We start from the raw sequence: 288,358 nt of genomic DNA, 5'->3' as shown, positions 1-288,358 counted from the left end.
CCACTGTGGAAACACAGTAGAATCCTAAAGAGCCCTGGCATCACAAAATGGATGCCACCAGGACAGACACTGGGCTGCCCTCCTGCTGCTGACTTAATCTCGCAGTGGAGGAGGCCCAACAATAGGCATCCTGTCACAGGGAGGTGTCACCACCTTCCAGACAGGATTTAGTGTATTGGGGCTGGGTGGGTGCACTCCTAGAGTGCTTTGAAGTCCTGCACTGGAGGAGCAGTAGGCTCCTCTGTGCATATGCCAGCTCAAACCGGTTCAGGGGCTACCTGTCCCTGCTCTGGCACAAAACTGGACAAAGGGAAGTGAGTGTAACCACCCACTACCCTGACCCTCCCAGAGGAGTGGTCATAAAGCTAGTCCCTCCCTTTCTTTTAGTATAAGATAGGGAACCCTTGCCATTGCAAACTAGATATCCCTGGACGATGCTTTACAAGAAGAATCCTGGCCCTTCGACATTCCACTACCTTTGGAAGACAGAAGAATCTCCCTTGGAGTCAAGGAGTGACTCCCCTGCCTGGCAGGCACCAAAAACTCTAATCAACGGTCGCAAACTTTCCCGCTCCCGCTGGAGTCTGAAGTCCCTGCAGCCCCGGAAGTGGATGTCCTGATTTCTCGACAGCCATTGTGAGTCCCCAGCAGAGCGAGGAGAGTGGAACTTACGAGTAACGAGGAACAGCAATACCTGGGTACCGTGCACTATTGTCGAGTGTAATCCCTTCACGATGTTCTACGTACTTGTGCATTGGACCACGTGTGGCCCAAGCCTCCAGCAGGATTTCCACTGGAAATCAGAGTCCTACCTCGTCCCGAGTGACAAATTCAAACAACATCAGAGCTGCACCACATATCTAATCGTGTTTGAGCAAATCAAAACTTCAGTCCGTATTGAAAAATATATAATATTGCTTCTTTATTAATCCCTGTGTGATACCACAGCCAACGCGTTTCGTTCTCTAGATAGAACTTCTTCAGGGCTGCAATTTAAAAAAAAACACATATAAACAACATATAACAGAACTTAACACATAAAAATAATTACATTGACATTGTACATAACATAGCATGATACATATATACAACAATACGAATTGTATAATCTCATGTAAGGCAATATTCCTAACTATTTTGTTTATTTGGGAACTAAATCCCAACCCAATGTGGCATACATAGCCAAACGATTATAGTCCCTATGTATCTGACCATATGTTAAACATATCACCACCTATGAGCACCATTCTATTACATCATAACAATATGGGTGAAGTCAATTAAAACAAACAAGCAGCATATATATCACAGCACCATAAAAGAGCAGAACCTGCATTTCTATGTCAATTCAAATATTCACAACTATATCATTTCGAATCCATGAGATCTCCAAGTTCTAGAGTATAGAAACTTCTAGGTAACACAGCAGTTGCTCAACCATCATAACTCGTGTATTCTTATAATATTTAAGATTATTGAAGATTATTGATAAACATATGTCTACTAAATACGAGGCTACTGCTGAACCTTGAATCATGGTGTATTAATTATCATTGTCATCCATATGGGATTGAAGCCGAATTCTTAGTCAGGCCACAATAAACAAAGACCCGATAATAGACAGGGGAAAAACACCAAAAGCAATCATGATTATATGAATATCTTTAAATCCTATAGTCATAGATAGGGGAAGGGAGGAAGGGGGGGAGGGGGGGAGGGGAGAAAAAGGCCAAGAGCAGAATCTTCTACGAGCTATGTATAATACTGCAAATTAGAAGACATATACCAAGTTCCCAATACCACTATAGAGAAGCTGAAGATAGAACACGTCAGAAAGACAAAAAAGATGATAAAGTACATATAATTTTTTATATATATTCTATAATCAAGTCACAAAGCACAAAAAGACAGAATTTGTCATGAGCTGTATGTAGTCATATACCCTAATGGAAGAGAGTGACCGTGGGCTCCTGTTAAGTGAATCCTCACGAGGCGTCTTCGCGATCCCTTGCCCGTTGGCTTGTGGGTCCCCTGAAGACTTTCTCATCGAACCAAAAGGCTCCCCTGGTTGCTCCAGGCCTGCCCTCACTTACCCTCACTGGGTGAGTTCCACAGACCTTCCTGGTCTGCACCGCTGACTTTCTTCATTTTCAATGAGACTCGCTGTTGCCAAGGCTTGTTGGCTCCAATCCGGTTGCCGACACCTCAGTAAGCTGCAGACTTCGTGAGACACTCCGAATCCAGCTCCTGGTTGTCCTCGACGCCTCCTGGATCTCGTGGCTGAAGAGTTAAAACACCCTTGATCACCTGAAATCACCCGACTTCCGTGGGCAACCATTTTCCTGGCCCCGGGTCACTGGCAAGTGACTGTGAACACTGTCCCTTCTGCTTTCAGGTCTCCTTCATCTTGAATCCAGCCTTGGATTCCACCGGACACTTCTTCAGTCTTCACAAGCAGTAAATCTTCTTTGGTCTCCATTGAAAACGACGACGCGACCCGACACCAAACAACATCTATGCATCCGGCTTCCCTGGGTGAGGTAACTCGTGCACTGCGGTGCTCCTGTGTGTGTTGGCCCTCGAAGTACTTACCTTGTAAGTGGCTGGCTTGTACACTTCCTCGAAGTACCCTAAAACTTTAAAAATCCAGCCGCGACTTGCTCCATTGAAATCAATAGGGAACCCGTGGCTGTGTTCTCACACTGCACGCGTCTCCCGTGGGTCTTTTACTTACCTCCCTTGGGTGGATTAGAGAAGCCCCGGCGATTCTACAGGCCCTAGGCCTTGTCCCCTTGCAAGTCGACTTTCCTAAACCTCTTTTTTAGTATATGGCCCCAGCCATATTTGTGCTTAACTTATTGTGAAACGTTGATATTTGCATATGTTCCTGACTTCTAATCTCATAAAGAGATTAGTAGAGTGTGTCTAGTAATAAATACATATATATTTGATATATATACCTGTGTGGTGTCCTTTCATTTGGTAATTCAAGAGATTATAAGGTAAAACAAGCTGCTTTACATTCCTCAGAGACTTACAAACATAAGGAAGGTGCACTCAAAGCAAAAGTCATTCAGATTCACAAGTATTATCCGTTGTGGTTTCAAATTTATTCCAAATTTAATCGGCAAACAGCCAACGCGTTTCGTCCCTTTTGCCAGGGGACTTCTTCAGGGCTAGAAGTCAGATGAGATAAGGCTACTTATCGACATTTCAGCGCAAAAGATAGCCAAGAATCGTCCGAGAACTGCACAAAATTCATCATGTGCGTATCCCAATATATTAATCCTGGGTATGTAGCAGCAGGTTAAGTATCGTCTTTGGTAAAATTCTAGATCGGAAGGAACTTCATAATAATTACACTCCCACTTTGTCAGGAGTAGAGCAACAGCGTGATAACTTAGCCTGAAGGCTGCTCTCCACAGCTACCACTAGGATAGCTTTCTTTAAAAGGTTGTCTTAAACCTCTCTACCATAAGAGGCGAATTGGACTAGTGCAAGGTAGCCACTATAACTAGTGACCAGCATATGCCAGGCCAACTTCTCACATTGGTGGCAGCGGTGGGATTCCAGCGTGCCATTGTTTTACCAGTAAATCTCTATTTGAATTACTAACTGAAAACCACTAAAGGTACTCAAGGTACATATAAAGTCAGGCTTAGTATCAATAAGTTCTACTGAACTTAGAGCTGTGGGTAAAGGGATTGCACACCCTTGCTACAGCTCAAGCTAGGCTCAGTAGGCCACAAACTAGTGTAGGTAGTACAACACTGCACAACACTAGAATGTCCTCAAAGGGTGGAGCCAATGGGTCCACTCAGCCTCAGTATAAGGACATGACCTTTTTTGACCTGAAGGCCATGTGTGTTGCAAGACACCTGAAGCTAGGACAGAGTCCCTCCACACTAGACCTGATAGATCTGCTGACAGCAGATGATCTGAGGTTGGCTCTAGGAGCTAACAGATCTGAATCAGGGAGTGGGTCAATTACAGTATCTGGGTCAGATGATGAAAATCATGATGACCAGGACTCTGTGATTGAAGGGCCAGATCCAGAAGGATCTGAATAGGACAGAGGAATTCTCTCTAAGAGAACTGACAGAGTAGAAGAGAGGGTCAGGTCCCCTTCAAAGAAGTCTGACCACTCATATTACTCTGGAAGAGAATCTGTTCATCAGAGAGCTCATACTTTAATAGAAGAGAGACCTCAACTGAAAGAATGTACAAACTGCTACAGTATGAGGAAGCAAGATTTGCCCTTAAGGCCAAGCAGTTGGCATTAGATAAAGAAGCCTTTGAGTTCCAGAGAGCTTCTAGAAAAGAGGGGTTAGAAACCCCTGGTGGCAGCAACAGTGTCGCTAGAATCAGAGATTATATCCCAGACCATAGGAACCTGTCCAAGGTTGTTCCTCCCTACCAGAGTGGGGATGATATCCACAAGTGGATAACTGCTATGGTGAGGGCCTGTAAAGTACAACAGGTCCCCCAGAAACAGTGGGCAGCAGTCTTGTGGCTCTCCTTTTCTGATGAAGGTAGAGACAAGCTCCTCACTGTTAGAGAAGAGGATGCTGATGATTATGATGTCCTGAAAAGTACATTAATAGATGGGTTTGGCTTAACCACTGAACAGTACAGGTTGAAGATCAGAGACACCCAGAAAGCACAGAATCAGGACTGTACAGACTTTGTAGATTGTGCAACCAAGGCTCTGGAGGGTTGGCTGGTTGGTAGTAGAGTTATTGATTTTAAGGGATTGTATAATCTTATTATGAGAGAACAGATCCTTAATAATTGCCAAAACCAGTTGTTGCATCAATACTTGGTAGACTCTGATCTGACCTCTCCCCAAGAATTGGGAAAGAAGGCAGTCAAATGGGTCAGAACCAGGGTGAGGCAGAAAACCCAGAACCAAGGGAGTGACACCAAGAAGCAAGATCCTAAAGGCTCAGAGAAAAGTGGGCATAAGTCAAAAGACTAGAAGTCTTCACAAGGGTCCCAAAAATCTGCATCTGGTGGGGATTCACAGTCTACAAAGGGAAAAGGCCAAAAGAAGCCCTGGTGCAAATTATGTAAACAGAAAGGGCACTGGACTTCTGATTGTACCAAGTCCAAAGACCAAACCACCACCACTCCTGCCCCTAAGGCAACTGTTCCCCCTAGTGCAGCTACTGGTGGAGGTGGTAATCAGAATAAGGGTGTAGTAGGGTTGACCCTGGGTTCTGAAGTGGACTCTGGCCTAGTCAGAGTACCAACTCAGGCATTGCTGGTTTGTGAGGCAGACATTGATATGTCCTTCCTAGTGAGCCCCAGTAATCTGGGCAAATACAAACAGCCGCCTGTAATAACTGGCAAACAGGCTTTGGCATTCAGGGACACAGGTGCTAGTGTCACCATGGTGGCAGAGGATCTGGTGGACCCTGAGCAGATCATCCTGGGTGAAATGTACCAGGTTACCAATGCAAGCAATGTCAGGATCAACCTTAGTCTGGCAGTTGTGAATTTCTCCTGGGGAGGGGTAACTGGCCTCAAGAAAGTAGTAGTCAGTGCAGACCTCCCTGTCGAATGTCTATTGGGCAATAATCTAGAGTGTGGTACTGTAAATTTCGGAACCATGTTGGTAGCATGGTCCTACCCTGCCGACTTTGGTATCAGCGAACCGCAAATGACTAATGCGGTATCTATGAGTGTTTTCGTCATGTTTCACAGATGAGTTCACCATGTATACGATACTACATGTCGAACCCTCGGGTTCCATTTTAAAAGGGTAACCATTTTGTGGTGGCCCTCACATAGGCTGCGCATTGAGGCCATGCCTAGGCCTAAAGGACACGCAATCTTTCTTTGACTTCTTTGTGACCTATGCAAACTGACTCCGCTGCCCGAGGTCAGTCCTGCCCGGCCGGTTTCTTTTACAGCGGCCTTATGGGATTAGCAACAGGGCCCAACACATCATAAAGTCGCGTATCCCACGCGACTCCTGACTAATCCCTTTCACACCTGACTCTGTTTCCTACTTTATGGCTTGTTTTACGAGTAGGAGGTGTCCGTTTTATTGGGGTCTGCTGATATCTGATGAGGGTTCTGAGCCTCGCTGGGTAAATAATTATGTGCTGACCGAGCCGAAATGTGGGATTATCATCATGACTGCGCTCTTTCTTTGAAGCGAAAATATGTGAACGACCACTTGTAAAATAGGGGCGGTGTTGCCCAGATCGTAATATTTTGTATATAAGAAAAGACTGGTTTTTGGTTGGGAGCAGTCTCCTGAGAACATACACCGTGTTGTACTTCTCGGATACCTGTGATTGGTCTGCAGCCAATAAATACGATCTTTGACTTCACCTAGAAGACTCTGTGTTTCTGTGGTCCGAAACAGGAAGAACTCGAAGTCTCCGGGTGTGTCCCCTGGCACCGCTGGGTTGGTTCTGAAAAACCCAGTACTTCAGTTGGCGCCCAACGTTGGGCGATTTCAGCGGTACCGGTCCAAGCCAGAGGTTCGTGAGGAGCTTCGTGTGAAAATTCTGGAGGAAGGCCGCCACTTCATCGACCCCTGCATGTCGACGTGCTCCGAAAGTCTTTACTGCGAGGTTCTCCGCGTCCCGACGGCTACAAAGGACTGCTGCCCTGACTATCGCCCTGTTTTGGACCCTTGATGATTTGGTAGAGCGAAACGATTTAACGAGTCTTCTGGTGACGTCATCGATACCTCAGTTAAGTATAAGTGGAGCGTCTCCCAGTCCTTAGTTTGGTTTGGTATCCCTTCGGGATCGCTTTGATTTGGAACTTGCAAGTGCCAAAGCCGAAGGACTCGTGTATTCACGAGACTATCGTATTCGATAATCCTTTGAAGTTTGAAACTAGACTGGTGAGCGACGATGCCTGGTTCTAGTATATTTGGAAATTTGTTTTGTTTGGGTTGTAATAGGGACTCCCGATTAGAGGATTCGTGTCTGGTTCCTCCAATTGGAACTCCAACGTATGAGCTTTATGTGAAACATGGCGTGGGCCCCATTGCGTATAATGAAGTATGGATCCGAGACACCAGGAAGGATGGTGTTTTAAAATGGCCCCAAAATGGTAGTTTGGACACAGAAATCCTAGATAACTTAGAAGTTAAATTATTTAAAAAGAAAGCCCGGCCGGCGATGTTTGATTCTTTCCGCCTATGGCAAAAGGAAGCCAAGCAGAAAGAAATTAAATTAGCGAAGAAAAATGAAAGAGAGAAAGGTATGTCGATAATGCAAGCAGCCTTACAGTTTAAAGATAATGAGGAAGAACAAATGAATCAGCAGTTGCGCAGGCAACGTCAACTAGTGATTGATAAATGTTACCCAGTTTTGCCGCCCCTTCAGCAAGATGCGTCAGAAGAAAAGGAGAAAGATCCCCTAATGTCACATTTGCTGAGTTCGCCACCCCCGTATGCGCAGAGCGCTACAGCGCCTCCGCAGCCTTTAAATGTATGGCCTCTAGTTAATTTGCCGCAAGCTTTCCCGCAGCCGCCAGCTCCTCCTCATCCGGCTCCTATGCCTACGGCGCAGCCCTCTCAAGGGCCGCTGGTTTCGCTACCTATCTCTTCTACGCTTCCTGCGACTTTACCTAGTACATCAGCTGCCTCCCTCGGCGCTCTTCCTGATACGACCCCTGTACCTGTATCTGCACCCGTTTTTCTTCCCTCTGTCTTTCCCCCTGTTCTTGCCTCAACTTCTCCTTCTACACGACAACGAATAGCTAGTGCGGTCACTAGTTTTATATCGCCTCTCTTTGGGTCATCTAGTACGACCCCTGGTTCACAACATACGCAGTTGCGTAGTCAGCTGCCAGGTTCTGAAGAGAAAGAAGTATTAGACCGCATGGCATATAAATGGATTTTTTTCCTTCAAGATATGATGTAGAGTCTGTTGTAAATGTTTTTCATCAATGGGAAGCACCAAAACAGAGATACGTTTTCGAGAAAATGTGTGTATTCCTCTGTGAGGAATTGGAAGATCATGGTTTGGACTTAAGCCCGCAGGAATTGTGTCATGTACGGTTTGAATTTGGAAAAGGTACGATTGTGGGTCCCGATGTTGAGAGAGCAGTTGCGACATTATTGTCTTTTAGGATCGAGGGTCCTTCTCAGTCACTGTTTGAACATGACTCCTCTGATAGGAAGGTTAGACAATACCCTATGAGAGAAGTCCCTCCGGTATGGAAGGACACGGTTGCGGCTGATGCCGTTAACGGTATTGCTGCTATGCCAGCTCATTTCCAACGTGTTTGGGTACATGTTCCTTGGAAGCGATCAGAAGTTTTAGCCCTTAAGCAGACATTGCCTGACCCCCGTAAAAACCCCGCAGGATATTATAAGGAGTTATCACAGACTGCAGAATCGTGTGTCATGAACCTAGCTGACATAGATATTGTTAGACGGACCGGGAGGGTCGGCCGAGGACAAGGGGAGAGGTCTCCGGGGAGAGCCGTCTCCAGCGATCGTACAGATGAGTAACTTCCCCCCCACAGATATACACCACACAAGGATAGGATTTAACGTTCTTTATAGGCGATTTCTTAAGGTATGATGAAATGGTACAAGGAGGTCTGGACTCAGGGGTCCCCTCGATTCTAGTCTCTTGGTTTGGGAAAAGGGGGTAGCGGGACAGTCTGGTTACCAATCTGGTAGCTGAGATGGTATGGTGGATAGCTCACAATCCTCGAGCTCGGTGTTCTAGCTTGGACGGGCCGCGGCAGCGGCAGCAGGTCCCGGTGAAGGTGGTCATTACACGGTCCGCGGCAGCGCCAGCAGGTCCCGATGAAGGTGGTCGTTACACGGTCCGCGGCAGTGCCAGCAGGTCCCGATGAAGGTGGTCGTTACAACGGTCCGCGGCAGCGCCAGCAGGTCCCGACGAGGATGGATGATGCAGAAGGCCGCGGCAGCGCCAGCAGGCAGGACGATAATTCACAAGGCAGAGCTACGGCAGCGCCAGTAGTCCGTCAAGGCTGAGTTCTTCTCGGTGTCTCTCGACTCCAGGATACAACTGCCTTCCTGCTCTGGAGCTGCCCTAGTTATAGGTCTGGCGCCCTTTGATGTCCGGACCCTCGCACTTGGAGGTCGGGGGGTCCGGGATGAGGGAGTCCAGACACCCAGCAGGGGGTGGAGCCAGCGCCCGGGGGAGCTGGAGGGCGATCGGCACCTGGAGGGGAAGAGCCATCGACACTTCTTTCTCCCATTGACCTGCCAAGTGGTCCGTTCGCCTCCTGGGTGGATGGTGGTGCCGGGATGTCGGGCCGGGCCAGGCCCAGGGTTAGGGTCGAGCTGAGGCCACGCAGCCTCGTGGCGCAGTGTCCAAGATGGCGGCTGATCCGGCCGGGAGAGCCGGTAGTGGTTCGGCCCCATGATACATGGATGTCCGGGGGCAGGAGTTCCGTCGGGAGACGGGGTGCGGGTTGCTCTTGTGGGTAACACCTGGGGGTCCGGGGCTTGGGCCGTGTCATGCGGGGAGGGAGCAAGCCCTTCATGTGGCCTGTCCAACATGCGTCCCCCCCAGCTGAAGGCGGGGAGAGTCACCCATCCTCTTGGGGACTCTCCTCGTCGAGGCGAAAAAAGCGTGACAGGCCATCTGCGTTGGCGTGGTCTTGGCCCGGTCGATGTTCCACAGTGAAGTCCATCCCCTGCAGGGAGATGGACCAGCGCAATAGTTTTGGGTTTTCCCCCCGCATCTGCATTAGCCACTGCAGGGGTCGATGATCGGTCTGCACCCGGAAGTGGGTACCGAAGAGATAGGGCCGGAGCTTTTTGAGGGCCCACACCACTGCGAAGGCCTCCCTCTCGATTGTGCTCCAGCGCTGTTCTCGGGCCAGGAGGCGTCTGCTGATGAAGGCCACCGGCTGATCAAGACCCTCGGGGTTCAGCTGGGAGAGAACCGCCCGATGCCGTGGTCGGAGGCGTCCGTTTGCACAATGAATTCCCGACTGTAATCGGGGGCCTGGAGCACAGGGGCGGTGCACAGGGCGGCTTTCAGCTTCTCGAAGGCCGCTTGACAGTCGGGGGTCCAGTTAATCTTCTTCGGGTGGTTTTTGGACGTGAGACCTGTGAGGGGCCCCACAATGCTGCCATAGTCCCTCACGAACCGCCGGTAGTAGCCGGTGAGTCCCAAGAAGGCTCGGACCTCGGTCTGCATGACTGGGGGTTGCCAGGACTGGATGGCAGCGATTTTGAGTTGCAGAGGGGCCACCAGACCGCTTCCCACCTGGTGTCCGAGGTAGGTCACGGACCCCTGACCAATTTGGCACTTGCCGGCCTTGATGGTGAGGCCGGCCCGCTGGAGGGCTTGCAGGACCTCTCGGAGGTGGTGGAGGTGGTCGGACCAGTGGTGGCTGTACACAGCGATATCGTCCAGGTAGGCGGCGCTGAACTCTTCGAGCCCCGCCAAGACCTGGTTCACTAGTCGCTGAAAAGTAGCTGGGGCATTCTTCATGCCGAAGGGCATGACCTTGAAGTGGTAGTGGCCATCGGGGGTAGAAAAGGCGGACCGTTCTTGGGCACGGGGTGTGAGACCGATCTGCCAGTAGCCCGCTGTCAGGTCGAAGATGCTGAGGTAGCGGGCAGCCCCCATGCGGTCGATCAATTCATCCGCTCGGGGGATGGGATGAGCGTCGGTCCTGGTGACAGCATTCAAGCCCCGATAGTCGACGCAGAATCGGAGTTCAGGAGTGGTGCCGGGGGCAGCGGCTTTGGGGACCAGCACGACCGGGCTGGCCCAGGGGCTGTCCGAGGGCTCGATGACCCCGAGCGTGAGCATCTTGGACACTTCCTCTTGGATGCAGGCCCGCACCCGATCTGGTACGCGGTATGCCCGGTGTCTGATAGGGGGACTGTCCCCCGTGTCCACGTCGTGCAAGCACCAGGGGGTGACCCCTGGGGTGAGGGAAAACAGAGTAGCAAACTGCAGCAGGAGGTCCCGGCAGCCTTGGCGTTGCTCTGGGGTGAGGGCATCGGAGAGCCGGACCCCGTCCACGGAACCGTCTTTCTCCTGAGTCTTCAGGAGATCAGGGAGAGGCTCGGAGTCTTCTTCCGCCCCACTGTCTGTAGTCATCAGGAGGCTGAGTTCCGAGCGCACAAAGTGGGGTTTGAGTCTGTTGGTGTGGAGGACCCGGAGGGGGTTCCGGGGAGACTCCATATCGATGAGATAGGTGACGGGGCTCTTGCGTTCGACCACTTTGAAGGGCCCCGTCCACTTGTCCTGCAAGGCACATGGTTCGGTGGGGGACATCACCCACACTTGTTGACCAGGTTCGAATTCGACGGAGGAGGCATTTTGATCGTACCATTTTTTCATGTCCTCCTGACTGGCCTCAAGATTCGCTTTTGCCATTTCCCTGAATCGCCGGGTCTGATTGCGTAGTGCCAGGAGGTACTTGAAGACGTCTGGAGGGGTCTTTAGGGGGGCCATCTCCCAACCTTCTTTGACTAGGCTGAGGGGCCCTCGCACAGGGTGCCCGTACAAGAGTTCGAAAGGGCTAAAACCGAGGGACTTCTGGGGAACTTCTCGATAGGCGAAGAGGAGGCACGGAAGTAGTACATCCCACTGGCGACGGAGGGGCTCTTCCAATCCCCCAATCATTCCCTTGAGCGTGCGGTTGAATCGCTCAACTAGTCCGTTTCCTTGAGGATGATAGGGGGTCGTGAATCGGTAGGTGACCCCGCACTGTTGCCAGAGGGACTTCATATATTTCGAGATAAAGTTTGTGCCTCGGTCGCTGACGACTTCTCGGGGGAAGCCCACCCGGGAGAAGATCCCCATTAAGGCCCGGCCGACCACCGGGGCTGTTACCGTTTGCAGGGGCACCGCCTCGGGGTAGCGGGTGGCGTGGTCCACCAGTACCAGGATGAACCGATGTCCTTGTGCTGTGCGGGGGTCCAGGGGCCCCACAATGTCTATTCCCACCCTCTCGAACGGGGTGGTGACAACTGGGAAGGGTTGCAGAGGTGCTTTGAGCTTGCGCCGCTCTTCCTGCTGGCCTGGCACGTGGGGCAGGACCGGCAGTGGTTGAGGACGTCGTTTCGCATCCTCGGACAGAAAAAGTGGGTCACCAGGCGACTGTAGGTTTTGTCCTGGCCCAGGTGTCCAGCCAGAGGGACATCGTGGGCCAAATTTAGCAGGAAGTCTCTGAAACGGAGGGGCACCACCAGCACTCGACTGGCCCCTAACTCCGCGATTCTCTGTTCACTGTATAGCAGGTCGTTATCCCAATAGACCCAATGGGCTCCGGTGGAGTCCCCTGCGCTCTGGGCGATGGCTTGCTGGCGGAGTCCCTCAAGGGAGGGACAGGTCTTCTGCTCCTGGCGGAACTGTTCCTGGGTGGGCCCTCCTTCTTGACGCCACTGAGCCAGGCCGGGAAGGTCCTGGGGCTGGGCGACCCCTTCGGGGGTTTGCTCTGGGGGGTCGGTATAGTCGGTGTCCTCTACTGGAGCGATCGGGGGAGGAGGTGCAGGCCATTCTGGTTCTTCTGGTCGGGGGATGGCACGGGCAGCCATGGACCGGGTGGTTACGCACGCCCAGTCCGGGAGGCCCAGCATCCCCAGGTGCTCTCTTCTTTCGACGGCGGCCCACGGGGAACTCTCAAGATCATTCCCCAGGAGACAGTCCACGGGGGCATCATCCCGGACCGTCACCTTCAACATGCCGGAGACCCCTCCCCATTCGAAGGGGACGCAGGCCATCCGACATAGACTCTCGGAATTGTCGGCTGAGCGGACGGGGCAGAGAATGTTCGGCAGGATCTGCTCTGGTTTTACCAGGTGACAGCGGACGGCCGTCACACTGGCCCCTGTGTCACGTAGGGCTTCGGCCCGGCGCCCATTAATGTTTACCCACTGGCTATATTTTCTGGTGTTGGCGGGTAGGGGGGCCCGCGGGACCATGTCTTTTCCCCCTAGGCACGCTAGAACCATGGCGGCCGGTTCCCACTCTTGTTGTGCCTGCTCGTATTCTTCTTGTTCTTCGGAGATTTGTTCTCCCCCCAGGGCGGCGGCAGCTACCTGGCGGGGTTTTGGAGTTTGGTTCTGTGGACAGTTCGGGTCATTGGCGTAGTGGCCGACTCGCTGGCATCGGTGACACGTGACGTTGGCTCGGAACCCCGGGCGCATCGGGGGGTTCCCCCGGCTGGCCGGGGGCGGGGTGCTGGCAGCGGGAGTGGCCGGGACGGTGTCTCTCCCTCGCCCCTGGCCTCCTCCTCGGGGACGGTGCTGACCTTGGTTGTTCCGGTTCTGCTCGTGTGGCCCTCTCCGGCCCACTCGGGTGCTTTCCCACCGGTCAGCTTCGGCGGCGAGTTGCCGTGGGTCAGTCAATTTACTGTCGAGGAGGTGCTGCCTGAGCTCGACGAAGCAGTTGTTAGACAGGTGCTCCCACACCATGAGATTAAAAAGTTGCTCGTAGGTCGTTACGTGGCTTCCCTTGATCCAACCCTCGAAGGCTCGGCTGAAATAGTTGACATATTCCACCCACGTTGTACCCGGGATCCGGGTGCAGTCCCGAAACCTCTGGCGGTACATTTCGGGTGTGAGCCCATATCGGGTGAGGAGGGCAGCCTTCATGTGGTCATAGGATGACATCTGATGGTCTGGGAGCTGCAGCAGGGCATCGCGGCCTTCGTTGACGAACCTCCCCCATAGGCCGGCTCCCCAGTCACTTCGATCGATCCGGTGGGAGGTCATGGCGATCTCGTAGGCCTTGAACCACTGTTGTATGTCGTCCTCTCGGACATACTCTCGGACAACATCCTTGGGGATGTGGACTTTCTTTTCTGTCGCTCCCGGGGTGCGCGGTCGCTCGGGCACCTCCGGTTCTTTGTTCTGCTTCCGTAGTTCTATTTCTGCCAGTTTGCGCTCATGTTCGAATGTCAGTCTTTTTTCTTCGAGCTCTCTCTGTCTCTGTTTTTCCTCCCGTTCTTCTCGGAGCCGCAGATGTTCTAGGTTCAGTTTCTGCTCGGCTAATTTTAGTTCACCGTCCATTTTGAGTCGTGACATTTCTAACTCATGTAATCTGTTTTTTTCTCTTTCTTGGATCTCTTCCTGCGAGAGGCCCGTTCCTCGCTCCTCGGGAGCCGTGGCGTTCCTCTCCGATGCTGCACCGTTTTGGTCTGGGGATCCGGCGACCCCGGTTTCTGCCCACGACTCAATGGCGTGCTTAAAATCGTCTTTGGTACTCAGGCCGGTGGTAGCAATGCCTAGTTCCATGCAGAATTGTTTCAGTTCACGATGGCTATACTCTTCCAATTTATCCATCTGGAATTTCTCGGTGGATCCGCTCTCTTTGGTTGACATCGTGGTTTTGTCGTGGGGTGAGCTACTCTCTGTACGATTATGCGTTGATTCGGATCGCGCCGCTGGCCACCAATGTTAGACGGACCGGGAGGGTCGGCCGAGGACAAGGGGAGAGGTCTCCGGGGAGAGCCGTCTCCAGCGATCGTACAGATGAGTAACTTCCCCCCCCACAGATATACACCACACAAGGATAGGATTTAACGTTCTTTATAGGCGATTTCTTAAGGTATGATGAAATGGTACAAGGAGGTCTGGACTCAGGGGTCCCCTCGATTCTAGTCTCTTGGTTTGGGAAAAGGGGGTAGCGGAACAGTCTGGTTACCAATCTGGTAGCTGAGATGGTATGGTGGATAGCTCACAATCCTCGAGCTCGGTGTTCTAGCTTGGACGGGCCGCGGCAGCGCCAGCAGGTCCCGGTGAAGGTGGTCGTTACACGGTCCGCGGCAGCGCCAGCAGGTCCCGATGAAGGTGGTCGTTACACGGTCCGCGGCAGCGCCAGCAGGTCCCGATGAAGGTGGTCGTTACAACGGTCCGCGGCAGCGCCAGCAGGTCCCGACGAGGATGGATGATGCAGAAGGCCGCGGCAGCGCCAGCAGGCAGGACGATAATTCACAAGGCAGAGCTACGGCAGCGCCAGTAGTCCGTCAAGGCTGAGTTCTTCTCGGTGTCTCTCGACTCCAGGATACAACTGCCTTCCTGCTCTGGAGCTGCCCTAGTTATAGGTCTGGCGCCCTTTGATGTCCGGACCCTCGCACTTGGAGGTCGGGGGGTCCGGGATGAGGGAGTCCAGACACCCAGCAGGGGGTGGAGCCAGCGCCCGGGGGAGCTGGAGGGCGATCGGCACCTGGCGGGGGAGAGCCATCGACACTTCTTTCTCCCATTGACCTGCCAAGTGGTCCGTTCGCCTCCTGGGTGGATGGTGGTGCCGGGATGTCGGGGCCGGGCCAGGCCCAGGGTTAGGGTCGAGCTGAGGCCACGCGGCCTCGTGGCGCAGTGTCCAAGATGGCGGCTGATCCGGCCGGGGGAGCCGGTAGTGGTTCGGCCCCATGATACATGGATGTCCGGGGGCAGGAGTTCCGTCGGGAGACGGGGTGCGGGTTGCTCTTGTGGGTAACACCTGGGGGTCCGGGGCTTGGGCCGTGTCATGCGGGGAGGGAGCAAGCCCTTCATGTGGCCTGTCCAACAGATATGTTGTTCGGGAATGTCGTTCCGCAGCCTTTATGGGGGTTGATTCGTAATGCAGATCATGCTGCAGAACTAGGTGGCACATGGGCTAATATCATTGCTACAGACACTAGACAAGTTGGTGGTGCGAAACCTGAGCCCTTAGTAGCAGAGCTCCCTGGTAGAATTATTACCTACATGAAGACTTTAATGCCAGCGATGCGTGTGAATTGGGATAAATTATCCGCATGCAAACAAAAGAAAGACGAAACAGTGTCTGATTTCTTCACCAGGTTTGAAGAAACATTTATCGACCACAGTGGTCAAGACATGAGTACGGAAGGTGGTCAACGGTTATTTGTTGATAAATTTGTGCATAATTTGCTTCCCGAGTTGTGTAAGAAATTAAAAGATTCAGAGAGTTCTTGGGCTGTTTCCTCATCAGCGCAAATAATGGCTACTGCACAGTATTACGAAAATAGGGATAAAGATGAGAAGGATAGAGCAGACAAGAAAACAAAAGAATTAAAGACGAAGGTTCTTCTACAGCAGGCTTACCCGCCACGTGGAGATCAGAATAACTATAAGCAAGGTCAGAGTAACTATCAACAACCCCAACAGTTTCAGAGTAACTTGCAAAGGTTCGGGTATTCCCAACCGCGTGTTCCTGTGGGTCCCAATCAGTGTTCGTATTGCAAACAAGAAGGTCATTTTAAGTATAGTTGTCCTATATTGTTGCAGCACACGAATAAAGCTTATGGCGCGAGAGGTAGAGGTGGTCAGCAAGCTCCTAGAGGTAGAGGGCGTGGGAATGTTCCCCAGAACGCGTGTCCTCTTCCGCCTCAAAATACGATGAACAGTTTTGATTAGCAGGCCAATGTAACTGGTGGGACAGCTCAGTACTATAATAACGACTATTATGCAGAAGATGGAAATGCGGAAGGTGATGATTACTAGGACAGCCATAGACAGAGAGAGGGAGTTGTTTCAGTGCCAGTGGACCAGAGTGGACCGTATGTCAAGGTGACTACAGCGGGTGTATCAGAGCCTTTTCTATTGGATACTGGTGCTGCAAAGAGTTCAATTATGCACTCAAAACTCCCTGGCGCGCCTTTGTCTGGCAAAATGAATGTTTCAGTAGGTTTTTCTGGCGCCCCGGTTAGGAACCCGATCTCTAGTCCTATGCCCCTTTCTGTTGGACCTTGTGAGCTGAAAGCACCCCTTATTCTAACGACAGGTTGTGGTGAAAATCTGTTAGGATTGGATTTGTTAAAGAGATTACATGCGACATTATATTGTTCCCCCTCGGGAGTACAACTTACACTGGGTAGGGAAGTGATTTCTCCAATGTATTTGTCGAAGAATAAACTGCCAGCTGAATTGTCGTCTCTTCCGGATGTCCTTTGGGCTACTGGTCCTAACGATGTGGGTCGCTTGGAAATACCACCATATGTGGTCACTTTGAAAGCCAATGTTAAATTGCCACGCATTCCCCAGTACAAGATCTCTAATGAAGGTGAGAAAGCGTTGTTAGCGATCATCTATGACTTGATTGAAAAGGATGTAATCGAAGAGACAAGAGGCAACGTTTGCAATAGTCCTGTTTTGCCTGTTTTAAAACGTACTGACCCCTCTCAGCCACCTGTTTACAGATTTGTGATCGATCTTAGAGAGGTAAATAAGATAGTTGTGCCACAGTTTCCAGTTGTCCCTGACATAACTGCCTTGTTAACTATGATCCCAGCTTCCGCTGCTTGGTTCTCAGTGATTGATTTAAAGAATGCTTTCTTTAGCATTCCGATTGCAGAGGAAAGCAGGGATATTTTTGGTTTTAGTTTAGGAGGTCGCAGCTTCCGCTTTAAACGCGCTCCACAGGGCTACTGTGAAAGTTCATCAATATACAGTCAGGCTTTAAAAGCACAGCTTGATGCAATCGTTTTACCTAGTGGTGCTACCCTTATTCAGTATGTTGACGATTTACTAATCGCCGCGGATACTGAGGAGATTTGTAAAGAAACTACATTGTCATTGTTGCGTCATTTGTCTGCCTTCCATCACAAAGTGTCTCTCTCAAAACTGCAATATTGTCGACAAGAAGTGACCTACTTAGGTCATCTCTTGTCATAGGAGGGAAGGAAACTGACCCCAGAAAGAATTCAGGCCATTGCACAATTAAGCGTGCCAAGAACACAGAGAGAAGTACGTGCCTTCTTGGGTATTACTTCATACTGTAGACAGTGGATCCCGAGTTTTTCTTTGCTGGCAAAACCTTTGATAGCATTAACATGCAAAGATACACCGAATCCCGTCCCATGGTCTGAAGAGTGTCAGAAAAGTTTTTCGGAATTACGTAAGGCATTATGTTCAGCTCCTGTGTTGGGTACCCCCGACTACAGTAAACCTTTTACATTGTATGTTCACGAAAAAGAAGGTTGTGCGTTGTCAGTGCTGACACAGTCTTTTGGAGACAGACAGCGTCCATGCGCGTATTTTTCGTCGACTTTGGATCCGGTAGCCAAGGCATTGCCAAGTTGTTTGAGAGCCGCAGCAGCTGTTTCTATTCGACAGTCTGCTGGGTTAGTAATGAACAACACGTTAATTGTGATGGTGCCACACGCAGTGGACACGTTATTAAACAGGACCAAGACACAGCACTTAACTAGTGCTCGATTGTCAGGTTATGAGTTGACACTGCTAGCGAGTCATGTGCACATAAAGAGGTGCAACACGTTGAATCCAGCTACATTATTACCGATTTCAGCAGACACAGACGAGATTGAACAGCATGATTGTCTGTTCAGAACAGAAGAAGAAACAAAAGGGAGAGTGGATCTTAAAGATACTCCCCTGGTTGAGTGTGATGGTACCTTATGGGTGGATGGCTCGTGTTTCAAGCTTCCGAATGGTGATACGACTGCTGCATATGCTGTCATGACTTTGCACACGATTGTTGAAACTGCACGTATACCACATAATTCGGCTCAAGCAGCGGAATTAATTGCACTTACAAGAGCATGCGTGTTGTCGAAAGGAATGCAAGTGAACATATATACTGACAGTCAGTATGCCTTTGGCGTGGCCCATAGTTTTGGGCGCTTGTGGAAAGAACGTGGGTTCCTGACTTCGCATGGAACTAAGATTCAGAATGGTCAGTTGGTGAATGATCTCCTTGAATCACTGACCTTACCATTACAAGTTGCGATTGTGAAATGCAGTGCACACAAGAAGATTATTGATGATGTTGGTCGTGGTAATGCATTAGCTGACGAAATCGCGAAAGAAACAGCAAAAGATGTGACGAATCGAATGTATGGTGCAGGCTCTGCAAGATGGGTGGGTGATGTTGGAACGTGTGAAGACACGATAGAGAGTGTGAAGTCCCTTCAAGCTGAAGCCACAAAGAAAGAATTGAGCATGTGGAAAGAAAGTAAGGGTAAATTGGATGAAAATGGTTGTTGGATTGATCTGTCAGAACACCGGCGATGGTTGTTACCTGATGCATATGTGCTTCCAGTGGTCACGATGGCACATGGAATGGCGCATATCAGTGTGAAAGGGATTTGTAAGTTGTTAGCTCCAGTATGGCAGAATGCTGGAATTCCCAAGTGTGCCGAGAATGTAGTCAAAAATTGCATGGTATGTTTGAAATACAATCCTGGTAGGGGAACCCCAACTCCAGCTGGTCATTTTGCGTCTCCAACGTATCCGTTTGAGGTTTTGCAGCTAGATTTCATCCACATGGAAAGGTGCAACAATTTGAAATATGTACTTGTTGTTGTCTGCGCTTTTTCAAGGTAGATAGAAGCACATCCCCTAAAAGACAATACTGCCTTATCCACAGCTAAAGCCCTTGTCAAGGAATTTTTCCCTAGGTTTGGAATGCCAAGAATGGTATGGAGTGATAATGGGAGTGAATTTGTGGGACGAGTGATGAAGAATGTATGTGAAGGACTAGGTATAAAGCAGAAATTCCACGCTGCAAATCACCCCCAATCAGCTGGACTAGTAGAGTGTTATAATGGCACATTGAAGCTCAAATTAGCCAAGATCCAAGCGAGTTCTGGTCTTAAATGGCCTGACGCTCTGCCCTTAGCCCTCCTATCAACAAGAATGACTGTGCATTCACGAGTGGGACTTAGTCCCTACGAAATCGTGTTTGGCCGCCCGGCCAATATATGGGGAGTGCCCAGGCCGACAAAATTCAGTGAGATCGAACACCCAGTACTGCTTGATTATTTGTATGAATTGACGGCTAAATTGCGTGTTTTACACCAACAGGTGCATGATACTCTGCCCCAGGTCTCTGAAGCTCCAGGACATCCTATCAATCCTGGATCATGGGTGCTGGTCAAAAACTTCAAAAGGACAAAGAATGATGAGCCCCGTTGGACCGGCCCCCATCTCGTCCTTCTTTCCACGAGATCGGCTGTTCGAGTAAAAGGGAAAAAGAACTGGATTCACGGCGTTCACTGCAAAAGGGTGCCTTTGCCTTTGCCTTACGACCAGTGGGTCCAGAAAGGGATCGCTGACTCAGAGACTGAGACTGTGCCTCGATTCCTGCCGTTTAGCGATGCACGAGTAAAAGGAACGCTTTCTGAGAAGGAAAGCGATGACATCTTGCAAGAAACTGTGCCACCGTCAATTCAATTGGACCCTACAGAGCCTAAACTCTTGTTTCAAGACCAAAGAGTACCTACAAGAAGTCGCTACAATTTGAGGCCGAGAACTATGGACAAATAAAAATTCTTTTTCTTTGATAATTTTTGAGAAGTGCAGCTCTCTCTTCCATCTGAAAAACGTTCTTATTTTTGCTTTTTCGAACCGCCATCCGGGTTCAGCTGCAGGGCCGCGGTGCCAAGACTTTGGGGTACAAACCGGAGACGTTAGGTCAACGGTCTGGTTGGTCTAGGGTGTTCCCTGGACTGACAGGTGTACTCCTTAACAGAAGACACTCATCCGCCGCGGACAGCACGATTAGAGGATGGAGTTTTTCGAGATGAAGTGACCCGCTGAGGAAATAAATCGTAAGAGCAGAATATGTAAAGTAATGAATAGCAAACGTTTTGTAATATTATCTCTGTTTGTCCTATTTAGCATGATGATGTTTTCTGTAGGTTATGTATTATTGTCTTTTCAAGTGCCGTTTGCACCCACTATACAGCCCATACCTCTTCCTACTGTTTCCTCACACTCTTTCCACCCTCTGCCTGAACACGAACAAGCTAGACGTTCTGAGTTCGTAAACAATTTGTTTATTCAACTTCTGCACCAGCACCAACTAGTTATGAATACGACAAATTGCTGGGTGTGTGGTTTGATGCCGCATACCATTAATAAGGTTATCCCATATCTAGTGCTGCCGTTTAGCTAAAATGGGTCATCATGGGCATTCCAGACTATGTTTCTTTTTGAGCTTGAAACCTACTCCCCGCGACCACCGCGTTCCACTAAACCTAGCACGAACAATAAATCCTTGATGAGAGGAATTGCTGATATGAGCAGAGATATCGATGCATGTTCATCTGCATGTTCATCTATTCCCAAGGATGAGTTGCGAGCTTATGTGGGTTGGAACGCGACGGGGTCTGGGCGAGAAACAGCGTAAAAGTTCATCCCCGATTTGGGTCGTACCCCACATAGGTCGGTTCTGTTCACAAGGTAATGGTCAGAATCCAAGAGCTCAGTTAGGGAAGAGTGACTGTGCTGAAACGTACATTTTCCCATCGCAGTTTTCACCTGCATTTTTGGCTGCCAAGGGTACATACTTTGTTTGTAGTGATCGAGCATATACATGGTTGCCCCCTGATTTCTCGGGCACGTGTTATGTTGCAAATTTGCTACCGCCGACATTTACTGCCGCCTCTGATTATCACAAGACCAGAGTTGTGAGAGGCGTTGTTAGTAAGGAGGATACTGCCGGTCAGGAAGCGGGAGACTTTTTCCTGGGTTTCCTGCCGTTTTGGGGACCAATGGTCAATAGTAGGAACCTGAGACAACTGACTCGTGTAGTTGAAACCACTGTTAATGTAACGGCTGGTGCCCTTGGTAACTTGACAGCTGAGCTCCAAGCGGATCGCCTCATGACGTTGCAGAACCGAATGGTTCTAGATGTCATACTTGCAGACCGTGGTGGGGTATTCAAGGTTATCCAATCAAGCTGTTGGATTTTCATACCAGATAGCGCTCCGACAGTCTATCAAGCCATCTCCAAACTGCATAAGATTTCCGAATCCATTCATGTGGATAAAGGAGACTGGTCGATGATGGGGTGGTTCTGGGGACTGATATCAGCTTGGGGATGGAAGATTCTAATAGTCACTGGGACGATCTTAGCCATTCTTTTCCTGTTCTGTCTATGTGTACAGTGTGCTCATGTAGTGTGTAGCCTCTGTGTTACATCATGTGTAAGGAGACCTGTATCAAGGGACAAACTAATCAATAGGATGATGCTACAGCAACATCTTCATGACTTTATGAATATAGACCTGGACTCAGATTAGTATGAGAATAGTTATTGCCTATGTAAGGGCAAAAGGAGGGTCTGTGGTACTCTAAATTTCGGAACCATGTTGGTAGCATGGTCCTACCCTGCCGACTTTGGTATCAGCGAACCGCAAATGACTAATGCGGTATCTATGAGTGTTTTCGTCATGTTTCACAGATGAATTCACCATGTATACGATACTACATGTCGAACCCTCGGGTTCCATTTTAAAAGGGTAACCATTTTGTGGTGGCCCTCACATAGGCTGCGCATTGAGGCCATGCCTAGGCCTAAAGGACACGCAATCTTTCTTTGACTTCTTTGTGACCTATGCAAACTGACTCCGCTGCCCGAGGTCAGTCCTGCCCGGCCGGTTTCTTTTACAGCGGCCTTATGGGATTAGCAACAGGGCCCAACACATCATAAAGTCGCGTATCCCACGCGACTCCTGACTAATCCCTTTCACACCTGACTCTGTTTCCTACTTTATGGCTTGTTTTACGAGTAGGAGGTGTCCGTTTTATTGGGGTCTGCTGATATCTGATGAGGGTTCTGAGCCTCGCTGGGTAAATAATTATGTGCTGACCGAGCCGAAATGTGGGATTATCATCATGACTGCGCTCTTTCTTTGAAGCGAAAATATGTGAACGACCACTTGTAAAATAGGGGCGGTGTTGCCCAGATCGTAATATTTTGTATATAAGAAAAGACTGGTTTTTGGTTGGGAGCAGTCTCCTGAGAACATACACCGTGTTGTACTTCTCGGATACCTGTGATTGGTCTGCAGCCAATAAATACGATCTTTGACTTCACCTAGAAGACTCTGGGCCCGATTCACAGAACTAACTGAAGACAAAATCCTAAACTTACTACCATAAGGACTACTAAATTGAGAAAAATCCTAATTTTAAGACTTTCGGTATTCACAGAAGGCATTTAGGAGTCCTAAAGTTAGGAGTCCTAACTATACTACTACTAAACTGAGAAAAATCCTAATTTTAAGACTTTCGGTATTCACAGAAGGCATTTAGGAGTCCTAAAGTTAGGACTCCTAACTTCTGTGAATACCGAAATGAGTAAGTGCCTTCTGTGAATACCAACATTAGTAAGTGCCTTCTGTGAATACCAAAATGGTAGTAAGTTTAGGATTTTGTCTTAAGTTAGTTCTGTGAATCGGGCCCTCTGTGTTTCTGTGGTCCGAAACAGGAAGAACTCGAAGTCTTCGGGTGTGTCCCCTGGCACCGCTGGGTTGGTTCTGAAAAACCCAGTACTTCAAGAGACTTCAGCCTGGTCTGAAGTAGAGTTATTGACTCATGCTGAGATGTTGGGCATACCTGCAGAGGTATTTGCTGTGACAAGGTTATAGGCCAAAATGCATAAAGCTGAACCAGCTCTGTATCCTGGAACTATGGACCAGATGCTACCCAAGGGAAGGAGCACTAGGGTTAAGGCAGTGCCTTCCCCTCTGTCTCAGATCTCAGATTCCCCTCCTGAGGGGGGAGAAGCAGAATCTGAAGAAGGAACTGCCACAGAGGGACTTGAGCCTGATCAGGTTGAGTTCTTGGGGGCAGAGGGACCTTCCAGGGAACATCTGAGTAAGGAGCAACAGTAATGCTCCTCTCTTGAACCCCTCAGACAGCAGGCTGCTGCTGAGGCTGCTGGGAGTGCTAGTGGGTCCCATAAAGCTTATTGGGATGAGGGGCTCCTATATTCTGAGGCTAGAGATCCTACCCCTGGAGCCACCAGGAGGTTGGTAATACCTCAGAAGTTTAGGGGGTTCCTCTTGACCCTAGCACATGACTTCCCATTGGCAGGACACTTGGGCCAAAATAAGACCTGGGATAGGCGTGTTCCACATTTTCATTGGCCACACATGTCAGAGGACACCAAGGAGTTTTGTCGCTCCTGTGTCACTGGCCAAGCCAGTGGCAAGTCAGGTGGCACAACAAATGCCCCCCTGATACCACTACCTGTGGTGCGGGTTCCCTTTGAAAGGGTAGGAATTTACATTGTTGGTCCCCTTGACCCTCCAACAGCATCTGGGCACAAATTTATCCTGATGGTAGTGGATCATGCCACCAGGTACCCAGAAGCAATTCCCCTCAGGACCACCACAGCCCCTGTGGTGGCAAGAGCCCTCATTGGAGTTTTCTGCAGAGTGGGTTTCCCTAAGGAGGTTATATCTGACAGAGCTACAAACTTCATGTCAGGGTACCTAAAAGCAATGTGGAAGGAGTGTGGTGTAAACTACAAGTTCACTACTCCCTATCACCCACAATGCAATAGGTTAGTTGAAAGATTCAACAAAACCCTAAAGGGAATGATTAAAGGCCTCCCAGAAAAGCTTAGGCGAAAATGGGACCTTTTACTTCCCTGCCTTCTGTTTGCATACAGAGAGGTCCCACAGAAGGGGGTTGGCTACAGCCCTTTTGAACTTCTGTTTGGGCATCCTGTAAGAGGCCCATTATGTCTGGTGAAGGAGGGCTGGGAGTTACCTCTCAAACCTCCCAAACTGGATGTGATGGACTATGTACTTGGTCTCCGCTCCAGGATGGCTGAATACATGAAGAAGGCAACTAAAAACCTGGAGACAAGCCAAGAACTACAAAAAGCTTGGCATGACCAAAAGGCTGTACTCACTGTCTATCAGTCAGGACAGAAAGTGTGGGTGTTGGAGCCTGTGGCCCAAGCAGCTCTCCAAGACAAGTGGAGTGGCCCCCATACAATTGTTGAGAAAAAGGGAGAAGTCACCTACTTGGTGGATCTTGGAACTCCCAGGAGCCCCCTTAGGGTGCTCCATGTCAACAGATTAAAGCCATATGTTGACAGGGCTGACATGGGCTTGCTCATGGCAACTGATGAGGAACGGGAGGAGGAGAGTGACCCTCTCCCTGACCTGCTCTCACAGAACCCTGATGATGGGTCAGTAGATGGTGTTGCTTTGGCAAGCAGCCTCGCTCACCATCAGCAAACTGAGTGCAGACAAGTTCTGCAGCAGTTCAGACATATGTTTAACCTGACCCCTAGTCAGACTTCCTGGTGCACCCATGAGGTGGACACTGGAGACACTCTGCCTGTCAAGAGTAAAATCTACAGGCAACCTGACCATGTCAGGGACTGTATCAGGACTGAAGTCCAGAAAATGTTGGAACTAGGTGTGATTGAGCCTTCAGATAGCCCTTGGGCTAGTCCAGTAGTCCGTGTGCCTAAACCTCATACCCAGGGTGGTAAGAAAGAAATGAGGTTTTGTGTAGACTACAGAGGCCTCAATGCAGTCACCAGGACTGATGCCTATCCAATTCCCAGGGCAGATGAGCTCATTGATACTCTGGCCTCAGCCAAATATCTGAGTACATTTGACCTAACAGCTGGCTACTGGCAAATCAAGTTAGCTGATGATGCCAAGGTCAAAACAGCATTTTCAACCCCTGGTGGGCACTACCACTTTGTGGTGATGCCCTTTGGTCTGAAAAATGCACCTGCCACTTTTCAGAGGTTGGTGAACAAAGTTCTGACACTTATGGAAACTTATTGCTCAGCTTATCTAGATGATTTTGCTCTCTTTAGTTCCACCTGGCAGGATCACCTGGTCCACCTCAGAAATGTTTTGGAGGCTCTGCAAAAAGCAGGCCACACTATCAAGGCCACTAAGTGCCAGATAGGGCAGAGTCAGGTTGTGTACCTGGGCCACCTTGTAGGTGGAGGCCAGGTTCAACCACTGCAGAGCAAAATCCAAACCATAATGGAATGGGTAGCTCCAACCACCCACACACAGGTGAGAGCCTTTTTAGGCCTGACTGGGTACTATAGGAGGTTTGTTAAGGGATATGGCTCTATAGTGACCCCCTTAAATGATCTTACCTCAAAGAAAATGCCAAAAAAGGTTCAGTAGACAGCTAGCTGTCAAAAGGCATTTGATGACCTAAAGCAGGCCATGTGCACTGCCCCCATCTTACAGAATCCAGACTACACAAAAAAGTTCATTGTCCAAACAGATGCTTCCGAGCTTGGTGTGGGAGCTGTACAGTCTCAACTGAATGAAAAAGGTCAAGACCAGCCAGTAGCTTTTATAAGCAGAAGGCTGACCCCTAGAGAGAAACGTTGGTCAGCTATAGAGAGGGAGGCCTTTGCTGTGGTGTGGGCCCTGAAGAAGCGGAGGCCATACTTGTTTGGCACTCACTTCATAGTTCAGACTGACCACAAGCCCCTCCTATGACTCAAACAGATGAAAGGTGAAAATCCTATACTGCTAAGGTGGTCCATTTCCCTACAGGGGATGGACTATACAGTGGAACATAGACCTGGGACCCAACATGCCAAAGCAAATGGACTCTCAAGGTATTTCCACTTAGAACACGAAGACTCATCTGGTCAAGGTTAGTTTAGTGTCCCTGCATTTGGGGGGGGTTATGTAGGAGAGTAGGATCTGCACTTATGTTGCCCCCACTTTTTTTATGATGTTAACACTGGTTTCTGGCTACAGTCTGGCTGGGTCCCTGCTAATCAGGGCCCCAGTCTCTCTGTTCTCTTTAAACAACTTGAAGTGCATATTAGATGCACTAGTGATTGGAAACTGTGGTACCTTATGAGCCCCCAGTATATGGTATCTTAGGTACCAAGGGCATAGGTACTTCTCAGGCCTACCAGGGGCTGATGCATGTATTATGCCACCCCTGGGAAGCAGACTAAATCTGACACCACATGCCTGCTACTGCAGCCTGGGTGAGGTAGTATTGGCACTCCTCACTGAGGTATAGGTTCCCTATATCTCACCATACACAAACATATAAACCTATCAGTCACCCCTAAGGCAGGCCCTATCAATCCTGAGGGCAGAGTGCTTGGTTTACAATGTGAGGGGGTGCCTCTGCATGAGCAGGAACCCTCTGCAGCTGGCAGAGTCTATTATCTGTGGCTGTTTATGGATGCGGGTAAACAGTATACTCTTAAGTGCATTATTACCTACCGGTAAATGCTAACTTTGGAATGACTGCATCAAAACATATCGTGTTTGCTGTCAAACAACTTGGAATCATACCAGTAACTGGTGTGGGCGTATGATCCCACCCTTCTAGAGGGGAAGACATGTACCCACTATGGAAACACGGTAGAATCCTAAAGAGCCCTGGCATCACAAAATGGATGCCACCAGCACAGAAACTGGGCTGCCCTCCTGCTGCTGACTGAAACTCGCAGTTGAGGAGGCCCAACAATAGGCATCCTGTCACAGGGAGGTGTCACCACCTTCCAGACAGGATTTAGTGTATTGAGGCTGGGTGGGTGCACTCCTAGAGTGCTTTGAAGTCCTGCACTGGAGGAGCAGTGGGCTCCTCTGTGCATATGCCAGCTCAAACCGGTTCAGGGGCTACCTGTCCCTGCTCTTGCGCGAAACTGGACAAAGGGAAGTGAGTGTAACCACCCACTACCCTGACCCTCCCAGAGGAGTGGTCATAAAGCTAGTCCCTCCCTTTCTTTTAGTATAAGATAGGGAACCCTGGCCATTGCAAACTAGATATCCCTGGACGATGCTTTACAAGAAGAATCCTGGCCCTTTGATGTTCCACTACCTTTGGAAGACAGAAGATTTTCCCTTGGAGTCAAGGAGTGACTCCCCTGCTTGGCAGGCACAAAAAACTCTAATCAACAGTCGCAAACTTTCCCGCTCCCGCTGGAGTCTGAAGTCCATGCAGCCCCGGAAGTGGATTTCCTGACTTCTCGACGGCCATTGTGAGCCCCCAGCAGAGCTGAGGCGGGTGGACTCCACGAGTGACGAGGAACAGCAATACCCAGGTACCTTGCACTATTGTCGAGTGCAATTCCTTCACGACGTTCTATGAACTTGTGAATTGGACCATGGTTGGCCCAAGCCTCCAGCAGGATTTCCACCACAAATCAGAGGCCTACCTCATCCCGAGTGACCGTGGGCTCCTGTTAAGTGAATCCTTACAAGGCATCTTTGCGATCCCTTGCCCGTTGGCTTGTGGGTCCCCTGAAGACTTTCTCATCAAATCAAAGGGCTGTCCTGGTTGCTCCAGGCCTGCCCTCACTTACCCTTGCTGGGTGAGTTCCACAGACCTTGCTGGTCTGCACCGCTGACTTTCTTCATTTTCCACAAGACTTGCTGTTGCCAAGACTTGTTGGCTTCAATCCGGTTGCCGACACCTCAGTGAGCTGAAGAGTCAAAACACCCTTGATCACCTGAAATCACCCGACTTCCGTGGGCATCCATCTTCCTGGCCCCGGGTTACTGGCAAGTGACTGTGAACACTGTCCCTTCTGCTTTCAGGTCTTCTTCATCTTGAATCCAGCCTTGGATTCCACCGGAAACTTCTTCAGTCTTCACAAGCAGCAAATCTTCTTTGGTCTCCATTGAAAACTACGACGCGACCCGACACAAAAAGACACCAATGCACCCGGCTTCCCTGGGTGAGGTACCTCGTGCACTCCGGTGCTTCTGTGTGTGTTGGCCCTCGAAGTACTTACCTTGTAAGTGGCTGGCTTGTAGACTTCCTCGAAGTACCCTAAAACTTTAAAAATCTAACCGCGACTTGCTCCATTGAAATTAATAGGGAACCCGCGGCTGTGTTCTCACACTGGACGCGTCTCCCGTGGGTCTTTTACTTACCTGCCTTGGGTGGATTAGTGAAGCACCAGCGATTCTACAGGCCCTAGGCCTTGTCCCCTTGCAAGTCGAATTTCCTAAACCTTTTTTTGGCATATGGTCTGGTACGCCCCTAGGGCCCCAGCCATATTTGTGCTTAACCTATTGTGAAACGTTGATAATTGCATATGTTCCTGACTTCTAATCTCAAAAAGAGATTAGTAGAGTGTGTCTAGTAATAAATACATATATATTTGATATATATACCTGTGTGATGTCCTTTCATTTGGTAATTCAAGAGATTATAAGGTAAAACAAGCTGCTTTACATTCCTCAGAGACTTTGCCTGAAGGCTGCTCTCCACAGCTACCACTAGGATAGCTTTCTTTACAAGGTTGTCTTAAACCTATCTACCATAAGAGGCGAATTGGACTGGTGCAAGGTGGCCACTATAACTAGTGACCAGCATATGACAGGCCAATTTCTCACAAGACTGAACCTGGCCCCCACCTACAAGGTGGCCCAGGTACACAACCTGACTCTGCCCTATCTGGCACTTAGCGGCCTTGATAGTGAGGCCTGCTTTTTGCAGGGCCTCCAAAACATTTCTGAGGTGGACCAGGTGATCCTGCCAGGAGGAACTAAAGACAGCAGTATCATCTAGATAAGCTGAGCAATAAGTTTCCATCCCTGTCAGAACTGTGTTCACCAACCTCTGAAAAGTGGCAGGTGCATTCTTCAAACCAAAGTGCATCACCACAAAGTGGTAGTGCTCACTAGGGGTCGAAAATGCTGTATTGGCCTTGGCATCCTCAGCTAACCTGATCTGCCAGTAGCCAGCTGTTAGGTCAAATGTACTCAGATACTTGGCTGAGGCCAAAGTATCAATCAGTTCATCTGCCCTTGGAATTGGGTAGGCATCAGTCCTGGTGACTGCATTGAGGCCTCTGTAGTCTACACAAACCTCATTTCTTTCTTACCACCCTGGGTATGAGGTTTGGGCACAAGGACTACTGGACTAGCCCAAGGGCTATCTGAAGGCTCAATCACACCTAACTCCAACATTTTCTGGACTTCAGTCCTGATTCAGTCCCTGACATGGTCAGGTTGACTGTAGATTTTACTCTTGACAGGCAGACTGTCCCCAGTGTCCACCTCATGGGTGCACCAGGTAGTCTGACTAGGGGTCAGGCTAAACATATGTCTATACTGTAACAGAATGTGTCTGCATTCAGTTTGCTGATGGTCAGTGAGGCTGCTTGCCAAACCAACACCATCTACTGACCCATCATCAGGGTTCTGTGAGAGCAGGTCAGGGAGAGGGTCACTCTCCTCCTCCTGTTCCTCATCAGTTGCCATGAGCAAGCCCATGTCAGCCCTGTCAACATATGGTTTCAATCTGTTGACATGGAGCACCTAAGGGGGCTCCTGGGAGTTCTAAGATTCACCAGGTAGGTGACTTCTCCCTTTTGCTCAACAATTGTATGGGGGCCACTCCATTTATCTTGGAGGGCTGCTGGGGCCACAGGCTCCAACACCCACACTTTCTGTTCTGACTGGTACACAGTCAGCACAGCCTTTTGGTCATGCCAAGTTGTTTGTAGTTCCTGGCTGGCCTCCAGGTTTTTAGTTGCCTTCTTCATGTATTCGGCCATCCTGGAGCGGAGACCAAGTACATAGTCCATCACATCCTGTTTGGGAGGTTTGAGAGGTAACTCCCAGCCCTCCTTCACCAAACATAATGGACCTCTTACAGGATGCCCAAACAGAAGTTCAAATGGGCAGTAGCCAACCCCCTTCTGTGGAACCTCTCTGTATGCAAACAGAAGGCAGGGAAGTAAAAGGTCCCATTTTCGCCTATGCTTTTCTGGGAGGCCTTTAATCATTCCCTTTAGGGTTTTGTTGAAACATTCAACTAACCCATTGCATTGTGGGTGAAAGGGAGTAGTGAATTTATAAGTTACACCACACTCCTTCCACATTGCTTTTAGATATCCTGACATGAAGTTGGTACCTCTGTCAGATATGACCTCCTTTGGGAAACCCACTCTGGAGAAAACTCCAATGAGGGCTCTTGCCACCACAGGGGCTGTGGTGGTCCTCAGGGGACTTGCCTCTGGGTACCTGGTGGCATGATCCACTACCACCAGGATAAATCTGTGCCCAGATGCAGTTGGAGGGTCAAGGGGACCAACAATGTCAATCCCTACCCTTTCAAAGGGTACCCCCGCCACAGGTAGTGGTATTAGGGGGGGCTTTGTTGTGCCACCTGACTTGCCACTGGCTTGACCAGTGACACAGGAGCGACAAAACTCCTTGGTGTCCTCTGACATATGTGGCCAATGAAAATGTGGAACAAGCCTGTCCCAGGTCTTGTTTTGACCCAAGTGACCTGCTAAAGGGATGTCATATGCTAGGGTCAAGAGGAACCCCCTAAACTTCTGAGGTATTACCAACCTCCTGGTGGCTCCAGGGGTTGGATCTCTAGCCTCAGAATATAGGAGTCTCTCATCCCAATAAACTTTATGGGACCCACTAGCACTCCCAGCAGCCTCAGCAGCAGCCTGCTGTCTGAGGGGTTCAAGAGAGGGGCAGCACTATTGCTCCTTACTCAGATCTTCCCTAGAAGGGCCTCCCGCCCCCAAGAACTCAACCTGATCAGGTTCAAGTCCCTCTGGGGCAGTTCCTTCTTCAGGATCTGCTTCTCCTTCCTCAAGAGGTGAATCTGTGATCTGAGACAGAGTGGAAGGCACTGCCTTAACCCTACTGCTCCTCTTCCTGGGTAGCACCTGGTCCATAGTTTCAGGATACAGAGCTGGTTCAGTTTAATGCATTTTGGCCTGTGAGCTGGTTCACAGCAAATACCTCTGCAGGGATGCCCAACATCTCAGCATGAGTCCATAACTCTACTTCAGACCAGGCTGAAGTCTCTAGATCATTGTCCAATAGACATTCGACAGGGAGGTCAGCACTGACTACTACCTTCTTAAGGCCAGTTACCCCTCCCCAGGAGAAATTCACAACTGCCAGACTATGGTTGGTCCTGACATTGTTTGCATTGGTAACCTGGTACATTTCACCCAGGATGATCTGTCCAGGGTCCACAAGATCCTCTGCCACCAAGATGACACTAGCACGTGTGTCCCTAAATGCCAAAGCCTGTTTGCCATTTATTACAGGCTACTGTTTGTATTTGCCCAGATTACTGGGGCTCACTAGGAAGGACATATCAATGTCTCCATCACAAATCAGCAATGCCTGAGTGGGTACTCTGACTAGGCCAGAGTCCACTTCAGAACCCAGGGTCAACCCTACTATACCATTATTCTACGTACCACCAACACCAGTAGCTGAACTAGGGGGAACAGATGCCTTAGGGGCAGGAGTGGTGGTGGTCTGGTCTTTGGACTTGTTACAGTCAGAAGTCCAGTGCCCTTTCTGTTTACAGAATTTGCACCATGGCTTCTTTGGGCCTTTTCCCCACCCACCAGATGCAGATTTTTGGGGCCCTTGGAAGACTTCTGGTCTTTTGACTTATCCCCACCTTTCTCAGAGCCTTTAGGATCCTGCTCCTTGGTGTCACCCCATTGGTTCTGGGTTTTCTGCCTCACCCTGGTTCTGACCCATTTGTCTGCCTTCTTTCCCAATTCTTGGGGAGAGGTCAGATCAGAGTCCACCAGGTACTGATGCAACAACTGGTTCTGACAATTATTAAGGATCTATTCTCTCATCATACGATTATACAATCCCTTAAAATCAGTAACTCTACTACCAACCAGCCAACCCTCCAGAGCCTTGGTTGCACAATCTACAAAGTCAGTCCAGTCCTGAGCCTGGGATTTCTAGGTGTCTCTGAACTTTAACCTGTACTGCTCAGTGGTTAAGTCAAACCTATCTATCAGTGCACTCTTCAGGACTTCATAATCATCAGCATCCTCTTCTCTAACGGTGAGGAGCTTGTCTCTGCCTTTATCTGAAAAGGAGAGCCACAAGATTGCTGTCCACTGCTTTTGGTGGGCCTGTTATACTCTACAGGCCCTTTCCATAGCAGTTATCCACTTGTGGATATCATCCCCACTCTGGTAGGGAGGAACAACCTTGGACAGGTTCCTATGGTCTGGAATGTATTCTCTGACTCTAGGGACACTGTTGCTGCCACCAGGGGTTTCGAACCCCTCTCTTCTAGAAGCTCTCTGGAGCTCAAAGGCTTCTCTTTCTAATGCCAACTGCTTGGTTTTGAGGGCATATCTTGCTTTCTCATACTGCAGCAGTTTGTACATTCCTTCAGAGGAGGTCTTTCTTCTATTAAAGTATGAGTTCCTCTGCTGGACAGATTCTCTGCCAGAGTGATAGGAGTAGTCAGATTCCCTAGAAGGGGACCTAGGCCTCTCCTCCACTCTGTCAGTTCTCTTAGGGAGCATTCCTCTGTCCTTTTCAGATCCTTGTGGATCTGGCCCTTCAACCACAGAGTTCAGGTCATCTTGATTTACATCATCTGACCCAGTGACTGTAATTGACCCACCCTCTGATTCAGACCTATTAGCTCCTAGAGCTAATCTAAGATCATCTGCTGTCAGCAGATCTATCAGGTGTAGTGTGGAGGGACTCTGTCCTAGCTTCAGGTGCCTTGCAGCACACATGGCTTTCAAGTCACAGAAAGTCATGTCCTTATACTGAGGCTGAGTGGACTCACTGGCTCCACCCCTTAAGGACATTCTAGTGTTGTGCAGTGTTGTACTACCTACAATAGTTTGTGGCCTACGGATCCTAGCTTGAGCTGTAGAAAGGGTGTGCTATCCCTTGACACACAGCTCTAAGTTCAGTAGAACTTGTTGATACTAAGCTTTACTTTATATGTACTTTGAGTACCTATAGTGGTTTTCAGTTAGCAATTCAAATAGAGATTTTCTGGTAAAACAATAGCATGCTGGAATTCCACACACTTCCCACCAATGTGAGAAGTTGGCCTGGTATATGCTGGTCACTAGTTAAAGTGGCCACCTTGCACCAGTACAATTCGACTCTTATGGTAGATAGGTTTAAGACAACCTTTTAAAGAAAGCAATCCTAGTGGTAGCTGTGAAGTCTTTAGAGGAATGTAAAGCAGCTTGTTTTACCTTATAATCTCTTGAATCACTAAATGAAAGGACACCACACAGATATATATATATAAAATATATATGTAGTTATTACTAGACACACTCTACTAATCTCTTTATGAGATTAGAAGTCAGGAACATATGCACAAATCAATGTTTCACAACAAATTAAGCACAAATATGGCTGGGGCCCTAGGGGCGTACCAGACCATATACTAAAAAAGAGGTTTGGGAATATCGACTTGAGAAGGGACAAGGCCTAGGGCCTTCAGAAGCACTGGGGCCTCACTAATCCACCCAAGGCAGGTAAGTAAAGGACCCACGGAAGACGCATGCAGTGTGAGAACACTGCCGCGGATCCCAATAGACTTCAATGGAGCAAGTTGCGGTTGGAATTTTAACGTTTTAGGATACTTCAGGAGAGTCTACAAGCAAGTCACTTACAGGGAAAGTAGTTCTAGAGCCAACACACACAGGAGCACCGTAGTGCAGGAGTTACCTCACCCAGGGAATCCGGGTGCATAGGTGTCTTTTGGTGTCGGGTCGCGGCGTCGTTTTCAATGGGAGCCAAAAAGGCTTGCTGCTTGTGAAGACAGAAGAAGTGTCCGGTGGAATCCAAGGCTGGATTCAGAAGAAGGAAAACCTGAAAGCAGAGCAGACAGTGTTCAAAGTCACTTGGTAGTGACCCGGGGCAATGAAGATGGATGCCCACAGTCGTCGGGTGATTTCAGGTGATCATGGGTGTCTTGGCTCTTCAGCCACGAGGTCCAGGAGGCGTCGACAACAACCAGCGGCTGGATTCGATGTGTCCTACAAAGTCTGCAGCTTACTGCGTTGTCAGTGACCAGAATGGAGCCAAGTAGCCTAGGTAACAGCAAGTCTGGTGGAAAGTGTAAAAAGTCAGCAGTGCAGACCAGCAAGGTCTGAGGGACTCACCCAGCAAGGGTAAGTCAGGGCAGGCCTGGAGCAACCAGGGGAACCCTTTTGTTTTGTAGAAAAGTCTTCTGGGGACCCACAAGCCAGCCAGCAAGGGATCGCGAAGACACCTTGGGAGGATTCACTCAACAGGAGCCCACGGTCACTCAGGACAAGGTAGGCCTCTGACCTTCGGTGGAAATCCTGCTGGAGGCTTGGACCACACGTGGTCCAATGCACAAGTTCGTAGAATGTTGGGAAGGGATTGCACTCGAAAATAGTGTACGGTACCCAGGTATTGCTGTTCCTCGTTACTTGTGGAGTTCACTTGCCTCAGCGTCACTGGGGACGTCAGGAAATCCACTTCCAGGACTGCAGGGACTTCGGACTCCGGCGGGAGAAGTAAGTTTGCGACCGTTGATTCAAAGTTTTGGTGACTGCCAAGCAGGGGAGTCACTCCTTGACTCCAAGGGAGATTCTTCAGTCTTCCAGATGGAGTGGAACGTCGAAGGTCCAGGATTCTTCTTCAGAGCGTTGTCCAGGGATATCTAGTTTGCAATGGCAAGGGTTCCTTAACATATACTACAAGGAAGGGAGGGACTAGCTCTATGACCCATCCTATGGGAGGGTCAGGGGAGTGGGTGGCTACACCCACTTCCCTTTGTCCAGTTTCACGCCAGAGCAGGGGCAGGTAGCCCCTGAACCGGTTTGAGCTGGCATATGTACAGAGAAGCCTACTGCTCCCCAGTGCAGGACTTCAAAGCACTCTAGGAGTGCACCCACCCAGCCCCAACACACTAAATCCTGTCTGGGAGGTGGTTACACCTCCCTGTGACAGGATGCCTATTGTTGGGCCTCCTCCACTGCGAGTTTCGGTCAGCAGCAGGAGGGCAGCCCAGTGTCTGTGACTGGTGGCATCCATTTTGTTATGCCAGGGCTCTTCAGGATTCTACCGTGTTTCCACAGTAGGTACATGTCTATCCCTCTAGAAGGGTGGGATCATACTCCCACACCAGTTACTGGTGTGGGGGTATGATTCCAAAGCATTTGACACCAAACACGACATGTTTTGATGCAGTCATCACAGAGTTAGCATTTACCTCGAGGTTATAATGCACTTAAGAGTATATGGTTTAACCGCATCCACAAACAGCCACAGAGAATGGACCATGAGAGCTGCAGAGGGGCCCTGCTCAGGCAGAGGCACCCCCTCACATGGAAACCAAGCACCCTGCCCTCAGGATTTATAGGGCCTGCTTTAGGGGTGACTGATAGGTTTATATGTGTGTGCAGGTAGAGATATAGGTAACCTATATCTCAGTGAGGAGTGCTAACACTACCTCGCCCAGGCTGCAGTAGCAGGCCTGTGGTGTCATATTTAGCCTGCTTCCCAGGGGTGGCATAATACATGCTTTAGCCCCTGTTAGGCCTTTGAAGTACCTATGCCCTTGGTACCTAAGGTACCATATACTAGGGGCTCATAAGGTACCACAGTATCCAATCACTAGTGCATCTAATATGCACTCCAAGTTGCTTAAAGAGAACAGAGAGGCTGGGGCCCTGATTAGCAGGGTCCCAGCCAGCCAGCCAGACTATAGCCAGAAACCAGAGTTAACATCAGAAAAAAAGTGGGGCAACATAAGTGCAGAACCTACTCTCCTACACCGTATAGTTAGGAATTAGCGTTTAAAAAGCATAAGATATTCACTGAAAAAAACCACAGGTTTCAGGGATGTTGTAGTTCGGTGACATTTCACTCGTACAGAACCAGAGAAATTGAGCTGTTATAGTTGGCTGAGCGCCGCCGCCATTTTGGATAGGTCTATGACACTTCCTGGGTTCGGGGGTTAGCGCTTTAGCGCTGTTGCACCGCCACATCGCCTATTTAAAGGTCGCTTCGGCGCGCAGCGGTGACGCGCAGCGGTCACGCCCTCGTTACGCCTGAGTCTAGCCAGAGTCCTGCCCGTCTGCGCCCGTCAGCGCTAAGGCAGGGCTAGGGCAGGGGACGCTAGTTTCCTCAGGATGATATCGGCCGACGCCTTGCGCAAACTGCGCTACGAGGTAAGAAGCTGCCACCATGATGCCATAGACCCTCTGAGTGGCCCTTATCAGTGCCCCAGGTGTTCCTTTAGGCTTCAAAGGCCTCAGCCAAGTTTAATAACTCGACCTAGTCCCTCTATGCTGTACACAGCGGACGCTGTCGCTGAGCCTGCCTCCCGACCTTCAGTAAAAATCCTACATCTTAACGTCAGATCCTTGGTCTGTCACTATCTGGAAGTGTTCTCCCTGATTACGGATGAGAACCCTGATGTATTCTTTTTTACCGAAACATGGCTACATGATCAAGCCATGGTAACTATGAACTTAGCCCTACCTGTGGGCTATACTATGTACACGCTCCATCGTAACGCTAGAGGGGTAGGCATTGCGGCTGCGGTAAAATCATGTTACCCATGTGTTTGGCAGCCTGTCTCCATAACGGGATGTGAGAGTGCTCAATTTAGCATCTCTATAAACCTCCATTTTACCTTTTCGGGTTTGCTCATATACAGGCCTCCTGGCCCTGATGCAGCTTTTCGTAATAGCCTCCCGGAGGTAGCCTCCTCCCTTGCGCTGAAGACGGCCAACTTCTCTATAGTTGGAGACCTTAACCTGCACATGGAGTCACTAAGTTCCAACGCTGTCAGCAGTTTTCTGGCTGATCTTGAAGCTCTTCAATTAGCTCAGCTGATTGAACAACAGACTCACACTGGCGGACATTTACTAGACCCCTTTTTGACTAATATTACTAATATTTCAGTACTCCAGCCTAAACCCATGGTCTGGACCGATCATTATCTGATCGAGATCCACATTGCTACATCTGCTCCCTCTTTTAGAAATAATATCGGTACATAACATAACATAACATAACATAACTTTGGCCCCGGTTACCAATAGAACAGGGTAATATTATATATCGGTACATATTGATATGTTTTGCTAGGTTCGCTAGAGATACATAAGTCTCGAGGAATTAAAACACATAATGTCATAGCTTTTCTAAAGGATGTGTTTGGCAGAGAGGGAATACCAGATTCTGTTCCCACGGACAATGGTGTCCAGTTGGTGTCACAAGAGTTGGAAAACCTTCTGTCTCAAAGGGGAATCCAGCATAAATAATTTATCACCCAGAGTCTAATAGGTTGCTTGAGAGGTTTAATAGAGTTTTGAAGGAGTTCGTTCAGATTGCTAAAATGCATAGTAGGGACTGGAAGGATGAAGTTCAGTCGGGGTGGAGATCTATCGTTTGATATCACATTCTATTTCAGGTAGGGTAGTAGAATTGATGTCAAATTAGACTAATTTGTCCCTCTTTGAACCTTTTTAAAGTGACACAAGTGTCATTTTGGATGGTTGGAGAGACAGGCAGCAAGAAGAGATGTGTTGAATGAAAAACATATTTGATAAAAACACATCTGTACATCACACTATGGTTGCTGTGGGAGACTTAGTGAGAGTATGGTTACCACGTATTCTTGCTAAGTCATCAAAATATTCCACACACCCTGAATATAGTTACATTTTTCAGGAATTCTGTGAAACTTGAAGATGATTGCATCTGCAATCTGGAAAGGATGGTGGTAGGGAGAGGCAAGAGGATTGTTCTAACACCTGGGTTCTTAAAAGAGTATGTGACCAAGGTGTGATATTCCTTTTGTTTTTGTTTTTTCTTTCTGTACATTGTGTATATGTCATATGGAGCTTGAAGACTTACCTGACATCCGATGCTCGACCCCGATGAATGCTGAACCTATAGTGGAAGCAAAAGACAGACTTTTACTTTTGCAGGACAATGAAGGGGAGAGAGAAAGAGAAGAAGGACAAGACAAGCTACAAAAGGGACTGCAACAGAAATGAAGTACTGGGAATAAATGGAAAGTGAGGAAGATAGAAGAGAAAGGAGGAAGAAGATGATGAGACACCAACAAAACGCTAGAGCATGAGGATATCATTTGAGATGTCTTCAGTGATGTCAGTGATGTCATAAGTGATGTAATATGCAAGATCATAAGCAGTGCATTGAGGGGCGTACATTATAGTTCAGGTAAGTATAACTGCAAAATTTTGTAGGTTTTGTACAAGTGAAATTGGAGCCTAACTATAACATCTCTGTAAACATTGTTCTTTTCTGTGAATTTGTACGGTTTTTTTTCTATTTCCTAACTATAACGTCCCTGTAACCTTTGTTTTTTTTCAGTGAATTTCTACATTTTTAAAAATTCTATTTCCTAACTATAAAGTTCCCGTAACCTTTGTTTTTTTCTGAGAATTTTAAAGTTTTTTTTTTTTTACTGTAACCCTTCAGAGTGGCTGTGTGAGTGCATGAGTGTCTCAGTGGATGTGAGTAAGTACGTGAGTATCTCAAAGGGTATGTGAGTATCTGAGTGGGCCTGGAAGAGGCTGCATAAGTGTCTCACTGCATGTGTGCATAGATGCATGAGTGTCTGAGGGGGTCTGTGAGTGGGTGCATGAGTGACTAAGTGGGTCTGTGAGTGGGTGCGTGAGTGTCTCAGTGGATCTGTGTGTTGGTGCATGAGTATCTGGATGGGTCTCTGAAAGGGTTTGTGAGTGGGTGTATGAGTGTCTCATTGGGTCTGTAAATGGGTACGTAAGTCTCTGAGTGGGTCCCACTCTGTACAGTGGGTGTGAATGCTTTATGTTTTGCCCTCTTCTGCTCTGTTTTGCCTTTTCTGTCCTCTGTTATGCCTTCCCTACTCATTTTTCTACCCTTTGTTTTGCCTTTCCTGCTTGTTTTTCTGCCCTCTCTTTTGCTTTTGCTGCTCCTTTTTATCTCCTCTTTTCCCACTTAAAATCCCCGGGGACCAGCACCTCCCCAGGGGTTTACTGATATTAAGCAGAGGGCCACAAGGACCCTCCTCCGTTGAGCTCCAAGAGCCCGGAGACTACCACCTCCCTGGGGAAATAACATGATTGGGTGGGGGCTGCATGGACCCCAACCGAGCCCTGAGGACCACCCCCTCCCCAGGTCCAAAAACTTTCTTTCAAGTGGCGAATTTGGCCACAGGGAGCCCATCCCCGGGGCCTGGCCATAAACAAATAGGGGAGGGTGGGTCATGCGGCACCCCTCCCTAGGCCTGTTATAGCTCGACACTCCAGCCTCTTGAGTGTTGGTGTGCCGGATCCCACCCAGTCACCATTGTTGGGGGTTGCGGGAGTAGCCTCAAGGACCCTGCCGGCCCCTGCCACCGGCAGGAGCTGAGCTAAAGAATGATGATGGAATTCAACTCAGATCTATGACTGGGGGTGTTTGCTTTGTTCGCCCTTAGTTGGCTGGGTATGTCCAGATGTACATCCCTTGCTCACTTTGCCACTGGATTCAAGCTAGCCTGGCTGATGAGGGCTGTTACCACGAAACCAGTCCCAGGATGCTTGTTTCCGGTCCAGGAAAGACCTAGCTTGGCATTTCGGGCTGGACTGTTCCCATGAGGCACAGGATCAAGACTGATTTGCATATTGCTGGGTTTGAACTGGGTTGGCAAAGTGAGCTAAAGAACGATGAGGGATTTAACCCAGATCTGTGACTCGGGTGAGTGTCTGAAAAGTTGCAGCACTCCGTCCATCATCTCTTTGTGAATGCCTTGTTCGCTCTTATTTAGCAGGGTATGGCCAGATGTGGGTCCCTTGCTCACTTTGCCACTGGGTTCAAGTTTGCGTGGCTGATGAGGGGTGTTACCCTGAAGCTGGTCCCAGGTTGCTTGTTTCCGTTCCAGGTAAGAGCTGGCTTGGCAATTCGGGTTGGACTGTACCCATGAGGCACAGATTAAAGACTGATTTCCATATAGCTGGGTCTAAACTGGGTCAGCAAAAGGGGATAAACAACCATGATGGATTCAACCCAGATCTGTGACTGGGGTTGAGTGTCTGAAAGGTTTCAGCACTCCATACAACATCTCTTTGTTTTTGCTTTGTTCAGCCTTAATTGGCTGGGTTTGTCCAGATGTGGACCCCTTCCTCACTTTGCCACTGGATTAAAGCTAGCCTGGCTGATGAGGGGTGTTACCCCGAAACCGGTCCCAGAATGCTTGTTTCTGGTCCCCAGGAAGACCTGACTTGGCAGTTCAGGCTGGACTGTTCCCATGAGGCACAGGGTCATGCCTGATTTGCGTATAGGTGGGTCTGAACTGGGGTGGCGAAGTAGGCTAAAGAACGCTGATGGATTCAACCCAGATCTGTGACTGGGAGTGAGTGTCTGAAAAGTTTCAGCACTCCGTTCATGATCTCTTTGTGTTTGATTTGTTTGCCCTTAGCTGGCAGGATATGCCCAGATGTGGGTCCCTTGTTCACTGTGCCACTGGATTCAAGCTAGCCTGGCTGATGAGGGGTGTTACCCCGAAACCAGTCCCAGGATGTTTGTTTTGGGTACAGGGAAGACCTCACTTGGCCTTTCGGGCTGGACAGTTCCCATGAGAGACTGGGGCAAGACTGATTCACATATAGCTGGGTCTAAACTGGGGTGGCGAAGTGAGCTAAAGAAGGATGATGGAGTCAACCCAGATCTGTGACTGGGGGATAGTGGCTGCAATGTTTCAGCACTCTGTCCATCATCTCTTTGTGTTTGCTTTGTTCGCTCTTTTAGTTGGCAGGGTATAGCCAGATGTGGACCCCTTGCTCACTTTGCCACTGGATTCAAGCTAGCCTGGCTGATGAGGGGTGTTACCCCTAAATCTGTCCCAGAATGCTTGTTTCCAGTCCCCGGGAAGACCTGGCTTGGCAGTTCAGGCTGGACTGTTCCCATGAGGCACAGGGTAAAGACTGATTTCCATATAGCTGGGTCTGAACTGGGTTGGCAAAATGGTCTAAACAACCATGATGGATTCAACCCAGATCTGTGACTAGGGTTGAGTGTCTGAAAAGTTTCAGCACTCTGTCCATCATCTCTTTGTTTTTGCTTTGTTTAGCCTTAATTGGCTGGGTTTGCCCAGATGTGGACCCCTTGCTCACTTTGCCACTGGATTCAAGCTAGCCTGGCTGATATGGGGTGATACCCCAAAACCGGTCCAAGGATGCTTGTTTCTGTTCCAGGGAAGACCTGGTTGGCAGTTCAGGCTGGACTGTTGCCATGAAACACAGGGTAAAGACTGATTTTCACATAGCTGGGTCTAACCTGGGGTGGCGAAGTGAGCTAAAGAACGATGATGGATGCAACCCAAATCTGTGACTGTTGGTGAGTGTCTGAAAAGTTTCAGCTCTCTGTCCATCATCTCTTTGTGTTTGCTTTGCTCTGCTTGCCCTCAGTTGGCAGGTTATGCCCAGATGTAGATCCCTTGCTCACTTTGCCACTGGATACAAGCTAGCCTGGCTGATGAGGAATGTTACCCTGAAACCGGTCCCAGGATGCTTGTTTCCGGTCCAGGGAAGACCTGACTTGGCAGTTTGGGCTGGACTGTTCCCATGAGGCACACAGTCAAGACTGATTTACATATAGTTGGGTCTGAACAGGGGTGGCGAAGTGAGCTAAAGAGCAATGATGAATTCCACCCAGATCTGTGACCGGGGGTGAGTGTCTAAAAGGTTTTAGCACTCTGTCCATCATCTCTTTGTGTTTGCTTTGTTCGTCCTTAGTTGGGAGGGTATGCCCAGATGTGGGTCCCTTGCTCACTGGATTCAAACTAGCCTGGCTGATGAGGGGTGTTCCCCAGAAACCGGTCCCAGGATGTTTGTTTCCGGTACAGGGAAGACCTCGCTTGGCAGTTCGAGCTGGGCTGTTCCCATGAGGCACAGGGTCAAGACTGATTTGCATATAGCCGGGTCTGAACTCAGGTGGCGAAGTAAGCTAAAGAACAATGATGGATTCAACCCAGATCTGTGACTGGGAGTGAGTATCTGAAAGGTTTCAGCACTCTGTCCATCATCTCTTTGTGTTTGCTTTGTTCACTGTTAGTTGGCACGGTATGCCCAGATGTGGGTCCCTTGCTCATCTTTGCCACTGGATTCAAGCTAGCCTGGCTGATGAGGGGTGTTCTCCGAAAATAGTCCCAGGATGCTTGTTTCAGATCCAGGGAAGACCTCACTTGGCAGTTCGGGCTGGACTGTTCCCATGAGGCACAGGGTCAAGACTGATTTGCATATAGCTGGGTCTAAACTGGGGTGGCTAAGGGAGCTAAAGAACAAAGATGGATTCAACCCAGATCTGTGACTGGGGTGAGTGTCTGTTAAAGGTCCTTTACTTCAAACACTGCTGCCTTCTTTCTACTTTGGTGCAGTCACAACCAGGGCCTACTGAGGCTGGAACTACAACAAAAACAAAGCACCAGAAGTGAGTGGTGGCAGGTATCTACATGTATGGGGGAGCACGCGCATCCAAAATTAAATAAATACATTAAAAGAATTATTAAACATGACGTCCCCATTGCCATTATCCCTTGCAGGAAAAAAAGCAATTGCTAAAATGGTCGTCCTTCCTAAATTTCTTTATATATTCGTCAATGTTCCTCTTATACTCAATCAAGCATTTTTTACTAAATTGCGCTCATTGTTGATTTCTCTGATGTGGTCAGGGGGGGGGGGGGCAGGCTAGAGTCGCCTGGGAAATTTTGACACTTCCGTAGAGTCAGGGAGGATTGGGGGCGCCAGATTTTTCTCTATATGCATTTTGTGCTCAGGCGCAATTTTTACACTTTTAGATACACCCAATTCCCTTCCAACCACACGTGGCGGTTGAATGTGACATAGCAGCACCTACTCCTTTAGAGGTGGCGCTGTAGCGACCATAAAAACGCACATGTCATACCATTGACACCGCAGAAACACTGCGATGGGCCTGGGACAATCTCCGTAGGAGAGCTAACGCACACATTATATTTGCCCCCTCAATAGTTTTGGCTAAAAACCCACAAATGCCCCCATTGGAAGATCAAGGTGCCATAACGAGGGCTCGGAGGTTAGGCATTTGTAGCAATGCAGACTTGTACTGGAAGTAGGGATTCCTTGGACCGCCAACTCCTACCGACACACCAGCCCCCTACTTTTCAGATATACTGCTCTATCATCGCATACAGGCAGTCTGCCAACAGAAACATAGTACATTTCCAAACCCCCCACCGACTTTGCAGGCCTTAGAGAATATCCTTACTACCCCATCAGCACAAAAGCTCATCACCAGACTCTACTCCTCTATGCAAACACATTGTCCAGTAATAACACTGAACCATAGGGAGAAATGGAATACTAAGCTCCATCCGTCCATAACAGAGGAGGAATGGAGGTTCTGCTGTGCGCAGCTTGAGCAGTTGTCGCCAAACTATAAACTTAGGTTCATCCACTTCAAATACCTAAATCAATACTACAGAACACCGGTGCAATTGTTCCGTATGGGTCTTAGGCCAAATGCGGAGTACTGGAGATGTCACACAGATCAGGCAACTTTCCTGCATGTGGCCTGGAATTGCCCCCAGATTGCGGCGTACTGGCAGGAGATAATACAAAACATAAGTGAAATACTCATGGTACATATAGAATCCAGGGCACTGACTTGGTTATTGGGTTATGTAAAGGATGCCTCAGTTGGAGTTCGTAGACTACTAGCTATGTTACTATTATTAGCAAAACGTAGGATTGCCATGAAACGAGATAGATCAAGCCCTCCCCTGGTAAAGGATTGGATTTTGGATATAACATTCTGTCAGAAACAACTCACTGCTTTCTGGGATTTGATGCCCACTGCGTCCAGGTCAAAGGATATTTGGGGTCTGTTTGTAAATTGGCTGAAGGCGGCGAACCCTGATACACCTGAATACAGTGAGGTGAACATAGATACCTAACTTGCTTTCCTGTTCTGCACTACCGGCTACAACACACCCACGCTTATGTAGTTTAGTGCGCCAATCCCCTATATAGTTTGCATGAATATAGACTGTGTATTAAAAACGCTGATTGTGTTAAATGCTGGTTTCTTTCACAACATTACTGTGTCACTCACTATCACTATGCCCTTGAATGATGTATATATTGCATCATATTTCTTTTTGTTTTACTGCCAATAAAAACAAGTAAAAAAAAAAATAATAAACCACGACGTCCTCCACTCGGGAGGTCTTCTTTTGCTGATGCCCACAGGAAGAGGATGCTGCAACTCCCTACACCAATTCTATCGCTGCTCTCACCAGCATAAGAGCAGTGCTAAGATTGGTGGGAGCGGCCTCACTCGGTGCTCCACAGCGCTCTGGATGGGGTCTCCTGGGGGTGGCATTCAAAGAATATCCATCCCCGGGTGACCTCAGGTCGATGGTACGGTCCAAGGCTGCAGCTATTGAGGGGGGTGAGGCACCTGCCTTAGAACGCGGCGATTCGAACGCCGCGTTCTTCAGTTAATGAGGTGTCTCGTGTGTGGAGGTATGCAAGGCTTTTTAGATCTCAGCTAGCGAAGGCTGCGCTTGCGCAGTCTCGCTCGCGAGATTTAATGACTTGGAGAAGAGGGGCTTGAACCCGCCCCTCTTCTCCCCTGTTCTCCATTGGCTGGCCTCTTGAATGCTGGCCAGCCACTGGAGAAGAGGTCAGTCACTCCGATTACGCCCCGTCCTTTTCGGATCGGGGGGCGTGTTTTTTGCAAGAAGTCTCAAGGAGGAGACAACAGCAAAACACGCCCCCGAATCCGAAAAGGACGCTGCGTTTCTCCGAGGCATTTCTGCTCTGCCTTGGAGAAAGGCGGTGGTGTCTTCCGGTGCCCTCGGCTTGTTTTCTGTCTCTCGACGCTCCTAGAGCACCATGGTGTGCCCAAATGGGTTTCAAATATTTTTCTAATTACGAAGATTTTTTTGTTGGCTCTCATTGTACTTACGTTGTACTGACAATGTTATGTGTAAGGCATGGAATGTCACGCATACTCGACCCTTGGTAATGTCTTACATTAACAGTTCGAAAATGTGGAAGCCATGTACAATAGAATATGATATGGATCGCATCTGCCCCTTCTTTCACTTTAATGCCGAACGGTTCACTTCGTGGTTCTGTGCTGTAATAATCACTCCGCTTCCAAGAAGGCGCAGGGAAACATTGAGAAAATCTCTAGGTACACAAAAGCCTTGACTGAGTACTGTTATTTGGCTTGAGACCAGACTGGTGCGCCCGCCATCTTGAACAGTAATGCCGGTAATAAATCATGATGACGTAAGCAAGGCATTGATTCCCAAATGTAAGTTTGTGTGAACACAACTTGCACAATGGGTAGTTTATCTGTGCATTAAAACACTTATACGGAATACGATTTTGATCTGTGTGTGAAGATGTAGTTCACTGTCGCTGTGGAGCTTCTGATACAAATGTACAAGAATATGTTTCACTTCAAAATGGCGTTGCTCGTCGCTATTCCCTGGATAAGTCTGCCAAGATCAACTTTTGGTATACCTCTAGTCCTATGTCTGTGTCCATTGCCCGTGTTACTTAACAAAGATGGCGTATAATGGGATTTCCGCCCTAGGTGTAGGTGTGCAACTTCCTGTTTGAAGATTCAGTTCACACTTGTGTGTTTTCGGGTGTTGGAGATGTCGCTAGAGACTGTTCCAAAGGATCTTCGGCACCTACGTGCCTGTCTGCTCTGCTCACTAGTAAAGGTAAGGCATGGGGCCCAGCAACCACCACCACTCCTCCAGATCGTGCAAACCACTTGTGCCCGCATTCGAACCCCCCCCCGCAAATTCGTACATATCATTTTATTTATTTTATTTTATTTTCTTAGAACTTATAATGCGCAACAGCTACCCACAGTGGGTTTCCCGGCGCCATCATTTGAGAAAACCAAAGAAGGAGATTTAGACAAAAAAAGCGGGTATTTATTTCCTGATAGCATCCACATCCATTCAATTGGATTGAGAAACGCAAACAAGGGAAAGGTAAAATAGGAATGGGAGAGGATGTCGTCTGACGGCTAGACTGCCGACTTTGGTGCTGGAAACCAAGGTTCGGGCCTCAGGGTCGCGTCCACATCCTGTGATTCTAGGCAAATCACTTAATCTCCCTGTCCTACCAAAAAAAGAAAACAAGCATTTACAATGCAATGGTCTCGGCATTGTTAAAGTTAGAGCTATTGGCATTGCTCATGACATTTTTGTTTTTAAAACATCTCTCTCTCTCACAAAAAAAGTCTTATTTTTGTGAGAGAGAGTTTTAAAAACAAAAATGCCATGAGCAATGCCAATAGCTCTAACTTTAACAATGCCGAGACCATTACATTGTAAATGCTTGTTTCTTTGTTGCACTGGGTCGCGTTTAATTTTATAAGTGGCAGAGTCTGTGAGGGAAGCCCTGAGGCTTTTATGTGAGGCGGGTGGGAAGATTTACTGCTCCCAGGCGTCCTTGGTCAGGCTTGGACAGGTTTAGAAAAAAGGAGGAGGGTGTTAGCTGATGGCGTTTCTGCGGCAGTTCTGGCTTGCTCCTCGTCTGACAACTCCCCCATTGTGGAACACCCTAAGGCACTTAGCCTTGGTCGAGAAGGAAGTTTTAAGGAGGAACTCCACTTACCTCCTCTCAGCAGCTTGCCTTCCTGGTTCTGAGGAGAGGTAGGGACAGGTCCCGCACACGCACAGTGAGAGGCAGGCCCCTAGGGAGAGGGAAATCCCTGAAAGGAGCCTTTATTGTTAAAGGTGTGGGAGTTTAGTTAAAAATTCAGCTGCAATGCCACCTAGTGGCTCCTTGGTTACAGAAAAGGTTTTTGCTCAGCAGGCTGCTATGTTAAATGAAAACAACGTTAAAATAAATATTTCTATATTTGGTAAAAGGTTACAAATGTCAAAAAATGTAATAAATACACCAGGTGAGAGGTTATTATCCCCTATGATTTCTGGAGAAAAGGGAGATATATTCTTACCTCATAGCAAAACTTGGAATGGTAATGCTTCCCTTGATGTAAGGATGGTGCAACCAGATTTGCAGTGAGTTAATCAATCTCGGTTTTTTGTCCTTAAGTCAGAATAAAGAGAATATTTGCACTAAGCCTGGAGTCATTAAAGAAATTGATGTATCAAATAAAACTGGTCAAGTTTAGTAAGTTCCAGGTAAATGGGTGCGGGTTCAAGACGGGAAGTAAGGCAATGACATGTTATCATCAGTGGTTGCGGATGTTCTGAAGTCATCAAGTTTTGGCGACTTTCAGGCCAACGCAGGGATGATACTGCAGGACAAGGCGGGTAGTAAAAACCAGCAAGCACGTCTAAAGCATCCTGCATGATGTTGCTGCAAGAAAGGGAAGACAGTAATGCGGTTTTCCTGATATCGTTAAACGACCAAAGAATTGCGCATTTTTAGAAGGTGGTTAATTGGATTGTTTACGATGGTGGGCTGGGAGATGGGGTACAGTCTGGCTGTAGTGGGAAATTCAAGAATGGGCAATTTGAAAACGAGCTGGGGATGATGATTCTATGGAGTTCGAAGAAGGGAAAATTGTGGATGAAGATGATGAAGTACCCTCTGGGGGTTTTAATTCATATGTGCCGGTGGGCTGTCTCTAAAAAGCTGCCCAAGGCTCATATTTTGCAGGAAAAAGATACAGAGGATAGCTGGATGGACTGTGCAAGACGCAAAGGATATCAAGAAGGGGACAAAAGGAGGAAGACGTCAGTTTGGGACAAACCTTTCAGAGCAGGTAAGAAGCCCTTCAGTGATAGTTCTAGTGAGACAATTTTTTAAAAAAATTGAAGCAACTGAAGTAATTTTTAAAGATAAAGGTGTGGGGACTGATGTCTGTTCTCATTGTGAAAAAACATTAACTTTGCCTGAAAATGAATCGTCTGTCGCCAAAATTAAGAATAAGGCGAGCTATCAGATTCAACTAAAGCTAAAAACAGTAAAGAAGTGGGGGACAGTGAAAAGGATGAGAAGTCAAAATCGGAAGGCTTAAAGAGACTTCCTTATATGGGTTTATCTATGCCTTTAGGTTCACATTTGAGGAAGAATACAAAGTAGAAAATCTGGAAAGGTGAATTTGTAGATGTATTTAAGCTCCTTCACAGAGAAATCTAATCCAAGGAAGGTTCTATGGAAGAAGCTTGGGAGTGAGCTAAGAGGTCAAGGCTTCCCACAACTATAGATTCATGGACGTCAGCTTTTCTTATTTTCGCAAGTGTTTATTGTGAAAAATTCCCAGATAGTTCGGTGTCTATTTTGAAGAAATATTTGGACACAATTAGATGAATAATTTAGAGCTAGACTTGTCATTATTCCTGATAAACCATAGGGAGAAGTAGATAATGAGTAATGGGTCCAGTGGATGTATCCCTAGAGGGCTCCTCCTACTATGCATACGGAAAGCAGGCTCGCAGTGTCACACCGGCCTTTTCTCTGCAGACCCACCTCGGGGGGGTAAGGGGGGGTAACTGGGCCAAGCCGTAATCAGCATATTCAGGAGTATGCTGGAATTTTAACAGGGGGTACTTTCAGAAGAATACTTGCAGATACAAACATGAATGTTCTAAATGTGGAGGCAAACATGCCATTTTACAATGTTTTTGGGGAGCAGGCAAACTGAAGCAATTTTGGGCAAGGTAGAGGGAGAGGAGAGCCAAGTTAGAGTGGGAGTTTAAAGAAGGCTTCTGGCTGGGTTATCAAGGACCCCGTTGCCGTAGTTTTGCAAAATATTTTAAATCGGCTAGACAATTTCCACAGGTTATTAAACAAAATCTTCAGTCAGGAATTGCAGACGGAGGAATAGCAGCTTCATTTTCTACATGGCCACAACTAGATCTTATAGTATCACACTTAGGAGTTGTACCTAAAAAGACACCAGGTGAATTTCGTATGATTCAGCATTTGTCGTGGCCTCAAGGTTTATCAGTTAAAGATTTCATAGCCAAGGAAGATACTATCGTTCAATTTGCATCAATTGATGTAGCGCTTGAGCTGGTAAGGAAGACAGGTTCAAATGTTGAATTGGCAAAGTGTGACATTAGGTCTGCGTTTAGTTTGTTACCGGTGCACCAGTTTGATTTTTCTTTGTTGGGCATTCATTTTGAAGATCAATTTTTGTTGACAATGTCTTACCAATGGGATGTGCAGTTTCTTGCAATCTTTTTGAAGAGTTTAGATCTTTTATTCAATTGTGTTTTGTTTTTAAGTCACGTCACCTTCAAATAACACATTATCTGGATGACTTTCTTTTTATTGGTGAGGCTGGTACTCAAAAATGTAGCAGAGCTCGGCAGTCTTTGAAGTCATTGGCAAGAGATTTAGGCGTTCCTTTGGCCAAAGAAAAGACAGAAGGCCTTTCAAGTTGTCTGATCTTCCTAGGTATTGAAATAGACACAGTCAAGATGGAGGCAAGACTGCCTGTTAAAAAAGTTAAAGAGATAGTGTAGATGCTAGAACAAGCCAAGCTATAACAGAAGTTTACCCTTTATGAAATGCAATGTCTTCTGGGGCATTTAAATTCTGCTTGCAGAGTGGTGAAAGTTGGTAGATCTTTTTGTAGAATGTTAGGTTTTGCCATGTCAGAGGTTACCTTGCCTCATCACAGAGTTAGAGTTTAAGCCACCATGAGAGCTGATTTCGAAGTCTGGTAAATGTTTTTGAGGGCTTTCAATGGAGTTACGGTTTGGTCTCTTGATAAGGATTTTCTATGGACAATTCAAAACATTTTTGACGCGGAAGGAGCCAATGGCTTTGGGCTCTTTTGAGAAGGTAAATGGTGTGCTGAAAGTTGGTCTTCGAAATGGATTTCTGAGAAAAAAAGCATAGCCATTTGCGAATGTTTCCCTCTGATAGAAGCATTAGCGGTTTGGGGCAAGAAATTGTCTGACAAAACTATTATTTTTCGTATTAACAACAAAACTGTGGTCGACCTGGTTAAATGTCAAAAGGCTAAAGACGGACTCCTTCTTAAACTATGGCAAAGATTCAGGCTAGGCTGCCTGATGTTCAATATAATTTTTAAGGTTAAACACATACCAGGAATATATAATAATATAGCATATGCGTTATCTCGTTCCCAGTGGCTGAGATTCCTTGGTTTTGCGCCCAGAGCAGATCCAGTGAAAACCCAGATTCCACGGAGGTACGGGACCTAGCAGACTAAAAATACAACACCTTGTAGAGAACTCTCTGGATCACAGTACAAGGTTAGCTTACAAGAGAGCATTGGCTGAATTTTTAGACTTAGGCGCTTCTAGAGCCAGCCATGAATTAGGTTGGGAAAATCGCAGGGATGATGTTCTGCGGTTTATAATGGCCAACATAGAAAGGAATATTTCTGCCGCTACAATTTCTGGCAAACTCGCGGGTCTAGCCTTCTATGATAAATGTTTTTGGTGCTACAAACCGTCTGCGGGAGAACTAGGCAGGAGAATTTTACAAGGCTGGGCAAAAACGAGGAAGCGAGGCCAGTTAATGAGAAAGCCCATATCTTTTAAAATATTAGGCAACATCATTTAAGTATTACTGCAAATTTGCTATTCGCAATTTGAATTTTCATTATTCAAGCTTTGTATGGTTTGGTTATTTTTTGGGGCTTTTAGAATATCGGAGTTACTGGGTAGAGCTGAGTCTGAAGGGCTCAAGTTTTCAAATGTGTTAATAAACAAGCTGTCTTTGCGTATTCTGTTGGAAAAATCAAAAACAGATCAAAAAGAGAAAGGGGCAACAGTGGTATTGCGGAAGCTGAGCGGCCCGCTTTGCCAGATAAAAACTTGGTTCGAATTTAGATAAGTGAGTGGTTCTTTGCCCATATTAATTTTCTAACATCAGGACGGTTCTCCCGTAAAAGCATCACAGATTTGACCTGTTTTAAGGAAAGCATTGAGCCTCTTGGGTTATAATATTAATGATTTTGGTACTCATTCCTTTAGAATTGGTGCTGCCTCTGAGACAGTAAGAAGAGCTTTTTCATTGAGACAATTAAAAAGTTTGGGAAGCTTGTCTTCCAATTGTTGTTGCAAATATGTTAGAGAGTCAGAGGATTTATACATTTTATAAAGCGTTTGTAACATTTTTCTCTTTTTAGGTAATCACTTGAGCCCACCTGCGTCCATGGCAAACGTCTGGATTGTTGGACATTTATTTATAAAATGGGCAGCAAAGAAAGCCAAAAGAAATCATTATGGACAGAACCTTGGCTTTAGCTTTGAGGGTATTAAGATCAATTGGTGGGGCAAAGGTGGTATGAAATGGGGTCAATTTATGCCGTTTTTATGTGAGGTGCTTTCAAATAGAAAATGTCCAGACATTTTATTTATTCACTTGGGTGAAAACGATATGGTACAGCTTTCAGGCCTTAGGCTGCTGATTGAGATGAAATCAGATTTAGAACTAATAATCAAATCCTGGCAGAATGCGAAGCTGATCCTGACTGCTCTAGTGCCGAAAAGGCTTTGGAGGGGAGCTCAGAAATTCACAGCTGTAGACAGAGCCGGGCGGAAAGTAAACAGAGAACTGCATCGTTTTTGCAGTATTATTGGGATAAGTTGCCTGGCTCATGTGGATATAACAATAGACGATTTTCAATTTTTCTGGCCAGATGGGGTACATCTTTTGTTTAAAGTGAACAAACCGGATTTGCTAAATATTAAAGAGAAATGATCTGATATGCTGGGTTTGAATACTTGGTACTAGAAAAGCGTCTGTTTAGCGGCATCTCTTTTCAACTCTTTTCTCAAACCACCGTCTGTTAGCTGGTGAAATGTTTGTTTAACTGTTTAAGCGACAGTGTGAATTAAAAAATGTAGCTTATTGCTCGAATTAAAATCTGTAGTTTTCCTAAATTGGTTCTTAGATTTTGTATCCTATTCAAATTTTAACATTATCTCAATAAGAGCATCTCAGGGGAAAAGGAGGGGGGACACAGGAAAAACGCCTGTCCAGGGTTTTTTCCTGGTGGCAGATTTGGATGAGAATGAGGCAGGTAGGAAGGGTTGGGGCAGTCAGAGTAGAGGACAGAGGGAAAACAGATGACAGAGGAATGAGGCAGGAGATAGACAGGTGGCGAAACGAAGGGGTTGAGAAGGAGGTTCAATATTGTGAAACGTTTGTGGGGAATCAATTAGGGGCGGCAGGGGTGTTAGACTTGATTTTGTATTAGTTATGCCTTATATGCCTTATAAAATGTATTGTAAAATGACATAAGCTGCATGCCTGTTGCAAATAAAGTGACCTTTTACCCATACGGACTTTGATGTACTCATTGCCCGATGGGGGCTCCTGGAGGTGGCATTCAAAGAATGTCCACCCCTGGGCAGCTTCGGCCGATGGTACGGTCCAAGGCTGCAGCTACTGGGTGGGTGAGGCGCCTGCTTTAGAACGTGGCGATTCAAACGCCACGTTTTTCTTTGTTGCCCCTTCCACCCTCCCTTTAGGATAGTGACTTTAGCCTTACATTTGATTAGGTAGTGTTTTTTTTTTTTAAACAAATTATTGTGCTAATCAATTTTTGGGGCAGGCAGATTTGGACGAGATTGAGGCAGGTAGGAAGGGTTGGGGCAGTCAGAGTAGATTAGGACAGAGGGAAAACAGATGATCGAGGAATGAGGCAGGAGGTAGGCAGGTGGCGAAACGAAGGGGTTGGGGAGGTGGTTCAATATGTTGAAAGGTTTGTGGGGAATCAATTAGGGGCAGCGGGGGTGGGGTACTAGACTTGATTTTGTATTAGTTAGGCCTTATAAAATGTATTATGAAATGACGTAAGCTGCATGCCTGTTGCAAATAATCTCAAGACAGCCGGGCCAAAAAGACAAGCATACTTTAAATACTACATTGACAGCCCTCCCTACTGCTGTCACTCAGCAGCGGCCCCGACCCGCCCCCATACTGATGCTTGACTCGGGGGGTGAAATATAAAATGGTAATAAATTACCATTTTATTTTTCATATATGGGGCTGTGTGGGAAATTTAAGAAGGGCAAGGCTCTGCCGCTCAAGCGGCGGAGCCAGAGGTGCCTGGCATGCACACTGCACAAAAGAAGAATACCCCTCACTATTGATCCACTATTCACGAGCTGCATGGAGGGCCGGCACCGCATAATTGACAGGCCTGTGGGGGCAAGGCAAGGGGAGCCTTTGGGGGAAAAGGGCCCATTAGCATGTTTTATTCCATTATAACACCGAGGCAGAGCCTTTGATACCTTGCATATGTTTATATTTTACTCACAAGTACATTTTGACTGGCAGAATACTCCACTCTGAGGCTAAATGTCATGCACCCAGGAGTCAGGCTGCAGTGCTAAGGTACCAGATCACCACTGCAATGGCAGCCACAATTCTGCCGAGGGTCGGTCGCAAGTGTTCATTACACCGATGTGCCCTATCCGGCTGGGCAGCACAATGCGGTGGGAGCTGCAGCCGGACAGGCAGCTCCTGGCTCCACTGGCTTCCAAAGTTAAACCAGTACTTATTTTGTGAGAAAAGAACTGCCAGGTACCTCTTCGAAAGGCCACTGCAACTTGCACCACCCATTGCCCCTGCCAGTGACCGTACCAAACGCAACTCCTAACCCTTGCACTCCTACTAGAGTGACAATTCAGATTATTCCAATTACATGTTTATTTAATTAATAAACAACTGTTGTTGTGCTCATTTGTAATTTAGACAAACAGCGCTACCTTGTGGCAGACAGTCATAAGTACTAGTGTTGGCAATTAAGTGGAGGTGCTGAGTATAGAAACCACCAGCTCAAATTAAGCACTGGCTTCTTCATTTTGATTCCAGCTCATGACTCTTTCTTTCTCCACCCTACATTGCCTCTTTCTGCAGATTCCTTGTCAACCCTGCTTTAAACTTAGTCACGATTTCAATATTTTTCTGTCTCCCGCTTTTCTCGATTTTCTGATTTTCTCTCTTTTGCTTGTGATCAAAGACTGATGGTAAAAAATAAGTACCGGTCTCTAAAAACCATTGCTGGTGCTAATCACTTCTGCAAATTAAGCACTGAGTTAAACTATGCCATTGCCGCGCTTGCCCGCGTCCTATAGGTGTGGGTCTCAAAGACAGTGTGTCCTGGCATGCTAACTCGGCAGTAGCGATTGTGCAATAACTCTAGTGAAGACTTCCTGAGTGAATCATATGAGCTGCGCTGGGGTGTCGGATGAATGATCTACATTGTAGCCAGCTGAGCGAGCTAAGCTAGCCCGCAAGCCTGCCCCAAGCAGCGCGAGGACGCGTTGTTGCCTGCTAAGAGCTTTGCTCTGTCAGTGTGGTGTAATTAGCAGCTATTGTTGTACCCTTGTCCTGAGGAGGCCGGAAGAAATTGACGGCTGAAACGTGACTGCGTCGACAGCTATAATTGAGGAGTCCAATCAGTGTAAACATGTTTAAAGGTTGTGTACGCACATAATGAAAAGATGGAGAGGTGTGATATCTCATGTGCGAATAGGACTATCTCTTCGTGTACCACTCAGGCTTATGATTTGTACACTAGTACGTTTAATTGTTAGGGTATTGTAGAAATTGTATGTAGTGTATATATATGTACACTTGTATGTTTGTTTGTGAAATTTATACATGTATGTATTATTGTTTATGCTTTTTGATTAATTTTTGTGAAATCAATTGGTGTGCCAGAGACCTGCCCAATGGCATGTGTATATAATCATTGGTATTTGTTGGTCGAAAAACTATTGATAAACGTCAGGGTAATTAATTGTGCCTTGTACGCAAATAAATGAGAGATTTATCCCTCCATACTTTTTTGTTCTTCATCTTTTGGGACACAGAAAGGTAGAGAAGAATACAAAATTTTCCAGCTGTTGCGACAAGAATTTTAGATTCCATTAAAGACACGGAGGCGAGGATTATGCTTTCTCAATTTCTTTACTACTCAAACAGCAGCCAATGAGAAAAAAATAAACATTACACAAAACTACATTTCCAATGAGGCTTTGAACCACGCCTCCTTAATCAACCAATAACATGAGAGGTTAACATACAAAATAATGAGGCACCATCTTGGCTTCCTCTTTCTTTGCAAAACCAGTTTGTAAAGTGTCCGAAAAAAAGGCAAACAGTCAATGGCTCTCAACGGAGAGCAATAACATAAAATCCAACTCTCAACAGAGAGCACGTCCCATGGTCTTGGATACGACAGTCATCCTCCAACGAGGAGGAGATCCATTCCACAGATCATCATAGGTTTAATTCTGTTTGGAATCAGTTCCTGAAACAGAAACAAGTTTGAACATAGGGAATCCAGGGTGGGAAAAAGTAACATTGCATGGTTAACATCTTGCAACATGACAGTTGACATCTTACCTGTCCCAACAGGAGGGATAATCCTCGCCTACGTGTCCTTAATAGTATCTAAATTTCTTGTGGCGATAGCTGGAATATTTTGTATTCTATGACAGGACCGGAGGCTCAGATTATGCTAGTTCAAAGCTGACCAACAACAACAGAGGAAACATGTGTAATAGGTTTATAATAAAACACTTTAAACATTGAGTCCGAAGACCAATCTGCCGCTTTCAAAATGTCTTCTAAGCGAGACCCCAGAATGTATGCCTCTTGTGGAGTGCACACCATAAACAGAAACATCAATCCCTGCTTCAGACATAACCCACCTGACCCAACGCGCCAAGGTGGCCGCTGAAACTAGACAAAACGGCTTTTGTATTGCGAACAGAATTGACCCAAGGGATCTGTCCTATAAGCTAGTGTGCGCTCTTCATAAACTTTTAAACATTTTAAGACATATAATTTGTCATTGTGAGGAAAGGTAGGATACTCAACCGAACGTGACATGGTCTTAGTCCTCCTAGAGATGATGAAAGACACACCCTGCGGAGAAAACATCCTTCCTGCCAAGTCTGCATATCAGAAACTCTTCTACAGGAGATTAAACACAGTAACATAGTAAGTTTAGCGGACAGTTGTTTCAACGATAAGTCTTTGTTATGAGGCCAAGATTCCAATAAAGACAAGACTTTAGAAACACCCCACAAAGAAGTGTATCTGGGGCAAGGCGGACAAGTCACTCTGATACCTTTCAGCAACTTGCACACCAGGGGATGCATCCCCACCGGCTTCCCATCTATGTGAGTGTGTTCAGCCGAGAGGGCTGACCTGAAATAATTAACAGACCTGTATGCAAGACCTGATTCCGCACATTCAGATAAAAAGTTTAATACTTCCTTCACATCTGATCCCACAGGATCCACCTGTCATTGAAGGCACCAACCAACCCATCGCTTCCAGGAAGCCGAATATCGTTTGCGGGTGGTTGGAGCCCAAGTTTGGTGCATAAACTCGGCAGCCGTCAATGAAAGGCCCTTAATTCTGTTGTGTCTCCTGAGATCATCCTAACCATGAGGGATAACTGGTTCTGCAAAACCAGAGGATGAGGAGATCCTACTGGGTCCTGGAGAAGCAACGGGAACACAGGTAGCTGAAAAGGAAGATCCACTGATAACTTCAACAGTGTCAGAAACCACAACTGAGTCTTCCACAATGGTGTGACCAAGACTAAGGACGTTCCCTGTCGACGGACCTGGCCCGCCACCCTCGGAATCAGAGCAAAAGTGGGAAACGCATAATTCTTCTGAGACCCCCAATGTTGAAGGAACGCGTCCATTCCCATCGCCATCGGGTCCGGTCTCCAGCTGAAGAGTAGTGGGAGGTGAGCATTGAGGCGAGAAGCAAAAAGGTCTATCCTGCAGGGACCTGGCATAATACTGATCTCTACAAAAAGCGAAGGATGGAGTCTCCAATCGCCGAAGTCCCTCAGGAACCTGGAGTTCCAATACGCTATTTGATTTAACTTGCCGGGCAGATATTTCGCTATCACACTGATCTTCTGATCCAGGCATAAATGTCAAAAGTCCCTCACAATGTTTGCCAACAGTCGGGATTTCGTCCTTCCCAGGCGATTGATGTAACGCACCGCCGACACATTGTCCATCCTGAGAAGGATGCAATAATTGCTCTTCAGGGGGGAAGATTGATTTTATGGCAAAGGAGGATGCTAACAGCTCCAGACAATTGATGTGTAACTTTAACTCGTCGGCGGACCATCGTCCGCCGGTGGCAAAGTCTCCACATCTTGCGCCTCAGCCTCAACGGCTGGCGTCAGACTCTATGACGACGTCTAGGGAGGTGCCGAAAATGGCCCTGCCATTCCACGCTTCCATGTGATCTAACTACCATAGAAGTTCCTCCTGAGCCTTTGGAGACAAGGGAATCAGGTGGTCGTACGAATACCTTTTTTGAAGATAATAAATCTTGAGGCGTTGTAGTGCCCTGTAGTGAAGGGGACCTGGGAAGATGGCCTGAATGGATGAGGCCAGCAGGCCTACAATTCTCGCTAACACTCTCAACGAGATCAGTTGCTTCGACAGAGTAGAGCGGATCTCTCTCTTTATCAATTTGATCTTGGTTATGGGCAGGAGTAACTGTGCGGTGATCGAATTTATCTGAAACCCCAGAAAGTCCATTTGCTGACTCGGGACGGTCATCGATTTCTTGAGATTTATCACAAACCCTAACTCTTGTAACAGGGAGGTCGTCCACCCCAAATGTGTGAGCAGGAGGTTTGATCCTGTGCCAGAATTAACATGTTGTCGAGATAGACGATCATGGGAACTCCTATCTCTCGCAGCCGAGTGAACACCGGCTTTCACAGCTTGGTAAAGACCCAAGGGGCGGATGACAGGCCGAAGGGGAGGGAAAGATACCGGTACCATTGCCCTTTCCAGGAGAATTGGAGAAATTTCTGAGGGGAAGGGCAAATGGGGACCGTGAGGTAGGCATCTTTTAGGTCCAACCGGACCATCCAGTCGTTCTCCAAAAGAAGATCTCTCAACAGATGGATACCCTCCATCTTGAAGTGGCTGTATACCACAAAGTGGTTGAACTCCCTGAGATTTAAAACTAATCTCTGACCTCCTCACTTCTTTTGTACCAGGGAAACGTTGCTACAAAACCCACCGGGAATGAAGGGTCCTACGGCAATAGCTTGCTTAGCCAAAAGCTCTTGAAGCTCAGAGCCAATAAAAGCTTGCTCTTGTAGGGAAAAAAGGAGTGGAAGAGGAGGGGTCACTTGGCAAGGGGAGTCTATCAACTCTATCTAGTAACCCTGAACAGTGTGGATGGCCCAAGCATCTGAGGAAATTTAAATATCATGAGGCCTATGTGTCCCCGTGTGTTCCCCGTCACTCATGTGCACATACATGTAACCTATGTATTTCCCCTCCATGGCCTGTCTATCATGATGCTTATGCTATAACGTGGCCTGCCATCATCCAGTCTCCCATGAGAGAAACGACAAATCTGCTCTGAGGCCTACACGTTTTGCATCATGTTTTCCCGCATTTCCATTATTGTGGCTCAGCCAGAGCCGAAAAGAGGTTTCAGGCCTCAGAATGCTCTGAAAGCTGCAGCTGCGTATCCTTGGCCTTGCACACTTGGGCCTCAGCCAAAGGGGCCCCGCCCGAGGTGCCGAGACAGTATTGAGCACGGTTATCTGCTTACTCCTACCGAAACCACATTCCTGCCTGGGGAAGGAGGAATAAACACGACCCATCTGCAAAGGAGAAAGCCTAGCCTTTCTGTCTCTTTTCATGTGATTACAAAGCTCACGTCAGTGAAAAGCCCATAGCCCCCATGTAAGACTTTAGCAGTAAATGAAGAAATAGATGCCACATTGGCTCTTGGTGATGGGCAACCTATGTCACAAATCAGTCCCTGCTCCAGACTTTAGATATCAGATAAAACAAGATGTGCTGGTCGCCCTGACACTGAAGGCCTCACTTCCAGACTCCAGACTCCCCGGTTGCATAGCAACCCTTTCACACGTCAGTTACACGTCATGCTCGAGTTGAGCACAAGTAAGGCAAAGTTCCAGTAAAGTTCCAGCTGATCACGCAACCCCCTCCAGGCATCCACCCACCTATGACACTTACCTATTATCATCAAGTGGACGCCCACCTTCACGCCTACTTACACACCCACATGCTCTTATCTCATTCTCTCTTGCTCCGCCTGAAGCACTCCTGCTTACGTATATTATTACAACGTATATATACTGTACTCTGTGAATAAAGTTTGAGAATATTTTGAGAATACTCTGAGAAGACCCTTCCTGATCCCTTGTGGTGATGGAACTATTCTCCCTATAACTCGAGTTATTTGAATAAAGCCCTTTTGAACCTGATACCACGGACTCAGCCTCTTGCTTCATGCATGATCATATTGATATATAGAAATTCCGAACGCGTAATATTTTATTTACGACATTAATGGCGCCCGAACAGGGACAAATCTCCTTCCCCATGCGCCGGAGATGAAGGTCCAGTTTTGCCCCCTTCCACAGCCGTGACGGACTTCGAGTGTACACGCCGCGGGTTTTCCCGCCAACTCCCTCAGGCCAACGAAGGAGACGGACTGCGACCAGGCATCCATACGAGGCGGTGAGGATTGCGGATCGTCCCGACCCAGAGCCCACCCTGCGAGAGAGCTGTGTCCGAGGTTTCTAGAGATCCACCTAAGATACGCCATTCCCTGCGCAGCGTCAAGTGTCCGAGGCCTTCAAGTTCAAGTTCAAGTTCTGCTTCCCAGTGAGTTTCTCATGGGGGCTGCAATAATGACGGGTTCATTTAATGAACACGGTAAAGACGTGTCTCACTTGTGAGACCGGTATGTTCAAGAGCATGCATTCAAGAATTAATGTTTTCAAGAATTAAAGTCCAAGTTTTCAGGTGCACCGATATAACTGTATGAATGTTATTGTCTTAGTAAGGTTCAGTTAGGTTTGAATGTGTCAGGTTTTTGTGTAAGTTTGTTTCATTGTGATTTTTGGGTTTTTGTTCATTGTGATTTTTGTTTTCGGTTACATTCCAACATGCCGTTATTTTCAAAACTGCGTAAGATATGTACCAGAAAAGGTGTACTAGAGGAACCAGTTAACATTCCGCCTAGAGACACACCTGGACATTTTATGTACTGTAAGCATGGTTTAGATGCCGTGTTGTTTTTAGAAGTATGGGTGGATTACACGAAGGATTTAGAGACAAAGTATAAATGGCCCATTACGGGAACGTGGGATGCGGAATACATTATGAAGGTAGAGGAAGAGATATGGAAGAGAAAATCTAGACCTGCTCAGAAGGACGCCATTGAGTTATGGCGCAAGGAGTCACATAGAAGAACAGAGAAAGAGTTCCACAAAGCAGAGAGAAGTAGACAGGAGTCTGAAAAAGCCAAAGAAAAGAAATTACAGGAGGAAGGGGAGCGGGTAAAAAGAGAGCAGGCTGAAAGAGAAAGAAATACTGTTGTTGCTGGTATTTACCCCGTCCTTTCAGAGGAACTAGCAAAAGTGGCCCCAGTAGAAAGACCAGTTAGAGTGCCACCGCAAGTACCTCGAAAAATAAAACAAACAGCATCCGAAACGTTCATTAACACCTACCTAGAGGAATCCCCACCAGCATACGTGGACGGATTTTTCCCTGCACCCCCAACGCAAGAACAGCTCCAGGAGCTCGAGGACGGCGGGGAGGGAGGATCCGGGGCAACATCAGGAGGAGGGCCGACAGTAAAAGTAGACATCTCCGAATGTATATATGACCCAGATCCAGGAAAGGGCCGAATGCTTGTGTTTTCACTACGGCTTAGACGAGCAATCGCAGATTTGGAAAAACTACCAGATATGGATAAACATCTAAAGAAAATGTGCACATTCATAAGAACAGGGGAAGGTTCTGAGTGCATAGCAGAAGCTGTACAAAATAGAAAGGTAATTATTAAGAACTATATCCTTCGCTTCCTAATTAATTGTCTGATCAGGGAAAAAGAAGAAGGCGACGGGGACGTAGACCGTTGTTATATTGGTTGGAGTGATCGCATAGATGCCGGTCAGCATGATAAATCAGGCCAGACAGATAACATGTTGACCAAAATCCGAAAGGCAATAATAGCGTCACACGAAGGAGGCCCGAACGAAAAGGCTGAGTTATAATCTGATGACGAAGCAGGGGACAAAGACAGAATACATTATGTGGGCCATGCCCGGCGATTCGAAAGGCCCAAGGGCCTCAATCACCGTAAACAGGGAACTGCCATAAAAGAAAGATATTCCCTTGAAAGTTTGTTCCAGATCACCGAAAAAGCGGTGAATAAATGGTTAGGTAATGATCAGCCCCTCACCCCGACCGAAAATGAATTAGCACGGTCAGCCACCCTGTGGATATCCCAATATGACATATATAATAATGATATCGTAGCACAAACGTTCTTGAGCCTCCCACCAAACGAACAGCGCATAGCTGGTGTTTACATGGTCCAACATTTGATCACGTTATATGAGAGTCAATATTCTGGTCCTGGTCTATTGTATAAGTTGCTGGACGACATAATACTAGACAGGTGGATGAACATGGGTACTGAACTGATTAATGTCATTCTGGATCAGCGACACAAGTATATAGTATACGTGACTAGGTCCCTGCTTCCCGCTCCACCACAGGTTAAGGGACAGACATACGACAAGCTGAACCCCCTACGAGAGGTTCATCCTGTAAAGGATGCAAATAATGAACTACAACAGGTGTATGTCTACACCCCCTTGTCAAAATTAGAGATACTGGAAATGAAAAAAATGTTACCATCTCATGATAAAGACCCGGGGGGTTTTCACCGAGAACTAAAAGACATTCTTCGCTTAGGAGAATATACATATGCTGACATTCTAAAGTTATTAAAAGTACTATTGCCTGCTGGTATTTACGAGAAGCTGAAAGGACAGGAATGGGAGGTGGGAGAGTAAAGGCTCAGCTGGGATCTGTTGGAAAGGGAGGAAGAGGGAAGAGGCCCGGGGGTTGGTCTGGGTCCCCGAGCTAAAGACCTACCTGAACTCCTTGTACAAGTTTTGCCCAGATTATTAATTACGAAGAAAGAAGACTGGGATGCTATTTCAGCCTGTAAACAGAAACCAGACGAGGACACTAGCGATTTTTACTCTAGGTTTGAGAAGTGTTTGACTATCAATAGTGGTCTTAAGCCCGGTAGCGATTCATATCCCCATCTTTTTGTGAGCAAACTAGTAGAAAATTCTCTACCAGAGGTAAAGTATAGGGTACTGAAGGTTGAGAGTACTTGGCAAGCAAACAGCCCTTCCCAAATGTTACAGATGTTACAATACCACCAGAACAGAATTAGAGAAGAACACGACCAGGAAAAGAGACGCATGAAAGACACAAAGATGAAGATGCTGGTGGCCCAATCGACACCGGCAAACACAAACACGAACAAGAATAGCACGAAACAAAGTAATGGGACCTGTAATTATTGCAAAAAGCCAGGCCACTTCGTAAATGAATGTGCAGTCCTGAAACACAATATAGCTATAGGTAAAACAAAGCCACATCCTTATCCTCCCAAAGAAAATAACACACATCAGACATCAGATACGTTTCCACCACCGCCGCCGCCTGTCCATGCACCTGCACCAGCCCACGCCACAACACAAATGTATAAGCACGCTCAGACTGACTATCCAGAATACCAAGCATATTCATGAAGCAGCCCAGAGAGGGAATTCGACTTGCCCCTTATTCCGGTTCCTGTGGACCAAGCGGGTCCCTATGTGCATGCACGTTTACTAGGACAAAATAAAAAGTTTTTGATTGACACTGGGGCGAGTAGAACTACCATCAGTCATTCCGAGCTTCCAGGGGCACCCCTCTCGGGCTCAAAGAGTATATCCCTGGGCTTTTCAGGAAAGCCTATTATCAATGAGGTTTCAGAACCAGTTTCTTTAGGAGTTGGTCCACTAATACATACAACAGACTTACTGCTTACTAAATCATGTCCAGAAAACTTACTTGGCATAAAAACGTTAAAGGAACTGGGAGCAATTATCTGTTGCTTGCCAGAAGGAGTGCGACTGTATTTACGTGATTTCAAGGGCCATTTTGTAATGAAAGACATTGACATCAGGCTTCAAAATGTACCACAGCACTTATGGGCACAAGGCCCGACTGACGTAGGTTTCATGAACATTACACCATACCAGGTCACCCTCAAGGAAGGAGTGGTGCTGCCACGGATTAGACAATACAAGATTCCACCTGAGGCTGAAGTAGGGTTGCTGAAAATAATCGATGAACTCATCGCACAAGGGGTGGTGATAGAGACAGATTCAAACATATGCAATTCACCTGTTCTTCCTATTCTTAAAAGAACTGATCCCAATACATCACCTGTCTATAGATTAGTTGTGGACCTGCGAGAATTAAACAAATGTGTGGTGCCGCAGTACCCTGTGGTCCCGGACATTTCTTCATTATTGACTGCCATTGATGCGAAGGCTACGTTCTTTACAGTTATCGATCTGAAGAACGCCTTTTCCAGTATCCCAATACATCCGGACAGCCAATATCTTTTCGGTTTCAGTTTAAAAGGCCGTAGCTTCAGATTCACAAGAGCACCACAGGGCTTCACGGAAAGTCCTAGCATCTACAGTCAGGCACTCAAAAGACAACTAGACGGTGTTCACATGCCTACCACTACAGCACTGATACAGTATGTAGATGACATTCTCATCACTGCACGATCAGAAACTGACTGTGAAAATGCATCACTCACTGTTTTACACTTCCTAGCTGACAAGGGGCACAAAGTGTCCCCTTCGAAGTTACAATTCTGTGAACAGCAAGTGGCGTACCTTGGGCACTTGCTATCCAAGGAGGGTAGGCGACTGACACCAGAACGTATTCAATTGATTTCTGGCCTTTCACGGCCCAAGACACAAAAGGAGGTACGTGCATTCATTGGCCTCACTTCATATTGCAGGCAGTGGATTCCCCAGTATGCTTACATAGCCAAGCCCCTAATACAGTTGACGACACAGGAGGTAGCTTCTACTAAAGTCCTCCCTTGGACACAAGAACATACTGTGGCATTTGAAGAATTAAAAAGAGCTTTATGTCAAGCACCAGTTTTAGCCATCCCTGATTACAACAAATCTTTTATGCTTTTTGTGACAGAGCGGGATGGAACAGCACTATCTGTCCTCACACAAGATCATGCAGGAAAACACAAGCCCTGTGCTTATTTTTCTAGTACATTGGACCCAGTAGCACAGGCTTTGCCTGCGTGCCTAAAATCTGTTGCAGCAACTGCCTTAGCCATAAGACAAAGTGACTCGATAGTGCTGGGCCACCCCTTGACAGTACAAGTACCACACGCAGTAGAGGTTCTCTTGAACCGAACACAAACCCAACACCTGACTGTAGCGAGACTGACAGGTTATGAGCTGACGTTATTTCAACCACACATAGAGATCAGACGATGCAACATACTGAATCCTGCTACTCTTTTGCCCTCCAGTACAGAAAACGTTTCCCCACATGACTGTGTTGAAGTAATACATACCGTGACTAAACCAAGACAAGACTTGACAGATGTTGCACTCCCAGACCCTGACCTAACACTCTATGTTGACGGTTCATGTATGAGGACGGGGGCGGGAGAATTAGTGGCAGCATATGCAGTGACTACTGCTACTGAAATCATAGAGACTAAAAGAATAGACATACTGTCAGCACAAGCAGCAGAGCTCATCGCTCTGACACAAGCGTGCATAAGAGCTAAGCACCTGAGAGTAAACATTTACACTGACTCACAATACGCATATGGGGTAGTTCATGACTTCGGAGTACTATGGAGGTAAAGAGGTTTCTTGACCTCTCACGGGGCCAAGATACAGCATGGCCCCCTTATTCAAGCCCTTCTGGAAGCTATACATTTACCTACAGCCATAGCTATCCTGAAATGCAAAGCACATACTAAAGCCACAGATACTATTTCTCAAGGCAATGATCTGGCAGACCGAACAGCTAAACAGACCCCACTAGACATGACAAAATCACAGGTACCATCAATGACCAAAGCCATGACAGTCAGGGATCCTTCCAAGGATGTACAAGACATACAGACACATGCTACTCTAGACGAATTAAAGAAATGGTCGGAACAAGGAGGGGTACTGACTGATCAGGGTTGGATGACTAAGGGTAAAGAAACATGGTTTCTTCCTGATTCGATGGTACAAGTGATCATAAATACCGCACATAGTCCTGCACACCTAGGAGAGAAAGCAATGCTAGACAGCTTACAGAATATATGGTTCAACAAGCACCTGCGTGCAGCAGCGAAACAAAAGGTCAGAACATGTATGATCTGTTGCCAATTCAATCCAGGTAAAGGCATTCCAATGGAACAAGGTGGATTCCATCCACCTGACCATCCTTTTGAAGTCCTCCAAATGGATTATATCCAAATGGACAGATGTAGAGGGTACAAATATGTCCTGGTAGTAGTATGTTCACTATCAAGATGGACAGAGGCCTATCCAGTTCCTGATTATACTGCTGTAACTACCGCCAGACAATTGGTGCGAGAGTTTTTCCCACGTTATGGATTACCGCGTGTCGTATATTCCGACAACGGTCAGCCTTTCTCCTCTGAACTCATGAAACAGGTGTCCCTTCTGTTAGGGTATACCTGGAAGTTCCATTGTGTACGACATCCTGAGGCAGCAGGCCTTGTAGAAAGACACAACCAGACCTTAAAGATAAAACTAGCAAAGAATTGCGCAGACAAAGGTGTAGATTGGATGGTAGCCCTGCCGGTTGCCCTCTTTTACATGCGAATAGTAGCCCATTCTAGAACAGGCTTATCTCCCTATGAAGTGGTCTTTGGTAGACCACCGAATATGTGGGGCACTCCAATGCCTAAAAAGATCACTGATGTTGATAGTAACATGCTGACAGATTACCTGGCTTCCTTGATGTCTGCACTACTCTCTTGTCGTTCGCAGGTTGCTGCCGCCTTCCCTGACAACACCCAGGTCAAGGAACATTCCCTCGCTCCTGGGGATTTCGTATTAATACGGAACTTTGATAGAACGAGCCCTCTTGAGCCGAGGTGGAAGACGCCCAAGTTGGTATTATTGACCACGAGGACCGCTGTCAAAGTCGAAGGACGGAAAGGATGGGTTCATCTTCATCATTGTAAACGCTACTTTGGAAATAACGATTCGTTTAAAAAGGACACACACTTTTCAGACTTTGAGCCCCCTTTGTTAGAGAAGACTCCCCAGCAGGAGTACAAAGCTAAACTTAGATCTAAAAAGTCAGAACCCGTTTGATCAATTAAGTCCACTAGGTGGTGAAGCGGTTGAACATGTATTCTGGCTTGCATAAGATCTTGGACACTACTGATGAGAAAAAGAGCAAGATGAAAAGCAAATACTGTAAAATATTGCGTGGTAGATGTATAGTGACTTTGATTTTTCTATTTCTTCTGTGCATCACGATGATATGTATCAGCTTAATACTACATGCTATTTTTCCTCCTATTGCCTCACTCTTACACTCTTCCACTAACGATACCAAAAAGCACACATTTAGTGATCTGCCATCCCATGAGCTATCGTATCGACTTGCCTTACGCAACAATACCTTTATTCAGATGCTGCACCATTCACATCAGACTAGCAATGCTACAGACTGCTGGGTCTGTGGCCGACTTCCCCCGTATCAGAAGGTGAAGGGAGTGTTGCCTCTTTTCCCTTTTCCATTCTCCCATAATGGTTCTTGCGGAGCATGGTTTGCCTTAATGACATCCATCAACGGTGATGCCAAAGAATGTCAAGACAAGGAGTGTAGAGGTGACTGGGTATGGGGTAACTTGAATAAAGTCATGAATAAAGCATGTTTCCCAGATGAAGAAGGTCTTCCCCAAAGGAAAGGTACAGATCTAGAAAATGAAGAGTATCTGCAAGGAAATGCGACCCTCGACTTTATAGTGTTGAATGTCAAGCCCATACACAATTTAGGTCCATCCTCAATTACAGTCCTACCAGTAAAAGGCAACTTATGTGTCAGAAAAGAAGGCTCAGTACATTTGGGGCACAGCGAGTGTAACACTATAATAGTGTTTAAAGACAAAGGAAAGTCTTACTTCAGAGCATCACGACACACCTACTTTATTTGTGGCCAGACAGCCTATGTGCAACTGCCCTTAGACTGGGGTGGGACGTGCTATATATCATTTCTTTTACCACCCGTTTTCTTGGCCCCATTGAATTATCATCAAAATCTCCAACTAACACTTATCAGACACAGACGAGGGCTCGATGCCTCTGGCATTGACCAGACTGAAACAGCTTGGGAACAATATACAGATTTCAACAAAGGATTCTTTTTCTTCATAGGTCCCGTCCAGAATAGTAAACTTATCCGCAGGCTAACAAGGATTCTAGAAACAGTTGCTAATGAGACTGCATCAGCCCTGGGGAACTTGACCCAGGAACAGTCTGCTATGAGAATGGTCGTTCTTCAGAATCGTCTTGTTCTTGACGTCATCCTGGCGGATAGGGGCGGGGCCTGTAGGGTCATCGGTTCCAGCTGTTGCGTTTTCATTCCTAATAACGCACCGTCTGTATACAAAGCAATAACAAGACTCCACAAGATTGCCCAAAGCATACACCAAGATCCAGGCACGTGGACTTGGTCCAGTTGGCTCTGGGGAGTAATATCGGCATGGGGATGGAAAGTGCAGACCGTCTGTGGACTAATACTACTGATGATATTCAGTTGTTGCCTATGTCTACAGTGTGGCCCGGCCATTTGCGGCCTGTGTGCTACTACATGTGTTCCACATCCCCATTTACAAAGCATTGAAAATGGAAAAATAATGCTGCAAGAACAGATTGACTGTCTCATGAGAATAGATGTGACATGAGGGTCCACTAGGGGACAAGGAGGGAATGAGGAAATTAAAATATCATGAGGCCTATGTGTCCCCGTGTGTTTCCCGTCACTCATGTGCACATACATGTAACCTATGTATTTCCCCTCCATGGCCTGTCTATCATGATGCTTATGCTATAACGTGGCCTGCCATCATCCAGTCTCCCATGAGAGAAACGACAAATCTGCTCTGAGGCCTACACGTTTTGCATCATGTTTTCCCGCATTTCCATTATTGTGGCTCAGCCAGAGCCGAAAAGAGGTTTCAGGCCTCAGAACGCTCTGAAAGCTGCAGCTGCGTATCCTTGGCCTTGCACACTTGGGCCTCAGCCAAAGGGGCCCCGACCGAGGTGCCGAGACAGTATTGAGCACGGTTATCTGCTTACTCCTACCGAAACCACATTCCTGCCTGGGGAAGGAGGAATAAACACGACCCATCTGCAAAGGAGAAAGCCTAGCCTTTCTGTCTCTTTTCATGTGATTACAAAGCTCACGTCAGTGAAAAGCCCATAGCCCCCATGTAAGACTTTAGCAGTAAATGAAGAAATAGATGCCACATTGGCTCTTGGTGATGGGCAACCTATGTCACAAATCAGTCCCTGCTCCAGACTTTAGATATCAGATAAAACAAGATGTGCTGGTCGCCCTGACACTGAAGGCCTCACTTCCAGACTCCAGACTCCCCGGTTGCATAGCAACCCTTTCACACGTCAGTTACACGTCATGCTCGAGTTGAGCACAAGTAAGGCAAAGTTCCAGTAAAGTTCCAGCTGATCACGCAACCCCCTCCAGGCATCCACCCACCTATGACACTTACCTATTATCATCAAGTGGACGCCCACCTTCAGGCCTACTTACACACCCACATGCTCTTATCTCATTCTCTCTTGCTCCGCCTGAAGCACTCCTGCTTACGTATATTATTACAACGTATATATACTGTACTCTGTGAATAAAGTTTGAGAATATTTTGAGAATACTCTGAGAAGACCCTTCCTGATCCCTTGTGGTGATGGACCTATTCTCCCTATAACTCGAGTTATTTGAATAAAGCCCTTTTGAACCTGATACCACGGACTCAGCCTCTTGCTTCATGCATGATCATATTGATATATAGAAATTCCGAACGCGTAATATTTTATTTACGACACATCTGTGGTCAGCTGTGTCCAATTCATCACAAAATGCAACAATCTGCCCCCAAGGGGAATCCTTGGAAAGACTGGCGGACATACCTGATGACTTGGCGTCAAAATTCTTGTACCCCTGTTGACGCCTCTGTTGAATCGGCCACGGAAGCCTCGGGACATGGAGGGGTAGAAACCTGCCTGTTCTGGCTCCTGGGTATGCCCTCTGTGCCGGGGTGCGAAACCTCGCTGGTGACTTGGATTGGTGTACAGGCCCGTCGAGCGTCCCCTGCCATGACCGACCCTGCCAGAGACTGGGTGAACAACCCTTTTGAGCGATGACTGTGACTTGTCCAAGGATGCAAAGGTACTGAAGAACTTCGCTATATCCTTGACAACTTTCTCCCCAAAAAGCTGTCCCTCCACTAGAGGGCCTGGTTCGGCCGTGGCCAACTCAACCAGTTGTGGGTCAATGCACAAAAGAACAGACTTGCGCCTTTCGGACGAGAGGGCGCAGTTGGCGTTGTCCAGGAGACAAATTGCCCTTTGGGTCCACTCCGCCAGGACCTCCGGGTGAATAGCAGCCCCAGTCTCTTGTACATAAAGGGCCAATTCGAGGATTTTTGCCAGGGGCCCTGCAACATCCAATAACTTATTCTGGCATGCCCTGAGGGGCCGATCTATGCCCTTCTTAGGATCTTTCTTATATTTTTTTTTTAAAGTGGTCATTAATGAATCAATATCAGGAGTAACGGCCACCTTGTGAGCCGGGTCAGGGCGGGAACATTCTGATTTAAGCCGGGCTCTAACTTCTTTATCGAAGCTCTTGCGCAAGTGTGTTTGCATATATTCAGCCACTGCCGGGGCCGGAGCCCAGTCTGAGGATCGGGGATGGACGATGTCCGAAGGATCAAAGGAGAAAGGGTGGGCGGGGAAGAGTGTTTGTGCTTCATGGCACGTTTGCGGGGTCGGGATTCTTGGGAGGAATCAGTGTCTGTGTCCGTAGCAGTAGTGGGAGGAATAGAGTAGGTAGGGGTAGGTGAAGAGGGGGCAGGGAGGTCCCCCATAGCCTGTTCTTTGGAACTGCTCAATTTGGAGTAGACCTTAACATAAGGCCAGGGAAGTCCAGGTGGCTCGGGAAGAGGGGTGGGCGTCTGATTATCAGAGGGAACCGGGGTATTACCCACTAGTTGTTCCAGACATTGTGAAATAGGCAGTAGAGCGGAAGAGAGGACTTTATCTAATTTAGAATCAAGTTTTTTTTATCAATGATAGCTTCCATTGAGTCCTCATAGTAATAACCATCTTCATCATGGGCATCAAAGGCAGCCACCTCCTCCTCATAGACGTCGCAGTCTGACATATTACAGTAATATATAATTAAATATATATAACTCAAATATTTTCTCCAGAGAGAAGCCAAATTTTACAACCCAGAACTCTCAAAGAGACTGTGCGTCGGTCGGGAGCAAAGCTGGGGCAGTGGGGGTCGCACAGGTGCCAAAATATTCCCTTGCTGATAGGACTAATGGAGGGTGTAAAACCCTGTATGCCTATTCAGCACAGGGTCTCCAAAAATTGAAAATCCCAGCAACTGGGAGTTCAGGGGTTAATATATGCACCCAACGCTAGATGAAAAAGATTTGTCTGACTTAATGGGCCGGTACCGGCTCCGCCGACTGCTTGCTGCATATGATCCCCAAGCCAGCCCGGATAGGCATCTTTCCAGCTCTGAACTAGGGGCTGCACGCGTGCACAGACGCGTGCAGGCTCCCGAGACTCACGCAGGCTTCCGGGGCGGGATTACAACGTGCATCTCGCTCCCTGAATGCGGGGGGCCAATCCCCATCCGCGCGTGAAGCACACCCAGGCAAAACTCGCTTTGTGAGTATAACACCAAGTTTAAACACTAAAGGGGCAAAATAACTAGTGAAAATAAACTAAACCAATGCCTGATTACAGCGCCACACGTGCTGAGGAAAGAACATGAAATAAGGCGCGATCGGCAGTGCCGGGCACGGCGCGAGAGCTCTACAGAATAATCACTAACCCACGAGTGAAGCACACAAAGATTATAACAATAAACCATAAATAATAAAATCGCATTAATAGAAAAACCAATTATCACATGAGCAAAATAAGTAGGCACTTACCTTGACTGCGGAGCAGCAAAGAAAGAGGAAGCCAAGATGGTGCCTCATTATTTTGTAGGTTAACCTCACATGTTATTGGTTGATTAAGGTGGCGTGGTTCAAAGCCTCATGGGAAATGTAGTTTTGTGTAATGTTTACTTTTTTCTCATTTGCTGCTGTTTGAGTAGTAAAGAAATTGAGAAAGCATAATCTGAGCCTCCGGTCCTGCCATAGAATATTATGTGAGCAAGCGCCCTTTCCTTTCGTCTCCACTTTCATAACAGTGCAGGAGTGATATTTTAATACCTCTATTTCGAATTATTTACGGTGCGCACAACTGAGCAAAAAGTAGCGATTGCTTGGATTTACTGGCGTTTCCTAATGCATTAAAGAACAAATAAATAAAATGTACACTGCGGGCTGCCTTTAAAGATAATCAGCTTCCCTCGAAAATTAATATTTTTTTTTCGTTGTGCTGCGCATTCATGGGAATCGGTTCTCGTATCTTCCCATTTCAAGATGGCCCCTATGTGTGCTGGTATCCCCTTTCTAGCTCCACGGGGCTTCCTTAGTGCGTCTTGCAAATCCGACAGCATTCGAAGGCAAATCCAGCCGGTTCTCCAGTTGCACTACTTACATAGACATCTAGCTCGGAATGGCGGAGAAGCCGGGGCTGCACTTCTACAGGGATATACCCAAAGTGGTGAGATGGCTTCATCTGAGTCCGTGGCAGACTGTGTGAGATTATTAGAGCACACACAATAAGGAACCTAGTGTGTTTTTCAGATTCCTGGTGCGTGCGAGATCATGCATAGAGAAACACATCACCTGTCTGTGAAGTGTGAAAGTTTAATACCCACAGGGTAACACGCTGCACCGCGTTCAGTCATACAGGGCATTTTGTTTAGGAGGTGAACATGCTCAGAACTATGTTCGAATATGAGGCGCTCAGAAAGCACAACTATGTGAGACAGGCGCGCAACACCCATTGGACTCACAGGGCTTCAGCCCCCTCCGTCGCGTGTGGCAGCCCGGGATGAGACAGCTTCTCGGCGCACACACAGCCGCAACCGAGCTCTTCACAGGTCTTTAAAAGACCATTTGCAAGTTAATGAGGCCTCGCTGTTGTTTCACCCCTTCTAAGAGCCCCTGCAGCTCCACTCTGCCTATGGCTTAAAAGACTCCGCCCCCCCCTCAAATTTTCTCTTAGCCTCCCCCCACCCCCCGAAATTTGTCTCTAGTTGCGCCTCTGATGTGAGACCATGGGGCTTATTTACAAGCCCTTTGCGCCAATTTTGCGTCACTATTAACATGGGGAAAGTGGCGCAAAAGTGGCGCACGATGGGGCAGATTTATGAGCCCCTTGCGCCACTTTTGCGTCACTTTTCCCATGTTAAAAGTGACGCAAAAGTGGCGCAAGGGGCTCATAAATCTGCCCCGATGCTTGTAAATCTGCCCCCATGTTCGCAGTTTCATATCTAGCGGTGGGCAAAAATGTATCAAGTGTGCGCCGTTTTCCTGCCTCTAGTCGAGATACTATTGATAACTCGAGGCCAAAGCTAGCCGTTATTTCAAACGGAGCTTAGTTGTCACAGCTACCTAACCTACTCTGGGGCAGATTTACAACCCCTTGCGTCATTTTTAACATGGGAAAAGTCACGCAAAAGTGGCGCAAGGGGCTTGTAAATCTGCCCCTCTGTATTTTGTAACCAGGCTGCAACCCCGGCTTTCGGATCCTGTGCCTTAAAATAAACACGTGGGGGCAGATTTATGAGCCCCTTGCGCCACTTTTGCGTCACTTTTCCCATGTTAAAAGTGACGCAAAAGTGGCGCAAGGGGCTCATAAATCTGCCCCGTAGCCTAGTGTGTGTCCGTTGTGGTATCGCGCTTATTTCCTTGGGAAAGGTTCGCTTTAATGTCGTACGTCAACTAACCGAAGACATTACCTTTCCTGTGAAAAGAGATATTCATTTAGTGACTTAATTGCACAGCGTGACATTGTAAACTCGTGCTAAATCCCGGCATCCCTGCTTGACCAAACTGTGTGATCTAAGTCTAATACTTTAATTATCTGAGCCTCCATTTCTCCATCCCAGACGAGAACACGTTCTCTACAACCCCTCTCTCTTGTGTTTGATTTATATCCAATAATGTTGCGCCATCTACAATAAAAATGTGGGTGTCTAAAGGGTAGCATGACCATTAACTTGCCTAATCGTCAGAGTGTGGGGGGCGGGGCAGGATACTCCTCAGTTCATGTTTAAAAACTCACCCTTTTAAACAATACTTCTCAGTGCAGTGGTGTAATAAGGTGAAAGGCTTCCTGTGTTTAAATAAATATACCTTTTCTGCATCTTGAAGAATTTGAATTTAAAAACATTTCTATAGCGCACTTTTACCAAGCGGTTTCTTGGCGCTGTTGGATTGCGAGAAGCAAGCAGGAGCAGAGGGGAATTTAAGCATTGTAAGCACGAGAAAAAAGAAAAGTTTTAAGACCCTTCCGGAACTCAATGTAGGAAGATGACATACGGAGTTCCGGGGGGAGGGAGTTCCAAAATGCGGGAGCAAGCACTGCGAATTTCGTACCGCCAGTCTTTTTTTGCTGAAGCGGGGAATGGTTAACAAAGCCTGATGAGTAGACCTAAGCTCTCGTCCAGGTGTGTAGGGGGTGATGGCAGAACAGATAAATTCCGGGGCAGTGCCTGTTTTGGCCTGGAAAGTAGTGCAGCCAAGCTTGAACAGAGCACGCTCTTTCACCGGCAGCCAGTGCAAGGCCTGCAGTAGGGGAGTAGCTCTATGGTATTTGGGCAGGCCGTGGATCAGGCGGGCAGCCTGATTCTGCACTAGCTGCAAACGGCGAGTGGCGTAGGCTGGAGCGCCATTATAGATGATGTTCCCATAATCGAGGCGCGAAAGCACCATGGCCATCACTATAATTTTTAGGGCAGGTAAAGAAAAAAAACGAGAAATCTTCCTAATGATTCGAAGGGAAAAAAAACAGGAGGAAACAACTAAATTAACCTGAGAGTGAACAGAAAGTGAGGGATCCAGGAGGATGCCAAGGGTCTTGACCTTAGGAACTGGGAGCGGGGGAACACCAAGTGAGGTTGGCCAATGGGAGGGGGACCAGGGACTGCAACCACCTCTGGTCAGGACTAATTCCGTCTTGTCCGGGTTGAGTTTGAGGTGGTTGCAGTTCATCCAGTCCTGGATGAGCAGCATGACGGATTGGACATTTGAAGCAGAGGAAGTGGAGTGGGAAAGGTCAAAAATTAGCTGGAGGTCATCGGCGTAATTGAACACCGTGACCTCGAGCTGCTGTAACATAAAAATGAGGGGGTAAATGTATAAGACACATTTTAATATTCTAACATTTACATGGCAAATATTTTTAGGGCTCAGCTCATGCACAGACTCTTGGAGCCACTGCTGACACTGTGCTCGGCTCTGGCTTAGCTCTCACTGTTAATTTGTAGGGTTAACCATGTCTATTGATTGAATCACAACAGAGTGTGTTATATGTACTGTGGACATATGCATCAGATGCAAGGAACAACAATGAATAAGATGTTTAGTGGCCATCACTTTAAAACAGAGATTGCAATGTGTGAGACGTTCAGTGTCCGACAGTTAGCCATACATCAGCAGTTTGTCCCACGGATGCACAGTAACATGATGTGTAAGAGATGGCTGAGCACTTTGTGATAAATTAGTTATCCATCACTGTCAGATGCCATTAACTCTAGATGTACAAAAGCACAGCCTGTGAGATACCGCTTATGCATATTATGAGTTGCACAGTGGTGGAACGTGCAAGCTGTACAGTGGAGTGACAGAACGGCACACGGTGAAGTGCGCAGTGCACAAAGCAGTGAAATATGTGAGGTGTTCCATGCTAAATATATAGAATAAAGTACACCCTGCGATACATTATAAAGATATTCCAAATCACCAAGGAGTTTGTAACAAAATAAAGAAACAAGACCAAAGGTCTTTGAACGCTGAGATGACTTGGCAATATCCTTAGAGTACGGGAGGGGGCACTTTCCTTATAATACATGGTCACACCAGTAACCTTCCTTAAATCTTTGGTGTTGTGCTCTTTCATTTGAAAGACATAGGATGTTTGCAAACATGACTAATAAAATTAGAATCTCTAATGTGAAATTAAATACACCATCCGTACATGATCAAGCTCTTGTAAGTGACCTCGGAGTTCAATAATCTTATAAACAAACTCAAACTTCTTTCTCTATATGGCGATAGAACTCCGCGGTCACTTGCAGTATCCTTGTATTGTAATGCATGGTGAACTTTATTCCTTATAATACATGGTCACACCCTCACCTTTCCTGGCAGGAGGAATTTTAATCTCATATATAAATCAGCATTCTCAATAATTGCACTGACTGGAATGTGGTCCTCTGGGCAAGCCGCAGGCTTGTAGCGCCGGGAGATGCTGTTGGGTAGCTGTGCGCTTTATAAATGTAAATACGTACATACATAGTCCCAGATAAGAATAAAGTCCGACATGAACAGTAGTACACTGTGTGTCGAATCGGTATACGTTGTCAGATGTCCAGCACTCATCACGTCTGATGTACAGCAGCACAGTGCTTGAAATCTAGCTCGCTCAACTTTGTGCGAGATATGCACTGTCCAAGTTCACATGGTCAGTAGCAGCGTTTGAAAGATATCCCTTGCTCAATGTCAGGTTACCAGCACTATAAAATGCAATTTACAGTGTTAAACACAAATAATCCATTTTCTATTTCTGTATTATTCATAATTTATACAATAATAAAACGAATTGATATCCTGGCAATTGTCCTGTAAATAGAAAATGCTAAAAAGCCCAAAAAGGAGCACAACATTTAGTGCAAAACCTTTTCAAGAAATGGCTACTGTGAGAAAGTTTATTGTTGGAGTGGATAACATTATTTAATTTTAATAATGCCCCACAGTGCCTTCCAATAGAACAGCTAGCCCTGCTACAAGGAAAATAGTTTTTAATGGCTTTTCACTGCAAGACATCATTAACAATAAACTTTTATATGTCCTACGTTTAATTACCATGTGCCCTGCCTAATGGGCATTTAAAAACTACTATGGGGCAACCCTGTAACCTTGGGAATCAGGGCTAGTGAATACAAGAATAAGACCATAGTTCCCTTCAGGAGAGGGTTTCAGCTTAAACCTCCTAGGCCAAATATTTTGATTGAGAAACAGAATCCGTTAGAATCAAACAGTTAATTTAATTCACTATATTATACCACATTGCAGGTGCTCCAAAAACGACACAATGAAAAAATGGTTCATTGGTGCTGTAGAAAAATATATGCAACATGAGTTGGAGTCACTCCGGGTTCTTCGTTCAAGAGATGGAGGTCCAGTCCTTCTCACCCTGGCAAGAGGGCAGCAGGTCAGTCTAGCAGAGTGGCAGTCATTTCAGCAGCACAGCTGTCCTTCTTGATGTGTACTGAAGAGTTGGTGTCTAAGATCCACGGACTACATCCTCCTCGGGGACCTGAACTTCCACCTCGAGAACAACAACGATTCCAACTCTTCCACCCTGATCAACAACCTCGCCAACCTCGGACTCAGACAACTCGTCACAACACCCACCCACTCTGCCGGCCACACGCTGGACCCCATCTTCTCAGCAAGCTCCCGCGTCTTCTTCAACCGCACCACCGAACTCCACTGGACCGACCACCGTTGCATCCACTTCACTTTCCGGAAACCTACCACACACCACTGCTCCCAGCAGATGCCTCGCCGCCGCTGGAGCAAAGTCACCGAGGACCAGCTAACCACCGCCCTCGCCCAGAGCCCACCCGCAGACCCGACCGACCCAGACGCCGCAGCCCGTAGCCTCAGACAGTGGATCAACGACTGCGCCAACACCCTCACCCCGCTCAAGAAGCCCTCCGACACCCACACCAGCAAGAGAGCCAGCTGGTTCACCGAAGGCCTCCAAGCGAACCCGCAGAAAACTCGAAAAAAACTGGATCCGTGAACGAACACCGGAAAGCTACACAGCCCACAAGAACGCCACACGCAGACACCACCACCTCATCAGATCCACCAAAAGGACCTTCTTCAAAGACCGCCTAGACAACAACGCACACAACAGCAAAGAGCTCTTCAACATCGTGAAGGAACTCTCCAACTCCAACACCAACGACATCCCACCGTCACAAGACCTGTGCGACTCGCTAGCCACCTTCTTTAATCTCAAGATCGCAGACATACACAACAGCTTTGACGCAGTCACCACCCCGGCAACCGCTGAGACCCCTGCTCCCACGACCACCACCCGCACCAACTGCCTGCTCTCCTGGACCAACATCAACGACATCATCAAGATCATCAACACCATCCACTCCGGATCCCCGGAGGACCCTTTGTTAAATGGTAGCGGCAATTTCAGTCGATAACCCTTCAAGTATTGCCCGGCGGTAATCGCCTCTCATACCACTCGATAATTTACCAATGAAAGAGGCAGGCGCCGGAGACTGGAAGGCAGGAAACAAAGTTTTATTCCGTCGGAGCAGAACACATCAGATCAGACAGCAAGGTATCGTCACGAGGTGCTCTAACTGCATCTCTGAGGCCTGGCCTCTTATACACAGGTTTATTGCTTTATTACACATGGTACATTCTTATTGAGACCTTGATGTACGGAAAGACATTCCTTGGAACCCCCACTTCAAGCTCGTTCCCACACATATCTACAGTAGAAGTCCCCACCCCACCCACAGTAGGAGATGGCTATCACGCAGCTGGATATTCCGCCAATTCCCGGGGGTGTGTGCAACCGGCCGGGTCTCAGGGGGTAGGGGCTTTGATCCACCGTAATCCCTTTATGGGGTGTTTCCCTTACAGTAGGGGCAATAAACTGCATCCGCAGGGCTAGGTGATGGCCTGGGATCGGTTCGGACAATGGGGCGCAGAGGAAGGGGGTTTATCAAAGAGGGGCATGACCATGTATGGGATGTCGGTCAGGTGTGGGATGTGGTTCCATGGCAGGGTCGCGCTGAATGAGAGGGTTTATGGCCCGTGTATGAGAGAGCGGGGGTGGCCGGCGCGCGGGGGGATACTTGCAGCGTCAGGGGAACGCGCTGGCGATCGACAATGAGCGGGGGAGAGAGTGGGGTGCCTAAAATGGCTGTCGTGTGCTCGCTGTGTGTGGCGTTGAGGAGAGGCAAGATGGCGCAGATAATGTTCAGTTTGCAAGCTAAATTTCCACAGTCCTCCCTTTTAACATATCTCGCCAGCTTGCCTGGCCGACATTTACCTTCGTTAACCTTCAGCTATAATATCGTTAATGTCTTTCGTACATTCCTTAAAGATACAGAGTTTTTTTTAGGGCAGGCAGGAGTAATCTGACACATTTGCTCATAGTTACATACAGGTGATAAAGTAGGCGAGGAGGTAGTACATACAAAGTTACATCAGCTGTGCCGCATGTCAGGCCCAGGGACAGGAGGAGGGGAGTTTGTTTGAGCACAAATAGGATACTGTAAAGCAAACAGGATGTTTCTGGCAAAACAAGGGATATTTCGTACATTACTTAAGGCCCAGACTTCGTGTGGATCGAAAATAGTCGGTATAGTCGTGTACATGGCTGGTGTTGTATGAATGTCACTATACAAAGTTACATTTTCTTAACTTCTCAGTGTACAGTCGGAAGTGATTGATGCAACATCATGAAAACTTGATAGGAAGATGGTTAATATAAAAAGGTGGTTGGGAGAGGATTTTCAACTTTGACATGGGTTCTTCTTTCCAGTGTCCTTTTTTTATAAAGAGCCATCACTGGTAAGCTCTTATTGTTGTTCTTCTTTCGTTGGCACTGTTGAGCACCGGCGGTGGAGCTAAGGTCCAGCTCAAATCCAATTTCTCACGTTGCAGGGTGTGACCATTCACTGTTCTCCGATCACAGCCCTGTTCCTTAACACAGTTCACCATAGGTACTTTGAGACAGGGTACCTGCTTTTTGTTCTTCTGTAGGTAAGTCAGATTCATAATCCATATAAAAGAGGGTGAGAGAGAGAAGGGTGTGACGTGCTTCGGGATGCCGAGGGAAGAGGGGGTGGAGTGGGATCGGATCAAAAAAATGCGGACCAAGGGGAGCAGAATCTTCCAGCACTGGGCCCATCATTCGGGCCCGACGGGTTGAGACTTCAGGCACGCTGGTCAGTGAGCAGGGGGGCCTCGATGTAGCCCTTCGCGCTTATCATCCTGATAATGGTGTCTCGTCTCACGCCCTTTTTGCTTCGCAGCTTCCCCCTTGGTCGATGTCATAGATGTTCCATGGTCTGCAGCCAGGCTGTGCGTCACGTCCGACCCCTCCCTTCCGATGGCAGCACGTTATCCTTAAATGAGTACAAGAAACAAAAATCTTAGAGAGTTGGCAGGGAAGACATTTACATACTTCATCCTCTCTCCCAACCACCGAGTAGTTGCGGACATGCTTTTATCGGTTGCTGTATGATTGGTGTCTATTAACTCTGATGTTAGTGTGTGCGTTACTAATCTATTAATCATTGCTGTGGTGCAAGTTTCTGTGGGTGTCCCTGTCCATCGTCTGGCCCTCTAGGTGCCGATTCCTGCGCCCGATACTGGTTGCAGGAAGCCTGACATCTGTCAACCTTCTAGTCTATTAAAAATTCGAACCGGCTTCTCCGGCAGAGACTCGTTCGTCTCAACACAAGTTTTGTTAATACATATTTCCTTCCGAGGACTGCTAAGTTTATGAAAAGAAAGTGCGAGGTGCTACTGTCACGGGTTCACGAGTATCCATTTCGGGGAGGAACATAAGCTAAGCATTATTTTTGCTGGCGACAATAGGTAACCCTTTATCAGTTTTAGGCGATGTATTATTAGTGAATAAGGTCATCAGCTGTTTCGTTCGAAATACTCTGAGGCGGCTAGTATAGGGCTGGGGTTATTTTGGGAGAACGGGGTGCTTTAGACATTCTATTTCGGGGCAATTGGGCGGGGGTAATTCTGGGCGGTGGAGATGGTGTTGTTAAAGCTCTGAAAAAACGGAAACCACTGACATATAGTCCCCGTGATGAGGGCCAAATTGGGAGACATCAGTCGTCTTACCTGTCCTTTCTTTTCTCAGCCAATTAAGCTCAATATTTGTAGAAAGGAGAGGTAGTAACGTGGCAAAGTACGGTCGTTTTGTTTCAGTCAATTTGTTCGAACACCACCGTGCTCCAGGCCAATTATACACTTACCGAGGAGGTATGTGTCGTTAATTTATTCAAAAAGAAAGAGGGTAAGAAGGCTTTTTAGTGAGGGAGGGAGGGAGGGAGGGAGAGAGAAAGTGAGAGAGAGAGTGAGAGAGAGAGTGAGAGAGAGAGTGAGAGAGAGAGTGAGAGAGAGTGAGAGAGAGAGAGAGAGAGATGTGCATCAAGTAGGCTATTTGGCATACATACGACACAAAACGAGAGAGACATGGGTAAGATAATAGGCCACTTGGTGCACACACAACATGGAGTAGCATGGGTCTGTTCCATGTAAGAAAACACAAGCGGGAAAAAGACATAAATTCGGTGATCACGTACACACAAATGCCGGATAGGGTGTGACAGTACATGCATCAAGCGCAGAAACTTAAGACGGAGACTCAGGGCTACGTTGAGTATGGGGACCTCTCCTTTCCTGTCCTCTTTTCCTATGCATGCTGCGTACTTTCAATATTTTGTAGTTTATCCTAGGGGGTGTCGGACCCTTTATTCTCCTCCCTTTGATCGGTGGGCGAGCACTTCAATCATACAGTGACGCTCTCTTCAAGTGACCTAAGCATGAGATGCATACACATTCATACCGTATAATCATAGCACACACGCACAATCATGCCATACAGCTTCTCATGTTCTCAATGGTGGTCTGCACTTCACGCACTATCTCACAACGTTTGTCTAAGTTTTCCCTGATATTGAGCTCGGTGCGGTCCATGTCCACTTCATTCTTCAGTCGGAGCTTCGTCGTGACCTATAGAGGGGAAAAAGAGGGGAGGGGATGTGCAGTATTCAAAGTACCCTAGCGCGCGCAGACACGAAAAAGTTCTACTTACCACGTACCAGGCTAGTCGCAGGAATGGGTGATACCACAGACCTATTATTCTTTTTGTCCGAGACAAAGATGCTCTAATTTATTTCATTTCCTAATTTCGGGTTCCCTTGTCATACATGCATTTCTCAATCGGTCGTGTATTAAGGTGCAAGATACCATACCTTGCGTTCGGCATATACCCTGAGCTATGGTTGACCATTGTTTAACAACTCTTGGAAAAAGATAGGTGTGATGGGTACAAATTCCGTTAATCAAAAAGATTCAGGCAAATGGGGACTGCATTATCTGTTTTCTATTGCTTGGGAGTAACAATCATTTATTCAAAAGAAGAAATCTTTATCAACCTATGTGATTAGTCATGACACTGATTCCGTAATCCTTTCAAGAGGCCCTTTATTTAAAACAATGTCAGTATACAAGATACGGGCCTACAACCGTTCAGGCCGGCCACGGTGTGAGAGGCGTCGAGTGTCATGAGCAACGCTACTACGGCATAAGATCGGTTCCCTCCCCGACCATCATGTGTGGAAGCATCGCATATATATATATATATATATATCTCTCTTTTTAACACAAATGTCACGTGACTGGAACGCCACAAGGGTTTGTAGGCCTCTCCTACATCGGCGCCATCTTGGGGCGAGGTCGGGCCAGAGTACAGTCTAAGTCTTTCCATGAATTAGCTGTTGGACCAGAATTCCTTTCGGTAGTTCGAGAACTTTTCGTTAGCGTCAACTTTGCGTCAGCATGGCTTCACTGCGACCCCGTAGAAATGCCATGGTTCGTTCTTGGGGCGGGGCAGCAGGCGGGTTCTTCCGCCGACGCTTCGAACCAGTCTTTCTCACTGCACCAAGCGGAGGCAAGGTGGCTGCCGTCCGGGGCAAAGAGCAATGGCGGCGGTTTGTCCTTACCGGAAGTCCGTGGGAGTCGAGTGTCAAATGACTCCAGCCGATTCTGCAAAGCTGAGGGGAGCATTTTGTCAAGGGTGGGGCCCACGCCCAAGCAGACAAGCTTTCGAGTCCAGAATTGTCGCACGGTGGGCTTAGGCCTGGATCCGGAGGAGCCGACCGCCGGAGTCAAAAGGCAGCAGCAGTAGCAGCTCTTCGGTACAGCCACCGGGTGGGTCCAGTAGCAGCGACAGCAGAAGTTCGGATGGTATCACCACCGGGATGATTCCAGTAGCAGCAACGACAGCAGTTTGGATGGTATCGCCACCGGGGTGGGTCCCCGATTACTTGGCTGCGGGGGCCCACTCCTCGCGTCGGGCGCTAGTGGCGATCCTGGTGAACCCGTGCTTGGGCGGTTGTCCGGTGGTCGCGTGCAGCGGCAGGGTGCAGCTCAGCTGGCCGGTGAGTCAAAGACGGTTGGGTGCAGCTTAGCTGGCCGGTGAGTCAAAGACGGTTGGGTGCAGCTTAGCTGGCCGGTGAGTCAAAGACGGTTGGGTGCAGCTTAGCTGGCCGGTGAGTCAAAGACGGTTGGGGTGCCCTCATCTGCTGGCGAGCCTCCACCTGGGGAGGTAGGGGAGGCCTGTCCACGGCGCTTCCCCCGGCCAGGGCACCCCTCCGTTATTGAAGAAAGAAGAAAAGAATGGGAAGATCCACACGACGTGGCAGGGTGCGACTCAGCAGACCGATGAAAAAGACGGCTGGGGTGTCCTCATCTGCTGGTGAGCCTCCACCTGGGGAGGCGGGGGAGGCCCGTCCGCGTCGCTTCCCCCCTGCCAGGGCACCCAAGTCGTTATTGAAGAAAGAAGAAGAGAATAGGAAGATCCGCCTAGCGTGGCAGACTCCGCCTTGGCGCTGTCAGAGTTTTGGCGCTTCGTGTAGCCTCCGGCCTATTCGCACAACCGTCCGCCACTGCAGTCGATGGATTTTGCATGGTTTTTATAGCCCAGAGTTGATTAAAAGGACCGCCCAAAACAGGCCAATGTTGCAATTTCGAGGAAGGAGAGGCGAGGACGGTGTCCCGTGGACGTTAAGGCTTTGGGATGGAGGTTGCAGCAGACTGTCATGTAAATAGTTGTTTTAAAACGTGTTTTAACCTGTTTACCCTGTTGGTGTGTTTGTTATATCTATAAGTTATTAAAATGTTATAACTATACTACTTCGTTGGAGCGTTTGTACATATTTGCAATCTGGCGACGAGCACAAGGATGTTACTGCGTAATCGGAAAAATAACATAGCCCAATTGTGCGCGATCTAGCCCTAGTTTGGTGACGTCGATGGTGGGTGTCAGCAGGCTTCCGTTTGTGCAGGATTTTGTCATGCTTATTGGGCGGGGTGGGCAGTGAGGCAGACATGTTTAGGTAGCGAGAGTAATGGAGTCGGGCTACCTCGTGGCCGTCTCGACCGTGAGCTTGGCTCCTTCCCTTGGTTTCATATTTCCCACAAAAGGGCTATCTCCTAGCGTTACTTTAGTTTTTGTAAGGTCAAAAAGGACCCCACCAGTGCCTTTACTATTTTGTCGATTCCTGTTCGTTCATCCTTCGTTAGTCGATTCATTCTGGTGGACTCTTTCTTTCTCATCTCAGGGTCATCCAACGTTATTGCCGACGTTGTGTTCAGTACAGGAGGCTCGGCCGGCGCGGAGGCCGTGAGGACCGAGGCCCCTGTACTGCTTTCGCTCGTGTTTGGGGGTTGTGGGTGTCGCACTATTGATTGGGAGGGTGCGTATGGAGGGGGCATGTAAATGATCGGGGGACCTAATAGTAATTCATCATTCGTTCGCTGCTTAGAGGACAACTCAGGGTAGAGCAAAGAAGGGGTCTTAACAGCGTACTGGCCTGATGTTTCGGGCTCCTGTCTTAGTTTAGTTTCCCTTCTCTCCTTTATTTCTTCTTCTAACTTTCTAGCGGCAAGGTGAGCTGCTTTTCGTAATTCCTTTTCTGCTTTTACTTCTTCCCTCTTTTTCCGTTGCGTTGCTTCTTTGCGCCACATGCCGATACTGTCAAGCATAGTAGGCGTCGTCTTATTGCTACGCAGAGCTATTTCTAGCACTTCTATCTTATGGTCGTCGAAGGATCCCATCAGTGGCCACTGACTCTCGGGGTCCTTCTTGGTATATTTATGCCACAGCTTGCTATAAGCTACGGCGACTAGTCCATATTTAGTGAACATGTCCTTATTAGGGGTGCCCTCCAGTGGAGCCGGATGGTTCACCTCTAATAAGCGGTCCGGGCAGAACCAACTACCAATCAGTGGGGAGAAGATAGGCATGACGGGTTTCAACGGGGACAAAAGTCAGCACTACCTATCTTTTCACTGCTTGCAAAGACTAGACAGAATATCTCTATTCCTCGTTATTTGTAAGCAGAGAATACCTCCAAAGAACCAATATCGAACAACTAGTGTTCGGACAATCAATCAATCAATCATTGGGGAGATAAAGATAGGCACGACGGGTTACAACGGGGACAAAAGTCTGCGTTACCTACCCTTCACTATTTGCAAAGACTAGACAGAATATTTCTATTCTACGTTATTTGCAAACAGAGAATATCTCAAAGAGCACTATTCTTCAAAACAATCAATGTTCGGACAATCAATCAGTGGGGAGATAAAGATAGGCACGACGGGTTTCAACGGGGACAAAAGTCTGCGTTACCTACCCTTCACTATCTGCAAAGGGAGAGAGAGAGAGCATTTCTACTCCTCCCCGTTTGTAGACAGCGAATATCTCAAAGAGAACAATCAATGAGCACAATCAATGAGCAATACTAGTATTCCAAAGCTTCAAACAATCAATCAATTATTTCGCAATTTGTCGTGTATCACGACCTTACCCGGACCGCGTGGACAGTTTCTCGTCTTCCGCCTCCAGCGCCCGATCGTCCTCTACTCTCCGTATTTGCCGCGGCACTCCTGATGGTTCCCAGTCAGGACCGTAGATCACTCGAGAGAGGTCTGCTCGGAACCAGTGAAGTTCGGATGATCGGCTGCCAGACGAGGGTCTATTGGGCAGGAGCTCTCCCGATCGTTGCAGTCGTTCACTCTGTCGTCGGGACCTCTCCCACTGGATCCACGTGTCGCTGATGGGCCCCACGCTTGGGACACCAATTGTTAAATGGTAGCGGCAATTTCAGTCGATAACCCTTCAAGTATTGCTCGGCGGTAATCGCCTCTCATACCACTCGATAATTTACCAATGAAAGAGGCAGGCGCCGGAGACTGGAAGGCAGGAAACAAAGTTTTATTCCGTCGGAGCAGAACACATCAGATCAGACAGCAAGGTATCGTCACGAGGTGCTCTAACTGCATCTCTGAGGCCTGGCCTCTTATACACAGGTTTATTGCTTTATTACACATGGTACATTCTTATTGAGACCTTGATGTACGGAAAGACATTCCTTGGAACCCCCACTTCAAGCTCGTTCCCACACATATCTACAGTAGAAGTCCCCACCCCACCCACAGTAGGAGATGGCTATCACGCAGCTGGATATTCCGCCAATTCCCGGAGGTGTGTGCAACCGGCCGGGTCTCAGGGGGTAGGGGCTTTGATCCACCGTAATCCCTTTGATGTGGGGTGTTTCCCTTACAGTAGGGGCAATAAACTGCATCCGCAGGGCTAGGTGATGGCCTGGGATCGGTTCGGACAATGGGGCGCAGAGGAAGGGGGTTTATCAAAGAGGGGCATGACCATGTATGGGATGTCGGTCAGGTGTGGGATGTGGTTCCATGGCAGGGTCGCGCTGAATGAGAGGGTTTATGGCCCGTGTATGAGAGAGCGGGGGTGGCCGGCGCGCGGGGGAATACTTGCAGCGTCAGGGGAACGCGCTGGCGATCGACAATGAGCGGGGGAGAGAGTGGGGTGCCTAAAATGGCTGTCGTGTGCTCGCTGTGTGTGGCGTTGAGGAGAGGCAAGATGGCGCAGATAATGTTCAGTTTGCAAGCTAAATTTCCACACCTTGCCCACACCACATCTTCAACAAAGCCAGCAACACCATTGCACCCCATCTCCGGTAAACCATCAACATCTCCTTCGAGACAGTGACCTTCCCGGAGAGCTGGAAGCATGCAGAGATCAACGCCCTACTCAAGAAACCCAAGGTGGACCCCAAGGACCTCAAGTACTTGCGACCCATCTCCCTGCTCCCGGCGAAGGTCATCGAAAAGGCCGTCAACAAACAACTGACCAGCTTCCTCCAGGAATCAGCTCCTGGACCCGTCCCAGTCCGGGTTCCGCAGCAACCGCAGCACCAAAACTGCCCTCATCGCCACCACAGATGACATCAGGACCCTGCTTGACAACAGACAAACCGCGGCCCTCAACCTCCTGGACCTGTCAGCCGCCTTCGACACGGTGTGCCACCGCACACTATGAACACGCCTCTACAACGCCGGAATCTAAGAGAAGGCCCTGGACTGGACCACCTCCTTCCTCTCTGGCAAAACACAGAGCGTCCCCCTTTAACCCCCCCCCCCACCTTCTGCTCCGAAGCCACCGAGATCATCTGTGGTGTACCCCAAGGCTCATCCCTCAGCCCGACGCTGTTCGCACGACGGCACGACCGCAAAATCATCTCCTATGCCGACGACACCCAGCTGATCCTCACCAAAGACCCCCACACCGCCAAAAACAACCTCCACGAAGGAATGAAGGCCGTGGCCAACTGGATGAGAAACAGCCGACTGAAGCTGAACTCGGACAAGACGAAGGTCCTCATCCTCGGATCTACCCCCTCGGCCTGGGATGACTCCTGGTGGTCGACTGCACAAGGAACACCCCCTACACCAGCCGACCACGCACGCAACCTAGGGGTCATCCTCTACTCCACCCTTTCCATGACAAAGCAGGTCAACGCCATCTCCTCCTGCTTCAACACCCTCTACATGCTTCGCAGGATCTACAAGTGGATCCCCACCAGAACAAGAAGGACGGTCACCCAGGCCCTCATCAGCAGTAGACTGGACTACGGAAACGCACTCTACGCAGGGGCCCCAGCCAAACTCCTGAAACGGCACCAACGCATCCAGAATGCCTCCGCACGCCTGATCCTCGACATCCCTCGCCACAGCCACATCACACCCCACCTGAGAGACCTGCACTGGCTCCCCATCAACAAGAGGATAACCTTCAAACTCCTCACCCACGCACACAAGGCACTCCACAACACCGGACCAGCGTACCTCAACAGCCGACTCTACACCCCCACCCGCCAGCTCCGCTCCGCAGACCGCGCCCTCTCTACCATCCCCTGCATCCGAAGAGTGACCGCCGGCGGCAGATCATTCTCCCACTTCGCCGCCAAGACATGGAACACCCTCCCCATCCGCCTGCGGCAAACCGAAGACCTTCTAACCCTCAGGAGACTTCTCAAGTCCTGGCTCTTTGAACAGTAGCAGTCCCCCCCCCCCCCCCCCGTCCCCCCCCAGCGCCTTGAGACCCTCACAGGTATGTAGCTAGCTTTATAAATGCTATGATTGATTCATTTATAGCCAGTTGTGTCTTTGAAGTGGCCAGAAGCTTATAGAGGCTGCCTTTGAAGTGCACATATGCCCTACCTTCATGGCCTTTGCTCCAGATTAACTACAGTGGAGATGCATCCCTTTGTGTGGAGACAGGGCACATCCTATTCACGTTTTAGTGGAGCTGGGCCCAGCTCCTCCCTCCAGGCCTACCAGTGATGGTGCATCCAGTCACACTAAGGCTCCCCATTGTGTGTGACTCTATAGGAGAAATACACAAAGCCGAACTGTCACTGTCTATGGGTCAACTGACTACCAGTCAGTTGACCCATAGACAGGCTGCAGGAACCAAATGGCTAAAGCAGGAAAATGCCAGCTTTCTAAAAGTGCATACATAACATGATTATGCATGGAATGCTGAACAAATCAAACATTCATCCCCAGTCACAGATCTGGGTTAAATCAGAAGTTCTTTTTCTCACCATGCCATTCCTGGTTTGACCTAGCCATATGCAAATCAGTCTTGATCCTGCTTCCTATGGGAACAGTCCAGCCCGAACTGCTAGGCCAGGTCCTCCCTGGACCAGAAATAAGCATCCTGGGACCAGTTTCGGGGCATCACACCTCATCAGCCAGGCCAGCTTGAATCTGGTGGCACAGTGAGCACGGACTCACGTCTGGTGTTCCTTCCCACTTAGGGCAACAAATGCAAAAAGAACAGTGATGGATGGAATGCTGAACAAATGAAACATTCACCCCCAGTCACAGATCTGAGTTCCCTCCAATGTGTTTTTGCGTTTGTTCTTTTAACTCTCTAAAAGTGGCATTATCAAAATTGCATTTTAACATCTGACTTCTTCATAGATTTTTTATTACAATTCCAACGACACGAAACATAGGACGAAGGTATCGGAGCGCTTTACATGAGCACTAGTTGTGTTACAGAGGAACACATTCATTTTTTGTATGGCACAGAGAGATTAAGACCCCTAATATGATGTCGGTCGGAGTTGCCTTTGACCGACCTAGTTTCCGTGTGAGAACCAAACCTCCATAGGTCGGGGGTTCCACACACCATATTACAATGCGACTAAAACTCCCATTTCCTTATTTGAGCTTTTGCTGTGGGTGGAAACCGCCCACAGCACAAGCTCCCATTTAGAAAACAGAGTTTGTGTAAATACCTGCACTATGTGGCAGACACCTCATGGTGCCTGTCACACAGTGCAGGGATTTTCAGGGGGGCACCAGAGGTGCCTCCCACTACCACAACCGTAGGCTGCAGAAGGATGGGGGCCCTGCGAGGTGCTCCCAAAGATGTTTTCCAACAGCCTTTCCATGTCGGCCTTTCTGAAAACTGACCTCATAATCCTGGCTCACTCTGCCACTGGATTCAAGATAGCCTGGCTGAGGAGGGTTATGAACACGAAACCGGTCACAGGATACTTGTTTCCGGTCCAGGGAAGACATGGCTTGGCAGTTCGGGTTGGACTGTTCCCATGAGGCACAGGGTCAGACTGATTTGCATATGGCCATGTCTGAACTGGGGTGGTGGAGTGAGCTAAAGAGTGATGATGGATTAAACCCAGATCAGTTGACTGGGGGTGAGTGTTTTATTTGCTGAAGCGCTCCGTCCATCATCCCCTTTGGTATCACTTTGTTCGCCCTGAGTTGGCAGGGTATGCCCAGACGTGGGTCCCTTGCTCACTCTGCCACTGGATTCAAGATATCCTGGCTGAGGAGGGTTATGAACCCGAAACCAGTCCCAGGATGCTTGTTTCCGGTCCAGGGAAGATGTGACTTGGCAGTTCAAGCTGGACTGTTCCCATGAGGCACAGGGTCAGACTGATTTGCATATGGTCATGTCTGAACTGGGGTGGTGGAGTGAGCTAAAGAATGATGATTGATTAAACCCAGATCAGTTGACTGGGGGTGAGTGTTTGATTTGCTGAAGCGCTCCTTCCATCATCCCCTTTGGTATCGCATCATAATCCTGATGGCTTATAAGCCATTCAGAAGGAATTATGGACGATTTCTGACTGGCCGACGGCCCCCTGTCAGAAGCGAGTTGAATTGACTGGCCGGTTTACACTCCGACCGCCAACATTGAAATTCAGTGGTTGGACTGTAAACATACCATGTCTGTCGGTAAGCCTCTGACAAGCGGTCGGAAGCCTACCGACCATCATTGTAATGAGGCCCTAAGTGATTTGCCTGGGATCACAGGATGTTGAGCATCCCTGCTGAGACTCGAACCTAGTTCCTTAGCTTTGAGGTTGACTACTTTAGCCGTTAGGCCACATCCTCTCCTGATTGCCTGTTCCCATTTGAAAATTACACTAATTTATCCTTTCTATCTTCATTTATTTTTTGTTTCCATAGAACAAATAACAATAAGGGTGCAATCACAAGCCCTATAACAAAGGAGGAGGCAGTTATATACAGGAAGCCTTTCACAGAGGGCTGACATACGGCTGCAATATAAGGTTTCACTAGGAGAGAAAACAGTGACTTATAAGACGACAGTACGTGCACACTGAAATCAGGTAGGAGCATCAGCCTCTGCAACAGGGAACTGGAGGCCATAGTGTTTCAGTCAGCATCCTCATACCTTGAAAAACTTGAGTGGGCAACCTCTGCTTATATATGTAACCTTCTCTGCCGCCATGTAGAGGTCCATCCTGGACCTCCATTCTCCCAGAGTTGGGACCTCAGGAGCACCCCAGTGACACACTATATCACACTTAGCCACTACAAGCCCCAAGTTGCAGAAGAGGAGCTTTGCCCTAGGGACATCTACATCTCCTGGTATCCCCAAGCAACAAGAGGACATATTTAGGCTCAAAAGGGATATGTTCCCCCAACACCTTTTTGAGCTCCCCTACCACCTGTGACCAGTATACCTGAATGGTTGGGCCGCACTAGATTGTATGGACAAACATACTCCACCATAGCACCGAGACCGCTCTCCTTGCGGTAGTGGAGCAAATTAGAAAGATACTTGACAGAGATCAAACGGTAGCGCTGATCCTGCTGGATCTCAGCGCTGCCTTTGATACCGTCTCTCACTCTGTTCTCCTCCAGCGACTTTCTGAAGCCGGGGTTGGTCAGGTTGCTCTCGACTGGTTTCGGTCCTTTCTTACAGACCGATCCTTTCAGGTGTCCACGCCGCCTTTTGTTTCCGCCTCCCGTCCCATCTTGCAGGGTGTTCCTCAAGGATCTGCTCTGGCCCAACTATGTTCAATCTATATGTCCAGCCACTGGCTGAGGTAGCCCAGAGATACGGTCTCACCATGGTGTCTTACGCTGATGACACCCAGCTGGCGGTGGCACTCAATGGTGAGTCTGCAATGGACGCCGCTGCCTTCCAGATCGCTCTACGAGGAGTCGCGGGATGGATGTCGGACAACAAGCTACAGCTGAATGCCTCAAAAACCGAGGTCTTAATCTTTGGGAAAAACACCGACCTCTGGGGCAGCCAGTGGTGGCCTTCCGAGCTTGGTCCTGTTCCGGTGCCTGCTGCCGAGGTCAGAAACCTTGAGGTGTGGTTCGACAGCAAGCTGTCCTACATTCCCTATACCAAAAGATTGGCTGGGATCTGCTTTGGCACTCTGCAGTGTCTCAGACCAATCTTCAAATTTTTCGACCCTACTATCAGGCAAATCATAGTTCAAGCTATGGTCCTGAGTAGACTGGACTATGCCAGCTCGCTTCTACTAGGAGTCAACAAAGCGGAGCTTCTTCGCCTCCAGCGCATTCAAAACGCGGCGGCCAGGATGCTGGTTGGCCTGCCAAGATTTTGCTCTGCACGCCAAACCATCCAAAACCTGCGTTGGCTCCCGGTGGAGCAGAGGATTAAATTTAAGACACTTTGCCTTACTTTTAAAATTCTAAAGCTGTCCTCTCCTCCCATCCTCGCCCAGACCATTTCCCCCTATCTCCCGAATAGAGCGCTTCGCTCTGCGGGGTTAAATTTGGCCATCGTCCCCCGCTTTAAAAGAGCTAGAATGGGCGGACGCTCCTTTTCGGTGCTAGCCGCTTCACTCTGGAACACCCTCCCCCCCTCACTCCGCTCCATCCCTAATCTTCTTCCTTTCAGGAAATGTTTGAAAACCTTCCTGTTCTCCACGGTTTAGGTCCTTCAGCTTCATTTGTGATCTGTATTTTCTCCGTCGTTATGTTGCACCATCTCCTCAGCGCCAGGACGCCACTTTGCTGCGGCATCTGTGCGCTTTACAAAAATAAATAACATAACATAACGTCGCCCCACAACATACAGACAATCTAAGGATGCCGTCCTCCCCATGCGACACAGGCATTCTCTGTCATAGTAAACGCAATGTAGTACTTTAAGTTGTATCAGGCGCAACAGGTACTTCATGGTGACCTCCCTGGGGTGCATCAGGCTGCCTCCCAGTCCACGTCCTCCATTTCCCCCCCAAGGCCTCACCTCTTTGCACTATCAGAGAAAGCAGTGTGTCCGGCATATTGTTGAGTGTTTTGTAGGTGAGGGGAGGTAGTCTTAGAATGTAAGTCCTCTAAGAGCAGTCTGCCCTCCAGAGGGGCGTACTCACTCATGTCCAGCACCCATCAGCCTTGCCAAGCATGACGCAACTGTGCATACTTTAAGTTTTGGTTTTAATTCATGTTATATTGTTGCTGAAGGGAGCAGAAGGTCATCATGCCACCACCCTCCAGGAGATTCCCAGCAAGTCCTAAAACCCATACCACCTCAACTTACCCCTTTCGGACATCCATGTTGCTTCCCAAACTAAAGTCACCTGCATCTACTTCCCTATCCATCCTATATGTCTTGTGACTTTCCACCAGGCCACAGTCCCCTCCCGCTTCACCAGGAGAAGTATCAGAATACCCTTCCCACTGTACAGGTAGTGTAGGCAGGACCGAATGGTAAGCAGGGTTCTCTCCAGCCTGTAAGTAGAAGGGTCCTGTAGCACAAAAGATCTGTGATTAATAGGGAAATTACTTATTAAATGTAATTGGGTAACTCCAATGTTTATCAATGTCCATCTCAATAAGGATTCTGCAGCAACCACAGCACCAAGAACGCCCTCAAATCCCAACCTGACGACATCCGCACTCTCCTCGTTCATGGTCACACCGCAGCGCTCAAACTACTAGACCTCTCAGCAGCCTTCAACGCCGTCTCCCACCGCACACTAGCCGCCAGACTCCACAACGCCGGTATCCAGGGATCTGTCTTAGACTGGATTGGTTCTCTGGCAGAACACAAAGAATAAGACTCCCGCTGTTCCTCTCTAAACCTAGTGAGATCAGATGCAGAGTACCCCAAGGATCCTCCCTCATCCCCAAGCTCTTCAACATCTACATGGCCCCTCTCGCAACCATCGTCAGAAAACACGGACTCAACATAGTATCTTACGTCAATGACACTCAGCTCATCCTCTCCCTCACCAAGGAACCTGACATCACCAGGCACAGTTTCCAGGAAGGAATGAAGGACATTGCATCCTGGATGAGCAGCAGCTGCCTGAAGCTCAACTCGGTGAAAACGGAAGTCCTCATCCTCTGACCCACCCCCTCTGCATGGGACAACACCTGGTGGGCCCCTGCCCTCGGAAACCCCCACGGACCATGCCCACAACCTCGGTATCATACTCGACTCCTCACTCACCATGGACCGCCAGATCAACGCCGTGTCCTCCACAAGCTGCAGCACCTTCTGCATACTCCTCAAGACCTTCAAATGACTCCAGGAAGACCGTCACCCACTTACTCATCACCAGCAGGCTGGACTACGGAAACGCGATCTATGCCGGAATCAACATAACACTCCTTTGCAAACTCAAGACCAACCAGAACGCCGCAGCCAGACTCGTCCTCGGCAACCCAATACATGACCACATTACCCAGCACTTCTGCGACCTCCACTGGCTCCCTGTCAAAAAGAGAATAACCTTCAAACTGCTCACACACGCCTACAAAGCGCTCCATAACATTGGAGTTACCGTATTATGATTTAAAAGTGTAATTTCCAAATGGGAAGAGATACCCAGTTCATTTTTGGTGTCTCTGGAATCACTATTTGAAAATTCTAACTTATGGTAAAGTCGCAGTTTAAATTACAAGTCTGAAAATGCCGCTTTTAGAAAGTTGGCATTTTCTTGTCTTAGTCATTTAGTTCCTGCATCTTGTCCCTGGAGCACATGACTGGGTATGGGTGACAGTTCGGCTTTGTGTATTCCTCTTAGACAGCCACACACAATTGGGAGGTTTAGTGTGACTGGATAGGCCATCATTGTCGGGATTGGAGGGAGGAGCTGTACCCAGCTCCACTTACACTTGAATAGACTTGGTCCTGTCACCACACAAAGGCCTGCATATACCCCCTGTAGTTAGTCTGGAGCCGGGACAAGGAAGGCAGGACATCTGTGCACTCCAAAGCATGCCTCTAGAAGCTTCTCCCCTCTTTAGAGGAACAACCATTCATTAATACTAGACCTCAAACACCAACTCTTCAGTACACTTTTGGATCTGTGGATACTCAGTAAGAAGGACTGCTGTATTGTTGAAAGGACTGCCACTCTGCTGGATTGTTGCTCCAAAGGATCTGCTGCCCTGCTGTTCTGACCTGCTGCCCTCTTGCTTGGGGAAGAGGAACTGGACCTGCAACTTCATCTTGAACTCAGGACCCCAGAGTGACACCAAAGACTAGTATGCTGGCCTCCTAATCTGAGCCTCAGGGGCATAAAAGGCTCCCCAACATCCTGCAATATTCCCTGAACCCAGCTGCAGTGAGTTCTTGATACCCAAGTGGTGCCTCTCAGGTCCTGGGCCTTTGGTGTGGCAAAAGAGCACTGAAATAAAGCTGTGGGATCTTCACGACCTGGCCCGTTCACACCAAGACCTCATTGTTCGCACTGCAAATCAGCGCAAAGCTCCGTCAGCCCGACTCGTCACACTGCAGCATCGACAGCGCGTGCCGACAGCTAACGTGGACCTTCAGCAGCGCATGCCCACACCCATCCGGCTCTTCGCGCTTCGCCGGCAGCTTCCTGCGACACACTCCCCGCTCCCCACAGCCCTCTTCAGTGCATATGGGACTCTTGACACAAACTTGAGAAGGTAAACTGCAGCGAGACCAATCTGGGGACTGTATCCGGCCTGAAGTTGTGACTTCGAATCGGTCTAGCGCCACCAGATATCGCAAGTGTGCGCTTTGTGTTTTTTGTCGCTATTGTCTCTAAATTCTTTGTCATTTTGGTAATGTTTTTTCATAAAATTCACCTCATTTTTCTAACCTGGTTTGGGATCCTTTTTGTGTGATATTTTCACTGTTACTTTTTGATGTGTTGGACAAATACCTTACACATGGCTTCTAAGTTATGCCTGACTGCTCTGTGCCTAGCTACCACAGGGTTGAGCACAGGTTAATTTGGGGGTTTGCTTGTGTCTTACCCTGACAAGGATTGTGGTTTCTGTTTGACCAGGGCTCATACCCCATTCAACCAGTAACCAAATTTCACACAGCCACACTTTACCAAATTGGTAATGCAGGACTATAGATATTTTCTAAACATTAGTTCTGGTGCAACGGACGCTAGGAAATTAGATATTCTTTCCAGAGGCTTATTTATGCCGCAAAGTAATGGGACACAAAGCCCTACTGCTAGAAAAGACCTCTTCCCGTCTGCTATGGAAGGTCTTTCTGTTGTTTGAAACTTTGTTTCGTTGGAATTGACTACCGAATTGTGAGCCATGCATTGTTCTTCCCGAGTCACAAAGTTTGAAACCAGTAAGATTGTGACAAACACATACATAGTTTTGCACTTACATTAGACCAAGAGTATGCAGAAAATCCAAAGCAAACCAGATGAACACCCACACAATCTTAAGTTTGTGGCTATGCACGTATTGCTATGCATTCCCCACACCTATTATCTTACCTAACTTAAACATAAATAGACAAGGTATAAGCTCCTAAGTGGGCTAAATGCCCTACAAAGACAAAAACAAGGAGGTTCTATTAAAGGTTATGTTTAAGAAGAGTCCTAAAAAGGTCAAGCAAAAGAAAAAAGAATTAAGCTCATAACCTGTGCATGCGTCTTCAGAAGGCTTTCATAAAGATAGAGAAACAAGGACAAATAAACATTCTTTGGGAATTCTGATCTGTTTCCAACATGTGTAATGACAAAGATGAGTCAAACATTTCTCAGAATTAATCAAACTCTTCTTAACTGAATCTCACCAGTAGCCTAATAGGCTCACAGTTAATTGCAGTATTTTAATTTAGTAGCCGAGCAAGTTACTGTTTTTAGCTTTTGTTTAACCTTGCCATTTGAGGAAAATACACTAAAAATCATTATTTTGTTTCCATAAACATAATTTCCAAATCTCTATCTTGTGCCATTTCTCATGCTTATTGCTGCCTAATGCACCTTGTCATTCTTATATGTATTATAGATCTTTTTAAAAGGTGTATGCAGTAGTTAACACCAATAAAACATACCAGATTCTGTCTTTGGCAAAAAGTATCTGTGCCATAAAGGTTTGGGAATGCAACATTTTAGCTCATTTGCCTAAACATTGTGCCTAGGAGCAGTTTATTTTATAGCCGATGTGTGGCTAGCACTCAAAAGTAGGGGTGGGCGGAATTTGCGTAATTGCGTTACGCAAATCTCCGCGAAACTGTAAAAAATCTCCGCGAACACACAGAAATTCCGCGAACACGCGGAATTGCTTGTTTGCGATGCTTTTTTCCTGTTCACAATTGCTGTTTGCGTGCTCGGGGAGAATTATCTCGCGAACACGCGTTTTGAGAACGCGAACAAGCAAAAATTTCGCGAAATCGCGGAAAGTAGACTTTTGAGCAATTTTGCGTTCTCCGCGGAACGCGAAATTACGCAAATTCCGCGAGCGAAACGGAATTTACCGCCCAGGCCTACTCAAAAGATGACCACCAGCATAATACCGAGGCCTTTAGGGAAAGAAATGCAGCCTCCTTTTTAAAAAAGTGAAATGAATGTTTATGGATTGGTGTGTGAATGCTCGGAGCACACTATCACTCACTGAAATGTTTTTGCTCTGTCACTTGTATGCTTCTCAGACCAACAGTTATGATTTTTGAAGTAGGCTTCTTAATTATCCTGAATAAAAAATATTACATCAGGAAACACGGATATTTACTAATGTATCAATAAGTGTAACTAAAGTTATGTTATGAAAACAAATATAGTAGTTTACTGCTTTGATTTGTAGTACACGTTGACAAAGGAAATGGCTACTGTAGACTAAGCAATCATTGTGGTCTGAGGTGATTAAGCAGCCCTTTACTTTACGATTCCTGATGCGACTGTCCTTTACTGTGAAAGTATTCTTACATATTCAGAGCTTTTGTCTTTCTGTCAGGTATGGGCACTTTTATGTTTACCTGGTACATCATATGTTATTCTTACAAATGCTCTACCACACGTTAGAAGCACCTTACACGACTGACTTTATATAGCTTAAAAGAACAACAGAGTGAGGGAGGAAGAGATGTAATCTGATTCTAAATAAGCAAATGTGATATATTATTTAAATCCCAGGGATGTATAGGACCAACATTTTTGCTCACCACAGCACGTATTAGAGTACTTTCTCATAATTTCATATTACTACTACTACTGCTGCTACTACTACTGAACTAATGTAAATTTATATAGCCTGCTTTATCCCACAGCAAGTAACAGTCAATTTGGCAACAGCCAACTATTTCTATAATAGATATTTTTATGCTAAAGGTGCATTTCAGTACTGCCCAGCACAATTCTTTACTCGATACGTGTAAAAAAAAAAACATTCAAAATGTAGTCTTACCCTAACAAATAGTATGGCATTTTTCAATTTGGTTTATATAAGAGGTGCTCAGATAAAACTGAGAAGCGTTAAAATGAAATAGTAAAACACATCATCACATTCAAGGTCGTAGAAAATTGTGCATTCCAGTGCTCAAGTGTATCTGATGACTGAACTGAAATAAGCCTCACAGCCACGAATATTAACGTACAGTCCTATAAACAAGAAGCAGCTAATGCGATATTTGACATTATCAAAATGACAATGTGCAATGTTTTTAGCTTCAGGAGTGATAGCGTATTATCTGCAATTGGAGCTCTCACGGTGGGAAAGGTCACTACTCCTCAGGATAAGGGCAGGCACAGTATGGTGGTTAATAATAATACAGTGATTTGTGAAGCGGCTGGTTACTCCATCCAGAATACAATCTCTTGTACTGACCCTTAAAATTGCGCGCTCATCAGGCCCTAAATTTGCCAAAAAATCAGGTCTTAATTTTCTAAGAAAAAACTGGGTCCACAATTTAGGAGCCAAAAAGCCAAAGGATCACCCTCCCATGTGTGGGTTTTTTCACCTAGGGAATAATGGTGAGTGAGGGCCTGGCAGTTCTGAGGTTTCTGCTAGGTCGATACGACTTCACCAGAGGATATAAATAGCGCAGTCCTTTATCGTTTAAGATTTTGTGGCAGAGACACATAGCTTTAAAGGAAACTCTTCCTTCCAGGAAGCCAAGGTAGTTTAGCAAGAGCTGGCCTCATGGACGACCACCTCTGCATATTAAGCAGCAGCATCTGTGCTGCTGCATTCTGCACACTGTGGAGATTTACCAGTCTACCTTGAGGTTCCAAGGTATAACACATTACAGTAGTCCAGCCTGGATGAAACTAGGGCCTGGACTACAGATTTCCTGGCAGTCTTTGGGAAAGCTTTTTCTCAGAATTTTCAAGCTTCCAAAACACTTTTCCGCCAGGCAGAATATCTGGCTATCAATGATATAACTGCGTCAAACTAGACGCCAAGGTTCTTCACTTTCGGCTTGGGAACCGGTACTGGTCCAAGTGCATCTGCCCACCAAGCAGAGGACTAAATAGATGGTTATTTCCCTACTTATAGAACCTCATTATTTCCGGCATTTAGTCTGAGGCAACTATGGTCCATCCGCTCCGCTAAATCGGCCTGGCAAGACCAAAGCCGGGCCGTAGAGGTTCCCTCATCCCGAAACCGGGTGATAATAAGCTGTGTGTCATCGACGTTCGACACAATGTTGAAGCTGTGATGCTCAATGACATCTGCAAGAGGACACACATAAAGATTAAGCAATGTAGGGCCCAGAGCAGAGGCCTGTGAATCCCCCTGCAGCAATGAGACAATCTCAGAAAAAAACAGTTGTTGAACCACCTGGAAGGTGTGATTCTGGAGGAAGGAAACTAGCTAGCACAAAACTGTATCCCCAACACTGCAGTTCCACAGCTGTTCCAACAAAAGCCCGTCTAAGGCTGCACTTAAACCTAGCATAATCATTGAGCGGTTTTGCCCCCATCGGCTATCTGTCTGACGATCCTAAGGTTTGGAGGACCCATTTACCAGTCTGCCCTTGCAATGGTGCTACAAAACCAGTCTGCCCTTGCAATGGTGCTTATAAAACAATCATTATTACATTTTATGTTTTTTTTGTAAATTCTACCAACCTCTTGTTTTAATTTTTTTTTATCTGACTTAAACACTTCCTGAAACCATTTCACAGAAATGTAATGATGCTTTGTTGTATTTATAGTCGGTAGGCAGTCCTAACGTTTGTTATAATGTTGGCTACTTTTTAAAAATGGCTGTTAGACATTGGAAATCTATGGAAGTTTAAGGAATATTTTTTTAATGCTTTGCTTTATAATTGTAAACGGAATAATTGATGGACGGAATGCTGAACAGTGCAAACATTCACTCCCAGTCCAAAAGATCGATCTGGGTTTAATCCATTGTTCTTTTGTTCACTAGGCCACCCTACTTTGAACCCAGCCATATGCAAATCAGTCTTGACCCTGTTCCTAATGGGAACAGTCCAGCCCGAACTGACAGGCCTGGTATTGCCTGGAACAGAAACGAGCATCCTGGGACCGGTTTCGGGGCATCACCCCTCATCAGCCAGGCTAGCTTGAATCCAATGGTGCAGAGAGCATAAGACCCACGTCTGAGCATACTCTTCTCACTTAGGGCAGCAAAAGGAACAATTGATGGACGGAATGCTGATTATAATTGTAACACTCACCATATATTTCCGGGGGTGCTTTTAATCTGTACAAATTTATCTTCTTCTTCGACACACTGCACTTTATAGGGATCGAGCTCCTCTGGATTCAACCGTGTTACTATGTTATTCTTAACCATTATATTTGTTTTAATTGACGTTACTCTTTTGATGAATGATATCTGTCTTGTTTATGTTTGACTTTTATGATTTTATTTTAAAAATCAAATCATGTACTCTTTTATTATGGACTCTTAAAAAAGGCACCTACGTGGCCAGCCATCATGGCCGCTAGGACGTGAATCCGAACGGCTCCGTCCCAGGCCCCATGATTAAAGGTATTTAGAGGGTGCTATCCATTCCGCCATGTCCCACCAAATCTTGAGATTAATGGGTGAAACCTCCAGCATGCTGCGGAACCCTTCCTGCGTTACAACAAACAAATGATGGACGGAATGCTGACAATGCAGACATTCTCCCCAGTCAAGAGATCTGGGTTAAATCCATCGTTCTTTTGCCCACTACGCCACCCCAGTTTAGACATGGCCATATGCAAATCAGTCTTGACCCTGTGCCTCATGGGAACAGTCCAGCCCGAACTGCCAAGCCATGTCTTCCCTGGACCGGAATCAAGCATCCTAGGACCGGTTTCTGGCTATCAGCCGTCATCAGCCAGGATAGCTTGACTCCAGTGGCGTAGTGAGCACGGGTCCCACGTCTGGGAATACCCATCCCACTAAGGGCGAAAAGCGTTACAACAAACAAATGATGGACGGAATGCTGACAATGCAGACATTCTCCCCCAGTCAAGAGATCTGGGTTAAATCCATCGTTCTTTTGCCCACTACGCCACCCCAGTTTAGACATGGCCATATTCAAATCAGTCTTGACCCTGTGCCTCATGGGAACAGTCCAGCCCGAACTGCCAATCCATGTCTTCCCTGGACCGGAATCAAGCATCCTAGGACCGGTTTCTGGCTATCAGCCGTCATCAGCCAGGATAGCTTGACTCCAGTGGCGTAGTGAGCACGGGTCCCACGTCTGGGAATACCCATCCCACTAAGGGATGAAAAGCGTTACAACAAACAAATGATGGACGGAATGCTGACAATGCAGACATTCTCCCCCAGTCAAGAGATCTGGGTTAAATCCATCGTTCTTTTGCCCACTACGCCACCCCAGTTTAGACATGGCCATATGCAAATCAGTCTTGACCCTGTGCCTCATGGGAACAGTCCAGCCCGAACTGCCAAGCCACGTCTTCCCTGGACTGGAATCAAGCATCCTGGGACCGGTTTCTGGCTATCAGCCGTCATCAGCCAGGATAGCTTGACTCCAGTGGCGTAGTGAGCACGGGTCCCACGTCTGGGAATACCCATCCCACTAAGGGCGAAAAGCGTTACAACAAACAAATGATGGACGGAATGCTGACAATGCAGACATTCTCCCCCAGTCAAGAGATCTGGGTTAAATCCATCGTTCTTTTGCCCACTACGCCACCCCAGTTTAGACATGGCCATATGCAAATCAGTCTTGACCCTGTGCCTCATGGGAACAGTCCAGCCCGAACTGCCAAGCCACGTCTTCCCTGGACTGGAATCAAGCATCCTAGGACCGGTTTCTGGCTATCAGCCGTCATCAGCCAGGATAGCTTGACTCCAGTGGCGTAGTGAGCATGGGTCCCACGTCTGGGAATACCCATCCCACTAAGGGCGAAAAGCGTTACAACAAACAAATGATGGACGGAATGCTGACAATGCAGACATTCTCCCCCAGTCAAGAGATCTGGGTTAAATCCATCGTTCTTTTGCCCACTACGCCACCCCAGTTTAGACATGGCCATATGCAAATCAGTCTTGACCCTGTGCCTCATGGGAACAGTCCAGCCTGAACTGCCAAGCCATGTCTTCCCTGGACCGGAATCAAGCATCCTAGGACCGGTTTCTGGCTATCAGCCGTCATCAGCCAGGATAGCTTGACTCCAGTGGCGTAGTGAGCACGGGTCCTACGTCTGGGAATACCCATCCCACTAAGGGCGAAAAGCGTTACAACAAACAAATGATGGACGGAATGCTGACAATGCAGACATTCTCCCCCAGTCAAGAGATCTGGGTTAAATCCATCGTTCTTTTGCCCACTACGCCACCCCAGTTTAGACATGGCCATATGCAAATCAGTCTTGACCCTGTGCCTCATGGGAACAGTCCAGCCCGAACTGCCAAGCCACGTCTTCCCTGGACCGGAATCAAGCATCCTAGGACCGGTTTCTGGCTATCAGCCGTCATCAGCCAGGATAGCTTGACTCCAGTGGCGTAGTGAGCACGGGTCCCACATCTGGGAATACCCATCCCACTAAGGGCGAAAAGCGTTACAACAAACAAATGATGGACGGAATGCTGACAATGCAGACATTCTCCCCCAGTCAAGAGATCTGGGTTAAATCCATCGTTCTTTTGCCCACTACGCCACCCCAGTTTAGACATGGCCATATGCAAATCAGTCTTGACCCTGTGCCTCATGGGAACAGTCCAGCCCGAACTGCCAAGCCATATCTTCCCTGGACCGGAATCAAGCATCCTAGGACCGGTTTCTGGCTATCAGCCGTCATCAGCCAGGATAGCTTGACTCCAGTGGCGTAGTGAGCACGGGTCCCACGTCTGGGAATACCCATCCCACTAAGGGCGAAAAGCGTTACAACAAACAAATGATGGACGGAATGCTGACAATGCAGACATTCTCCCCCAGTCAAGAGATCTGGGTTAAATCCATCGTTCTTTTGCCCACTACGCCACCCCAGTTTAGACATGGCCATATGCAAATCAGTCTTGACCCTGTGCCTCATGGGAACAGTCCAGCCCGAACTGCCAAGCAATGTCTTCCCTGGACCGGTATCAAGCATCCTATGACCGGTTTCTGGCTATCAGCCGTCATCAGCCAGGATAGCTTGACTCCAGTGGCGTAGTGAGCACGGGTCCCACGTCTGGGAATACCCATCCCACTAAGGGCGAAAAGTGTTACAACAAACAAATGATGGACGGAATGCTGACAATGCAGACATTCTCCCCCAGTCAAGAGATCTGGGTTAAATCCATCGTTCTTTTGCCCACTACGCCACCCCAGTTTAGACATGGCCATATGCAAATCAGTCTTGACCCTGTGCCTCATGGGAACAGTCCAGCCCGAACTGCCAAGCCACGTCTTCCCTGGACCGGAATCAAGCATCCTAGGACCGGTTTCTGGCTATCAGCCGTCATCAGCCAGGATAGCTTGACTCCAGTGGCGTAGTGAGCACGGGTCCCACGTCTGGGAATACCCATCCCACTAAGGGCGAAAAGCGTTACAACAAACAAATGATGGACGGAATGCTGACAATGCAGACATTCTCCCCCAGTCAAGAGATCTGGGTTAAATCCATCGTTCTTTTGCCCACTACGCCACCCCAGTTTAGACATGGCCATATGCAAATCAGTCTTGACCCTGTGCCTCATGGGAACAGTCCAGCCCGAACTGCCAAGCCACGTCTTCCCTGGACTGGAATCAAGCATCCTAGGACCGGTTAGTGGCTATCAGCCGTCATCAGCCAGGATAGCTTGACTCCAGTGGCGTAGTGAGCACGGGTCCCACGTCTGGGAATACCCATCCCACTAAGGGCGAAAAGCGTTACAACAAACAAATGATGGACGGAATGCTGACAATGCAGACATTCTCCCCCAGTCAAGAGATCTGGGTTAAATCCATCGTTCTTTTGCCCACTACGCCACCCCAGTTTAGACATGGCCATATGCAAATCAGTCTTGACCCTGTGCCTCATGGGAACAGTCCAGCCCCAACTGCCAAGCCACGTCTTCCCTGGACTGGAATCAAGCATCCTGGGACCGGTTTCTGGCTATCAGCCGTCATCAGCCAGGATAGCTTGACTCCAGTGGCGTAGTGAGCACGGGTCCCACGTCTGGGAATACCCATCCCACTAAGGGCGAAAAGCGTTACAACAAACAAATGATGGACGGAATGCTGACAATGCAGACATTCTCCCCCAGTCAAGAGATCTGGGTTAAATCCATCGTTCTTTTGCCCACTACGCCACCCCAGTTTAGACATGGCCATATGCAAATCAGTCTTGACCCTGTGCCTCATGGGAACAGTCCAGCCCGAACTGCCAAGCCACGTCTTCCCTGGACTGGAATCAAGCATCCTAGGACCGGTTTCTGGCTATCAGCCGTCATCAGCCAGGATAGCTTGACTCCAGTGGCGTAGTGAGCACGGGTCCCACGTCTGGGAATACCCATCCCACTAAGGGCGAAAAGCGTTACAACAAACAAATGATGGACGGAATGCTGACAATGCAGACATTCTCCCCCAGTCAAGAGATCTGGGTTAAATCCATCGTTCTTTTGCCCACTACGCCACCCCAGTTTAGACATGGCCATATGCAAATCAGTCTTGACCCTGTGCCTCATGGGAACAGTCCAGCCTGAACTGCCAAGCCATGTCTTCCCTGGACCGGAATCAAGCATCCTAGGACCGGTTTCTGGCTATCAGCCGTCATCAGCCAGGATAGCTTGACTCCAGTGGCGTAGTGAGCACGGGTCCTACGTCTGGGAATACCCATCCCACTAAGGGCGAAAAGCGTTACAACAAACAAATGATGGACGGAATGCTGACAATGCAGACATTCTCCCCCAGTCAAGAGATCTGGGTTAAATCCATCGTTCTTTTGCCCACTACGCCACCCCAGTTTAGACATGGCCATATGCAAATCAGTCTTGACCCTGTGCCTCATGGGAACAGTCCAGCCCGAACTGCCAAGCCACGTCTTCCCTGGACCGGAATCAAGCATCCAAGGACCGGTTTCTGGCTATCAGCCGTCATCAGCCAGGATAGCTTGACTCCAGTGGCGTAGTGAGCACGGGTCCCACATCTGGGAATACCCATCCCACTAAGGGCGAAAAGCGTTACAACAAACAAATGATGGACGGAATGCTGACAATGCAGACATTCTCCCCCAGTCAAGAGATCTGGGTTAAATCCATCGTTCTTTTGCCCACTACGCCACCCCAGTTTAGACATGGCCATATGCAAATCAGTCTTGACCCTGTGCCTCATGGGAACAGTCCAGCCCGAACTGCCAAGCCATATCTTCCCTGGACCGGAATCAAGCATCCTAGGACCGGTTTCTGGCTATCAGCCGTCATCAGCCAGGATAGCTTGACTCCAGTGGCGTAGTGAGCACGGGTCCCACGTCTGGGAATACCCATCCCACTAAGGGCGAAAAGCGTTACAACAAACAAATGATGGACGGAATGCTGACAATGCAGACATTCTCCCCCAGTCAAGAGATCTGGGTTAAATCCATCGTTCTTTTGCCCACTACGCCACCCCAGTTTAGACATGACCATATGCAAATCAGTCTTGACCCTGTGCCTCATGGGAACAGTCCAGCCCGAACTGCCAAGCAATGTCTTCCCTGGACCGGTATCAAGCATCCTAGGACCGGTTTCTGGCTATCAGCCGTCATCAGCCAGGATAGCTTGACTCCAGTGGCGTAGTGAGCACGGGTCCCACGTCTGGGAATACCCATCCCACTAAGGGCGAAAAGTGTTACAACAAACAAATGATGGACGGAATGCTGACAATGCAGACATTCTCCCCCAGTCAAGAGATCTGGGTTAAATCCATCGTTCTTTTGCCCACTACGCCACCCCAGTTTAGACATGGCCATATGCAAATCAGTCTTGACCCTGTGCCTCATGGGAACAGTCCAGCCCGAACTGCCAAGCCACGTCTTCCCTGGACCGGAATCAAGCATCCTAGGACCGGTTTCTGGCTATCAGCCGTCATCAGCCAGGATAGCTTGACTCCAGTGGCGTAGTGAGCACGGGTCCCACGTCTGGGAATACCCATCCCACTAAGGGCGAAAAGCGTTACAACAAACAAATGATGGACGGAATGCTGACAATGCAGACATTCTCCCCCAGTCAAGAGATCTGGGTTAAATCCATCGTTCTTTTGCCCACTACGCCACCCCAGTTTAGACATGGCCATATGCAAATCAGTCTTGACCCTGTGCCTCATGGGAACAGTCCAGCCCGAACTGCCAAGCCACGTCTTCCCTGGACTGGAATCAAGCATCCTAGGACCGGTTAGTGGCTATCAGCCGTCATCAGCCAGGATAGCTTGACTCCAGTGGCGTAGTGAGCACGGGTCCCACGTCTGGGAATACCCATCCCACTAAGGGCGAAAAGCGTTACAACAAACAAATGATGGACGGAATGCTGACAATGCAGACATTCTCCCCCAGTCAAGAGATCTGTGTTAAATCCATCGTTCTTTTGCCCACTACGCCACCCCAGTTTAGACATGGCCATATGCAAATCAGTCTTGACCCTGTGCCTCATGGGAACAGTCCAGCCCGAACTGCCAAGCCATGTCTTCCCTGGACCGGAATCAAGCATCCTAGGACCGGTTTCTGGCTATCAGCCATCATCAGCCAGGATAGCTTGACTCCAGTGGCGTAGTGAGCACGGGTCCTACGTCTGGGAATACACATCCCACTAAGGGCGAAAAGCGTTACAACAAACAAATGATGGACGGAATGCTGACAATGCAGACATTCTCCCCCAGTCAAGAGATCTGGGTTAAATCCATCGTTCTTTTGCCCACTACGCCACCCCAGTTTAGACATGGCCATATGCAAATCAGTCTTGACCCTGTGCCTCATGGGAACATTCCAGCACGAACTGCCAAGCCACGTCTTCCCTGGACCGGAATCAAGCATCCTAGGACCGATTTCTGGCTATCAGCCGTCATCAGCCAGGATAGCTTGACTCCAGTGGCGTAGTGAGCACGGGTCCCACATCTGGGAATACCCATCCCACTAAGGGCGAAAAGCGTTACAACAAACAAATGATGGACGGAATGCTGACAATGCAGACATTCTCCCCCAGTCAAGAGATCTGGGTTAAATCCATCGTTCTTTTGCCCACTACGCCACCCCAGTTTAGACATGGCCATATGCAAATCAGTCTTGACCCTGTGCCTCATGGGAACAGTCCAGCCCGAACTGCCAAGCCATATCTTCCCTGGACCGGAATCAAGCATCCTAGGACCGGTTTCTGGCTATCAGCCAGGATAGCTTGACTCCAGTGGCGTAGTGAGCACGGGTCCCACGTCTGGGAATACCCATCCCACTAAGGGCGAAAAGCGTTACAACAAACAAATGATGGACGGAATGCTGACAATGCAGACATTCTCCCCCAGTCAAGAGATCTGGGTTAAATCCATCGTTCTTTTGCCCACTACGCCACCCCAGTTTAGACATGGCCATATGCAAATCAGTCTTGACCCTGTGCCTCATGGGAACAGTCCAGCCCGAACTGCCAAGCCATGTCTTCCCTGGACCGGAATCAAGCATCCTTGGACCGGTTTCTGGCTATCAGCTGTCATCAGCCAGGATAGCTTGACTCCAGTGGCGTAGTGAGCACGGGTCCCACGTGTGGGAATACCCATCCCACTAAGGGCGAAAAGCGTTACAACAAACAAATGATGGACGGAATGCTGACAAAGCAGACATTCTCCCCCAGTCAAGAGATCTGGGTTAAATCCATCGTTCTTTTGCCCACTACGCCACCCCAGTTTAGACATGGCCATATGCAAATCAGTCTTGACCCTGTGCCTCATGGGAACAGTCCAGCCCGAACTGCCAAGCCATGTCTTCCCTGGACCGGAATCAAGCATCCTAGGACCGGTTTCTGGCTATCAGCCGTCATCAGCCAGGATAGCTTGACTCCAGTGGCGTAGTGAGCACGGGTCCCACGTCTGGGAATACCCATCCCACTAAGGGCGAAAAGCGTTACAACAAACAAATGATGGACGGAATGCTGACAATGCAGACATTCTCCCCCAGTCAAGAGATCTGGGTTAAATCCATCGTTCTTTTGCCCACTACGCCACCCCAGTTTAGACATGGCCATATGCAAATCAGTCTTAACCCTGTGCCTCATGGGAACTGTCCAGCCCGAACTGCCAAGCCACGTCTTCCCTGGACTGGAATCAAGCATCCTAGGACCGGTTTCTGGCTATCAGCCGTCATCGGCCAGGATAGCTTGACTCCAGTGGCGTAGTGAGCACGGGTCCCACGTCTGGGAATACCCATCCCACTAAGGGCGAAAAGCGTTACAACAAACAAATGATGGACGGAATTCTGACAATGCAGACATTCTCCCCCAGTCAAGAGATCTGGGTTAAATCCATCGTTCTTTTGCCCACTACGCCACCCCAGTTTAGACATGGCCATATGCAAATCAGTCTTGACCCTGTGCCTCATGGGAACAGTCCAGCCCGAACTGCCAAGCCACGTCTTCCCTGGACTGGAATCAAGCATCCTAGGACCGGTTTTTGGCTATCAGCCGTCATCAGCCAGGATAGCTTGACTCCAGTGGCGTAGTGAGCACGGGTCCCACGTCTGGGAATACCCATCCCACTAAGGGCGAAAAGCGTTACAACAAACAAATGATGGACTGAATGCTGACAATGCAGATATTCTCCCCCAGTCAAGACATCTGGGTTAAATCCATCGTTCTTTTGCCCACTACGCCACCCCAGTTTAGACATGGCCATATGCAAATCAGTCTTGACCCTGTGCCTCATGGGAACAGTCCAACCCGAACTGCCAAGCCATGTCTTCCCTGGACCGGAATCAAGCATCCTAGGACCTGTTTCTGGCTATCAGCCGTCATCAGCCAGGATAGCTTGACTCCAGTGGCGTAGTGAGCACGGGTCCCACGTCTGGGAATACCCATCCCACTAAGGGCGAAAAGCGTTACAACAAACAAATGATGGACGGAATGCTGACAATGCAGACATTCTCCCCCAGTCAAGAGATCTGGGTTAAATCCATCGTTCTTTTGCCCACTACGCCACCCCAGTTTAGACATGGCCATATGCAAATCAGTCTTGACCCTGTGCCTCATGGGAACAGTCCAGCCCGAACTGCCAAGCCACGTCTTCCCTGGACTGGAATCAAGCATCCTAGGACCGGTTAGTGGCTATCAGCCGTCATCAGCCAGGATAGCTTGACTCCAGTGGCGTAGTGAGCACGGGTCCCACGTCTGGGAATACCCATCCCACTAAGGGCGAAAAGCGTTACAACAAACAAATGATGGACGGAATGCTGACAATGCAGACATTCTCCCCCCAGTCAAGAGATCTGGGTTAAATCCATCGTTCTTTTGCCCACTACGCCACCCCAGTTTAGACATGGCCATATGCAAATCAGTCTTGACCCTGTGCCTCATGGGAACAGTCCAGCCCGAACTGCCAAGCCACGTCTTCCCTGGACTGGAATCAAGCATCCTGGGACCGGTTTCTGGCTATCAGCCGTCATCAGCCAGGATAGCTTGACTCCAGTGGCGTAGTGAGCACGGGTCCCACGTCTGGGAATACCCATCCCACTAAGGGCGAAAAGCGTTACAACAAACAAATGATGGACGGAATGCTGACAATGCAGACATTCTCCCCCAGTCAAGAGATCTGGGTTAAATCCATCGTTCTTTTGCCCACTACGCCACCCCAGTTTAGACATGGCCATATGCAAATCAGTCTTGACCCTGTGCCTCATGGGAACAGTCCAGCCCGAACTGCCAAGCCACGTCTTCCCTGGACTGGAATCAAGCATCCTAGGACCGGTTTCTGGCTATCAGCCGTCATCAGCCAGGATAGCTTGACTCCAGTGGCGTAGTGAGCACGGGTCCCACGTCTGGGAATACCCATCCCACTAAGGGCGAAAAGCGTTACAACAAACAAATGATGGACGGAATGCTGACAATGCAGACATTCTCCCCCAGTCAAGAGATCTGGGTTAAATCCATCGTTCTTTTGCCCACTACGCCACCCCAGTTTAGACATGGCCATATGCAAATCAGTCTTGACCCTGTGCCTCATGGGAACAGTCCAGCCCGAACTGCCAAGCCATGTCTTCCCTGGACCGGAATCAAGCATCCTAGGACCGGTTTCTGGCTATCAGCCATCATCAGCCAGGATAGCTTGACTCCAGTGGCGTAGTGAGCACGGGTCCTACGTCTGGGAATACACATCCCACTAAGGGCGAAAAGCGTTACAACAAACAAATGATGGACGGAATGCTGACAATGCAGACATTCTCCCCCAGTCAAGAGATCTGGGTTAAATCCATCGTTCTTTTGCCCACTACGCCACCCCAGTTTAGACATGGCCATATGCAAATCAGTCTTGACCCTGTGCCTCATGGGAACAGTCCAGCCCGAACTGCCAAGCCACGTCTTCCCTGGACCGGAATCAAGCATCCTAGGACCGGTTTCTGGCTATCAGCCGTCATCAGCCAGGATAGCTTGACTCCAGTGGCGTAGTGAGCACGGGTCCCACATCTGGGAATACCCATCCCACTAAGGGCGAAAAGCGTTACACCAAACAAATGATGGACGGAATGCTGACAATGCAGACATTCTCCCCCAGTCAAGAGATCTGGGTTAAATCCATCGTTCTTTTGCCCACTACGCCACCCCAGTTTAGACATGGCCATATGCAAATCAGTCTTGACCCTGTGCCTCATGGGAACAGTCCAGCCCGAACTGCCAAGCCATATCTTCCCTGGACCGGAATCAAGCATCCTAGGACCGGTTTCTGGCTATCAGCCAGGATAGCTTGACTCCAGTGGCGTAGTGAGCACGGGTCCCACGTCTGGGAATACCCATCCCACTAAGGGCGAAAAGCGTTACAACAAACAAATGATGGACGGAATGCTGACAATGCAGACATTCTCCCCCAGTCAAGAGATCTGGGTTAAATCCATCGTTCTTTTGCCCACTACGCCACCCCAGTTTAGACATGGCCATATGCAAATCAGTCTTGACCCTGTGCCTCATGGGAACAGTCCAGCCCGAATTGCCAAGCCATGTCTTCCCTGGACCGGAATCAAGCATCCTAGGACCGGTTTCTGGCTATCAGCTGTCATCAGCCAGGATAGCTTGACTCCAGTGGCGTAGTGAGCACGGGTCCCACGTCTGGGAATACCCATCCCACTAAGGGCGAAAAGCGTTACAACAAACAAATGATGGACGGAATGCTGACAATGCAGACATTCTCCCCCAGTCAAGAGATCTGGGTTAAATCCATCGTTCTTTTGCCCACTACGCCACCCCAGTTTAGACATGGCCATATGCAAATCAGTCTTGACCCTTTGCCTCATGGGAAGAGTCCAGCCCGAACTGCCAAGCCATGTCTTCCCTGGACCGAAATCAAGCATCCTAGGACCGGTTTCTGGCTATCAGCCGTCATCAGCCAGGATAGCTTGACTCCAGTGGCGTAGTGAGCACGGGTCCCACGTGTGGGAATACCCATCCCACTAAGGGCGAAAAGCGTTACAACAAACAAATGATGGACGGAATGCTGACAAAGCAGACATTCTCCCCCAGTCAAGAGATCTGGGTTAAATCCATCGTTCTTTTGCCCACTACGCCACCCCAGTTTAGACATGGCCATATGCAAATCAGTCTTGACCCTGTGCCTCATGGGAACAGTCCAGCCCGAACTGCCAAGCCATGTCTTCCCTGGACCGGAATCAAGCATCCTAGGACCGGTTTCTGGCTATCAGCCGTCATCAGCCAGGATAGCTTGACTCCAGTGGCGTAGTGAGCACGGGTCCCACGTCTGGGAATACCCATCCCACTAAGGGCGAAAAGCGTTACAACAAACAAATGATGGACGGAATGCTGACAATGCAGACATTCTCCCCCAGTCAAGAGATCTGGGTTAAATCCATCGTTCTTTTGCCCACTACGCCACCCCAGTTTAGACATGGCCATATGCAAATCAGTCTTGACCCTGTGCCTCATGGGAACAGTCCAGCCCGAACTGCCAAGCCACGTCTTTCCTGGACTGGAATCAAGCATCCTAGGACCGGTTTCTGGCTATCAGCCGTCATCAGCCAGGATAGCTTGACTCCAGTGGCGTAGTGAGCACGGGTCCCACGTCTGGGAATACCCATCCCACTAAGGGCGAAAAGCGTTACAACAAACAAATGATGGACGGAATGCTGACAATGCAGACATTCTCCCCCAGTCAAGAGATCTGGGTTAAATCCATCGTTCTTTTGCCCACTACGCCACCCCAGTTTAGACATGGCCATATGCAAATCAGTCTTGACCCTGTGCCTCATGGGAACAGTCCAGCCCGAACTGCCAAGCCACGTCTTCCCTGGACCGGAATCAAGCATCCTAGGACCGGTTTCTGGCTATCAGCCGTCATCAGCCAGGATAGCTTGACTCCAGTGGCGTAGTGAGCACGGGTCCCACGTCTGGGAATACCCATCCCACTAAGGGCGAAAAGCGTTACAACAAACAAATGATGGACGGAATGCTGACAATGCAGACATTCTCCCCCAGTCAAGAGATCTGGGTTAAATCCATCGTTCTTTTGCCCACTACGCCACCCCAGTTTAGACATGGCCATATGCAAATCATTCTTGACCCTGTGCCTCATGGGAACAGTCCAGCCCGAACTGCCAAGCCATATCTTCCCTGGACCGGAATCAAGCATCCTAGGACCGGTTTCTGGCTATCAGCCGTCATCAGCCAGGATAGCTTGACTCCAGTGGCGTAGTGAGCACGGGTCCCACGTCTGGGAATACCCATCCCACTAAGGGCGAAAAGCGTTACAACAAACAAATGATGGACGGAATGCTGACAATGCAGACATTCTCCCCCAGTCAAGAGATCTGGGTTAAATCCATCGTTCTTTTGCCCACTACGCCACCCCAGTTTAGACATGGCCATATGCAAATCAGTCTTGACCCTGTGCCTCATGGGAACAGTCCCACTAAGGGCGAAAAGCGTTACAACAAACAAATGATGGACGGAATACCCTTCCTGAGCCTGGATCCAGACGATTTTGGAGCGAAGAAGCGGCGGACCTGTTCCGACACGGCACCTCACAATCACGACCAGTCGCCGACAGCGCCTTTCGAGCTTGTAAAGCTGCCCCATCATCACCAGCGAAGCTCCGATCTCCAGCCAGTTATTAAGCATGGAGGTGAACCACTGAGAGCCCCTCCCCTCCCCCGAAGAGGAGCAGCTGTTCAGTATGAGCGGGACCAGGACGGTGGGTGCCGCGACAGCACGGATCGGGTGAGTGGAAGCGCAGGCTAGGACAAGAACAGTCCGCCGGCAGCCCCATCCCCGCAACGAGAGAAAGCAGAACCCCCCGGGAATGATCCAAGTGACGGGGGGTCGCGAGCTGTGCTGCGCGTCAGTCCCCGGGATGGTGAATGCCTGATTCCAACATGGCAATGGCCACACGCAGCGAGCCGCTATTTTACAGCGAGAGGTCTCCAGTCAGCGCCATGGGACCCGCAATGAGAGTCTGCAACTGCCCGCCTACTCCCCGTACAAAGTGCCCCGCTTTGAGTTTCACAGCGGTGGTCCAGGCCCAACTACAGTAGCACATACAGGGCCCCGCCTCAAGCGCCCCATCTCTCACAACTTGTGGCTTGGGTGAACTGGCCGGTGTAAGGCAGCACCAGGACGCCAGGACAAACACAGAGCCTACGAGCGCGACTCCCCGGGAGAGGTGGGCTGAGAAGCTGAGTAGATGGCATGGAGTGGGGAGCCTCCCCATGAGTAAAGCAGATCACCTAGGTGCCGCAAGCCGTGTAATCCGGGACCCCAGATAGACCACCAGGCCCCGGGAGTGGGGTAGCCTATCTTCGTCAGGGGGTGTCGCCCAGCAGTGAGAGGCCATTTAACCGCAGGGGGCCCCCGCTTGGGAGCTGCGCCCTGAAGGCAGTCTAACAGCAATCAACATTTACATCGAGTCAAGTGCTCAGACCGAGTAGACCCTCGGGCCAGGTCAGCAAGCGATCACCGAGGGGCTTCCCCTCTGGAAAACTGCCACACGGGAAGCCCACTGCTCGACAGGGCCCGGGGAGGCTTCTTCCTCAGTCCCCATATGCCACCCAAAAAGGCTGGGACCAACAAAGTCTCAACTATTTTGGCCAACCAGGCACAGGCCCTGCCAAGGAAAACTACGCACAATTAAGAGGCAACATGGCGCTCACCTGTGAGGATCTTTTAGAGTCACTCAGGGAATTCAAAAGGTAACATAGAGAGGACATCAAGGCGGACATGACTGCCTCCTTTGAATCCTTCAGGGCAGAGATGAGAGAGAAGATGGTGGTTCTGCAGTCCGATGTGGACTTAATGGGGTCGCGTACATTAGATGTGGCGGTGAAATGTCAACAACTGGAAGAACGATTGGGCCCACTGGAGGAAGGCACGGCGTCACTCCTTGATCAGCTGAAAGCCTCCGTCCTCAAATGGAGGACCTCCAAACTCACTCCAGACGCGACAACATACAAATTGGAGGCCTGGAAGAAGGATGCGAGGACCCGGACCTGGAAGCCTTTCTAGTGGACATCTTCGCCACAGTCAACGGAGAGGGAGGTCCGAAGGTGAGTCTCGAGCGGACGCACAGAGTGGGACCAAAGTTACCTAGCTCTAACAAGAGGCAGCGGGATGTCCTCGCGAAATGTAGTTCCTTCAAGACAAGGAACTGGTTCTGCAGAAAGCAAGGGGCTCGGAGAAAATCACCTTTCAGAATGCTACCTGTTCACTCTTCCAAGATGTGGCCCAGGCCACCCTGATAAATCGGCAGCAATTCCGCCCGGTAACAGAAGCACTGAGAGAGCGACAAGTCAAGTAGAGAGGCATTGCCTTTCACATTGACAATAAGCAGGTTCACTGGACAGATCTCGAAGAAGCGATAGAGCTCCTGGGTCTCAGACCTCCCACCTCACCAAGTGAATCCAAGTCACGGAACTATGAAGGGGGCCAGAGAAGGGAACAGAGCGACGCCGGTGCGTGGAGAATGACAGATCGGGTAAACAAGAAGACTCCAAGTTAATCCTGGATGGATGCAGGTACGGTGGGTAAATTTTTGGGCGAGCAGATCCACCTGAGGGGGAGTGACATTGAACGATGACAAGAAGACTCTGGGGGGTCATGGCTGCCAGAACGCAAGATTGAGACCCCCACATAGTCATCCACTGAACTGTGTCTCTTAGGGACTGCCGCCCACAGAGCGAACTAGGCTTCTGGTTAGAAATATGGGAAAGGCTAATGGTTACATCTGCGATGGAGATGAAGTACACACCCTGATTATAAAATAGCTGGGGTAACTGGGAGCGGAAATGGGCTTGCTCCTGGAGTTGTCTGACAGGAGTCCCTTCTCTGGGATGGAGGTTCCTACAACTCACTATTTTAGTTATGTGTTATATTTGCTGTGTATCATGGTGATTTTTCATTTTGCATCGTTGGGTGGTGACGGGTGGGTGGGTGAGGAGGGGGTTGGACGAGGGGCCTTAGAGGAAATTACTGCAGGGTGAGACACACATACCCCGGAATATGGCAGTTAACTGTCTTTCCTGGAATGTTAGGGGGCTCAATTCCCCCAATAAAAGGCAATCCCTATGGAAATATCTAACTTGCCATCAGATCCTCCTGGCCGCACTGCAAGAAACACACCTGAAGAAAAGTGACAAGGGTAGGCTGAAACACAAGAGGTACCCCCAGATATTCTGTTCCTTTGCTTCCTCGAAGCAGAAATTGTGTAGCCCTCCTTTTTCATTCCACGGTCTCCTTCAATCACCACGCTACTAAATCCGATATGTCAGGGCGTTTTTTAATGGTGTGGGGGGAGCTCGGGGGCAGGGAGTGCAATATAGCCACAATATATGCACCTAACACGGGGCAATTGGACTTTATGACATCCTTCCTGACCGTACTGGAGGGGTTTGCCACAGGAGATATTCTGCTTCTAAGGGACTTCAACCTCATCTGGGAACCCACACTGCCCATCCCCAGCGGGCTGCGGGAGGGACATTTAGTAAATCTCTTAAGGTGGCGATTCAGCAATTAGGCTTGGTAGACGCATGGAGGGAAGCCCACCCCACTGAGAGAGACTATTCTTTTTCCCCATTCCCATAGAACCCACTCTAGAATAGACCACACCTTTCTCAGTCAGTCCCTCCTCAGAGAGGTATCAGATACCCGCTATCACCCGATCTGCCTCTCAGATCATGCCCCACTAGAGACTACATTAAATTGGCCAGCGCCACGGTCAAAACACAGGAGCTGTTTTCCCCCAATGTTCTTAGGCGGGACAGACATTTTAGAGAGGACTTTCAGGTGACTATCACGGAATTCTTTAAGAATATTGACCCAGCCCTGACCTCCTTCACCAACAATTGGGACGCCTTCAAGGCGGTGATTCGGGGCAAATGTATAGAATTAGTCACTGCCCTTCGAACCCAACAAAAGGGGGAGATGCTTCTACTGGAAAAAGACTTACAGGTATTGGAAAAGAATCACCAAGAGTCCCATCAAGCCAATCGCTTTGAAAAGTCACCGCCCTTAAGGGTAAATTAAAAGCTATATACACTAACAGAGCCGAGCACACACTGTTGAGGCTACAGGCAAGAGGGTACGAAAGTGGCAACAAGATAGGTACACTCTTAGCACGTCAACTAAGGGCAAAACAAGAACAAGCATTTGCAATGCAATAGGTCTCGCATTTATAAGAGTTTGAGCTATTGGCATTGTGAAATTACAATGCCTTTTATTTATGTTTTGGTTTTAAAACAAAAAGCATTGTCATTTACAATGTCAGTAGCATAAACTTGCATAAAAGCAGTGTGTGGCGTGCAGCAGTGTGGCGTGCAGCAGTGTGCAGCAGTGTGCGGCGTGCAGCAGTGTGCGGCTTGCAGCAGTGTTTCGTGTAGCAGTGTGTGGCATGCAGCACTGTGTGGCGTGCAGCAGTGTGCAGCGTGCAGCAGTGTGCGGCGTGCAGCAGTGTCGTGCAGCATGCAGCAGTGTTTGGCGTGCGGCAGTGTGCGGCGTGCAGCAGTGTGTGCCGCGCAGCAGTGTGTGGCGTGCAGCAGTGTGTGGCGTGCAGCAGTGTGTGGCGTGCAGCAGTGTGTGGCGTGCAGCAGTGTGAGGCGTGCAGCAGTGTGAGGCGTGCAGCAGTGTGAGGCGTGCAGCAGTGTGAGGCGTGCAGCAGTGTTTCGTGTAGCAGTGTGAGGCATGCAGCACTGTGTGGCGTGCAGCAGTGTGCGGCGTGCAGCAGTGTGCGGTATGCAGCAGTGTCGTGCAGCATGCAGCAGTGAGTAATGCAGCAGTGTGCGGCGTGCAGCAGTGTGTGGCGTGCAGCGGTGTGTAATGCAGCAGTGTGTGGCGTGCGGCAGTGTGTGGCGTGCAGCAGTGTGTGGCGTGCAGCAGTGTGTGGCGTGGTTTGTAAACAACAAGAAAAGCGGACATCAAAGGAAGGGTGGGAGGGAACGAGCATATGGGGTGTGAGTTATAACGAAAGTTAATTGTTGTAAGAGGGGATGCAGGAAGTGAGGCCGAGCGCGCGCTGGCGAAAGCAGTCTGCTGCTTTCAAGTCCGATGCCAGCTTTGTGCTTGAATGCCTCACATTCACTGGCCATAAACCGCATTCCTAAGGTCTTGTGCCCCTTACTAAATCTCTCTGAATGGGTGAGGCGGCGCATGCGCAGGAAGTAGCTGGTGGCAAATGGAATGCGCTTGGTTGTGCGCGTAACCGCCACCCGATCCCCCTGGAAAGCCTTTGGGAGCATTTTCTGAAGCCCCTACATAAGTCTCGCTGAGCGATCGCTTACGCGATAGCCAGGCGAGACCTAAAAAGCATATATTAAATAGGTAGTGGATGATGCGGGCGTCTCCCATTCCCCGGAAGAGGATAAAGCGAATGCCTTTGGCCGGTTCTACAAAGAACTATACTCCGCAGATCCAGTTGACAGCCAAGCCCAGGAGCAATACTTGCAGACCCTCTCACTGCCCCAGGTCTCAGCTCACACCAACGAGGGACTGAGCAAGCCCTTTAACAAGGAGGTTCCAAAGGCAATAGATGCTCTGAAACTACAAAAGGCGCCGGGCCCGGATGGGATTAATGCCCTCTTCTATTGTACGTTTGCTCCCGAACTGACCCTACACCTAGTGACCCTATTTAATGAGATAGCAAAGGTGCGCAGAGTCACAGACACTATGGGGGAGGCTCTGGTTACAGTCATCCCCAAACCAGGTAAAGACCCAACAGTGTGTACCTCTTATAAGCCAATCGCTCTTCTGAACCTGGATGCTAAACTGTACTCTAAAATTCTAGCTACGCACCTGGAAAACCTCCTCCTGGCATTGATAGATCCCAACCAATCGGGGTTTGTCAAGGGGTGCCAGACCCATGACAACCTCCGCAGGATGGCGCATATAATTGAAAAGGTACAGAGGAAAAGTATCCCCGCTGCCAACCTCTCGCTGGACACGGAGAAGGCCTTTGATCTGGTAGTTTGGGCCTTTCTAACTAGAACCCTGAAACGATTCGGCTTTTGTGACGCGTTTATAGGTATGGTACAGGCCAATTATCACTCCCCCATTTCAAGAGTTCTAGTGAATGGAATGGTGTCTGACGCCTTCACGCTCACGAGGGAGACGCAATAGGGCTGTCCTCTGTCCCCCAAGTTGTTTGCGCTTAGTATTGAGCCACTAGCAGAGAGGATAAGAGCCAACCAGGACATCAAGGGGGTGCCCTTCGGCACAGATACCCACAAGATTTCCCTCTTTGCTGACGACGTGCTCCTACCTATTACTGATCCACAGAACTCGCTTACGGCAATTTTAGCAGAGATTGAAGGCTTCGAGAGAGTGTTGTGATTTAGAGTGAACAGCTCCAAATCGTTCCTCTTAAACCTGACCCTACCAGCGGTTGAATGGGAGCGTACAAGGAGACCATGCCTTTCTGTTGCACAAACAAAGACCTTACTTACCTAGGTGTCAAATTTACTTCAAAACTCTCAGGGCTCTATAAGGCCTATCCGCCTCTACTGAGGCAAATTAAGGCTGACCTCAACAGGTGGAGAGCGGCCTTAACTTCCTGGATTGGTCAAATAAATGCGGTAAAAATGAATATCCTCCCTAGACTTCTCTATCTATTTCAAGGCCTCCCGATTTCTGTAGACAGGGAATTTTTTGTTGACCTCAAAAAAGCAGTCACCAAATTTATCTGGCAGGATCAAAGAACCCAGCTCTCTCACCATATTCTGGTTAGGCCAAGATCGGAGGGGGGCCTAGCCCACCCGGATTTTAGAAGGTATTATCGAGCGGCCCAGCTACGGATCATCACTGAATGGTTGCCTAGGGAGTCTGAAGAGCACTGGCTGCATAGGGATCGCCAGATAACGGGCAGGACCATTTTGGGATCTTTTATGGTTAAAAAAACAGCACAGATCTCCAAATGCGTACATCAGTACCCCCACGGCCACTACACTGAGAGTCTGGGATCTGCTTACTAAAACGCTATTACTGGCTACCTTTCTCTCGCCCTCACCCCCATTCATTTTAATCCCGATTTCCCTCTGGCCATGCAGGAGGGGCCATTCACACAGTGGAAACAGGGGGTTGTCTAATGATCTCTCACCTATATAAGAAGGGGCAACTACTGACTTTTGCCGAATATGCTGAAGAGTTCCAGTTAGAGGCATCTGAGGGCTTCCACTAAACGCAACTCAAACATTGGGTGCAGCAACCACCGGAGCCGCTGGCCACCACCAGGGACCTGCTCCCAATAGAGAAATTTGCACAGTTGGGGACATCCACCAAGGGATATCTCTTTTTTATTTTTATGCCCTCCTCCGGTCGCTGGGCCCTCGGGAAAGACCAAGACACAGAGCTTTCTGGGATGCCACCCTGTCTAACCCAGTAGAGGAGAAGCAGTGGAGCTGCTTATATAAAGACATAACCAAACATAATCGTTCTATGGACCTCCAGAAAGTTCATTACAAAATAATGTATGATTGGTACATGCACCCACAGAAGCTACATAAAATATTCCCTAACCCTACTGATAGATGTTGGAGAGGCTGTGGTTTGTTTGGAGATTTTAGAGACATTTGGTGGGACTGTCCATCCATTAAGCCATTTTTTAAAGGAATTCTGTCTCAAAACTGATCCTAGGGTATCCCATACCTGAGACCATTGAACACACCCTCCTGGGGATTAGAGATCCATTACGGAAGAGACAAACAAACAGTGACCGAACCATCATTTGGTTGTGTCTCGGAGCGGCTAAGATGGCAATCGCAGCGGCTTGGAAAAAGACAGAGGGCCCATCCATCACACAGTGGCATGTGAGATTGGGCAAGCGCTAGCGCTCGAACGACTGACGGACATTATGGAGGACACTAGGAAAGGCTTTGACTACCTTTGGTCCCTGTTGGTGACATACGTATCGGAGGGACTACCCTTATTTGCATGCAGCCCCAGACTAAGGGCCATTCACCTCTTCCACATCCAACCAAGTAGGGAGTCTCTCAAAGGGGAGTTTTTCCCAGTTTGAGATGCACCTGGATACTGCCCACCGCACACGGCATATCACTCTACACCACCTACACCATGACAGCATACATTCACATTCTCCCTCAGTGCCCCTACAACTGTGTCGCTACCTAGAAGAACTGCTAATAGAAGCGAGAGGATTAAGAAGGGGCATAGAAGCATAGATGTGTACTGGGTCGAGTCCTCGTTCACAAGCTGTGTTTACCTGGGAGATCTCTTTAACACTTGACCTGTTAACTGTATGAATGTACTTGCCATGTTTTTTGTACTGTGACAATCCGATTAAATTCAGTAAAAAGATTTTGAAATAAAAAAGGCACCCATCTCACGCTCATGGTTTTGAAATAAGGGAATTTAATATCAATCTTATTTTTCAGAATAATTAATCTTTCACTAAATTTATCAGCTCAAGTCATGTCATATATATAATAATTGTACTACTAAGCAAATATTCTACTAGAATATATTTGTTCTTGATTTAGGAGCTTCACGCCCATTTAAATGGCTCAATCAGTTCTGCTACGATGAAGAAGCTAATGGCTCAGAAACCACATCTCCAAATCCAGAATGGGACGACCATGATTGACAAGGGAGAAAAAAGGAGTTTAGAAGAGTGAGTATATTAAAAAAGTGCACTACAATTAAATATGTACCGTATCAATAATCGTCCTAAATCCTCTAGAATATGGTGGGTAATCTGTTGATGAATGCCAAATCAATACCAGATTTCCAGGAATTCCACTCACGGCAAATGTATATACAATTAAAATAAATATAACACATCTACGTAATGCCCGTCCTGAGTTTCTGGCTTTTATCCGGTTTCCTTGGGCTCATGTCGACCCAGTTCTATGAAAACACCATAAACATACCTAGTACTTTCATTGAATCGACCTTTTTCAGATATGTTTTGATTTAGAAAACCCAATATAGCATCTATTCACAATTGTAGAAGTATGTTGGAGACCCACAGAATAAACAGAAAACAGGGCAGAACATATTTGATTGCAATCAAGTTAATGAAATGGAATTACCTTGCAATAGAGAACGCTTCATTGTAAAGACCTTTGCTGTATCAGCACTCGGTTAAAAAGATTGCAATAACGTATTGCTTCGCCCATTCAAAACACGAGTGATAGGAAAAACCCATCCTAATGAATGAGTAGAATTGAAAAGAAATTTAAAAAGATCTCTGCGTGACACTCAGCAGTGGAAGTCAAATAAGATAAACTATGTGTGGATATCGCTTTCAATTCAGCTTTGTAATGAATACATATGTGGAACAGCTCCCACTGATTTCCATGAAAGTGTCAAATAATTTGCTCATGATTTACCAATGCTGGCCTCCATAATTCTCTTACTGCTTGCTACAGAAATTATGGTGCTGCACTATTACCCAGCACAATTCTTTTTTCATTGCATATTAAAAAAAATACATGAATATTTAGCCTAATAAGTAGTATGACTGTTGAAATGTGCCTTATAACATGCGGTGTTCTGAAGTGGATTTATGGTCTTCTATAAAAACTAAATACATAAATAATACGGTCATTTATTGAGTTTTTAACTTAAAGCAGTTTCACTAGAGCTGTCTTTAAATGCTAATTATAACCTCTCTTATGTCTCTGTGACCACAGCTGACAAAGAACTGACGTTTTGAATGTGAACAAGCATTGACTAAGCCACTGGCCTTTAATAGCTGTTCTCAGATTTATTGCCAATGTTTGTGTACTCACAGCATCTATATTACAATGGTTTTCCAGTCTTTATTATGAATGAAGTATGTAGAAAACATTCCCAGATTGCCACCTATGCATGCACACTCACAGGCGGCTAACTTTGAATACCTTTAGACTACTTTATGAATGATAAAGAAAGGCAACACCTATAGTAAGATGGCCGCCATGCAGCTCCAACGTAGTTATGCGAAGAGCTCCCCGGCCCTAGCATAACTTTTTTTAAAGTGTGAAAAGAAAGGGCACTGTGGCCCACCAAGCCAGGCTTTGAAGTGGATTATTTTAGTTAGTGGAATGTTGCACATGCAACATGTCTGTCAGCCACATAAAGAAGAGCTGAAGTTTGCTGACCCATTAACCCTTGCTGTGTGCTGTGCTGGGTAGAAGCAAAATATGAATCACTATGAGACAAACCAATGGATGAAGACCGCTGACCCATAACCCGATGTATATGTGTATATATTTTTTAATTTACGAATTTTTGAAGAAACATGAGCAGACAGCTACAAGCTGTAAGGGAGGACATCTGTTAGAATGTGGAGAAATAAAAAAAAGTATGTTTTGCAAAGTGTAATTGATTTGTATTTTTAACGGATAATATGTTTTAAGAATAGCTCTTAAAGATTATGAACAGAAGTAGAGTACGTGCTGCAAGTGTGATATTTGTCAAATGGCCTATCCAGTTAGAGTTCCACATTACTTTGATGGGCGTATCTATAAGTGTCATGTTTCACGTTTTCTAAAGTGACTGTTTCATGCAGTAACACTGATTTCTTTCTGATTATTCCCTCACACTCTGCTCCTGCTTTTCTGTGCCTCCTCTGTCTCTATGTTCTCTTATTATGTCGCTGTACTTTTGCAGGTTGCAGCTGTCTGGCTTGCTAAAGACATCTTAGGGATATCTTAGGGACATTCAGAAAGTTGACCTAGGAATATATTACTACCGTTGCTTACCATTGGCTTTGTGGTTTGTAACTCACATTTTCTCGCGTTCTATTTGCTGGCTTTATTTGCTTTCGGTTATCCAGTTCGAGTTTGTTCCTCCTGTTACCCAAACCTTGTTTACTGATGTACTCTACCCCACACTACCATGCTCTATTGCACTCTTCACCACTGCACTCTACACCACTCCATGTCCACCACGTCACTCCATGCCACCCCACTCTGTAACACTGCACACTGTCACTGCACTCTAAGCCAATGCACTGTACACCACTTTATTCAAAATCAATGCACTTTACTCCAATCTACTCTAAACCAAATCAATCTATGCCACTGGACTATAAACCAATGCACTTTACACCAATGCACTCTAACCACTTTACGCAAAACCAATGCACCCTACGGAACTGCACTTTATTCCACTATACTCTACAACATTCTACTCTGTGCAACTGCACTCTACGCCACTGCAAGCTATGTCGCTCTACACTACTGCACTCTGTCACTCTATTCTACTCTACGTCACTGCTCTCAGCACCACTTTACTCTGCACCACTCTACTTTGCAACACTCTAGTCTGTGCCACTCTACAACACTCTGTGACCCTGCACTTTACGACCATGTACTCTGATGCTCTGCTCTGCATGACTGCACTCTCTGCCACTGAAACTCTACTCTGCACCACTCAACTCTACACCACTCTGCTGCACTCTACGCCACGCTACACCTCTGCACTCTACCCTGCACCATTGTACTCTGCCAATTCACTCTACACCACTTTGCACCACTTTATTCCTCTCTGTGCCACTCCACGACATTGCAGTCTACTCAGCACTGTTCTACTCTCTCTATAGGACTGCACTCTACGTCACTGCACTCTAAGCCAATGCACTCTACACCACTTTACTCAAAACCATTGCACTCTATGCCAATCTACTCTTCACCACTTTACTTTATGCCAGTTCACTCTAGGCCACTCTACTCCATTCTGCTGCACTCCACTCCATGATGCTCTACTCTATTAAACTCTGCTCCACTAACACTCTATTCCACTCTATGCAACTCCACTCTACAGCACTGTACTCCACTTTGTGCCATTCTACTACACTACTCCATTCTGTGACGCTCTAGGCAACTCCCTCTATGCTGCTTTTTGACACTTTACTCCACTCTATCCTATGACACACCACTCCACTCCACAACAGTCTACTCTGCTGTATGCAACACTACTCTACAACACTCTACTCCACTCTACACCACTCAATGACAGTCTGTACCACTCCACTCTACTCAACTCTGACACTGTGCTCCACGCCACTCAACTCTATGCCCTTCCACTCTGACACACTACTCCCTCCACAACAGGATATGCTTCTCCATGACACTCCACTCCTCTCCTTTCCACGCCACTCAAATCTAATGTACGCCATTCCATATAACACTTCACTCCACTCTGACATTCCTGTCACTCTCCTTGACCCTGCAAACTTTTAGCCATGCTGAACAGCAGCCACTCCGGTGTACACCATGTTAAAATATACTGGCTAAGTCAATAGCTCTTGCATAGACAAGACCTATTGACTTGCTTGTTTTGTCTGTGTACCCCTTTTGTATCTTTCCTGTTTTCTTCTATCACTGTTACTCTTTCCTCTCAAGTCTCGTTCATTCTTGTATTAATTGTGCACATCAGGGAAGCATGGGAAGTAGTTAGCTTGTCATGCTTCATTTGCACCACCCGGTCATATTGATTCGGGTTTTCATGTATTGCTGATAAGTTACATTTGGTTCTTTTCATAAAAACAGTTATTGGTGTATGCTCTTCTCGAATTCATTTATGATGATCGCAGTTCTCTTATTACTAAAAATAACCGTATGTCTGTTAACCATATAAGAAAAGCTAATAGAAGGGAATATTCAAAGTACGGCAAATGCCCGTTTTCCATTCGTGATGCATTCTAAATGAATAAGTATGATATTTGAATTACATTATATTTTACATCAGTAACGCTCGATTTTTTCATTAAATGATGTGCAGAATAACATAATGATTTAGGCATTTCATGTAGCCCTAGAATATATTTTCTTTTCTTGTAGATGTTTCCAGATGTTTCGATGTATACATCAGATCACCACCACACCAGAAGATATATTACTGGTTTGTTACATTTTAGTTTCTCTTATCCAGTTGATTCAATTGGCGAGGGAGTAAATGATTACTTTGTTAAAAGTGCCGTCGTCCGCTTCTGTGCAATTTTAGAACCTGAAATTTCAAAATAATTGTGTTCGGTTCAGTAAAAAGCGATTGACTTATGGACTGTTTTAAATGAATGCATTTAAACCACGTGTCACATATAATTTGAAAAGGACATTTGCTAATATATTCTATAATGTTATTTTTGGGGAAATTCTTGCTTTTATTGCAAGTGTTGTAAAGCTAAAAGATAAATCGCCTAAGGTATATATGAACTTGCTATGAGATTTACTAATCACATAAGAACATTTTTAAATGTTTTCCACTGGTTTGACTGTGCCGACATATATTAATTAATATCACTTTGTGACAAAAATATCAACCTGGAAGGACGTTAATAGATAGCGATTTATAGTCTGTCCTAAGCAGAGATTTAGTTGTGTTTCTTCACTTGCTCCTTGAAGGTTACTAAAGATGTCATTAAAGAGTTTGCTGATGACGGTGTCAAGTATCTTGAATTAAGGAGCACGCCCAGGGAGGAATCCTCTACAGGTATGGCTTAGACCGCATACAAAACAATTCCTTACCGGGTCACACGCAATATTTTTCTTCAGTGGTTTTTGAGGTATCACTTTTCATTGCCCCTGTTCGTGTTAGCACCTTCTATTCAAACCTGCCTTTGTCTCTCCAGCACACATCATACAATTGTGTATCATCACCCTTCTGTCCTTAAAATTTGTTTACCAGACACGTGATACCTTTTTTTTTTTTTTTTTAAACCTTGCAAGGCGTGCCCCATATTCAGGGCTTTTCTTCTTCCACGCTTAGTGACCAAAAGGCAGTGAGATCGTCTACCTGCGATGTTCACACGGGAGCAATGTCACCTACCTGTTATGTGTATAATTTTACACCATGATATCGTAGGGTTAGGAAATAGCAACGGTGGGTATGTTTCCAAACAATGGATTTAATATTTTTATAGGAAATGCTCGTAAATGAAAAGACAGCACTTGACATCCCTTCTAAACCATCTCTATGGTCAAATGTCAGGCTCTGTCTTCCCAGGGAGCTAGGGTTTTACTTTTCTTCCTCTTGCTTCAAAGTTAGAGGATTTATCAGATAATCTGGGTGTGTAAAAGGGAAGTTATTGTCTAGAACACAACAAAATGTAAATGTTTGTGAATTAACTGTGCAAATATTTCGGAATATATGAGAATTAGGAAAGCACAAATGAAGCACTTATTCGCAGTACTGAAGTTAGCTGGAAACAAATATTTTAATATGATCAAAACAAATCAATGCACTAGCTGATTATATTTCTACACATTATTGTTCGTGCGCTATATCGTTTTATCAGTAAAAGTGTATGTTTGTGCAAATGTAATGGTCATTTCGATTTAAAATGTGTTGTCTGTAATCGCAGTGCACTACAACACCATGTGTACTCCACTCTACACCACTCCACTCACTCTATACGACTTCATGCCACTTTACACCACTCTACACCATTTTATGCCACTCTACTATACTCCACTCTTCTCTCCACCACTCTGACATGCCACAACTCGCTAATCTACGACACTACTCCATTTCACTCTACGCCACTCCATGCCACTCCACACCACTCTGCTCCACTTTGACACTTCACTCTACTCCCCTGTACTGCACGCTATGCCACTCCACTCAATGACACACTACTCTACGACACTCCACTTTAATCCACTCTGACACTGTACTCCATTCTTAACCACTCTATGCCACTCCACTGTACAACACTGTATGCTACTCAACACCACTCTAGGCCGCTCTACGCCACAACACTCCATTCTGTCCAACACTGCTCTATTCCACTATGACAGACACTCTACTCCATGGTTTGCTACTCCACTCCACGCCACACTACTCTACGGCACTCTACACCACTTCACTCGATGCCACTCTGCGACACACCACTCTATGCTACTCTACAACTCGCTATGCAACTCTACGAAACTCTGTCACTCCACTCTGATGCACTCCACTCTACCACATTCCTACTTCTCTCTACTGCACGGCACTCCACTGTACTCCACTCTACAGTACTATACTCTTTGCGACTCCACCTTATGACAATAGGCGACTCTATTTCATCCATTGGCACTTCACTCTACAACTCTACTTCACAACTCTAATCCAATCCACTCATAGTCAACTATACCCTACTCTACTCTCTGGCACTTCACTCCACTTTATGTGCCTCCACTCTGACGCTCCTCTCTACGCCATACCACTCTACTCTGGCCCCACGCTCATGCCAGTTTTGCACATGGTGCAGGCTAAGATCCTCCCCACTCTGACCTATGGGACCGAGGCGCTCGGGGGTCAGGATTGTGCCACTCTGGATAAAATAATACTTAAAATATATAGGTCAAGCTTTTTAGGCTCTTTATAGGCAAGTTGCCTCAAGCAGGCAGGCAGCTGTCCTGAGCAGGGCTCGTCAAAATGTTCTGATCGACCAGGACCGGAAACCATCTTTCATTGTTCTTAAAAACTGCTTCTGGAGGGCAAACATTCTGGTAAAGTTAGTAACAGCTCATCTCGGTTTCCTCTGATAGGTAATTGGGGATCCTTCTAACATAGTAGACATGTGATTCTTCTATCCAAGACTGTTTCTATACATAAGCTGCCAGAAGCACCACCATTTTGTAGCCCTGTGGTGTTTGGCAGCAAGTGTGCAAGGCAGTAAGTGTGGCTGGAGCACCAAGTATGCCAAGGGTAGTGTACCAAAATATATTGGGGTAACAGCCCTCCTTTTATTTCAGGGGTTGGTGCAGTGGGCCAAGCATGGATTTCTAAAATACGTACTAACATGTAAGGTGATCATTATTGTGAGAAGTTGGCCTGATGTATGATGTCACTAGTTCTAGTGTACACCTTATATCAGTCCAAATACCCTTATGGTGATTGGTTGTAAAGTCAACCTTATAGACCAGCTATCCTAGTGGTAGCATGGACAAGAGCAGTCTTAGGCTAAACTCTGAATGGCATGTGAAGCCAGCTGTGATACCATATATAATCCCTTGAATACCAAATGAAAGGACACCACAACAGATATATATATAACATAAAGTGTATTTGTTCTAATCAAACCCTCAGCACTCTTTATGAGATTAGAGGTAAGTACAACACAGTCTTATTTAAGCATACATTAAGTCACACAGGTAAGTAATACAGTTAGGCCCTAGGGGCCACGCAAACCATATACTAAGTAAGTGGTATAAGAACCACTGTCACGGAAATAGAATAGGCCTAGGCCTAGGGAATCGCTGGGGCTACACTACACTAGCGTTAGTTAGGAAGTGGGAGGCCCACGGGATTCGTGTGCAGAGTGGAAACACTCACGCGTAATGCGTAAAAGTCAATAGCAATAGTACAGTTTAGAAAAACGGTAGATTTAGGACACTTCCGGAGTAGCTAGGAAGTTGAGACTTGAAAACTAGACACTAGGATAGTCACTATCCTGATGAGCACCGGAGTACCCAAGTTACCTAGCCCACAGGCTGCGGGTGCATAGGGGTGAAGATGCGTCGTTTTCGTCGTCGACTCCTATGGATGCCTGAAGAAAGATGCTGACAGGCAGTCAGTGAAGAGTGTCCGGTGGATCCCAAGGCTGGGATCTAGAAGAGAAAAAACCTGCAAGCAGAAGGGACAGAGTCAAGGTCACTAGCCAGTGACCACGTGGAACCAGGAAGGAACCAGGCGATGTCGTGAAGATTGCAGGTGAAGGTGAAGCTTGTCGTTGCAGCCAGGAGGACCAGGAAGTGTCGAGGACGACCAGGACCAGGAGGCGAGCTGTCCCACGAAGGCTGTTGCTGTAGGCGGCGTCGAAGTTGGACTAGGACTCACCAAGCCTTGGCAAGGGGAACCCACGAAGAACGGAGGACTTGCTTCTGGTGCAGACCGGGAAGGTCTGGGGTGCTTCTTCTTTGCAGAGAAGCGGGAGCCAGTCTGGAGGAGCCAAACCAGCGCAGAAGATTTCAGGGTGTGTCGTCACAAAGGCCACTAGCCAGCGGGCAAGCAACCGGACAGACGCGGCAAGCAGGAAAATGCAGAAGGGCCCCACGCAGGACTCGTGGAGTGTGGGGGGCTGATCTTCGGTGCAGATGGTGCTTGGGGTTGGGGCTTCTCAATCCCCGGTGCACAACTTCGAGGGTGCCTCAGAAGCTGCGCTTTAAGTTACTAGCCACTTTTCCCAGGTAGCCGGTCCCACGTCGCTCGTCGCCTCCACGGATCTCAGCTTTGCTGTGGATGTGGATCAGGGTCGGAGAAGTCTGGAAGTCAAGGCTCTGGTCGGGCTCTGCAGTCGGTTCCTCGTAGAACGTGGGCAAAGCAAAGGGTAGTCTCTTGATGGTGCCTGTTTGCACAGGGTAGCCACTCCTTGGCTACAAGGGAGATTCTTCAGTCTTCTTCTTTCGTCGAATGTCGAAGGTCCAGAGTTTCTGTTCAAGTTTGCAGGTTCAGGATAATCTAAAGTCTTAAGGCCCAACTCCCACTCTTATACTAATCTGGGGGGCTGGGATACCTGCTAGGTCACGCCTTATGGGTGGGACCTGGGAGGGGGTGGTTACACCCACTTCCCTTGGTCCAGTTTCGCGCCAGAGCTGGGGCTGGAGTGCCCCAGCGCCGGTTTGAACTGGACTATGCAAGGAACACCTTGTGTGCCCCAGGCATGTCTCATTCCTTTCAGCCCACCCTGCCCCAATACACTAAAGTCTGTCTGGGGAGGTGCTAGCACCTCCCCAAGCAGGAAACCTATTGTCCAAGCCTCCCTTGCCAGGATCACTCCCAGCAGCAGGGGGTCAGACTCGTGTCTGTGGCAGCAGCATCCATTTTGTGATGCTGAGGCTTTGGTTAGAGTTAAACAGCAAAGTAGGATTTTAACATGTCTCTCCCTCTAGAAGGGAGGAATAATATCCTCATCACCAGAAATGGTATGGGGGTATTATTCCAAAGTGTTAGACACCTTACACAACATGTTTTGATAAAGCCAAACCATAGTTACCATAACCGTTTAAGATTATAAGGCACTTTAAGAGTATATGGTAGGCTATATCATAGAACAGCTATAAGGACATGGTTCCGAAAGCTGCAGACAGGCTCAGCTCATGCTAGAGCACCATCTCACATGTTACCGAGCACTCTGCCTCCAGGATTGTTAAGGCCTGCCATAGGAGTGACTGATAGGTACACATGTGTCTATATATAAGGGTAGATATAGGCATACTATATCTAAGCAAGGGGTGATTACACGACCTTGCCCCAGCTGAGTGATCAGCCAGTTGTGTCTGATTGGAAGGCCAGACCAGGGGTGGCATAATACATGCTGCAGCCCCTGGGAGGCCTAGGGTACACCTATGCCCTGGGTACCTAGGGTACACTGTACAGGGTCCAATAAGGTGATCCGTACCAATTGGTTATGTACCTAGGGTACATGGAGTCCATTTTAAAGAGAGAGCAGACAGCCTGAGACCCTGAATGGCAGGATCTCAGGCCAACTAAGTCGAAAAACCAGCTAGACACTAGGCAAAAAGTTGGGGGTAACCATAGTCAGATATCCACCTTCCTACACAACCCCCCCCAAACGAAAGGAGATAAGGCTGGCCTTGACAAGGTAAGCCTCTATTGCCTAAGTGGCCATATAAGGAAGAACCAGCACTGGCATGGTTACCCCCTGTCTCATGGTCCACTAAGCAATCCCTCATCCTAAAGGTATCATAGGGTCTCCACCACAGGGAATCTCTACCTTGGGTGTGTCTTTGCAAAGTAAAAGGCTGGTGTTGAGATGGAGTACTGAAGTGAGTGTCCTCAAAGTGAGGCCTCAGCTTCCTCCAATCATCCTCCACCATGGATGCCTTTCTTTCTTTAACTGAGTTGCACTGTGCTCTCAGGGTCAGCCTCTGGCTACCTAAAGCTGGAGGCTGGGTCCCTTTTGTGGGCTTACTGGAGGGACAGGTCAGGTTTGGGGCCCTAAGGTCCCATGTTTGCCTGTGCCCAACAGAATCCCTCTGGGGGAGGTCCCTAACTACCTGTAAAGGGGATCCCTCAGGAATGTTTTTAACCATCACCTGGCTAGGGCTACTAGTCAGGCAATCCTCATTCTTTTGATGGGGGGGTTCTTGTGGACAGGGGCCCTCTTGGGGTCCACTGGCCTCCCTGACCTCTGCAGCCCTGGGCTGACTGAGGCAGGGTAGAGAGAGGCAGGCTACCTGCACCAGACTGGGTCCCACCTTGGAAGGGGCCACTGACATCAGAGGCTCTGCCAGGCCAGGCCTGGCTACCTCTGGGGCAGTTCCTTCACAAGGGGTGAGGTCAGATCCCTGAGGAGGCTGACCTTTTCCTAATGTCTGGGGAGAGGGAGACTTTTCTTCCTCCCCACTACTCTCTGTTTGTGTGGAGTGATCCATAGTTTCAGGCTTCACTACACCTATGTCAGTCTGGGTATGAGCTGAGACCATTACAGCCTTGCCAACCTTTTCAGGGAGGCACTCAGTTTGTGTTTGAGCTGTGACTGTCACAGCTCTGCCAATCTCTACAGGGATGTCTGTCTTTGCCTGGGCTGTGGCTACCACTGCCCTTCCAACCTTTTCAGGGAGGAAATCTACTTGGACAGGGGTTGTGGCTGGCACAACCCCACTACCCTTTTGTGAAAGGCCTACCATTTTAGAATGGGTGTCTTGTTCAACTTCAGCCCAAGCTGAGAGTTCTAAGTCATTCCCCAGTAAGCAGTCCACAGGCAAGGTTGGAGACACTGCCACCCTTTTAGGGCCAGTGACCCCTCCCCAGCTGAGACATACCTCTGCCATGGGATGACTGTTCTGTTTGCCATCAATGTTAGTTACCTGGTATGAGAAACCAGGCAAAAGCTGCTCAGAGGGAACTAGCCTATGGGCCACCACAGTGATGCTAGCTCCAGTGTCTCTGTAGGCCTCAGCTTTTCTACCATTGATGTAGGGTTCCTGTCTGTACCTACCCAAAGTGTTGGGACAGGCAGTGAAGTTGGCAAACCCCATGCCACCATCACAGACAAGAGTAGCTGCTGTAGGGGAATTGGCTAAGCCAGAGTCCCCCTGTGTTCCCCAAGAAAACCCCACCAAAGTTTTGGGGGCACTCCCACCACCTGGGGGATTACTGCTGACAGTAATAGGTGGTGTGACAGGAGTAGTTGGAGGAACAGTTTTGTTTTTAGCCTGTGGGCAACTGCTGTCAGTTTTCCAATGCCCAGGTGTTTTACACACATGGCAGTAAGGCTTTTTAACTGTGGTAGAGGAGGGAGCTTGGGACCCACCACCCTGTGTGGAGTTTTGGGGCCCTGAGGAAGATTTCTCTTTTGTTTTATCCCCACCCTTCTCTTGAGGCTTGGTGGTATCTTTCTTTTGGTCACCACCCTGATTTTTAGGCCTAATCCTGGTCCTGACCCATTTATCTGCCCTCTTTCCCAATTCTTGGGGAGAGGTCAAATCTGAGTCTACCAGGTGTTGATGGAGAAGCTGGTTCTGACAATTACTAAGGATCTGCTCCCTCATAATCAAGTTGTACAATCCTGTATAGTCCTGCACCTTGCTGCCATTTAACCAACCTTCCAAAGCCTTAGTGGCACAATCCACAAAATCAGACCAGTCCTGTGTCTGTGTCTTCTGGGTGTCTCTGAACAACAACCTATATTGCTCAGTGGTTAAGCCAAACCCATCTATCAGAGCACTCTTCAGGACTTTGTAATTGTTTGCATCCTCATCACTGACTGTGAGGAGCTTGTCTCTACCTTTGTCAGAAAAGGAGAGCCACAAGATAGCTGCCCACTGACTCTGGGGAACCTGCTGCACTTTGCAGGCCCTCTCCAAAGCAGTCATCCATTTGTGGATGTCATCCCCATTCTGATATGGGGGGACTATCTTGCTTAGGTTTCTATGGTCATAAGACCTATCCCTATCTCTAGGAATGTTGCTGCCACCAGTGGGTTCTAACCCACTTAACTTTTGTTCTCTAGCCAGAGCAAGCTTCTCTTTGGCAAGGGCAAGTTCTTCCCTCTGAATCCTCAGATTAGCTTCCCTCATTCTGGCTTCATGCTCCTTTCTCTCATGGGAAGTCATTCCCCTGTGAGAGGAAGCATTAGAGATGTTAGAGACATGGGAGTGGATGTATTCCCTTGAAGGGGATCTGTCCCTCCTGCTTCTCTGTGTAAGCCTACTTGGGGGTCTGTAAGGGGGGACCCCATGCAAACTCCCATGTAAGCTTAGGTTAGCCTGGCTAAGTCTTCCTACTTGGCCCTGGCTGTCTACCTCTTCATCTGAAGTCTCCTCTGACTCCTCTGTGGTGGGTAGACCCTCCTCTGTACCTAGGGTACCTGCCTGAGATGCCCTAATAAAGTCATACTCCTCTAGGAGTTGTCTTAACGGAAGGAGGGTAGGGTTTGCACCCTGTTTTATTCCTCTGGAGGTACACAAGTGTCTCATCTCCTGGAATGTTAAGGTATCATATCTAGAGGGGGTCTTTTGCAGACCTGATCCTCCTGAGGGAGCATCTACTTGATCTCCTCTCAGAGACATGATCTAGTGAGGGTGTGGTGTGTGCACCTACCTACACTAGTTGTATCTACTAAACCTCTCTAGTAGTTGTAGTCAGGGTGTGTTACTCCCTTCAACCTACAACTACAAAGTCCAGTAGGACTTAAGTATTATAATCTATGTTATATGTACCTAGACAATATCTGTGTGATCTTTCAATTTAGTATCTCAAGATTACAATGGTATTACAACAGCAAGCTCAGATCCCAACCGCTGCTCACCAATGTGAGAAGTTGGCCTGATGTATGATGTCACTAGTTCTAGTGTACACCTTGTATCAGTCCAAATACCCTTATGGTGATTGGTTGTAAAGTCAACCTTATAGACCAGCTATCCTAGTGGTAGCATGGACAAGAGCAGTCTTAGGCTAAACTCTGAATGGCATGTGAAGCCAGCTGTGATACCATATATAATCCCTTGAATACCAAATGAAAGGACTCCACAACAGATATATATATAAAATAAAGTGTATTTATTCTAGTCAAACCCTCAGCACTCTTTATGAGATTAGAGGTAAGTACAACACAGTCTTATTTAAGCATACATTAAGTCACACAGGTAAGTAATACAGTTAGGCCCTAGGGGCCACGCAAACCATATACTAAGTAAGTGGTATAAGAACCACTGTCACGGAAATAGAATAGGCCTAGGCCTAGGGAATCGCTGGGGCTACACTACACTAGCGTTAGTTAGGAAGTGGGAGGCCCACGGGATTCGTGTGCAGAGTGGAAACACTCACGCGTAATGCGTAAAAGTCAATAGCAATAGTACAGTTTAGAAAAACGGTAGATTTAGGACACTTCCGGAGTAGCTAGGAAGTTGAGACTTGAAAACTAGACACTAGGATAGTCACTATCCTGATGAGCACCGGAGTACCCAAGTTACCTAGCCCACAGGCTGCGGGTGCATAGGGGTGAAGATGCGTCGTTTTCGTCGTCGACTCCTATGGATGCCTGAAGAAAGATGCTGACAGGCAGTCAGTGAAGAGTGTCCGGTGGATCCCAAGGCTGGGATCTAGAAGAGAAGAAACCTGCAAGCAGAAGGGACAGAGTCAAGGTCACTAGCCAGTGACCACGTGGAACCAGGAAGGAACCAGGCGATGTCGTGAAGATTGCAGGTGAAGGTGAAGCTTGTCGTTGCAGCCAGGAGGACCAGGAAGTGTCGAGGACGACCAGGACCAGGAGGCGAGCTGTCCCACGAAGGCTCTTGCTGTAGGCGGCGTCGAAGTTGGACTAGGACTCACCAAGCCTTGGCAAGCGGAACCCACGAAGAACGGAGGACTTGCTTCTGGTGCAGACCAGGAAGGTCTGGGGTGCTTCTTCTTTGCAGAGAAGCGGGAGCCAGTCTGGAGGAGCCAAACCAGCGCAGAAGATTTCAGGGTGTGTCGTCACAAAGGCCACTAGCCAGCGGGCAAGCAACCAGACAGACGCGGCAAGCAGGAAAATGCAGAAGGGCCCCACGCAGGACTCGTGGAGTGTGGGGGGCTGATCTTCGGTGCAGATGGTGCTTGGGGTTGGGGCTTCTCAATCCCCGGTGCACAACTTCGAGGATGCCACAGAAGCTGCGCTTTAAGTTACTAGCCACTTTTCCCAGGTAGCCGGTCCCACGTCGCTCGTCGCCTCCACGGATCTCAGCTTTGCTGTGGATGTGGATCAGGGTCGGAGAAGTCTGGAAGTCAAGGCTCTGGTCGGGCTCTGCAGTCGGTTCCTCGTAGAACGTGGGCAAAGCAAAGGGTAGTCTCTTGATGGTGCCTGTTTGCACAGGGTAGCCACTCCTTGGCTACAAGGGAGATTCTTCAGTCTTCTTCTTTCGTCGAATGTCGAAGGTCCAGAGTTTCTGTTCAAGTTTGCAGGTTCAGGATAATCTAAAGTCTTAAGGCCCAACTCCCACTCTTATACTAATCTGGGGGGCTGGGATACCTGCTAGGTCACGCCTTATGGGTGGGACCTGGGAGGGGGTGGTTACACCCACTTCCCTTTGTCCAGTTTCGCGCCAGAGCTGGGGCTGGAGTGCCCCAGCGCCGGTTTGAACTGGACTATGCAAGGAACACCTTGTGTGCCCCCGGCATGTCTCATTCCTTTCAGCCCACCCTGCCCCAATACACTAAAGTCTGTCTGGGGAGGTGCTAGCACCTCCCCAAGCAGGAAACCTATTGTCCAAGCCTCCCTTGCCAGGATCACTCCCAGCAGCAGGGGGTCAGACTCGTGTCTGTGGCAGCAGCATCCATTTTGTGATGCTGAGGCTTTGGTTAGAGTTAAACAGCAAAGTAGGATTTTAACATGTCTCTCCCTCTAGAAGGGAGGAATAATATCCTCATCACCAGAAATGGTATGGGGGTATTATTCCAAAGTGTTAGACACCTTACACGACATGTTTTGATAAAGCCAAACCATAGTTACCATAACCGTTTAAGATTATAAGGCACTTTAAGAGTATATGGTAGTCTATATCATAGAACAGCTATAAGGACATGGTTCCGAAAGCTGCAGACAGGCTCAGCTCATGCTAGAGCACCATCTCACATGTTACCGAGCACTCTGCCTCCAGGATTGTTAAGGCCTGCCATAGGAGTGACTGATAGGTACACATGTGTCTATATATAAGGGTAGATATAGGCATACTATATCTAAGCAAGGGGTGATCACACGACCTTGCCCCAGCTGAGTGATCAGCCAGTTGTGTCTGATTGGAAGGCCAGACCAGGGGTGGCATAATACATGCTGCAGCCCCTGGGAGGCCTAGGGTACACCTATGCCCTGGGTACCTAGGGTACACTGTACAGGGTCCAATAAGGTGATCCGTACCAATTGGTTATGTACCTAGGGTACATGGAGTCCATTTTAAAGAGAGAGCAGACAGCCTGAGACCCTGAATGGCAGGATCTCAGGCCAACTAAGTCGAAAAACCAGCTAGACACTAGGCAAAAAGTTGGGGGTAACCATAGTCAGATATCCACCTTCCTACAATTATCCAAACTTTATAAATTAACAAACTCTAGAGTCCCTTTTTTCTAAGATTGTGATTTTGTTCCGGGAAAGCATCTTTTGACACCAAAATCCTTCCAGAATCTCTTGCAGATCATAATCCAGTTTGGGTAAGGGTGGGGGTGTGGTTTAAGAACCGGTTCTCTCCTTCCAACTATCCCTACTGCTAAGCAGTTTGGCAGTTCAATTTAAATGTATTAAAAAGAGTCTTGATGAAAAAATAAAAGGTGTTTGCAGGTCTATTTTCTACTCTCAACTTTCAAGTCGAGGTTGGGTCATCCTCTCATATCCTGGTTCTTGTGTGCATCACATCTGAAGCACTTGGTTGATTGGCTAAAACTAAGCCATGAATGTGAATACCTAATTAATTAAGTTAAGGTGGCGTACTTACACAATAGTTCAGATTTATTAAGTGCAAAAAATGCATCTTAGTAACTCAAATGTATGACACATTTGATATTGTCAGTCGAAGGTACCTATAAGTTGTTAACCACCACCACTATTTCTGAGATCCAAATGAAGAACGGATGGATATATATTCATATAGGACAGTCCTGCAGCGCTACAGTCAGCGGACAGTGCACCTTTCTAAGTTGCTTGACATTTGTTTTCAGTTGTGGGGGAAATTATCCTGCTGGCAGTTCCATAACTCATCTTGATAAAAGACTGTGGCCAGCACTTTTACTATTTCCTCAAAATGGTCTTGTTATAACTGTAAGACTGGCCTCCGGAGTCAACCCCATAGTAGCCAGTTCTGCATGCTATTACATTAGACCACTTGTGGCTGTGACCTTTTTAACAGGCACATATACACAGTAGAGCTTAAAAAACAGAAAATGTAGATGAAAAAGAATGAGGGGTTCACATGATTAAATTGGCAAGGAACTGTTATTTTAGAGTCACAGATCTATGTTAGATTTTGTGTAGGAAGAGAAGTAGGCAAGGATAAATTAGCAATTGTGTTTAAGATGAGGTTTTATGTTGAAGGACTACGTGAGTGATAACGATTGTTAGGAAAGTAAGAAACAATGTATAGGATTCAGTCAGGCCTCCTGTGGAGAAAGGGATATGGTTAGGATGTCTAGTTGTCTGAAATAAATCAGTTTAAATTATTATAGTGTTGGTACCAGCCTCCAGGGTGGGCTCTGGTGAGTAAGACCTAAAAGGCCCTAGGCTGTGTTAGAGGCAAAAGTAAGCTGGAGCCCCAGAGGCCCTCAGCCATTCTTACTCTTGTAAGTGGGTCACGTGACTGCTCCAGCTGGATTTAAAAAAACTTGCACAGCCTGCAAAGACTTTTGGAATCCTCCCATCCCACCCCCTTTAGAGTGGCTGATGCACCGGCTAGAAGTGTAGAAGTCCTTCACTTTTTTCTACCCTGGCCAGTCTTCTGACATTGAGAGAATTTTAATAGGTTATTTGGAGAGCACCTAACATGTAAATGTTTCATGTGTCCTTAAACTAAGTTTTTGTGCAAAGTAAAATCCACAGGAGCCTCAACTTGCCACTTTCATGAATATGAACTCAAAACAAAAAAATAGACCGCTATATTTATTTTTATGTGCCACTTAGTCTGTTTGACATGCTTATTTTTGTGTGATGGTGATGTAGGTATGATGAAAAGAACTTATGTAGAGGCGATACTTGAAGGCATAAAACAGTCTAAAGAAGAGGGAGTAGATATTGATGTCAGGTAAAACTTTAAATACTTATGATTGAGAAATTGTAATTGATATATACCATATTTCTGTAGCACTACCTTCTTTTGAATGTGCTATTGCTCGAGGGTAGCTGAACACGCACTGATACATTTTACTTTTGAAATTTGTTTTCATTTTGATACATCCTGAACGAATACACTGATCTTAACATGACTGCTAACTTTCATGCATTTCTGAAATGTAGAAGTCCTTTTGTTTGATATCAGACATATGCACATTGTCCAGCATATTATAGTGAGCATGCCCTTGTTTCAAATTTTGTCCCAACTAAGCATAAAACCAAGAAAGCTGATGATCTCCGCATTTGTTTTCTCTTTAGTATCTACTTTCATGGACTTCTTGCATTCTTTCCACCTCACAAAACAAATCTCTTGTCTGCTCATTAGACAGGCTTTGCTTAACATAACAGTTTTGATCACATGCTATGCTTCTATTTACTTGAATTGCTAAACAGTGTATAAAACTGGGTGTTTGATGTATAGACATGTATCCTTGTATGCTCCCAGCGTGATGTGAGCGGGAGCTCTGGTCCGCTGAAACAGTAGTAAATTATTTTGTTGGCTTGATGGCTGTTTTTGCATTAAATGTGTGTTTGAATTTTGGACCCCTGGTGTGTCGTGGTTTATTTATACCCAATATCTATACCGTTACTCTTATTTTACTATGCAGGACATTGCCAAATAAAATGCACAACTATCTTAGATTTTTGATAATGCTTGCTCAAGGTGTTTTATCTTTCTTGTGTGATCGTCGTAACATTTGTCACCTGACTCCCTAGTGCCAGGACTCCTAGTTTTATTGGTAAGGATTTGGGGAATCACAAATGTTGCACACCTTTCATGACTTTCCAAACCCCACGGTGTATGTTCAGTTAGAATTGGCTATTTGAGTTACCACACTAAGCTTTCAGGTATGTTTGCATAGGCATAGGATTTGCAATAAATAGCGGTTAGAGATAGTAATGCAGAATAACACACCCTGAAACATTTTCATCCTAATGTGAAATCTCAGACTGAAGGTGTTAAACTTGCACTCATGACAAAATATAATGCCTCGTCTTGAAGTTCTAGTCAGATGTGAAATTCTGTTATTTAGTATCCAGCTTGCATCTAAATTCACTCCAGCCTGGTTGCTTTGTTATGGCTCAACAGGAACCAAGATAATCTGACCCTCAACCCGTTATAGACCTAGTTGAGGATGTAGCCGTTTAACACAACTCTTTCATCATTATCGGTGACTTTAGCCTATGGTTAGAGACCACTGGCAATAATTTAGTCTACTGTCCTCCTCTACCTTGAAGGAAATGAGGATTCAGAAATTGATAAACTCCTCCAAGCACTGTAAAGACTACATGCTGGGTGCGATTTGTATTTTAAAAATACATAGTAACATTTTAATTGAGAACATCTATCAATGTATTTGGTCTCACTACTGCTGGGTTATTTTCTTCTCTGGCTGGCACTTTCCGCAACTCGCCCATTAAAAGCCAACAATACCGCCTGCAAAAGTGCTTTTGCAGTATCCTCCTTGGGAAACATTTTATGTGATTAGTTCTATTGCTTCCGTTGACCTGTTTTCCACTCTGCAATTGATATTATAATGATATCCTTCAAGCTCATTACAACATGGGTAAAACCTCATGCAGACCCTTGGTTTGAAATCCAAATTATAACAAGCATTGGCATAACCAATAGGTCTCGCCTTTAGGACCTTATAAGTGTTTAGCCATGCAACAGTTGATGTTGTTGCACCAAGGATATTGTGCTGGATAACTAAACACGTATAAGGTCCCAAAGGCGAGACCTATTGGCTATGCCAATGCTTGTTTAGGCTTCCACCCATTATGCCATGAGCAGATTCCACAAATCCACAAGTACTAGTAGAACCCTAATATATCTATCTGCTAACTCTTCAAGATGCCAACTCCAAGCACTCTCATAAATGGGAGGTTCAATTTCCTAGTTCCACTACCTCTGCTAAATACCCAGAGCTATACATCATCCCTCTCTGAGATAAAGCATCTCTGTATGCAACGCTACTCCAGGAGGTATCTGCATTAACAAAACTTGCGTCATCCAACAAGAAGTGCCCATTCTGGGCTAAGGGAAAAACAGGAGTTCTCTTACAAGGCCATTACCAAAGGAGACTAAATTGCCCCTAAAATCATCAGGGTGTGGTAGAAGGTCAAACAAATGGTGCCTTCACCTAGGGTACAAAAATGCAGCAGCCCTGTCGATCAGTGATATCAATGCCCCTTGAACCACTCACTTCGATACCACTCTAATTCGATGTGCACGTAATTAAGGAATCGTGTACATCATGAGGATAGTCTGTACCATTTTATCAGAGATGGTCTCTAGAATGGGAACAGTTATCACGCATATCGAACGTAGGTCCCTGAGAATAGGCGCTATGACAGAATCTTATTGCAGACACGTGAGATCAGCGTATCGAAATTGGAATCATTTACAGAGTGAGTGATTATCCTTAAAACAGGCATGCACTTAAGCAACAACGATGCAACCCCTATGCTTACAGCCAAAGAACCTGGAATGGTGCTAGGGTTCTGTGTCTAAAAACAATTCTCAGCTGTATAGCTTCTATGGGCAGCGTGACTTTTCAATCACTGTAAAAAAAGTACCTGTTCAAAGCAATACAATGTATTGCGCCTCAAGCGCTCAATCTGCCAATCATGAAACTCCTGCAAATCACCACGAGGGCAACAACCTTCCCAGAAGAAAGCAAAGAATATTTTTAATCAACAACTTTCCAAGGGAAGTGTGCTAAAGGGTTTTAATTAAACGCAATTAAGCCACACGATTAAACATATCATATGCAAACAGAACTGGTGTAAAGATAATGATCTGCCCTCCACCCCCGGTACCCAACTGAAGTCGGCCAAAAATTAATTAATCGGCAAATACATTTCCGGCGCAAAGGAAAGCCCTCAGATGATGAGGCGTGGTGTCGCCTCCCTCCGCCTGAATCGCGCGGCCTGGCCCGGCTCGTACCGCAGTGACATGGAGAGTGAATACAAATCAGACGGCGCGCGTCAAATCTATGTTGCCGCTCTCATTTCCAATACGCGGACGGTTCTGTAATCATAAACTCCTGGCGGATAAAAGGCGAATCAGCCTCTCGGAATATTAGCTAAAGCCACATTTGCAAGTCCTGGAGAGATCTCTGCTGTTGAAAAAACACTGATCATTCCTGGTGAACCTGTATATCTGAGGCACTTTGTACTGCAAGGCTGATACCAGCGAAGCCTGGGCTGGAATTAGGCGCTTTTCATCACAAAGCCTCATCTGGTTCAAAGTCCATCAGACGTCTCCCCTTTAAATTCCTGCCTTTGATTCGAACTCAGTGTGTTCAAACCGCAGCTGGGCGGCAGAGAAAAAATCGAAAGGACAGCATTGTTTAAAACCAAACATGGTCGCCAACTTAAAAGAAGGGCCATAATTAAAACAAGCCCGGGAGTTGTGTACGCGCTAAAATGAAATTGTAAAATAACACGCGAGTGGTGCGCGCGCACGCGACAGCAAAAGTGAAAGCAGGCTGGCGAGTGGTGTGCGATATGTGCGCACCATGACGAGAGAGGAAAGCCAGATGGCGCCTCTGCTGGTCATTGTGCACGTAACCACACGCTCTATGGCAGACAAAAAGCTGTGGTCGGCTTTTTAAAGCCCACACACTAAATGTCTCGCCAGAGCAGCGCATGCGCTGGCTTAGGCGAGCCCTAAAAACGTATCAAGGTAATAAGAGTGGAGTCCATCTGGTGGAAACACCGCTTATTAGCTTCCAGGGAAGTTTACGCCTAATGAGATTAAGGAAAGGCTTTTAAAGAAGTAAAAGGCACCCTTAAGCCAGACCATTCCAATAGCTGAATGTTTTCCAAGAGATTTTGTTTGAACTTGTCTTCACATGTAGCTTTTCCAGTTGCTGTTATGAGGATGTAATTTTGGCTTCAACTGTGCAAAGATGTTAATGCTTTCTTTCTAGATAAAATATATAAAATACTGCGAGGTAGGATCAGAAATTCCAATCGGCCTTCTACTCTGTCTAGTCATACTTCTATTCTAAATCTCTGTTCACTGTACATTTGCAAACCGCCCTTCCAGGGAAAGTAAAACTATTTTGTTATCACTGAAGCCCACTTATTTCAACACCACAGTCAAGTGGCTGTAGCCCAGAATATTCTGAGATCCACAAAGTTCATTGTCCTGGCACAGGCCAGTGGGTCATTTGGACTCCTCCGTACCTTTTCCATGACTGACAATTTTTAAAAGTTAAGGCTTAGCTGCAGCGAGCCAACCTGGTAGCCAAAATCATCAAATCATGCAAATGTTTACCTACTTCCTGAAAGACAGACATGTGTCCATCTATATAAAAGTAACTATTGTGACTGTTAGAAATGGGGGTCTCTAGTAGGCAGAGGCAGGTACCTTTGTCCAAAAAGGGACCCTTGCTTCTAGTCAGGCTAAGGAAGATACACACTTTGGATAACCCCTGCTCACCCCCTTAGTAGCTTGGCACGAGCAGACAGGCTTATCCCAAAGGTAATGTGTAAAGTATTTGTACCAACACTCACAGTAACACAGTGAAAACACCACAAATGGACACCACACCAGTTTAGAAAAATAAAATATCTTTATCAAAACTAAACTAGACCAAAACGACAAAAATCCAACATACAGTTGCTTAGTAAAATGTCTTTAAAAAAATGTTCCAAAAATAAGCTTGTAGAAATCAAATAGCACCAACTGGGGGTATCACGACGTCAGGACAGTACAAAATCCAAAGTACGGTGCCGCAAGCAAGGATCGCGGCGTCGGGCGCAGAGTCACACAGACCCCCAAACATCAGTACCTTGGAAAATGAAGTCGGTGGCAATGCACGGCGTCGAAGATGGCTGATGTCGGCTCCAGTGGTGATGTGACGTCGGCAAGTTTCTCGAGTCACCCTCGGCGGTTATCGGCGCCGCTATAACAAGATGCAGGCGCTGGCGAACACTGAGTCGATGCAGCCATGCACAGATGGGGATATACCATGCATGCCCACTCGGGGTTTGCATCTAATTCTAGAGTTGTGGGGATCATGCAAAATAAATCATTCCCCTTTTTGCCTGCTTCCACTCATATTGACAACCGATGTAGATACGTGGGTGTCACGGGCACATGGGAGGGAACAACCATCACCTTCATGTCGGTCTTTGCCCCCCCCCCCCCCCCCGGGACTACAGGCCACCACATTCTCCGACCTCAGCGCAGTGCTGTTGACGTTGCCAGAGGGACATCTAGTGATTGGGGGAGACTTCAACTCAGTGGTATCAGGTACACTAGACAGACACCCCCCACGTACATTGCCGCCCACCGCTCACTCGTTCTCTAGTTTTCTGGCAGGCGATGGGGCTTGAGGACTGCTGGAGGGCTTACCACCCTGACAAGATTCAGCACACCTTCAACTCGGGTGCCCAGAACAGCCTTTCGTGGCTGGACTATATCATAGTCCCCGCCCCGCAGGTGAAGAACATACATGAGATACGGCACCTGGCCAGAGGTATATCTGACCATTCTCCTCTTTGGGCCCACATTGTCCTCGACGACTCCTCAGTGGGGCGTATCGCCCCAATCAATCCCTGGCACCTTAAGTGCCCTAAAATACGGACCGATCTTATTAAATCCATCGATAACTATTTTCTGGACAATGAGCATTCGGTTGACTCCCCGCAGACACTATGGGAAGCCTTCAAAGTAGTGGTATGGGGCGAAGCCCTCTCCTTAATAGCGGGGTCCAAAAAAGACAGGCTAGCGGCGGTCTCCGAGATAGAACAAAACATCTATCTCCTGGAAAATGATCTGGGCCCTGACCCCTCGCCGGAGGCTCTTCACGCTTTGCAACTCCGGCAGGAGCAATACCGAGCCCTGGTCACCGACCGCGCTAAGATCTTGGGACAGTGCAAACTAGGATGGGTGTATGACTGGGGTGACAAGGCCGGGAAATTAATCGCCTGGCTAGACAAAAAGGAGCAAGCCAGCCGACTGGTCCCTGAACTAGGGAATCCCGGAGGACCCGCCATAGTGGATCCCCAAGAAATAGTTGACAGCTTCTCGGCCCACTACCGTGCGATCTACCGCTCCATAGCGCCGCACACCGAAGCGGATTCCTCTGATTTACTACGAGACATATCTTTACCGGTGCTGTCCGACGGTGACCGTGCATTCATGAACAGCGCCCTTATAGCGGACGAGATTACAACCGCAATCAGAACACACCGCCCGGGCAAGGCCCTCGGCCCCAATGGCATCCCGATCGAACTCTACAAACTCCGCCCAGACAAACTTGCCCCATATCTGAAATCAATGTTTGAAGCTAGTCTCGAGCAGGGATCGCTTCCCATGGACCAGCGAATCGCGACTATCGTCGCGATCCATAAAGAAGGGAAACCCAAAGCTGATTGCGCCTCTTATAGACTAATTTCATTGTTGAACGCCGAGCCTAAAATATTGGCCAAGGTGCTCGCTAATAGACTGATCAAAGTAATAGGGGGCCTGGTGCACCCTGACCAATCGGGATTTATGCCGCTGCGAAACACTGCCCTTAACCTTCGCAGACTGCATGGGGTCTTGGGCAGGGCGTCGACTTTGCGCGAGGACGCCATTGTGGTCTCCTTAGACGCCACGATGGCCTTTGACACGCCTGAATGGCCCTATCTCTTCGCAGTGCTCACGAAATTAGAATTTGGGTCGGGCTTTAGTCAATGGGTACGACTGCTCTACAGCGCCCCCATGGCTCAAGTAGTCGTAAACAATAGGAAATCCGACCCCTTTTTACTTAGCCGAGGGACCCGCCAGGGATGCCCCCTATCTCCACTACTATTTGCCCTAGCCCTTGAGCCCCTCGTGGCATGGATCCGCAAGGATGTAATGATTCGTGGGTTGCGGTGGGCGACTGACTGGGAAGACCGCATATCTCTGTACGCAGACGATATTCTGTTATATCTCGCATCCCCTAAAAGATCCCTTATTGCATTATTCGACATCCTTTCCATTTTTGGTAGATATTCCGGATTTAGTATTAATTGGCAAAAATCTCTCATTTACGTCCTAAATGGGAAGGCCCCCCCACTACCCTGATATTGTCCCATACCAATAGTCTCAGACGGTTTCAAATATCTGGGCATTTTTATTTCACTAGACAAATCCCTCCGTTTCGCCCGAAATCTGGCTCCCCCGATACAACGTCTAAAGCAGGACATCACGAACTGGAAATTGTTTCCCCTCTCCTTACTTGGCAAAGCGGCCCTCTTTAAAATGATGTCCCTGCCCCGCTTCCTTTATGTCCTACAAAATTCGGCAGACCCAGTACCAAATTCCTACTTCCAACAAATAGAGGGCCTTCAACGAGACCTCGTCTGGAATGGGAGACCCCGTATCGCTCTAAAAAAACTCACCCTCAGCTGGTTCGATGGGGGGATTGGATTACCCGACATTAAGAAATATTATTGGGCCTCACACCTAACGGCAATAAACCATAGCACGTATGGGAGGCCTGACGATCCCGGGATTCGGTATGGACAAACTGCTCCTTCCTAACGGTTCCTTTGCCAGGGCCCTTTACTCTACGCCAAACAGATACCCCCCTCACCGGCCCCACTAAGCGCTCCGTCCACATTTGGCACACGGCGACTGCTTCGTTGGGTTGGGCCAACAAATTGACCCTGTCCGCGCCCCTGTGGGACTCCCAGAGACTCGGAGACTTGGGCAACTCACGGGGTTTTGACAAGTGGGACCTAATTGGAATCTCACACATTAGAGACATGTGGGACAAAAACGGCATCAAGTCTTTTGACTCTCTCCAGCTTCAATATTCCATGGCGGACTCTGAGCGTTTTCGCTACTTGCAAATCCGCCATGCGCTGCAAGCGGCACTACCATGTGACACCTCCCCACCTGACTATTCACCGCTGGAGGACAGACTGCTTGACGGATAGCTACCCGAGAGAACCATCTCCCTAATATATAGGAAACTCATTAATAATATGGACGACCCACTGGCGCTGCTGCAAGAGAAATGAGTGAAGGACGGTATTGAGTTTGACGACGACAAATTGGCAAACTGCAGTCTCCTCCCCCAAAACTGTCGCCATCCCGGCGCACCTCCGACTCGTGCAACTAAAAATACTACACAGAATCTACATCACGGGGCCCCAATTGATACACATGGGTGGCTCAACAGATGGGTATTGTAGAAGGGGATGCACCCAGATGGGCACGTTTATCCACATAATATGGCACTGCGACCCAATACAGGCCTATTGGCAAGACATCCATCACGTTATGAGCCAGGTACTGGAGCTCAACATAAGGCCTGAAGCTCCCAGATGCCTCCTTAATATCTGGGAACCCACTGACCTAAACACACACGCCATGCAATGGGTTACACTGGGATGCATGATTGCCAAAAGAAACATCGATCAACACTGGGGGGCAACGCTGCCCCCGAGGGTCGTGGATTGGGAGGCGTACCTCGACTGGTGCATGCTGAGGGAGAAGACAGTTTATGCAGCTAGGGACTGTCCCCGAAAGTGGTCCAAGATCTGGTCTCCTTGGAATGCATATCGTGGCTACATATGTCCCCCACCAGGTGACCCGAAATGAGACAGTCCCCCCCTCTCCATAACATTTATCATTCTTCCAATTCTATGTACCTTGATGTTGCTGTATTCCCTGTCACTGATCTGATGGAACTGTACCTATGTTGAATAAGCTGTACATGTTTAATAAAAAGAATTATAAATTTTTTTTTTTTTTTAAAAGACTGAGTCGATGCGAGGGCTGGTGTCGGTCACGGGCCATTACTGCCAGCGGCGGCAGGTGGCATAGGGTGTCGGAGCTGCAGGGCAGGCCGTACGCTGCGTCGTTCACTTCACAAGCTGCTCCCCGGGCCTCGTTGCAAGTCGTGGTGGCGTCAACGGTTTCGGAAACAGATTTTCTTGCTTCTCCTGGGTTTCTTCCAGCTCCCAACAGCAGAAACAACCTCCAGCGGCCCAACTAAGTTACAGGCACTTCCGGGCAGGTCAGAGGAGCTGGGGGTGAAGTCTTTTTGTTTCTGGGACATCAAAACAGGAGGCCGGTTCTTCTTCAGGCCCTTGGAGACTTTCCTTAAGCAGGGGACACAGCACACAGCAAAGTCCTTCTTCAAGCAGGGGACACAGCACACAGCGAAGTCCTTCTCCTTTCTTTGGCACAAACCAAAACTGCAGGCCAATCCCAGACACACAGCAAGGGCAGTACTTCTTCTCAGTTTCTTCAGCTCTTCTCCTCAGCAAAGATTTCACTTGATTCCAGCAATAGTCTAAAGTTCAGGGGTTTTAGGTCTGATACTCATACCCCAAAATGTCTTTGATCCCTTTGTGCAAGGGGCTCTGAGCCCAGTCCTAACCAGTTCTAGGGGCATTCTGCCAGTGCACAACAAAATCCTTGTCAGTGTGAGCCTTGGTTCCAGACGCACCACAGGGGGGCGGAGCCAGAATTGTGGAAGGAAGGACCAGCCCCATTCAGGTACAGGTGCTACTCCTACCACCACTCCAAATGGAGATCAGGCCTATTCAGCCTAGTGCTGGGTCATCCAGAAAGGGCCAGGCACACCTCACCCCCCCCCCCCCCCTCCCCAGAGGTTGTCTACTAGGAATGCACATCTACTGTCTCTGCCACACTGAAACCAGACAGTCAATCCACAAACGGGCAGAGGCACACAGAAAGGTTGAACAAGAAAATAGCCACTTTCTAAAAGTGCTATTTTCAAACACAGAATTTAAAAACCATCCTCACTAAAAGATGTTATTAAATTCTGAGTTCAGGGATACCAGACTACAATTTTCTATCTTACTCCTATGGGAAGATATGCTTGTAAAATATTAGAGCATTCCTAGTGGGCAAGATAGCCTTTCAATAGTGAAAAACGAAATTGGAAATATTTCACTATCAGGACATGTTACACACACCAGTACATGTCCTACCTTTCACATACACTGCACCCTGCCCAGGGGGGTACCTTGGGCCCACAAGAGGGGTGTCCTATGTGCAAGGAAAGGAAAGAGTAGGGCCCAGTAACTGGGTGCCCTAGCCAGGTCGACATGGCAGGTAACAAACTGCGCACAGGCGCTGCGGTGGCAGGCCTGAGACCTCTTTTAGGGCTACTCATCTGGGTGGCACAATCAGTGCTGCAAGCCCACTAGTCGCAATTGATTTAACAGCCCTGGCACACTCAGTGCACTTTACTAGGGACCTACTGGTAAAACAAATATGCCAATCAAGGATAACCATTCACAATAACAATTTACACAGGGAGCACTTGCACCTTCACACTGATCAGCAGAGTTAAAGTGCCCAAAGCAACTAAGCCAGCAAAAACAAAATCCAGCTCAGCACCAAAAACACAGGAGGTAGAGGCCACTTTGGAACAAATAAGTCCGGAGATAGCGATCTTTGAGCACGTTGTTTTTAATAAATTGACAGCAGCCATGAGATATATTTCCGCCCGAGTTACAACATATCTCGGGAAGAACATACAGCACTCCAAGATCTCATACAAGATAAAACTGTAACCATCAAAAGTTGTGACAAGGGTGGAGGCGTAGTCCTCATAGATAACAACCAATATGTTCACAACATGGAGGCTATGCTACAGAACACACAACATTATGTACCGATCAAAAATGACCCCACTAAAAGAGTCCAAAAGCTAGTGCTTAATATTACCACTCTTGCACTTAAACTGAATCAGATTTGTGACAAAGAATGGGAATACTTGAATACTGATAAACCCAGGATGGCAACAATCTATGGAATCCCCAAGATTCATAAAAATAGTACAGACCTATTGTAACCACGATAGGCTCCATTATGGAGCCGCGTTCTAAATATGTAGACACCATATTGAGACTTCATGTCCCCAAAATACCGTCTATATTCGGGATACTCGAGACATCATAAATAAAGTGGAATACCTACAGTTCAATGCCATGACCTACACCATGGTTACCATGGATATTGAAGCCCTCTACAGCAACATCCCTCAAAAGGAGGCTGTGGAAGCGGTCATATGGTTTATGGACACCTTTGACATTGATTGTCCCAGAACATTTATTGTGGAATATCTTAACATAATCCTACAAGAAAACACCTTCAATTTCCGTGGGTGTCTCCATTAACAAACTAAGGGAGTAAGCATGGGGGCATCTTGTGCCCCTACGGTAGCAAAAATGTATATGGCTCTTTGGGAATCGAGATAGCCCCTTTTAGTGAGTCTGTCAACAACTGGTCTAGGTATATAGACGATGTCTTCTTTATCTGGATGACCGATGAAGAAGACATCCCTAATTTGGTATCCTGGTTAAACCTCTGTGATAGCAACATCTTTTTCACAGCGAACTCTAGTAAAAATAAAGTTGAGTTCTTAGATATTGTTATTCAAAACAATACAGACCATCTCGAAGTGGACCTTTTATACCAAACACACCAAACTACAGCCCGTAACACACTATTGCATTTTAAAAGTTACCACGCCCAGTCTCAGAAAACCAGCATTCCTTTTGAGCAGTTCATGCGTCTCCGCAGGAACTGCACAAATCTAGAGGATTTTGGCATTAGAGCCACAGAAATGAAAGACACATTTTTGGCTCGGGGCTATCCAAGAAGACTGTTATGTGACTCGTACAAACAAGCTTGTTATTATGTTAGGCAACATTTACTCTCACGAGTTATTACACCAAACCCTAGATTGGTATTTGTGACAAGTCACTCCACGATGAACGAAAAAGTTAGACCCATTGTAAAGTCTAATTGGCATATTTTAAATGCCACCAGAGACAGAGAAAATCATGTACCCAAACCACTCTTTGCGCACAGGATAAACAAGAATCTCAAAGACCTCATAGTGTGATCCCGCATGACCAACTACCATGCGAAGACTACACAGCCATCGGTATTGGGCAATAAATTCCCGATTGGGAATTATAAATGCATGAACTGTGTTGCATGCCAATTTGCCATTCAGACCAGTACCTATACTTTTAATGCAACCAAAATTGACCTGGACAGCTTGACAAATTGTAAGACCTCGAACATCATATACTTAAACTTGTGCCCGTGTAACCAGGGGTACATGGGGGAAACCTCTAGGTCAATGGCCACACGTCTGACAGAACACAAGTCAGCTATCCGTACTAACAAAATCAATGCTCCATTGGTCAAACATTATATGGAAGCTCAACACACTACCAAGGATATAAAGTGGCTGATCCTAGAAAAAATCTGTATTAATACAGGAAACCAAAGCACTGGAATACGTAAACGTAGAGAAGTGTATTGCATTTTTACTTTGGATACGTTTAGAAAAGGATTGAACAGCGAAATTCCATGGGACCAAGTCATCAGGTACAATAACAACTAAACTAGATGACTGTATTATTTTAGTAGGCATGTTAACATACTAAGATGGCCGCCGTTTTTACGAGATTGTCTGCACTAACATCATTGTCTTCATCACTTTACCCTTGTCACTTTGATTATTACTTTCTGCTATTGATATAAATACACAGTTAGCTTTTTGTGTGCACACACATTTACTGAAGATCACGCACATTATTTCCAAATAGTTATTCTTTTGTGTTATACCTTCGAATATTGAATATCAAAGTTTTCATAAAGTTATTAATGCAGAGGTCCTCCATTAGGCATCAGGTCTCTATGTACTGGTAAAAAATTAAATTTGGGGTACTGAAACCATATATCTAAGAACATCAGCTCAACATGGCCGCCAATGACATGTTAATAAATTGAGTTCAAGGAGGGTTTGCCATAATCTGCCCAGTATACGTCAACATCGTATTTCGGAAGCCGTTGCCGCGTCTTTAGGCACTGCCCCTGTATACTCTTGGGCGTGTGTACATTTTTCAAAAAGCTTAAAATAGGCTGGTATACGGGGCCGGACATCCTATTTTCCTGTGCGCGTGCACATGCAGCGCATGATGGAGGAAGCAGCTGAGCTCAGGCGGAAGAGAGTTGCGGGACCTAAGACGGTAGCTCGAGGACCACGTGGAGCATTATTGTGTTCCCCACCGAAGTGGCAACGCCGCTCCTCTCCTGGACAATGCTTTATTATTCACTCCACGGGTAGGTTGCACAGGGATAATGTTGCGGGGGCCCAGCGGTAACGCTGCATACATTGGTATTCTAATGAAAACCTTGGTGTTTGGACCCTTCTGTTAATATAAGCTCCTTTGCCTTGTACCACATGTAGTGCTTGACGGAGCAAACAACGTTATTTAGGCGGAAGAAAGTTTCAACGCCGCACCTCTCCCGGATACTGACGGATCATCCGTTTCATGGGTCAGCCCCACAGGGACACCGTAGCGGGGGCCCAGTTGTTATGCCACCCGCTATTGTAATCTAATGTAAACATCGGGTTTTGGACCTTTTAACTAATATGAGCCCCTTTGCTTTACATTATGGTATGAGTTCCACGTCACCCTCATTGAGCACAGCACCCTTGGGACTCGTGGCAATACATTTAAACATTTTTTACTTCCATTTACGTGGCGTCCGTCCTGACGTTTTGGAAGAATATATTTTTAGTTCCCCTGCACGGGTAAGGTCATTGACTGTTCTGAGATCTTTTAGAACCCAGGCTACCTTCCATCGCCTACACGATAAACAGGTTACTGAGATTTTCTGTTGGTTTTCTCGTTAGGTACTTTATGTCCCTCCCACATTGCATCAGTGTAATTCCAAACCTCCTTTCAGATTAGAGAAGGTAATTATGTTCATTATTACAATCTACGCTTTTCTTGTTAGATGACTCGGTGGACACCTTTTGGTCTCAATTGCATGTTTTTATGGTCACTATTCCGTCCTCGAGTAGGACCCATCATGTGCACATTCACGGGTTTTTTCTCTCGTTTTCTTTTTCTCTTATCAGTCTGCTTTATCAATTTTTTTTCTACGAAAGCACCATATCCGGTGAAAGGACGTCTACGATTTTCACTATTTCTGTCCAGTCTTGGACAATCCTTTATTTCTCCCCATCTGTGACTCTTCAGCATTAGATTTGTTGTTCTTTTAAATAAATGAGTTCTGAATCTTAGGTGAGCAGATATCTTTAGTAGGACTTCCTATATGTAATTTACTCAGTTTTCTTCTTTCCATAATATCCTCTGGGTCTGTTCATTAACATTGTTACCTGATGAAGGCATAACGCCGAAACGCGCGTAGATAGGAATTTGTCACCCATGACAGTTATATGTTTTTAATCATGACAATGTATTTCTATACTGAGCTGTAGTTATTTTCGTATACAGTCCATTTTCTATTTGAAAAGTATATATATCTCATGTTCTTTATTCTTATACCATCTAAATCAATTGTGCATAAATAGTCGCAGTATAAATGAATGAATGAGTGTGCCTGCGAAGTTAAAGAGTAATAATGGACTTGCACTTTGATTAATAGTTGCTCTGTTTCATCAATTACATTGTGCTATTTGCTTTTATAATACTATCTTTTTCTCTCTTTTCCTTATTGAAAAAATATCCTCATAAAAAACATTGTTATATAAATAAAACATATATTTTTGATATTTACCTGGTTGATTACAGATTTGTTCTGTAAACTTATAGGTCCACTCTGTTATATTGCATTTCCTAAATGTTTTTTTCACTTGTATTTTTTCCCTGATATAGGAAATTTAGTCGGGGGTACCCCTTTTTGTTTGCAAAAACTTTGCAGAGCCTTCAACACTTCGCAGAGGTGTTGCAAATGTTCCTCCCAGCTGGAGCTGAACACAGCAATGCCATCCAGATAAGCGGCGCTGAATTCCTCCAGCCCGGACAGTACCTAGTTGACCAGTCTGTGGAAAGCAGCAGGGGCGTTTTTCAAGGGCATAACACGGAACTGGTAGTGCCCCTCAGATGTTGAAAATGCTGACCTCTCTTTGGCCCCCTCAGTTACGGCAATCTGCCAGTACCCAGATGTTAAATCAAACGTACTTTAGGTACCGGGCAGCGCCTAACCGATCCACGAGCCCATCAGCTCTGGGGATGGGGTATGCGTCAGTCTTGTTGACCGCATTGAGCCCACGGTAGTCCACACAAAACTGGAGTTCTGCAGTGGCACCGGGTGCAGCAGCTTTTGGCACCAAGACCACTGGGCTAGCCCGGGGGCTGCTGGAGGGCTCTATCACCCCTAACGCCAGCATCTTGGCCCTGACATTGTCAGCTACCCTGTAAAATTTCTGCTTCACAGGTAGACTGTCCCCAGTGTCCACATCATGGACGCACCAATTGGTGACTCCTGGTGTCAGGGAGGCGAACTGTCCCAGCACCTGGCGACAGTCCCTCTGCTGTTCTGGGGTCAGGGTAGGTGAGAGGTTTACCCCATCCACTGACCAATCTTGTTCTTTCGCTGACAGGAGATAAGAAAGAAGCTCACTCTCCTCCTCCATTCCATTATCTGTAGCAAGGAGCATGGTTACCTCAGACCTCTCAAAGTGTGGTTTGAGGTGGTTTATTATGTAGGACCCTTAAAGGGTTCCTGGGAGTCTGCAAGTCAACCACATAGGTTACCTCACTCTTTCGCTCCACCACCTCATATGGACCAGTCCATTTGTCTTGGAGCGCACAAGGCTCCACTGGTGCCATTACCCACACTTTCTGCCCAGGTTGAAATTCTACCAGAGTGGCATTCTGGTCGTACCATCTTTTCATTTCTTCTTGGCTAGCTTCTAGGTTCACCTGAGTGAGCTTCCTGAAGCGTTGGGTCTGGTTTCTAAAGGTCTGCACATAGCTGAACACATCTTGTGGGGTCTTACTAGGAGTTCTCTCCCAACCCTCCTTCACCATACTCAGAGGTCCTCTCACAGAGTGACTGTACAGTAGTTCAAAGGAACTGAACCCTAAGGACTTCTGGGGTACCTCCCTGTAGGCAAACAGCAGGCATGGCAAAAAGACGTCCCACTTCCGTCTCATGGGTTCTGCAAGACCCGTGATCATGCCCTTCAGGGTTCGGTGGAATCTCTCAACCAGACCCATTCCCTTGAGGATGGTAAGGAGTGGTGAACTTGTAAGCTACTCTGCACTCCTGCCACAAGGATATCATGTACTTTGAAATGAAGTTTGTACCTCTGTCAGAGACCACCTCTCTGGGGAACCCCACACGGAAAAGATCCCCATCAATGCATGGCCAACCACGGGGGCTGTGATTGTCCGGAGAGGGACAGCTTCCAGGTACCGGGTGGCATGGTCCACCAAGTCCAAGATAAACTTGTTGCCCAAGGCTGTCTTGGGTTCCAGTGGCCCCACAATATCAATGCCCACCCGCTCGAAAGGGGTGCTCACCACAGGAAACGGTTGGAGGGGAGCCTTACACTTCCCTCCACTCTTGCCACTTACCTGGCAAGTTGGACAAGATCTGAAATGGGTACCACCGTTCCTTCTCATTTGGGGCCAGTAGAAGTGGGTGACAAGCCTCTGATAGGTCTTGTTGCACCCCAAATGTCCTGCTAGAAGGACGTAATGAGCCAGACCCAGTAGGAAGGTCCTGAAGCGCTCTGGTACCACCAGCACACGGGCTGCACCGTGCTCAGCGACCTTAGGCTCACTATATAGTAATCCATCTTCCCAGTAAATCAGGTGTGATCCGGACTGATCACCTGCTGCCTGGTCTGCAGTCTGTTGCCGCATACCAACAAGAGTAGAGCACTCCATCTGCTCTTTGCAGAACTCCTCCCTGGAGGGACCCCCTCCCTGCTGCCAATGAGTCAGCTCAGGCAGGTCTCCCAGTTTGGCTACTTGTTCCCCTGTAGGTTCCGCGGGCATCCCCCTCAGGTTCTGCCAACTCCTGGACCGTGGGAATTTCAGGGTCTGGTTTCCCACACCCCCTTCTCTTTCTGGTAGGCACCTGGGCCACTGTTTCAGGCTCCAGGTCCTCTTGAGTACCCCTACCGGCTGCCATTGACCGAGTAGTCCCACAGACCCACTCAGGCAGACCCAACTTCTCCAAATGAGCCTGGCGTTCCACCTCCTTCCATGGGGAACTCTCTAGGTCATTCCCAAGCAGACAGTCTACAGGCATGGATGGACTAACAACGACCTTCAGGGAACCTGAGACTCCCACCCCCCACTCAAAGGGAACTTGCGCGACCTTACATATGCGCTCAGAGTTGTCTGCTGCAACTACACGGTGAAGTACATTGGGAATAACCTGCACTTCAGACACCCATTGACACCGGACATATGTCACACTGGCTCTTGTGTCTCTCAGAACCTCCACCCTGCTCCCATTGATTGTCACCCACTGCCTGTATTTCTTAGTGTTCTCAGGCAGATAGGATTCCTGGACCATCTCTCAGTCTTCTAACGAGACAAGGGTCATAACTGCTTGCTCCCCCCTTCACTAGGAACCAATTCCTCCCCCAGCTCTACACTCACTAATCCCGGTGACAGAGCACCAGTGGGTGCTGGGGGTGCGTTGGGGGACTTGGGATCATTTGCAATGTGGCCCACCTGACCACATGAATAACACTTGAGAGGACCCCGGTTGTCGTGCCTGCCCCTAGGGGGCCAGGACGTTTTAGGCTTGGGGGGCTGGGACTCCTTACCCTTGGAACTGTTTTGGGGCTCTTTAGAGAACTCCTTTTGGTTACCCTTGTCCCCCACTCTTTTTGGCTGTGGTACACACAATTCCCTTGTGGACCCTGGTGCTAGTCCAGCGGTCCGCCTCCTTAGCAAGCTCACTGGGATCAGTTAGCTTACTATCCAATTGATGCTGGCACAGCTCTCGAACACACAGACTCCTCCAGTGTTCCCATCTAATTAAGTGGCACAACCCTGTGTAATCAGTTTCCTTGCTGCCCTTTATCCAACCTTCCAGTGCACGCATATACATGTTCACAAATTCAACCCAAGTACTTGAATCAAGCTTCTTGAAGTTCCTGAACTTCTCTCTGTACTGCTCGGGGTTGAGCCCATACCTGAGGCATAAGGCCTCCTTCATGTTAGGATAGGTCAGGGGACCCGCCTGTTCTAAAGGTGACAGGGTGTCCCTCCCAGCGGCCTCAAAGTGCTTACACAGGCTCCCCCCCCAGTTCTTCTCAGGAAGCTCATTCATTCTTAAGGCTATCTCCTACGCCGTAAACCATGCATAAATATCATCACCCTTCTGGTAATTCTGCACTAATTCCTTGAGTATGTATACCTTACCCCCTTGCACTGGCTGTACGCTGCCACCATTTGCCCTCTTTTCATCCTCCAAAAGCAATGTATTCTCTTCTAAGGCACACTCGTTCTTGCTGTCCTCTGCCATCTTATCTTTCTCCATTTCTAATTGCTTCATCTGGAGCCTCATGGCCTCTAACTCATAATCTCTGACCCTCTGGTTTTCCTCCAGCTCCTCTGGGGAAAAGCTCCTAGCGGAATGGTGACTGCCAGCCCTGGAGGCTACTCTGGACACATGCAGATCCTGTGACCTCAAACCATCCCCTTGAGCATCCTCATCCACTTCTGCATTCCTGTCTCCTTAGCCTCGTTGGCCTCCCACAAGGCACTTAAGGCCTCCTGCAGCTCATCCTTCTTAGAGCTGCTCCTTATGGGACATCCAAAATCTTTGCAGAATTGATTGAGTTGATCTACTTTGTAGGAATGCAAATCCTCATTGTTAAACTCCAATTCTGCCTTCTCACTTGCTGCTCTACTATTCAGAAACATATTGTGTGGATGACTCAAGTGACAAATCAAAAATAAAACCAAAACACAGCATGTGGTTGCGTAGTGGTCTGTACTAATCTAGTGATGTACACCAATCACTGTGGGTCAAGTACAAATACAGGTTCAAATCCTCACCGCTGACCCCCAGTGTTAGAAATGGGGGTCTCTAGTTGGCAGAGGTAGGTACCTTTGTCCAAATAGGGAGCCTTGCTTCTAGTCAGGGTAAGGGGGATACACACTTTAGATAACCCCTGCTCCGCCCCTTGGAAGCTTGGCACGAGCAGACAGACTTATCCTAAAGGCAATGTGTAGAGTATTTCTACCAACACTCACAGTAGCACAATGAAAACACCACAAATGGACACCACACCAGTTAAAAAAATATATATATCTTAATCTAAACTAAATAAGACCAAAACGACAAATATCCAACATACAGATACTCAGTAAAATGTCTTCAAAAAGGATGTTGCAAAAATAAGCTTGTAGAAATCAAATAGCACCAACTGGGGCGATCACAATGTCAGGACAGCACAAAATCCAAAGTCACACAGATCCCCAAACAACAGTACCTTGGAAAATGACGTTGTGACGATGCACAGCGTCGAAGATGGCCGATTTCTCGAGTCACCGGTTTCTCGAGTCACCTTCGGCAGTTATCGGCACCGCGATAACGAGATGCAGGCGCTGGCGAAGACTGAGTCGGTACGAGCGCTGGCGCCGGTCACGGCCGATCACTGCCGGCGGAGGTGGGTAGCAGGCCGGGCGCTGCGTTGTTCACTTCACAAGCAGCTCCCCGGGCCTCGGTGCAGGTCGTGGAGGCGTTAACGGCGTCGGAAACTGATTTTCTTGCTTCTCTTGTTTTTCTTCTAGCTCCCAACAGCAGAAACAACCTCCAGGGGCCCAACTCAGTTACAGACACCTCCTGGCAGGTCAGAACTCCCAGCAAGGAAGTTCAGGGGAGCTGGGGGGTGAAGTCCTTTTGTTCCTGGGACTTCAAAACAGGAGGCCAGATTGGAGACTTTCATTAAGCAGGGGACACAGCACACAGCAAAGTCCTTCTTCAAGCAAGGGACACAGCACACAGCAAAGTCCTTCTTCAAGCAAAGGACACAGCCCACAGCAAAGTTCTTCTCCTTTCTTTGGCAGTAACAGCAACTTCAGGCCAACTCCAGGCACAGAGCAAAGGCAGTACTTCTCCTCGGTTTCTTCAGCTCTTCTCCTCAGCAAAGGTTCCTCTTTATTCCAGCAATAGTCTAAAGTTCAGGGGTTTTAGGTCTGGTATTTATACCCCAGTGTATTTGATCCCTTTGTGCAAGGGGCTCTGAGCCCAGTCCAAACCAGTTCTGGGGCACTCTGCCAGTGCACAAAAACCTTTGTCAGTGTGAGCCTTGGTTCCAGACGCAACTCAGGGAGCCAGCATTGTGTAAGGCAGGCACAGCCCTATTCAGGTATAGGTGCTACTCCTCCCGCCACTCCAAATGCAGATCAGGCCTATTCAGCCTACTGCTGGGTCATCCAGGAAGGCCAGGAACACCTCAACCCTCCCCCACGCCGCCCCCCCCCCCCCCCGAGGTTGTCTACGGGGAATGCACATCCACTGTCTCTGCCACACTGAAACCAGACAGTCATTCCACAAACGGGCAGAGGCACACAGAAAGGTTAAACAAGAAAATGGCCACTTTCTAAATTGCTATTTTCAAACACAGAATTTAAAAACCATCCTTACTAAAAGATGTGTTATTAAATTCTGAGTTCAGGGATACCAGACTCAATTTTTCAATCTTACTTCTATGGGAATATATGCTTGTTAAATGTTACAGAGCATTCCCCATTCTATCCTATGGGCATGATAGCCTTTCAATAGTGAAAAACGAAATTGGCAGTATTTCACTATCAGGACATGTTACACACACCAGTACATGTCCTACCTTTCACATACACTGCACCCTGCCCAGGGGGGTGCCTTGGGGCTACCATATGGGTTTTCTATGTGCAAGGAAAGGGTACGGTAAGGCCTGGCAGGTGGGCGCACTTACCAGGTCGACATGGCACTTAACAAACTGCGCACTGGGACTGCTGTGGCAGGCCTGAGACCTCTTGTGAGTGGCACAATCAGTGCTGCAAGCCCACTAGTAGTATTTGATTTACCAGCCCTGGCACACTCAGTGCACTTTACTAGGGACCTACTGGAAAAAAACAAATATGCCAATCATGGATAACTAATCACAATAACAATTTACACAGGTAGCACTTGCACCTTGACACTGATCAGCAGTAGCAAAGTGCCCAAAGAATCTAAGCCAGCAAAAATGAAATCCAGCACAGCATCAAAAACACAGGACGTAGAGGCAAAAAGTTAGGGGAAAACCACGCCAAGGATGCCAGGTCTAACAGTGACATATACAATAAAAACCTAAATGTGCAAATGATTTTTATTTTCGCTAATTAGCCTTATTGCTTGAAAATGCTGTTTCTATCGTTTTGTAAGTTAGAGGTACAAGTAGCAGTCATGGAAGCTCTGTAGCAGCTTACAAGCTTATAAACTGACCCAGCCTCTCACATGAGATTCATGTCAAGAAATCCTTTTATATATGATCATGGATTTAATTCACATTTTTATTCTGTACACTATGCAATTAGAAATTGCTGTATCTAGAAATAGTTACAGCCGACTTAATGTAAGAATTTATTCTTACATTTCTACATTGATAACTTGCCCACAGTGTCAGAAAATGTTGGTGCCTCACCCAGAGCACCATCAAACTGGAGACTTAAAAGTGTAACAGACAGAAAAAAACAGGGCATCAGGCTTTTTCTACCGATGCACTCAGGATCTGGAACAGAATCCTGTATCCATCAGGACTGCCCCAACTCTGCTCCATTAGGCAAGAATTAAAGGCACACCTCTTTAAAGAACACTGCATAATGATGCAATAAAAGTGCACTTCTGCTCCAAAATCCAGCTACCTTGCCTGTCACTCATTGACTGTATGATTGCTTTTGACTCTGTACCGAGCTTTTCTATCTTTTGGCTAGATTCACGGTATACAATAGTACAAACATACATATTGTCTTCAGCTTTTCGGATCCTTTTCCTGCTATGAATTATTGTGGGCAATCTGGGCATATGTGTGGTCAATGTCTGCAATATTTGTGGAATTCTTAGCATTTCATGGGTATTATCCCTGTGGTGTAGTGTGTGTATTTGACAGAAAGTTGGTAGTTATTTGAGGATTAAGCTTGTATTCACTAAAAGGGAAAGCTGGTAGAGCAAACATAGTGTTTTACTGTGAAAACAACCAGGAGGAATTACGTTTTCTGTGATATTATCACAGTAAAAGAAAATAGACAATCTGGACAGCACATCGAAATCTAACACATTCAACTTACATAGGTGGGAGCACTTGCACACAAATATAGTCCCATCTACAGTCTTGTGTAAATCAATCTTCTTTATTGATAGCTTCTGCAATGTTTGGTAAATAGCTAATTCTAGCGAACACGTTTCGTCGGATAATCACATAAGACCATGGCTTTATCAGGGCTAGGCGAGATCAACTTAAGTAGCTATCAAATTGATTGACATAATTTCATTGCTTGTTACCATGTCCCCTAAATAGCTCATAGAAAAGTACTCCCAAATCAACAAACGTCAGTGCCACCATGCGGGACTTCAAACGCATTATATCAACAAATTCAAAATGGGGATTAAATGGAATAAGGACAGTGTGGTTTTTTTCACATCCATAAAGGTTAAGATGAGTTGGAGAGATCTATTGCAGGATTACCCGCATTACCTAGCATTTAAGTGAGTTGCTCGACTAGACGGTACTACTTTCTGATGCCCCTCATGCATTATTGAATTTACAATATAGAACTTGACTGTGGGGTTCGTCCTTAATTGGGATACACTGGAGTGGTTGTTTCCCCGCTATTGTCGAGTTCTGCAATTTATTGCAAAAAGCAGCATCTGGAGTATGTGTGCGCCTGCAAAGACTCTGCTACCCATTTTTGGCAAGTCTAACACGTTTGATGCAAAAAAGCAAGCAAGCATAAAAATAAGTGAAGGGAAAAAGCCTAATCTACGGACCAAAGCTTTGCTCTCTGGTCAAGTTGGAGCACTGGAATGCTAAGAGCCATACATTTTGGGACCACCTTTATATATTTTTTCTGAATGCCTGTGAATGGAAGCAGGAGGGCGTGAGAGACGGAAACCTACGGATATGCAGTAGTGAGCAGGCGCTGAGCTCTTTTTGTGTGAAGAATACAAAAGGCCTTGCATTAGTAAAGTGCTTTGTCCAGAGTTTTCTTGTAATTTATGAACCCTCCACAGCCATGGGAAGGGGAGGCTTGCTTGGCGCATCAAAAAGTAACGTTTTAGCAAATCAATGTGGAAATTGTGCAGTGAGATGCACTATTGGCACCATTGTTTTCAAATGAATCTTGAGTGAGGGGTGGGGACGAGATAAGAGTCCTCCTGAGTGAAGTTAGGCTCTCTTACATTGCCCATTCAGTGCAGTTCAGATGAGGTGTGTATACCATATGGTTTCATAGTTCACCAGCCTTAACTGGAGTTATTTTCTATTTGCTTCTTGTAGAGGACATTCACTGCAAAATGCACACAGTCTCAAAAACAAACACTCAGCTAGAAAACAATTAGACACATTTGTTCAGTTTACATATGTGGAGGAAGCCTACTATAGAAGGGATAAATGTAGCACAACACCTCCTTTACCACACCTGTAATAATAAGAGAGTCTGACCATATTGAAGAACATCTTATAATGTGTTTGTTCCAAGTACCAGAACTAATAACCTTTTCTTTCCGCTTCAATACAGATCAGTCTTAAAAAAAAAATATCTTTGTTCCTGCACAAGAGGCTAGGCGAGCATGTGGAATCTACACTTTCAAAAAATTGCCAACATGGTTGCTCTACGAGGGCATGGTAGCATTATGAATGGTGGTCTCTTAAAATAGATAACACGCTTACTGCACAAGAAGTCGGTCAGCATTTGGAGTGTACAGGTTCAAAAACTGGAACATAGCTTTCAAAGAAAATACCTCCACGAGACCAAGAAAGTTCCAAATAGAGCATTCTCTTTCCTATAGATACTTTGGTCTTAAATAGGCATGCTGGAACTACAAGCAAACACTTAGCAGTGCTAGGACAGGTGATAGAAAGCATCAGCAGATCTCACAAGCGCTCAGCACTGCTCTTCCCTCACAGCTGCAGTATAGATCTATAGGGGTGTACCCCAAACAATGATTTTAGCACTGACTGTCTTCAGACACATTTATTGAGCAAATTGAGCGCTTTCGAGCTCTCAGCAAGAAGCTGGTCCTCCCTAGCCCTTCACTGGTTCTCATTTGCTGCTGCCTCAACCAGCAACTGTCAAATCTTGTGACATATAGGTTTCTCATTACAGTGCATCTTAGGAGTTGTATAATTATAACACCGAGTGGTAAATAGGTTCAGTTTACATTTCTGAAGGAAGGAAGTTGTTTGTGTAGTTGTGGCTGTCAGTGTTGAACATTCTTTTAGTGGGGGGAAGACAGAAAATCTTATGGTTCATGCTGGTGATGAGGCAGGTTGTCCTACTTCACGTATTGTTACTGATATTAGAAATGGTAGGCAATTTGGGTCATTTGGCAGTCTGTCCAGAGAGACATTTTTGGGATGTTTCTTGTCTGATTTAGATTGAATTGGTTTGAGTTTATTTTAAAACCTAACATGTTTTTGCATTGCATTTTAAATGGATCCAACATTTACAGTATAATCCAATGAACAGAAACAGTTCAATTACTCCTCTCCATAAGAAAAAGTATGCAATAAGGCTGACCACATTTTCCTACGAATTATATATCTTTCTCAAGAGGGTTAACGACCTAGGCGAAAAAATAATGTTGTACTGCTGTTTACAACTGATGTGCCACTCTGTCTATGCAAAGTAGAAAGTTTAGTTACAGTTCTGACTTAGACTTAGAATAATCAAGAACTTAGCCTGTTCACAAGTAAAAAAAAATTAAAATGATGGTTGGCACATTAATGAGCAGTGATGGTCCTGTTACAGGAACATAATATGAGAGTCATGTACAGAAGTCCCAAATAACCCACTCTTGTATACAAACAAGCAAAAGAAAACATGCCAACTTCATTTTGACATAACATTAAGACCTAAAATCAGTTATTTTCCTATGGTGCCCCTGCCATGTAACACCCTTATCAATACAGTTATCACTCCTTTCCAGACTGCCCTCTACCCCTTTCTGTGTTCTAAACCGTCTATTCAAACACCACCGCTGACCTTTCATGCGGCCACATCTCATATCTTCTTGCAACAAGCAACCCTAGAAATGTTTCATGCTGTTGGGCCAGTCATCAGTGAGGTGTGCTTGATTTTTCTGCACAGTGACCACAATACCCTTGTCTGGGCAGACCTGTCGCATTAAGGCAAACAGAAAGGTGATGGGTGAAATGCTTGAATTAATCACAACCATTGGTAATTACTTTGGACCGCATTCCAGCCCATCCTTTTATATGGAAGCATGAAAACTGCGATTAAAATGGATGGAGCGTATATTTTGAAGTCTCTTTGAATGCATTGTGCTAAGAAAACTTTTTGAGGAATACAATTATAAATACAATTTGTATATCAATTTCCACTTCAATCTATAGTTTACCTCCAAATGTTGAGAAGTTTGTCCCAGATCTTTGGTGTTTCTTGATATATTTCCATGAATATTATCTTTTCTGAACTCTTATGCATTGTAGGTTTTTGTTAGCGATCGATAGAAGAGGTGGTCCTGAATTTGCAAAGGATACGGTTAAGCTTGCAAAAGAATTCTTTCTTTCCTCTGATGGAATTGTACTTGGACTGGACCTCAGTGGTGATCCTACAGTAAGATACCACCTGTTTTATTAGATGTCATGTGAAAGAGGGCCTAGGGAAATGGGAGGTCTTATGGACTGTGAAGTAAAAAAGAGAGAGAGAGCTTGCGAGAGCTTGATAATGATGTTTTAATTTACATTTTCACGATACATAATCATTATAATTTGGTGTTTCATTCTGCATAACTGTATGTGTCCCACATACACACGTTCAGGCCTATAATAACAATGAAAAGAATTATTAGAGTAAATGCAGTAATTAAGTATATTTCTCAGTAACATAGCGCAGATGCCAGGTAGAACATCTAGTACTCAAGTAATAACACATTTTAGGCTTATAATTCTAATAATTATGATAATTTATTACTTACTTAGTGCTTCATGCCACAGTATTGGGGCCTCTAAGAGCAGTATTTAACAGGTGTTGCTATTCAGTTTAGTGGTAATGACTTTAACTGTACTGGAAGAATGAAATGTGGAAGTTTAACTGACATCTTGTTTACAGTATTGTTCTAGTGTTTAGTAAAGCAATCACATGTATTATTGTAGTAGAAAGACAAATATCAGCTAATACGTTATTTCTATGGTAAAACCAGGTTATGTCTGTATCCACCAGCTTGTTATTATTTGGCAGAGACTAAGATTAATTTTGCATTCTCTTTTTAAAGGTAGGGCATGGCAGAGACTACATGGACATTCTTGGAGAAGCCCGAAGATGTGGTCTTCGACTTGCCCTGCACATTTCTGAGGTAGTCTTATAGTTTAAGTTCTTGAAACATATTGTTGGGAGTAGGGAGAAATGGAAATGGAAACAGGGGATGGACAATTGTTTAATGGGTTTTCCGGTGCAACAGGTTTAAACTTAGAAGTTTTCGATCCATTGCTGTCCTAAGGGGACAGCCTTTTCTGGGATCACAAGGCACACAAGACCTGGTACATATCTGGTGCATCTAGTTAGATGTTACAGAACTGTCATATAGGGAATTGTTTGTGTTAGCATAATATTGTGGTTTTCAGATATATGTTTGCCCACCAGCCCAATTATAGTGGTTGCTTTGGGCCCACTTTTACAATGAGTAGAACAAAAACAGATGATGATGTGCTGTATTGTATTTGTGCTCTGCCCTTTCAACATACAGCTGCATGTAAAATCTACGATCTAATTTTCAACATTAGCAATTACTGGAGGTCTAACTAACATGCAGTGCTGCCAGAAAATCTTTGTGTGTTTAACTATTAAGTGACACATTTTTGTCTCTGGTGACATCCATTTCCTTCATTTGAGTTTAGATCCCAGACCAGGATGCAGAGACCGAACTTCTCCTTAGTATCCCACCAGACAGGATCGGACATGGCACGTTTCTCAATTCTGCTGCAGGAGGAGCATTTGATATGAAAGCATACGTTAAGCAGCACCAAATACCTCTCGGTAAGGAGAAAGGGTATACCAAATTCAGTGCTTCTATACCAGATTTCAAGATGTGTGCATGATAAGAACAATTATTCATTAGGCAGTGACATTAATCAAAAAGAAAGTAATATGTTCGAGGCATATGAGCTGCAGATTACATGCATAGATCGCCATCTGGTGTTGGGCCCGGATGTTTGCACTTGTTTTTGTCTTGGAAAGTCTTTGAAATTCACAAGGTATGTGACTCATCCTTTGGATCATAGTGCGCATGGGCATCGGCTCCATCCTCAGATTATTTTTTTCTGCCATCGGGCTCGAATGTGTTCTCATGTTCCAGTTCGGAACCGTTAACGTTTTTCTCTTTCGACGCGGAATCCTGCCCTTCGGTATTGTTTCAATCGCGTTTTCGCAATCCACGCAACCCTTCAACTTCGAAGTCTTCGATTCCAGTCGTCGTCGATGAAGGCCTTCGGGCCTACCTGGGCCTCATCTCCGGCTCATGGAAAGGACGCCATTCAAAAAGTGTCCTTGATGTGGGTCGAAGTTTCCCCACACCAACCTACATGAGGTGTGCAACCTCTGCCTCTGACCGGAGCACGAGGCCAGAGACTGTCCAGCTTGCGCCTCCTTCCGCTCCAAGAAGACGATCCGGGACCGACGAGCTCGACAAACAATGGCAAGCTCGTCATCTTCGATCCCCGACGACATCTTCCAAGAGGGCGTAGATTTTCCGGAGCAAGGTCGGGTCGAAGAAGCCATCATCAGCGCCTCCGAAGCAGATGATTCCGACGTCGAAGACATCACTCCAGCTCAAAGGGCCGTAAGTACAGACATCAACCCTGACCCAAACCCTCCCTCGATACTATCAAAAAAGGCTTCGGTACCACCTTCACCTTCGGGCCGAGGTGCACACCGAGACACTGCTTCCCATGCCTCGCCTTTGGGCCCGGTAAAGAAGCCTATTAAGCCTCTAGGTGACTCTGGCTCGAGTCAACCTACCCTCGTTAACGCCATACATACTCAGGCACCAAAGAAGAAGACATCCTTGTCCTCATCCACGCTGACCACTACTTCGACATCAAAGCACTCTGCGTCAAAGGCTAGCACTGGTTCCTCGGCACCGACAACACCCTCGGAGCCGACTAAAAGCGCCCACCAAAAGGCCCCGATTCTTCGAAGCCAAAGACCTCGGAACTGAAAAAACAACAACAGGTTCCATTGGACAAAGACACTACAAAACTACACGGTTGCAAACCTAGAACCGCTACCGAGTCGACGCCGAAAAAGCTTACGGCCTGAAGCCCTCGACTCCAAAGGATCTGCCTCCCACAGTGGAACTGTTTCGTCCAGATCCTACTCAAAAGACTCTTGTGGAGGATCCTAAGACTGGTCATTTAATGCTTAGCTTCAAGAAAAGACCCCTGGAAACGCCTGCGCCTGCACCACCACCAAAAAAGACTTTGCTACCTCTCCATTAAGGATCCCTTCTCCTCTTCCTCCTCCTCCTCCCCCACCACACCGCTCTCCTACACCATCACCTACCCCAGTAGATGATGATGATGATGATGATGACACCTCAGATGATGCAGGGGGAGGTGCAGACGATCAACCCCTTGGGGACCCTACCCCTACTGACTCGCCGGACACCTTGGATGATTACAGTGTCCCAGACGTCCCTTACACCCCACAAGATGACATCTATCCCTCCAGACCTTCCCCCTCCAGAGGACAATATCGGCTTCAACCAGCTCCTTCACAGAGCTGCCCAATACCACGGGGTTGCTCTTCATACAGACCCAGTAGAGGAAGATTTTCTCATGGACACTTTCGATACCACACAAAGGTCCACCTCAATTTTGCCCATGCTTAATGGGGTCATTAAGCATGCACCAGAGATCTTTAAAGACCCAGTCAGAGCTCGAGTCATCAACCCGAGAATAGGAAAAAAGTATAAGGCTGCTCCTACTGATCCAGTATACATTAAAGGCCCCGCACCACTCGACTCCTTGATAGCCTCTAATGCAAGGAAGAGAGCAAATTCCCAAACATCAGGTGACGCACCACCACCAGATAAGGAATCAAAACTCCTGGACGCCTCTGGCAAATGCACAGTGTCACAGGCAGCAAACATTTGGCGCATTGCCAATACTCAAGTGCTGCTAGCCAGGTATGACAGGGCACATTATGATGAGCTTGAGTCCATAATACAGCACCTCCTGGACAGGTATAAAAACAGGGCCAATGAACTCATACACAAGGGTAAAACCATCACTAACACCTCCATCCGTTGTGGCCTAGATGTAGCAGATACCGCCTCAAGGGCAATAAACACTAGTGTCCTTTTGCAGGCATGCCTGGTTACGCATCTCAGGTTTTAAACCCGAAGTCCAGAGTTTTATACTCAATGAGCCTTTTGATGAGCAACACCTATTTGGCCCCAATGTGGACATATCACTTGAGAAAATGAAAAAGGATACAGACACGGCCAAATCTATGGGAGCCTTGCAGTTGCAAGGTCCCAGACGGTCCTTTCGTCGCTCATCCTTCAGAAGCATCCGTAGAGGCTACTCTTCTGATAGCCCCTCCACCTCTTACAAGGCTCCCACCCAATCCACCTTAACTAGAGGTTACCAAAGGGGTGGTTACAGGGGGAACAACAGCAGAAGAAAAAACAACAACTCGCGCTCTGCCTCCACTCCAGTCGGTGGAAGACTCCACCAATCCCTCCCTGCCTGGGCAAACATCACTTCAGACAGGTGTGTGCACCAAATAATTCAATCAGGCTACTGTCTCGAACTAACATCTACCCCCCAACCATACCACCCAAACACCGTCCAATGTCACCAGAACATCTGATACTGCTAAAGCAGGAGGTAATCTCCCTCCTACAAAAAAGTGCAATAGAACCAACTCCCCTGCACCAACAAAACAAGGGAGTTTACTCCCTCTATTTTCTCATACCAAAGACCACTTCCACATGGTCACACTTCAGCAGGTCCTCACTCTGCTTTCCCAGGGCGACTTCCTTGCTACTCTAGACCTCAAGGACGCCTATTTCTTCATTCTCATTCACAGCGCTCACAGAAAATATCTCAGATTCGTAGTGGACGGTAAGCACTATCAATTCAAAGTACTCACCACAGCACCAAGAGTGTTTACCAAGTGCCTAGCAGTGATGGCAGCACACCTAAGAAGACAACACATCCATGTCTTCCCATAATTAGACGACTCGCTCATAAAAGCCAGCTCATACAATCGGTGTGTCCGAAACACACACGGCACTATTCAACAACTTCACGACCTGGGGTTCACAATAAACCACGCCAAGTCTCAGCTGCAACCATCCCACACACAACAATACCTCAGTGCCACAATAGACACCTCAAGGGCACTAGCCTATCCCAGTCCCACCAGGATAGCGAGCATACAAGCTCTTCTCACCAGATTCCAACCGCAACACTCTCTTCCAGCTCGAGTGTTCATGCAACTCATAGGGATGATGGCGTCTTGCATATTCATAGTGCCTTATGCAAGACTCCAGATGCGTCCTCTCCAAGAGTGCTTAGCACGCCAATGGAACCAGGCTCAAGGTCAGCTAACAGATCTGGTGTTGGTAGACGGTCGTACCCATCGCTCTCTGCAGTGGTGGAACACCAAGAACCTTTCCAAAGGGCGACCATTCCTCGAGCCAGTTCCTCAAATAGTCATGACAGCGGACGCATCGCTCTCCGGCTGGGGAGCTCACCTACTTCATCACACCATGCAGGGCAGGTGGACACCTCCGCAAAAAGTTACTCCACATCAACCACCTGGAGCTACTAGCCATATTCCTAGCCTTGAAAGCATTCCAAAAACACATTTCAGGCAAAGCTGTCTTAGTCCGCACCGACAACATGACAGCCATGTATTATATACAAAAACAAGGCAGGACACACTATCTGCAGCTCTCTCAGCTCGCACAGTGCATATGGAGGTGGGCTATACCTCAGAACATTTTTCTCCTAGCCCAACATGTCCCAGGAGTCCAAAACACAATAGCCAATCTGTTGAGCCGTCAAACACAACAAATCCACGAGTGGGAATTTCATCATCAAGTTCTTCAACCGTTTTTTTCAGATGTGGGGGCAACCACAGATAGATCTCTTCACCACACACGTAAAAACGCCAAATGTCCAAACTTCACCGCCAGGTATCCTCACCCATTGTCCAAAGGCAATGCAATATGGATGAACTGGTCAGACACCTCCTAACCCAGAACCATGGAGAGATACAACACCCAGACCCAGCTCAGCTCAACCTAGCGATCTGGCTCCTGAAGTTCTAGAATTCGGTTACCTCAACTTTCCTCCTGACTGTATGAACGTCATCAAAGAAGCTAGACGGCCTACCATTAGAGCATGCTATGCAGCCAAGTGGAAAAGATTTGTAATATACTGCCATAACAGCAACACTGATCCCCTAGATGTGTCTATCCAACACATCTTAGGCTACTTACTACACCTCCAAAGATGCAACTTAGCCTACACGTCTATCAGACTGCATCTTGCTGCCATAGCAGCATATCTACAAAATAGACAACATCTATCACTTTTCAGAGTACCTGCCATAAAGGCTTTTATGGAAGGACTCAAAAGAATAATTCCCCCCAGAGTACCACCTTCACCTGTTTGGAATTTAAACATCATTCTCCCAAGGCTAATGGGGCCGCCATTTGAACCTCTACATAAATGTGAGCTACAATTCTTAACATGGAAAACTGCTTTCCTAGTAGCTATTACTTCTCTACAAAGAGTTAGCGAACTACAAGCACTAACTATTCAGGAACCCTTTCTGCAAATGCATCATAATAAGGTTGTTCTCCGAACTAATCCTAAATTCCTCCCTAAAGTAATTTCTCCCTTCCACCTCAATCAATGTGTGGAGCGGTCTGTATTCTTCTCGCAGCCACAAACAGTCGCAGAAAGAGCCCTTAACACCTTAGATGTCAAAAGAGCACTGCTGTACTGCATAGGGAGAACACAACCTTTTTGTAACACCAAACAACTATTTGTGTCTTTCTCACCACCACACAAGGGCAACACCATATCAAAATCTGGGATAGCTAGGTGGATTGTCAAATGCATACAAATGTGTTACCACAAAGCAAAACGTTCCTCCTAAGCCCACTCTACATGAAAGATAGGGGCTTCAATGGCATTTTTAGGGAACATTACCTTAGACGATATCTGCAGAGCAGCTACAAGGTCTACACTGCACACATTCACAAAACACTATTGTGTCGATGTGCAAACTAACAGGCTGTACTCAAAACACTATTTCAAACTGCAACAGATACTGGTGGTCGCCGCTAGGAGGGGATACTGCTATACAATCTATGCATAGTGTGTAATCTGCAGCTCATATGCCTCGAACGGAATATACTACTTACCAGATGCATACTGGTAAGTAGCGTATTCCTTTTTGGGCATTGAGGATATCTATTTGAACTTGTTGATAAATGGTTTGCTTTGTGCAAATTCTGAATGATATATTACCAACCAGTCTGGGAAGATCTGAACGGTGCTTTGTGCAAATTCTGAATGATATGTTACCAACAAGTCTGGGAAGATCTGAACGGTGCTTTAAGTAGTTTGACCTCATGCCAGACTTACTAAAATTGACTGATTCCTTATCAGTAATCTGCATTACTTCTGCGCCATCTTCCTTGTCTCTGTTGGTAAAAATCCTTTATGTAGCTAAAATCATTAATCACCACATCTGCAAAAAAGTGAGGACAAACACTTTTATCGCATATGCACAAAATAAAACAGCTGGGGGAGTGACCTTAGCATAAAAGAAGCACAAGTCAGTCTCAAATTACACACGCTTCGAGTCTATTCTTATGATACTATTTTTGGTTGGCAAGCAGCCATGACTCCAATACAATAGTAACAATAGAAAATCTTCTTGCTTCTCCATTCTTTCTTACCCAGTCTATTTCATAATCACACACTTCCTCAGAGCGCAGTTTTCCTGTTTTCTCGACTCTAACAGTCACGCTACCTATACAAATATAAGTTTGGAACATCCTCTGCTGCTCTGTGTTTCCTGCAAAATATCCAAGTCACGAAGGTTCCCAGAAACACACATTGTGCAAGAGGAAAAAACACTTAAAAGTCAGACTGCATTTAGACCTTTTTCAAAGCAGGCTGTAGATTATTTACCAGATAAATGTGCAACTTATAAATGCACGTTCACCACACATTTAAACAGCCTCACACACAATTTCCTTCTTTACACAACAATAATGCTTCTCCGTTTCTGGATGAGAGACAGGTAAAACTGAATAATGAACAGAATGATTAGGGCCTAAAGCTAAACTTGGAGGTTGATTCCTTTCATTCCCCTCTCTATTCGATTCTTAGACTACTCATTCACTACCCCTGTACATTTCTACCACTTCTGTATTTCTCATCTCTTTATTTCTTATGATATGAAACATGCCTCAGTTTTTAGCATAACCCTCTTGCAAAATGCTAAAATAATCTGAAATACTAGGCACATCAATAGCAACAGAACTATTATAGGCAACAAGGCTTTAAACAAACCCGACATCCATAACAGCCCCCATTCGAACCAGCCAGAGAACCACTCATCCGGAGCACCATCCTCTTTCTTCATTTGTGTATGGAAGATATGCAAAGTCCATATGGCCTGAGTCCGGTTTCCTTCATCATTTGCTGGTATAAAAGTACAGCATACAGAACCTATCTTCTTACACACGCCTCCTTCAAGCGCTGTCATAAAGTCCAATATAGATCAATGCTCCCTTACTATAAGTCTGATTGAATGCAGTTCCTCTTTAATGGCACTAAAGCCATCTTCAGTCGCATTTAGTTTTCATCAATCCCACCGGGTTATTTTCACCCAGCAAACATTTGCTTTTGCTTGAAACATGGTTAACAGACTCCCCAAAAATGTTTGGGCGTCGTTGAACAGCCTATACTCCTTTGGCACATCCTGCTGCACTGAAGTTCCAAAGTACTCGCCCATTTTTTTTTTTCTGTGATGATGCAGAAGAGTTGATGCTTTACTCATAGAATGCAAGTGCAAATCTTTTATTCCTTTTGCTGTTATTACCATATTTGGGGTGTGCAGAGTCAACTCTAGTTTGGGTGTAGTTGAGTGCATATTCGAGTGGCACACTGCCAGAATAAAACCATAACGCTGGAGGTACTGCCCTGCATATCTGCATTGTAAATAGTTGAGACACAGTTGACATTGTCCCACTTTAACAATTCCATTTTCCTGAAAGCAAAGAGAGAATCTCATTAGTTTCATGGCTAGCTTAGGATGACATTTAGTTCCAGCCCATGTATATCTCTGTATGTTTTCATCCCATAATGGCTGACATGATCCTTTTACATCATCAAATCTCAGAAGATTAGTTGTTTCTGTGCCATTCCATAAAGATATGGCCCTACATGTGAACCTAGCTCCAGTAAACCGTTTATTATTAGCAGATACTGATGCTTCAATAATTAATACTGGCCTGGCTGCACAATCTGGGGGCAGTGGTTTGGCAGAATAATTATTACAGATGGATGATGAATTAGATCTTCCTAGAATACCTTGTTCCAATACCTCTTCCCAATTTATATACCTATATCTCTTTCATTATCTCTATTTTATCTGTCAATTTGTAAAACTTCAGTGGTTGTATCAAATCTAGTTATTGTAACTCGGGAGTTCACAGGACTAACATGAGTTGGCTGTAATTGGGCTTTTATCCCACACAAGAAAAGGTGCAATAAACAGTTTGTAATATTAACAGGCACTTCTTTAGGATATACTATGGCATGGGGAATAAGAGAACATACATAGCACCTATCATTTTGTGTATTGGTACCTATATTATGCATATCTTACTACCACATATTATCAAATAAAGATTCATTTAAAGGATGTATATCGGTTTCATTAAAAACAGCTCTGTAAAAGCATAATATTTCTTCCCAATGGGTGGGGTTTTTGCATCGGCATAATATTATAGCAAATTATCAGAGTAATAATAATAAACCACTGAACTCATTATTATTTTTTTTAAACCTACTTTATTGAAAACCTATAGAATCATATTATTGACACATCAGGCATTTTGTCTTTTTGATGCTGTTTCAGCTTATACATTATACATTTGTGGCAAGGTACAACTTCTGGGTACAGATGTGGGTTATCTATCACCGATGTTTACAGTCTATTGAGTCCTTTGTATAAGCATACAACGACATTACACTGTAATCAAAGATATCAAGCATGTTCTTGGCAAAACTAATATAAATTTTGCTAATTAATCCCCTCCACCCCCCACCCTCACCTACTCCTGGTCTGCGATTTACTGCTATGTGAGATCACCTATTATGGTTATTAAAAAATGATGATATAGGTCCTACCCTGCTTATGAACTGTGTTTCATACATACTGGAGATTAGAATACTCCCCTTTAATTGTCGTACGGTGCGATTATGATGTATTATGTGGGGGTACCTTGTGCGGGCATTAGGTCCAGCTGTTTAAAGTTTTCCAATATACTGTCCCATTCCAATAAGATGAGCTGTTTCCCTAATCCTCTTGCCTCTTCTCTGCGGAATGCCGCGCTTTCCGTGCTTCCCCCTGCAACACATCTTCTTGCCAGCTAGACAGTGTTGGGCTTCTAGGAGATTTCCATCTCATTGTAAGGGCCCTCACTGCCAGTATACAGGCTAGGTCTACAAATCTTTGTTGTACTTTCTGAGCTTTAGAGCGTCTACAGAGCCCCACTAGGCATTCTAGGGCACTATCCTGGACTGTTATGTGAGTGCCTTCTCCTATGGAGCAACAAACCCCTTTCCAGAAATCTTGTATGCACGGACAGGCCCACATCATATGGATTAAATCTGCCTCATCTCCCTTGCAGCGGGGGCAACAGTGTTGGGCTTCCGGGAATATGCCTGAACTCATTATTATAATATGAAAAATGTAATGTTCGAGGCATATGAGCTGCAGATTGTACACTTAGCATAGATCGCCATCTGGTGTTGGGCCCGGATGTTTGCAGTTTGTTTTTCTTCTTGGACAGTCTTTGGAAGTCACGAGTTTGGTGACTCCTCCTTCGGTCCGTACTGCGCATGGGCTTCGGCTCCATCCTCAGATTGTTTTTTTCCGCCATCGGGCTCGGATGTGATACTTCGTGCTCCGGCTTCGAACTTCTACGGTTCCAGCCTCGACGGAAAATCCTCGATTCTTCGAGTTCCTTCATCATCTTCATCTCTCGAAGCGGCACTTTCTCCATCCCGTTCATCGACACCGGCCTTCGGGCCCTCCGCGACTCCGGTCCCGGCCGATGGAAAGGACTCCGTTCAAAAAGTGCCCAAAATGTGGGTCTAAATTTCCCCACACCGACCTCCATCAGGTGTGTAACCTTTGCCTCTCTCCGGAACACGAGGCTAGAGACTGCCCCGCCTGCAAGTCTTTTCGATCGAAGAAGACCATCCGAGATCGAAGAGCTCGACGCACCATGGCGCACTCATCCTCCGCAGCTCCACCGGACATCTTCGGAGACGACGCCGAAGCTTCGGGGCAAACACACACCGAACAGGAGGAAGACGTCGTCAGCGCTTCCGAGGCCGACGACTCCGACGTGGAGGACATTACACCAGCGCAGCGGGCCGTGAGTAATATGCCCCCTCCTACCCCCACGCCGAAAACCAAAGAGACTCAGGTTACTCCCTCGCCTGCCGGCCTGGGCAAAACCAAAACTTCGATCACCCCACCTTCGGGCCCGGTGTCGAAGCTCCCAAAGTCTCATGGCAGCTCGGGATCGAGCCAGCCGACACCCGGTGCCGAAAAACAGCATCCGGCACCGAAGACTGCAAAATCCAGCTCGACTCCGAAACCACCGGTGCCGAAGCCTGGACACTCGGTGCCGACCAAACACAAACACAAATCTGTCGGCACCGATGCTCCGGCGCCGAAACATCATTCGACGCCGAAACACCCGGAGACCTCAAAAAAGCATGGCGCACACAGACCATCGAAACCCCCGGTTCCGAAATCACCGGTGCCGACAGACGACTCGACACCATTGGCTCTGTTTACACCAGACCCTTTACAAAAGACTTTGTCCAAAGATCCTAAGACTGGGCTTTTGACTTTAACTACCAAGAAAAGACGCCTTGATGCTCCGGCTCCTCCTCCTCCACCCAAAAGGAAGGACTCTGCTACTTCTCCCCTCAGAGTGCCCTCCCCACTACCGCCTCCCCTACCCCCTCCACCTCCTCCACCACCTCCACCTCACAGGTCTCCGCCACCTGTACCTCACTACGATCCGACCCCATCCCCAGATCCGGATGATGGGGATCCAGACAATTACCCGGCGGACGCCCCAATGGATCCCACTCCACCAGGGACCCCAGATCCATGGGAGGATTACAATAACCCTGATATACCCAATGTACCTCAGGACGACTTATACCCATCAAGACCGTCTCCTCCAGAGGACTCCTTAGGGTTTCACCATTTAGTGCAGAGAGCAGCACACTACCATGGGGTGGACATGCACAGTGAACCAGTAGAAGAAGACTTCCTACTGGATACATTTGATATACAAGACAAATCCACTTCCATTTTACCCATGCTTAAGGGTGTCACCAAGCACGCTACAGAGGTGTTCAAAGACCCTGTCAGAGCCAGAGTACTGAACCCTAGAATAGAGAAGAAGTATAAGGCGGCACCCACAGACCCTGCTTACATCAAGGGCCCTGCTCCCCTAGATTCCCTAGTTGTCTCCACAGCTAGAAAGCGGGCTAACTCCCAATCCTCAGGAGATGCCCCACCGCCAGACAAAGAATCTAAACTTCTGGACGCGTCTGGTAAACGCACCGCCTCCCAAGCTGCAAACATGTGGCGCATTGCAAACACACAAGCACTGCTTGCGCGATATGATAGAGCACACTATGACGAACTAGAGGCTCTTATGCAGCACCTTCCAGAAAAATACAAGCACAAGGCTCATGACCTGATACAGGAGGGTAAACTAATTACAAACACCTCCATTAAGTGTGCCCTCGATGCAGCCGACACTGCTTCTAGGGCCATAAATACCAGTGTCCTGCTTCGTCGCCACGCCTGGCTCAGGATCTCAGGTTTCAAGCCTGAAGTCCAGGCATCCATACTCAATCACCCCTTTGACCAGGAAACACTCTTTGGGCCAAAGGTAGACGAAGCGCTGGAAAAGATGAAAAAGGACACAGACACAGCAAAGTCTATGGGGGCACTCCAAACACAAGCCTCCAAACGTTCCTTTCGACGCTCGTCCTTTCGTGGCACAGGCAGAGGCTCCTCCACCGATAACGCCTCTACCTCCTACAAGTCCCCTCCTCAAAATACCTTTTCAAAGGGCAATCAGAGAGGTGGTTACAGGGGTAACAACAATAAGGGCAGGGGCAAAACCAACAACACCCGTTCTGCCACCCCCCCCCGCACAATGACTCCCCTCCGCTCCCCCCAGACCATTCCACTCCGGTCGGGGGCAGACTACAAAACTTTATCCACGTATGGGAGTCCATAACATCGGACAAATGGGTAACCCAAATCATTCGGTCAGGGTACTGTCTCGAACTAACATCTACCCCACCCAATATCCCACCAAGGCACCGTCCAATGTCTCAAGAACATTCCACACTGCTCAAACAAGAGGTACTCTCACTCCTCCAAAAACACGCTATAGAGCAGGTCCCCGTCAATCAACAAAATCTAGGGGTCTACTCCCTATATTTCTTAATACCAAAGAAAGACGGGACCCTCAGACCCATTCTCGACCTCCGGCCTCTAAATGCCTACATACACTCAGACCATTTTCACATGGTCACCCTACAGCAAGTCCTCCCACTCCTCTGCCAGGGAGACTTTCTCACAACCTTGGATCTGAAAGACGCATACTTTCACATTCCAATACACCCCTCTCACAGGAAATACCTCAGGTTCGTGGTGGACGAGCAACATTACCAATTCACGGTTCTCCCCTTCGGGGTCACCACCGCACCGCGGGTGTTTACCAAATGCCTAGCAGTAGTAGCAGCACACCTCAGACGTCAACACATTCACGTCTTCCCTTACCTGGACGACTGGCTGATAAAAGCCGCGTCCTACGACCAATGTGTGCAGCATACAAACAGCACCATCCAACTGCTCCACCAGCTAGGCTTCACGGTGAACTACCAAAAGTCCCACCTCATACCATCTCACACAAAGCAATATCTCGGGGCCACTATAGACACCTCCAAGGGTATTGCCTATCCAAACTCAGCCAGAATCACAAGCATTCAAGCCTTACGCAAAACATTCCTTCCTCAACACTCTCTTCCAGCAAGAGTGTTTATGAAGCTCATAGGAATGATGGCGTCTTGCATCTTCATAGTGCCCCATGCAAGACTCCACATGCGTCCACTTCAAGAGTGCCTAGCACAACAGTGGAACCAGGCCCAGGGTCAGCTGACGGATCTGGTGTTGGTGGACGGCCGCACACATCACTCTCTGCAGTGGTGGAACACCACAAACCTTTCCAAAGGGCGGCCGTTCCTGGACCCGGTTCCTCAGGTGATTCTAACAGCGGACGCATCACTCTCCGGCTGGGGAGCGCACCTCCTACACCTCACCATGCAAGGTCTATGGACGCCACAGCAAAAATCGCTCCACATCAACCACCTGGAGCTCTTGGCGATCTTTCTAGCCCTAAAATCTTTCCAAAAACAGATTTCGGGCAAAGCAGTCCTCATTCGCACAGACAATATGACTGCGATGTATTATATACAAAAACAGGGGGGGACACACTCTCCCCAGCTCTCCCGCTTAGCCCAGAGCATATGGAGATGGGCAATTCCCCAAAACATCTTTCTCCTGGCACAGCACGTTCCAGGCGTACAAAACACCATGGCAGATCTGCTCAGCAGACAAACACAACAACTACACGAATGGGAACTGCATCCACAAGTTCTTCACCCATTCTTCCAACAGTGGGGGCATCCTCAGATAGACCTCTTCGCCACCCACGAAAACAAAAAATGCCCAAGCTTCGCCGCCAGATACCCACACCCATTGTCCAAGGGCAATGCGATATGGATGAACTGGTCAGGCAGATTTGCATACGCCTTTCCACCTCTCCCACTAATTCCATTAGTGGTCAGGAAGCTACAACAGCACTCCCTCACACTCATTCTGGTAGCTCCGACGTGGGCCAGGCAGCCGTGGTACACCACGCTACTACAACTGTCAGTGGTACCACATCAAAAATTGCATCTATCCCCATGCCTCCTAACCCAGAACCATGGAGAAATCAGGCACCCGGACCCAGCTCAGCTCAACCTGGCGATCTGGCTCCTGAAATCCTAGAATTCGGATACCTTAACCTTCCCCCTGATTGCATGAACATCATCATGGAAGCCAGACGTCCTACCACTAGAGCATGCTATGCCGCAAAGTGGAAAAGATTCGTAATTTACTGCCGTAACAATACAATCAACCCTCTAGATGCATCCATACAGCACATAATATGCTATCTGCTCCATCTTCACAGGTGTAACCTGGCATATTCATCCATACGCCTACACCTAGCAGCGATCGCTGCCTATCTACAAAACAGGCAGCATTTATCACTCTTCAGAGTGCCCGCTATTAAAGCCTTCATGGAAGGCCTTAAACGAGTAATTCCTCCCAGGGCACCACCTTCCCCTGTATGGAATCTAAATTTGGTTCTTACACGTCTAATGGGTCCGCCCTTTGAACCAATGCACAAATGTGAGCTACAGTTTCTCACCTGGAAAACAGCTTTCCTTGTAGCTATCACTTCCCTTAGAAGGGTTGGTGAAATACAGGCGTTCACCATACAGGAACCCTACATACAAATGCATCACAGCAAGGTCATACTTCGCACAAATCCGAAGTTTCTGCCCAAAGTCATTTCCCCCTTCCACCTCAATCAATCAGTGGAATTACCTGTCTTCTTTTCGCAACCCCAATCTGTTGCAGAAAGGGCCTTACACACGCTTGATGTAAAAAGGGCGTTACTATACTACATACAAAGAACGCAACCCTTCAGGAAGACTAAACAATTGTTCGTTTCCTTCTCTCCACCACATAAAGGCAACCCCATTTCAAAATCAGGGATAGCTAGGTGGATTGTAAAATGCATACAAATTTGCTATCAAAAGGCAAAGAGAACATTATCTGTTCCCCCTAAAGCCCACTCTACAAGAAAGTTAGGGGCTTCTATGGCTTTTCTAGGGAATATACCCTTAGATGACATCTGCAAGGCAGCCACATGGTCTACACCGCACACCTTCACAAAACACTACTGTGTAGATGTGCATTCCAAGCAGCAAGCTAGGGTGGGCCAGGCTGTACTAAAGACACTTTTTCAAACAGCTGCAACGGATACCGGTGGTCGCCGCTAGGGTTGGGTACTGCTATATAATCTATGCTAAGTGTACAATCTGCAGCTCATATGCCTCGAACGGAATATGCTACTTACCAGTATGCATCTGTTCTTGGCATGTAGAGCTGCAGAGTTGTACACGCCCACCCGCCTCCCCGGCTACCTGTATCCGTTCCAGTACATCTTATTTAGATACAACACATGGGTTTCTCACTGTTATTACTACGCTCCATCATTTCCCTGTTGGCGAAAAACAATCTGAGGATGGAGCCGAAGCCCATGCGCAGTACGGACCGAAGGAGGAGTCACCAAACTCGTGACTTCCAAAGACTGTCCAAGAAGAAAAACAAACTGCAAACATCCGGGCCCAACACCAGATGGCGATCTATGCTAAGTGTACAACTCTGCAGCTCTACATGCCAAGAACAGATGCATACTGGTAAGTAGCATATTCCTTAACTGTCTCTTCATTGTGTCATTTACTCCGGGACCATTGCCGCCTCCTCTCTCTGCAAGAGTGAGGCTGAAAATGGGATAAGATCCATTATGTCTACCCAGTTCCGCATCCTCTCCACTTTTACTGTTGTTGGCATGCTCTGTGTTATTTGGTAGGGGCCTAGAAACTTGGGATCCTTCCATGTCCTCACGAAGTTTCGCACGAAGATCCAGAAGCCAATGCTTATTGCTGAAAACAAAGGCTTTGTACAGACATTTCAGTTTTCCCTATTCTTTTCATGACATTGATTAAGTATGCCAATTCCACTCTGTCAAATATGTTTGTGTCAAGTGAAATCACCACTTTTTCATTGTTGCTGAATCCATGCTTCCCACAGGATCCGACATCCCAGGAGAGACACACATATATCATACTCTGCAAACCCATTTCCTTTTCCCACCATGGTAGTGTCTATGCCAAGTTCAGAGTCCAAACACCTAGCTATGTGAATTACAGTCATGGGTAGGTAGTCTTTAGTAGCAGATAGGTACCAGTCTCAGCAAGCTGTACCACAACATAGACAAGCTAAAGCTGTAACCCTGAACCAGTCCAGCTGAGTATTCCCAACCCATATTCCACGTACCTAGCGCGCAAGGAGCAGTGGTTATTCCAGCATGCCATTCATACACAATACTAGCCTCTCAAAATAATTATTTGGCATTTTTGCTTTGTAGTTGGAGTCACAATGTGTTCTCTTTTGCTTTTCTTTGAAAGAGATACATCAAAAAACCTATGCTGATATGTTCCTTTTATCAACAAACAAGTCCCTTTAATCATTTATTTATTATTCTCTAGAGTAATCATGTACACATTCTGGCCAAAACAAGATGTTTCTCTATGCCTCTATACTTATAGTATCATGCTGCTCCCACTTTACCATTCCAAGAGACAGCAGTGAACGGTCTAAAATTCTGCACCAAGACCCAAGATGTTTGTACCCAACTTAAAAAGATGCAAAGCTCACAAACGGGCACAAAAAACCTTTGCGCCTGATTTTGTAGAATGGCATTGTGAGCCTCATTCACGGTACTCAGTGCTGTAGGAACCATGCATTTCATAGCTGCGCTTTCCTAGTCATATAGAAATCTAGCAGTGACAGCTACCTCCAGCAATTAATGTTTTCTTTCTTAGTGCTAGACAACATAGCCTTCTCAAGGCTATAGTGTGAGCTTTCCCCAGCAGTGCCTTTTCAATACTAGAGATCTCTATAAATATTGGCATCTTCTAGCAAAGCACTTTCTGTGCTAGAGTTGCTGACACACGCCTACAAAGCACTACGCAATGAACTACATTCATACCTCAACAAACGTCTGACCTTCCACAAACCGACCTGGCTCCTCTGTTCTGCCTCCCAGACACCCCCCTGGAGCCACCGAACCAACAGCGGGGGTCGCTCCTTTTCACACCTAGCAGCCAAGACATGGAACCCCCTTCCCCTACACCTCAGAACTGCCACTTCGCTCCAGCAATTCAGGAAAGAACTCAAGACCTACATGTTTGAATGAGAACCCACCACGCAGCAGCCAACACCTACTGCACCTCGGAACCCTCACTGGTGATGTGCCATGCTCTATAAATGGTTGATTGGTTGATTGATTGAGAGTGCAGTAGCAGTGTGTACTTTTTCAACCAGTGCTTTCCTAGGGCAGCAGAATCACAGAATGCCCGCTCAATGGTAATGGATGCCAACAGTGGGAACATTATTCCTCCGCAGCGTGTAAAAGGGTGTCCGTTTTTAAACATCTACCCGAAGAAGTACCTCTAGTTTCAGACAATTTGTAAAGGGCAGCTCTGTATAGGAGGGATGTAGTTCATGTTTACTTGGTGCAAGTGAAGTCAATTTTAAAAAATCACTTTCGCCTCTCTTGACTTGGCCGTAGTCTGCCTATCACTGACTCCAGTTCCTAGTCTTCTGTGTGGCCTTCCTGTATCTGAGGCATGATTAAGTGGTTAAAGTTCCATGTGTCATGTCTTCAGTGTTTTTGTGTGCAAATGTAAAGTCCTGATTCTACGTTATTTCTTGGATAGCGGAGCTGCCTGCTTTCATTAGCTCTGGTCGGCATATTAATGTCTAATTTGCTTATATGTAAGCAGAGGGTAATTGGGATAAACCTAACCAATGTTGAATATTTTGCATCCTGCTGTCATGGAAAAACTACAGTCAGTGTATTGTTACAAATGTCCTGTAGCGCACCTCCAGTCACTCCACCCTGACCACCCCAGCATCCGTCAGCCCTGTAGCCCAGGCCACCAGCCTTATTTAAATGTATATAGGTGTTTACATCATTTAAAACGTAATTGAAGCAGGCAATCGAATATGGGTTTTCCTGGTAGGATTCACTTAGCTAGGTTTCATATCCCCAATCTATATGATCAGAAATTAATGGAAACACGCAGTGTGAAAATATATTGATATGGGTCCTTCTAAAGCTTTTTGGTCGCTCTGCATAACTATTTGTCGTATAATATTACCTTTTTTCTTCAGAGCTCTGTTTAACATCAAATGTGAAAGTGAAGACTGTACCATCGTATGACAAGCATCATTTTGGATACTGGTACAAGATGGGCCATCCACTAGTGCTTTGCGTAAGTTACTTTTTGTATTTCTATAAAGAAAACTGACACTTAAACTGGTTCTGGCTTAATGTTAAATAAAAAAATATGCTTAAATAAAAGTTTGTAGTTATATAAAAAGTTTTCAAACCATGCGCTAATAGATTTAACAGTAATTGTGTATCTCTTCATTCATTCAAGGGTTATGCCTCATTTTTGCATGCATTCCTATCAAAGAGGCAACATTGTTATACACTACAAAATACAAGCCTTCTACAGAGATCAATTACTTTAAGCGGCTAGCTATGCTATGTCACGTATCAACTTCTTTGGCAACTCGTATTATACAACCAGATCTCATTTCACATTCTTTATTTAATTCATTTATTTGATAAACCATAAAAGCACAAAATCTTAACATTCCATCGATCTACATTAATGCCATACTGTAATTCCAAATAGTTCCCATTTGGTAATTATTCCTCGTTCATATTACTGAACTAAAATCGATCTCATTCTTAATGGAAAATACTCCTATGCTTCAATACTAAATTAATTTGCAAGAAGTATAAACAGTGAGAAGACATCAGTCACTATCTAAGCAATTATCATCTTAAAAACCTTAAACTGCAAAATGCTAATTTCTATTTCTCAAACTGTCTCCAATCAATCTACAGACCAGTATAAAAATATCAGTCATTTTTCTTAGCATTTAACGTTATCTTTGGAAAACTAAAGTGCAAGATGCTAAAACGATAAGAAGAATCTGTCAGTTAGTAAGACAGCTTCCATTTTCTACAGGGCTTTACTAATTCTTAATACAGTTGAAAAAGTACTTTGCTAAAACGTAACTGATCTTATTGTCATCCATATTCATTAAAATTGATAGGCTTTTTGGATAATTGTGCAAAAGAGGGGTGTATGCATTATTGATTGTGTCGAGAAATTGTTACATGAACATTTCACGGCATTGTCAGCCCACTTTGTTCCAGTCAGGAAAGCCACCAAATGGTGTGTTTAAGAAAAACTAAATCTTGTAATGAGCAATCTGTGTTGGACATTTTGCACCCTACAGAGACCACTCTGTAAGCCTTGTTGGCTATGATATATATATGCCCCTGATGAATACAGGCCCCAGCTAGGCCCGCAGGACACAAGGGTTCGCTCTCCTGTAATGGAATCTATAAGGAAGTTGGCACGGAAACTGCAAAGTACAAAGACAGCATTTATTAACCCTTAAGGGTGGTCCTACAATCCACACAACACTCTTCAGTATTGCATAGAGTAGCACAAAGAACCTTCGTACATGGTCCCCTTTTATACACAACAGAGGGGCTCATAAGTGGGTGGATACAACATGAGGCCGAAGAACATTACCATTTATGGTCATTTTCAATACTGAATCAATATGTGGGCGGAGCTAACGCACTCCTTGAGCCCGCGAAAACATGGTCAAGCAAGGCTAACTGATAACAGATGTGGTCAAGTCTGGGCATGTGCCAGATGGACAAAGGAGCTATTTATAGACTGTTACTAGGCAGATTACAAGAGCAACTAACACAGAGGTTGGACTCTTCTCGTGGGGAACACGAGGAAGCATGACAATACAAAATGGAGTCCAAGCTTCGGTCAACATAACAGAGAAAACACGATCTATAAGAGGAGAATTAATGTCTTTAGTAAATGCTTAATCACATCGTTGTTTCAATTTACACAGACGACCCTTTCAGCATTTACTGAAGACATCCGGTTTGTTAGGATAATCATCATATATGTCAATTGTCATCATTTCTTCAACTTCTTTAGCTAAACGTTTTTGGTGGGCAACATCGGCAATAGCCTTCTTATCAGGGATACAAAATGATACACATAATGAGCAGAGCAAGGGACCACATTGAACGCAGATACAGCACAAAAACAGAACCGCCACAATAATGCAGAGACCAGTTAAAACCTTCCATCCCCAGGCAGTAATTAACGCCCAAAACCATCCAGAAAAGGACCAAGTGCCGTTTTCTGTATGGATCTCAGCTGCAATTTTATGCAGTTTATTGATGGCATTATAAACTGATGGCGTATGATCAGGGATAAACACACAACAGCTACTTCCAATAATTTTACATGCTCCTCCTCTGTCAGCTAGCATAACGTCTAATACCATACGATTCTGCAATGCAACAATTCTAGTAATCTGCAATTCCTCCGTAAGATTCCCAAGAGCAGCAGCAGTCTGATTTGTCACAGCTTCTACCACTCTTGTTAACCTTCGGATCTTCCTACTGTTCAGGGCAGCTCCAACAAAGAAAAACAGTCCTAAGTTAAAATCAATATACTGTTGCAGACTGGTGTCAGTCTGATCTACATCGTCAATTGATAAAGTACGTTTATACCTATTTACAGTCACATTATTCAATAATTTCAGATCCTTATGATATGATGCGGGTGCTAGGAATACAGGAGGTAATAGAAATGATACATAGCATACCCCAGACCACCCAGCCGGCAGACGGTAATAACCTTTATTTCCACACACAAAATACGTATTATGGGAGGCCAAGAAGGTACTATTGTTCAACCCATCAATATTCAAAACAGTAATGCAATCACAAACACCAACAGGGATGGAACCCACACTCTGGACACACAGGTCCGCTTGAGCTTGTGCTACTTGGATCACAAATTTGTCTTTTCCCACAGTGTCTCTGGTGTTCGTGAAGATGTAGGGAATGGATTCATTGTCTGGTCGGTACTCTTCCCACTCCCAAATTGTCCCATTCGCTTGTGGATACCCATTTTTGTCTTGATGGCATTCTTTATTAAGTCTAAAAAGCAATCGTCCCACTGTCGGTTTCCGAGTGGCAAAAAGCAAAGTATACCATGCTCTACAAGAGCCATTATGAGAGAAAGGAAGTGGTATAAATGGCGTTCCTCCTTTCTTCTGATGAGCTGGCATCATCCCACATATCCAACAGTTCGTAGCATTCGTAGCAACGTGGGTATGATGCAACATCTGGATGAAAGTGTTATTCAAGTAAGATTGTCGATGCTTCAACTCTTGATACGGTAATGTATAAAAGTAGTGCTCCTCAGGCACCGGAGTTGTCAACACAAGAATCTTCCGAGCGGGAGTTACATCCTCCACGAACCATGTGGTTATCCCAACAATGGCTACTGTCAACATAAACCCTAATGCACAAAGGATTTTCTTTTTCTCCATATCAAAAACAAAAATAAAACCCAATATCTTCCTGAAACTAAAAGTCTGTCAGAACTCTTCCCCTTGGGCAGCGGTTGATTTCTTCACCAGCGGGCCAAGACGGGTGTCGCTACACTAATGCAGGGCTGATCCCCCCCCCTTGCCTCATCGGCTCTCCGTTTCACTAACCCAAGGGCCGTTCTGACAGTATGTCCCGGTACTGGGAAACTCACTTCCTTGGTCGAAGATGATATCGCCTTCCTCCAGGAGTCGCGTGGTCCGGAAAGAGCTCCTCAGTGGCGTTTGGCTCCGCAGCACGGCCTGTCTCTGCAGCCAAAATTTCTCGTTGATCGGTCAGCACGGCAGGTTCCACCAATCCGGGCGGCACCTTCCTACAGTGCAGAGAGTGGATCCAATTCTTTCGGTTGGAGACTCGCACAGCCGTCCTCGTTGCGAGGAGGACCTGCTCAGGGCCCACCCATCTCGGCTCCAAACTGTTCGTTCTGTCGAAGACTTTCACCATGACATGGTCACCGGGCCGGAGACCATGTCCTTCGCCGGCAGACCGATCAGGGAGCGCCTCTCGGACCTGTTGATGGATAGAAACCAAGTTATCCGTTAACTGTGCCAGATAATCGCTCATCATTACACAAGGTACATCATACACAGCCTTAGGTCTTGGTGGACCCCAAATATTCATTGGGCGTCCAAAAACGATCTCGTATGGCGTAAGGCCAGTTCGAGAATGCGGTACTGATCTAATTGACAATAACGCCAGTGGCAGAGCGTCTGGCCAAGTCAAAGACGTCGAAGCTTGAATTTTGGCAATCTTAAGCTTCAGTGTACCATTATACTTCTCAACTAGGCCTGCAGACTGAGGGTGAAACACGGCGTGGAACTTCTGAGTGATGCCTAGGCCCTTCAAGACGTACTTTATAACATCCGCTACGAAGTGAGGGCCATTATCACTCCACAGAAGTCTACAGACGCCATACCGAGGGAAGAACTCTTTCAGCAGCAGCTTCGCAGTAGTCATTGCAGTATTGTCTTTCGTAGGGTACGCTTCAACCCATTTGCTGAAAGCGCAGACCACTACTAGAACATACTTCTGATTATTACAGCGCTCAAGCTGGATGTAATCCATCTGCAAAACCTCGAAGGGCGCAGTAGGTGTCACAAACCCTCCTGCTGGAGTTCGAGTACCCTTTCCTGGGTTATACCTCAGGCAGATCATACAGGTCTGCACTACCCCCTTTGCTGTGCTAGCAATCTCTGGATGCTCCCAGACTTGGGTAAGCAATTTCACAATTGCGGAAGCTCCAACATGTGCTAGCCCATGTGCCATCTGAACCATCGGCTGTACAAAAGCCGTGGGTAATTTCCATCTATCCATCTGCTTATTTCTCCAGCAACCCTCATCATCCAGTTCTCCCTCACTAGCCCATTGTTCCCGCTCTTTGTCAGAAGCGGTCCTTTGCATTTCTCGCACTTCCTCCCTCGCATCATGCCATCTCTCCACCTGTGACTTCACTACATACATGGCAGTAGTACCGGGCTGCATCGCAGTCTCCCGTGCTACTCGATCCGCTAACGCATTCCCTTCTCCAACTTTATCAACCACTTTCCTATGGGCGCTACACTTAACGATGGCAATTTTCTTTGGGTATGTCAATGCAGTTAAAAGGTTATGAACTAACTCTCCATGCATTATCTGTACTCCATGTGACGTTAAAAACCCTCTCTCCTTCCAGAGTAGGCCGAAGTCATGCGCTACTCCGAAGGCATAGCGGCTATCTGTATAAACATTCACACACAGTCCTGTACTGAGCTCACATGCTCGTGTTAATGCTATCAGTTCCGCTGCTTGAGCTGATTTCTGTGGTATGCGTGCTGTCTCCACTATCGTTTGTAATGTGGTAATTGCATATGCTGCTGAAGTCGTACCATCTGGTAGCTTCAGACAGGATCCATCCACCCACAGTTCTCCATCTACATCTGGAAAGGGCGTATCCTGGAGATCAATACGACCCTTTGTTTGTTCATCGGTCACGAGAATACAATCATGCGCTTTCCGCGCCTCAGGCTGGGTTTCGGGGTAAGGCAACAATGTGGCCGGATTTAACGTTATACACCTTTTCAACGTAATATGAGGAGCCAAAAGTGTCAACTCATATCCCGTTAAACGGGCACTGGTCAAATGCTGCGTCTTTGTTTGATTAAGCAGGGCATCAACAGCATGGGGAACTAATACCAACAGCTTATGAGATAACACAATTCCCTCGCTTTGGCGTATTGACACAGCTGTCGCCGCAACCGAGCGAAAACACCCTGGTAATGCTCGGGCGACAGGATCAAGTACAGCCGAAAAATATGCACATGGGCGCTGCTTATCGCCGTGCATCTGCACTAAAACTGACAATGCACATCCATCTTTCTCATGCACATACAACGAAAAGGGTTTTGCATAATCAGGGGTCCCTAACACTGGTGCTGAACAAAGGGCCTGTCGTAGTTGCTGAAAAGCAGTATCACACTCATCTGACCAAGGGATTGGAATAGGCGTGTCCTTTGTCAAGAGGGCTAACAATGGCTTAGCTATGTGCGAAAACCCCAATATCCACTGTCTACAAAAAGAAACAAGGCCCAAAAATGCACGCACATCCTTCTGTGTGGACGGTCTCGGTGTGTCCAAAATTACTTGGATACGATCCGGTGTGAGTGCACCTCCCTCCTTAGATAAAAGGTGACCCAAATAAGTCACCTTTGGTCTACAGAATTGCAATTTCTTCCTAGATACCTTATGATTGTGGGACGCTAAAAAAGAAAGTAAGGATAACGTACTTTTCTCACACAACTCCAGAGTGTCAGCCGCGAGCAAGATGTCATCAACATATTGAATGAGGGCGACCCCCTCGAGCAGAATAAAGGAATCCAATTGTCGTTTCAAAGCCTGACTATAAATGCTAGGACTTTCTGTATAGCCCTGGGGAATCCTACAAAAACGATAAGATCTATTATTTAATGTAAACCCAAAAAGATATCGACTATCAGGGTGAATGGGAATGGAAAAGAAGGCATTTTTCAAATCAATCACTGAGAACATGGTCGCCGTAGGCGGGACCAAGGTAAGCAATGTCGTGATATCAGAAACCACTGGGTATTGAGGTATCACGATCTTGTTCACCTCTCTCAAATCAATTATGAATCGATAAACTCTGGCATCCGTATCCTTTTTCAATATGGGAAGAATCGGACTATTACAAATGTTATAGGGGACTTCCTCCACTACCCCTACCGCTATCAAATCCTGCACTATCAGTGTGAGAGCCTCCTCCCCCTCCTGGGAAATACGGTACTGTGGGAGGCGTGGTAACACCGCCCCCTCCTGGACGCTAATGTGGACCGGTGGAATCACCATTTGTCCTACATCAGTATCCGAAGTCGCCCACAACGCACGAGGGAGGGTAGATAACAGCGCATCCTCTGACATCGTACACATCCGTTCAGATCGGGGGTAATTGTCATTCAATTTTACCCGCACACCAGCAGGGGAGCAGCGGATCGTAGCCCTAAAATGCTTTAACATATCAAGACCCATAATGTTGTCCGGTGTGTACGGGGCAAGCAGAAACGGGCAAGGTGCAGAAAAAGAATCAACCTTAAACATGAGGGGCTGTGACAGAGGGCTTCGGGAGAGTGTACCGTCAAACCCTACCGATGTGACCATTAAGCCGGATGGGGGAGCCCCCGGAACCAATTGCTTAGATAGCGCACTACGTGTCGCTCCAGTATCCACTAGGAACTGATCAGTAGAGCCCAAAACCTCAGCCGATACATAAGGGCCCTTCTGATCGACTGGCACCTCAACTGATTCTAACCCCCATCCAACGCATTCCTATGCATGCTGAGAGTCATGGTACCCCGACCGGTCAATCCCTGACGCTTGATACTGATGCTGGCGATCGAAAACATTTGATCTATCTCGGTGCTGCCCAGCAGAGTCAAAACGAGCCTGGTCGTTAGAATTCCCTCGGAAGTTGGAGAAACCCCCTCTACCTCGCGGGCCACCGGGGGTATGCCCCTGACGCGATGCATGCAACACCGGGCAGTCCCTAGCCCAATGACCCGATTGCTTACAATACGCACATTGATTCCTATTCAAATCAGACCGGCCCGAGGGAGGACCATAAGATCCTCCCCTACCTCTATTACTACCCCGTCGAGGCGGGCCATAGACTTGTGCCAACATCACCTTTGTTTTCAAATCTTTCGATTTCTTTTCCTCCTGGCCCTTCGCTTCTTGCTCCTGACGCTCATAATACTGAGCGATAGTCAGGAGGGCCGTCGGTGTAGCGGAAGACCAAGAACTTTCACTCGCTTTTAGACGGGCCGCAACTGCCGGCAGCAGATTAGCCACATATTTATCCGCGAAAAGGTGGCGTCCCGTATCGTCGGTAAGCGACTGTCCACTAAAATCGTGAAACGTCTCCTCAAAGCGCGTAAAGAAGTCCGCAACTGACTCGTCAACTTTCTGTTTACATGCAGCTAACATATTCCAGTCAATCTTTTTAGGGGGGATAATTGTCTTCAACTTAGCCACAATAGCAGCAGGGAGATCTAAAATATTCTGGGGCGGTTTCTGCGCAGGCTTCCTCTCCCTATCCTCATCTTCCAGTTCAGACCATCGAGCCTTAAAAGTGGCAACATCATCCACCTTTCGCACAGATCGCCACATATCTGGTGGTAGAATAAGCCCAAAGAACAAATCTATATCTGCTAAAGTCATAACGCAAGAATTCAAGGCCCCCTCGACTTCTTCATAGAAGGCCGCTGGATTCTTGCGGGGGTCGGGCAGCGCATTCTTCAATGCCATAACATCAGCCCTATGCCATGGAGTGTAAACCCAATTATACACAAAATATCCCTTAGCATCGGCGGAGGTAATGTCCGAGCTAGTCCCCGCTCCTTTAGGAGGAACATACAAAGGCGCCGCCTCTCGCATTGGTTTAACATGCACTATGTCATCCTTATCTGACTGGGAGGTGGATGAGTGGCCCTCTGTTGTGCACGAATCCGACTGCTTCTCCTCCCCTGCTCGCTGGCGCGCTTTCTCTTTAAAGACCAGCACCTCGTCCCGCAAGGCGAACAGCCGCCGAGCCGTATCTGGAGCCTTAGAAAAAGAGAAAACACCATTACGCAATGCTTTAGCATCCGATGACACTTCGTCGGGCTCAAAAACACCAGAACGTTTCCGGAAAGCATCAATCACTTCCTCCGCAAAATGACCCAGAAAATACAATTTATCTCTCTCCTGCCACGGCCCCCAAGTATAGAATAATTCCTCTATGGATATCTTGCCGTTAAGTGCACGGAAGGAAATTTGCCGAAGCTCAGCCATTTGCTCGGCTGATAACATGGACCGCGTATCTACCTTACCCGTACCCGGGACAGAATCTTGCGGCCTCGGAGCAGATGCGCCGACATAAGGGGGCGGAGAGCGATCTAGTAAATAAAAATCATCATCAAGATTACTAAGGACAGGATAAAGTGGCTGCCGAACAGCGTATTGTCCCGAAACTTGTAGCCTACGCTCCTTCTCTTGCCTGTCCGTCTGCTCTCTGTCCTCCCGACGCTTCGCTTCCTGTGCTCGCACATGATCATTCTTCCGTTGTTCTTTATCAAACAGCGCTTTCTCACGCTTCTCTCGCTCACGCACCTCCTTCACCCACAACCGCACACACTCAAACATATCCTGACGAGCACGCCGCTTACACATACACTGTTCCACATACTCAATCTTACGTATATCAAACGATCCATACAAAGGCCATCGCAACTCAGGATCTTTTTTTGTATATTTCCTCCATACTGTGCTGTACATTATGGAAGAAAGACCATGCTTCACATACATATCCCTATTAGGAGTCCCCTCTGGGGGAGCTGGAGCAGATTCCTCGAGGTTCAACCGGTTCCCAAAACAGCAACACCACTTACGGAGTGCGCTGAAAGCAGGCATGCTCAGAAATAATGCAAAATATGCAGTATTATAGAAAAATGGCACTTAATCGTTGCGCCGTTCAAAGTTACACAGCTCCGGAGAAATCTCTCCACATTACCTGCCTATATGTGTTGCAACGCATATATATTCACAAAGACAAATACAAAATATGACTAGTCATCACAAATCAAACTCAAATAGCCAGATCAGGCTTCAAAAACTCGGAGCAAGTACCGTACACCGGTTCTTACCAATCAAGAGTCCAGATTCCAACTGCCAAGCTCCACAATCGCCCAAACGGCTTTCACGGCAAGACCGACAGAAGAGGTCTCAGTCGAGGACCGGCGCCACCCAGACGGTCAGCTCGGAAGGGAAGGAAGAAAAACCTTGGGATGCCAGGGCTAAGGCGCCGCTGGCAGTGATCACGTCCCCGGCTCAATTCCTCACCTTCGTCGCGACCAGTCCTTCGAGCATCCGAGTCGCCGATGAGCCCCACGTGACGGGCGCCAATTGATGAATACAGGCCCCAGCTAGGCCCGCAGGACACAAGGGTTCGCTCTCCTGTAATGGAATCTATAAGGAAGTTGGCACGGAAACTGCAAAGTACAAAGACAGCATTTATTAACCCTTAAGGGTGGTCCTACAATCCACACAACACTCTTCAGTATTGCATAGAGTAGCACAAAGAACCTTCGTACATGGTCCCCTTTTATACACAACAGAGGGGCTCATAAGTGGGTGGATACAACATGAGGCCGAAGAACATTACCATTTATGGTCATTTTCAATACTGAATCAATATGTGGGCGGAGCTAACGCACTCCTTGAGCCCGCGAAAACATGGTCAAGCAAGGCTAATTTCTAATTTAAAACACTTGTAGAGCGCGGCGTACACCTTGCGGTTTCTTGGCGCTGGAGGTTCAGTAACTGAGGAAAAAGGACCATGGAAGGGTGGAGTAAGTATTAGGCGGGGAAAGCCTGGCTGAAAAGGAAAGTTTTCAGGTCTCTACGGAAGGAGAGATACTGAGTTGCAGAACGGAGATTGTCTGGAAGTGAGTTCCAGAAAGTAGGGGCCAGAGTTGAGAAGTTAGAACCGCCCCACTTTTTGCGTGAGAAGCGGGGGGTCTGGAGAAGGGACTTGGAGGAAGACCGGAGATTTCTAGCGGGGACATAGGGTTTAATTAGTGAGGCGATGAAAGCGGGGGCAGTGCCCTGGCGGGCCTGAAAAACCATGCATCCGATCTTGAAAAGGGAGCGTTGTTTCACGGGGAGCCAGTGAAGCTTTTTTAGAAGGGGGGTGGAGTGGTGGTAGCGTGGAAGGCTGTATATCAGCCTGGCCGCCTGGTTCTGGATGGTTTGGAGTCTTCGCAGGCTGTACGCTGGAATGCCATGATAGAGGGCGTTGGCGTAGTCCAATCGTGAGATTACCAGGGCGGCTATGATGATCTTAAGTGCCTGGGGAGAGAAGAAGCGGGAGACAGAGCGGATAGTTCGGAGAGTGAGGAAACAGGAGGAAACCACGGAACTGATTTGTGAGTGAAGAGTGAGCTGATTATTCATTTTAACACCCAGTGTTTTGACCACGGTGGAGGGGGATGGTGCCGGGCCAAGAGAGGGGGGCCAGAAAAGAGAGTTCCAGGGGCTGGATGAACCACCAGTGAGAACCAGCTCGGTCTTGTCAGGGTTCAGTTTAAGATGGTTGTGGTTCATCCAGTCCCTGATGAATGTCATAGTTGACTGGAAATTAGAGACCGAGAGAGGAGAGGGGGACAGATCAAAGATGAGCTGGAGGTCATCCGCGTAGTTGTAAACAGTGACCTCCAGCTGCTGGAGTGCATAGATAAGAGGAAAGATATAGAGATTAAAGAGTAAGGGAGAGAGAGAGGAGCCCTGGGGAACACCGCAGGTGACAGAGAGAGGGGTGGAGGTGAAATCGCCTAGTCGGACCGCCTGAGTGCGGTCCCTCAGAAAGGAGGAGAGCCAGACCAGAGCTGATCCCCCGATGCCGGCCGCCTTGACACGGGCAAGTAAGATGGTATGGTCCACCGTGTCAAAGGCGGCGGAGAGATCAAGGAGGACCAGTGCCTGGTGGTTGTTGTCATCCATACCCTTTCTGAGGTTGTCTAGGACTGAGACTACGACCGATTCGGTCGAATGCCTGGGGCGGAATCCTGCCTGGCGAGAGGCCAGCCCCCCATTCGCCTCGATGTGAGCGCTCAGTACCGCGGTGACATGGCGTTCCATCACCTTGCCCAGGAAGGGCAGCAGGGAGATGGGGCGAAAGTTAGCCGAGATGGAAGGGTCCGCGCCGGGTTTCTTCAGCAGAGGCACTATGGTGGCGGCCTTTAGTGCAGGGGTCACAACACCCTGAGCCAAGGAGCTGTTAAGAAAGGCGATAGGGGGATCAGGGCAGCTAGAGTAGATTTGCTGTAAGATGCGTGCGGGGCAGACGTCCGCCGGAGACCCCGACTTTACTTTGGGAAGTATTGCCAGAAAAGATTCCTGAGTGAGGGGAGGGATGAGGGTGAGAGGGTTCTGGACGGTGGGGGGGGAGGGATCAACAAAAGCAGACGAGGGTAATGGGATATTAGCCTTGATAGTTGTGATTTTGTCCGAGAAGTAGTGATTGAGTTGATCACAGAGGGGCTGGGAGGGAGGGATTTGGGACGAAGTTCGGTCAGAGAATGCCAGGTCATTCACAATGCCAAAGATTACCCTGGATTTGTTGTCGGCAGACGTTATTTTCGTGGAGAAGTAGTCGGTTTTTGCAGCCAGGATTGCTGATTTATATTTAGCCAGTGATGCCAGGAAGTGGGTTTTAGATGAAAGGCTATAATCTTTCCTCCACTGCCTCTCCGCCCGTCGGGCGCTCAGTTTGAGTTCTTTTAGGTGGTCGTTAAACCATCTATTGGAGTCCTTGAGTCGGCGAATGGAAATGCGACGTAGGGGAGCCACTAAGTCGCAACCTCCAGCCAGCCAGGTGTTAATGGCCTTGGCTTGAGAGGCAGATGATAGGCCAGAGAAGGAGGGAATGGAATTGCGGAGCAGGGAGGTCAAGGAGGGGAGATCCAGCCTGTTCCAGTTCCGCGCCCAGGTGTTTTTGGCACGCGGGGTTTTGGAAAGTGGGTTGTGGAGGATGGAGAAGGAGATGAGGGCATGATCAGACCAGGGGCATGGAGAGACAGCCACCGAGGCCAATGGAAGGTTGAGAGACCAGACCTGGTCGAGTGTGTGCCCGTGAGAGTGAGTGGGGACAGTTATATGTGACACGAAGTTGAAAGATAGTAAGGATTCTGTAAATTCCTTTGAGGCAGGGCACTCGTGTGGGTCTGAGGGCCAGTAATTAAAATCCCCCAGCACCAGAACCGAGGCATAATTGACCACCAGATTGGCCAGTAGGTCTTGAAAAGCAGGTAAAAATGAAGGTGAGGGCTGAGGAGGGCGGTACACGAGAAGGCAAGTGATGGGAGGGGAGGATAAGAGGGAGCGGACTACTAAGAAGTCAGCAGGGAGCATAGGGGGAAAAGGAAGTGATAGAAAATGCAAATCTGACCTGGCGATTAAGGCGACCCCTCCGCCAGCCCTGCCCGCCGAACGATCGGCACGTAGGGCCACGTAGGAAGGCGGAAGGGTAGCCAGGAGGGCGGGGAGGGAGGAGTCACAGTACCAGGCTAACTGATAACAGATGTGGTCAAGTCTGGGCATGTGCCAGATGGACAAAGGAGCTATTTATAGACTGTTACTAGGCAGATTACAAGAGCAACTAACACAGAGGTTGGACTCTTCTCGTGGGGAACACGAGGAAGCATGACAATACAAAATGGAGTCCAAGCTTCGGTCAACATAACAGAGAAAACACGATCTATAAGAGGAGAATTAATGTCTTTAGTAAATGCTTAATCACATCGTTGTTTCAATTTACAACACCCCAATTGTACTTTTGGACTCCTCCACATGTTTAGTTATTTAAATACTCTTATCCCATACAAGCTGTTTTAGTACAGTTTTAGGGAAATGTGAAATATCTTCTTGGTTTTCCCACACATTCATATCCTTAGTTTCTATGAGTTTAACTCACCCTAACATGGGATAGCCATGGCTATATTATGTGCTCAGCTGATGCCATACATTCCCTCAGTATTTCTTGGGTTAATTAAGCTTCAGGTTTTTTCTAAACCAATTGCCATAACCGGAACAGTTTTGCTCTGTAATATTCGTAATAGACTGAATGCCTAACTCAATGTGTACAATAAATCCGGGGCTAGAATGTGGAACCGCTAACAACCTTTCAGAAATGTGTCCTAATTTCTTTGAAGGGATTTATTGTCTGACGACCCCCAGACTCCTACTCCATGAATTGGGGCAGTTGCCGTCTTGGAGTTATAAAGGGTTAACATTTCTGATATTGATTTATTCCTTAGTTTTGCAGCAAATCAAAATATCCCCTCATTCCTGGACATATTAACCACACAGACCGCTTTACGTGCATCCCAACCCCACTGTCAGAAAACTTCAATCCTAGGTAGCAAAATTGCTTCTTACTTGCAATTTTACTGCCTTTAAAAAAATTTTTTTAAAGAATATGTTTTACCTTCTTTGCTTTGACATGACATGGTAAAAGTTTCCCTTCATTTAGCTTCAAAATCGTTAACAGAACCAATAAGAATCTGCAGACTCACTGGAGTGTGGGCCAAAAGAACATCATCTGCATATAGCAAAATAAGTATTGATCGAGATCCAACTCTTGGGGTGTCTGCTCCAAGTATTTGTAAGCACTCATCTATTCCATTATTGTATATTGAAAAAAGGAAAGGAGCTTACACACACCCCTGTCTTAAGCATCTGCGTATCTTAAATGCTCTGGTTAGTTCACCCTGCATTCCATACTATACTCTTGCTGTTAGCTCACTGCACATATGAGCAAGTAGTGAAATGATTTCTTTCGGGCCCCTAAAGCTGACCTGCATTTACATAATTTATTTTCATTCACCATGTCAAAGTGGCTGCTTAGGCCCTTGAAATACATATACAAATTACCTTCTCTAGCCTTTAAGTACTTCCCTATTAGAAGAACTAGATTTAGGCATGCACTGTTCCACGCTCTCTAAGCCCCTTCTGAATCCATGAGATGCTTGTGATAAAATATTTTTTTCCTCTGCCCAATCCTCTAGTCTTTCTAATAGAACCCTCCCTAGAATTTTAGCTGAAGAATCAAGCAGTGAGATTGGTTTATAACATTTTGGATCTTGCTTAGAACACTTCTTCAATATGGGAATAATGAAAGATCCAGACTAAGAAGGTGGTATCCTCCCCGACCCATCTGTAGTACAAACGATGGTAAGGAGAGGAGTCCAAAGGTCTGGGAGATGTTTGTACACATCAGTGGAGACCCCGTCCAGGCCTGGTGCTTTAAGCAATGCAGATTTAGATAATGCTCTTTAGTTTTCTTCTGAAGTAAAAGTAATAACAAATTCAATTATGTCTGGTAATGGCCCTTTCTCTTGAACTATGTCTATGGAAGGTGTAAAAATCGATAAAAAGTGGTCCACTCAAGCTTCAGCCGGGAATGAAACCTCTAGATTAGGGGCAGAGTTATCTTTAAGAAAGGGGGTGTTGATAGTCTTTAAAAAAAGTATATTATCTTTCGGCAGCCTGCACTAAATTTGCCTATGCTGTGTCTTGAAGAACTTTGATTTAACAATAATTATGTATATTTTCATTCATTGAGGGGTATGTCTACATTTTGCATGCATTCCCATCAAGCAGGCAATATTGTTACACACAACACAATAAAGGTCTTCTACAGAGATCAACACAAATTACCTTTAGAAGCTAGGTATCCTATGTCGTGTATCAATTTGTTTGGCCACACATTCTATACAACCAGATCATATATAATATGGAGAATAGGGTTTATTCAGTTTAATGGTGATCCTTCCCATTAGGTGTTTTAGTGCGTCAATGGTATATGGTACCCATCTCTTTACAGATAACCTGTTGCAGTGATATGAAGCAGCAGTGGATGACCCCCTCAAATAGGAAATCAGTTGTTGTGCTTTCAAGTGATGAACATACTAGACTTTTACAAAGTTTAAAAACAGGAAGATTTTTAAGCTTTTGTGGAAACACTTTAATAATGCTATGGATCCCTAATGCCACTGCTGTTGCAGTGGCTGATTGAACGTTGGTCAGGAACTTCATTTTTTGTTCCCTTTTAATCCCCCTCTTAACCGGAAGATGGTCAATAACCTGTATCTGTAAGCTGTTTATATATAGAATCTTGTGGTGAGATATGCCAGTTTACATTTCATCCTCATCAAAGGTTTATTAGAAATCTGTAAATACAGAGTTTACTGCTTTACTGATATGAAGGCAACATAGTATGACCCGATGCAGCGGCCATCTTGCTGGTATGGAAAATAATGTTTCAAGATGGACACCATATTGCATCACATTTTGGTGCATGAGGCATGCAACATGGCAGCCATCTTGAATGTATGAAAATATTATTTTCTATACTTTCAGCATGGCCGCTAAGTCACATCATGCCAAGTGGTGGCCCTTTTTAAAATGTAAGAAATAAACATTCAAAATGATCAGCTGCGAGGAGGAGCCAAGATGGCGACCGAGACGGCAGCGTAGATTCCCGGCTCCGTGAGCCTCCGCACCCCGCACGGATATCCTGCAAGAGATCCTTCTTCTGCACCACGAGAATGTGTCCGTAAGTGAACGTGGCAACCGACCGCGTGACTCCGAGGTCTCTGACTGCCACACACCCGGAGAAATCAGCGATCGAACTTTGCGGCCCGTGCGGTCCCGAAGCCGGGACCTCGAGTGGGCACCTCGACCGGGTGGCAGTTGAACAACAGCGGCCTGTTGTGCCTGGGTGGAGCCGGTCCACCGGAGTGGAGCCCCCCTCGGCCTGCATTTTGCCGTGGCCGCTCCCCTCTACTGAGCGCTGCGGACTGAGGACATGCCCGGGTGTACGATTTCCGGATTCTGTGGCGTTTGCCCCTGCCTTTGTTGGTGAGCTGCCTGGGCGCCGTCCCTGGCCCGCCTTGATCCTCGCGGGCTGCTCCCGGCTTTTTGCGGGAGATGGTCCGTGGCGGAGGCGACTGTTGCCTGTGACCGCGCAACGGCTGGATCTGTGCCTGTCCCGGGATCTCTGTCTCCAGCGACGTGGCCCTCGAGGCGTTGTTCCCTGGGTCCTGGCCCCTATATGAGTCGGGCCTTCCCAGCGGCCATCTTGTCATTATGCAGCCGGCCATCCTGTCCGCTGGGACGCAGCGGGACTGGGGGTGTGTGACTTTCGGGAGTGTGGCGGAGCGATCGGAGGGAGCCGCTCTGGGATATGGCGACCTCCTGGAGGCCCTGGGTGCCCTCCATTACTCCTTCGCTCATGGCGCCGAGGTCCTGGGGGGGAAGCTAGATGGTGTGGTAACAGCGTTGGGACAGTGGCGGCATGCTGGTCCACGGATACGCAGTGGCTTTCCACACTGCCCACAAGAGAAAGATGTTGTGGCCCCCCCCGCGCTTAGTGTACAGCCGGACACTTCGGACCATATGCTACCGTGTGATCGGCCAACGGTGCACTTGATTGGCTCCGGAGGTATTGGACCTGCGCGGAAGATGGTGGCCTTGTCCCGTGCGCGGTCTCTGGCGGCCCAGGGACACTTTCAGCACCGTGTATCTCATTTGGCTGCTCTGGCCTCTCAGGTCCTTGTGGGCAGTGCAGATCCTCGGGCAACACTGGAAAAGATGCCCCTCCATGAAGCGGTCTGTTCGGATGCCACGAGACTTCCACCCCACCTGTGTGCGGCGTTTCCCAACTGTTTTTGGACACTTCTATACCTTGGGACATTGGACATGGTGCTGGGTCAAGGGGCAGGCATGGGCAGAATCGCAAAAAGTGGTCAAGGCTGAGGCTGATCCTCCGAGGGGGGTCACTTCATAGATAGGCGGACTCATGGTTGTGCGCTCCCGGGGTCATTCGAACAGTTGGTGTGTAATGCCTCCCATCCCCCCCCCCCTCCCCTATTTTTGTTGATATACTCGGCTTGGTGCCGCTGCTTGTTTGTTGGGGGGAGACCTCACCGTGCGGGAGGGAGAAGCCGGGGATATGTTTTGATGGCCCTCCTCCAACTTATTATGTTCTCTCCGCCCACCCGTCCGGGTGGGCCCTTTCTCACTCTCTTTTTCCCTGTCTCTTCTATATTTCGGGTCTAGTTCCAGGGCGACAGGCACACTGCTGGGGGGTGGGGCCATACTCATTTGCAGAGGTGCAGGGTGGGGGGATGGGGGAGGGGACTCTTTCGTCTTTATCTTCTTTTCCATGGCCTCCTTTTTCTCCACTGTCTCTTTTTGCCCCTTTTTTTCTGGGATCAGTGCGATACACCACCCTGCTTGTGAATCGTTTGCTCTTCATGTGTGCCACAGTTTCTGGGGGGTTCGCTGGGCTTTAGGTACGGGGACCAGTAGGCGCAACTCTCTTTGATGTCTTTCCCCATCCGTACTTTCTCGCGCCTGCACCATCGCCTAACTGTATTGCTGCTAATTGTTTGTCTCTTATCCTGGCCCTTCTCACTGTTGGTAAATTGTCTGGCACCTGATCCTATTCTTTTGTTTCATCATAAAATGAAAAACCTTCTCTTTCCTGGTGCCCTACCTGCGCGGCTTATTGGCCGGACTATATTGAACTTAAGACTTCGCTCTCCGAGGTGCCGCCTGTGTTGACATTCGCTTGTTATTATCCTGATTATTTAGCGGCCGGCCCCGAGGGGTTGTAGGCCCATACATGTAAATGATTGAAACATCAATAAAGGTTTTTCAAAAAAAAAAAAAAAAAAAAAAAAAAAAAAAATGATCAGCTGCCACTATTTGCTTTGACAATGCCTGTGCATTTTAAATGCATGTAGCATTAATAAAGCCACTAGTGGCAGCCAGTATAGAGCTGGAAAGAGTGGTGGCAGAGGGGTAGGGGAGGGAGTGAAGACGGGGGCAAGGGGGCACAAAGAGGTGCAAGAAAATGCTGCAGGACAGCATTCAAGGAATCACCAAGCCAATCATTTGGCCACGTGTGCAACTTGGGAGTCAAGTGCTTCTCTGCCCTGAGTAAGAGGTACAGGAAAGTGCTACAGGATAACATTCAAGGCATCATGAAGCCCCGTATCCACCCATGGCACAACACTAAGAAAGTCGAGTATATTTAAGTATTCAGCAGGAGGTTGGGAGGGGAGAAACACCGTGGGGGGTGGTTCGATAAGCTAGGTTAAGAGAACAAGTATGCTCAAAGTGGACACATAGCAGAGGAAGAATCAGGACATGCACTTGCGTAAATTGCTGAATATAAAATGACGCAATATATAAAAATTAAAATTGGTGACATGTCAGCAGTGTGGTAAATAATTTAATTACCGGGACTTAATTTGATACAGAAAAATAATAAATATAGCTCAGTAAAATAAGAGGCAGAATCCGTGATATTAGAGGTTCGGAATGGGCTTTATTCCAATGGACGATTCGAATCGGTGACTCCAAGTTCCATCACCACGGAGGTTCAGGAAGTGAAGTACATACTTTATTGATAAGTAATCACTTTTATACAATAGGCATTACATTGAAGCAAATGCAAGAGGCGTAACAATTGATAGTGTAGATAAAACATACATGCGTAGCAAAAGTGGGCGTAACTGGGTGTGACTAAAGAACGTCATCAGGTGTGATGTCATAATAGGGTGGTTCCATGAAGGAATTTCGCAATGTCAGCAGAAATACTTGGCAGAAATTCGCGCGCAGCAGCATGACGTATGATTGACGTGCGACTAGGGGGTGAAGGGGATTTGACATTTAACTCTACATGTGGCGACAGATGTCTGGTGGGTCAAGTCAACCTTATCCCAAATCATATCTAACATCCTATGTTTAAAGAACTATGTTATCCAAAAGAGAGGTCTCTTAGAGTAGAATCTTATTCTATACTGACTATACTGACTGTTAGTGCGTGTACAAGCGTCTAAGTGTCTACACTAGATGCGAGGGCGAAAGTCTTCCATAATAATAGGGCTATGAATTACTTGCATAAAGACAGAGAAGCCGGGCCTTTGCTCGGTAGCTGGAAGACTGTTTACTTAAACTACTAGACAGGAATGCATTGGGCAGGGAGCGGAGCAGATAATTTCGAAGGTGAAATACAGTTTTTTGGCAGGCAGCAAGCTGATGTCAGGCACCGTGAGCCGCGCAGAGAATGAGGACAAAGTTCATGGATACAGATGCAGGCTCAGACTGGAGCTCTCAGAGGCAGAAGGCAGGGAAAGCTTGATGGCAGAATCAGGGCCTACTCGCCTGAACTGTAAAATGGCATAAGTGAACCATATAAAGCCGGTGGCCTTTCATACTTAGGAATGGAATATCCGGCCTATTCATGGTGGATCTGAAAGAGGACATGTTGACGGTGGACGCACATGTGTTTGCGTCTTCATAACTGGAACTGGAGGGAACATACATGTACTTGTGATTTATACATGGAACCGTTGGGGTCCAAGATAGGGGACATAACTGATCAGAAAAATCCATATTTCCACATTCCCTCCTTGTCCCCTACTTGCCCGTCAAGAGATATCAATCTTCATCAATCCATTGATCTGTTCATATAGCATCATTTGTTCTTCTTTTTTCTTCTGGGACGAACAAAATCTTGGTGGTGGAATACACGATGTGGCACACAGACCACAGATCGCTGGTCCACATTGTAGACATAGACAGCAACTGAATAGTATGAGAAAGCCAATACCTAGGAAGGATAGGACCTTCCATCCAAAGGTAGATAATACACTCCAAAACCAACCGGACCAAGTCCAGGTGCCTGGACTCTGGTGTATCTGGCTTACAATCTTATGAAGGCGGGTTATGGCTTTATATACAGATGGCGAATTTTCTGGTATGAAAATGCAACAACTTGATCCGATGACCCTACAAGCTCCGCCCCTATCGGCCAGGATGACGTCAAGGACAAGACGATTTTGAAGCACAACAATCCGCATAGCAGACTGCTCTTCTGTTAAATTGCCTAAGGCGGAAATAGTTTCATTCACTACTGCTTCAAGGGTTCTAGTTAATCTACATATCAGCTTACTATTAGTAACGGTACCTATATAGGGAAAGAGACCTTTATTGAAATCTGTGTATTTTTCCCATGCTGTTTCAGTGTAATCGACTATTGGGAGATCTCTTCTTTCTCTATGGTGTACTAAATGAGTATTTCTGTGATAATCAGGAGGAGCTAGGAAAACAGGTGGCAAAAGGAATGCTATATAACAGGTACCATCCCAATCTAGAGGTAGGCGTATATATGCGGTCTGACCACATATAAAATAGGAATGGCGGTAAGCTCTAAATGTCGACTTGCCTTGATCACTAAATTCTATTACAGTGGTGCATCTACTATGGCCCATATGTATGGAACCATTCTTTCTTACACATAATTCACCTTTTACTCGAAATACTGACATGGCGGATAAAATTGGAGTAGCTTCGGATTCGACATTTAGGATCATAAGATTAAGCGTAAAATTACCTAATCCATATACTTCATTTTCTAGATCAGTTCCTGTTCTTTTGGGAAGTCCCTCCTTGTTGGGGTGGCAGACTTTAAGTAAAACTAAGTTCAAATTTCCCCATACCCAGTTGTCTTGATAAACTGCAGAATTCGAATCTTGGGAATTAATTAAACTAAACCATGCTCCACAGGAGCCGTTGTGTGTGAACGGGTATGGAAAGAGAGGTAGAATTCCTTTATAATTCTGATAGGGAGGGAGTCGGCCACATATCCAACAATTTGTAGCATTGCTAACCTGATGGGAATGATGTAACATACTAATAAAAGTGTTATTGCGCAGCGCAAATCTATATGACAATTCATGCGGAGGTAATTCACTAAAAGAATGTTCAGCAGTAACATTATAAACATGTCTAGAAATGGGATAACATATGTGCAACAATATACTTGCAGTAATTATTAAAAGACTTAGGAAAAACAGAATTAATAACGTCACTGTGTAATGACTACGCAGTGATTTACAGTATGCATGTCGTTTCAACATTTTTCGGGTTTTTTCTCTATTCAGGTCTAAGGGATACATGTCAGAGACAAATTCAACCGCTTCACCTTGGAGAGGACTTAAACAATCAAATTGCCTGACTGGTTAGACCTGAGTTTCAGTTTATATTGTTCGTGATTACTTGATTCAACCAAAGGAAGTTTTGAGTCAATGGGTGAAGACACACGAGGTGTGGTATTTACATCCGATGGTAGTCCATGAAATTTCTTGATATGACTTGAATGTACCCAGCCTTTCCTGCCTTCGATCTTCACGGCTGTCCTTGTGGTAAGCAATACGAGCTGAGGCGACCTCCACCTAGGATCCAGCTGAGACTTCCGATCAAAGTTCCTCACTAAGACCAGGTCCCCCGGAACTACGTCATGGGGTTTCACCTCAGTATTGTCAGGAAAAGCTGCAGCTACCTATGAACGACAAGATTGTAGTGCAGACATCAAGGAAGCCAAGTAATCTGTCAGCATATTACAGTCAATATCAGTTATTTTACGTGGTATAGGCGTCCCCCACATATTTGGTGGTCTGCCAAAGATCACCTCATACGGGGATAGCCCTGTTCGAGAGTGTGCTACCATTCTCATGTAAAAGAGTGCAACTGGTAACGCTACTACCCAGTCGACACCTTTCTCCCTGCATATTTTGGACAATCTAATTTTCAGAGTTTGATTATGTCTTTCCACGAGACCTGCTGCCTCGGGGTGTCGGACACAGTGGAATTTCCACTGATAGCCTAACAAAAGTGAAACGTGTTTCATTAGTTCGGATGAGAACGGCTGGCCGTTATCTGAGTAGACAACACGTGGTAAACCGTATCGTGGGAAGAATTCTCGAACCAACTGTTTGGCAGTAGTCGGGGCAGTGTAATCTGAAACCGGGTATGCCTCTGTCCAACGGGAAAGAGCACAGACAACTACGAGAACATATTTGAATCCTCGACATCGTTCCATCTGGATATAATCCATCTGGAGGACTTCAAAAGGGTGATCAGGAGGCTGAAATCCACCCTGTTCTACGGGAATGCTTTTTCCTGGGTTGAACTGGCAACAGATCATACAGGTACGAACTTTTTGTTTAGCTGCTGCTCGTAAATGTTTGTTGAACCAAATGTGTTGAATGCTGTCTAGCATAGCTTTTTCCCCTAGATGCGCTGGACTATGTACAGTGTTAATAATGACTTGGACCATTGAATCAGGAAGGAACCACACAGATTTTTCCTTCGTCATCCATCCTTGATCCGTTTGGATCCCTCCTAATTCAGTCCATCTCTTTATTTCGTCTGGTGTAGCATGTGTCTGTATGTCAATTACGTCAAGAGTGGGATCCTTAACCGTCATACAATGTGTTGGCGTCGGGACTATTGTTTTTGTCATGTCGGATGTTTGAGTTTGAGCAGTCTGTTTAGCTGTTCTGTCAGTTAGATCATTGCCTTGAGAAATGATATCAGTAACTTTCGTATGAGCTTTACATTTCATAATTGATATTGCAGTGGGTAGATGTATTGCATCTAATAAGGCATGAATGAGGGGTCCGTGCTGAATGTGGGCACCGTGAGAAGTTAAATAACCTCTCTCTCGCCACAGCACGCCGAAGTCATGTACAACTCCGAATGCATAACGTGAATCAGTGTATATGTTGACTTTTTTATTTGTGGCTTGAATACAGGCTTGTGTCAGAGCGATGAGCTCTGCTGCTTGAGCGGACAAGGTATTTATACAATTTGTTTCAATGATTTCAGCGTCTGTTGTGACTGCATAAGCGGCCACTAACTCTCCTGTACCTGTTCTCATACATGAACCATCTACATACAACGTCAGGTCTGGGTCTGATAATGGAACGTCTGTTAAATCTTGTCTGGGTTTCGTTGTGATAGTGATAACTTCAATACAATCATGTGCAAGTGGATCTGTTCCATTTACAGGTAACAGTGTGGCAGGATTCAATGTACTACAACGTCTGATTTCTATATGTGGCTGAAACAATGTTAATTCGTAACCGGTGAGTCGTGCTATAGTCAAGTGTTGTGTTTGTGTGCGGTTCAAAAGAACCTCTACTGCATGTGGTACTTGTACTGTCAATGGATGTCCTAATACTATGGCATCGCTTTGTCTGATTGCTAAGGCTGTTGCTGCCACTGATTTTAGGCATGCAGGCAAAGCCTGAGCTACGGGATCTAATGTACTAGAAAAATAGGCACATGGTTTGTGTGATCCTGCTTGTTCCTGTGTGAGTACTGACAAGGCAGTACCTTCGCGTTCTGTAACAAAGAGTGTAAACTGTTTATTGTAACATGGTGTTGCTAGGACAGGTGCTTGACATAAAGCTTTCTTTAAACTTTCAAAAACGTGTGTATGTTCCTGAGTCCAAGGGAGGACAGTCAATGTGGCTGCCTCCTGTGTTGTCAATTGAATGAGTGGTTTTGCTAGAAATGCATACTGAGGAATCCACTGCCTACAATATGAAGTGAGGCCTATGAAAGCCCGCACCTCCTTTTGTGTCTTGGGTATCGGCATATTTGCAATTAGCTGGATGCGATCTGGTGTAAGCTGCCTTCCCTCCTTGGACAGCGAGTGACCAAGGTAAACAACTCGCTGGACACAGAATTGCAGCTTAGAAGGGGACACCTTGTGCCCCTTTTCGGCCAAAAATTGTAATACCGTCAGTGATGCTTTCTCACATTCAGGTTCGCTTCTAGCGGTGATCAGCAGATCATCGACATATTGAAGCAGGGCAGTGTTTACTGGCATGTGGATACTGTCGAGTTCTCGTTTCAGTGCTTGGCTATAGATGCTGGGGCTTTCGGTAAATCCTTGAGGTGCGCGTGTGAATTTAAAGCTACGTCCATTTAAACTAAATCCGAACAAGTATTGGCTTTCCGGATCTATTGGGACGCTGAAAAAGGCATTCTTGAGATCAATTACAGTAAAGAATGTTGCTTCGGAATCAATAGCTGTCAGTAATGACGAGATATCTGGGACCACAGGGAATTGTGGCACAATGCACTTGTTCAATTCGCGCAGATCAATAACCAATCGATATACTGGCGGAGCCTTTGGATCTGTTCGTTTAAGAATCGGAATTATCGGGGAATTACATACATTGGAGTCTGTTTCCACAACTACTCCTTGGACAATGAGCTCGTCAATAATTTGCAGTAAAGCCACTACAGCATCTGGTGGTAACTTGTATTGTCGCATTCGTGGTAGTACCACTCCTGCCTTTAATGTAACCCGATATGGTGTAATATTCATGCAACCCACATCAGTAGGGCCTTGTGCCCATAAATGTGTAGGTAAAGTCTGTAGTCGGGGATCCATGTCTCGAGACACATAGTGACCTTTGAAATCACGTAAAAACAATCTTACTCCTTCCGGAGAACAACATATTATAGCTCCTAGAGCTTTCAGTGTTTTTATACCTAACAGGTTTTCTGGACATGATTTAGTAAGCAATAAATCTGTAGTTCGGGTTAAGGGTCCTATCGTAAGTGGAAGAGGCTGTGATACTTCATTAACAATAGGTTTTCCTGAAAAACCAAGGGAAATATTCTGTGAGCCTGAGAGGGGTGCCCCTGGAACTTCACTACGTTTTATAGTTGTTCGACTTGCCCCTGTATCAAGTAAAAATTTTCTATCTTGGCCTAATAGTTCACTATGTACATAAGGTCCTTCTTGGTCTACAGGGACCTCGATAAGGGGTAAGTCAACTTCCCTCTCTAGGCTGGTTCATGCGTATCGTTGATAATCAGGATAATCATACTGTGCGGTCTGGTACAGCTGTCGTGTCGTGGTTTGTGTGGCAGCAACAGGCAACGCTGGTGCGGCTGGCACAAACTGTATAGACTGTTGTGGAGCTGGCATGGACTGTGCATGCTGTGGTGCTCCTTGTTCATTCTGATCCTGTCTAGGTGGCCGTGGTCTTTCTTGTGTTTTACCTGTGGCGATATTACGCTTCAAGACTGGGCAATCGTGTATGTAATGACCTGGTTGTTTACAATAGTTGCATGTCCCTTTTACAGGTCCTGCTGAATCACCGGACTGTGTCGTACCCCTTTTATGACCTTCAGCTGGAACTGTCTGGGAGACTAGCATTTTCATTTTTGTGTCTTTCATGCGTTTCTGTTCATGTTCTTGTTCCTCTCTAATTCTATTGTAATGGTACTGTAACATTTGTAACATTTGTGATGGGGTATTACCTTGCCAGGTACTCTCGAATTTTAATACTCTATTCTTCACCTGGGGCAAGGAATTTTCAACTAATTTTGTCACAAACAGATGTGGGTATGACTCGCTACTTGCTTTTATACCACTATTTATACCAAAACATTTTTCGAATCGGGCATAGAAATCACTAGTGTCTTCATCTTGCTTTTGTTTACAGGCTGAGATTGCACCCCAGTCTTCCTTTTTCGTGGTTAATAAACGTGGCAGTACCTGTACTCGTAAACCTGGTAGTGCTTTAGTTTTATCCCCAAGCCCCGAACCTGGACCTCGGGCCCTTTCTTCATTTTCTAATGCTGTCCAGTCTATCTTTTGGTCTCCTACCTCCCACTCTTTTTCCTTGAGTTTTTCATAAATGCCAGCAGGCATTAATACCTTTAATATTGTCATAATGTCGGGATAGGTATACTCTCCCATGAGTAACATGTCTTTAATTTCTCGGTGAAAACCCGCTGGGTCTTTGTCATGACTGGGTACCACTTTCTTCATTTCTAACAATTCTATTTTCGATATGGGCGTATATACATATACACGTTTAAACTGATTGTCCTCGCCCTTTATTGGGTGTACTTCTCGTAAGGGATTCTGTCTGTCCATGTAATACGTCGTTCTTTCCTTGATGGGCAGTGAGACATGTTCTGGGCATACAAAAAGAATGTACTGCTTTCTTGATTCTAGTATTTCTCTAATTAACTTAGTACCTGAACCTCTCCATCTATTCGTGAGTAATTCAGTCAATATATCAGGTAACGGACCAGGATCGGAATGTTGACTTTGATAAAGTATAAGAAGTTGTTGAATCATATAAATCCCAGCTAAACGCTGTTCATCTGGGGTGAGGTTCAAAAATGTGTGTGCTACTGTATCATCACCATATTTTCCGGGACTGTCAGCCCAATGAACGGCTGACCTGGCTAATTCTTGTTCATCCATAGAATCGAGTAAATGATAACCCCTTCGTTCTCGGAGTAATTTATCAGCGGCTTGGAACGAATGCTCGGGGGACCTTATATTTATTATAGGTGTTTGGAAATTCCTGTTATTTTCTGGACATATCGGACGTATCGGGTCAGTAAAACATCTAGTACTATTACAAGATCTTCCTCTACCTACATAGGCTATGGTTTCTGACTGTCCTGTGGGCAGTCCTAATCCTTCCTCCTCGCTTTGTTCGAACTGATCTACCGTTAATCTCTCTTCGTGTAGGCGTTCTATTTCTTTACGGATCTTTCGGCACATGGCTATTATACATTTTTGCCTATCATGTCTCCCCTCTGATATATTCTGGCTCCATCTGGTAAGGGTTTGCATTATTTCCGGATCTACCCCCGGTCGGTCTTGATTTCTGATCACACAATTTATGAGGAAACGTAACAGTTCCCCCTGTATCTCCACTTTCTGGTATTCCATAGCTCTGTTAATACTTTCAGAATCTCGCCCTGTTTGGACAAAATGATATATATTATCTAGATGCACAGTCATTCCTGGTAACTTCCCCAAGTACACCGCGGCTCGTCTGATACGTAATGATGCCATGATCATTTCGTCCTCTTTGCCGGGCACAGGGTCATATCTACAATCTACAAGAAGTTCCTTAAGCGTGCGGGAATTTATGAGTTTGGGGGTACGTGGATGTGCTGTTTCTTGAAAAGTAAGTTTATTTATTCTGGGTGGCGTAGAAAAAATGTTGGTAGCACCTCCGGTAGCCCCGTCTGGGGTATCGGGCGTGAAAGGATTCGTAGAACGCGATACAGCAACTATAGGTGTGGACACAGCTATAGAAGTAGCTGTAGGAACAGATGTGGAAACAGATGTGCTTGCCGGAACTTGTGTCAGGATTTGGTGCTGTAGAGATGCAGATACAGGATCTTGGCGTTGAACTTCCCCGGCAGACGGTCTATGTGGGGCGGGGTTAGCATACTCGGGAGCTGCGTCATCTAAATATGAGGAAAGAAAAACATCTTCTGCGGTTCTAGGATGCTCCTTAGGATGTACTTTTATTGGGAACAATGGGGGTGGCAAGTCTTTTGGTATCCCCGGAGTAGCCTTAGGTAATCCCTCGGCCAGAAGGGGATACATACCCTTCATAAGGGCATTTCTTTGTCTGTCTACTTGTTCTGATTTCACTCGTGTACCTTCTTCAATTAATAGATTTTCTCGGACTTTATCTGAATTTTCCTTACTCTTCTCTTCCTGTCTACGTGCTTTTTCTGTACGTCTATACGATTCTTTACGCCATAATTCAATGGCGTCTTTCTGTGATTGTCTAGCTTTCTTTTTCCATAATTCTTCCTCTACTTTCACGATGCAATCTGCATCCCAGGTCCCAGCTGCGGGCCACCTCTGACTTTCTGGTAATTCCTTAGTGTAGTCTACCCATAGATCAAGAAATAATATGGCGTCTAGGCCATGTTTATGATACATGAAGTACCCTGGAGTGTCCCTAGGAGGAATGGGAACAGCTTCTTCGAGTACCCCTTTTCTAGTTGTGATCTGCCTCAATTTCGAAAAGAGCGGCATATTGAGAACTGGTCTGATACTTGATCTTGAACAAACTTAATACAATAAACACAATGATGAACAGTCATTCACACCACAATATGCAGGACGTATTAACACATTTAACATTTAACGTTTAAATGAGCAACAATGATGATGACGATCTAAGAAAACTTTATCACAAGACATAATCCTCGGCATTTTAACTGAATTATTCTGAATTTATATACTTGATATACTAGATATACTGCTAAACAGTACAGATACACTGCTAAAACAGTGCAGACCGGATTTGTGTACCCAAACCCGTCTGGACCGGCACAACTTATGTGCACGCCAGAACGCCTCCCCAGTAATGGTACTCACCGGGTAGCTCGGAACGGAAGGCCTCGGAACGGAACTGAACTGGACTGGACTGGACTCGGCTCGAAAACTTCGGAAACTTCGGAACATCGGAACATCGGAAACCTCGGAACTTCGGAACTTGGTGGGCCTCTGTATACCTCGGATCTTGCTCTCTCAGCTAGGCTCTGGTCGGGATACTTCGCACTTCTCACCGCCTCGTCTGGGTGTTGATCGCAGCCTCAGTCGCCCCCGCTTGACCGGAGGGAGATACAGGAAATCCTGCTGGTACGCGTTGTTGTCCGTCCAGCTGTGGCAGGAGACCGGGCCTGCAACGCACCGCCGGCGCGTGAGATGAGAAAGTGTCCCTATTCGGGCGCCATTCATGTGGTAAATAATTTAATTACCGGGACTTAATTTGATACAGAAAAATAATAAATATAGCTCAGTAAAATAAGAGGCAGAATCCGTGATATTAGAGGTTCGGAATGGGCTTTATTCCAATGGACGATTCGAATCGGTGACTCCAAGTTCCATCACCACGGAGGTTCAGGAAGTGAAGTACATACTTTATTGATAAGTAATCACTTTTATACAATAGGCATTACATTGAAGCAAATGCAAGAGGCGTAACAATTGATAGTGTAGATAAAACATACATGCGTAGCAAAAGTGGGCGTAACTGGGTGTGACTAAAGAACGTCATCAGGTGTGATGTCATAATAGGGTGGTTCCATGAAGGAATTTCGCAATGTCAGCAGAAATACTTGGCAGAAATTCGCGCGCAGCAGCATGACGTATGATTGACGTGCGACTAGGGGGTGAAGGGGATTTGACATTTAACTCTACATGTGGCGACAGATGTCTGGTGGGTCAAGTCAACCTTATCCCAAATCATATCTAACATCCTATGTTTAAAGAACTATGTTATCCAAAAGAGAGGTCTCTTAGAGTAGAATCTTATTCTATACTGACTATACTGACTGTTAGTGCGTGTACAAGCGTCTAAGTGTCTACACTAGATGCGAGGGCGAAAGTCTTCCATAATAATAGGGCTATGAATTACTTGCATAAAGACAGAGAAGCCGGGCCTTTGCTCGGTAGCTGGAAGACTGTTTACTTAAACTACTAGACAGGAATGCATTGGGCAGGGAGCGGAGCAGATAATTTCGAAGGTGAAATACAGTTTTTTGGCAGGCAGCAAGCTGATGTCAGGCACCGTGAGCCGCGCAGAGAATGAGGACAAAGTTCATGGATACAGATGCAGGCTCAGACTGGAGCTCTCAGAGGCAGAAGGCAGGGAAAGCTTGATGGCAGAATCAGGGCCTACTCGCCTGAACTGTAAAATGGCATAAGTGAACCATATAAAGCCGGTGGCCTTTCATACTTAGGAATGGAATATCCGGCCTATTCATGGTGGATCTGAAAGAGGACATGTTGACGGTGGACGCACATGTGTTTGCGTCTTCATAACTGGAACTGGAGGGAACATACATGTACTTGTGATTTATACATGGAACCGTTGGGGTCCAAGATAGGGGACATAACTGATCAGAAAAATCCATATTTCCACATTAGTGGAAGGATGCAACTAAGCCAATAAAAAGTAAAGTAAAGAGAACTTGCTGCAGGGGAAGGTCAGACAGAATAGGGAAGAAGCCAATCCAATAGAGAGCAGGTAGCTATCTAGTCATGAGTATGGGGTTGGTCCAAAGCCCACTCTATGTAGTATTGTGTTCTTTACTGTACAAGACTTTTCAACAAGGTCATATTAGGAAAAAGTCTTTATCGATGTGTTGATATTGAAAAGTCAATATCAATAAGAATAACAATACATTTATGTATAAAAATGAAATTGCATCTTTATTGACTTATTCGCCCGTTGTGAACTCCATGTCAACCCTGACTCAGAAATACGTCGGTAGGCAGGCCCTGAGACCCAAGCCTGAGGTATCTGATTAACAGGTCACGGGTGGGGGGTGGAACGTAGCCGGCCGACAGATGCACGAATAGGAAATCCTAGATCAATCTCACACATAGGTGCAGCAACACCACAATGGTCTAGGGAGATTGGCCCCAATAAGGCACACATGGCCGGAAGAGTGCGAGCATTCCCAAAACGCCATACAGTCAGATACCACATGAAGTCAGGAACACATAGCCAGTCATGGAAAAATACACATGGTACACGCAGTGATCACCTGCTCCTTATGTCGAACAACTGGACACATTACCCACTGGCCACTTTGTGTCCATGCAAGGTCGAAGCCCACCTGGATTCTTCATCCAATACATTAATTTATGGCTTCAAAGACAGAGGTTCACATTCCTTATTAAAAAGGATTACCGTAACTATTTTATACAATTCACTGCCTTTTGGCAAGAAACAATGGAAAATCAGCGCATTATCTGAAATCATATAAACGCAAAACTTTGAACTCTTATATCTTTTATTTTGTTTTAGCAGACCGCTTTTTAAACCTGGAGGCTTATGAAATGATACACGCTACTCCACAAACTAAGCCCTGACAATTGATCACCCGGCTGTGCCCATTTTACCACAATACCCCACATCCTTTTTAAACATGTTTGTACATTTGAAACAGTTTTTTTCTTTTGATACATTGATTTTATGGTTGCAATGGTTTTAAGTAATCACGCAGTAAAGTCTATTAGTATTATTATTAATTCAATAAACTGTACAAAAGTCTTTTTTTATGTGTCCTCTTTCGGTGCACATCGAATGAGGCTGATGATCAGATTATGATGCCAAGAAGCATTTTGTTCTTCTAGCTCTCTTCTTTTTCTATTGATGCTTCAGTTAAAGGGTACCCTTGTTAAAGCAGGTTATGTGGATGTTGCCTGTAAATATTGTAGGATGTCAAAGGAAATGATCCTTTGACGGGCATAATCACAGCATACTAACTGAGAGGCTGAACAACTACAAATGCTTTCTAAGCCACGATCTGTCTGAAAGAAATGCCAAGGGATACAACAGGAAGAACGCTGAACATGCTAATATTGTATTGTGGCATTTCTATTGCACTTCATGCACCTGATGGCTTTGCTCAGTCCTACCTCGTAAACTCATAAGCCAGAGTGGAGATGCGAGTGCGACTGGTTATTCTGAGGGGTGATTTCCATTCAAAATGATACTTTAACATCTAAGCTTCATAGTTAAACCCCTTCTTGCTACTCTACTATCTGGCATGTGGATTGATGCTAGAAACAATTCTTTCGAGTAGTTCTACTACATTGCTATCGTTAACCAAACGACCCACCCAGCTCCATGGTGAGGATGTTAGAGAATATAACTTTGTTCTCTGTGAGAACTTTCCATGGCATGAGTAATGGATTTTAAGGTCATAGCCTCTCATTGGCTGAATGAAAAAGTAAACAATGTTGATGGTATGATTTATGTAACACTGGAGAACTCAAGTTATAGGAAAGTAACTGTTTCATAAGTATGTTTAGTTCATAAGCTTATGAACCACATGTTCAGTTTGTTACTAAAAACATATGTACCATTTGATTTCCTATTTGACAGTAATTCTAGATTTCTTTGACGATCATACATGAATAAAAACAAAGTTTAAAAAAGGATTGCAAATTACAGAGTTCCAGCTGTTCAGTTTGTATTATCGCTGTCTAGAATATTGCCCTATTCATAGACAATTTGACATCCTTAGAAGAATATAATCCAGATCTCTGTTGATAATATCAAGAGCTCCCATTGGTGGTGGAGCCTGTTGAAACAAGATTGATGTTGTGAATGAGCGAGGCCTAATGGAGCATGCCAAGAATTGTGGGTGAGGCCCTTTGATCTGACAAGAGAGGTCTTATCATGTGCAAAGAAATATTAATGCAAAGTTAGTGTAAAACATCTCACCACACCCTTTTTCTTATTGTATACTGTTGAGGATAGTATTAGCAAGTTTGTCCTCTCACTTTTTGTCTGGTGATACAATTTTGGGGGGCATGTATAACATGATATTGTAGTTGGGCGACTGTGAATGATGGGGATGGTTTTGCACCGAGTTCAAAGTGACGTACAAAACATGAGCTTTGCTTTCATTATCTATTTGATGTCACTGAGAACCCGTTGGTGAAACACCATTCCGTTATTCACTGTTATCCATCTGTAATTCTGTCTGTTGCCTTCATGCTGCATTGTGTGTGCAGCATGAAGGCAACAAACAGAATCTCTCCATACTTCTGATAATGCAGCATCCCCTTGGGCCCGTAAATTGAGGTCAGCCATTAACTGCAATTAATCCCCTCAAAAGAGGTCTACAAGATTTAAGTCAAAGATAAATACCATATCTTCGGAAGCTCGACTGCTGCTGCTGCTTGTTGCTCTGCCCTCCAGTGGGACCTGAAAATCCAGAGGTTTGACGCCGGGACTAGGGGGACCTGGGGAGTGCTGCACTACACTCCCCAGCAACGCTCGCGGCACCCGGTGCAAGCCGCCGTCATTGCTGCGCCTGGAGGCACCTATTTAATTTCCCTCGGGCACCCGCATCGCGGGACGCACGTGGGCAGAGCCATCGCTAGGAAGAGGCAGGGCAGGGCCACCCCTGTTACTTTTTCAAGTGTCCAACTCCCCGTGCTCCATCATTGACGGCTGAGAGGTACTGTGTGTTTTTCCTTACTGTCCCCCTTTTTATGCCCTTGCATTTGCCACCATTGATTGGACATACTTTTGCTAATCCTTCTTTAATACAGCGTGGTCTCAGCAAGCATCCTGGGACTTGTCTTACATCTAAACAGGGTCGTTGTAACATGTATTTTAATGACTGTAATTCTATATACGATCTTTTTGTTGTCAAATCTACCCCAAGGAAATTGATATTGTTCCCTTCTGGCCCAATGTCTTTTTTTTCTCTAGTAGCCTTTGCACTTTGGTCTATGTTTACAAGCTTTCCTTGCTGCTAACCGTATTACGCACGTTGCACTTTCGCCCTGTGGGTTAGTGTATCTTTAGCCCTAGTAGCTTGTACACTCTGGTTTGTTTACATGCCCTCCTTGCTGCTAACCGTATTACGCACGTTGCACTTTTGACCTATGTGGGTTAAGGCCTTGCTACACTCACCACTCTGTATTTATTGACCTTTGTTTGTATTCCCTTTTGTCGCTCTAATTTTAAGTTGGTTAAAGTACATCTTCTACTGGGACTAGGCTTTGTATTGGACTGTGCCCATCCTTTTCTTACTCCCAGCAGACATGGGGAAGCGTGGCTGTGTACCCAAAAAAACACCCTTTGGTACTAATTCCGGCCCACTCCACCAAACTTCTATTGACAGGATGCTGCAGAGAGCCATTGGGGTAGTATCAACAGAAATCGAGCTAACAGAAAGGCGGCTTTCTTTGACTCCCGATCTTTTCCCCAAACCCACAAACACCTACCTCAGCACAAACTAGTTTAGAATTGACTCCTAGTGCATTAATATCCTTATCCGGCCATAGCAGGTCTATCACCTTCACAAACTTCCCCAGTACAACCAAAAACTCGTAAAGGTAGAACAAACACTATAATACCCAAAGCTGCGAGACAGAAAACAGGAAAAGGCCCAATTAAGAAACCCAGCTCAGAAATAAGCACTACTGAGGGCGATCCAGTTAGACCGGGACGAATAGCCGAATCCCCTTCCAACTCCTATAAAAACCCTGACTGCCCCTTGCGGGTGAGGAGTCTGGTAGTGGGACAAGAGGCACAGATAAGAGCCATCGTTAAAGAAGAACTAGCACTCCATCTAGGGAATTGAACCAGTGGCCAGTTATCTGCCCTGTGTACACTAAACAACACTTTGGCTAACACACTGTCGGCCCCAGCAGAGAAAAAATATAGCAGTACACAGATGGATAGTACAGAGCAAACTTTATTACCTAGAGATGTATACCTTTCTAGCCCACTATGTCCACCTTCTATGAATACTGATAAAACCGGGGCTCGCAAGACCAATATCAACACCATTAACTATATTGCGAGCTCTCACCCTGACTTGAACCAGGGAGGCCTATCCAGAGACGTACCTATAGACAATGTCCAGACGGCAGGCAGGGCAGTGCCCATTCTAGCACCTAGTGAGGGCCCTGGCCTGGACTCTCCGGCCTTGCCAATAATGAATCTACCACCAGCCTCACTCCCTTATGTTATAGTTTTGACTGGTGTACCCGAAATAAAACCAGGACGGGAAGAGACACAGTTGGAACTAAGAAACAAGTGCCTCTTTTGACTCACCAGACATGGCCACTTCCCCCTGTGATAGGGCGGGTGAGATATTACTGGTCCGAAGAATGGCAATTGTATAGTCATCAACTTTAGTAATCCCCGGACTGTCCAATATCTGTCCCAGTTTCCATGCACCACCCACAGGGATACAATTACTCACACTGGACTTTTTTTATGCCTGTAAATACCCACCATCATGGACCCCAGGCACAAGAGTTCCAACCCACTGGTTCCACCCCCACTCTACATCTGGCCAATCCCCTCGAACCCGGTATAATGTTGCAGTAGCGAACAGGTATGGGGCCCTTGAAGAAGTGGATTGACTTTCGATCTCATTTGATAACTCTTCTAAACTGGGATTAGGGGAGCACCACAGAGAGGTCAATCCGAATACTAGTGGGCTACTGTCCACAGATATTCCTGGTGCGACCCATGATACAACAAAGGCATCCCAGTACGAACCTCAACCGGGAGCACAAGGTCCCGTTGATTTACTTTCAACCTCATTAAACAATCAAATCCCCTATACCATCGACCTCAAAACTGCACCTAGGGTCATGAATAGTTTTTACCACAAGTGGGAACTTCCAACACTCTGAATGAGCAGGAGCCCAAGTTAGCCCCAAACACCGCAGGTCCCACCGCGCAAGACGCCACTGCAAGTCTGGGCCTCCAGTTGAGGGTGCTGTCCTGGAATATTGCCGAAATTAAAAATAAACTTCACAACCATGACTGGATACAATTTGTACAAAATTATGATGTGTGCATGTTCCAGGAGACCTGGGCCAGAGATGATATCGCCATGAGGGGCTTTGCAACATTTGATGCGTTAGCTACTATGGGAGGCAGAGGCAGACCATCGGGAGGGCTAGGCACGTGGGTTGCAACTCACCTGGATTGTACTGTTGAACCGCTGGCCAATTCTTCGGATGATATCCAGTGCACCCTCCTTACTTTTAGCGCCTTAATTAAGATTGCCTTCGTCAATATCTATTCCCGCCCGGTCAACATGACCCAGGAAACCAAGACCATAGGCATGCTTTCCACACTTATTGACCTGGTCCCCCCAAACACCAGGATGGTGATAGGCGGTGATTTGAATTGCCAATATGAACCTCTAACCGTTCCTACTGACTCTCTGCTTACTGCAGAGGATTCTCTTTGGTTAATCCCTCCTCCACTTATTCCTCCGGTCGGAGCATGGACACCTCTGGTCTTACAGATAAATGCAGTAACATTAACTCATGCATTGAGGGCTTGTAATGGGCGCACCAAGTCAGACCAACCAGGAAATCACACCTTTTAATAGACCAGGACAATCATCTCTTCTTGATTATATTCTAGTGGAGGCAAGCATCTGGCATTGGGTGATTGATTTCCCTGTCTTGCCAAGACACGAGAGCGACCACAATTCCTTGGTGCTTGAACTCCAGCTCCCAGAACTTCATGGTCTCCCCATTGCAGGCCCCTTTTCTGATTCCAGCCTGTCCCTAGACAATAATAGAAGGAGAATCAGATGGGATAATCTGAGGAAGTCACCGGACAAGGTAGCTGCACTCTATTCCTTAATCATCCCCCTTTGTTGGTGATGGAAACGGCAGCGCAAACTCTTAGCACTCCTGACACCATCACCCAAATCGCGGCCGTACACACGGACTTGATCACCAGCCTAACTAATATTTTTAATCCCCTGATGCATATTAAGGGCAAAAGATCCCCAAAATCCACCTGGTATAACAACGCTTGCCGTATGGCAAAGAGTGCCCTTATCGATGCCATAAAAACCAAAGACAGATCCTTGATAAAAACTAGGAGGGTTCTCTATAGGAATAGTATAAAGTCTGCCAAAGATGAGTGGGAGTCCGAAAGATGGGACGCCATTAAACAGGCACTTACCAACAGAGATATGAGGGAGTTTTGGTCCTTGGTTTGAACTGCGAGTTCCTCTGGGAATTTGCCCATTGATCCAAATATATTGGCGGAAGCATGGAAACTTCATTTCCAATCATTGTACTCCACTCAGGATGTTAAGGACCCCAGAGAGGGCTCCCAGCTAATTGGTGTAGAGATCCCCCTTGAAGACAAGACTTGGTTCTCTCTGACTGAAGTGCTGAGTGCTATTGGGAAGCTGCCCCTTGGAAAGGCCCCTGGACTGGATAAGATCCCCGGGGACTTATATCGGGAAGAATCCAACATCTGGGGCACATATTTATGTGTAATATTTAATGCCATATTAAGCGTAATGGAAATCCCGGATACCTGGCTAGGGGGCGAAATCTTTCCAGTATACAAAAAGGGAGCCCCTCTTCTGCCCTTAAATTATAGGCCAATAAGCCTGATTGATGTAACACAAAAGCTGTTCACCAGGATCATTCTAGAGCGTCTCCAGACCTGGATGGAAGAGCATGAGACGCCGAGTGCATATCAGACAGGCTTCCGAAAAAACATCTCCACCATTGACCAAATCTTAAGGCTTCTACTACTATATTGGAAGGCAGTGACTATAGAGGGTGGGAGCCTCCATCTGATCTTTGTTGATCTTAGATCAGCGTTCGATTTGGTACCTTGCCACAAACTTTGGGTAGTTCTGGAGGGAATGGGCATTCCACCTCATCTGCACACCCTAATCAAGCGATTACACACTGGAAACTTTGCACAGGTTAGATATGGGAAGCACTGGGAATTGACTTCACGCTTCCCAGTGAATAGGGGTGTAGGGCAGGGGTATGTTTTGGCCCCCACGCTGTTTTGTCTTTATATAAATGCTCTGGTGGAACAACTGAACCAAATCGCCAATATCGATGCCCCAAAGCTTGCCCGTGACAAGGTGCCAGCAATGATGTTTGCGGATGACACCTTGTTACTTTCTAAATCACCCATGGGCATCCAAAGGATTCTTGACACCTTTTCTATATTCTGCAAAGACAGGGGGCTTGAGATTAATACAGCAAAAAACAAGTATATGGTATTTAATCCTAGTAGAACTTCTCGTCCCAACCCCACCCTAAATGGCACCCAGCTGGAGAGGGTGGCAGTCTCTGACTACCTGGGTGTCACGTTGACGGAAACCTTTGGGTGGGGCCCGCATCAAGAAAAGGCAGGCCTGAGGCTAGCACAGATGACCGGGGCCTAGCAAAATGATATAGGAATATAACATCGAGACATCTGGGCCCATTAACAGAGATTCACAAAGTTCAAATCAGGAGCGCAATTATGTATGGGGCTGAACTTTGGGGACACCGCCCTGTAGGTGCACTGGTCAGAACCGAGAATGAGTTTGAGACAACTCTTGGGCCTACCACCAAGTACCCCTCTCATCCCCTTACGCATGGACCTTGGCCATAGACCCATAAATGAGGAAATCTAATTGCGACCTTTGACCTTCTGGCGCCGACAATGGGCGACACCCGAACTACTAGTTTACCAGTCGGAACTCAAGGCGAGCCTGGGGCGTCCAGGGGTGGGAAAAATATCCTGGTTAGCACATATAAAAGACCTGTGCTTTAGACTAGGCTGGCCAAATTTATGGACCCACCCGGAGGAAGCGTCCCGGACTATTTCACGCCTCGAGTTAGTTAAATCTTACAGGCTTTTTAGATTGGGTGAACTCCATGGGAATGCTAAACATGGCTGTTTAACTTTTGATTTTTTTAACTTTAAAGATCAATATTTATTTGAGACTTTCCTTGATGACTTCTATCCACTTATGGCAAGGAAACTCTATGTCCAGTTTAGATGGGATTCCCTGCCAGTCCATGCATTTACAAACAAATGGACCAAAGCCTCCCCACTCGGCTGTCCTGCCTGTGAGAGCCAGGTAGAGACCCTTACACACGTTTTTTTCTTCTGCCCAGGTTATATTGCAACCAGAAGGTACTGGCTCCTACCAATATGCAGGAATATGGGGTTCAGACAGATACGGGGGGCTCTTAGTTATGCGAACTGGAACGCACCACCCCCCCCCCCCCCCCCCCCCCCAGTTGTTTTTGCTGTGTCCTGTTTCCTTAAATCCATGTGGCTTCGGCGTCGCAAGTTTTTTAATTCCTTTAGTGTAGCCTAAATATATATTTTCTGTTTTCCATTGCTTTGAACCTATCAAATATGACTTCACTGTTTTAAATGTTTTTTAGACTCTAATAACGTTTTAACTTGCTATCAAGGTTGTATAAATAACTGCTAATGGTTATACTTTGTGATGTTTTATAAATTATGTATTATATGTTTTTTTATCTTCTGCTTCTATGGTCTGCAATGATCGAAATAAAGCTTGGAAATGGAATACCATGTAAACCGTGTTGTGTTTTTTTGTTTCCTTTTCTAGACAGATGATAAAGGTGTCTTTGCAACAAATCTCTCGCAGGAGTACCAGCTTGCTGCCAGCACATTTGAGTTGAACCCAGCACAAATATGGGACCTTTCCTACAAGTCTATCAACTACGTTTTTGCATCAGACGATGTGAAATCAAATCTAAGAGAAAAGTGGAAGAAACTGAAGCCGGAGGTGTTGTCAGCGGCTAACAAGAATTGATCTGTCAGGATAATGTTTGCGATAGAACAGAAACCCGCATGCTCACTGTGACCGTGCTGTACTAGGACTGTACCTGCCGAGTAGAACGGTGTCAAATGGCACCTTAAACTTGGCATACCTTTTAGTCTGGTAGTATCTTGAGTATTGTAGTTTCGCTTTTCCCATTACAAATGTGGAACAGTGAGGTAACAAAAGCCTCCTGGATTGTACTGCGAGGTGGCTTCCGCATGTTTGATCACCCTACTACCTGCCGTTTGCAAGCACCTCCCCTTGCAACTGACCCACAATCTATCAGCAGGGTTTTCAATTCTACACATAGCTTCAAGGAAATAAACAAGTTCTGCATCTTTGCCATTGTTCAACCATTGGTCTTACGTTCTCTATTCTTTATGGCCCTCCCTTCCATTTTACAACTCATGTGTTGTTTTCCTGTAAGTTCCTTTCTGTATGTGTATTTTCCTGTCCCTTTCCTTTCTTGTTTCTTCCTCATCTTGCATTTCTTGGTTATTACCCACTTTATTATATTTCTTTTGTTTTTCCATTTTCTCTATTCACACGCTTTATTTCTCATTTGTTGTCCCCTACCATTTAATTCTGTCCCTTTTTAGATGTTTTCCAATCTTTTTCTGTCCTCTACCTCTCAAGTTTCCTATCCCCTTTCGTATTCTCTCCCTTTGCCTCCACTTCATTGTTCCTACTTCTTTGCTGTCCCTTTGATTCTCTCTGCCTCCTTAACTCTTATTCAGTTAGTCTTTCACTGTCACCATGCAGAGTCCTAACTCCTATAACTTCCTCCTACCACATACACCCTCCGTTTTGTCAGATCGGTCTCATCACTTGCTTATATATGTGCAAAGGAGATTTCAACATTTTCAGTAGAATGCAAGAACTAAAGTAGTAATAGAGCAAGATTCTCACTCAATGAACTGGTACAGCACAGACAAATTTCTCACACTTTTTTTTTCCTTTTTGTTTTCCGGTGTTTTATATAGTGCGAACTTGACCGAAATTATCAGAGCGCTTTACGCGAGCACCAGTTGCGTTACAGAGGGGCACATTCATTTTTTGTTGGGCACAGATTAAGTGATTTGCCCAGAATCACGGGATGTTGAGCGACCCTGCCAAGACTCGAACCCGGTTCCCTAGCTTCGACCGTTCTAGCCGTAAGGCCACATCCACTCCCTTACACTTACAAGGCGTACTTCATAGGTAGCAGCAGTGCAACCTTCAGTTGCGCACCATAGCAGGTACTGCGCAGATAGCAGCACTGCAAAGGAGAGCAAGATTTCCTCATGTAGGTAATGCATAAACAGCACCAGTGCATTTTCCTTCACACAGAAGAGGAATAGCACACCGAGCTGCACCTCAAGCTTCCCTGATGCAAAGCAGGCATAGCAGAAGCAGTAGCAATATAAGCTGTGTACACGCAACAAACAGACACACTAATAGCAATAGCGCTGCAAACTTTCCTTGCACAGAAAATTTGCAGAATGGACAACAGCATTGAAAGCATATATTTTTATTTTGTTTTACTAATGAGCGCAATTCAAATTATAGTGTGGGCTTGGCTTCCCTTTCTCAAATATTTTTTTCCACCTGTTCAGGCCTTATAAATGAAATATAAAAACTTACAACTTGAAGAATTAATTGCCATCTGGGTACAGTGGTCAGCCCGGGGACTCAGCACAATGGAAAATGAGCTGAGGATGGGTCACGGGCACTGTGTCTCACTTTTTGAGTCCAGAGCAGCCCACACAAACCCAGGAATGGCTTTCTCTTTGGAAGTGCCTGGTGCACCAATCTTTGTTAGCACCCCTTCTTCCCCATGATATCCTAGGCAAATTATTTTATTCTGCTGGAGGAATTCGAGGAATATTGGTAATTCCCATTACTATTTGTAACACAAAATTACTAACAAATTAAAATTCCGCTGCTCTGCCGGCATAATAAAAAATTATGCAGTGCTTTCTAAAGTTTAGGGACCGCTACATACCACTTAGCGCCCTTGTATACTCTGCAGTGATTAAAGGTTTTTAAGGGTGCCGAGAGATATGTAGTGGTTTCTAAAGTTTAGAAACCACTGCTTACACCACTCCGCACCCATGCGTATTCTACAGTGATTAAACGTTTTAATCACAACAGAGTGTGCAAGGGCGCCAAGTGGTATTTGGCAGCGCTATTTTCTCATGCAAAATGCATCCTTGCATCCTACCACCTTTGCCTCGGATTTAAAAAGTAACAGACTGTTTGTGTATACAAATAAGCATTTTTTACTTCCCAAAGGAAACCTTTTTAGCAACCGTAGAAGAACAAAAGATTGAGACAAAACGGTAAGGTTCTAAAGGTATGCCTTGCAGTTTGCATGCAGCTCTCTGACAGTTCGTCTATCACTGTGCTATATTACATGGGTTGTAACTTAACTGCAAGTAATACAAGCTTACTGTGACAAACGCAGTAGCCCACTGTGCTATTTACATAAAATACAAATCTGTGATCTCTTTGATACACGTTGTGCTTTGCAGCAGGTACATTAACCCTCAGTGCTACTATATGATGTCAAAAACTGTAACTGGACAAAACGCAGATCTCTCCAGCAAGAACAGTATTCACCAGTTACCTTGTCTTCATTCTTATCCCCTTAACATCTTTGGGGACATAAAAATCTCTGCAGTCTGCATTTGTCTCCATGTCACGTCTGACCGGTCTTAAAGCTGGCACTTCAAACACCTTCTGTCAGCCTGTGGTTCCAGTTCCTCTCCAGCACTGGGCTCCAAGAACCTGTACGTGCAAATATTGAGTTTAATGGGTTGTTTTGTCACCACTGGCACAAATGAAACGCCTTTGCTGGCCTTTCTAACGCAATGCAACTTTTTAAAGTTGTGTTTTTTTGTAATTATTTTAATTATTTGCCTCTGGTTTAATGGAGCTATGGGAGCCCCCTTGTAAGTTGTGGGGCTTTCACAGGCCTCTGTTACACCCCTGATGTGTGTCTATGTATCCCAGCACGCAAAGTGCTTTGGGCAGAAAGCCAGAACTGGATGAGGGTGTCACTCATGCACTGCAGCACTATATACGATATGCAGTTATCTACTCTTAATAGCATAATGGTTTATGGTTTATGAATAGAAAGCAGCAATCTCATGACAGTTATTTCTGCTTACTTTTCAGATATACCTGTTCAGAATTAGCAAAAATACTCTATAAAACCTAGCACCGGTTTAAATTTAGGGACAATGATAGAAGTTTGTAAAGACACAGATTTGCACCACTGATCCATTTGAGCTAGAAGACTTATTCTATTTTCATGCTCCATGAGGTTTCAATCTGTATTGACACAGTATCGCACTCCACCCGGATCAGAAGTCTTGTTGAAATGGGCATCCAAGGACCCACCCTCAAAGGGATATGTTCTTTTCTCATAGGAAAACACAAAAAAATCAAACTGCCACCCTACATGTCGAAGGCCAAGAACCTCATATGCAGAGTCCCCTCCAATGATCATTTTTAAATCCAACATTATTCAACATCTAAAATAAAAATACTGCAAACCTCATCAGATCACACAACATCAACCAACTCTCCTATGAAGACTGTTGTGTAGTCCAAATAATACATAAGATCTGCGTTTTTAGACAACATAGGCTGATGTTAGCCTTTAGACCAGCTATCTCACAGTGCCACCAAAAGCCCCCCTAACCTTACCAAGGAGCAAATAGTTTCTGGCAACTATCCAACATGACAACCCTTGATCCTTCAGAGATCGTGGAAACCGTACACTACTTTTCGGTCAGTCACTTGCGCTTACTTGGTCTCAGAGAGATACACACAATACATTTATTGAACCAGCGTCAGTCTAGTATAAAACATGTTTGCTGTGACAATCATTAGACATAAACAGATATATTAGATTACAAGCACCAACAGTGTAGATAAAAGGTAGAATCCTACCGTGGTGCTCAAATAGTAAATATATGCAGGCATATTAATATAGTAATCAAGCGTAGTCCTAAAATGCAAACCTTACCTAAATGTACTTAAGTGTACCTAGCAGGTATGTGGGTGTAAAGACAAGAATTCCCTAGGAAAGAGCCATCCTCATTACCTGATGAGAGAGCACGAAGGACCCCGTCTTGGTCTCGAGTTGGACACCCCCAAGGAATGTCAGAGCACTGCATCCTGGAGCTTCTGCGCGCAGGGACCTCAGTGTCTTGTGTCAGCGTGGAAGCTTCTCCTCTGGTTACCCGGTGAAGATGTGTTCTTTTATACGTAAACGGTATCCTCAAGGGTTCTGCCTAGATATGTAATGGCTTGCCATTATGTATAGTGGGCCTGTCATCTGCAGAAGATGATAGAGGTGACTTTTGTACAGAGTTATTATACTAGGAATCCTCGTTCATAATAAACAAGGCCAGTTTCAGAGAAAACTGATGGACATTTATTCAGGACACAACTAGGTGCAAGGTCAGCGCCAGAACCGTTATGCAGAGCATGGCAGGACGAATGTAGCTAAAAGGTCGTGTACCTACCTGGGCCTACCCATACCCCGATTACCAGCAGACTTGACAGTAGCAACACATTCTACGCAGGAATCACCAAGAAGCTTCTAAACAGACTCCAAACCATTCAAAGGCCACAGCAAGGCTCATCCTCAACCTACCCAACTAAACCCAGATCTCAGAGAACTGCACTGGTTCCCAATACACACATGCATCGAGTTCAAACTGCACATGCACACATACAAACCTATCCAGCCCTAGAATATTTTCATGATTTTTTCATGAGCAGGGAGTTTCAAAGTCTGCTGCCATGGGCCATTGTTGCCAATGGTGTTTGGCCAGCGGATTAGGAGGATTTTCCTCAGATGGGTGTTGATGAATGTCTGGACTTTGTTGGTGGTGGTCACTGTTGTCCTCCAGGTTTCTGCTTCATACAGAAGCACCAATTGAAACAAATGGTGAACCGCAGAACCCCTTGGGCAGATAAGAGAACATTGGGAGAGAGACAGGTTGGACCTAGATGATGAGGAATGGCAGGAGGCGGTAGCCTCTCCGCGAGAGGTGGCGATCTCTTCCAGCCTGCGCCTCGTCCAACTCAAAATTTTGCATAGTGTGTGTCTGGACCCAGACTGGTTCAAATGGGAAGCGTAGAAGAAGGGAATTGTAGGAGGAAATGTGGTCAAGTAGGCACATTCATGCACATAATGTGGGGATGTACAGAGATATTGGAAGAATATACATGATTGTATGAGTGAGGTACTAGAGATTGAGATATGACCTGAGGCCAAACGATGCCTTCTAAACGTATGGGAGCCCACTGACCTAAACAGATGAGACAAAATATGGACCATGCTGGGACTAATGGTGGCAAAAAGGAACATTGCACAGCTGTGGGGGGTGGGCAGAGGCACCACCACACCTAATGGCCTAGAAGGCAGATATGGACTGGTGTATTATCAGAGAAAGAACAGTCTATAGTGCGCGAGGATACCCCAAAAATTGGTCCGCAATATGGAGCAAATAGAATGCATACCGGGGAAACTTATGTGTCCCTCCTGTTGTCCCTACCGTTGACGAACCAACAACGCCATAAATATTATAACATAAATGTTTATGTCCGCTGAATGTACTCTGTGATTTAAGTGTCTCTCATCCTTAGTGGTCACAAACTCATATGTAACTGCTTTGCAATGTTGTTATTCTTTTCATGTTTAATAAAAAGAGTTATAATTAAAAAAAAACTGCAAATAATTTGTCTTTTAATTTAAATTCATCAAATTATATGATCAAGGATAGCTTTAGAGAATAGATCTTGGATACGGTCTTTCACAACTGGTGGCGAGCTTGGTTGCTGCAGGGTCAAAACCTGACTAGGTCTTGCATGCCACAATGTATGTTCTGCAAAAGCTCTTGCTTGCGAGAGATCTTGTATACAACAAGGGGCTTGCCACCCACCCATTTCTTACCATTTGTTGGCTTTGTTGCCACTCTTATTTGCTGCCTTCTAATTGGCTGTCGTGTGCCAGCTTCACTTCCTCTTCTTTCGGCTGGGGCATGGACCAAGTACTGATTACTTCAGCTTGATTGCTGTTCATCCGCTGGTTGCGCTGTGATTGAAGTACTTGTCCCAGTATTGGATCATTCCCTCCCACCCCACCTTGTCCTTTTTGCTCCTTCCACAGCCACCTTAAGCCCCACCCCCATTGTCCATGTAGCTTCTTCCTCTTCCTCTCCGTGCTCATCCCAACTGCCTGTTAAGATTCAAAAGGAAGAATATTGCTGAGGCTTTTTTAATTGAACCAGTGATAATCCTGTAGGCTGTGCCTCTGTGAGTTTTCACACAAGTGCCTATTGAGTGCTAGATCAACTAGATGGTTTTCTGTATACAGGCAGGTGGGCTTGCCAGGAGTGCCGCTTTATCTTTTTGCCTCAGAGATCATAGCCTCAGCAGTAATATGTTCTCCATGAATGTGTTATTGTTTTCTAAGATCACGATAAATACACCTAATTATGTATCATTTGAAATTCACAGTCCTCAACTTTGAAATTTTTTGATTGTAACACTCATTTTCACAGCGCCTATAGATGACAAAAACTGCAGCATACAGCACTATATTAAACTTTTTTATTGTAAATAGTTTATTGTTTATTTTGTTGCATTCAACCCATTCTGTTGTCTGTGTTGCTTCTTCCCCATCACCTCCCCTTTGTCAGTGTTTCTTCTTCCCCTCCCAAACCCCACCCGCGGTTGTCTGTGCTACTCCCCCCACTCTCCCTCTCGTTGTAATTCTTTCCCATTCTTGCCTGTTGTCTGTGTTGCCCACTTACACCCACCCTAAGAACAAAAAGGTTCTGTGACAAGGGCAGCGCTGGTCTTGTCATAGCACTTTTTAAATTAAGTTTTAGCCATGCTGCACAGCACCCACACTGCTCTACATCATGGCTAAAAGAGACCTATTAGCTTTGCCAATCCTTGCTTTTCTTCAGCCAAGACTAGCAAGGGACTCTCAGGAATGTTCGTGACTAGTCTCTTCCTCAGTTTGGTATTAAACTAATGGCTAGTACTTGTAAAACATATTAGCTTGTCTAGCCATAAGTTACATTTGAGGCCAGAGGCTGCATAACACAATCTGTTAACAAAGCTCCTAGAAACAGAATCTTCTCAAAGCTGTCTCATTTGCTCCATCTGCTTCTATCATCATAGAGTAGCCTACTGTCACTTTCCAATCAAGTCGAAATAGATTCTAGAGTCACACTTAAGGCCTCATTTATGGTGTTTTGGCATAGGACAGCACAGCAAGTAACCATGCTCTGCTGCCCTACGCCAAAGTGAAAAGGCAGGAATGCACCGTATTTATCCAATATGTTGCATTCCTGTCCTTCCCCCCTGCTCTGGTGCCATTTTGGTTGCCTAGCATCAACGCAGGCACCCTTGCACCATAGTGAAAGGATGTCTGTGTTGTATGCAGCATTGTTTTGTGCAAGATGTAGCACCTCCCTGTACGAAAACAATTAATAGAGGCGTATTCTTCCTTCTGTGTGTGCTGCAATGCAGCACACATAGAGGAAAAACCAGGAGAAATAAAGATATTTCTCCTGGTTACGCCTGCCCTGGGGAGGCATAAGATTTTGAAGCATTCCTAGGTTTACAAGTCCTTGTAAATCTGGGAATGCGTTAAACGTCGCAGTAGTTGTGTGGGAACACCCACTGCAATGCCCATGGCCACACCGTCCTGGACTCCCCCGGGTGTCTAGTTTTCAGAAATGTCTGGGTTTGGTGGGTTTCACTAGATGGCCGCCAAACCCTGGACCAAAAACGCAGGTGACCCCCTTGCAAAACCAGGTAGTTTTGGGATACAATTATTTCGATGTCTCTACAGTATGTTTTGGGCCCTTCACTGTCGCAGGCACTAGCACTACCCACACAAGTGAGGTACCATTTTATTGGGAGACTTAGAGGAATGGTGGGTGGAAGTAAGTTTGTGGCTCAACCTCAGATTCCAAAACTTTCCATCAAAGAAATATGAGAAAAATGTTTTTGTTTTTTTGCTTAGATTTTGAAATTTGAAAGGGATTCTGGTTAACAGAACCTGGTGAGAGCCACACATTAACCTACCCTGAATTCCCCATGGTGTCTGGTTAAAAAAAAAAATCTACAGATATGCTGGGTTTCCTGAGGTGCCGGCTGAGCTAGGGCCAAAAATCCACAGCTAGGCTCATTGCAAAAAAAAGGGTCAGTTGTCAGTGAAAAAATGTGATGTACACCATGTTGCGTTTTGGGACGTTTTCTGTAGCGGGCAATATGCCTAGCCACACAAGTGAGATACGATTTTTATCAGGAGACTTAGTGCAAGTGTTATTACAGATTATCTTTCTCTTCATTTACGCTTTCCAAATGTAAGACTGTGTGTGAAAAAAGGCATTTTGAAAAATGCCCTCTAATTCACATGCTAGTATGGGGACTCAAAAATTCAGTGATGTGCAAATAACCACTGATTCTAAACTCCATTTCCTGTCCCCTTATGGAAATACATAGGTTCCATGATATCTATTTGTCACTCTTTATATTTTGCCAAATTAATTGGTATATACTAGGTACACAGTGAAAAAGCATTGCAAAGTGCAGCTCAGTTATTGGCTCTGGGTAAATTGGGTTCTTATTGACCCTACTTATTCATCATAGGAACCTCCGCTCTAGAGTAGCACCTCGCCTCAAAATCCCAAGATACAAGGAAAAAAACATGGGTGGCACATCCTTCTCTGTTCAAGCAGCCAAAATATGAAACTCTATCCCCCAACATAGGATCCACCGACAACCACCTTATCTTCAGAAAACTACTCAAGAATTGGCTCATCCCCACATAAGCACCATACGCAAACAGAAATATACAGCATATCCCTCTGTATATAAGCATTTATTTTTACTAAACCCAAGCCTCCCACTACTGCTATGGGGTCCAATCATCTATTGTCCTTTTCAATCAAAACAACAGACTAACATGTCCACCGATCTAATTTCATATTTCACTATACTAATTCACCACTAATCCTTTATGGGTTCCGAGTAGCGTGCTACTCGCCGAAAAAAGTGCTTCAACACCTCATTAGGAGTAGCAAGCACTATATAAATGCAACCCTTTTTCCCTCTTCTATCCCCCGCTATCCTTCTCAATCCAAATAACTGACTAATATCCACCACTAAAATTACTTTCATATTTCACCATACTAATTCACCAGTAATCCTTTATGGGTTCTGGAGTAGCGTGCTACTCGCCGAAAAAGCACTCCAACACCCCATCACGGGTAACACGCGCTATCTATATATGCAAACCTCTTTCCCTCTTCTACCCCTCTGCTACCCTTCTCAATCCAAATAACCGACTAACATATCATCCACAACTCAAATTACTTTCATATTTCACTATACTAATTCAATACTAATCCTTTAATGAGTTCCGGAGTAGCGTGCTACTCGCCAAAAAAGCACTTCAACATCCCAACAGGGGTAACAGGCGCCATATAAACGCAAACCTTTTTTCCCTCTTCTGTCCCTCCGCTATCCTTCTCAATCCAAATAACGGACTAATATCCACCACTCAATTTACATTCATATTTCACTATACTAATTCACCACTAATCCTTTATGGGATCCGGAGGACCGTGCTACTCGTAAAAAAAAAAAAAGCGCTACAACACCCCATCAGGGGTAACAAGCGCTATATAAATTCCAACCTTTTTCCCTCTTCTATCCCTCAGCTATGCTGGTGAATCCAAATAACTGACTAACCTATCCACCACTCAAATTACTTTCATATTTCGCTATACTAAATCAACACTAATCCTTCTTGGGTTCCGGAGTAGAGTGCTACTCGCCGAAAAAGTGCTTCAACACCTCGTCAGGGGTAGTAAGCGATGTATATGAATGCAATTAAAATACAATACAAAACAATACAAGCCCTATATATATCCCCGGAACTAGAAGGGTTCAGCGGACGTAACAGTATATTGATTTCGAAAATCTGCCATAGTTAGAAGAAGTTATAGGTGAAAACATAGGCAAAAAATGCAGTTTTTTTCAACTTAATTTCAACATTTTTTTTATTTCAACTGTTACTTTTTGTAGGAAAACCCTGAAGGATCTACTCAACCTGTTGCTGAATTTTCTCTGTTTCAGAAATATATAACTATACAGAATCCACCATTGGTTTCACCCCCACTAACAGGAAAAAAGTTGTTAGCATAAAAAATAGGAAAAATGGGCTATGTACCACTAAGATGCCAAAAGTGTGTTGAAAAATTTGGTTTTCTGACAAAAGTCTGTCTGTTCCTGAAAGCTGGGAAGATGGTGATTTCAGCACTGTAAACCTTTTGTTTATACCGTTTGCAGAGGAAAAAAACAGACGCTTTCTTCTGCAGCCTTTTCCCCCCCAATTTTTCCAACAAAATATTTCACTAATTTCTAAGTCCCCTCCAGGGGAATTCACAAACCCTGGGTACCTTTAGAGTCCCTAGGATGTTGGAAGAAGATTACGCACGTTTACCCTGAATACCTTCTATGGACATAATGTTATGGTGGGCCTAAGCGCGAACTAACCCAACTAGTCAAAAAAGGATTGGCGGGGGGTGGGCTAGGCCTGGCAGCGAAGGGGCAAGACAAACAAGGAAGGATCCCACGTCAATACACATACATTTTTGGGAGAAATTAAAACAGTTGTCCAAGTTAGCGTCTGCTTCTAGGAAGCATTCTGTGTTTTTACACAAAGCCTGACCACAAGAGTGGCTATGCCAAAAGATCCTACTTCCCTATTCTTCCATCCTGAACTTGGCTTTCTCGCACTCATGCCAGTAAATTAGGAGTATTATAAGCAGACAAGGGGAATGAGGAGGAACACTAGGACCAGGAGTAATGAAGATTACTGGTAAATATTCAAACCATTGCTATTGAGTGGCCAGTATTCAGACACCAGACTCTCTAGCAGCAGAAGCTTGCGCGTTTCGCTCCATCACTACTATTGGTTTAGTCCACAGAGTGAGGGGTTCAGTTCCGTGATCTTTCCGCCTTTAGCCCAGGAGTGGCAGTCTGATGTTACTCCTCCCTGTACAGCGTACGCTGTGAGTCGATGAGCACATGGCTTGGCCGAGTAGATGTAAGGAGTGTGAGAAGGAAGGGTGTCATCCTTCTATAGGAGACCGTTCTGCAACTAGGCAGAAATGGAAGGCCATTTCTGCCAACTTAGGCTAATGTCCATGCCACGGACCAGGGCTAGACCATTTAAATGGAAGGCTGGTCTTGTCTGATGGGGGAGAGGGCAATGTTGGTTGTTGGGCTGAAGGCGGGTCAAGCCCAGTGCTGTTTTAACGCATGGGTACACTGTGATGTGGCCCGGGGGGCCCACGAGTATAGGGGCCCCATGCAGACCAGTATTTAACACTAATTTACTGTTAAACATTTTTATTCCTGTGAGTGGTTGTGTAGGCAGGGCCCAGTGCACTGCTTTGCTCAGGGGCCTATAAGGCTTTTAAGATGGCTCTGCTCGAGCCTATATGATACACGTACATACGAGACTGAATTCTGGAGGCTTGCTGGGTCACAGATTTACCTCTACCTCTACAAAGCTTAGCATACAATTGCAGCCAACGCAGCAGTTGTGTAGTGAGCATAGAGTTAAATTAGAACACGAGAAAATGCGTTTCTTTGATCACTTTCAGGTGAATAATGTCTTACAACTAAAGGCTGATTTGCCAGTTTTCCGTGGTGTTGAATGTGCTTTGCTGGGTCTAAAGGTTGATTAAGCGTCTGTTTTATTCCTTTCGTTATCAGACGCTGCACAGCTGGGTGTTGCTCACAAAGCTCTTTGCCGCATCCTGGTTACAGCCCAGAGCTGACCTCTCCACTGGCACCTTTCCCTGCCTGCAAGCGATGGGTGTAGGCGCAGTGGAGCATATATACGAAGAGAAAAAACCATTGCACGATCCTATTACAAATGCACTGGTGTTAATTTGCAGTTTGCATGACTCCCAGTGCCCTGTATCCACCAGGGGAACCGTGTTGCTTCAGTCCTAAAATGGCTCCCTTTAGAGTCTCAGTGAGACGTGTTCATTAGCTACTGAACAGCGGAAATTTTATACATGCCAGTTTCAGAAATGATTCTCGGGGATTTTTGATAGCAGCGTAAACCGTGTTATTACATTTATTTCAAGCAAAAATGACAGGTGATATCATGCGGCTCTCCTAAACACACCTGAGAAGGGTCTACTGGTGCACGTGATGTAAATGACATGCCACATTTATGGTCACATCCTAGAGAAGGGTGTGCCCGCTGTAATAAGGTTGGTTATAACATCAAAAATAGTTATTGGAGAACACTGTTCCCACATTTTAGAAATAAGGCTAATCTTTTAATATCTATCCTATGATATCCATGTTAAAATGGTGTGGCGCTACCTGTTTGCAGGATAGTGGAAAGAACCTTGATGACAATTGTTAGATGGTGGTTCTCACCATCTGAGCCGCCCACATTTTTTGCTTTTTGAACACCTATTTGTTGAGCTTTTACTGTGGGAGAGCCTCATAAGTTGGGACTCACCCACGGCGAACTCATGATGAAAGGGACTGCATGTGTATTTTGCCAGTGTCCCCCTGGCGTAAGTAGGCCACTGCGCTGCAGCAAGAGTAAAGGGGCACCGGGCTGGTTACATGCAGACACGTGTGTACATGCGTGTGCACAAGTGTAAGGGTTGCACAGGGGAGATTCCTGGCGTGCGCAGCTCAGGAGCAGCTACAAATTGAATGGTGTGGCAGGACTTATGCAGAACTGGGTGGTGACATGGCATAGGCTTTCTACAATGGGAAGACACATTTGAGGGAAAGTCAGTGTGCTTTACTGTTTTTAGGTCGAGGGACCGTCCGGTCTGCCGAAGGCAGAACCGGAAGTCCGGAGATCTTATGATTCTTAGAGTGGCTATTTAGCCCGCCTCTCTTTTTGCCTCTGCTCCATTGGCTGGCTTCCTAAACGGAGGCCAGCCATTGGAGGAGAGAGCCGTCCCTCCAAATAGGCTCCGTCTTTTTCAGATTCGGGGGCGTGTTCCGTGCTGTTCTTTCCACTTTTTAGCCACGCCCTTTTTAGAACAGCAGGAACACGCCCTCGAATCCGAAAAACGCCGCTGCCTTTCTCCGAGGCATTTCTGCTTCACCTCGGAGAAAGGCAGCGGTGTGCTCGTCTTCTCGTTTTTACGGGCCAGCAGTCCACCCTTGCGAGGAAAGAAATAATGTATAGGTTTGAGTGCTCTAGCGTGGGGTTGCTGGTGGAGTCAGAGCTAAGAGCCTCGAAACCCGGATTAGCGCTGCTGCGCTGCAAAGTCTTCTCAGACTAAACCGTAGGGATGAGTTGGGGTTTAAAGCTGTGTCTCTTCGTTAATCACTGGGGTTTTCTGTCAGTTTTAGAAGCTTCAAAGCTCGTTTTTGTTCTGCCCTCTTTAATCTTGGCCCCTGGGTGCCAATAGTTTCTAGCGTCACTAGCAGAGGCTTTGAATAGAGGCGTTATAGGCTAGAGCGGTCGACTTTGAAGCTGAGGAACCGGGTCGGTGTCTCGTGCGAGGCTCAACATCCTGTGAAGCTGGACAAATCGCTCCGTTCCTAAAAAAACATGTGTCTGCAAGGCAACTGGTGATCACATGGAGCGCCCTGATATCTGCGGGTCGAGTTCGCGCTATATAAAAAAGAACAGCAAAAAAAAAAAAAATACAACAATGTACGTGGCAAGCAACCTACATCACAGGGCAGGGGTAAGAATCGCCTCTCAGCAGTTGACTTGGGCAGGCTGTGTCTGTGTAAGCATCTAAGCTTTCAGCTCATATAAAACAGAGTAGCGTTTAAAAGGTACGATATCTTATAAAAATGCTTTAGCGAGCTTTTGTATAAACATTTACAATATGTCAGTCTCTTGGAATTGGCTTTGTTCCCAAAATTAGTTTTTAAATCATTATTTTTTCTTGACTGACTCGTTTCTGGACCCCGGCTTTATTCCCAAGATTGCTACCTTGTAGACCAACGAACGAAATCTTCAGCTTGTCGTCCGTTGTCTATTTCCACTCGATCTCCGCTCTCAAACCACTAGATCGCTATGCTCTTTTGTTTTCATTTCGTGTCACACGAGGCCAGACTAGAACGCTCCCGGGGGAAGGGGGGAGGGAGAGCGAGAGGGCAGTCAGGGAGGAGCGTCACTGCAACCTGTGCTGCTTTTGCTGCCTCTTTCGGTGCATTGTGGGATCGCGGCGGGCTCCTCCGGAGGCTCGAGCCTGGTCGCCCCCCTCCTTCCCCAGCAGGTCCATGATGGCGGCCGCGGAGGCAGCGGCGGAGACGCAGGCGCCCGTGGAAGAAGACACCTGCCCGGGCTCCTTGCCGGATTTTGCGGTGGTCTGCTCATTCCTGGAGCGGTACGGGACGCTGCTGGAGCTGCCCAAATTTACCTTCCCGCAGCTGGAGCGAGTGTTGCAGGATACCGGCCCAGGTGAGCGGTATTAAGTCTTTCACGTCTTTAGTCCCTGATTTCCCCAACAGCCACTCTAAGATCTGTGTGTGTGTGTGGTAGGCTCTATGTGTGTGTGTGTGAGTGTGTGTATATGTGTGCCCGTTGCCCACTACGGCCAGTCCGGTCCTGCCTTGGAGGTCGGTTTTGACAGCCCAGGGCCTCTGCTTCTACCGCTGTCTCTTTCCCCAATCCCTGAGGTTAGTTGCAGTAGGCACGGGGAGACTTAAAGAAAGAGAGGGAGGGACAAGGGATGTACAAAGAAAGTTATCAGACAAAGTGAAGAGCGAGAGAAAAAGGAGTGAGACAGAATCGATGGATTGAAAGAGGGAGATCCCACGAGTGGGCGACTGGAGCGAGCCTAGGTTGAACTTTTTTGCTATGGCTCCTTTTGGTTCCCCAGTACGGCCCTGAAGCCATATTTTTTTTTGTTCGGAGTATTATATAGCGCAAACTAGACCCAAAGGTATCGGAGCGCTTTACATGAGCACCAGTTCCATTACAGAGGGACACATTCATTTTTGTTAGGCACAGGAAGATTACGAGATTTGCCCAGAATCACAGGATGTGGAGCGTCCCTGCCGAAACTCGAACCAGTTCCCCAGCTTTGAGGCCGACCGCTCTAGCCGTTAGGCCACATCTTCTCGCCTCATTTACCCATTCTTCTTTAGAGTCACTCCAACGTGTAACCCTCTGTACGCCTTACCACCTCCCACACGTACATTTACACCATGAACCCATTTCAGAACTCTTGGAAAAGAGTAACCTGGATGGAGGCATTCTGGGATGAATATATAGCAAATAGTCCCCAAATATCACCCACTTCCCTGGCAGCTTTGAAATCAGTGTTCCCAGTCCTGAAATTAATTTTCCTGGCTTACGCCCAATTACAAGTGGCCTTGCAGAGTATGGAATGTACGCTGCTAGCAATTATCATTACCGCTGGGAGAGGTATCTTATGATTATTGTAGATTCTTCCTCTTCTGCATTTTGAACTTCAAAATGACGCATAACGAGCAGAACCTGAAATTCTTACAAGGCAGATTTTGCATATTATGCGAGGTTTCACCAAGGTAAAAAAAACTTCGCCCAGGAGATGGAATCTCAATGCTTGAAAGATGGGGAAGAAAGTCAAATGATGGTGGTTGGGATACAACGCTGGGCTGGTTGAGCATCAAGCAATATTTGGTGAGCTCTGTAGGCTGTGCGGTGGTGGAAGCTGGGGAAGGGAGGTGGATAAGGTTGGATTAGATAGCGTGGTCTGTGGGGGGCAATCTTAAGATGCGCTCACCTTGAAGAACATTGTCTTAAGCTATTTTTAGGTCTAACTTGGAAGTGCAGCTGTTACTGAACTTCATGTGATCAACAGAAAAAGAGTTTTCTGAATTTCTTCTGAGGGAGGGCCTTAGACTGAGCTTATATATTGGTTGATTTGAGAAGTGAATTTGATTGGGTCGGAGTTGTGTGCTTCCACTGAAAAAGCACGCTTGCAGCAAGGCTTATGTTATGTTAATCGCACTTGTAGAGCGCACCGTTACCCTGGGGTGTCCTGGCGCTAAGCACTGGTTGCTAGGGATAAAAGGATGTGTGCTACTGGGAGAAGAGCCAAGTCTTCAACCGTTTTCTGAAGGAGAGGAGATCCGGGGCGTTTCTGAGACGGAGAGGAAGCTTGCTCAATACAGCATGATTGAGTTGGTTGGTTATGGTGGCAAGCCATTGATCCGAGCTATGAACGTGATCTGTTTGTTGGCAAAAGTTACTATAAAGATCTGATGTATTTATTGTGGAAGTCAATAGGCATTTCTGGGTGTATTGTTATTACTCTATATTAACACATGCAGAGCGTTGTACTTTTTCATTGAACCTCACAAACTACCATTGTAGGCAAGGGTTTTGGTGTTGGCTACCGCCCTGCTAATTTTATACATTTCTCATTCTTGACAATTGCCTAGTAGGGCAGCTTCAATTTTTTTTGCAGAGTTTTATATAGCGCGAACTTGACCCGAATCCAATCAGGTATCAGAGCGCTTTACATAGCACCAGTTGCATTACATGAGGACACACACTCAGCCACTCTAAGATCTGTGTGTGTGTGTGGTAGGGTATGTGTGTGCCTCTGTGTGGGTGGCTTTTTTTGTAGGTGGCTCTATGCGTGGGTGGCTCTGTCTGTGTGTGGGTAACTCTGTGTGTAGGTGGCTCTGTGTGGGTGGCTCTATTTGTGTGCAGGTGGCTCTATGTGAATAGCTCTGTGTAGGTGGCTCTGTGTGGGTGTCTCTGTGTGTGTGGGTGGCTTTGTGTGTGTGGCTCTGTGTGTGGGTGCAAATGCAATAGGTCTCGCATTTGAGAGAGATTAAGCTATTGACATTGTAAATAACAATGCCGTTTCTTTAAATGTTTTAAAAACAAAAACATAAACAAAAATAATGTCATGAGCAATGCCAATAGCTCTAACTTTAACAATGCCGAGACCATTGCATTGTAAATGCTTGTTATTCCATCATTCCCCTATGAGGATGGGAAGCACATGGGCTAGTTTTACTTTCCTAGGGCCTACCAATTCCAGACACGCACTATAGTCCACTGTAACTTATGTGAGAAGAAGTATTCTGCAGAGTCCAAAGTCATATTTGTACTGCTTTTGGGTCATCCAGAAATGTCATATTTCTCTGAGTCAGCTCATAACCAGGACCTGGCTGGGGTGACCCTGCCAGGTTGAAATAATGACCTTCCTCCCCAAGCTATAGCATCAGAGGCCCAGCCCTGCACAACAAGCATTCCAAGGGCGAAGGCCTCCACTATAAGAAGAGAAGATGGATGGAGCTACAGGTTCATCCATCAGCAGCTGACACCTGGTGCCAGGCATCAAGCTGTTCTGGAGAGAAGGCAGCGAGGGGGGAAGGGGCTCTCAGAGCCCATGTGGCATGAGACCCCTGTACAACGCCATTTTGAACAAATCCAGAGGCCTGGGCAGGAAGGAGGGAGCTGGGGTAGAGAAGTAATGTGTTGTTGTGTGATAGGGCAAACAGAGACTTCCTGCCAGCCCCCTCCCCAATTCTTTAAAAGAGTTTGCACAGGAAGAGGATATCCCTCTGGGGTGTGGTCTGCTGAGGACGACTGGTGATGGAGCCTGGCACCATTGGCAGCTGGAAGGAAGAACCTCCAGACTGGCCCGGGACCCTGACTTGCGCCACAAGGGGAGACCAGGACCAGTGAGCAGAAGCCTGGGCCTCTGTGCAAGGAGAAGAGAGGCCCAGGAGAAGAACCAAGTGAGAGGCTGGTGCAGGGAGCCAGTGAAGACAGCTCCCTGCCGAGTTCACCCTCCTTGAGACCAGGAGGGCGAACAAAAGTGCTCCCAGTGGCTGGGGAGCGCCACAAGGAGCAAGAAGAGGCGAAAATGGCACAGATCGGAACCCTGGAGGCTGGGAGATGCCCCCCAGAAGGTAGGCAACCTTTGACCTCTGGCCGGACCAATGACGAAGCGCGTGGCGCTCCGCCACCAGTCTTGAATGTGCACCCAGGGTGGGTCAGGTCCTGGGGGCTGCCCGACACGAAGCAAAGCTGGAGAGCGCAACAAAGTGGCCCAACCGGGGTGCCAGGAGCCCACCCTGGCCCCGGTGACAACGGAGGACGGGTAATGTCTTCGCGCCTCCACCCCCGCGAAGATGCCTTTGGGGCCCAGGATCCCAACTCTGGGTCCCGACGAGGAGAAGCTAAGTTGGGGAGCGCCATCGCACTCCCTGTGAAGTTGGGCAAGCGGGGTGTCAGAAGCCCCCCCTGGCCCCCGAAGAGAGCGGAAGTTGGGGAGTACCGTTACGCTCCCTGTGAAGATGGCCCAGGGACCCCATCCCCGGGCCCCCGACATGAGGGAGGAGGAGTGGGTGTGCCACCGCACTCCCCCGCGGCCAAAGGAAGACCCGCCGGTCAAGCAGCCATCGCAGTGTCTGCCCGGGTGGGCCAGAAGAGCAGGGCTGGCTCATGCGGCCGCACACGAGGGTGTGGATCGGACTGGAAGCCAGCCAGAGCAGCCTGGTGTGGGCTCTCCGAGCAACCACTCACCTGGGCATGCACGGGGTCTACATGGGACCGGACCCCCAACGATGTGCAGACGCAGCCGGGAGTGGGTTCCCCATCGAGGGCTGAAGATGCGGCGAGGCCGCCAGCAGTGCGTTGCGGCTCTCCCCGGAGCAGCGGGGGAGCCGCTGCTATAGTATGCTCTGGCAGGAGCCACTCGCCCCATAATGCCTTGCAAGCCCGGACCGGCCTGCAAGGGAAAACAGCCTTTCCTCGTCTTGTGGTGGCCTCAGGAGGATGGGGTCACCGCGGCATGGGTGCGAAGGTGCAGGGGGAGCTGAAGGAGCAACGCGGTCTCCCCCAGCACGAACATGAAAGTTACCCCCCCCCCCAGCCTCTTGGGGACTAGCAAGAAATAACCCCTCAAGGGCTCAGCCAGGCACCAACAGCATCCTGTGGCTGGAACTTTTGTTCTTCAGCTGTGGGTGCCTTAGGGACTGCCCCAAGGTGTGAAGGGCTGAGTTGGGGATGTTTGAAGAAGGGCATCCCCTGGAGGTGAAGAGGTATAATTGCACCTGAAATGCATTTACTTATGTTATTTCTTTTAGAGGGATTGAAAGTCGAATGTGGTATGTAAAGTACCTGTGTAAGGTGGAGTCATAAGTGAAGTGGGGTTATGTTGCCAGACATTTCCGCTAGGGTGTCTGACTGTGAATGCTTAATCCTGTGATTTTACCTGTGATGCCTTTTAGAGGCTGTGATTGCAATGCATTACAACTGTATCAGCTATGATAAGTACCTCATTAAAAGTGATGCCCAAACATGTATTCTTGCTACTTAGGGGAGGAAAATCCCAGACTGTTAGCTACTAAGATGTAGAGGTGCATACTGTATGGTCAGGATGAGCTGCTCAGTCAGGGTTATGTGTCCCCAGGGCAGGTGTACCTATTTGTAATGCTTGTTGAGATGATGGGGTGGGTCGCCACTAGGATGGTGCCAGTTGGCAAGGCCCTTGCTCCAGGTTGTGTCAACCCACTGCATTAGGGGGCAAGATGATGTGTATACATGTGAGTGGTGGTACTAGACCCCACCCCCCTGCGGAAAGGGTGGAGATGTTATGCAATGTCACAAAGTAATTCCAACAGCTTATGTATATTTGTAAATTGGTGCATAGTATTAAGTAGTGTGTGTGTTTAATAAATGTACTTTTACTTTTATAAAGCAAAGTACAGACTGGACAATCAATTATTGAGTGTTATTTCTGCGCACCTGTAAAGGCGATTACTATCCTACACTACCTTCTTTGAGTAAGCCTTAGACTGCTCTGCAACGCTACTCTCTGAGAGTCAAGTGCTACAATAGGGTGTTTGGTCCCCAGTGAAGGACTAATGTGACATGTTATTTGTGCAGGCCTCACAGATACTGCCTCATTTTTCAACAATTGACTTCGGTCCTTCAGGGATAGGTGAAGAGGCAGGTCTTCACTTTCTTGTGGGATTTAAGACCGGAGGAGGAGGTTCTGATGTGCAAGACGTTCCAGGCTTTTGGAGCAAGGTAGGAGAAGGCACACCTGCTGGATTTGATGCTGCAAATATGGGGGATGTGAGGAAGTAGGAGTCCGGCTAAGCGGAGGGCTCCAGTAGGTATTTGGAAGTTTATGCAGTTGTTGAGGTACTCAGGCCAGTGTTGAGTAAGGTTTTGTATATGTGCGTTAAGAATTTGTAGAGTGCTTGTTTGTGGTTTGGAAGCCAGTGGAGCTCTTTGAGGGGCAAGTTGATGTGAGTGTGGGGTCGGAGGTTGAGCCCGGCCACAGAGTTTTGTAAGGTCTGAAGTCTTCTGGTCAGTTGATCGTTGATTCCGGCATAAAGTGTGTCGCCGTAGTCCAGCTTGCTGGTGATGAGGACTTGAGCGACAGTTCTGCGAGTTATGGTGGGGAGCCAATTAAAAATGTTCTTGGGCAAGTGGAAGCAAGATATGGAGACTGCGTTCACTTGGCTGGTAATTGTGAGTTGGTTGTCGACTAATACTCTGAGGTTCTTTGAGTGGGTTGCCTGGAGGGATGTGGATCAGAGTTTGGCAGCCACCAGGTGGAGTCCCAGAGCGAGGTGCCTTTGTAAAAGATTACTACATCTGTCTTGTCTGTGTTGAGCTTGAGGCGGTTGGTTTTCATCCATCTGGTGACTTCAGTCATGCAGAGGGAGAATTGGTCCAGGGGTTTGGCGTCTTGTCCAAGAGCGAGATTATGAGCTGGGTGTCATCAGTATAGGATAGGTTGTAGATACTGTGGGCATATATAATGCTGGTGAGTGGGGTCATGTTGGCTTTGAACAGTTTAGGGTTGGGTGAGGATCCTTGTGGAACTATGCCTATGAGGTTAACAAACACCTGATTTGACAGACCTCATCTGCGGTGAATTGGGCCAGGCTGACCAACTGGATGTGGCTGTGAGGAAGGAGTAAATCCAGTCAACTGCGGGTCCCTGGATGCCGGATTCATGCAGCCATTGAATAAGGACGGGGTGGAAGACTGCGTCGAAGGCTGCAGAAAGGCCCAGTAGGATGAGGGCCGCTATGTCTTCTCTGTCCATGATCATCCAGATGTCATCCATGAAAGCGATGAGGGTCTCTGTACTGTGGTTGGGCCTGAATCTGGACTGAGTGGTGTTGGTTGACATTGAGGTGGGTGGCTAGGCATCTGTTTATCTTCTTTTCTAAGACTTTTACTAGGTAGGGTATCAGGGATAATGGCCCATCCAAGGCAGTATTGGGGTGCAGAGCTGTGCACAGCCCTACTTGCACTTCAAAGGCACTGCCTCAGCTCACAGATAGAGAACTTCACACTAACCTATTGGGCCTGCAGACAGATTGGGAGCAGGGCAAGAAGGCAGGACAATCCAGACCCGCTGTGGGGGTTAAAACTCCCGAAGTTTTTTCCACTTTTAATTGGGCACCAGGTATAAAAACAAGCATTGGCATAGCCAATAGGTCTCGCCTTTGGGACCTTATAAGTGTTTAGCCATGCAACAGTTGCATAACTAAATACTTATAAGGTCCCAAAAGCGAGACCTATTGGCTATGCTAAGCGGCCGTGCAGGCGGGAAAGTGATCGCGATCACGATCAAACATCAAAGCGGCTGTGCAGCCGCGAAAGTGAAAGTAATCGCGGAAAAGCGCTGAGTGCGCGCCCGCGCACTGTAGCTCTAGGCTGGCCTGGTAGCACTTTTTGGAGCACTCTTAATAAGTCTCGCCAGACCAGCGCATGCGCTGGGTCAGGCGAGGCCTAATAAGGCTCTCAGACCCACTCTTCAGTTCATTTTGGGCCTGCAAAAGGACTCTCAGAGGACTGCCTAGCTGCCCATGGTCTGCTCTGAACTTCAGAGGTCTGCCCTGCTGCACAAAGAAGACTAATATAGTGCCTGAAGCCTGCTCTACTTCTTGAGAACTCCTTTCTTGCTTGAACCAAAGACGTCCAGAGTGACTTAGATGGCTAGCCTCCTGATCAGAGCCTCAGGGGCAGAAAAGGCTACAGCCATCTTAAATCCTCACCTGGTCCTAGCCTGAGTGAGTCCTGACCCTCCAAGTGGTGCACCTCCATTCCTTGACCCTTGGAAGTAGCACAAAATGTGACCCGGTAGCCCAAATCAAAAACTTTTCTATAAAATGAGAACCAAGACGATACTGGGACCTTCCTGTTCGCTGATCCGCCTAAGGTGCATTGCCAGTCGGCCTGATTTTGTGGCAGGTCACGGTATGTTCTTCTCCACAGCAGCAAATCCTGTTCAGCACCATCTCACAGAATGGGTATCCGGCCTTGTGGAGCCTTGTCAGCTACAGCCTGCAGCTTCATCCCGTTGGAGATTTTCGACTTCCATTAAAGAGACTAAATCCGATCATAAAAATCACCATGACTTTGTCCAGCGGCTTCCCGGTGACGATGCCTCCTCCCTGGATACCCCCTGCTACCTTGCCTCACTAAACTTTACATTCTCCGATATTTTACTTGAAAAAAAATTCTACGTCCGAAGGTAAGCGGACACCTGGCTAGATCCACTTTGTGCATCCAAACCACGCTCTATCACAGTCGGCCATAACATTCGACTTTGCACCAGTCTGGTGCAGCTAAATGTCCGCGGTTGGCGTTTGCACTGATTGGATTTCTTTAATTTTGGTGTCAAATAATTTATTAAAATGTACTAAATTTTTCTAAAATAATGTGGGGTGTTTCATGAGATGTGTTTTCACTTTACCACTATTTAAAGTGCTGCATAAATACTTTACACTTTCCTTCTAAGATTGTCTGACTGCTTTTGTGGCAAGCTACCAGAGGGTTACACACAGGGTAATTTAGTAACTTTTTGTGGTTCACTCTGACCAGGACTGTGGCTGTTGCTTGACCAGAGTTTCACCCCCCGTCAACCAACAACCCAATTTCTCACAGGGGAAGTATCTCTGAAATAAACAAACTTGACTGATAACAATACTGCTTCTAAAGAAATATGAACAATGTGGTTTGAAGTGAGTAGGGCAATAGTACCCCCTATATAGCTTATTACGAGTGCAACTCACTATACACTAGCACTCAGAACACTTGTCTGTGCAAACACTGAGATTTCAAATCAGTGGTTTAGACAGCTCCAGCTTCGTAGGTAAAAACACGTATACACTAGAGAAGTGCTGTCAGTAATAGGGTTTAGCAAATCTACATACATTAACAAAACCAGAATAAGAGCAAGCATGAATGTGGTGCTGACAGACTGATCCACAAAGCAATTCATAATTCTGAACCTGCAGGTTTACTTCTGAAGTTTCCAACAGAAGGCCTGGAAACCAACAGGCCACTACTCCTAGAAAACATATGAGAATTTGCATTTGTGACTATGTGGATGCATTTATGTGTGTGTAATCACACACAGTGTAAAAGGAGCACAGGGACTGCTATCCCTTGAGAGCAATTGAACTTTTTTTGCTTCATAAGCAAAATATCCTGTACACCTCCAGCAAGTAAGAGGTGATCTGTTTCTAACCCTCCATTAGAAAGGGATTTACTCCATTCTTTGACAAGAAGGGGGAGGAGTGGTAAAAAAAAAAAAACCTCTCAAACATTTTTACGCCTTGATGGTAATATCGCACCTGAGTAAATGGATTAGTGCGGCACGTTCAGATCTCGTGAATAAATCCCACTCATCATATTTACTTGTGTATATTGAACTTAGATGCAGGAATAAAGAGATGGATTTGAGTAAATTTACTTTATTAAGTGTGCATATCAGAACTGCCAACTGACACAGTGCCATTGTGTGTACCAGAATATCAGCTCCCTTTACATGGTCACCTGGAGAGGAGCTGATATCACACTGCGGCAGGGAAGAAAGGGTGGAAAGCACTGCACAGAGTGGGTTTCCAGCTCGTCGTTTGACCCCAGGACATCAGGGGCAGCCTTGGCAATCCCCATCCCCTCCAAAGCCCCACTCCCTCCTCATACAGAGACCTATTTTTTTTTATTTGGCAGGTCTGCCATATAAACATATATAAAAGTTACACAAAATGCACTTGAGTTTTAAAATAGAACTACTATTATATTATAGCGGAAGAAGAAATGTCAGTGCTTAAAAAATTGCAACTAGAAAGGCAACAGTGGCTCTACTCATTACAAACAACATTTCAAAAGCACATTCTACTGTTTTTAACAACAGAAGCAGATGCAATGTCCTTGCTATTAAGTATTTAGCACAAATTAATGACAGGTGTAGTAATTCAGTTTTGCCTGACTAACTGAATCACTACCTTCATCCACCACAACTCCATTATGATTGCTATAGTACATTTATCAGTATATTTCGCCCAGTCACATCACAAAGAAAAACCATCTGGGTCTGATCAACAGAATATACCAACTTGTTTCCATGCAAGTTTTTATCATGGCTTCAAAGATACAAAGGCTGTTTCATGATGATAACTATTTGATTATGCCAAAGTCAAAGTCAAACAAGCTTTATTCGGTGCAAAATATACCACCATAAAAGCATTCTAATTTGAGATAACAGTTACAATTTAAAAAAGTAAGAATATACAATTGAATTAAAAACAGCAAAACTTCATGCTCAATCAATACATCAAGGTACAGTACACATTTGCATAATATATGGTGCAAATAAGCGGAATGACCTGTGTCATTTATATACAAAAAGTACTATTGTATATCCCGGTATGAGGCACAATATAGAATAGTCAAGATGACTTGTATCATATAGATACAAAAAGTGCATTGTGCCATCGTATGTCCCAGTAAATGATACATAAAGTAACTACATGGTCTATAACATATAGATACAAAAAGTGCAAAGTGTTATTGTATATCCCGGTATAATACACAGGACGTAATAGGCAAGGGGACCTGTATCATATGGATACATAAAGTGCATTGTGCTATTGTATGTCCCAGTGAACGATACATGAAGTAACTACATACACTCATCTGGCTTATCATGTAACAGTGCTTCCAAACGTGAATAAATCTTTCTTCTTCTCATTGCCGTTAATATTAAAATTAAAAGTTAAAAATTAGAAATTGCTTAATTCGATAAGTAAGATATCATAAAAGCATTCTACATCTGTGCATACAAAACACAGCAATTATATAAAAAAAGAAAAATTGGTTATGAATTTAAGATTATTAGATAAGTTGTTCCGTCTAGGAGCATTATATCTCAAAATAGATAAAAATTCATAAAGATAAAACAGTAAGACAAAACATCCTAGTAATTCCAATTTGGCGATAGAACGATATCACTCCACAGAGCTTTCTTTTAGTATTTTTTGGCGCTTGTTCCATGCACAGCCTAAGAACTTGGCCACCCTGCAGACCAGCGATGGGGCGCCATCTGTTCTTAAGATTCGAAGGGCAACTAAGTGTTTTGTTGTGCCAAGGTTTCTACAGGCTGGTTTTAACCATCTGGCCCTTGCCAGTTTGTATGCAGGGCAAGCAAAAAGGAAATGGGCTGTACTTTCCTCCGGGGCAGGGCAGCATGGGCATGATTGTGGAGAAGGTTTTAATGGATTCCATTTAGCTGTAAACGGGTTTAAGGGTAAGGAACCTAACCTAAATTGAATATACAAAGTTCTGTCTCTTGGTACTTGAATAAAGTCCATATATGGTTCGAGGCAGCTGTGTTGTTTGTGTGAGAAGTACTCCTCAGTTAGTTTTCCCAGATGAAGGGTTCTTAACTCCGGTTCAGCTACCCAGTTCCAGTAAAGTAATTTAAGCTCCTCTTTTGGCGGAGGGATCTGGCTTGCCCATGCCCCGGACAGCCCTAGATCAGTTAGTAATTTCTTGAGGTTCACCAGCCATTTAACTTTGTTGCCTAGGTCCAATGTCAGGACCTCTGAAAATGCTGCTGCATACCCAGAGAGCTCCTGTGTCCGCCGAAGGCGTGCCCAAAAAAACAAGGGACGGGACCTGGCAAGGTCGCTAAAGGGACGCCTACCCATATCACATCAAATTGGTCTCAGGGGAGTACTAATAGGAAGTGAGACTAGCTCTCTAAGGAATTTGTGTTCAGACTTGGAGATGTCGTCAATGTTGTCAAACCCCCAGAGCTCGGCGCCATAGAGGGCCGAGCTCACTGCTTTACTCTCATAGACCGCGAGGGCAGGAGCGACCGGTTTGCTTGATGATAAGCTTTGTGCTTTCCTGATGGCTCCTGCTACTCGCTTATGATTTAATAACATTTTGTCCAGGTGAAATCTCCAATTCATCTTGTCAGAGAGTCTAACCCCCAAATAATCAAAGGTTTTGACTCTCTCTAACTGGGTTCCATCTAGGATAAGGCTAGTTCTAAACTGTTTACAAGGGTTAACAGCCATAAACTTCGTTTTTGCAGTGTTTATCTTAAGGTCACGAATTGTGCAAAAAAGATGGAATCTATCTAGTAACTTCTGTAGACCAGCTGGAGTTTTGGAGATAAGCAATATATCATCGGCAAATAGGAGGGTCGCGATTTTATCACCAGCCAGAGTGGGTGCGTCGGCAGGGTCTTTCCCCAAAAAATCAACCACCCCATTCACATACAATGAGAATAGGGTGGGAGCCATGACGCACCCCTGGCGGACCCCCCTACTGACAATGATCCTATCAGTAACTTGGCCCTGGGCGCCCCATCTTACACGAGCATAATTATCCTCATGTAAGCCAATCAATAGATTTAAAACTTGTGGTGGGATGCCCATTTCCGCTAAAACTGACCACAGCTTCCCCCTGGGTACGCGGTCTTAATATCAATAAAGGCAAGATATAAGCTGCCCCTGCCAATCACTACCACTTTCCAGTAGTGGAGGAGCAACCGAAAAACCTGATCAATAGTCCCGGTATTCCTTCTAAACCCCGCTTGATATTGAGAGATACTACCATCATCAATCCAATCCTGAATCCTGTGTAGGAGAACCCTGCCAACCACCTTTTGGATGACATCTATCAGGCTTATAGGCCTGTAGTTGGCAGGGTCCTCCTTGTCCCCCTTTTTATATATAGGAACTACTTCGGCTCCTTTCCAGGAGTCTGGGACCGGTGCGCCCTTTGCAATTAGGTTGAGCAAGAGCAAAATATAGTTAGCCCATCTGACTGGTTCTAGTTGGAGTAGGTCTCCCGGAATACCATCCGGTCCTGCTGCTTTGGCAGGGACGATGCAATTGATTGCATCTACAATTTCTGTAGTATTAAAAGATATGGCTTCATCAACAGAGTGTGAATAGTGGGCATATTCTGGAAACTGCTGGTTATCCAAGGGGTCCTGTCGTGAGTATAATTTAGAGAAGTGGGCATGCCATTCTAAATTAGTGATATGGTTGTGTATTGGAACAGTACCTTTGGAATCAGCAGCTTTAATCAACTTCCAAAAGACTGTAGATTCCCTTGGGTTGCAGGCATCTTTAAGTGCCTGCCAATACGATTCCTCCCAATCACGTTAAGCTTTTTGGATAGCGGCATTGTATTCTTTCCTAGCTTCTCTAATTTTAGAAGGAATTTTCTTTTAAAGGCAAAAGATAAGGCTTTCCTCTTTGTTCTACAACCCTTAGTGAACCAGGAGTTGAGCCCTTTTTTGTTGTTATACTTGTGATCAGAAAATTGCCTGGTCTGAAAGTAAGAGCTCATCTGACTGATGGCTGCTTCATAAATAAGAGTTGTTTTTGATATTGCTAGTGGGTTTATATCAACTGCTTCCAATTCCTTAGTTCTAATTGACAGGATTTCAGAAATAGACTGGATTTTAAAATCTTGCCCTACAACCTTCGTCCACTTCAGGAACCTGCCAGAGTTGGAGGGGACAACATCTTTGGTCACTAAAATAGGATCAGTGCTTGAAGTTTGCTCGGGCCATGTCCAAGAATTCTTCAGGCAGCAGGACAGAAAGTTATGGTCACTATCCACTGTGGAACCAATTACCATATCAGTAGATACAGTCCAAAGGCGGATATCTAGTAAAATATAATCAATGCGTGAGGTGAATCCTACTCTATTGTATGTGTGAGCTTCTAAACAGTCAGATGGGACTCTGCCATTCAATGCCCTCAAACCAAATTCTGAGATAATTGCATTAATTTGGATAGCCACCTGAGTCCACTTCTTGATGGGTACTAAGTCTAAGGAGGGTATTCCCCATTGGAGATCTTCATCTGCCGTCCCCAAGAGATCATCCGACCCCAAGGGTTCGAAAGTACAATTGAGATCTCCTGCTACCATAATTTTCGCAGATGCGTGGCAGCTACTTACTTTTTCCACAGGAGTGAGAGGATGGGCGAAGTCTTACCCCCAGTCGTCCCTCTTACATAAACATTAAAAAGTTTGAGGGTTTCCCCTCCCTTTGGCCCTTTTATAGTGAGCCACAAGATGCCTTGGGATGGAACTATATTTTGTTTTACTGTCCACCCCAGATCAATACTGACCCACACAATCAGGTCATCAGATGGACGCCCCTTTCCAGCATTCACCGCTGGAGTAAAGAAAGTAGTATACCCTGACTTATGGAGTGATGTCAAACTCCAAGATTCCTGAAAAATACAGAGATGGTGATCATCAACTAAGCTGCTCCAATGGGGCAATAATACTTTGTTCTTGAGCCCTGCGATGTTCCAAGAAAGTATCTTAAGGGGAGTATCGCACGCTCAGATTCGGTGGCCACCACATCAGTAGCTATGTCATTCGTGAATATCGTGGAATTGATTGTTGATTGGTCATAACCTGGAGCTTCCTGTCCTGCCTGATCTGTATTAGAAGAAATCGGAGAAGTAGCATGGGGAGTCAATCCCCCTGGTAGTATAAAATCCGAGGGTAGGTTCTTAGAAGCATAAAGATAATTAAGAATGGGCCCTTCACATCCCCTTCTGCCTAGGTCAACAGTAGATGCTGCGCTATGGCTTCGAGAGATAGCCATATGCGGTATATCATACAAAGAATGATAAGGGCAGCCAGGCAAAATATATTTGTCCTGATAAAGATGTGTATTCTGCCTTAGATTCTGGACAGGGGTGTTAGGAAGTCAATCGATTTGGCTCAATGGTGAGGGAAGACCACGCACTAGAGGTTCCTGATGGCAAACAGCTCTTTTCTCAACTATAGGTGGGCAGCGCCTAATCTGTATTGAGGGCTACTCAGGAGAAGATGTACGATACTCCAGCGCAACCAAGTTATCCGCCACATCTACATTTGACAGAGTTAATTCGATATTGTCAAACACCCCATTTGCAGATGGGCACCTACTTGCTCTTAATATGTCCTCCCGTATAATAGAGCGGCAGCCTCTAATATGCCGTAGCCAGTGAATAGACTTATTCACTAGCGATTCACTACTCTCAAAACAACAAGTGGAATTAAGTTTAGGGACATTAACCATAAAGACAGAAAATACCAACTTGTTTCCATGCAAGTTTTTATCATGGCTTCAAAGATACAAAGGCTGTTTCATGATGATAACTATTTGTTTATGAATAAGTAGACCAGCTTCTAAAGGTCCCCACCCTTTCTTTATCTGGGAACTGTGGGTTTTCCTAGTTTAAACCCTCCTCTCATGCCTACTTCAATTTCGTATTTACCCAATATTTTCCAGAACAAAAGAACGTCAGAGAGTATCCACTGATTTTCACCCCTCAGCACATCCATGAAGCAAAGACCCACATTAAAATGGCAGACTCTTTAAGCAGGCCTCTTAGGAAATTGTATCTCAAGGCTTTTAGATTCAAATTTCACTCAAACCCAGCTCAAGACACCTAGTTTCTATCCCCCCTGACACTGGCAATAAAACTGCTTTTCCAGAAGTTTCTCTCCTTTATTCGATCTTTGTGAGAATTCTTAACAAGCATTTGCAATGCAATAGGTCTCGCATTTACGCGAGTTTAAGCTATTGGTATTGTAAATGACAATGCCTTATATTTATGTTTCAAAAACAAACAAAAAAGGCGTTGTCATTTGAAATGTCAATAGCTCAAACTTGCGTAAATGCGAGACCTATTGCATTGCAAATGCTTGTTTAGTCTGTCGCGGCAGAAGAGCAGAAATAATTCTGCACCCTCTCCTTCTCAGTGCATTGTGCTGTGTGGGCCAGTAGTTACTGTGGTCGGTTATATGGCTCAGCGAGTTAAACTGTCGCCGTGGGCATTTGCTGTAACCTTCAGGTCACAAGTTCAACGTCCTATCACAATGCCTTTCTGAATTCGGTCTAACACCAGACAATAACAGCGCTTGGAAGCAGTGATCGGTTGTTCCAAGTGCTATATTTTATTACCATGTGCCTAAAATGATCGCAACCTTTGTCTTGAACCTTTTAAGGCTATCAGCAGTGAGCCAAAAATGTACCTGTGAGGCTCAGATCAAAACCTGATTTTTCGGGTTGATATATTCATGTTATAAATTGGGCATTGGTGGTTTCGTCATCTCGAGGGAAACCAAGAGTAAGATTCTAAGAGCATTGTGAACTGGTTTTGGATAATAAATTCTAAAACAGGCATCTGCAATCTAACTCGCCTAAGCGGTATAGCTCCTTGGGGTACATATTGTCTTGTGAACAGTTTATTTTTATGGCGGGTCCAATGTTCTCTTCGCCAAATATAGAGAGAATACCATGTAAAGTCGGTGGTTCTCCGCTCAGAAAACGAAGCCTGGACATTATCAGCACCTCCAGATGAACGGTATTCTAAGAAGGGCAGAGAACGGTATTCTAAGAAGGGCAGAGTTTCCGCTGTGCTCTGCAAGTGTGAGTGTTTAAGGGTGCGTTGCACACGAAAAGACTGGCAAACAGTTCCTGCGACAGTCTTGAACCCCAGGAGGGCAGCAACACTCACATGCACGCGCCCGAAAGGAGCTAATCATTCAATGCCGGTTCAGGGACTGAGGTGGGACCCAAAACCAAAGCAAACTCAAACATAAAGAAAAGCTGGGTGGAAAATCATCTACAAAAATGTAAGATGCTAATGTAAAGCCAACGCGAGCCAAGGGCGAGAAGGAAACAAGAGGCTACTGAAAATAATGTGGTCCTGGGAGTGTCCAGAAAACCTATGTCCTCGTCATGTCAGGAAGCTTGAAGTCACCTGCAAGGGCAGTGGTGACCCCAGCATCTGCACGGGCAGAGCACAAGGTGCTAGGCATGCCCTCCATGATTGGGCACTTGGAGCACTGCGTCCGAAGCGTTGTTCTTGCAGGTGGTGGCTTAACGGGGTGATTGACCGGACAAAACTCATAACAGAGTGTTGAAAAAATGTACGCCTGTCGTTGACATCATCTGGTAAGCGGGTATATCACCACTTGTTCGAAAAGAAGTGGTTTTCAAAGGCTTTGTTACCACTGTCTTACTTTTAAGGCATTCCTGCCTCCTATGTTTCTGCACGTGAGAAAAGCTAAGTTGTCTGTGTGAGCGCAGCGGTCACAGGAGAATCTCTAGGAATTTGAAAACGAAAATACCAAAAAATAGAAACAAGCATCTATTTCTTTACTTTTGCTATAATCGCGGCACCGGCGCTTTATTTTTAACATTAAAAGTAAAGCGCCGGTGCCCGATTATAGCAAAAGCGCCTTCATGAAGTACCCGTGACGGAGACATATGGCGGCTGCGCGCGTTCACGCGCACATGCACGCAGGCTTTAGGCCAGCGGCTGCAGCACTTTGAAAATCCCCTTACAAAAATTCGAGCAACAGCGCATGCGCTGTTCTAGGCTCGACCTAAAAACTAGAGGAATCAGATCCTATAAAGCAATTGGAGCCTTTTTTAAACAGCAGGTTTTTAATAAGCGCTTAATGGAATATGTTACATTTTAATAAGTGGTTCGTAGCAGGCAATGCATCTCTCTGTGGGCATTCCAATTAAAATTCATTTTACGAAGTACACTTAAGTATTTATAACCCTACACCATATAAAGATACTTACTCTCCAACCTCCACCTGAAAGCAGAATGTTTCCTCCCAAAGGAAACCATCTTTGTCTTCAATGAATCAACATTTATAAAATAGACAGTATGCATGCCAAGCTGTTAACTCAAGCTGCAGACCAAATGGTGTTATGTTCAAAATGGCAGGTTGTCAACATTGAACAAGATATTAATATGCTGGTCAAGAAATTTAAAAGTGAACTGTAGGACCTGAGCCAAAACACCTTTGTGTGATCAAAAAATAATGGTTTGTAATTCAGGTCCTGAGAATTAATGTTTACAATTGACTTGAATAGGAGTGCAGTTTTAAGCTATAATTTCATATTTTTGCACAATAAATTACAGGTCTCCTACCTGAATCTCGAGTGTTGGCAAAACATGTGATCGGAAAATGCCAGCCACATCGTTTTGCTTTTATTGCAATGCATTCACTATCACTATCACCCACTGAAGGAATCTTCTCTCTGAACAAGCCAGCTTCATCTTTTTGTTTTTAATGGAATACATTCGCTATCACCCGCTGAAGGAATCTGACATACCTTCCAAGCAGGGTGTCTAGAACAGATGCATTATATCTTTCACAATAAAGAAATCTGGACAATAAAAAGTAGGGAGACTTTACACACAAAGTGATCAAAAGTCAATGGGTTCTTTAGAGCAGATGTCTATTTGGGTTTTGGCCTGTACATTCTTAATGAAGTCAATAGTGTGAAACTCCTAGCTGAAAAATTCCAATAGGCAATAGAAGGGTTGCACAAAGGCAGTTCTTCTTGGCGTAATCAGGCTGTAAAGTGTATTCTCATCCATGGGATAACCTGCCAAGGTGGATCCAGGCATACTAAGCCGTCGGAGTACATTGTCAATTGTGGGCAATCCTACAAGATAAATCCTCAGTAGCAGGGTGTTACTGCAGGGTAGGTCGTTATTTATGATGTGACCTTACAGGTAGGATTCTAATTAGCAAGACATTTCAGCAAGGAAAATGAATCTCTTGCAAAATGACCCTTTAGGTTGTTTTCTCCCTTTAAGATTAACATTCGAGGGTAGTTCCTCACTTTAGGTTTGACATTGAGGATGGACCCTTTAATGCAGTGATCCTGTGAGTGAATCAGAATATTTAATGATCCTGCAAGCAAATAATTATAAGCAAGTCACCTTGCAAATGTATTCTCATTTAATAATTGTAAATAATCCTGCAAACAAATTATTATAAGCAAGTCACCCTGCAAATGGACTCTCATTAACAGGGCAGCCCTACATTACTGTGGTGCACCTACACGGTGGAGATCCTTCTTATAAAGCCAAGTCTGCACTGGAAGACAAGGAGGGTTTTACATAAGTGCAAATTCTGAGCAAGATGTAGGACAGATCATAAGAGCCTGCAACTTTATGCCATGTTTTTTCTCACTAGTGCTATTCAAAGGCGAGTTCAATTCAAGATAGTACACTGTTATGTACCATTCACACTAGAGTATAGAATGGGGTCTTTATAATGAGTCCCAACTGTTTCTTTGAAGACAAACAAAGTAGCAGCAACATCAGCACAACTTTGCCTCAACATCCACAGGGGAAAAACCAAGATCTTGAAGGCTAACACGGCCAGCACAACTGCAGTCACTCTTGCAAGTGATGCGCTGAAAGAGGTTGAGGCCTTCACCTACCTGGGCATAGACAAGCAGGGCAGGATAGATGCCGACGTCAAGGCAAGAATTGGGAAAGCTAGGGCTGCCTTCATTCAGCTAAGAATATCTGGAGCTCCAAGGATCTAATGCTACAAACCAAGATAAGGCGTATAAACACCAATGCATTCACCGAATCCTCGCCCGTCTCCTCCTCTAATCAAAGGACTTCGTTTTCTAGGTAGATTAGCTCTTTCACTTTCTCCTTACGCACCCCAGCTGTGAGCAAGAGTGCTTGCCCCCTAATTACCATTTTAAAGGCCTCCTATATGATTTGGGGTAACTCCACCGACCCTTCATTGTCTTGGAAGTAGTGATCTAGGGCCAGCAGGAGTTCCTTTTTTACCACTGGGTTGCGGAGGTGCCATGGATTGATAGGTGCAATACTTCCCACTCTTTTCTCACCGAGTACAAGTTGAGCCCACACTGGGGGATGGTCAGATATCCCCCTTGCCATGTGTCTTACTTCACGGATGTTTACGATCTGTGCCGCAGGGGTAAGTATGTAGTCAATCCGGGAAAGACTGTTGTGTGTCCCTGAATAGAAGGTGTATTGTGTACTGTCTGGGTGGTAGGCCCTCCATACGTCAGTAAGACTTAAGGCATCTAGAAAGTCGGGAAGCCATCTGCTTGAGGAGCTCGTGTCCAGGGGGGATGGAGATCAAGTGGTCCCAACACTACCAAATTAAAATCTCCCCCACCACTAAGAGTCCTTCCGGGAGTGAGAGTATAGTTGCACCCAGGTCCTTGAAAGTGCGGCCTTGAAGGCCCGGCGAGACATATGCCACCATCAGGTTTAGCGTCTGCCCTTCCCATCGTTCCGAGATTACGGCATAAAGACCCATATCGTCATTGCAGGTACGTTGTATGGCAAGCGGGTAGGAGTGTTTAAGTAGGATACCCACCCCCCTGGAGCCAGTAGTGAAGCTAGAGTGTGCCATCAGTTTATAGCCCCATCTATTTAACACTTGACAGTTGTTGCACACCAGGTGCGACTCCTGGAGCAGGACAACATCAGGGAAGTGTTGTTTGATGTGTTGTAATACAATACATCGTTTGAACTTGTCTCCAAGTTCGTTGACATTCCAACTCATAAGTTTAAGGCCTTTGTCCCAGTGTGCACTCATTGTAACGTGTGTAGTCTTAGTCTATCTCTAGGTGTCTGCTGCTAAAACATGTCGATTGAACTTGTGGGTGTCGTACCCATCCTTCCCCCACCCAACTACCCCCCCTCCCTGCTCTGGGCTTAAAACTGCCCATCTGACAACTATGCAGAGTGCCTCTCGCCCAAACTTGAACTAAAAGTAGATGCGTGCGGGGTGAGATGCTCCTACACTCCGCTCCTCTCCCTATTGGATTTAATAACTTGGTCCCCAAGTTGGGGTCCAGTCAACAACTATATAGCCCAATCAGATAACCAAAGCCGCTAATGGGGCCTAGTGTCACATCACAGATCAACTAGTATCCCCCCTACTAACCTAGAACAGGTTGAAAATGTCAATGTAGAGCACCTTACTTCCTCTGTATAGTCTCAGCCTACAATTAGGGTAGAAATGACTCATCTTGCGTTACGTTCTTTCGCTTCTCTCCAGCCCTCCATCCAGTCCGCGGCCGCCTCGGGATGATCAAAGAACCAGGTTTTACTGTCTGCCTCCACCCGGAGACGGGCTGGAAACAGCAAAGCATATTTGATCCCTTTGTCTCTTAGCTGTTTCTTTACTGTGAGGAAAGAACTTTGCTGCCTCTGCACATTGATCGTGAAGTCTGGGAAGAACGAGATTTCTGCATTTTCATACTTAAGAGGTGGGCCCACTCTGGCCGTTTGCAATATAACGTCCCGGTCTCGGAAATTCAACAATCTTGCCAGGATAGGACACAAGGGTGTTCCTGGCCTCGGGCGCCACCCAGGGACTCTATGTGCCATTTCAACGACAAAACCTTTTGACAAACACTTGGGTTGCAAATGTTTGACTATTAATTCTTTGACGAACAGGTCGGCCGTCTGCCACTCCGATAATGGGAATATTATTGCGTCTGGCGCGTCCCTCATAGTCGTCAAGTTTGTCTTCGGCTTACTTTCGGAAGGCCTGCAACTCTCTGATATCCTGCTGCATTTGTGAGGCATCATCGACAAGGCTAGTGGTAGTAATTTCCATTTGTTGACTTTTTCGCCAATTTTTGTGAGATTTGCCCTGATAAGTAACACTTCTGATGTTATCGCGTCCATCTGCTGCTCCAGAGACAAACGCACCCCTGAGATTGCTTCCATGACGTTCTGCAGTGTAAGTTCAGGAGGGTCGCTCCCCGGTCCAGTTGCCAGTTTTTCCCCTTTAGATTGCTGCTCAGGTGTCACGGACTTTGGCGTGGTGTATCTGTCCAGTTTGGCTTGCTGGATCACCTTGGAGCCCCTTGAGCTCGACATCTTCCCACTGCTCTTCACACGCTAGCTGGCAATAACGTACCCCAGGCTTGTTATAGCTACAATCCTCGCCAGGTCTCACCGGTTATCCAACCCTACAGGGCCCCCAGCTGCGATGTTCCCCCGCAATGTGCCCAGTTGCGATAGGACCGAACAGTAGCGCGGACTGCAGTTGCTCAGTTTAGTTTATCCCCACTCTTAGCCCAGGTCCTCAGAAGGCCTCGCCAGCTTTGATTGAGCCGGTGCAATTCCACTGTTGAATTGGGCATTGCCCTCTCTCCGCAATGTAGGCAGGCAAAACAGTGTCTCCCAGCGATGCGCTTCACCAGTCTTGGATCTCGGACACCCAGCGTCAATGACGGCGGGGCCAGGGGCACTCACTCATCCACAAGGCAGCCCCGGGTTGAAGCAGCTTCCCCCATCAATTTGCATGAACTGGGGAGACCCGGTATGTCGCACTTATTAATGGCTGTTAAACCACTGCCATTAGGAGCTGTCCTATTGGAGCCCAATACTCTGTCTCTCAGTTTGGCTGCTGTGACCTGTGTTATCTCTTAGCCCTCTCAACACCTCAGTATGGCTGCGGCTCCCCGAGACGGAAAAGGTCTCTTTTAATGCCACCATAATCCACAACGTTCGATCCAAGACCGAGGCGGAGACCACACCCAGCGGGCTCCCCACACCCAAAGGTTCCGCCGATGGCCGCCTCGATCCGCCGTGTCTCTGCTCGGGGCCGCTGCCTCGTACTCTTCCTGTCAGCCCCGGCTCCAAGTGCGGCTCACTGTCTAACCTACGGCGCAGGCTGACCTCCCAGCACAGCCACGCCCGCTCACCCAAGGTCCCGGCTTTAGGGTCTGGAAAGGCCACAATCTTCTAATAGCGTTAGTGATACGCTTCAGACGGAAGCGATTTTCAGCTACACGGCATCCACAGAGGTTCCTGTGGCACCTCCGTACCACGGGAGTCGGATAAGTGTGGCGGATGGCAGGAAGGGAATCAAAGTTTCTGGAGCTGCTCTAGTTCGCGGTCATCATGCTCCGTAGCGTGGCCACGCCCCACAGCTTTTTTTAAAGCAAGATAAAAGATGGTGTTTTGGGGTAACAAAGGTATTTAATTGTATAGAATGTACTTTAGAGAAGATGAGTCACTTGTTCGCGCAAGTTCAATATGAAGTACCCACCATATTTAGCTCTAGCCTTAATGTTTCTACTGAGAAGCTCCTCCTTACCATCACAAAATGCTTCCGAACAGTAAGTTTAAACAGATGCAGTGATTTGATAACATTCTAAACCTTTATCAAATTCAAAACCATAAAGTGAAATTCCTGGATACTTTGCAATTTACCCTTTTAAAATGGCACCAGCCTTCTGTCTACCTAAGGAGCTGAAAAATGGAAGAAGACCACTTCCTACGCTTGCAGCTTTACTTGGCTGAGTCTTGGCAATTCCCTTGGTAGAGGTAAGTATATTCTACAACGGATTCAGAGGTTGTTTATTACCAAACTGTTTAAAACCATTAGAGTATGTTTGCCACTCGAACACTATAATATAATCTTAGTTTAAGTCACATTTATTATCCAAATATCTCCGAAATATACCCCATTTGTTTTGCAAACCACTGGAAGTAGGAACAAATAGGACTATGACATGAGCATACATTAATAAATTGTTCTTTTTCACACTCAAACTTGGAGGCTATGATTCTCTGGAATCTAAATACTGTAGGAGATCTTGATATACATAAAGAAAATATCCTGAAAGCCAAGACACATTCCTGCTTAGGCCATTTTGTACATGGGTATTGTTAGAATATTCATTAGAGAAGCCCAAAGGACCCTGCCCAAGTATTAGAGTGAAGTTGGATTAAAGTAGCTAGTGAAATAGGAGGATACTCCCAATCCAGTAATTTAGACAATAACTTAGCACAGGTAACTCATTCATAAGCAAAAGAAAGATCAATAAATGCTACTTAAAGTTAATTTTAAAATGTACATGATATTTTATTATTTTATATTTTACAGGGTTTAATATAGAGCGAACTTGACCCGAAGGTATCTGGTATCAGAGCGCTTTACATAGCACCAGTTGCGTTACATGAGGACACATTACTTTTTGTTTAGCACAGGAAGATTAAGTGATTTGCCCAGAATCACAGGATGTTCAGCATCATTGCAGAGACTCTAACCCAGTTCCCCAGATTTGAGGTTGAACGCGCTAGCCGCTATACCAACTCCTCTCCCATATTGGTCTGTGATGGTACTAAATAATAAAATGTTATCCATTGTCAGTCTACCAGAGTGGAAACTTGATTGTTCAATTTGATAAAGCCCCCAAAATGATCTTGAAAACCCTTTCCCAGCAACATCTAACTGAGCTTACCTATGATCTTACTAATGCCTACTACCCCTCCTGGAGTATAGGGCGTCAACCAGCACTCTCCAGTCATTTCTGTCCTGGGCTCTTCTTTCAATCTGACTCCAGGTGTAGCCCATCTCCATGCAGTAAGCCTCGAGGTCTCAGTGCCAGGTGTTTATTAGCTTCCTCTTTTCTTTTTCCCTTGAGGGTTCAAGGTCAGGGCTTGCCTGGTGGTGTTTGATGCAGGCTTGTGAGGGGTGTGACCAATACAGTCTCTGTGTCTTTTCATGATTTCTTCATGAGTGGGGAGTTTAAAAGTCTCTTGCCAGAGGACGTTATTACTGATAGAGTTTGGCCAGCTGATTTGGAGGATTTTCATCTGGCAGCTGGACTTTGTTGTTGGTGGTCACTGTTGTCCTCTAAGATTCTGCTCCATTCAGAAAGACCGATTTTACGTTGGTGTTAATGAGCCTGATATTGATTTGGAGATCCAGATCATCTTTAGCTGAATGAAGGCAGCCCTTGCTAGGTCCATTCTTGCCTAAACATCGGCGTCTGTGCCTCCCTTCTTGTCTATGATACAGCCCAGGTAGGTGAAGGCAACAACCTAGTAGTGAGGATATGGACACACCTGTGGACATTGCTAAGTTAGCATAAGTTAGTATATGCTTGGCTGCCATTTTGCCACTTTTGCTCACGTCACTACATGGCACATTTCTAGTAAACACTTTGCTTGCTCGCTTTAACATGAGAACTGTCTGTATTTCATATATTTAGTTGAACACTCTGCTCCTCGTCTGCACAGAGTGTCCAAAGTCAAAAAACAATGAGCTCTGTTGAATTGCTTTGGTCAGTCTCACGTCCCTAGCCATAACATAGAACACAGCTGTGGCCCTGGAAATCTGGTGCTTTTAATATTGCCTTGCATGCATGTTAAGACACTTGGAGAAAACGCTTTACAGGATAGAAGAGCTGTGCTTGTCCGGAGATGTAAATTCCTGCATCTGAACACGGGTATGGGGTTCCCCTGACAAAGCCTGGAGGTCTTCTATAATTATAATAAACTAGCTTCTAGCATGGGGAGGGTGGCAGGGCGCTATAGTCCTGTTTCCACTATTGTTATAACATGATTTCCCCTTTTGTTCTATATGGAATTATAACTATGCTGATTTGTTTGATCTTATGTATTTTGCTGCTAGTATTGGCTCATGTACTGCATTTCAGAGCACGTTAGTTAAAATAAACATTTTAAACTATACTTCGACTCTATTTACTCATGTTCTGGACAAGTACGAGAGTTTGAACGAAAGAGTGTTCTTGTTCCCACTTATCCTGAGAGGAACGGAGTAGCATGGTCTAGGATGTCTAAAGATTGGTAGCTTCGCTGTAGCACGGAGAACGAATGAGACACTATAGCTAGTCGGATAGGGGATCTCGGTACCGAGGTGGGTATTTTGGTCCACCACTACACACTTAGGTCCTGGTTTCCTGCGCATAGTTCTGTATATGTGCAGAATCCCTGCAACATGGCGCACCTAACGTTTGGTCTGGTTCGTATTTATGAGACGCTTTAGTAGTGCTTGTGCTTGTCCATGATACCCTTGCTTCTGTTTTCCGAGAAACAGCTATGACGGCATAACCTTCCTATATTGATGTTTTTATGGGTTTATATTCAAGCTTGATACATTAAATGGTGTTATAGTTCTTTTGAGTTACTTCCCCATTGCGATGCCACGTTCTTCTTTTTTGACTCGATATGGCTGAGGTAGATAATTTTTTGCCATTAGGACTACCTTCGAATGTATCACTAGGACCAAGAAGTGCACATTTTTAGGAAATATTTTAGGGGAAAATATTTTGGATTGAGTTATTTTACTATGAGTATGTATACATGGATTGTTTTGTAACTTATTTTTGTATTTTTGTAACGAATGTGTTTAGTTTTGTGTACCATTCGTTTTGATGCTCACCGATGGATTTTTGTGCCTTTAAAAAATAATTATCAAATTTGCCATAAGAAATAGGCTTTTTGCCAAGGTAATTAATAAACTCTTGTGCAAAAAACAAAAGAATGATCTATCCCTCTATACCATCTGTTTATATATTCTAGATGTTTCTATGCCCAGGTATAGGAGGGTCATTTGGGCATCCCCCGTAGTGTTCCTTTTTGAGGTAGATATTGCGGCACATAGCCGCGGGGCGCTCAGTCGTCATTTGACTGCTTATGGAATGCCCAACGCGGGAGTCCCACTCATTTTTGTGGTAGGAGCTGATCCGGCTCACCACTTTGAGGTGTTTTATTCTTGGGTCACGTTTCTGGCAGCGGATGGAGATGATGACTTGTTCCATAAATACTCTCCCACTGCAACCCCTAAAGAGTATCGGCCACACTAGAGGTTCTGATTTCAGCATGGCAACACCGTATTTGGTTTAATGAAGCCTACCCCACACCATAACCCCAGTCCGGTTAGGCCCTTTGTCTATTCCGGGGGCCACTTGGCCAGTTTTGGCCGGGTACATACCAAATCCTTGTTATCTAGCAGTCACTGTAGACGTGTTATGCGTCTTACACACCTCCTTGATTGAGGTGCACAGGGCTCTAGTACAATACGTCTCACACAATCTTCAGGTGGGAGCACCTGGGGTTGCTGCGCAACCAGCTGGACCTGTAGGACTAACTATTAGTCCGGTTATGGTTAATTCGGTTATGTGCAAGCGTCCATGGAATAAGGAAGATTTGCCCAATTGGCTTGCAAATAAATTTGACCAGCTGGAAGCAGTATTTCCAAATACAACTCCTGTGGGTTAAACACAGTATTCTCACTATTAGTTTGCAGAAAGACTTAATACCCGAAGTAACTGATTGTAAAAATTGGGGTAAAGTGTTCGCAGCGCTGTATGCGAAATGTTTCGGCACACCATCTATGACTGTGCTCCCCTCCGTGATTAAGCGTGTTCAGGATGAACACGGACCGGAGGCGACTGTGGAGATTAGGGATGAGGTTGGTCGGAGTGTTTGACGTAGTTGCTGATCTGATCCTTGCAAATGTCAAGGGAGATGCAGTTAACTTTCAAGTGTCTAATGCTTTGCACCTTGTCCGGGATGAGGAGAAACCCCGCGAATTACCAAAAATGATTGCAGAAGCTTATAAAACAATTGGGTGCAATAGTTTGGGTGTTAAGCCTTTTGCTAGAATACCAGCACAACAGCAGACACAGACGGCTCAGTCTGCTAAAGACGACCAGCCCAATTTTACAAAAAAATTTGGAAAAATAAGAAACAGGGGAAGGAACAACAGACACAAGGGTCGCGTGCAGCGTCATTGGTTCCCGAACCTTCTGAGCGCACTTAGGATTTGGGCGACCGCGCGAGAATTAGGTCTCCTGACAGGTTTCAGGTTCCTGATCAGAGTTCTCCTCGTTCTTCACAGGCAACATCAGGCTCACAAGCCGGTGGAGGGGAACGCCAGTATTGCAGCAGAGGTCGAGGTGCCCCGCAATAACGTGAGCAGCCTCGTCAGTCTGACGGCAAAGGGATTTTCCTCATCAGTGCCTGCCTTTTCAGAAAAAGAAAGTTGCTGCTTTAACAGCGAGATATGCCACAGACAGTGAAAACCCAGCTCTGGAACTTAACATGGGCAGTAACGCTGCTAGTCAGCGCAGCGGAAGTTACCATATTGCGGCAAGCACTGCGTCCATTACTGGAGGCGACAGCAACTGAAACTTTCATCACAGTTGAGACAGCTGACACCCGAGTGGCTCCCCCTGACAGACTATATGACATAGTTCTTCTCATCGAAGGTGCCATACACCGTGTAATATAAGGGATTTTTTTGGAAAATCTGACTCCGTCGTATGACATACTTTTGGCGGTGAAAGATTGGCCGCCGCCTTTTGTTCTAGCCGCTCCCCAGGGGGAGGAGGTTATACTCCCGAGTTTTTCACATAACATATCCAAGGAGCAAGCAAAGGCTTTTGCAGAAGAGTGGGCCTTGGTGCTAGCACCGGCTGTGTACCGGAATCAGGTGGGTTGGGATAAAGAATCTCCCCCGCATGAGATACCATTACGGTCTATGCCACAGCCACAACCCCAAAATCCCCACAGGCGGGAGACAAAGGCTCCCGTAGCAGATATTCTGGATCAACTAGAGTATCAGGGAGTACTTGAGACATGTGTGTCACCAATGAATAACCCTCTATTTACAGTATCAAAACCCGATGGTTCGTACCGCTTAGTTTTGGATTACCGACATTTGAACTCACATTGTCGGACTTGTGCGGTGCAGAATACCCATAGTTCAGTGTTAGTCGACAGTCTTGTTCATAAAAAATATAAAACGACACTTGACATTTCCAACGGCTTTTACACGCACAATCTATCCCCTGAAAGCAGTCAATAGGCCGCCTTCACAGCAGGCGGAAAACAAAAAAAAATTATGCGTTTGGCAATGGGCTACAAAAATGGCCCTGGTGTTTTCGCCGCCCCTATTATCTCTTTGTTAGACAGCATAGACGGAGACACTTACTCATATGTTGATGACATCTAACAGACGACGATTTATGGCCGCATCTTTGTCGTGTGGATCGCATCATAATATTGTTTGCGGACCAATGTTACAAGTTTAACTTTGCAAAATCACACATTGCAGAGTACACAGGGATGTTTTGGGGCTACAAGCTCAATAATGAAGGAAGAGGCTTGGTGCCTCACTTCTTGGAAAAATGCGCACGCTTGCACCCTTCGTCTACACTGAAAAAATGACAGTCTTTACTGTTTTTTTTAAATTTCGGTAGGACTTACATCCCCGATTATGCCCAGCGTATCATGCCTTTGTATGCTTTGATCCAACCCTCTTTTTTAAAGTCCTGCTGGCTTCCGGAACATTCCACTATGCTCCAATCTTTGCAGTCTGTTCTTATTGAATCAAAATTCTTGTTGACTCGTGATAACCATACTAACCTGGTGATAAGAATCGTCCCAGGCCATGTGGGTTTCACATACTTGACGGTTAATGAAGAAGACACAGTGCCTATTGCTTACAAGTCACATTTGTACACTTCAGCAGAATTTAGGTTTTCCTCTATTGAAAATGTTTTGACAGCTGTCCAAATGGCGATCCTAAAGGAATGCGCACTGGCACATGGGAAACGGATTTTGGTTGTAACACCATGTCCCGCTCTTGAAGCAGTGACAAAGGCAAGTGTACCGAACTCAAAGGCTTTGCATCCCTGTAGGATACAATGGGCCACATTGTTGACCTCTCCGGATGTCACGTTTATTTTTGACTCTTCATTGCGAATGCAGGAGTTTTTGCTGTATGAATTTGTTAATCCTCCTCCTCTGTCATTGCGCCCACTTGAGCAGTACCAATGTATCATTTACACTGACGGTTCAGCGCAACCAACAACCGGGTCTAAACATTCTTACTCGGCGGCCTGTGCTATAGTGGCAGGTGCCATAGTGAACCGAGAGTTCAAGTCCAATGTTGTCCATACGCAGGCACTAGGTGACTGTACCGCCCAATTAGCCGACTTGCGCGCTTTGTTACTGGCTCTGGAGTTTGCAGATTCAAAAGTGACTACTTTAATTGTAAGCGATTCTTAATACTGTGTTCAGTCTTTCAATGACAACTTATTCTTTTGGTCTCAAAATGACTATTGTGATTCTAAGGGCAGCGCAATTAAACATAAAATGCTTTGGGTTCGAGTCGCAGATCTTAAAGACCGTCTGCCTCTCACACAAGAAATTCATACTCTAGGTCAACAGCATGTAGGAGTACACGCAGTTGGCAACAGTTTGGCAGATGAAGCTGCCAAATCAGCAGTAGCCACATGTTCAGTTGCAGCAGTTACAAGATCCATGAATAAGATTGCTAATGACATTTTGGCATCAGTAGCTGCTACTGAGAAGGGTAATAATTATCTGCAGGGTTTCCCTTCCAAATACTCTTATCACTTAAGTACTGATAATGTTCCTTACGTGAGAATTAACGACGTTGATGACAGGTTGATTCCCAACGCGGACCGCAGTCCTGCACCGATAACAGCCGCACATGAAGGAATGGCCTCGGCACATGCTGGAGTGTCTGTGACTGTTTCTATCTTGCAGCAGCATTACTGGTGGCACGGCTTATATAAACAAACCCGTAATAACGTGCTTTCTTGTGACATTTGTCAGCAGATTAAACCGTCTACGGCAATGTGCCCACCACAAACACAACTATGCATTTCTAATAAACCTTGTGTTTATTTAGATCACTGCAGTCCTTTCTCTTGAGATACTGCCTATAAGTTCATCTTAGTTGCAGTTGATTCTTGCTCACGCTTTCTTTGGGTTTGGGAACAACACAGTGCTGACGCCCGAACTGTCATCAGGGATTTGCGTGTCTTTGTGGGAATTTTTGCATGTGGCACCTTCCATTCGGACCAAGGTCCCACGTTTTCCTCAAAGGCATACAAGGATACCATGCGGTCTTTGTGGGTGCAGGTCAAACTTTCGTCTCCATACAGGCCTGAGGGCAATTCGGTTGTGGAACGAATGAACCGTGACTTAAAGCAATCCTTGACAGCTAGGGTCATAGGGACTGGCAGGAACTGGTTCGCCCATTTGTATAGCATACAGCGTGCACTAAATAATCTCCCTTGTAGATCTCTGGGTGGCAAGACCCCAATCGAAATGCTCTTCGGCATGAAAATGTTTGTGCCAGACCTTGATGGTCTAGACATGGCGGCGTCTGCCGCATCCTTTGACGTAGATAATCATTCTGCTGTATTACAGTAACTACAAGAGACCCGTGACAGTCTTGCAAAGGAACATTTACCCTCACCTGCTGATGCTGCGCTGCAGATTCCGGTAGTCGGCTGGCTACCAAAAATCGGAGACCTGGTCCGAGAGAAGGTGGAGAACAAGAAAGAGTTTGGCCCCTCTTATTGAGCACCGGTCCCAGTGCTTGGAGTGATAGGTACTCGTACAGTCATTTTACCAACACTTCCTGGTTGAAAAGACAACCGATACATCTCATTTGACAATGTCAAGCTACAACACCTGGCCGATCCTGAATAGCATCACACCAGCGGTGTCTAGAACAACTGTATCTAGAGATCCAGGTTTGCCCGCTTCTAAAACCACGCAGGACGACACCGCCATTGAGATGGAGTCTGTTAACAATCCTTTTATGTTATCGCCTGCTTCCACTATTAATGAAGAAACTGAATATGCATATCCCGCTACAATGTCAATGCCTGGCTTGCGACCTGAGCCCATTAATGAATCACGTTTTTCCTTTGATTCACATTCCACATCATCAAAGGTGCCTTCCAAATTTTCCATTTTTGTCGCCTGATTTAAATGCACTTATTTGGTTCCACCTTGGACTTACATCTGGTTGGTGCTCATCACAATTTTTTTTTTCATGTCCATTGGTTTTGTAACATTTGTTTTCCTTCTGATCAATGGCCACTATCTCCCGGAACGCTTTGCTTTTAAACTGGTTGATGGAACTTTGTCTCCGCACTCTTCTTCTCACATCATGAAAAGAGACCAGACTTTTGTCAACATCACTGCCTGGCCAGTTGTCGACGGCATCGTTTGGCATGCTGTAGATTTTCAAATCCATGGCCCTACAGAGATCATTAATGTCCCAAATGAACTTCGTGTTTCAATGGGTGATGTAGTGAAACATAACATAAGATCAGATGATTGGGACGTGCAAGCTGTCCAATCCTTGTTTTCAGAGTTGAAATATTATGTTGCCTTTGATGCTGAAGATTAGTATTTGAATACTGAAAATGATGCCGATTTGTTTTGCTATCAGCACTATGGTCATCATTACCTGCATAAAGCTAACAGATTTAGAAATGTTTTTAAGTACACACAATGGGAACATTGCCTGGCTCCTTTGGGAGGCAGCTCTAAAACGTTTTTGAAAAAATTCACCTATTTTACAGATTTTGACGCATCAAACCCTGGGTCATTCTATTTTAAATTAAATGTTTCTTCTAATTCTAAAGTGATGCTCACCCACACTGAATTATTATATTCCACACTGAATTATTATATTCTAAATACTTTATAGATGATTTAACAGTTAGGGGCTATGAGCTGTGGAAGTCAACAATTGATCTTAAATCTGTCTGGGGTTCTAAATCTTGGCAGGTGCGAGGCACAGAGGTGTTACACCGTGCATGCCTCATCCCAACACAGATTTTATTTTTAAATGTTACAATTTATCAAACTACCTGTTTTGGTTTAGCAACTTCTAAGCAAATGAATGCCCCTGCTATCCCGGCTCTGGCTGCATATCAGAACTGGAGCAGTTTTACTAATTATTCCATGACCGAATTACAATAACTTTTTAAAAATGACACCTTTAATTTGTCTAGTCTCGACCCCCTAGGTTGGTTAGTTTGGCAGACTAGTTCAGATGCTTGCCAACTTCGTTTCCACGCCAAGGCTCCTGGTTACACACAGGATAGGCCTGATCCTCGTTTCTCTAACACCCATTCAGTTACTACATATTCCGTTGGGAAACTTTGTCAAAATTGGTTACAACACTCAACACTAGCTTCAGTTCAACAACATTTGTCGTTGTTATCAGGTGCTGGTCCTAGATCAAACAGATTTATTTATGCAGCTTACAATGAAATCTGGAAACTATCTCAAATTGAAGCAGCTTCACATTTAAGGGCAATAGATCAGGCTAATCTTGAAAAAGTGCTTGCTGTTGTTGATAATAGTATTAACACACTTTCTTCCTGCATTTACACATTGGACAATATTGTTTCGTCATGCAAGAGGATGTTTCTGTTTTGTATCACGGTCAGAATCAATTGCGTTCAGGTATGCAATTTGCATGGACTTTACAGACTCTGAAGATGGGGAAAGTTCCATGGAATTACTTGAACACGTCATCTTTATTTTTGACATTTAACTTGACAACAAAACAACAGTTTATGTCCATGAAAGATGCAACGTATTCTCTTTTGCATATTGAAAGGTTAGACCCGTTACTATTCTCTGTGGCGAACACAGACTCAGCTGTCTGGCTCATCCATGGAGTGATAACTCTCCCGTTTTCCTTGTTTAAATTTACCTCATGCATGAAACACTATCCACTAGGCCGCTTTGAACCCTTAGGCAGTGCATTTCTACACAAAGTTTGGTCATTACCTTTCACATGCAGATGCGTTAGGGATTCCAAAGAAGTATACCTAACTGGGGAATCATGTGACACCACAATAGGTCATTCCCTTGTTTTGTAAAAATATCCAGTTGCATGGCGCCTGTAACCTTACAGCCCCAAATCTTGCGTGTGTTTGGAAAGGGATACCCATGCCGTCTACAACACCCACTTTCACTCTGCTAGCAAACGGTATTTATTTGCTTTTAAATAATGAAGAATGCTGGCATGTTAGCCGGCATCCCTTACATAGTAACGGTTTCTCAGCATGTGGTTTGCTGTAAAAATTTCCTTTTTCCACCCCCACACAGGAGGCTCGATGACTCGATTTGGCCTTCTATTCCGACCTTGAAGGCAGACTTCAACAAGTTCAGCAGAAAAAGAGCATTGTTATCCCAAAAAGAAGTTTCGCTCACATCTGCCCGTGAGACATACGTCCTTCACTTGGCTAACACCCGTACAGAGGTGCAATCCCTTCTTAAAACTGACCTCTCACTACATTTCGGTGCGTTAATTCACACTATCTTCAATGCGTCTAATACTACAGGCATTGCCCATTTTTTTTTAGAGCTGTGGGATCTGGCTTTGTGACCTCTTTTCAAACTATATTTGGTGTGATACCAGCATTTATTCATTCTATTTTTTCCAGCGTCTTCGGTGACTTGCCACTGTTACTTGCCTTAGCCGCTGGGGTTTTGCTGTTGATTTGCCTGCTACAAAATGGATGTTCTTCCTGTGGCTCTGCACGGTGAACTACGGCTGCAGATACTCTGTAGCCGTATGCTTGAGTGCTACGGTGCTCTGCCTGGCCACACTAAGCATGGCTTATGGATTATCTTTTCGCGCTGCCTTGCGTGCAACCTGTCTTCACCTGCTTGGATTGTCCTTTTCAATGGGCATTGGATCTTTGCCTCTCCAATACGGCATTTCCTCCACCTGGTTTTGAACTGCTAATGAGTCCCTTAGTGGCCCATGAGCAGGAATGTTCCGGTGTTGGGATTATGGCCTACACAACGGTGCTGGGAGTTCTGGCTGAATGGGATATCTTTGCAGCAGCACATGATTTCCTACAACGTAGTTACATTGAGTATCACGCAAGTTGTCCTTTAATTGTGCTGGAAGCGCCCATGATTGAAGAACATATATGTTCATTCACTATACTTAATTGGATGGCAATGCTTTTTTTCTGACGAGAACAATGACTTTCTCTTGGAGGCTATTGCAACATACTGTTCGTGCACCCTGCTGGATTAAATCAACCACCATATCCATGCTGGTTTGTTTTTTAATTTTTTTAATTTTTTATTTGTGTGTGCCTTTTTGGACACAAACTATTTTTTTCTCTCACTCTTTCTCTCTCCTCACATTCCCCGCAAATCAGAAGTATCACTGATACAAACGCTCTTGATTCTTGCTCAGACTTTTGAAAGCTGTGTTCTCTCTAAGACCACTGTCCCATGGCCTGACCAAGGGGAGGGTGCAGTGAGGAGATGGACACACCTGCGGACATTGCTAAGTTAGCATAAGTTAGTATATGCTTGGCCGTCATTTTGCCGCTTTTGCTCACGTTACTACATAGCACATGTCTCGTAAACACTTTGCTCACTCGCTTTCACATGAGAACTGTCTGTATTTCATATATTTAGTTGAACACTCTGCTCCTCGTCTGCACAGAGTGTTGAAAGTAAAAAAATAAAATGAGCTCTGTTGAATTGCTTTGATCAGTCTCACGTCCCTAGCCATAACAGGGAACACAGCTGCCACCCTGGAAATATGGTGCTTTTAATATTGCCTTGCATGCATGTTAAGACACTTGGAGAAATGCTTCCCAGGATAGAAGAGCTGTGCTTGTCCAGCGATGTAAATTCCTGCATCTGAACTCTGAGGTATGGGGTCCCCCTGACAAAGCCTGGAGGTCTTCTTTAATTATAATAAACTAGCTTTTAGCACGGGGAGGGTGGCAAGGCGCTATCGTTCTGTTTCCACTATCATTATAATATGATTTCCCCTTTTATTCTATATGGAATTGTAACTATGCTGATTTGTTTGATCTTATGCATTTTGCTGCTAGTATTGGCTCGTGTACTGCATTTTAGAGCACGTTAGTTAAAATAAACATTCTAAACTATACTTCGACTCTATTTACTCATTTTGTGGACAAGTACGAGAGTTTGAACGAAAGAGTGTTCTTGTTCCCACTTATCCTGAGAGGAACGGAGTAGCATATTCTAGGATGTCTAAAGATTGGTAGCTTTGCTGTAGCACGGAGAACGAATGAGACACTATAGCTAGTCGGATAGGGGATCTGGGTACCGAGGTGGGTATTTTGGTCCACCACTACACACTTAGGTCCTGGTTTCCTGCGCATAGTTCTGTATATGTGCAGCATCCCTGCAACATGGCGCACCTAACGTTTGGTCTGGTTCGTATTTATGAGACGCTTTAGTAGTGCTTGTGCATGATACCCTTGCTTCTGTTTTCCGAGAAACAGCTGTGACGGCATAACCTTCCTATATTGATGTTTATATGGGTTTATATTCAAGCTTGATACATTAAATGGTTTTATAGTTCTTTTGAGTTACTTCCCCATTGCGCTGCCACGTATTTAGGTTCTTCTTTTTTGACTCGATATGGCTGAGGTAGATATTGCGGCACATAGCCGCGGGGCGCTCAGTCGTCATTTGACTGCTTATGGAGTGCCCAACGCGGGAGTCCCACTCATTTTTGTGGTCGGAGCTGATCCGGCTCACCACTTTGAGGTGTTTTATTCTTGGGTTACGTTTCTGGCAGCAGATGGAGATGATGACTTGTTCCATAAATACTCTCCCACTGCAACCCCTAAAGCAGGGGTCTCCAACGAGTAGCTCGGGAGCTACTGGTAGCTCTCCAGTACCTTCAAAGTAGCTCTCTGAGGTGAAGTCAAACCCAGTATCAATTTCAGAGAGTAGGTGCCTATTAAAGAAGGCAGCACTGATCATCTCAAGACCCTAAGAGTGACAGCTAGCCAAATGTATCACAGTAACTCATACTAACACTCGGAACACACACTGTGCCAGCTTATAGGACCTGCTACATGACAGTCTGTATCCAATCTCAATATAATTAAGCCACAAGGAGATTGACCATGTTGTAGTCCCTCCTTTATCAGTCACAACATGTGTGTGAACAGTGCACCATCGAAAAGGTATGGCAGCTGTAGCGAGAGTTTGAATGAAAGAGTGTTCTTGTTCCCACTTATCCTGAGAGGAACGGAGTAGCATGTTCTATCTAATCATTGGTAGCTGCGCTGTAGCACAGAGAACGAATGAGACGCTATAGCTAGTCGGATAGGGGATCTAGGTACAAAGGTGGGTATTTTGGTACACACTGAGGTCCTGGTTTCCTGTGCATAGTTCTGTATATGTGCAGAATCTCTGCAACAACCTCTTCCAGTGCATCGTCTGCAAGAGTGACTGCAGCTGCGCAGGCAGTGTAGCCTTCAGGATCTTGATCTCTGGATGTTGAGGACAAGTTGTGCTGATGTGGTTGCCACATTGTTAGTCTTCTCTTGCATCTGCAGATGGGTCTGGGACAGTGGCGGCTGGTGGGCTTTAGAAGTGGTGGGCGAACAGCAGCAAGTACTGACACAGTGCCGTCCTACAACTGTTGCAGTGAAATCTGATGGATTTCTCTGTGCCACTCCTATAAGGCCTTGTCGCGTGGGAACCACACCCTGCATACATCATACCTGATGCAGGTATGATGTGGCACAGGGCTTCACAAGGCCACGCATACGCCTACATGCGTCACTTTGCAAGTATGGTTTAACATGGTGCTAGATTTTGCCTGGTCTTTTCTTGAGGGGTGCCAGGGTGTCGGCGCTGTTGAAGATCCATCGGTGGCGGTTGCGCGCTGCGGTGTAAGCGTTGGCGGAGTAGTGGAGCTGAGGGAGTTGACGAGAAGTTTTTCGATGGCCTGTATCCAGCTGCTAGGGGGGGCGATGATGGCGGTGGTGTACGGTGGGTATGGTGAAGAAGTGAAGTATACAATGATGGTCAGTCCAGGAGAGTCCGGTGGTGTGGCTGTAGCTGAAGTTCCCGCTGGCGGAGGAGACGTGCTCGACCGTGTGTCCTGCGATGTGGCTTGCTGTGGTGCCTAACTGCTTGAGTATGATGTCGGCAAGCTTCCCCTGGAAGGGGTGGTGTTCTGGTAATTGGGGTTCTCCAGGTGGAAGTAGAGTTCACCGAGTAGAATGTCTTCAGTGGATGGGAGAGCCTGGAGTGCAATGAGGTCCACAATGGTATCAGAGAATGGGGGTCCATTAGCCCGGGGGACCTGCAGATGAGGGTGCTGGAGAGGATGGTGTTGGGGTTGGTCCAGATCTGGAAGTTGAGGTGGTCCATGGTCACCGTTGGGTCATTAGAGTGTGTGGTCAGTCGGAATGTGGTTCTGTAGGTGATGGCAATGCCTACTCCTGGACGGCTGGGGTGGTCTTTGCGGGTGATTTAGTGGCTATCAGTGATGACGATGGCAAAGTCTGGTCCGGAGTAGAGGGTGGTCCTAGCTGTCAATGTGGCATCCAGGGTTGATGGCGAGGTGGGTGCTTGCGTCATTGCGGTGGAGTGACCAAGAGAAAGGGGCATTGTTGCTGAGCGCAGTCCAGGGGCAGACGGACGCAGACGGGTTTGCCTATGGCTTGCCTTTGCAGACATAAGGAGATGATGGACAGAGCACTGTAACTTTTCAGACACTCACCCTCAGTCACAGATCTGGGTTGAATCCATCATCATTCTTTAGCTCACTTTGCCACCTCAGTTCAGACCCAGCTATATGCAAATCAGTCTTGAACCTGTGCCTCATGGGAACAGTCCAGCCCGAACTGCCAAGCCAGGTCTTCCCTGAACCGAAAACAAGCATCCTGGGACCAGTGTCTGGGTAACACCCTTCATCTGCCAGCCTAGCTTGAATCCAGTGGCAAAGTGAGCAAGGGACCCACATCTGGGCATACCCTGCCAACTTAGGGCGAACAAAGCAAACACAAGAAGATGATGGACGGAGCGCTGAAACTTTTCAGACACTCACCCCCAAACACCAACGTGAGAGCAACAACATGATATGCTTTATCACAGACTACCACAATGGACACCACCAAATAAGACAAAGTCTGAAACGTCACTGGCATCTTCTACAACAAACACCAAGTCTAACCGATCATCTAAAAAACTATCCAGAAATGACATTCAGAAGAGCACCAAACCTAAAGAACCTTCTGTGCAAATCTGAATTTGAGGTCAAAAGGAAATCGGTTACAACATTTCTAGACAGACCACCGGGCTTCCATACCTGTAAAAACTGCAGTGTTTGTAAATTGAGTAGAAGTAAAACTACACAGGTACCACTGACACAAGGAAAATCATTTACCATCAAAGAATGGATTAACTGCAACAGCAAATTCAGCATCTACGCAATCATCTGCCCCTGTAACCTTCCATACATTGGGAGCATGATACGACCGCTATGCACCTGCATTCAACTACCGCAATATACACAAGCATGATAGCGGTCACCCACTCACAGAACATTTCCACGAGAAGCACCCACACAAGAAAGACTTCATCTTCTTCGGCCTAGAAATTGTCAATCCAGCCAGAAGAGGAGGAGATCGTGAACTTAAACTCAGGAGACGAGAAAGTGAACTCATCTTAAAATTCAAGACAGTGACCCTGGGACTAAACAAAGATGCAGAAATGCATGTATGGCTTGGAGATGACTAGTTAAAGACATCATAGGATAATACAGGACTAAATAAAGGGAAATATGTACTATGTATTCTCACCTAACATATGTATCACCCAACCTAATTAGCTATCAGTGTTTGCCTACCGACCCTGTAACTAACCCAGCTGCCCAGAGATAAGCTTGTCCTACCTATGCCTCCAACCTCACTAAGCCTATGTCCCAACATGCCCGAATATGTTAAACTTCTTAAACCACCTGAATTAGCATGGCGAGCCATGTTGCAGGCAACCAATCCCCAGTACAACAACACCCCCTAGCACTAATGTTTAAAGAGCTAAGTACCACAGGACCTACAAAACATTCCTCCTATCCACAGATTTGTCCCACCTATATCGCCTATGTCTCTTTGCCATTGGCAACCTCCAACCTTTCCATTTTCCCCCTTAGCACCCGAAAGGACCTTAACGATCCAGACGATCTCGTATCCTAATAACCTTAAATACGGTAAGCCGTCAATTCCCTTGGGATAACCTAGATGAATTCTTATCATGGATCAACCTGGCAGACCCCAATTTGAGATTCACTGCCCAGATTAGCAACACAAGTTTGGAATTCCTGGATGTGGCAGTTAAACACGAAAATGCCCAATTAAAAGTTACTCTATTTACCAAGCCAACATCTAGAAACACTCTCCTTCATTTTGATAGTTTCCATCCGTCCAGCCAGAAAAACAGCATCCCGTTTGGACAATTTCTACGGTTGCGTAGAAATTGCACCTCAATCCAGGATTACCTTTACCACTCAGAAGCGATGAAACTTAAATTTACCCAAAGGGGATACCCCAAAAAAGTAGTACGCGATGCCTTCAAAAGAGCCCGCTACTACAATCGGGATACTCTGTTTATCCCCAAGGACAAAAAACAAACTGAACAACTGATTTGTATCACCAAACACTCGTCATTTAACAACAAAATCCGACATATTGTTAATTCCCAGTGGCACTTACTGAATCTTGATGCTGATGCACCCAGGATTCCAAAACCATTTTTTGCCTTCAGACGCAACAAAAACTTGAGGAACCTGTTAGTCAAGGCCAAATACACAAGCCTTAAGACCCCACTTGTGCAGAAATCCATCACGGGCAGCAAACCCGTTCGTGGTCACCACAAATGTGGAACATGCCATGCATGTGCGAACGCCATCGTCAGTGAAAAAATCAACTTTCGTCTCCGTTCGGTAGAATTAGGTGAAATGACTAACTGCCGCACTTCGAACTGCATTTATGTCATCTTGTGTCCTTGCGAATTACCCTACGTCGGGGAAACTGCGAGGGAATGCAGGATACGGATTGGAGAGCACAAATCCAACATCAGACGGAACAATCTCTCAGCTCCACTCGTCCCCCATTGGAAAGAGGCAAATCATAATGAAAGTGATTTACGTTACACCATCCTGGAAAAAATACAAAGCCACAAGGGCAACAACATTACTAACATCCGCAAAAAACGTGAGGTGTTCTGGATTTTCCTTCTTGATTCTCAAAAAAACGGCCTGAATGAATTACTACCATGGGAAAACGCGATTTTATAATCCCGCTTTACCGTTCTTTAGGCGATTTCACACCTTGCTGACCTGGCATTTACCATCTTTATTGACCCTCATTATGTTGATTCGTCCAGGGATTCACATATGGGACACACTTTTTACATCTTTTGTCAGAGTTTTTGATTTGATATTATTCGATTTTGGCCACCGCCTCAATGACTGTTAACTTTTGCGAATAATTGTCTTTTTCTGGTCAGATTTTATCATCTTTCGACCTGATCCATGTTTCTGAATTACTTTTTCTATATTTGTTTGCACAGATTTAGACTCTTTGTTTATTTATTTACTTGCTGTTTCTTCTCGTATTTAACTCCATCCCCTTAACACTGTGGAATGTTTGCTTAGAAACTGACCTACCGGCAAAATGCCCTAGACGTCGGTTTCCTTCCCCGGAGAACCTATTGGTCACTTTCCTTCACCGTCTTGACCTAGCTAGAGCTCCAATAGACGTTGTCATCCTTACAACTTTATCACATGTTTATTTACGTCACATTCGTGTTGTTTCCCCATTGGTTTACGGGCATATTTAAAGATCTGGCGTTTCACTCGCTTTTCGCGCGGTTATCTGTTACGATAACCACCCACTCGGAACCTCGCTTTCTGTGCCCCACGTCGGTTTGAGACATCAGGAACCCATCGCTAAGGTAAAGAAACAGACATGTAGATTCTTTCCTTTTCCCCTTTATCCTTGACATTGGTTAATATAACCTAATCAATTACTTGATTTTAACGTTAATTACCCAGTGCTCCCTCACGATTCATTTGTACAGCAACCAGGTCTACTGATTATATCCCTTCTTTTATTTTGTAGTTTAACCTCACTGCCCCGACAAGTACCCATACCCCCATTCGACCGGCGGCACCCGGGATTTATTGCCTATCCAACTCTTTGTGATACGACAACAAGCTCAGTTGTATCCCGAGCACTGTGCTTCAAATTACGAGGTACGACTGAATTTTCCGACGATTCATTTAAAACCGCAAGCAACGAGCGAGTTCTCTTAGTTCTGAAATGTCTACATTTAGCTTCACCCGCACCATATTTGGCTACGGAATGGATGTTCTAAGTTTCTAATCCCCAGCCCTCATCTATACCTGTGTCATTCTGTTTTACATCTAGCTTTCTAGCTATCAACGGAGTTAATCGTCTCCACCCTCAGCAATTGGGGCAGCGAATCAGCCCTGAAGCTTCCCTGACTATAGCTTCCGTCGCACATCCTGAAAGGCAAGCGGGATCTATACTGTTTTTGTTATTCTGTTACATATTCAATACAACCTGGGTCAAATAACCCCTAATTGGGTGCTTTTTCTTTCTCTTCTTCTTTTTCTTTATGTCTTTTCTGATTTAGGACACTTATTCTAAGTGGAACCACCTCCCCTGTGGTAGATGCTTTTACCCTATACGAGGTTCGGCTGAATTTTAAATTGGGTGAGGCCTTCTACTTATTCAATACATCAAACCATCATGTTTCTCTCCATTATGGGCTGAAGTTCCTTTTATGTTCCTCCGCACCTATTGTGTTCAGTTTCTCAGATTTCTGTCTTTGGTTTCTTCATGGGTTACCCATCCTATGAAAGATGACCCACAGTGTGCAGTTGTTTTTAGATCTACACATCATGATTCTTTTCCAACAATTTGTTTAGATGTTCATTATCCAGTTATATTGTTTGAAACCCAACTTGAGCGTCTGCATGCCACACCATTGCGGTCTATAGGTGACCAGTGAACCAATCTTTATCATTTATTGATGTGCTTCATTCTATTATTGCTGTATATAATGTGTATGATTGATTATTAATCGCGTTACCTCTAAATAGGATCTTTTATTTTTATTTTTTTATTTTTTCTATTCTATTTTTTCTAATTTTACCTATCTGCAGGCCCCCTATGATTAGAGAAAACGCCCTGAAGAAGGTGGCACCCTGATGATTGGGTGATTGCACCGAAACGCGCGTCGGCGTGTCCTCTCGCTCGATCTGGCGTATCCCTCTACATGATTTAGTGTTGTTTGTTTCTCTGTATACCTACAAACATTTTAATGTAGAGCTTATGTATGTCTTATGTTCTTGGTTGACTGTGTATGAATGTATGGTTTGTTTGATAAGAATGATTGCTATCTAACTGAATTTATACTCTTCTAATCCCCCGATGGGGGCCCATTTTGATTGATCTTTTGTATATATCCTTCCAAAAAATCGGTCCTTTTGCTTATTCGAAGCACATGAGTTTTTTGCAGATTTATTAATAGAATTATTGTACAAAAATAATAAAAAGAAAAACATTATCTTTAATTACTTATTCATTTTGTTTGTGTGCTCTCTTCCCAATGGTGTGGCAGGTGACAACCAACTATGGGTGATGTATCAGTGAGATTTATTTGATCCACCTATATATGTAAAGGTAGAGCATTATTATTGTTTGTGTTATTGACTCTTTTCCCCTACTGCTCTCCCTATATTTAAATCGGGGTACCCCTTCTCTTAGTGGTCAATTCCCGCTATACCTTGGCGTCTGGTATTTACGTGCACGCCATATGCATGATCGCCGTACTCTAACATAAGTTCTTCATAGGCACCAAAACGACCCGCACTGTTAGCGTGTAAACTTCGCAGAACTTTCTTGATAACTTGTCATATTGCCGTGCATGTAACCTCAAATCCCATAGGACTAGTTCCTCGATCAGGGTGACACTTCCTTCCTCAACTTTACATGCCAGTGCATGGTATATCAACCTATTACTGTTCATGCCCTGACTTTTCTTACGCTGCCCCCGCACATTAGCAAGTATCTCGCACTCCTTTACAATCACAATCCCAGTAGCCGTACATTGCTCGATATGATTACTGCCTGCACACCAGACCTTTTCCTCTGCTCTTTTAAAATGTAAAATATAATATATCCTCACCGGAATATCAACTTTTCACCGCATATACCTTGACTATCCCTACGGCAACCACACTTGACCAACTATCTCGCACTCCTTTTAAAATCACAAACGTAGTACTCGTACATTTCCTGATAACGATATAAAGTACTGGATGTGAAAAATATCTGCTCATTGGAGTTCTCCCTCTGCTCAAATAAAATGTAATTAAACTAATATTCCCCAAAACTTACCAGTTTCGCTTTTCCTCCCCCCTTATACACCCCTGCTTCCTGATCGAAACTTATGACTTGAACGCGACACCTGTAAATATACCACTGCCTCTCATATTTGCAATGCCTCGCTGTTTACATTGTCCAAATTCCACTGTTTCTTCACCCGAATGCCAACTTTCTATATCTATGTATCTAATCCTCTATCTGAATTCGGGGACCCCCTGATTGTATTGAATGTCGCACTACTATATAATATGCCGCCAATCGTGAATGACATACTGTGATTGATTTATTTATTTTTATATATGCTTATGTACTTTACAACATTTAAAACCAACTGTGTCCCGTATATTGCTACATACCAACAACACCTTGCCTTACTATTGAGTGCCCAATATTGTGGATTATGATTTACATTGCAATTTACACTGTATACTGATATGTATTCGGTAATGATCCTCTCTTAACCGTTTTCCGAACCGGTTACGTTTTTTCCTTACTCATGTACCTAAATACTTTCTGCTGTTTCTTTCATTCTCCCTTCCCCCCTCTTTTTCCCACTTCTCTTCTATCTATACTCTCTTACTTTCCCTCTCTCCTCACCTTTCTTGGCACTCCATTATTATATCTTCTTGGTCATTCCGTGCTTCCCCCACCCACAATTTCCACCCCCCACCCATTGTATTGCTCTCTCACTACACAATTATGGTGATAAACTACTTTACACTTATATCAATAAATATTGTACGTTATCCATATTGCTCCACCCCCCTACCTACCTCAAAAAAATAACCCCCCTCATTCATACGGTTTGCTAAATTAACCCACCAACCGCCTTTTCTTCTGTTCATAATCCTTCCTCCCTTTCCACCTTTCCTCCCCCTCACAATCCTTCCTCCCTTTCCGTCTCTTCCTTTCCTCTGCCCCTTACACCGTACTTACTTTTGCCTTTCCCGGTCTGCTACCGGGACACACTACACACCCTTCTCTCCACTCTGTCTATAAATTATATGTGTACAGACCTGAAGAAGCCCCAGGCCGGATGGCCGTGTAAGGGGTGAAACACGTGTAGGCTGTCAGTTTTGTTCTCTAACTCACTCTCACGGATAGAGTGACAACACCATCATAAACACGCTACAAAATTAACTCTGATTGGAATTTTTTCCGAGAAAATAAGATAAACCAATCTTGCCCTTACAACCTTGCTGAACCTTATCTACATTAGTGGGTTAGGGGTTTCCCTCTGTCAAGGGCAAGCATCAGTACAAGAATTTCCGCTCAATACTCGTCCAGTAAGGGATCGGGACCTTTCACCTCTTAAATCGCAAAACAGACCCAGCTATATGCAAATAAGTCACAGATCTGGGTTGAATTCCCCATCATTCTTTAGCTCACTTCAGACCCAGCTATATGCAAATCAGTCTTGACCCTGTGCCTCATGGGAACAGTCCAGCCCAAACTGCCAAGCCAGGTCTTCCCTGAACCGAAAACAAGCCTCCTTGGACCGGTTTCTGGGTAACACCCTTCATCAGCCAGCCTAGCTTGAATCCAGTGGCAAAGTAATCAAGGGACCCACATCTGGGCATACCCTACCAACTTAGGGCGTACAAAGCAAACATAAGGAGATGATGGACGGAGCGCTGAAACTTTTCAGAAACGAACCCCCAGTCACAGATCTGGGGTGAATCCATCATCATTCTTTAGGTCAGTTCGCCACCTCAGTTCAGACCCAGCTATATGCAAATCAGCCTTGACCCTGTGCCTCATGGGAACAGTCCAGCCCGAACTGCCAAGCCAGGTCTTCCCTGAACCGAAAACAAGTATCCTGGGACCGGTTTCTGGGTAACACCCTTCATCAGCCAGGCTAGCTTGAATCCAGTGGCAAAGTGAGCAAGGGACCCATGTCTGGGCATACCCTGCCAACTTAGGGCGAACAAAGCAAACACAAGGAGATGATGGACTGCATTCTGTCCATCATTTGTTCTTTTTGCATTTGTCACCCACGAGTGGGAAGGGTATGCCAGACGTGGGTCCCGCGCTCTCTATGCCACAGGAGTCAAGCTATCCTGGCTGATGAGGGCTGCAAGCCCAAAACCATTCCAAGGATGCCTGTTTCCAGTCCAGGGAGTACCTGGCCTGGCAGTTCAGGCTGGACTGCTTCCATTGGGCGCAGGGTCAAGACTGATTTGCATATGTCTGGGTCAAAACTGGAATGGCATGGTGAGCAAACAAACGGTGGATTTAGGCCCAGATCTCTGTACTGGGGTGAATGTATGACATTGTTCTGCATTCTGTCCATCAATTGTTCTTTAGGTCTCGCTGAGACAGCGCAAGCTGTCTCTTTGAGACATTTTGTAAGTGGGTTTTCAAAAGTGCTACCCACATGGCTTTGCTGGCCTAGAGCTTGCGTGCACGATGGTGTGCACGTGCACAGCTGCTCCTCTGCTCCTTGCATTCCCCCCTCCCTTCTCACCCAGCCCTTAACTGGCAACTGGGCAGGAGAGCTTTATGGGCGATCCCAGAGGAATGTAGTTACCAAGCCGGTGTAGATCGTGGTGTGGACTATCCAGCGCGGATGGATCTAAAGTGGAGGTGATTTACAGTATGAGCGTAAGGTGGGTCTCGAGACCGCAGGAGCTGGCGCTAGAAAACAGGGGAAGTGGTGATTGTCACAGGGAGGGTGAGTGCTCAGGTGGGTATCAGGATAGGTTGGAGAAGCCGCGGGGGATGGGGGTGGCGCTGGGAGGCAGGGGGAGCGCCGATAGCCGCATGGAGGGTGGGCATAAGTACCTGTGTGTGGGGTCCAAGGTGGGATGTGGCCGACGTGGTACTGTACTGTTCAGCGTGGCGTGGGAGATCCTACGCCAATGAATCTGGAAAGGAGGGGGCAACAGTGGGTAAGCTAGAGTACTGGAGTAAGGTGTTTCAGTGGGTTTGCGGTACAGACATTTACCTATCTTGCCACCCTCAGAGTGTATGCTCAGATCCAGAAAGGTAAGATCATTGGGTTTGGAGTCGCAGGTGAATTTGAGGTGGGGTTGGGATTGGTTAAGCCATAAGATGAAGGGGTCAAGTGTCTCTGTGGTGCCTTTCCATAATAGAAGAATGTCGTCGATGTAGCGACGCCAGAGGGAGATCTGTGCAAGGAATGGGTTGATGGGGGTGAGAATTTTGGTCATTTCTTGGTTGTGGACAAAGAGAATGGCAAAGTTCGGGGCGAAGCATGCCCCCATGGATACACCTTTGATTTGCAGGTAGAAGGTATTGCGGTAGAGTAAATAATTATTTTCAAGGGCAACATGTAACTGATCTAAGATGAATTCAGTGGGGATTAAGATGGGTCTTAGGTCTGGTCTCCAGTAGTTGTTCAATGACTTTGAGTCCCTCTGTTACTAATTATTTCCTCAACCCTATTTTTCCAATAGAGGCAAAAAAAAATCATGTTGGGCTGAATAACGTGCGTTTTTTTGCCACTAATGGGCCTTTCATTGGTTTTCACCTGCTAATGCCGGAATTCCTATCGCCATCACGCTAATGTTAGCGGCAGTTTTCGCCGCCGATCCCTGAAGCTATCACCATGTAGCGATGGCTTGTAAACACGTCGCTAACATGGCGATAGTTTTCAGTGGTACACGGCGGTAAGAAAACTGCCACTAACTAACGTTAGTGATAGTTTTCACTAGTCCTTGTACATATGGCCCAGTGTGTGTTTATTTCACGTTATCTAATGCTTAATAAGAAACTGGGTGAAGCAAGGCAATATAAACAATACATACCTAGGACAAAGAGATTGGAGAAAAGGCATAGGAAGGGGCAGAATATAAAATATATGAAAAAGGAAACCACAGATACAGAAGGAGGGAACAGTGGGGCAGTTAAACCCCCGCCCCCCCAAAAAAAGATCATAACGTAAGAAATTCAGTGAGATAAAAATGGGTATTGGAAATGTAAATTATATGGAATGGAAGGGTAGATAGCCAAATAGAACAAAGAAACCCAGAGGACAATTTATGAGTGCAAACGAATGGGGCACTAGTATGAATAATCCAGTAGAAAGAAAATGAGGGAATAAAGGAGAAGGGAATGGCAAGGAAACATCATTAGACAAAGACTTATGGCTATATTTTGAATCAACATAATAAAAGAAAGAGGGAAAGAAGGCATAGAAATCAAGTCCATTAAACTAGACTCACTTACTCTTCTCCTTCTCCAAGTGTGTAAGCCTGAGAGACATAGGGACTAATGACCTTAGACAAGTGGGATTCGGTGTAAATAGAATGGGAAAAGAAACAACAAAGGTCCTGCTGTATTCCCGACTGGTCAAGTTAGCAATAGTAAATGCGGAGAAGGAGCTACTTAAGGAAGGGATTCGATTTGCTCCCAGACCTGAAAAGCCTGAAGGAGACATATGTGAAAAACCTTTCCTGACAAACCATGCAGGGCTGGGATCAAGACAAATTAGGTTGATTAATCAGGGATGCAAAGATAAGGAGGATCTCAAAATTGTTATAAGACCCTATGCTTTGTATGAATCCGGAGAAGGTTTACACCTAGCAAATAGATATAATGTGATAGCACAGTCAGAAAATGTGGAGAAAAGTGGCTAAGTGAAATTGATTAGAGGGGAGGGTCATCGCATAGCCTGGGCATACTTACCTGGAATGTAAATGGATTTAGTAGAATATCATCATCAGAAAACTTTAAAAAAGTAATTAATAGTCATGAAATTGTATGCCTACAGGAAACCTGGCTATGTGACGAAACCCCTCTGATTGAAGGGTATGTCCAGTTAAAATCACTGGCTAGAAAGGGATAATTTGGGCGTGCATCCGGGGGACAAATAACCTTGATATCAACTAAAATTGCAAAAAAAAGTGGTCCTCCTGAAAGTAAAGTGCAAATGGCCACTTGCCTGTAGAGTGACTCTCTTGGATCCCACCCCAGAATATGAAGTATTGTCATAGTTAATGTGTATGTGCAGGGGGTTGGAGATAAGACGTATAAATTAGAATTGGAAAAGTTTGAAGAGGATGTGCAAGATATAATTGAGCTACACCATAGAGATCTGTTTTTCCTGATGGGAGACTTTAATCACAAATTAGATCCTAGTGGAGCCGATCTCTGCTAGAAAGAGTTATTGGCAGCCTATAAGATAAAGCCTGCTTGTTTTCCTAAGGAGGGGGGGGGTGGGGCGCTCAATGCGAGTTATAGCCCTAGGAAACTTTCTGTGCTCACTGGGCCTAGTTTGTTTAAATGGAAGGCTGGTGTCAGATCAGCTAGCAAATCGTACATTTAGGACAGGCAATCAACTATGCCCTATAGATTATATGTTTATTCATGCATGGAATTTTAAATTGATTAGAGCCTGTGAGGTAATGAACGAGGATGGAGGAGATGATTGGCCTCTGATACTTAGGATTACAGGAGGAAAAATTGACCCAAGAGACACAGTTATCCCTCTACAATTGAACTATCCCAGGTGGCTCACCACTCGCCTGACAGAGGAGTGTATGGGAAAATTAGCGGCGTTCCAGCAGGACCAGACACTAGAGATTATTCCTAATACTGATAATTTAGGATGGTTCGAAAATTTTATTTCTGAAGTGGTTCAGTGCCTAAGGGTGGACCTAAAGAGAAATAGCCATAGGGGCCATAGTAAGGGGAGAACCCAGAGTAAAAATAAGAACTGGTTCAATGAGGAATGCAGGAAATTAAAATTGAATATAAGGAAAAAGGAAAGACATGGGAGAATAAAGTACAATTTATATATGTTTAATTGCCTGCAGAAACTAAGGAAATTCTATCAAAACGTTATCAGGAAACACAAAAGAATATATAAAGAGAAGTCCTGGGGAAGATTACTAGAAGCTATAGAAACAAGAAATGTAAAAATGTTCTGGAAGCTAGTCCAAGATGGATCTGGTAAGAAATAGGGGGCTATAAACTATGTGGTGTCAAAAGATGCCTGGGAGAGCTATCTGGAAGAACTATATGGGGAAGAGGTTTATCAAGAAAGATAGAAAGATACATTGTGGATAGAGGTGGGACAAGATATTAGGTCTTGTTTCACATAATGTAATGTAAGACAAATTATATCAAAGTTAACATTAACCCAGGCAGCTGGCCCCGATAAACTTCTAGCAGTAATTATAAGAATTAAACCTGATTGGTGGGCAGATTTCTTCACCAAAATGTTTAATAGGATCCTTGATTCTGGGAATATGCTGAAAGATTGAAGAGGAGCAATCACTAGACCTATCCATAAACAAGGAGATATAATGATATTCAAAAATTACAGGCTAATTAACCTTTTGGATATCAGTGAAAATGTGTTTGCGAAAATAATGTTTGAAAAACTTAAGGAGTGGGCTGAGGATAACCAAATCGTGCCTCCAGAACAGGGTGGCTTTAGGGAGGGTCACTCCACAATTGATCATTGCTTTGTGTTATGAGCTATGGCGTGGAAATCGATGGAACAGGGGGGTAATTTGTTGTACTGTTTCGTAGACATCCGGGCTGCCTTTGACCTGGTAGAACGAGAACGACTGTGGGAGACGCTGAGTGACCTGGTGATCCCTAAGGGTCTCCTGTCCATAATACAAGGGTTACACAGCCAGAATTGGGCTCAGGTTATTATGGACACAGAGGGAACACTGTCACAGAAAATATTGATTTGAAATGGCTTAAGACAGGGGTGTGCCTTGGCCCCGTTGCTTTTCTCCTTGTTCATATAAGATCTACCAGCCATTTTGAGAACGGTGCAGGTGCCACTCCAAAAATAGATGGGAAACAGATTGCATGCTTACACTATACAGACGATTTGGTGATCTTGGACCAAACTGAGATAGGTCTGCAAAGAAAGCTCAAAGCGTTTGGTGAATACTGTAACCGTAAACTTGGAAAAAAACAAGATCTTGTGCTTTAGTAAAAAGAGGAAGGATTTCAGCTGGGTTCTAGGCTCAATAAAACTGGAAATTGTTAAGGAGTATAAATACGTAGGAATTTGATTTGAGAGATCTTTGAAGCGGAAAATACACCTGGATGCACTGAGAATTTGGGCCCTAACCTCAGTTAGTGGCCTGAAAGAATTTAATAACAGCTATGGAGAAATTACAGATAGGCCAGTTCTGAATGTTTACATGGCTATGGTACCTCAACAGTTCTAATATGGTGCTGAATTGTTATATATAAGTGGCAAAAGGTAGTGGGCAGAAGAAAGGAAATGTGTAAACAAATTATTGTCCCTACCCAGATCCTCCATGTTCCAGGCAATAAGAATAGAAACCGGTATCATGGGAGAAAATGGCAAGTTTGGTGCTAATAAGATACTGGCAACGTCTGGGCTGTGAAGAGGATAAAAATGTATCCTATTGGTGCAAATGTGAGATCCCACAGAATGAAATGAAGTGAGCAAAGGGGGTGATGGAAACGGTTGCTATGGCCTGTAGGGAATTGAGGGTTGACGTAGGCCAGCAGAATGTTCATCATACCATTAGCAAGAAGGAACTCAGGATGTTAGGGAAAGAAATATCAAGTGATCAAGATCGACAATATTTGGCAGGGAAAAGATCAGTAGGTTTTATTAATAAGTCATGGCAAAACGATCAACAGTTCCCATATATGGATATACTTCCCAATCGTTGGCTTAGGAAAGAACTATTAAAGGTATGGATTGGAATTAACCCTTGTTATGTGAATGACAGGATCAAAAGGGTTATGATGGACCACGAAGGGAAGTGTACCTGTAACCTAGGCACAAAATGCAATATCTTGCACATTTTACTAGACTGTCTAAAAGTTCTTGATGCGTGAAAATTGTGTTTACGGGCAATATTTTTAAAATATCGGGTAGAAATCATGTACAGGCAGCAGATTTGTTAACCAAAATGCACTCAGTAGATTTAGCATGTGCAATAGGGAAGTTTATGCTTGAAGTTAAAAATGTTTTTTTAAATGTGTAGAGCTGAAG

The 288,358-nt window shown here is 46.4% G+C and overlaps 1 protein-coding gene and 1 long non-coding RNA gene across 2 annotated transcripts; one reads left to right on the top strand and one right to left on the bottom strand.

Moving 5' to 3' along the window:
* Positions 1-55,330: 55,330 nt before the first annotated feature.
* Positions 55,331-71,634, bottom strand: LOC146860233 (uncharacterized). The gene is made up of 2 exons (XR_014978809.1): positions 71,562-71,634; positions 55,331-55,692 (listed from the first exon to the last, which is right to left on the bottom strand). It is a non-coding gene; the product is annotated as an uncharacterized LOC146860233 (long non-coding RNA).
* A 457-nt stretch (positions 71,635-72,091) lies between these two features.
* Positions 72,092-228,128, top strand: MAPDA (N6-Methyl-AMP deaminase). The gene is made up of 10 exons (XM_085644065.1): positions 72,092-72,243; positions 121,016-121,146; positions 125,306-125,366; positions 125,867-125,954; positions 138,595-138,676; positions 164,241-164,367; positions 165,026-165,106; positions 165,648-165,786; positions 183,199-183,299; positions 222,185-228,128. The coding sequence occupies exons 1-10, from the start codon at positions 72,196-72,198 to the stop codon at positions 222,389-222,391; spliced, it is 1,065 nt and encodes a 354-aa protein (XP_085500191.1). The 5' UTR covers positions 72,092-72,195; the 3' UTR covers positions 222,392-228,128.
* The last annotated feature ends 60,230 nt before the right edge of the window (positions 228,129-288,358 follow it).

The sequence above is a fragment of the Triturus cristatus genome, chromosome 3_1 (genome assembly GCF_964204655.1).
Source record: "Triturus cristatus chromosome 3_1, aTriCri1.1, whole genome shotgun sequence".
In the NCBI taxonomy this organism is placed as follows: Eukaryota; Metazoa; Chordata; class Amphibia; order Caudata; family Salamandridae; genus Triturus; species Triturus cristatus.
Note: the sequence above shows the minus strand (reverse complement) of the source record. Positions and strands in the feature narration are given on the sequence as shown.

Bases quoted from the DNA above. Each gene is read 5' to 3' on its own strand.
- MAPDA (XM_085644065.1), top strand. From the start codon at position 72,196: ATGGCGGAGAAGCCGGGGCTGCACTTCTACAGGGATATACCCAAAGTG. The intron at 72,244-121,015 runs GTGAGATGGCTT...TTCTTGATTTAG, and splicing joins ACAGGGATATACCCAAAGTG to GAGCTTCACGCCCATTTAAA. The intron at 183,300-222,184 runs GTAAGTTACTTT...TTCCTTTTCTAG, and splicing joins GCCATCCACTAGTGCTTTGC to ACAGATGATAAAGGTGTCTT.